The sequence below is a fragment of the Aythya marila genome, assembly GCF_965140915.1.
Source record: "Aythya marila genome assembly, chromosome: 3".
In the NCBI taxonomy this organism is placed as follows: domain Eukaryota; kingdom Metazoa; phylum Chordata; class Aves; order Anseriformes; family Anatidae; genus Aythya; species Aythya marila.
Window position 1 is genome coordinate 100,686,665 of NC_139044.1, and position 228,128 is coordinate 100,914,792.

General features: G+C 37.8%; 2 protein-coding genes across 4 annotated transcripts; one reads left to right on the top strand and one right to left on the bottom strand.

Annotated features, from left to right (window-relative positions):
* Positions 1–95,311: 95,311 nt before the first annotated feature.
* On the bottom strand, positions 95,312–171,866 carry EIPR1 (EARP complex and GARP complex interacting protein 1). 2 transcript variants are annotated; one of them, XM_082755804.1, is made up of 9 exons: positions 171,767–171,866; positions 160,094–160,177; positions 156,078–156,210; positions 131,455–131,611; positions 119,470–119,569; positions 116,672–116,808; positions 112,154–112,321; positions 110,704–110,871; positions 95,312–99,455 (listed from the first exon to the last, which is right to left on the bottom strand). In XM_082755804.1, exons 1-9 carry the CDS (start codon positions 171,806–171,808, stop codon positions 99,281–99,283), a joined length of 1,164 nt encoding a protein of 387 aa, XP_082611930.1. In that variant the 5' UTR covers positions 171,809–171,866; the 3' UTR covers positions 95,312–99,280. The 2 variants fall into 2 exon arrangements, with proteins under 2 accessions (XP_082611930.1, XP_082611931.1); XM_082755805.1 differs by lacking the exon at positions 160,094–160,177 and having other exon boundaries at positions 171,767–171,831.
* A 43-nt stretch (positions 171,867–171,909) lies between these two features.
* Positions 171,910–225,526, top strand: TRAPPC12 (trafficking protein particle complex subunit 12). 2 transcript variants are annotated; one of them, XM_082756377.1, is made up of 12 exons: positions 171,910–171,965; positions 172,405–173,621; positions 177,441–177,557; positions 183,318–183,431; positions 184,144–184,282; positions 200,792–200,904; positions 208,113–208,185; positions 211,945–212,018; positions 219,180–219,278; positions 222,452–222,552; positions 223,356–223,443; positions 224,790–225,515. In XM_082756377.1, exons 2-12 carry the CDS (start codon positions 172,410–172,412, stop codon positions 225,030–225,032), a joined length of 2,373 nt encoding a protein of 790 aa, XP_082612503.1. In that variant the 5' UTR covers positions 171,910–171,965; positions 172,405–172,409; the 3' UTR covers positions 225,033–225,515. The 2 variants fall into 2 exon arrangements, with proteins under 2 accessions (XP_082612503.1, XP_082612504.1); XM_082756378.1 differs by lacking the exon at positions 219,180–219,278 and having other exon boundaries at positions 224,790–225,526.
* The last annotated feature ends 2,602 nt before the right edge of the window (positions 225,527–228,128 follow it).

Sequence of the window (228,128 nt, forward strand, 5' to 3'; positions counted from 1 at the left end):
TACGTCAGAGTACTGATTTCCACTGGCTGTTTCATCCCTTCTCACGTATTGCTGTGGTCATTGTGTGCTGCTGAGTCACAGTCCACTTCTGCATCCTGTTTCCTATTTTGACCTTCAGCTTCTCTCTTTTAGTTTCCTAAGGATCCTTGCTAATGTCTGACACCTATCAGTTTAACCTGGAGCTTATTCTGCATTCTTCTTCCTCAGTTCCCTGTCCCTGATAAGATCTTCATTTTCCTTTCCTCTGGATCTTTCATAAAATCGATGTCCAAACCATATTACCCCTTCTCTTCCTAGTCAAACTCAACCCCAGTCCATGAATGGTATTTGGAACTCCTCCACCTCCATATTTCTGGCACCCTGCCAGCCTACACAAAACATTAACAGTCTTCCCTCATATAAATACTGAGATAGTTTCCTCCTATAAGAGGTCACACTAAAACTCTTTGTTATGGTTCTTTGTAATTCTGCCCTTGTTGATACAATAGACCTCAGTCCATTGTAAACATGTACACAGAGCTTCCTGGACAATGGTGGTTTTGAGAGCCTATCTTCACTTTCCACGCTGCCTTGACATATACCATTCTTCTCTCACGCTCTTGCTGATACCTCCCCTCTAGTATGCTGCTTTCTGCCATTATGAACTCAAGCAACAACTTAACCCCTAGATATTTCTCTATGTTCTTCAAAAGAGTTGTTATACTTCAAAGTATAAGCTTTCCAGGACAGGACTTATCTTTGTGTATACTAGACAGATAAAGCACTATCTTGCATGGTGACTGATAATAGCAGTGGTAGTATTAATAGTAGTAGTAGTAGTAGCAACACAGAGAAAGGTTTATAAGAATTCTACTTACTAATACCTCTACATCTCTGGTAGGTACCTCTTGAAATTGTTTCAGTAATTTTGTCTAGTTTTGGCTTTGTTCAATATATATTTAAACCTATCTAGTTTGCATTGCTCATTTTTATTAACTAAACTAAGTTCTTCTGGATATGATTTGCAGTTGTGGTTCCTGCATTTTCTATATGATAGATTCTGTGAACGAGCTTGTGCAGAGCCCCATTCTTCAACAGAACATTTGATGCTCTTTTTCCTAGGGGACTCCGTCTTGATCCTTTGGGAAGACAAAGAATACTGGGAAACTGAAAAAAAGGAAATATCCATATACAACAGTGCTACAAAATAAGAGCTTTCTGAAACATCTTTATAATCCAGATGTCCTCTACACAAACAAATATTCAGAAAATAATTTAGCTAAAGTAAACTGTAGCATTGCCATGATGGAGCAAGACTAAATGTTTATATATTTAAGGACCTTTTATTTTCAGTGTAAATTTAGTCTTAAAAAGGTGTCTTTTGTATGAATCGTTGACATACTGAAAATAAAAAGCCCTAGGGAGGCACATATAACCAAAAGACTTTTTGCTGTCCTTGCTATTTTAAATTGCAAATGTGTTTAGAAACAATCCTGTAAAACAGTGCAATGTGGTCAGGAAAACGTAAGAAAATATTTGATTCATGTCAGATCAGGGTGTGACTCTAACAAGATGTAAACAATACAGAGTATCTTATTATTATTCCCCCCAATGCTACCAATAATATTTTTAAAAAATGGTATTCCTTCTCCAGTCTCTTGATGATTTTCAATATGCTCAAGACCTGTGTTCACCAAAGATTTTGATTTTTCATTAACCAATTGCCAGTTGAAGGTTCTTTCCATGTTTGTAAAAATTAGATGCTCGACATATGTTTGTTTCAGGCTACATCCTCTTTTTTTTTTTCACTTTTACATTTCCTCTGGCAATTGCTACTTGAGAAGAGAAAGCAGAAAAACTATAATAATTGAGTTAAGATGAGTCCTAAATGGGAGCTTTGAACACCAGCTATCACTGATCAAGTTATTCATTTGCTAACATTATAGCAAAGCAAGTGAGAAGAGTATAAAGAGAATTCATAATGCCAAACTTATATTAGATGTCTTTAAACTTTCTATTCATATGGCTAAAACATGTCTTAAACTGTAATAACCCAACAGTTTTGTTAGTGGTTTCTCACATTATGTAACAATCTCTCTCTCCCCACTCTACTCAACCTTTTTCTTTTTACAGAAATCTCTAGTTCTATTTATCCTACTTGTAATAAAAAACAATAGTCAAATTGCAATGGTCAGACTGGGTATCAAGACAATATTCCATTAAGTCACCAACAAAGAAATAGAAAAGTAATGAACAGAATGTAACCTATTATTCTCCAAAATAATTACCATGTTCTTGTTTTCAAGCAAAGAAGAGGCAGTCATCTAAGCTGTGTGGATTTCAGTACAGTGTGGGAAATTGTTCTTAAAACTGGCATATGAATTGGTTCCTGGGAAGTCTGTAAAGTTGGTCACAAACCAGTCAACAGAGAGTTCACTTCATCTGCATTTTCTTCCAGGTTTGTTTGAAAAGGATGTTACCAAGCTAAAGAGAGACAACTAGCAAAACCTATTAAGGGTACATTTATTTAATATGACAGATCCTATCTAAGACCTTCATTAATGACTTCCAGGGGGGATAAAAGGAGGATGAAATTTGCTGATTAAACAAAGATAATAGTCACCATCAAAACAGAAGAGGACAAGGTGTGATGAGTGACTGTGAAATAACAATAATAAAAACAAAACAAGAAGAGAGAGAGAGCTCTTTTTTTTTTTTTTTTTTTTTTTACTTTCACACATACACATTAGCCCATTAACTGAACTGAATATTCAGTTAATTAAGCAGGATAGTGATATATGGTCTGATCACAGAAGTATAAACCATCAGACAATGCACCTCTGTCACTCACAGTCTAAAAACAGATGATGTTGAAAGCCTGATGTCTTAGACATGCCCTCTTGTCTCACAGCCCTGCCAGATGCAAAATGGCTGCAGTAGCCCAGTGTAAGTATGTAGATATACCACACTGTGCTACATGGTACTCTACAGAGTACAGGAAGGGATATGGGATTTGAACTCTTTGAACTAAATTAAAACTGAAATGAAAACTCTTCTTCCCTGGCAAGTGCTGTAACTATAAGGCTACTACTCTTAGACAAAATATCTGAAAAGCATCTTTGTAGATATCTCTTCTCAGGCAAAGACTATGACCTGTGAATAGCAGCATGACCTGAAGATGTGATGGGGACAGTCTGTCCTATGTTTTGTTGCACATAATAAGATAATCCTTTCACATTATCTTGGATGTAGTATGACATGCACGTATACAAGCAGACTCTGTGTTGAACAGTGCCTGAGGCAGTACACCTTCCCAGCATCCACCTCAGTGGGACTGTGATACAGGTATCCAAGTAATCATTGAGTCCAGGAAAGAATTATCACCTCCATCTAAATTCTATCAATGACTGACCTAAGCTGGCAGTATAGAGGCATATTTGGAGATCTCTAGATCTCTCCTTGCAATATGCTTCACAGTAACTGTGATATTCAATTTATAACATTTTCCAGAATAACTTCCTCGTTACCAGAGATAACAGAGATTGATGGTATTGTTCCAAGGATGTCAAATAGGTTTTGAACTTATTAAGATGTTGAAAAGATGGCAGAATTATTTGGGACACTTGATACTGGGATATTATGCATTTCTATAATGTTGCACAGAGGCTTTCCTTACCAAGTTTGGGAGAATTTGTTTATTCTGTGTATACGACACATGAGAAGTCAAAATCCATCCTTTACCATATTAGATGATATTTATTTGACTGATGAACTGATAGCTAGGTCATAGTTTTTAATACCAAAATCATTTTAAAAATCTGTAATTTCTAGTATATCTCAAATGGGAAATATAGAGCTCATTCGTCATTTACTAATATAACTTTCTGTTGCTGTCTCTGTACAGAAATGGCATGTGTTCCAGAAAAGAAAAGCGAGCATCCACACAATGGAGTCTACAAAGCAGATGCAAAAGGTGCAAATCAAACTAGTGTAAATGAGATTGTTTTTCTAGAGGAAAACTCTTGTTGCTCAAGACTTTGCTTTCTACTCTAATTTTTGCAAAGAGATGGTACTCTTCAGGAGCTAAGCAGAATCCTGGTCTTTCTCCCTAAAAATGCCTCTTCAGTGGCAGACACAGGAAAACAAACAAACAAACAAGCAAAATGATTATACTTCAAGCTGTCTTAGAACTTGTGGATGCTTGATTAATAAGGGCACACCAACTACTACCCACAAGGTTTCACACCTCACACTGCGGTTTATTAACAAAAATAATGTCCCTCCATGACAGCCTTCCAGATCATTTTACACACGTACTGAGTGAGGAGGGTATAGTGAGACCCCACCTAAATGACTGGTTTTGAAAAAAACTCTCCTGTAAGATTTTAGGTTTCATAACCCATAAAAATGTTCCAGCACATTCAACACAAGCATTACCTGAGACCAATGGAAACATTTCAACTTCTTTTTTTTTCCTCTTTCCTAAATGTAGAGGGGAAAAGGCACATTTGTCAAACCTGGAACGTTTTACTGAAATCTTTCATTCCAATAAAGGTGTTCTTGGTCTTATGACAAACTTTCTGTACTTATGGTGCACCTTCTCCCAGGTGGCTAGTGAGCTCCCAAACACAACCTCTACCAAGTCCCAGTTCTAGCTGTTGTTTTTTTTTTTTTTAACAAATATGTAGTTATTCACTGAAAATAAAACAGCACCAACAAGAAAGATTTGGATATTCTGGAAAACTCTGAATTACTTCAGAGGTGGGTATACCCACTCTCAGTGGGTATACCGTTCTAATTATCCTATAGCAGCGTACCATCATCCAAAATTTTTAAATATACATTTTATTCCTGTCCAGCACCAGTGATGGAGCAGGTGATCAGATTAGGCTAGGTTTTAAATCAGATAAATAGTAACCATATTACCGACGAGATGTCAGTCTTGGGTAGGGGGATTTTTCCTCAGTTTTGAAATATACTATTTAGTTTGACAGTCAGTCTCGGTTGTCACTCAAAATACTAGACTGGGAGTGGCAGTAGAATTTTAATTTATTTTTGAGGTATGCAACAGCTATCCTTACCATAGCAAATGAAAGTCAGAAACACAACCATAAGAAAAACAAGAAACTGCAATACACCCACTTGTAATAGAGCAAGGAGGATTCAGAAGAATGCTACTTGTTGTAAACTTTTATGTGAGGATGATATTTCATTTTGATTTACTTAATTAAAGAAGATCCTAGAAACTCAATGGCCATTATTTTCCAGCTAGGTAACTCTAGAGGAAATTTTAGTTGGCTGTTCGTAATCTCTCTGCTTCTGATCAAATGTCAGCCAAACTTCTAATTTGTCATTGTTTTGGTTTACAGAGAGGTCTGTTTAATTCCTTTAGTTTTTGAAAGGAAAAATAACTTCTGCTGACACCATTTAATCTGTTTTTAAACCATAACAGGGTTTCATTGAAACCATTTTGCCATCATAACCTTACATTGTAATGGTTTCATAATGGCACCATCAAAAAGGTCCTTATAGACTTGCTGTGAAATAGTTTTCCCATAATAACTTCGTATTCCTGACTGCATTGTAATGATTTCATCATAAGGTCATGGACTAGCAATGAATCCCTTTTGCCATTGAAATCTTAGAGTTCCTCATTATAGCCTCTTTCACTGTGGCATTGTTATGGGGTCTCCACTGGATAACAATGAAACCATTTCCTTCTGATACATTAGGCTTAAATAATATTATCACCCTAATAATGCAGTCAGAGGTTAGGGAAGGGTGAGCCATAGCCTTGCTCATTTCAGCATTTCAGTTCAGCATTTGATTCAAGGGGCTGAAAGTATGCAGTATAGTCACTGAACTACTATCCCTTCTCTCGTAATGAAAGTGAATGGTGGTTACACACCCTGCAGGAATAGGGAATTCTAGAAGAACAAAACTAAAAGAAAAAAAAAAAAAAGTACAAGAGTCACTTTCTGGGTCCCAACTCAGAAAACACTGAAGTTCATTCCTCTCCAGCAATAAGTACAAGTTCAATTTTAAACCTGAATTCAAATCTCCTAGAATCCATTGAAGAGTCAGGAGTTCTGTTGCATTATGACAGACTCGTGTACGTTGTTTACTGCACTGAACTCATGTTCTCACACATCAGCAATCGCAGCCACATTGGTGCAAAACAAATCCTGAAGTGACACAGGTTTTGAACTCCCACCAGGTTCAGTGGGACACTCCAACCCTACAACCCTACAGGGAGTACTATGCAACAATCCCAGCTCTCCTGTCAAATCTGTGTCCCTCTTATCCCACACCTCCATTTCTACTGAACATTGTTATCTATTCTGCTTATTAAGCTTTTCTATGGCAGCACGAATACTCCTGATACAATTTATCTAATCAAGCTGACCTAATGAAGAAGACTATTCCCTCTGGCCTCTTGCCATAGGCTATGTTCTGCCAAACTACTAAAATCCTTGCTGTCCCATTTTCTCTTCCTCATGGACTTGGAATAGTAGGGTCTCAGTAGACTTGCAGTTCATGCTACTGAAATCTTGAATTACAAGGACTCTGTAACCATCCTATCACAAGTTGTTCCACACAGATTGATGTTCCTTGTGTTGCCACTGCTGTTGTGCATTAACAAAAAAAAAAAAAAAAAAAATCACTTGCTAATCCTGACTACTCTTTACTCCTGAAGTGGAGAAAAAAATCACCTCAATTGCCAAGTTAAAACATAGGTCACCTGTGTTATTTGCTCCCTCAAAGAATAAGTACCCTAGGTACTAGAAAAAGAACCCTAGGGGTGTTGCTAAATGTTAGAGCTTCTTAGAGCTGAGAAGAAAAATTGGAATGATTATCTTAAAACTTCCTCAACTTCTGAAAAACTGATGACATGGGAGCCAGGCAACCAGGGCAAGTGTGGGCACAGCCATTTGTGCTGTTGCCTCTTCCAGTTTGACACAAACCAGTATTATTAACGGAAGTGGTGGTAGTAGATCATCCTTAAGCTTTGGGTCATTTTCTTTTCTTGTTCTGTTATAGCCATCTCAAATATTGTTACTTTTCTAGGATGTTGTTATCCAAATAGAATCATAGAATCATAGAATATCCTGAGTTGGAAGGGACCCTTAAGGATCATCAAGTCCAACTCTTGACACCGCACAGGTCTACCCAAAAGTTCAGACCATGTGCCTAAGTTCACAGTCCAATCTCTTCTTAAATTCAGACAGGCTCGGTGCAGTGACCACTTCCCTGGGGAGCCTGTTCCAGTGTGCAACCACCCTCTCTGTGAAGAATCCCCTCCTGACGTCCAGCCTAAATTTCCCCTGCCTCAGCTTAACCCCGTTCCCGTGGGTCCTGTCACTAGTGTTAATGGAGAAAAGGTCTCCTGCCTCTTGACAACCCCTTACGAGGAAGTTGTAGACTGTGATGAGGTCTCCCCTCAGCCTCCTCTTCTCCAGGCTGAACAGGCCCAGTGACCTCAGCCGTTCCTCGTACGTCTTCCCCTCCAGGCCTTTCACCATCTTCGTAGCCCTCCTCTGGACACTTTCCAACAGTTTCATGTCCTTTTTATACTGTGGTGCCCAGAACTGCACACAGTACTCGAGGTGAGGCCGCACCAGCGCAGAGTAGAGCGGGACAATCACCTCCCTTGACCTACTAGCGATGCTGTGCTTGATGCACCCCAGGACACGATTGGCCCTCCTGGCTGCCAGGGCACATTGCTGGCTCATATTCAACTTGCTGTCTACCACGACCCCCAGATCCCTCTCTTCTAGGCTGCTCTCTAGCGTCTCATCGCCCAGTCTGTACATGCAGCCAGGGTTTCCCCGTCCCAGGTGCAGGACCCGGCACTTGCTCTTATTGAACTTCATGCGGTTGGTGATCGCCCAGCTCTCCAACCTGTCCAGATCCCTCTGCAAGGCCTTTACGCCCTCATTCGAGTCCACAACTCCTCCAAGTTTGGTGTTCAAACATATTCTGAACAAATATGTTCAGAATAGCTTTGCAAACGTGGATACCTTTACAATTGGGATAAACAGAGAAATTGATAGTCATAGGATCACAGTATCATAGAGTGGCTTGGGTTGGAATGGACCTTAAAGACCATCTAACTGCAACCCCCTGCCATAGACAGGGATGACACCCACTAGATCAGGTTGCCCAGGGCCCCATTCATCCTGGCCTTGAACACCTCCAGGAATGGGGCATTCACAACTTCTTTGGGCAACCTGTGCCACTGCCTCGCTACCCTTACAGTGAAGAAACTGCTCCTAATGTCTAGACTATATCTATTCTCTTTTAGTTTAAGACCATTCCCCCTTGTCCTATCAATATCTACCTGAGTAGAGCCCTTCTCCATCCTTTTTGTAAGACCCCTTTAAGTATTAAAAGACTGTGGTCTCCCTGGAGCTTTTTCTATAATCCCATAAAGATTTTATTTAGACAGCTGATCACTGCCCCCCCCCCCCCCAAAAAAAAAAAAAAAAAAAAGACACACAGATGCAGACAAATGACTTTTGGTTTCAAAGGTGTTTCTAGACAATTTTAATCTTTATACTGATTTTATAGTCAACAGCCTTAACTCTACCCTAATATTTGATAACAATTTTCAATACTGTATTGTTACCACATGAAAGTTGTCTTCCTGGACCAACCAAGCACTTAATACAGGCTTTTAATAGACCCTATTACATTTGTTTGTATACCTCTAAATATATATGGTTTAACTCTTTCGCTCTATAATTTATACTTCATTGTACATATACTTTCATTGGAATAGCTATTACAGAAAAAGGCATCAGCAGTCAAAACCCTTAAAAAAAAAAAAAAAAAAAAAAAGATAAATTAAGGTCAAAGTCTAAAATCCTTCTGGTTTAAGCGGAAAACACTTTCTCTTTTTAAATTGACTCAAGCGTTGGCATTCTTTACCTCTGTCATTTTTATGATTCAATATATTTAATAAATAAATAAATATACAAAGCATAAGAATATTGTCCCAGATGAAAAAAAAAATCTTAGAAAATGGATGGTCAAATTAATGCAAGATGCCCAAAACCTGGAACAAGTAAAATGCATTAGAAAAGACGACTGGAAATTCTCTAATACTTCCAGGTGTACAGAGAATATCAAGTATTGCTAGACGACAACATCACCCAAAAAATACTACACAAATGATCTTATGGCTAAAGCACCTGAAGTGAAGCTTAATACCTGCCTTTGCTACAAACTTCATGGTGTATGTAGGCAAACTGTGCACGGGGATGTAAGGCCTGTTGGCCAGAGTATGGAAACAACTAGATAAAGAATAGTTAGATAAGAGAGATTTGTTGAAGTAAGCTGTATATCTGCTGCAGGGCTAGGAAATTCCAGTGCCTTCATTGGAGTGTCTGCAGGGAGCATTACTTGCGTGTAATTTTGCTTGAATGTTTACTATCTCTGAGCAAAGTAGGCAAGACTTATGAGCATCTCCAGGTTACTAATTTCTCAACCAGCAGAAACTGCCACTGGGAAGTGCCCTTTGCTACCACTGAGCAATGTTCTGAAAAGACACATTCCAGAAAGAGAAAATATTCAAGACTGTGTTGGGAGCTGACATTTCAGTCCTGGAGGAATGATATACCAAAGCTCTGCTTCAATTCAAGCTATGCTACCAGTGAATCCAATATAGAGAATCCAATATAAACAGGCATATCAAATATGTTTTAGCAGCCTAGAAGCGCAAACTTCTTAGGTTTTTGGGCGGGACCATATATCCTTAAATCATGCACTGCTTTTAAAAATCTCAACTAATACACTTACAAGAGGTTTATTTTTCAGGTTAGATTTATTTATTTTTTTATTTATTTATTTTTGAAGCATAGACCAAATAAAAAATGTTTTCTTAAATATAAAAGTAAATATATTTCATGTTCTCCCATCTTTCTGCCCATGTATGCATACTTCAATACAATGTGTTTGCTCCCAGACAGCAAAACCAGATATTTGATGCTAAAGTAATACCATAAGAATTAGAAGTCACTTTGCTGACATTATAGCCATATAAAACTAGCCTGGGGGAAAAACTGACTCCACTGCTGAGATTTCAAGTCCCATATTACATACATGCACAGCTGCCCCTTAATTCTGCACTTTTTACCAAGAAAAGTATCAGTGAGGAACAGACATAGAAAACCAACCCTTCCACCTCTCTCATAAAGCTAATAAAAGGACATGACTTTTCTTAACCAAGTTTACATCTAAGCAGCTGCAGTTATGGCAGGTTTTTCCACTCCATGAAGCTCAGCTCTTCCCTCGTTTTTCACCTCCTAGTCCATCACTCATTGGGAATGAGTCGTAGCAGACATGAGCAGAGGTTGCAAAGGCAAAGTATGAGGTGGATGAGATAGAAACATATTCTTTCTTGCCTTTTTCACTCCAAACAATCCTCAACCTCCCTTGTACAGGCAACTCAACCTTCCCTATTAACCATAGTGCTATCTCACACACCTGAGAGGAAGCAATCTGAGGCACCCATACACTTCCCCTTATCTTAGAAGGCAAAAAAAAATCTGGAAGGAAAAAAAAAAAAAAAAAAAAAGAGAGAGAAAGCTCTTCACAGGCTGAAAGTGAAGATCCTTACCACCTTACCTTTACTATGTCTGCAAGTCCAAATGCAAGTGGCAATGCTTAGCCAGAAAAGCACCCCACCTGAGTGTCTTGAGACTAGACAGAAATATTACATAGGAAGACATCTGACATGGTGGCCTTTGCACTTTCTGTGAAGGCACGATGCTTACCTTCTGGAAGGTAATTGTTAATTACAGTATGTGGACAAAAGCTAATGACTTGTTTTGGAGTTAATGTCCCATTCAAAAAAGGATTAGTGTTGTTTCTAACCACAGCAAGCAACTAATGGCACCCATAATGCTTAAAAAATTAACATCAGCAGCATAGCTGAGTGACTATTTTGAAAAACTGGTCATTCCTTTGAGATTAATGAGCAATTTTCTGTCAAAGTGCAGGGTGCACTCTGGTAGAAAACTGACAAAAGAAGCACCATCCTCAGGGGATTATTTTTAACAATCCATTTTGTTGTGCATATTTAAAGGATATTTGGTAGATATTACTGCCATTCCAGAAGTATATTCTCATTTATTTTTCCCTTTAACAATTATAAGCCAATATACGACAAGTTACAGTGGACTAGATATCTAGAATCTAAAATGAGTAATTACAGAGGAATAACCAACAACATGTAAAACACTGCATAAGGCTTTTTTTTTTTTTCCAATTGCTTTCATTTAGGTGTGTTAGACAAATAAGTATCAGCAATGTAGGCAATTAGTTTTCACTTAAATCAGTCACAATCGATTAATGTGAACTGTTACACAATTTTTGCTTAAGTGTCTCTAAGCAGGTACTCTGTTTAAAAGTACAAAGTTTCAGAAGAGACCTGTCTGATTAAAGAAATGCAATTAGGAGTATGATGAATGTGATTCTCACTAGAAATCTGAAGTGTGTTTTTTTAATAACATCCATATATTATTTCTATAAAGAATTTCCCTACTTTAAAACTTTGATTTTTTTAAAAAAACTAAAACTTTGCCAAGATTCTATTTTTCCTCACTTATCAAGTTACTAGCACTTATCCTCACTTATCAAGTTACATGGGAACAGAGTGAGACCAATGGGGTCTGTACTCTTCAATGCAGGCTTAGCAGAAAGTGTAGAATTGGATCCGTGGTTCTCAACAACCCCAGCGCATAATGCTATCTCATGTGAAAAAAATGTCTGTGTCCCACATCTTGTGGGGTTACATTGTGAATCCAGGTCTCAGGGCTGCTGCTACTCCTTCCTAATCTCCCTCTCAGAGCTCACCAAGTTCACTAGCTTCAGCCCTCCATTACACCTCCAATAAAGCATCACCACCAAGGACCTCCTCCATGGGTCTGGAACAGACTGGTACATATAATCAGTTTATAGGTAGGAGGCAAAAGAAAGTTTCAAACTGAACATATTGCAAATTGATTCCTGTTGCATAAAAGTCTTTACAAACCAAGATCCTCTTCCAGGGGCTGCAGAATTGTTACACCTGTTCATGACGGTCATTTGAGAAGATCGTATTTTTCCATTGAGTCCAGGTCATACAAGAAATACTGATGAACTGGATTGTGGGGAAAGAGGACTAAGGGCAGAAAAGCTAAAACAAAGAAATCAATGACTCTCACAGATAAAATTCTGTAAATCTTTACGCTTTCCCAGAGATAATCAGACAGGTGAAAAAAAGGTAAGCGTAAGGGAACTAGGCAAGTTTTAACAAGGATGCTCAGAGCCACTTGGGTGAACGACTTTCTTTTCCATGGAACCTTCTGAAAACATGTCATTTTTCCTTCTTTTGTTCAGGATTCATATATTGCAATCCCTAAAAAGCACACCAGTGCAGGGTCCCTGACTGCGTTTCTGAGCAGTCTCCCTCCACCCCTTGCCCTGACTGCCATGGCTTTCGCTGTAAGCCTGGCAATGGTCCACAGCTTTGTCCCAGTGTTCTGGCGGCTGCTCTCTGACATATGGTCTATTCATTTTTCCCCAGCTGTTACTCAGCCAGGGAGACCATGCTTTCTCTTAGCTACCAACTTTTGTTCAGAAACTGGGAATAAATTTTCTCCTTATTAGAGGGGCGCAAGGGGCAGAGGGGAAGTGAACAGGTATGCACACCAACCTCATGCATCTGAGCTAAGTGTTGGTATAGAAGCCTGCTTTCACTGAATCATTGCTCAAGCATTCAGAGGCAATGCAGACTCTTCAGTGTGGAGCACTGTTTAGGAGTATGCATCAACTAATCTTCCTCTCAACCCCCACCCTTCCCTTTTTCCAACTCATTGCTCTTTCACTTTCTCCTTCCTTCTGCTCCTTGGTTGCTCTGGAGGCTCTGATGATTCTTTGGGAGCTTAGATTCCTAGTTGTGTGAATAAAAGATATTTTGCCTGTACCAAAATATCTGCTCATGTGTACCTAAAGCAGAAGGACCTTCTGCATCTTTCAGATGGTGGACAATGTGAAATGACCAGAAATACACACTTGACTCACCTATTCTTGAATAGTGAGATGTGATGTGACTAAACAGTTAACACAAAATCATACAGCAACAGTGCAATAACTTTATCAGACATTATGTAGGAATTGCCTTGAGTACTCTGCAAATAAGGACCAGCCTGTTAAAACTTACAAAAGACTATCTGACAGATGGAAAACGTACACTGAAAGATTCTGAGACTGGTCCATACCTCACAAAGCCAAAACAACAAAACTCCAGGGGGAAAAAAAATATTGGGAGTGAATTGAAGAAGGCACAGACAAAGATGGCTCAGCAGGAAAAAAAAAATCAAATAAAGTCTGAATTAAGGGTGGTTTTTACAAATACCCATTAGAAAACTAGTTATCTGTATGGGAGAGAAATTTCATGATTTGCTGACTTGGCAGCTTGCCACCGAATGAGCAAGACTGGTAGTTTCCATGGCTGGAAACCTCTTTCAGCTAAGACCTTGTTTGTTTTCAGTTCCTTCTAAATAAAATAAAATAACATAGTATCAAGCACCAATAGCCAAAAACTACACATAGATTAACAGGGTGCTGAATTACAGAAGAGAAATTGCAAACAAGAGAATAAATTTCCCCCTCTCAGCCATACGGCAGCACAGTATTTGGGATTTGGGCATTGTCTTGGACAGAGCTGTAATGGTAATGCCAGCATAAAACCATAAACAGACTTATGAACAGAAAAATGCAAGGGAAAGAGATCATAAGCTTCACAATCAGTAGCTGGAGTAAAATGTTACTTTCACACTCAAATCCTTCACACGTGTAAATCTGTCTGGGATCATACAACACAGAGCAAACAACACAAATTGAAGTCAAAGGAAAGGTCCCCAGCAACAGGAAAGGAAAGGTCCCCCAGCAACTCCATCAAAGGTGAGCCACAATATTGCAGTGCAATAGTTTTTATGGCACTTATTGTGTTGACAGCTATCTGGGAAATGTCATCTCTTCAGTAACAGATAGATAGTGGCAGGTATTTACCAGTCTATGACTTTGACTCTGCTACTTCTTAGATACATAAATTTATCTCCAGCAGATCCTTAGTGTCTGGCCTAGCATAGCTTCCAGCTGAGCAGCTCATGTCAGGTCTGTTCCTTCTTCCTTCCTCCTCCTGCTATCGGGCTTGCCAATATTGGCCCTAGATTTTCATCTGAAAGAGAGGGCAACCCCAAATTTTGTGGATGAGAGTACATGAGCAGGACAGATTACACAGTCATTTGCCAGACTTGCCCATTGTTGTGGTTCGCAGACTTTTATGCCTATCCATATTTCTTTTGTCCTGAAATAAACCAAAGCTCATTTACAACCCACATACACTTCCATGCTTGCACTAAAAAGTGCACTGACACTAAGCTTTACATTAAGAGTACAAATGGATAAACAAAGATGCCAGGAAAAGGAAGATAGACAGTTGTATATGCAGTTGCAGTGAATCATGCAATTACTCCAGAGCTGAGTGCATGCACTGACTGAAAGGACGTTTTTCTCTAGTTTATACTGTTAGAAGACAGCAGACCATGAGAGTCGGTGACCAGTAGGAAGTAGGTAGGGAGGAAAGAGATGTGTGTTATATGGCTTTTCTTCTGGGCTGAAGATTGAAAGCTGTTTGTCCTCTCACTGGAGTGGCAGATTAATTTGTGCTGCAAGAAGCAAGTCAAGGTCATGATGCATACCAGCAAATTCTGCCAGAGTCCCCATATCCCCTAAATTAGGAATTTTGTCCTCCTCTACTGAGTCAGTGAAGACACCAGAGGACAACTCAGAATATTTCTGTATGGAATACTTTGTGGGAATAAATGGCCTTTACTTTTTACTCAATTTACCCAATTACCTTTACTCTTGAAGTTTTTTCCTCCTGTCCTCCTACCTTTCAACCCAACCCCCAACCCCACCCCAGACCATTTTCAGTACATTTCCTTCTGTATGTTCTTTTAACTGAGATTTCAAATTCATATTTCTAAATTAGATTGTACAGTTAAAATACTCCAAGATGAGCTTATGTGTGCTTAGGGCAGGGACAGATTTTGTCTTTCTTCTAGAGGTGGAGAGAGTCTAGTACTCATTCACATTCTCTGTTTATGAGTATCACCATGTCCAACTTAACCATGCTCTGGTCAGTAAGCACCGACATCAAACAGGTATTTTTTGGTATTTCTGAGCTGAGTAAAGCAGAACAGATATGAGGTAGTGGATCTGAAATGAGGATTTAAGTGGCAAGCGTAGAGAAACATATACACATGTAGTTGCTGGTGCACAAGGAAGGAAAAAGGTCAGAAAATTTCATATATAGAATAGAATAGGGGAAACAAGGTGAATTTTACTTATGTGCTCACTGCAAAGTAGATAAGCTTAAATTGTTCTTTAAGCACAACACAGACTATATCCTATAGCTCCATCTGAGCAAATACATCACTATTCAATAGGCAGGCATGCTAGGATTTAAGGGGATGTGAATAGCCGGGGGGGGATTTGAGATAAACCTCAGATAAGAATGTGGATTTCACCCACTATGAAGGCATATCCACAAAAACCACTGAGATTTCTTCCCTCCATACTCTGTTTTGGCTACATTCCTTTTCACACACAATTAAATCCAGCTTCCCAAAATGGACCAAGACTTAAGGTTTCACTGAAATTAGTCAGCACTCTCTCAAGTCATTCCACTAGTCTCAATGAACCTGTCTGCAAGAGCAGGTGTTTGTTAGAGAAAGAACAGATTTTATAATCTGAACTCTACTTACTAAAAATCAATCTACTGACAGAGTTATTAAAATCCCCATGGAGAGGATACAGCACAACATTAGACCCTAGAAAATCTGCTACAGAAAGTATACGCAGGTTCACATGAGGTCTGTGAACCAACACATAGGTTTCTTTCACCTCTCTCAGACCAAACCACCATATCCTAGATAATGGCTCAAAACTTTTGGACTTGGGTACCTACAGTTTTGGGACATATTTCCTAATTTCTCCCCAACAAACTAATCAATTAAATCCATTCTCACATCTCTCTCTAACACTCTCCCTGTACTACCCAGAAATGTCAATGGTAAATATGCAAAAATCATCTGTAATTCAGCTTTATGTCCAGAGCAGTCCATCACTTCTGTGAAACTAGTAGTTTCACTTGAAAATGAAATGTCTGGGTATAACATCCAGCAACATTTTTTGCTTTCATTGCCTCTTAAAACTACAGTTTGCCATGGTTGGTCTATTTTCTAAGGTTCACTACTAGAGATATTCTAGATTAGACATCTCAGACATATGCCCTTTTTTTTACTGTGAACAACAATGCTAAATTACTAAATCAGTTCCCCTCCATTAGTTCTTCCACACCCACCGAGTCCCTCTGGTTGCAACACTACTCTATGAAGGCTCACTTGCTCAGGCTTCTCTGGAACATCTTCAGTTAACAGATTGCTTCTCGGTTTTATCAGAATGGGAATAAATATGAACTATCTCAATCCAGCAGCCTTGCTGTTTCTTAAAATACCGAATTATCTCTGTTGTTCACTGTCAGTAGACTCAGAGATAGCAGACCTGAGAAAATTAAGTCTATCTCTGTAACTCTAGTTTCTATGAACTCTCAGCTCCTTGTATTTTGAATTAAATTAAAATACACTGATTGATACTGGCATACCAGAAAAATCAATATTTGACCCAAATCCCTTCAACAGTAACATGTTCAAGTGTTACAGTGATTTCTCTGGAGAGGACAGATTAGATTTCATATTCATTCCGTCCAGAAACTACAATATTAGTGGAACATAAATGCTAAGAGTTGAATCCACAAATGACAGGTAAATCAAAAATAAAGTTGCTTCAGTCCCTGTCCTTGCTTCCTGTCAGATGTTAGGGTCTGAGAGCACATAACCACAAACCAACAACATGGACTTGAGAACCACTGAACTAATTGATTTACCAAGTTAACTGGGAGAAGGTATAGGAGCATTTCTTGTGCTAAAGGTGCAAAGCAAGTAAACTAGTATAGAAAGATTCTCCTCTAGTTGCCACATCATAATGAAAATATACAAGGAAATAAACATTTAACAAGGGAGAAAGGAGGAAGGCACAGAGGACCACAGTGCACTGATGAGGCAGAAAAAAATCTCATCCTTCAATAAAGCTCTATAATATTCCTCTGCCATCTTTGCCTCACTGTTCATGTTGTTTTATTTTGTCTCACACCAAAGTTAACAGTTGCCTTCATTTTCTTAGTGCTACTTTTATTTCTTCTCTTTCTCCCAATTTTTTTTTATTTTTTTTTTCCCTGAAAATCCTCTGGGATTGGCTGGTGCGATGGAGAACTAAGCACATCTGCCAATTATAAAGCCTCAAACAGTTTCCAGCAATATTGTATCACATTTTTTTTTTTTGATTTAGCTGAATTTAAATGATTGCTTTACTGGTAGTTGGTAAACTTTTCTAGCATACTTAATTAATTAAAATCAAGTTCTTCAAAAAAATGTAGGTGTTTCAAATTGGAGGTAGGTACAGATAGCTTGTGAACTCCCACCCAGCTGCTGTCTAATGGAGGATTTCCCCAGGATCTACACACTATATGTTTGCATATAAATAGGAACATACTTGTTACTATGTATAGTCTGAATTATTATATATATGGTATAGTTGTGTATATATACACATTATATATGGTATAGCAGTGATATATATATATCGCTAGGTATATACGTATATATATTCGTATATACTTATATAAATATAAGTATATATATTTGTAACATTTGGTGAGTGAGACAACTAGGGACAGTGCCCCATTGGAGCTTTTGCTTGTAAACAAAGGATTTGTGGGTGATGTAAAGGTTGGAGGCTGTCTTGGACACAGCGATTATGAATTAATGAAGTTTTAGATTATTGGAAAAGTAATGAGAAGGATTTGCAGGACTTTCAGAGGGCAGACTTAGGCCTGTTTAGGAGACTGGATGGTGGACTCCCTTGGGAAGCAGTCCTGAAGGGCAAATGAGTCCAGGAAGGCTGGGCACTCTTCAGTAAAGAAATCCTAAAGGCACAGGAGCAGGCTATCCCCTCATGCTGAAAGATGAGCCAGTGTAGAAGACAACCGTCCTGGCTGAACAGAGAGCTATGGCTAGAGTTCAGGAACAAAAAGAGGGCCCATGACCTTTGGAAGAAGGAGCAGGCTACTTCAGAGGACTACAAAGATGTTGTGAGGCTGTGCAGGGACAAAACTAGAAGGGCCAAAGCCCAACTGGAGCTCAATCTGGCTACTGCAGTTAAAGACGATAAATATGTTTTTATACATTACATAACTTTACATAATGTATATATTATATACATTACATAAATAAGAAAAGGAGGACTAAGAAGAATCTCCATCTATGGATATGAAGAATCTCCATCCATTGGATATGGGGGAGGCATAGTGACAGGAGATGAGGAAAAAGCTGAGGTGTTTAATGCCTTCTTTGCCTCAGTCTTTAGCAGCAAGACCAGTTGTTCTCCAGGTACTCAGCTCACTGGGCTGGTAGATAGGGACAGGGAGCAGAAAGAAGCTCTCATAATCCACGAGGAAATGTTTAGCAACCTGCTACTCCACTTAGATGTACACAAGTCTATGGGGCCAGGTGAGATCCACCCGAGGGTACTGAGGGAGCTGATGGAGGTGCTTGCCAAGCCATTTATCAGCAGTCCTGGCTGTCATGGGAGGTCCCAGTCGACTAGGAGCTAACAAATGTGACACCCATCTACAAGAAGGGACAGAAGGAAGATACAGGAAACTACAGGCCTCCCAGTCTGACCTTGGTGCCAGGGAAGCTCATGGAGCAGATTATCTTGAATGCCATTATGCAACACTTAGAGAACAACTAGGAGATCAGGCCCAGTCAGCATGGGTTATCAAAGGCAGGTCCTGCTTGACATTACCAATCTCCTTCTATGACAGTGACACACTCAGTGGAGGAGGGAAAGGCTGTGGATGTGCTCTACCTTGACTTCAGTAAGGCTTCTGACAACATTTCCCACAGCATTCTCCTGAAGAAGCTGCCTACTCAAGGCTTGGACAGGTGTATGCTTCATTGGATTAAAAGCTGTCTGGGTGGCTGGGCACAAAGAGTCATGGTGAATGTAGACATATCCAGCTGGAGGCTGGTCACTAGTGGTGTCCCCCAGGGCTCAGTACTGGGGCCACTTTTCTTCAATGTCTTTGACATTAATCTGGACAAGGGGATTGATTATGTCCTCAGTATGTTTGCAAACAACACCAAGCTAGGGGTGTGTTGATCTGCTCAGGGGTAAGAGGGCTCCACAGAGGGATCTGGATAGGCTGGACTGATGGGCTGAGGCCAACTGTATGTTTCAACAAGGCAAAGTGCCGGGTCCTGCACTTGGTGCACAACAATCCCATGCAGCACTACAGGCAGGGGGAAGAGCGGCTGAAAAGCTGCCTGGCAGAAAGGGACATAGGGATATTGGTCAACAGCCATCTGAATAAGAGCCTGCAGTGTTTTCAGGTGGCCAAGAAGGCCAATAGCAGCCTGGCTTGTATCAGACTCTGTACTTGACTCTGGTGAGGTTCCACATTGAATACTGTATTCAGTTTTGGGTCCCTCGCTACAAGAAGGACATCGGGGCCCTGGAGCATGTCCAGAGAAGGACAATGAAGCTGGTGAAGGGTCTAGAAAACAAGTCTTTTAAACAGTGGTGGAGGGAGCTGGGGTTGTTTAGCCTAAAGAATAGGAGACTCATGGGAGACCTTATTACTCTCTACAGTTACCTTAAAGGAAGCTAGTGAAGTAGGAATTGAGCTCCTCTCCCAAACACCAAGTGATGAAATGAGAGGAAATGACCTCAAGTTGCACCAGGGCTGGTTTAGGTTGGATAGTTGGAGAAATTTCTTTACTGAAAGGATTGTGTAGCATTGGAATAGATTGCCCAGGGAAGTAGTTGGGTCACCGAGGGTGGTGACCCAACTTGTAGATGTAGAACTTAGTAACATGGTTTAGTGATGGACTTCAGTACTAGTATAAAGATTGGACTAAATGATCTTAGAGGTCTTTTCCAACCTAAATGATTCTGTGATTCAATAAAATATATGTATGTTATATATATGTCTCTTAAAACATTAAATTTATCCAGGTACCTATGTTCTGTTCAAGAACCCCATCAGCAGCGTCATTTGACAAACCCTCATTAGTTTGAGTACCCTATAACATTCATCACCAAACACTCTTTTCTTTTATAAGATGTTTTTCACACAAGAACTGTTATTCACTTGTCTTCTTTAGAATTCAAAGCTTGGCTATGCTGTGATCTGTTAAATGAGATTGGGTCAAGTCATCTAAGTTCTTTGTGACAATCTAAAGTAAGGACAATGATACCTTCCTTTGTAAAGCACTTGATCCAACTCAGAAAAGCAGTCTGCAATTGAAATTAAACACTGAAAGCCAGTAACACTGAAAAATAGGCAAATTCCACCTAAATATTTATTTTCCTTCACAAGTCCTATTCCTCATCATTTCAGATGTAGTACTGCATTGTAATGCAACCTTCAGAACAACCCTCAGGTTGTTTAAAAACAAAAACAAACAAACAAAAAAAACCTTGGGGGTTTCTCTTCCCTGCTGCTGGGGTGATTTTTTTTTTTTGATTTTTTTTTTTTTAACTGCTCGTTTGGTTTGCTCTGTTTCCCAGTCAATTACAGCTCATAATCACAGAAAGCCTGGTGCATTGGTATGTAAGTATGAGAATAGATCCCACCAATATGCTTAAGTGCATCAGTAGATCAAGACTAAAGTAGCAGAACGCTGTAGGACCATGTTTCGTAGGCTTTGATAATGCAGGAATCTTGGAATCCCAAGATGCATTTCATAAGAGGAAGAGAAAAGAAATTCCTACTGCAGACTCAGAAGGGCATTCAAATATTGTTTGGATGGGTATAAGGTTGACCAGCTATGCAGGTACACATCCAAGTTAACTAAAGCAGGAATATAACCAGCATGAGAGCTCTTCCCTGAGAATAGGCAGAATGAATGTCTATTTGTTTTACTTAGATGTATGGATTGTTAGTACTTTATTATTATTATTATTTAATGTGATATACATGTACACAAATTAGAATATAGAATATTGTGACTTGGAAGGGAGCCACAATGATCAACAAGTCCAATGTCTGATATGACTTCCTTATAATGCCAATGGCTCCTTGATGCATTAGTTTTCCTATTTGATCAGAAAATAGTCATCTCAACTCAGGCCTCCTGCTCCTCTCAGTATCAGATGTGTTGCAGAAAGAAGGACAATTCCAAATTTTTATTTTACAGAATAAGATTTCATATGTCTTTCATAGCCTGTCCTTAACAAAATTCACAATTATCATATTCAAGTCTTTGTAACTATTTAGGATTTGGTGGTTTTATCACTTTCCTTTTAGATGTGGAAGCAAGTAAAAATAAAACTCCATAGCTCCATATAAAAAATAAAATAAAATAAAACATATAAATAAATAGAATAGTATGAATAATGTAAATAAATAATGAAATATATAAATAAATAAACATATTAAAAAAAAAAAAGTAGAACTGCATAGCTCCGGCTCCATTGTGCCTAAAACTCCTGTCTGAGAAGTGCATTACTCAGCTTTCTTGTTTTTCTGAAAGCCTTCAGTCTTTAGGTCACTACAGCTTCTAATGCCTGACAAGTAATGACTAATCAGGAACCTACCATTAGTATGTCTGGGTGAAAAATGATATTTGCTGCCCCTTGGCAAGTTCAGGATCTCAAGAAATGTTCCACATTTTAGAGATGACATTCATTCATGACATTCATCCTTTTTTTTTTTTTTTCCTGAAAACTGAGTTGGACCACCTAATTCTTAAGCTTTAGCTTAAATCACCTAGATAAAAGGCCAGGGATTTAAGACAACCACAAGCTGAAAAAGGAGGGACACCAGTTCTTTGTGTTTTCAAGGAGATCTGGAACACCTGTTACAAGTGTAGCTCAGCATTCACATGTGTGCTCCTATTTCAAATGAAAGAGATTTAAAAAACAAAACAAAAAAACTGCTTGTGTGCTTGAAACATTATGGTTTTGATAAAATGTCAATCTCTGCATGTTTGATGCAATAATATTGCAAAGAACACTTGCATTACTTTTATGCAATGTCCATCTTTTGATATTCCTATAGCGCTGTTGTACTTGCAGTGACAGACAATACAACTGCCTCTTCACGAGTTTTTCAGCAAAATCACATACTAATAGCACCCGTCTGGCTCAAAAGTACAAGGTCATTCAGATCCTTTGCAAATATATTCTTCACCAAGGGCAAATGCTTCTAGAAGCAACCCCCTAGGTCGTTAAAACAGCAGTTCATCCCTTATGGCATGTCAAAGGCACAGACATTTGGGGGAGGGAAAAAAAAAAAAAGACATCCTTATTACATTTACTTGCATGAAAAATACAAATCTTTCCTTTGTGCTTCTAACAGAAATGTTTTAATTCCATTAAAGGTTTAATAACTGCATCTTTATCAGCTGTTATCATTTCTCCTAACATAATAGGGCAGAGGATGCAAGATGTTTTTATAGCCATTTAAATAATGTCCTTAAAAGGGGTTAAACTATGCACAAATTATTCTCAACAGCCTTAACAAACATTTGCCAAAATGGAAGAGGTGCGGTTTTGTTTTTTTACTAACAAGAAAAGGTTCTTTCAAAAGAGATTCAATTTCATAATCAACATAATTAGAGTAAACAAAGGAAAAGACAAGATATTGGAATTCTTTTCACTTTGCTGACCTTTTCATTTAGGGATTCATATTGAGAGTACTTAAATGAAACAATCAAGGTATGATCTTTTTAGTGTACTGTATTTCATAGCACAAAAACATGAGCATAAAAAATAAAGGCTTATATCAAGGCTTATATCTTAGGCAGAGCTGGTATGGGATAACTAATGACATCTGGGTTTTCATTTTAATGTCAGGGGACAGTCTTAAAAGGACAGCCTGAAATACCCAAATTAGAAGAGTTACAAGCATTGTCCTACTATCAATAATTACCTCTGAAGTCCACTAGTAAGGATGAAGGTAATCTCCTACAAGTCCCAGCCATGTGGCCATGGTCTATTACTGCTGTCTGCACACTGTTTTTTTCTTGCTGTGGTTAAAAGAGCCCTAAAGTCCTGCTTGAGATGCCTGCTTTGGATAAAACAATTCCAGACAAATTATACTTTCTTAAAAACAACATTAAAATGAACAACAAAAAATATATTACTAAATATTATAAAGAATTTAATGTAAAGAAAAGTTTAACACTTTCTCCCATCAATGGCACCTCCACTTCATTCAAAGCCAGCCACCTACCAGTTCATAGGACAAGCTAGGGCAGTGGAGTGAATTTGATTTCCACTCATACCAGAAGCTGAAATCAGTGTAATGAATGTGATGAGAGAATGCATTAAAAAAAAAAAAAAAAAAAAAAAAAAGAACCATATAACAGCATGCATTACCTTGAACAGTCAAGTTTTAGCCTTACTTCTGCTACAGAATTAAATTCTGTAACTTCTATGTTACACTGCCATTTCACAGTTACAGGGGTCTCTTAAGGGGTCCCAAGTCTTTTCCTAGGTCACTTTGTGCTCCTCATTTTATGGTCCCCATTTGGACCATTTAACAGGTAAGGTGAGAACTTAGGGTTACCCCTCAAATTCCATGGTATTTTTGGTACCAGGTCACTCCCTAGTTCTACAAAGTGTAACAAATAATGGAAAAAAAAATACCTTGTGTTAAGCATTGTTTGGGAGTCCCAACAACAGTCAGCCTTTTACTTTAATTCTTCAATCTATAAAACAGATATAATTTTCTATAATAGGGATATACTGAAGTTAAATTAATAAACATCTATGACAGTCAGCAAGAGTATAGAAAAGATAATGGCAACATTAGTATTTACATTCAGGAATAGGTTTGAGTTTTGCAAAGGAAACAAAAGGAAGAGCCTTGTCTCAACTAAAGAAAAATAAAGTAAATATCAGATCACTACTCATTTTGTGGGTACTAGCCATTCAGAGTATTAAATTAGTCAGGGACCGTGACAAAGGTTATATGAGATCTTGTAATTAAAACATTTCACTTTCACATTATATACACTGGAAGTGGACATATTAAGACTGCAAAGACAAACCTACTAACATTTCTCAACATTTGTATTCTTGATTTTTGCAGCCTTGAAGTTATCCAAATGTAATCTTTCATCATGTCATATCATTGTTTTTATTCCACCATTATAATTGCATTCGTAGTCCAACACAATCAACTTTCGTCCACTGATGGGGATTTCAGCACTTCACAGGAAGCCTTTATGCTGTACATCTCAAAAGGAGTTGAGATAACTTTGATATTCTTTACGCTGGGCTCATCACGTTTTGGTCATGGAAAAGAAAGAGCTTTGAATCAATAAGTGTAAATACATTTCTTCATAATACAAATAATGCAAACCCAGAGAAAAATTGATAAATTGGGCTTTTATACTCCATTAAATAGGTAAAATATATGAATGCCAATAAAAGTACAATAGTGTAATTTAGTAGAAAATTAAACTGTAAAGCCTAGATCCTCAAAAGCATGTTGGCACCTAATTCTCACTGAAATCAGTGGGATTTAACGACTTAAAATATCTTTAAAATGTGTGCTTTTTTCCCCTATTTTGCATTTTGTTTTTGAATGATCAGTGATGCAGATATTATGACCACATTTGAGGGTGAACACACTATTCACCTTATGCACTGGGATCAACGCCTGTAGCCAAATACCTTTTTGTATTAGTAACCAATTTTGTTTTTGATTACCGTAATATTTTTGTAAGGACTGAGGAGGAGGAAAGTAAGCAGAAAGAGAAGACACCACTGACGACAAAAAAAGTTTGGTAAATAAATACAAAATACATTAAGAACACAAAGGGATTTAATCTTCTCATACGTTGTAGCAATCAGTTTCTTTCTTGAAGGGTGGTATTTCATAGATTGCAGAGATAAAAATAGTAAATGTAAAAAATATCCATCCATTTCAATTTTTCTGGACATTTTCCTGGTTGTCCATCTCAACAAAATTGTGTATACTACACCCAAGAATATTTTAAAACTCAAGTTTCTTCTTCACCTTTTTGCTGTGTGTCAACATTTGGTTATTTTGTTCTTGGCTTACATAGAATCACAGAATAGTCTGGGTTGGAAGGGACCTTAAAGATCATCTAGTTCCAACCCCCCTACCATGGTCAGGGACGCAAGGATTGTGTCTTTCAGTCTGCTGTTCTCAACATCCCAACACATAAAACCATATCTATTTTACAGACCAGGCATCAAAACACTGACACACTAGAGGAGCAGAGGCATCAGGTACCCTACTGCTCATGGAAAGTCCAAGGTTAAGCATTAGTCTCCTAAACAATGCATGGAAAGAGTCTGCAGTCCAACTTTGGGATTTGGAGGGTAAATAACTTAGTCAGGAGTTAGTTCGAGCTAATGCTAAATAATTCCTCTCTAGGAATGAAGGAATGCTATTTATTTTTTTCTCTCTTGACCTTCTCCTGGAGTTAGCTCAGCCTTTTTCCCAAAATACAGTTGGAAGACATTTGTACTACAGATCCTGCTTCCCTTTGTCCAATATCAGTGGATAAAGCATGCAGCTAGCCTGTGCAAACATACTTTTAGTCCCTTTCTCTAGCTGTGAGGAACTTGCAGTTCCAGGTGAATTTCTTAATGACAAAGATGCAGAATGTCATAATATGTGATGGTTGTAGCACTGTTGAAGCTGCATCATTTTGATTGGTAAAATATAGAAAGAAATAGTAAGGGTGAGCATGAATGGTTAAGTGCGCTCATAGGAGGAAGAGCTGTGAACCAGTTTCTGCTGCCTTGTATGCTTAATACAAGACTTAAACATTCATTGAATTCAGATAATATTTACTTAAGCCATTAGTCAATATTTTCCTCATTAAGGACAGCAGAATTTGACCCATTCTACAATCAATCCAGCTGCACCATGTAAATAACATAGTTTTCTAAATCACATCTTTCATATAGAAGGATTCCTTAAGCAAATGGAATGGAATTTACAGATGCAGTACACATAATATTTAGATGTATTATTAGCTCCATCAGAAAAAAAAAATAAAAAATCCAGAAAGTTAACAAAATTGATTGATGCTCCCTGACTGAAAGTGCCTGTAATTTTTTGCATGATAGCAATATGGAATGTGTTAACTCCGTGAACACCAGTGTCTCCTTTACAACTGCCGTTGCTATTCTAACCACATTATCAACCTCACACATGTTTACCTCAGGGATATTTAGACAGCCATAATTGACTTTTGCACAAAAACAAAGCTGCAGGCAAGGTTTAATCCTTTTGGGTTTGCTGTCTCACTAAAATAAATAAGTATCTAAAAGAATTTTAACCAGATCAAATATAAAGTCAGAGGATGGGGTGGACTTGTTCGGTGTTTTTAAATTTTGTATTTCTTGAAATTTTAATAATTCATGTCTGGAAGTGAAAAACCCCCTAGCACATTACAAATAGAGAATTCAGCATTCCAACAACATTTCTCTAATTGTTATTTAATCTTGTCAGATTCCCACGTGGAGGTGGAGTTTAAGAAAGCCTCATTGCTATACTGATATCACACTAAACTTCAGTTGATAAGGTTAATGACAGGTAGCACTGATGGCACATAAACGCTAGGTGAGTTTAATCTTGCTTCACATGGTAGGTGGCTAAGGCTAGAGTTAATAGCTACTTTAACCCAGTGTTACCAGGAAAAGAAAGCAGTCCTATGCTGCTGTTACTCATAGTCTTTTATTCATATCCTGCTCATATCCTTGCATTGATACCAACATTTGCACAACTATGTGGTAAGTTGTTTCTGTGAACTGATCTGGCTGAAAACTAGTCATTTTTCCCCAGGTTAGTTTTAACTAGACAACTCAGTGCACTTCGCACCTTGTGATGAATGGGTGAAGAAGGGGGAAGACTCCAGGACTGTTTCTTCTTAAGCAGGGCCAGCTTAAACTGATGTTTCATCTTTGTCTTCAGATAGGTGGAGAGAATCATATACTAGAGTTGCATCTCTTTTCTTCACTGGCAACAAAGGAAGCTCAGAAAACTAGCTAAAGACTAAATGCCTAATTGCAGATGGTTGAAGTGAGAGGAATCCCAACCTCGAGCACAGTAGTTCACACTAGGATAAAAATTCAAATCAAGGTATTATTTTAAGAGTTACCTCTTAATATAGATAGTCTATGCTATCAAACAGATAAGTAAGAGACTTTCTGGGATAAAATCCTTGCTCCATGAAAATGAACATCTACCTGTTGGCATAAAGGACATTAGAATTTCATCCTAGGGTTCTGTGTTTGATCTTGCTTTTATCCATTGCTTGCCTCTTAACCAATCAATTAATATTCCTGTTCTTTCTCTGTATGCATAGTGGTGATTATAGGGACTGTATTTGTAAAATGCTTTCTAATAGTATGCAAGAAAGAATTATTTAAGTGTTAAGTATATTAATATCTGCTGACAACTCATCTCCTGTGTTAGGAAAGCAATTATAGAAAATGTTATATATATTTCTATGCAGATAAGTCTAGATTTAAGTATAAAGATTGGAGGGGGAAAAAAAATGCTTCATTCACTATTTCATATATGAAACTTTGTATAAAAGCTTTTGTAAACTGTTCTCTGACATATGTTAAGAGTTCTATTCCCTGCAAGAACAAGAGAAAAAAAAAAATTCAACTCAAACCATAAACACACAAGGGTATATAGTTAACTTTCTTTGTTATGGTCTAGCACTAGTGGTAATTGTGGTCCAACTGAATGTATAAGGGGAAACAAGCAGCAGCTAAACCAAAGAATTCTGTTTCTAGACTCAGATAAATAGGAAATTATTTATTTTCTAAATATAGAAATTTTAGATGTTCCTTGCAGATACAATATTTTTAAGCAAACTGGGGTGGGGGGGTGCAGAAGGGTATTGTAATAAGTCATGCATGATATTACTGTTTTAATCAGAAACTAGAACTTAGGTATGGAAACCTATGAAAAGTTCATAGACAATATGGGATTTTCATATTTTAATTTTACACATTTATCCCTGAAAACCTTGAAGATGACAATGAATAAAAGATGTTTGAACTGTATTCTTTGTATTACTCTTGCTTTGCAGAATGAAGAACAATTCTTATGTGTTATTAGGATATTGAATACACAGATAATATTAGAGCAATTAAGTAGTATTGGGAGAGGAAGCAAAAAGTCAGTCCCATGGAAATCTGTGGCTAAACTTGCCTCCCTTCAAGGAATTCAAATACCACTCACAAAACATGACAAGAAAGGGTCATAAACACTTCAATATTCAAGGCTGTAGATGGCTGAAACTAAGATGGAAGCTATAAGGAAGGCAACAGCAATTGAACTGAGTTCTGATATATATATATTTATATATTTATATATATATATATATTATTTTGTCAAGGATGGAGTGACATGTGAGATATCCAACAAGTCAAGCTGTAGAAAAAGAGGTCAAAAAATGGTATCCTGTGAGTACAGAAATCCATAAGAACGTCAACTTTAATAAAACATACACTTTCAATATGTGGCTATAGCTGAAAGCTCAGAAAAAGTACAAAGTTAAGCCTGGTATGTATGTTAGAAGAAAATATGTGTTTCTCTGGCTGATTGTACCCTGCAGTGGTGAGAATCTCAAATAACTGTACTTGATGAGTGAAAATAAGACAGTGTTCTTGTGAGATATATATCCATAAACATCTTAATTTCTTTCATCAGTCACAGAGCCATAGACTGGTTGTGTTTGGAAGGGATATCTGGAGGTCATCTGGACCAACTGATGAAGGGACACAGAGAGCCAGTTGCCTAGGACAATGTCCAAACAGCTTTTGGATATGACCAAGGATGAAACACAGAACTTAAAATCACAACTCCAGAACTTATTCCTCCTCTGTGGTTTATCTTCCAGTAGAAGGACATGGAAGACTTTTCAAATTTCTTCTAAATCTCCTCAAAAAAATCTACAGTATATTAAGTCAATATGGCATATAGTGTTGGGAAAGATCTGTTAGCAAGATTTTAGCATCTTTTTCTCATTAAGGGTGCAGCAGAACCCCATGAAGATGGGCAAATGGATGCAGCAACACATCTGTAATGAGTTTGAATATATCTTGGTCCAAACACTTGTACAAAAATTAAGCTAGACAGGTTGAAACTAAAATAGAGGGACTGAAAATACAAGCTGAGCCAGTGTTGAACCATTTGCTTCAAAGAAGGCATGAAGAGCTGATACCACTAAAGCTACTGCATTACAGATAAAGACAGATTATTATTCATCACTAACATTTAATATGTCAAAATTTTTCTCATATATTTATATAGTTACAGACAACTGGAAATAATTCATACTCTCTTAGATTCTTAAAAGATGGATTACTCTTATTTTGGAGTATTATATGTCACCACAAGTCTAAAATCATTAAGAGGTGGTCACCTCTTATTACAGCGGTTCTATAGCAAACTCAGAGTACTTGCAAAGCTGAGATTTGTTTTCTTGTATATGAAAAGATAGCAATCTTTTCTCTATATTTTAAATCATATGTGAAGTGGTATTACATTTTAGGAATATTAAATCAAGTCACTTTTGCATTGGTTGTAGAAGTTGCCATTCACTGTGCTGCTATGATTTAGGAATGAAACGGTAGAAGCAGCAATTTAGCTAAGTAACATGTAAAATATTCCTTGCTTGTGAGCAATACTGAAGGTTAGTAGGTTATCAAGTTGTTACATTTTCAACACAAATTTCTAAGAAATATCAGAAATGCATACTCGGTAGTGGCAAGTTGTGTAATGGAGTGGACTACATACTTGAATCCTCAAACAGAGAAAAATCAGGACACAAAAGCATCTAAAACATCCTCTAGAGCACAGCCAACTAAAGTCAGTCTGCTGCTATGCCTACCTGTTTATTAAGAACACCTAAACTGAGGACAGCACATCATTGCTGATATTTCTTTCGTTATGGAAATTTACTTTTTAATAAACAGATGAGTATAAACAGATGAGGATAAACAGAGGAATAAACAGATATGAGCAAGTTATACTCCCATCTCAAAACCATCACACACGAGTTAGAACATTTATATTTTGATCTCATTGAGTCTGTTTTTCACATAGGCTATAAAACATCTGGTCAATTGAGAACTACTCTGTTTTTGAATAAATAATCAATTCCTTGTATGCAGTAATACATGTCTGTTAATAGCATCACAAACATACTAATCTTAACCATCTACTTACCAACATAGTTTTCCATGTCAACATGTGTGTAAAAACTGTGGTTGATAATGGCTGGCCAACCACTTTAGGGTGTGAGAAAAAACTCATAATGAAAGACTGCCCTGGAATGTGCACAACTACCAGCTTCACAAAGCAGTAAGTCTCTTATATTTACCTGTCTTTGCTTCTCATGTAAATTTCTGCCACATAGTAGATCAGTAGGGTATTCATCTGGCTTCTGGTTCTCTCATATGCTACCCAGAGCTCATCTATTTGTTTGCAGGGTGGCTGCTGGCCTTCCCCTCCCTATATCCTTTGTACCATTTCCAGCTGCCCTGAACAGGGATCAATAAGTTACCAGTCTGTGGTGCAATCAGCTTCCTAGCTCATTTCTGCTCTTTCAAAAAAGATCTTTTTCTTACTCTTTTTAAATTTTTTATTACCCAGATCGATACAATCAGAGTTGTGCTCCTGTCTAGCCTCCACTTGCCAGAGACAGCCAGCATGGGGACCTGCTGGTCTCTTAGTAATGTTGATGTCAAGAGGGTGATTTTTTCCCCCACACTAAGTTCCTCTTAATTACTTCCTCTGAGATGCTGAGGGTGGCCTTGCTTCCATCCTTCATGACTCACTGTCTCTGTCCGGGCATGTCTGCTTTATAAAATGATGCCTTCCAATTTTAGGCCCATTTTTTTTCCCCACAAGTAGTGAATGCTCTGTTAATCTTTAGGAATGATCCTCCCAGGAAGGCTGTAACTTCTATTTTAAGGAAGATTTCAGTCTGGGTGAATGATTTTTATGACTACCGTTAGTACTATTTCTAATCTGCCTTTGTTATCTAAGGTTTGGGAGAAGGTCACGGCAGTTTAAATTCTGGACCACCTTGTCAGAAATCATCTGCCTGAGGAGTTTTAGACTGTCTGCTCATCCTGTTAGAGAACTGCATTACTCCAGGTGTGTTCTGGATTTACAGAAACCCTCATATTTGATGGTGGAATTTTTTGTTGATATTCTGAATATTCAGCAGACTTGATATATTTCCATCCTCTCTATACTTTCAAAAAAAACCTACATTTTTTGTAATTCCAGTATACACTTTTGCCTAACAGGTGACAATCGAGAAGTTTATTTCTAGAAATTCTAAGTAGGAAGAAAAAAAGTGTTTTCATTGTTGTTCCAACAACTAGTAAATAAATTATCATAGATAAAATGAGTTTCATTTCTGTTAAAGTACTGCCAAAATTATTTTCAATAATAATAATGCTTCCAATAATTCTGAAATCAGAGTTCAACCAGGACTGGAGTATCATTTTCCCTGAAAAAATGTTAATTTTTCATCCAAACCATGGAAAGGGGAAAGAAAAGTTAAAGAAATCTGAGAAGGTAAAATTAAATTTGTTTGAAACAATGATTCTAGATTTGTATAAACACCACAGCTCCTTAAAAAAATTCTCTGATTTCTCCCAGTGTCATCTTATTCAATGAATTGCAGCTCCCTTCCAATGTAGTGCATTTAAGAGATCCAGTTCATCTAATAAATTTATAAATATACTTTTTAAAAAATGGAGTTAATATTTCAGTAACATACCAAATATATTTTAGAAAGTTTTGTCTGCTGTATTACCAAAATAAATATATGTCTATAAAAAAATTGCTCATTTAATGTTCAGGTTTTCTTGTGTAAACTTGAGGAGATTTGAATTATGCTTTAAGGAAATTCATTGAAAACACAATAACTTTCCTAAAAAATATCAGTTTAAGTCTAATACAAAGCAGAGCAACATTTCAAATTTAGGTAGATTAAATCTACTGGACATCTGAATCTAATCCAGTATGTACCTTATTAAAAATGGATACTTAGAAAAAAATGAGTAATAATTTATGTACATAAGTTTAGGTAGCAAAGTCTGAAAAATTACCTAAAAGTCTATGTAAAAGAAGGGAGAAAAACAATAACAACAATAAAAGACAAATAGCATGCATCCACTTTGGCTACTTCTGATAGATGACTGTGATAAAATAAAGGCACTAGGTCAGAAGAAATTCTTTGCCCCGAGCTGTCCACTACCAAACTGAAAGCCCAGGTGGCAGCTTGAGAACCATGAAGACTAATTTTTTCCATGTCGAGTGCGGTACAGGTGTCCTCATATGCACTGATCTCAGATGAACAATTGATTTTGAGATGAAAAGGGGGAAGCAGCCTCCAGAACAGCACAAGATCCTTGTTTACTGCATTTCACAGTAAGCATGCGTAAACACAATTCAAAAAATTACTGTTGAATAGAATCTATCTTTAAAATGATGTCAGAGGGGGAAAAAAAATCTCATGCAGAACTACAGAGGATTTCCTTTGAATTTTATGTAATGAAAAGCAGCAACTGCACCTAGCTTCACAGAAGCATATGTCACCACAGAGGAGAAACCCACATCTAATTATTTACCAGAAAATGGCCTCTCTGACATAAACAGGGAAAATTGTTTCATAAATCAATTTTGCACTAACCTTCTAAACAAAAACGCACCACACAGTTGAGATGCAATTACTTTGCCTTGTACATCACAGGATGAGGTGACTTGATATTCAAGGGAAGGAGAGGTGAGAGTTGCTCTTTGTTCTCTGCACTGAACATGACAATCTATTATCAGAGAAATTATAAACATTCACAGTAAATACATTGTCCTCGACCCGCATGCACAAGCTTGCCTTCAACCCCTCCAAGTGGTATTTCTTCACACCAGGGCCAGCGTGACAAGCTCAGCACCATCAGGAACCACTGGCTATGCTTTGCTTATTCCCCTCCCACAGATCACAACAGATTAATAATGTAGACCCACCCTCTCTGTTGTGTATGTGTTTAATGGACATTTGCATTTGCTTTCCAGAAGCTTCCTGAGTGACAACCACTCAGGAAGAAGCGCTGATTTTTAACTTTTCTATTATTATATTATATTTTTCAGATAAGAAAATAAACGTAAGTACAAATCCATGCCTGCTTCTGAAGAAAGAAGAGTGTTACAAGCACTAGCATTTATACTGTCTTACTATTACTGTATTATTTTTCCCATTTCCTTAAATTGTGTTAGGATTTTAATAAAGAGATACACAAAGGAAAAGCTCTTACCCAGATTTCATACAACAGTATGAAAAAAAACAGTGAGGGTTGGCAGGTGAGAAGTCAAGCTATCAGCTTATAGCAATCACACCATGCAATTTTGAATGGATCTCAAACATTCTTGCTTCCTCATATTTTGTTTAGATGTTTTCATTTTCCGGGAGCATGCTCTAGTCATCACTACCACTTTTGTCCCTTTACCACACTTGTTTTACATCATACGGAAATTTGCTTGACTTTGTCACTCCATGTGACAGGGATGGTTTGGCTGAAATTCAAATGAACCTGAGTTTATTTAAAACCTGATTTTCATAGCATAGTTTTCTTAGAAGGTGAGCAAGAGCAACTCATCTGCAGAGCCAACTGTGAGCCCAGCAAGTCTGGAGATGCCAGAAAGCTGCTTTTTACCAACATCTTGCTCCAAACAGAAAAGCAAGAAGCTCAAAGGAAGTGTTTTCTTGATGAGAAACCTATAAAACAATAAATAAAGGATTAGAAAGATGTTGAAAATGAAGGTATTAACATGGGAATACACAATCAGTGTAGACGGAGGAAGCTGGTGGGCTTACCAAAGATGGTATCATTTGCATAATACATCAGTTTGCAATTTACTGATAATAAACATGGAAATAAATGTCTGTGGCAAACCTCGTATTTGCTTAAACCCTAGCTCATTAAATAGTTGATATCAAATTACTAGCTGTTAACCTAGGTAATGTTAGTGTGGGAGGGGTTACAGTTATAAAAATGTTTGGCTTCCTCCTGACAAATCCAACACCAGCGCACCAACTAACAATTTCTTTACTTTACTACTAATTTTGGTTTTAAACCTCCATAATTACTTTAGTAGAGTGTTGTGATAAACCCACCTCGGATTTTGAATATATAACCTTGTATATGGCTATATCATTTGTAATTTATAATATTAATCTTTTTAAATCTGAAGATAAATTAATAAATACCATTACTGGCATGAAAAAGGTGAATGACAAGAGCTGAAATATATTGATTGTGGCCACTTCATCATCTGATGTCAAAGTGAAAAGCACTGTGCTTTTCTCCATAACGTCATCCTATTCCACTTTTGTCCTTATATATATTATGCCTGCCTTTTTCCTTTTTTTTTTTTTTTTGGCTTGTGATATGCATTCAATTAAGTAATAGCACTCCAGATGTGGTAAGTGCTTTGCTCTAGTTTTACACCACAGTACAACGTGCCATGTATTAGCAAACTAGACAATGATCTGATTTATTGTGTGTATCACTCTAAATGTGAAAACACTGCTCATAAATTGTATTTTTTGTACATATCACTTAGTCTTTCACTGCTATTACCTGACTTTAAAAACCGTAGCAATTACATAGTGAAAACAACTTGAAAGTTCATGGCATCCTGCAGGAGACAATGCATTGTAATGCATATCCTCAATTCTCTGCAGGATTCAGCAGATTACAAATCTGTCAGGGTAAAGTCTGCAGGGAAACTGTACTTTTCAACTGTCTGTGCTGTATATAATCCACATTGTATGATTCAATAAGATATAAAATTGTCAGATGAGCCTAAAGTTCTTCTCGGTTTACTTAAAATTATATGTGCAAAGACAAGGAGACTAAAAGCTTGTAGAGCTTGTACATTTCTGGAGCTGAAATCATATTGGCAACATGAAGCATCATAAATTTTAAACCATCCGCTGTCATGGCTGATTTTATGCAGGTGCTGAACAATAAGCATTTGTGCTGAAATAACACCATGTTATATATCAGCCTGGGTAAGTGTTGGTCCACAGAAATAAACATACAACATTGCGAACACTCACAAGTAGATACATTTTTAAATAACTATAAATACTCAAAAATAAAACCTTAATAATACTGACTTTAATAAATCAATAAAGAATTTCACATATTCTGGACAGATGGTATTGTCCTACAACACTTCTTCAGAAAGTACACTGATACAACAACATCTTCAAATTTTGGCAAATGCTCATCTTGAGAGAATCATCAGCTCCAGCTGTAACTCAGATTCTGCTCCTTTCCCGGCTTCTGTCCACAATCCCTAGCTTAAGGGTTTTTAAAGTAGGATCATCTCTCACCCTGCTTGGAAACCACTCAGACAAACAGTAAAGCCCACAGAGCCGTGACCATTACCTTTGGTATCAGGAGAAGAAATGAGCAGCAAAGGGCAGGCTGGGGATAGTAATTTTTGGATCCTGCTGCAGCCAGAATAGCTGTGTCTGTCCAGTCCTTTACACAAAATTTTGAAAGTTAGCTAGTTGCCTGAGGTGGGGTAGAGCTGCAAAACCTATCCCAAGTAATTTATTCAGAGGACAACAATTTCAATTCAAATACTCCATGTGGTGTGTGAATTGTTCCCACTGCACAAATATCATGCTGTGTAGAAATACCCCAGTTCACTTTTTTGGACCTGTGTGGGGTATTTGGCACCATAGAGGTACATGGCTCATTAGCTCAACAGCACCATTCAGGTTTGGATTGATGCTCCTCCTAGAAATGCAGGCAGCTCCTTGCAACCCCACACAGCTACCCTCACCCCTACACCTCTAAAGATGGGTCAGCTGCAGCCCAAGGCTGTGACAGAGAAGAGATGCCCAAAAGGAGACATTTCATGCTCACATTGATACTTAGTTTAAATAAATAAAACCTGAAAATATGGGATCCAGATGATTAAACAGATCATTAGGTGCAACTAGCTTCTCTACATGTGATCAGATCTGAAGAGACAGGTATGTGTAACACACACAGTATTGTAAGAGTGGGTTGGTTTTAGTGGAATTAACATCTGCTGCTCTTTGAATAACAAGAGACAGGGAAAAATGAAGGTTAAAGTGGGTATTTTAGTAAAATAAGGATATGCTCTTTAAAAACATATTCTTATCTAATGGCAACCATGCTCCAATTCAGAGGCTCTTCAGATTCTTTTTAACAAGACTGAATAACATAGCAGACCTGCTCTTTTATGTATTTATAGTCTGACAGACGTAAAACTTTTAATTGGAATGACTTCACATTTGGGTCATTATTTGAGGTTTAGAGGTGAAGGGGCCAAAAGGCGAGAACTTTCGTTGCACTGCTATTACCCACAGCCCATGCTGAGAAAGTGGCTCCAGAAATGAAAACCTGGGGGCCACACCTCGTACCTGTCCCTCCGTGGGCTGGCACCCCCTCCTGAAACCTGAGCTTGTCCCATGACTACCACATGAGATTTAGCAGGGCAACACTTGAGAAACACTGCTTATGTCAAAAGAATTCCTGCAGCCCTCTTGCACTCTCTCCATTTAAATATTTAGCAATAAGTTCAGTGCTTGTCAAAATTACTGGGTTTGCAGCCCTTTTATACCCAAGTAACACCTGGTAAATATAGGTAAATATGTGAACCCTGGCTGCAGGTCTGGCAGTGGACAGAAGTTCCCACACCCCATCCCATGCTCTTTGGTCAGGTGTTAGTGTTTATTGGGCTGATCCAGATCAAACGTTTATATTCACTGAGCACTTCTGCATTGTTTTAGATGAAAGAGTTATAAACTCACCCACAATTTAAGAAGTAACCTCTGATTTCATAGAAGGCAAGGTTTCTTTAGTTATTCTTGTAATGGGACCAAGGTTTTGTCTTAATAGTTAAGCTAGAACCATTAGTTAACTGACAGCCATAACCGAAAAACAGGATGATGAGTAAGGCTATTTGGGTGACTTTTTACCCTGATTTAGCTCTGGGAATGGGTTTGGAGCCATCAGAAGATTAGTCACCATCTGCAGATCCCCTTCCAGAGGCAGCTGTGCTGGTGGTGTGGGTTACTGATCCCGGCCCCACCTCTACGTCCCTCAGTACCTGCTATGCCAGTCTGCTGGCAAAACAGCTTGTCTAAGTGCTTCTGAGTCAGAATGAACCAAGTTAGTAGGTATTTATTATTTCCACTTCTTAAGGTGATTTGGCTCATTTTGGCATAGGTGGTTTTGGAAGCAATTACACCCACAGCTTGGCAGCAGGCCTGTGAGAGAGGCAGACTCGGCAAAGGGAGGACTGCAAAGGGTTGCCTGGGGGCAAGGACATCTGCAGCTGCCAGGTGGACCTGGGACGGGTGTACAAATACCTCGTCACCACACCAGCCCTCATTAGGGGAGCACAGCTTGTACTAATTACTTTGCTAGCTATTAGGAACTGGAAGATCAGTGGTAGCAAAACAAAAAAGGTTAACATGGTATTTGTCTAACCTTGGCAAGGCAAAAACAGTTCTACAGTAAAGACCTTACAATACATGGCATCAAGGAGCATAATAAGTATTACATTTGTAGGTTTATTCTTCTAACACGCAAGCACAGGGGCTCTTGTATGTGTCTGCAAGCCGAGTAGTTAGCATAAAAAGATTATGTCCTATTTGTACAACAAGAAATGGGCCATTCATTACTTTCCTATGGCATTACAATTGCCAGCCCTAATTGTCTGTCACTTTTTGGGTAGTAAATTACTGCTTCTTTAGCAAAGATTCAGATCCACTGGCCCTAGCAGCTCCCTTTTAAGCTTTCAACAGCGTACTTAGCCTAAATCATATAATAAAAGTTACATGGTAACAATGGAATTACATTGCTAGAAGTTTCATAAGAATTAATTTTCTAGAAAGATCTAAAATTCAGTCATGAAAGTGAGCAGCAACAAGCAGCCCCTATAAAGAATAGAGGAGGCCTAGCTGAACTATTGAAAGTCTCTGCTGTTAAACTCCAGGTAACACCTATGGAGCTTCAGTAGCTAGAAAAAATGCATTTGCTTTTGCCAGAGAATTTAACAAGGTAATCCACCTCCCAATTACATGAAATTAAAACTTAAATTGTGAGGGATCCAGGCTCAATACCTCAACAGCGGCAAAACCTTTGACTTCAGCTCAAGCTGAAAAAAAAAAGTCAACAATCCGAAAGCAACTGGATGTCAATCCCAATGCTCTTCTCCTGCAAGCATGAGTTGGAATGCTAGAAAATGTTTCAACCACAAGGGCAGAAAAACTCAGAGCATCTTTTCAGAAATTCTAACAGGGCAAGACACATCACTGGTTTAAAACAAAGGAAAACTAACTCATAAGACAATCATCGTTGGTTGTGCTAGAAGGGAACATGACAATCCAGAAGGCCCCTCTCAGCCCAATTTTTATCTGTGTCATGTATCTCAGCTATTTATATCTGTGCAGGCATAAACTTACCTTGAGTCTGTGAGCAGATTGCAAAAGCAAGTGCACACAGCTTTCCAAGATGAAGGCCAACAGGTTTGATTTCGATCCACTGAACGCCACCAGCAGATTTTCACTGACTTGAAGAGGAGTAAGATAGCCCTAAGTTACTAAATCAAACTAAATTACTAAATAAGATAAAAAAAATAGCCCTAAGTTACTAAATCATTGAAATACTTGCAGAAGAAAAAAAAAAAAAAAGGTTCATTTTTTTCAAGAAAGCAACTAAAACAGACATAGAAATCGACAGAAAATTATCAGTAGCTTTGTTAAGACTTGTTTCTTTGTTCAAATATGGATGCATCAGTGTCTAGCAACATTTTCAAAAGCATGTAAGTGATTCAGGAACTTAAGACCATTATGCACTTTTGACAAACTTTTTAATCTAAATCAGTTCACAAAAAAATCTGTGAAAGTTTAAATGGATGGATGGACAGATGGCCAAATGGGTTTCTTTTCTGTATTACTTGCCTGCAGCTTCTCCCTCTGTTAGCTGCCTTTTTTACTCTCACTTTTTTTGGAATTAAAAAAAAAAAAAAAAAAAGGCAGTACTCAGACATGCAGGCCATTTCAAAGCTCCAGTGGGTAGCAAGGAAATACTTTAGAGATCAGGTGAAATGAATTCAAGATGAGTGAAAATGGTCTTTGGTTCTGCTCTGCTACCTTTTACTGAAGAATCACTGCAGAGATGTGAATCATCTCCATCCATACTGTGCTTCGTTTCTTGCAGGCATTTTTCACAGATCTCTCCTGCTTCTTCTCTCTCCTGGTGTCAGACACTATGATTTTCCATTGGTCACTGTGGCATTAAGGGTTTTATTACCATTAGAACAAGTGTAAGAGAAAGGCAGCCTGGTGCAAAATAATAATAATAACAACAACAACAACAATAATGATGATATGTGCTTCGTAACAGGAAGTAACAATTAGGTAATGAAGTCAGGAAAAAATGAGAAAGCCCAACTTCTATTCACTTGGATTACAGAAGGACAAAAATCCTTCAACCAACAAAATCTCTGCTTATAGTAAACTGAGAATACAATTACATTCAGGCAACTGGGCTCTTTGTCTTTTCAGGGAGAAATTTCCTTCTCAGAACAACAACAAAATAGAAAATAAGGTAAAAACAATATTTTATGAAGCCATTAATAATAAATCATAATTGTACAAGACACTAATAGAAACTGTTTCTCAGAGAAGACAAATATCAACATGATAAAATATTGTTTTTATAAAGAATATGAAACTTCAGTTCACCTCTCCTAGTTACCACCTTAAAATAAATAAAAATCGTGTCTTGAATATAATAACTGTGATTCCATTTAGAAAATCTAAATTACAGTGTTCAATAGAATTTCAGGAACCTATGAGTGTTCTCTGCATTCTTAAATTTAATTCCTTACTTTGGGGACAGTAACTTGTTTCTGTATTTATGATAAAATAGATGGCAGAAAATATGAGGAATGTATTTAAGAAACATGCATATTTTGAAGTAATGTATTTTACCTAAAAAGGAATTTTGTCTTCTTCATTAATGCATAATAGCACAGATGATCCCTTATATGATATTAAAATTATATTTAAATGTTAATTTTTCACTATAATAGTATGCTGAGAAAATCATTTACCATTAACTGTTAAAGCCAGTTTCCAATCTATCGATTTTATAGTGCAGATCAAAAAAGAATCAAAATCAAATTTAAAGATACCCCTTTTTCTTTTCTACACTCTGTAGTTAACCTAGATACTTTTAGAAATGCCTCTGAAGTCTTTTAGACTCTCCAAAGAGAATTCAGCCGAACAAGGGCCTGACTGAGAGCATTAGGTAAAACTGGCAGGAAAAAAAAGCATGCCATTATTTCTGAGACTTCTTTATTTTTAATTTTGTTGGACAACAAAACTTGGTTTAGGGATGATATTGGGTTTTGTTCCAACAAACATAATCACAGTATGGGATTTTCTGATACCGTTTAATGTGTTTTTATAATGTTTCAAGCAAGCATTAGATGAACAGGGATGATGTTGAAGTGTTATTAGTAATGTGGACAATATTTTCAGGGCAATTAATTATTGTTGTTACTATTTTACGTGTGTTTTCTGAGAGATATTCTGTATACTATCATCCACAAAATTACTCCAAGTAAAGAAATGTTAGACACATGAAAAGAAAAAAAAAAAAAAAAAGTATTCATAGAGATTTTATCACCCATCATAGAATCACAGAACTGTAGGGGTTGGAAGGGACCTCGAAAGATCATCGGGTCCAACCCCCCTGCCAAAGCAGGTTTCACCCATGCTTTGGGCTTTTAAATAAGTATGAATGACCCAAGGATTTAGTTTATTCCTTCCAGAAATTAGGTAAGGACAACCTTTATATAAGGGATCTCTAAAAGCAAAGTTGCACTGGAAGTCAATTGCTAAATTGTTAGACTGATCCTTGACATACTTTGTGAACAGACTTAAGACTTAGGATCAGCTAAGAAAGTTTCCAGTCATTTTTGAAGCAGCCTCTGTTTCTGAGCATGAGACCTTTTCATTTTTTTTTCGTTTCGTTCCTTCTTTCATTCCTTTTTTTTTTTTTTTTTTAAATCAACATGGACACAGACATGTAAGATATGATATGTCTGATGCTTACAGCACCAAAGAGCAGTTCCAGGCATGTCCCTTTTCCTACCAGACACATGGCCACAGATTCCCACACACCACAGCCAGGATCTCCCTTGGGTCTGTGACATCTGTCCTGGTAGAAAACTGTGCTGTTCCTCCCAATAACTCACTCTTCTCAGGGCTACAGGAACTACTGTTGAAGGTCAGCACTCTGAGTTCTGCTGTGGAGACAAATCTGATCCTTTTGTTCAGCCATTGAGTCTATTGTTCCTATTTTAGGTAATTTTCAAATTATCTCCTAACAGGAAAAGCAGAAGATGGAGACTACAACACATGGCACATGTATATCCACTTTCAGTCCCCAGGACCCCCCTTTGCAAATGAGATCTTGTACTTTATAGAGCTTTGTTTTCCCAGTAGTAAACTATTTAAATGAATAACCACATTTAAGCTACTCCTGGGGAAGAGCCAATTTAAGAAAAGCCATCCAGGAATTCACTGCAAATGAGATGCTGCCTCTCCAAAGACTCTGTTCCTTACCATCACAATGACAGGCTTGGGAATGACTTCTAAGAGAGAATACCAGAAAGCTGGGAATTTGTCCATTATAACTTAAAATTAAGATGGTTTGAATGACATAGACAAAAAGGGGAGTCCCCCTCCCTCACCCTCCCCCTCCCCCTGCCCCCCAAATAAAAAATAAACACATAAGTATCTTTCACAGCAAATAAAAAACCGTCACTCTGTTTTAAATACCGACAACAGTGAAATAGTTAAAAAGTTGTATTTTATAGAGTCTTTCCTTAGAAAATTGAACTACATTATTAGGGTTCAATTCTTTGGAGCAATTAGCTATGAGACTCCTGTGGACTTCTGCATTGAATAACAAGCTTCTTTCCTTTTTTTTTTTCATCATTGTTGTTTTAATACTCTTACTATCATTATGTATTTATATTGCAGTTGATGTCAGTGATAAAGCTGCTATTGGTTCAGTACGTGAAGTACTGGAATGTCAGCTTTAAGATATAGTTTGAAACCCACAGTAGCATTTATTCATGGCTGATCTCCAGACATTGAAGCTTATACTGCATGACAAAAATGATGCCTAGCATTCACAAAAAAATTCTAAAAAGCACTAAGTAGTCTCGTCAGGATCTGTCCATTCAGCTTCTTACCTGTTTGAATTGGTACAATGCAGAGGAAACAGCTGCTTAACAGAATCCTAAAAATAGTTTGAAGTATTAACTTGGGTTTGGATTTTGTTGGTGGTGGTGGTTTGTTTGTTTTATCTTGGGATAAAAAATGTAATTCTTGTGGTGCACTATTTAGAATCAATCAATCCATACCAATGCACAGAAAAGTCTATCTCAGTGGTCATGTGATAGACTCACTCACACTTAAAAAATCCATCTTCAATGGGTTTACCGTCTAAAATGAACTGATGCTTAAGTATCTTTTAGGGACTTGGGGAAAATACTCTGTTAAGTGCTGGTTTTTCTCATAATCTCTTTAGGTCTTCTCCATTCAGTTCAGCTTCCTCTTGCTAACTGCATACAAGCGTACATTATACAAGAAATGAAAACATTATCTACTGCAGTGGTGAGATGCCTTAAATTAGTCCAATGGTTTAACTTTCTGGTAAGGTTGTTCTAAATTCAAAAGCCAGCCACAATGAATATGTTTATTTTTGATGGATTCAGTAGTCATTACCACTGCATTCATCAATTGGAGGCATGTCAAGCACACTGAAGTATATTAATTGCAACAGGTTAAATCAGCAGTCATCTATAGAATTATTCCTTTTCATTTTCTTTCTTGAACTAGTTGGCCTTGATACCCTTGATTAAATCACTTGAATGGTATTTTATTGGTATTTTTAATTTATGCCACTATTCTGCTAACATCCATCCATAAATGATCAGGGTTAATTTCCATCAGTGGACATTTGAGAAAAATTCATTTATTCTTTACTGTTTGCTCTTCAACAAGTGAAGGTGCTTCTACATCATTTTGCTAACCCTGGAATTTTGCCAGGCTCACTAGAATTTTCAACACCATTCACATGATGAAGAGTTGGGTGTATTGAATAAATGTATGCCTAACTGGCTACAATCTGTGAAGGAGATCCATTGCATTAAAAAATAAAAATCTTTTGTTTCCACACATTCAAGTTGTTGATTACAACTCTCTTATCTACCAAACTGTAACCCCACATGGTACAAGCAGAATCTCAAATAGTAGAGCTTCTACTTGGCATAGGAGCTCTATATAACATTTTCCTTTCCTGAGTGACCACTGACCTGCTGACCCTATTGCCAGGAAGAAATAATAATTATATTACTGTTTAGCACCAAGGTAGAGGTCAAATCATAAATAGAACCATAAACAGTTTTACACAAATCAAAGCCTCCATCTTTTAGAACCTATTGAAAGTGTTAAGAAACGTGTTTTCAGAATATATTTTCCATTTGATTGTGGTGGAAATTTGGGAAAGTTGTTCTAACATTGTATATAATTTGATCTTCGACATATTTTTACATCAAGAGCATGTGCATGTCTGTTGGTTATACCATGACAATTAGCTAAGGATTCACCAGCCTGGCCACAGTCAAGAGGCAAGAGCCATCTTATAATTTAAAAAACTTTTTGATGTTGCCATTTGACTGACCTTTCTTGTGTTCTTAATGTCACACAAGTCAGTGAACTGAAGAGTAAAGTTCAGCTAAATCCAAAACTGTTCTAAGAGCACTATACATGCACTTCCTTCAACTTGGTTTTCTTGCTGTCGAGCATGACAAATTACTAGAGCACTCTGAAGTTTAGTGATGCAAAGCAGTCACTTGGATTCGCTTCCAAATTCAAATGAAGCACATTCTTCCCTAGATCTTGATAACATTTTTCAGAAATTATTAAATGATTTTCCTTCTGGTTTCTCTGAAATAAAGGTGAAACCAATTCAGAAATACACTTTGGTGCACTATACTAAAGTCATGCAGCCTCTCCTGCCAATTACCAAGAAGAAAGCTTATATTAAGACCTCCTATGTCAGTTTTATTATGAATACAGCTTATTCTTTGTCAGATATGGTAATTGCAGGTACAGCTATGCAGATAGATACAGACTACTAGAAACAACCCTTGTACATGCAACTTCCTAGCCCCACACAAACCAGCACGAGACAGAAAACGTCAGGCTAACAGTCAGTATCACACTAAGACTACAAAATCTTGTGTAGAAACCTTCCCTTTTTCAGTGGTAGTTTCTACCAAAATATCATTTCCAAGAATAAAACCAATATGATTGAGGAAGGCTACAGAAATTAAATACTCAGCTACTATTTTATCAGGACATGACAGCCAGATACTGATTTAAACTACACAAAACCCTAGAACTGAATTCTCACTCTGAAATATTTTTTACTGACAATTCTTCTGATTCAGACATTTTAAGAGTTCAACAGTCTGAAAACTGCTTCATTTCAACAGACAGGCTTTCAGATATGGTACCTGAAAAAACATGATCAAACATTCTGGCTATCCGACAGGAATCTGTTCTTTTGTCAGTTCAGAGAGCTGTATGCAAGCCCAGGCTAAAGTTTCAATCACCAAAGCTGCAGAAGGCTTTATACAAAGCTTGTAGGCCATGTTTTCCAAAAACAGTCATCCACTAGGACTTTCTTTACATGTTTTTTTCACTACAGGACCTTTAAGTTGTATATCTGGCCAGATATACAGGTGTGTTAAATTTTCACTGGTACAGCAATGCCAAGGGAATGAACACTGCAACTATACTTTCATTCAAGGTGATAGAATGATAGACTAATTAGAGTTGGAAGGGACCTCATGGGTCTATCAGTCCAATCTACTGCTCAAAGCAGGGTCAGCTATAAGATCAGACTAGATTCTTCCAGTGCTGAATATCCCCAGACAGAGAATCTGTCTCTAGCAATCTCTCTGGACAACTTGTTCCAGTGCTGAACTGTTCTCATGGTGAAAAACATTTTGTCTTACACCCAGTCATATACTACTTTTTTTAACACATGCCCATTTTTTGCAGGTGAGTGGGATAAACAAGTTCTCATTGTGAAGTTAACCAAAATAAATATATTGAACTGAATCAATGATTGAACAGCAATGTCAGTCAAACACTCTATTATAGTTAAACATCAGTCAAACCCTCTACTACTTACTACATACTAATAATTAAGTTAGCTCAATGTATATAAATTGTCATTTAAGCTCAATATAAAGAAATGCTGCATGCAAATAGAAATGTGACTTACCTTGCTGTGAACATCAGATGCTGGGTAAGGGTTCTCTCAACCTGCAGGAGTAACCTTGAGAGGTGTCCCTGCTCAAGGGGAGATCGCTGCAGTGCAGTCCTATGCCATACAGGAGAGCTCACAGGGCTCTGGTGGCTGCAAGTATTTACAGCATAAAGTTGTTGACTTGTAGTCAAATTTCCTTTTATAGTCATGCGGAAAGTTGTTTTTCTGTCTTTCTCTTATCACTAGTGTCCGAAATATACCAGTTCTGCACAGGAACTCATGTCCTTAGGCAATACAGTTTACAATATCCATGTCTCCAATTAGGCCTGATAACCAGCAATGCCTGAAGCAGCCTACTGCTACCACAAAATGGGGTGTATGTGGTGCATGCGTATGTACATCCATCACACCACTGTATGTCATCGTGGTGCGTGGCAGGAGCATGAAGAACTTGGCTCCTGCTTCTTGGAATCTCAAAGATATTGGAAGGTTGTTATCAGATATCCTCAAGCCTTTCCTTTCTCCAGGCTAAACAAGTCCACTTTCCTCATCCTGTCCTTACAGGACAAGTGCACCCGTCCCGTAGCTCCCTAACTATGTGGGTGCTGTGTTAAACTAAATCTATTTCATCCTTATTTTCCTGTTCTGGGGGCACAAAAGCTGGATACAATATTCTAGATGTGATCTAATGACTGCCAAGTAAGGAAAGTTAATCACTTCCGTCTATCCTAATGGCTGTGGCTCTGTTAATACAGACCAGGATGCCACTGACCTTATTTGTTCAGCTTGTGGCCCACCAAGACCTTTAGGTCTCTTTCACTGGAGCTGTTCCCCAGCCAGCAGTCCACAGCCTGTGCTGTTTCAAGGGGTTCTTCCTTTCCAGGTACAGGGCTTCACAGTTGTCCTCACTGAATTTCAAAAGGTTCTTGTCAGTAAGGTCAATGAAAGATTTACAAAAATTATAACTGGTGAATACCAAGCTGGTACCAACCCAATCCCAACAGGACAGAAGATGAACATAATTTCTATTTTCCTTTCTTTCTGGTTAAGTTCTTTCTAATTTTATCTGTTCTTACAGTTTTCACAATCAATTTAAACTATAATTTCTTAAATTTGCAAAATAAATAAAAAAGAATGAGAATCAACCATTTCGTTTACATTTCTGCTTCAGGCTACTTTTATTTGGCTATACTTGGGTATTTGGTCTTGAATTTGAGTTCTTCTGAGGGGCTGTGGAAGACAGGGTAGTTCAGTCAAAAGCATTAGTCAGGTATGTTGTTACAGTTAAGGAAAGGAATTTCTGTTATACAGCAGTTACAATACAGTGAAATAGGAATAATCCTGATCTTTATATGAAATAACCTTACTACTTCTTCTCTTTTGTCCTCTAATCCAGCACAACAATAAGTAAAAAAAAAAAAAAAAAAAAAAAGCATAAAATTATAACCGTTTTAAGAAGAGTCAGTAAGATGTTCTGTCTCCAATATAATCTGATAGAGCACCTCCTTAAGGTATCAAAGAGGTTTGCATACCCTTAGGAAGAAGAGAAATAGCAGTCCATATGTCAGTCTAGGTGAGAAGCAACTGATAGCATACTGGACAGAAAAGATACAGCTATTCCTCTCCTGTTTGAAAGATGTTATGCATCACCTCCTGACCATCACTTTCTGAAAGCTTCTACACTACCTACACTTTCAGGAGAGAATTCAAGACTCAGAATTTCAAGCATCTATTTTGGCCTTAGGTTTCCCCAGTACTCACAGTTCTGGGCCAGTATGGGACATCTCAAGTCCAGGTCAGAAAACAGTGACCTTGACTCTGCATCCTCATTGCTAACCCCAGACATCCAAGAGAAGCTATGTGATGGAAGAGATGCACAGAAGTCATTAAGTTTTAGTAGCATCGCATTTGACCCAAATACCAAGTTGTAAATACCTCAAATTGGATAAAAAATAGCAAAAAACTTCAATCACAAAAATGTATCTCTATTCCCCTTTATAAAAATGTAATAACACCAATGTGAAAATTCATTCATTGTTGTTTGAAGGACCCATGAAATATAATAGTGATAAACACTGCCAAAGAGACGCAAAGAAATTAGTAATTCCCTCTCCTTAACAAGACTTGGCTAGCCAGCAGAGAGAGAGGCCTGGAGATATATAACAACTAAAACAGGGAGAAAAATCAGTTCTGAATAGCTACTTTACTTCAGGACTGGTGCTGCTCGCTGACTGGGAAAGCACCCCGTGGAAAAAAAAAATGACCATGGCTGTGTAATTAAACACTCTTATCAGGATGGATATGCACACAGGAACTGAGTTAAAATTGCACAGGCAACCTTAATTATGATTTTTCCTGACTTTGCAATCTTAATCATGTTCTTTTAATCTAGTTCTGTATTTGTAATTTTAATGTCATCTGGCAGTGGCACTATGAAAAAACAGTCACCAAGCTTCAATAATGAACTTGACCTCAGCAGAAAAGAGAAACATAAGGCAACATATTTAGGACATTTTTTTTAATTATTTTATTTTTTTGCTTTCCATAACTACATGCCTAAATGAAGTAACACTGATTACAAAGAATAATACAAATTATTAATTTATAATAAAGAAACTGTTTTTAAAAAACAGCAGCACCTACAAGACTTTGTCAGTGAGTTGTTTCTTTTGAAAATACCCTTTGGTGGCTTATCTATTTTACTTAGATATAATGTTTCTGGTCTTTTAATTCATTATTTCTCAGCTCTGCACTATAGACAGACATTTTGATAAAAAATACAAAATTTAAAAAAATCGTGAAATAAAAACATGCTGTTTTTACAAGTCCTCAGAGGGCTTATTTCCCAAACCTGACAAATTATTTGCCAAGTACAGCTGCTCTTTCTGTACAGCATAATCTCAATCCTGATTGAAAGTCCCACCTACATGTTAGAGAATAGAGGCTTCTGTGCAATTGCTGTCCCGATGCTAACAATACTAATGGACATCTCTGAAACACACCTCACCATCCTGAATTCAGTCATCAAGAGTATCAGTGAGGGGTAGTAACCACACTCCCTCCTATGCAGTGATAGTTGAAACACTGGAGAGAACAAATCTTCCCACTTAGTTTCTCATGAGAATCCGGAGATGAACACGAACACAAACTGATGGCTTTGTGTACAGACAAGCAAGGCAAGGTCTGAGCAGAAGCTATGCTACATGACCATGTAAACAGCCTGCAAATGGAGAGCAGGTTGCAGCAGTTCGAGCACGGAAGCAGGGAAAAAGGAGATTTACAAGGGGGCATCTGAAATGAAGAATGCCCATGAGCTCAGGACTGGAAGCAAAGATGACTCAGATTTCTTGAAATAGGAAGATATTTATTTATTTATTTATTTATTTATTTATTTATTTCCTGCTCTGCTCAGGAAACTGCATGTATTCTTTGTAAACTGGACTGAAAAGACACAGCTAACTTTATACGACCAACGCTGCTCTTAACAGGACAAGGCAACAGTATTGCAGTATGATTTTGGATCTATGCAAAACACCTGAATTTACAGTTTGCAATCACTTCCTTACTTTGGTATTAGCTATATATGTACCAGAATTTGATGAAGGATTGGGGATTTTGTGATTGGCTTCTGGATGGACAACAGCTTCTGTGGAAACATGTAAAATCGTGAAGGGCACTTTTCTTACCCACTAACAGCTATCTGCTAACAGTGAGCCTATAAACAGCTCTAGAAATTACCTGAGCAGATATACCAAGCAATACCAATTACCTGAGCAGATTACCAAAGGCAGATATATCTTAACAAAATACATGATCTTATAGCAGTAATCCATTCTCAGGCATCATCAGCCGAAGAACGGCTGAGGTCACTGGGCCTGTTCAGCCTGGAGAAGAGGAGGCTGAGGGGAGACCTCATCACAGTCTACAACTTCCTCGTAAGGGGGTGTCGAGAGGCAGGAGACCTTTTCTCCATTAACACCAGTGACAGGACCCGCGGGAACGGGGTTAAGCTGAGGCAGGGGAAATTTAGGCTTGACATCAGGAGGGGGTTCTTCACAGAGAGGGTGGTTGCACACTGGAACAGGCTCCCCAGGGAAGTGGTCACTGCACCGAGCCTGTCTGAATTTAAGAAGAGATTGGACTGTGCACTTAGTCTGAACTTTTGGGTAGACCTGTGCGGTGTCAAGAGTTGGACTTGATGATCCTTAAGGGTCCCTTCCAACTCAGGATATTGTATGATTCTATGATTTGAACCATACTGAAAGGTTTCCAAAGGTTTCACTGAACAGTGAAAGGGGGACTTCCTCAATTTCTGCCATTAGCACCAACAGAGAACATGCAGGACATTCTCAGCATGGCCCTTAGCTAGGAATCCAGTCAAACTAGAATTTGTCCCAAGTCTATTTTCAAGTGATGTTTTGATCATGTGCAAAATGCATGTCCCCTCTGGCTGCTCCTTAATTTGGGCATAAAACCTCTGGGAGTGGGATAGAAATGTGTTTCAACTTGAACAGCTGACTTTATAGAGGAATAAATTATTCAAATTAATTATGCTTTGTATTTTTTTGGTTTCCCCCCCTTTGTGAATTAACCAGCAGTGGTGTACAGTTTTTATGATTTCATATAAATCACAAATGTATTCATTACTGAGCAATTTCTATAAATCAGCCTTTAACCCATACAGGTTGATCCTGGGGAAGTAAAAATAAAAAATAAAAAAAAGTGTTTACATACAAAATGTGCACTTTTATTACTTTTCATTGGCTGCAAATATCAGCCTGTATTTCTTTCTCTGTTTCTTGAATGATTAAACTTAGAACACTTTCACATTTGTAAGAACTGAAATTCTGACTTACAAATATTTAACTTGTCTTTCTGTGAAAAAAATCTACCAGTAAAGCATTTTGCAAAAAAGAAGATGTACAAAGTAGATGGTGGTGGTGGGGAAAACATACAAACTTTGAACACAAGTAAATATTTTAAATCATTTTAAGGCTATCCACTCACACATTCTTATTGGTAAGAGGGCAGAGCCCCATTGTGTCAGCTACTGATAGCAGCCAAGCAAACCTTGTCACAGACATCCTGGGAAGCTTTGATACAATATGAAATCAGCATTAGTTAAGTAATTAAAGAAATGACTTAGCAAGGGTGTACTTCTCAAAATGTAGATTCACTTCTTAAAATAAATATTTTGTTTTAATCAGTATAAAGTTTGAAAGAATTTAAGAAAGAACAACTAAAGAGCAGTTCAGTGTGCCTGAACCAACAACCTGGGGGTTCCTGCCTAGCCATTTTTGTGCCCATCCAGCTTACAGGCTGCTTTCATTGGAAAGATATAGAACACAGGTTTGGGAGAGCGACAAGATGTTTCTGTTATAAATTATCTTCTCCTGTATGAACAACTCATACACCAATGCCTCCGTACTTACAGCCTGAACGAGAATTAAAGGCGCAAGTCCGTATCTGCCTAGTATCCAGCGGAGAGCTGTCAGCATTGCTTTTAGAGTCCCAGAAACTAGCAGAACGGGGTAGGTTGGACCACCATGGAAAATACGCACACAATCAAAGAGTGGGGTGAGCTTTAGGGTGCTGCCTTGGCAGAATTCAACAAGCTTGCCCCGTTGTCACACTTTTACAACTACACATTAGTGAGGTGGATCATGATTTTTGGTTAAATTCTTTCAATCCATATGTATAGATTTTTTTATAGTTGTTTTTTTTTTTTCCGAATTTCCCTAGTTAAGGCAAGTGGTGGATATTAGTCAAGACATTGTTTCTACAAAGATTCAGCTACTTTGGTATTTCTTTAGCTGTGGTCATCCCAAAGATTTCTATGTATCTCCTATAATGCAGTATCCTATTCCTTCTGGTGATAATGATCCTTCTTGTCTCTCTGTTTTCGCAGACTTTGCTTTTAGACAGTTTATTACATGGCATTATGACTCACATTGTTCTTTCCGATGCTTAACTTGATTATGTATCAGCAAGATTAAACAGCTGTATAAACACCTCATCCTTTAAAGCTGTGTATTATCTTTATTTATTCGTATTTGATTTATGAACTGGAATTACTTCAGCTGAGTACTTTGGAGCAGCCTGTCTACCTGCTCCTAGTCAAACTTCAAACAGATCTACACCAGTTTGCTCTTGTAGCACACGACACTATTCAGGTATAAAGACTTGCACTTTCTATTGGCTTTCCATCTCACAAATTAAGCACTCGCCCAGTCTTTTATATCACATAGCTATCCTTGCTCATTATCTAACTATGTGCATTAAAAAGCATTTCTTATATGAAATAAAAACATGTTATTCTGACACTGTGGTTACTGTCTCCTAGCAACAGAACTTCTTCTTAATAAGGCACTTGTTATTTCAGGGGTCTGTATCATGAATACTTTAAATAGCCTTAATTTTCTGTATAGGTTCACAAAATTAATCAATCCTTTTCATTATGAGTTTGATGACCTATGAAAACGGTGTATTATTACTACAATACAACAATAACTCTATCTCTAAAATATGATACTTTTAAATCTCTTTGTGCTAATGTTTTATTTCAACATCGCATTTAAATTAAATGGAAGAAAGTTCTTTTCTCACATAACCAGGATTTTCTGCCTAGCCAGTTTTATGCCTATGAGTGCAGGTTCTCTCATAAGCACACTTGTAAATTACTACACTGGATCACAAATAAACATATCATAATAAGAGAAGAGAGATTCATGTTGTACAAGTTCTTTTCGTATAAAAGCGATGATCTTTTTGGCTTCGGTCAAAACATAAAAAGTGGATGTTTAAAGGTCAGTGCCAGTAGAAGAGAAAGCACAAATCTGAGAAAATAATGGGGAAGCCCCTATTGAAATTACATAATAGTTTGTTTTAAATTCCCAGGAAACCTTAGACTTGCTATTATCTAGGTAATAAAACACAGTATAATTGATATCTGATGGATGATTTGTTTCTTGTAAAGTTTTTACTTCTTGTCTATCTTACAAAATTATATGTTCACAGTGTGATTCTGGAAATCATGCAGAAATAAGCGCAATTTTATTTCTCCAGACAAATCATTCATTTGTGAGAAATGTGTTTGGAAAAATAATGAAGGTATTTCTTACTTCCACGATTTTGAAATAGGTCAAGGCGTACTAATGATCATATTGTTGGTGACAATGGTGCACTTGTAGTTTGCAAAAGACTGAAGATGCATCTTAAAGTTATTTATTTCATTAATGTACCCAATTGCAATGTCAATTTGCAAGTTGTCATTAATACACCAAGGAGGAGGACTGAAAGGATGTCTTCACAGATGGACCTAAGCAATAACGTGCTGAATGAGGCATCTGAAGAGAAGCAACAAGCAGCTGGAGGAAAGAACTCATCTACTGGCCAGTTCAAAATGCACAGACACACAACAAGGTTATGAAAGCATTCTTGTGGAGATAATGTTCACTGTGCTAATGAACAAGCAGGAGAGTTTTCTGCCTTCCAGAAATGAAAGTGTAAAGGTGAGAAAGAGCAATTCCTCTGGCAATGAGCCTCTGTCGGCACCTCTGATGTCTTATCAACCTGCATTCCACTGATCCTGGAAGAACTTAGGGTTATTTAAGGAAATTAATATCTGGAAAGTCATGTCATATATGCCCCTTTTCCCTCAAAAAGAAGGAATTTGCTAAATCTGTAAGGCAACCTGTGGTTGAGCTAAAACGTTGGTAGGGTACCAAGAGGTAGGTTCTGCTTCAGTTGCCCTCTGTCTTTGTAATACCTCACTCTCCGAGGGAATAAACATGGTCAGTTAACCAGAAGGTTGTTCATTCAGTAGAATAATTATGGCATAAAGACTTTGCTGTTTTGTAAGCTAGTCTCAAAACAACGTAAAACCAATCATACCGAATCTATGAAGGAACATACCTTAAAAAAAAATAAAAAATTAAATGCCCATCCACGAATACTATCTACCTAGGTAACAGGTCAGAGGAATTGAAGTATTTCGCATATAGAGAAAAAATAAATAAAGTATGGGAAATACTACTAAAATCCAGTGGAATGGATCATAATTGAATCTTTTGAAGCTCAATCAAATTGAAGCTTATCAGTGACATGGTACTGTGTCTACATTAACTTTTCAGCAGATAATTTAGAATATGAGAAGTCTGACTCACAAAATCATAGATGGGATACTGGAGGACATCCACTCCACTTCTTCCAAATAGCAAGTATCACTAGAAAACAGGCAAAAATTTCCTTTAATAGCTGTCAAGGATGTGCAAGAGGGTCAAAAAATGCACTAGTATACCTAACAATCTGGAAAACATTCAATATTTATAGCTTTCAAAAATAGTGCACAATAATTTCTTTAGTGATCATGCTCAGCATCCAACAGAGGTAACTCAATACTGAGCCTCACAGACCAAAGAAGAGTTAATCATTGTCTTTTAAATGTACAGTCTGACTTGAAAAGCAGGCATTACATTGCATTTATGTTGTTTGACCAATATATGGCACAATAAAGAATGTGATAAGAACATTTCAATGAGCCAGTTTCTGAAAAAAATAAGCAGTTATTACACTAGGTATATATTGGGAATACAAAAATTAGAGAAGTATTAGTGATAATAATAACAAGTCACATGTAAATTACTAGGTGTCCCACAATAGATAATGATGTAGATGTGACTTTCTCAAATAATTTGGAAATTATTAATACATCTTTTGAAAAACTTGATGATTTCTACCCAATTACAGAAATGTAAATTTGGATCCACAGTTAAGATTGTATAAATTTTATATAAAAGAAAAAAAAAAAAGAAAAAAACAGTGTAATTGATAAGGACTTAGAGTCTAACTTCCTTGATACAGCTCCTAAAATATCTAAATAGATCATTCAACAATAAAGACCATCAACTAAGAAATAGATGCTAAAAATTAAAACAACTTTTGTCAACAACTTCCATAGTAGCCAGGTCTTGTAAAATGAACCACTGGCATTTTTTGACAGTATATGAGTTTGGATGTTAAAAACATTTCTTTTGATGAACTACTTGGATTTTAAAATAAGTAAATAAATCTGACTTGCTACTATGACATCTTGATTCGGTAATCTTACTGTTTTAAAAATGGCAGTACGCAGAAGCATCAACACACACTATAAATATTCAAAACTACCTGCACATCTGAAAATAAAGTGACTGGGAAAATATTAATTAATTAGGCAACTAAGTAGTGAGGTTCCTAAAAGATCATTTTTGGTCTAATTCTCATCAATATTTTTAATTGATGATCTGGGGATATTTCTGATGAATGAGAACAGAAAATCCTTAGTGGTTAAGTGTTTTAGTTGACAAAGATTCATGGAACAGTGAGTAATGAGGGAGTTGGTTACTGATACAATCTGAATCACTCGGATAAACGGTCACAACATTAGAAAATGCGTCTAATAGATCCTAACACAAAAAATACCTCTATGAAGCAACAACACAGTTTGCACTCAAAAGACAGGTTTTTCTCAGTTTGCTACTTTTACTGAGCAGAAAACAGAGAAAGGATCTATATTTACAATGCTTTTTTGCCTCATTTCAGAAATGAGCTGCCTATAAAGAATTTACATTTACAGATGAAACAACATTCAGTGACTTAAATCTGAAGGGAGAGGAAGATAATTTAACAGTTCCTGTGTAACAATGCAGTTAAATGAGAGCGGAGGTTTCGCTCGATGTATAGCTGAACTCCACCACAACTCCTCTGGCAAAGTAAAGGGGAAAAATATGATGGAAAAGGGCTCAAGGGTTGAGATAAGGACTGTAAGATCACTCAACAATTATTGTCACAGGCAAAACTGAGTCAGCATGGGGAGATTAATGCAATTTATTGCCTATTACTAACAGGCTGGAACAGTAAAAAAATAAAATCAAACTAAAAACACCTTCCCCCCATCCACCCCTTCCTATCTCCTTCCCACCTCCACCCCCTTCCCCGAGCGTAGCGGATTTACGTGGCAAGGTTTTGGTAGCAGGGGGCCATATGGGTGGCTTCTGTGAGTAGAATCCAGAAGCTGCCCCATGTTAGATAAGGGCACCGCTGCTGGCCAGATCCGGGCCAATAAGTGATAGTGTTTGCACCTCTATGAGAGCATATTTAAGACAGGAGAAAGAAATAACAAACAAAACAAAACAAAACAAAAACCTGCTACACAGCAGCTGGGAGAGAGGAGTGAGAAATACAAGAGAAGCAGCCCTGCAGCCCCTAAGGTCAGTGCAGGAGGTGCTCCAGGCATGCAGCAGCAGTTCCCCTGCGACCTGTGGAGAGGCCCCTGGTGGAGCAGGCTGTCCCCCTGCAGCCCATGGGTCCCACATGGATCGGATCTCCACGCTGCAGCCCGTGGAGGAGCCCCCGGTGGAGCAGGTGGATGTGGCCTAGAGGAGGCTGCGGCCCATGGAGAGCCCCCGCAGGAGCAGGCCCCAGGCTGGAGCTGCGGCCCATGGAAAGCACCCACAGGAGCAGGGGGTCTGGGGGTAGCTGCCGCCCACCCGTGGGGGACCTGTGCTACAGCAGTTTGCTCCTGGGGGATGGACCCCGTGGTACGGAGCCATGTGGGAGCAGTTCTTGAAGAGCTGCTGCCTGTGGGCAGCTCCTGCAGCATCAGTTCGGGAAGGACGGCATCCCGTGGGAGGGGCCCCACATGGAGCAGGGGCAGAGAGTGACCATGAAGGAGCAGCGGAGATGAAGTATCAAGAGACTGACCGTAGCCCCCATTCCTCTGCGCTGCTCAGGGGGAAGAGGGTGGATGGGGAGGGGAAGGCATTTTCTGTTTCTTTCCTTTATTTCTCACTTCTCTAGCTTGTTAGTAAGAGGTCATAAATTTTACTCTCTCCCTACTCTGAGTCTGTTTTGCCTGTCACAATAATTGTTGAGTGATCTCCCCATCCTTATCTCAACCCTTGAGCCCTCTGCATCATATTTTCTCCCCTTTCCCCTTTGAGGAAGGGGAGTGAGAGCACAGCTGTGGTGTAGCTTGGCTGCCCACCCGAGTAAAACCACCACACCAAGCAGCACAGAGGAACGGGGGCTGCAGTCAGTCCCTAATGCTTTGTCTCTGCCACTCCTTGCCAGTCACTCTCTGCCCCTGCTCCACGTGGGGTCCCTCCCACATCTATCCATTCTCCAGCCTCTTTGCCCCCAGTTTGTACAAATAGCCAACGGCCACCCCTTCCCAGGTGCAGTATCCAACACCTGCTCCTGTTAAATTTCATATAATTAGTGACTGCCCAGACCTCTCATTTGTCAAGATCTCTCTGCAAACAAAGAAAATAAAAACAAATAAACAAAACCACTACAGAAATAAGGATTCAGAAGAAACCCGTGAAATTCTAATAATTAGTTCATTGAAAATAACAGACTTTGCCAAATAGGTACGTTATACTACACATTTCTCTACACTGAACGAGAACCAGTGGAGAACTACTCATGCCATTGAGCCAGTACAATTTTTTCCATTGATAACAGTGGGACCAAAGTTTAATGCCAAATATCTGTTAATCACATGGACAGAGGAAGATTTATCTTGCTTTTAATTTCTCACTTTTTAAGACTTTGGAATTAGTTGTTGAGGAAGACATTCAATTTAGGGAAGACTGTTACTTAGCAACCTTAATCGGTTTTAAAACAAAGCTTTAGCTTGTGATTTTTTTTCAGCAAGGAAATAATAGATCTCTGTCCCTAAGTGTTTCTAACCAAATTAATAGTTAGAGGGAACGTCTAGACTGAACATCACTGGAAGACTGTAAGCAACCTCATTGTCAAAGCAGAATCCTTACATAGGTTGGCCCTTTCCTGTTTTTTGCATTCATGACAAAAAAAGCCTTGATTCTTAAAGAAAAAAATATCCTTTAGACACTAGCTGTTGGCTGATGTAGTGAAGCCAAGTCCACAGCTATGGAAAAAGTGCTGCTTTCATAAACAAACAGAAAAATAAATACCTGGTGGGTTTTATTCTCTGTAATAAAAGTGCACAAGGTAGCAAGAAAAAAATTAGGGAGTGTGGAGGAGTTCACCTTCAAAATCAAATACCAGATCACAATTACTTTCTTACTATGCCACCTAAGACTCAAGCTGGAACAGACACCACGAAGCTGCCAATTACACTGAAGCTAAGCTGGCCCCAATCATGTACTCTGAAAGATTTTGGTGCTCCTAATCATTGTACGTAACATGCTGAGATACCCAAAGGTTTCAAGAAAAGGACAAGGCAACAACATATGGCCTAAACAGACTGTTCATGTCTTTTCCTAAACAAGGCACAGCTTCACCTTAAACTGACCTTGCAATTACAGGCTACTGGGAGCAGTTATGCACTTGAAAACAGTCAGCACAACAAATGGCAGGGACAGGAAAAGACTCAGAAATATTGAACGCAGAGAGACCTCAGTAGGCAAGCTATGTATTCTGGCCACATTGAGTCAATCCTGCTCTGCTCAGGCGAGCTCTTACCTGAATCTTAAAAACTGAAATGTGCAAGCAACAGAATCCTTTGTAATATCATTTCCTGTACATCCGAAACAATGATAAAAGCTCTTCCAGAGGTACACTTTTAGCAATTCGAGGCCAGGGTTCTGAGAAAATCGTCTCCAAAATAATAAATTTAAATAACTGCAAAGTAAGCAAAGTGGATTAATGTGCCTGTTTCCTCCCTCGGCAAGAGCAGAATCTGAATTGTTTTTCCTGAGCAGCTATTAAGTAGCTAGGGAAAATTTGCAGTTCCACCTCAAATAATTCATACCTATAGGAGTCAATTCAGGAATATTAATAAAATATCTAGTCAGTATGCATCAGAGTTTATGAAACACTGGAATCTCAGCAGTAGCCCACCAAACTTACCGTAATCTGTACCTACTATCATTCATGTAGGGCAAAAATAACCTTCCAAATTGTTGACAAATGCCTAGACCTTAGAAAATTGCTAACGCAAAGTTATTTTGGCTTTCTTAGCTATCCAGAAGTACAAAAATTTAAGAATGTCTTCACATCACTGATACACCACAAGCTGCAGTTGATGAATCATTTCTTTTAAACGCACATACATTTACATATGTGTATTCCATGTGCATGAAAGATAAACATCATAAATATTTGCAAATACACCAAAATCCTGAATGGCTTTGTCATTTACTGGAGGAATCTTATATACAACAACCAGTCTATGGGACTACAATTAGAGACAAGTATTACAAGTAATTAGCATGTCTTGTCAGGCAAACTTATTTTCTTTCTAATATCATTTGTTACGATTTTCTTTAAATCAGTAGTGGTTTTATATCAAGTGTGGATCTCACCCTAATGCTCTCCTTTTAGGAGGGATGCAATAGGTCAGCAGATGACAACAAAAGACAAACAGACATGAGGTATATTAATTTAAAATAAATAAGAAATTCTAGATATTGGGAGAGCTAAAACTTTTTTTTTTTTCCTGTTATCTCTCTGTTTCATTGTTATAGGGTTTTTCTCCTAGTAACAGCTAGGTAACAGCTGCTGACTCTTTCCTCCATGATTTCACATGACACGCTTCTCACTGGAGCTCTCAGCAATTTATTCTTAATGCTTTGCTTCTTTGAGAAAGTATTTTTGGACAAGTTGAGTGTTGTATACATAAAAATTAGATAAGGTAAGGGGAAAAAAAAATCTCTTTAATTCAACAGGTTGCATGACATACCACTATGCCAGAAGAGACCAAAGCCACGGCTGGATTTCAGGGGTGGGGTTTATTTCATTTTTAAAGGCACAATATGTGCTAGACAGTGTGCTCGTGGGGAGACTACTGATTTAGAAACTGCTGCTTGGTTGCCACCTCCATCAGATCAGGTCAAAAATCCTGGAGAATTTATCTCAGTGAGATAGGAAAGAGGTCACCCCACAGGGGAAACCAAGCTCTGGAGAAACTGCTACGCAGCTGCCCTGCTGTGGCAGGGCAGAGCATGCCACTGCTACCAGCCGGAACCATTAGCCAGGATTTGCTTGCATTTGTAAGGCTGAAAAACAAGGAGATAAAATTCAATAACTGACACAGCACCCTGATTTTACTTTCATGAGTTGCTGGCTTTAAAAACAGCAAGTGCTTGGATTTTTACATCCTGAAATTAAAATTACATCAATTCAACTTTGAGGACTCAGAGCTGTCGCAGCCAAAGAAGAGAAAGGAGCCCCCAGGAGGCCACCTTACTTGTTCATTCTGAATGTGAACGCTAAATCTTATTGATCTTCTGATCACTACAAATTATTGGTAAACCCTGCATTAGAACAGACTGCTGTAAATTGGAGTTGACAGTATTATCACTGAGAGAAATGCATGAGCTCTGTGTTTGCCAAAGTGTGACCTGCCAGTCTAGTGGTGTAGCACTGTGGCACTGCAAGGACTGATATTTCTCATTCGGCTGCTCTTCTCAAGCAAATGATTTCATTCTCATAGAATTAACATTGCTTAAGAACATTTCTTTACACTAGACATGCGCCACCACTTAATGAGGAAAAAAAAAAAAAAAAAAAAAAAGGATATCAGGGCAGCATTCCCATCTTGCTTGCTTCTCATCTCCAGGTGCAATTGCACAAGACTCAGCTGCATCAGGACATTAATACCTTTCCAGACAGTGTCATTCAGTTAAGCCATCCTCAATTGATATTGTGACACTAGCATGTATGCAAGCAGGATTTAAAAAAAAAAAAAAAAAAGTTCCAGAAAGCAAACTTAGATTATAGAACACAGGAGGAACCCTCCTAACAAGGTTAGGAACAAACATTTCTATATTATAGGAAGCAAAGAGATTGTAGTACGTAACTGGCAAGCAATTTAGGAAACCGGCATGATTGCTAGCTTTGTTGACTGACTGGAAAAGACGACCTTTTTCTATTTTTGTTTTGTTTTTGTTTTTTTTTTCTTTTCTATGCTTGAAGACTGCACATATACATTGTTCCTCAATCAGGCTCCTTCAGCACTAACTAAATAGTAAAGAATTACTGAAGAAAAGAAAGCAACAGTAGATGGAAAGAGTTACTTAGTGCTTTGAAGGCTATTTGTTGACATGGGCCAATGGTGACATTTAATGGGAGGCAAATTATATAGCAAAAATTATAAACAAGGAAAATTACTTTGACGACCAAAGCTTTTATGGCAATGCAGGAGCTGGTGTACCATGTTTGAAAGGTAGACAGGTACCCAGGAGGAAAGTGAGGACACCTAGAGGAGCTCTAATTGCAAAATTTTGCAATTTTTTGTACATAATTTTCTTCTTCAAACATCTAATAGAAATAATGTAGCATATTTGCATAGAAATATAGTCACACAAATAATGATGTTTGTGTTATATTATCTTACAAGCAAAATAGTTCACTTAAGAGAATTTCCTCTGGCTTTTCAAACTTAAATAGCCTCAAGAGAGATTTACAGCTGAACTGCCAAATATTGTGTTTGGGTTATAATTGAGGGATAGATCCAATAAATGTTTTAGGAATCTGAAAGACTGGCACTATAATCCCTAGTTATTTTAGGTATCTGTGCTACAAACTGGAGTCAAGGATCTTGTTCTGGGTATATCTCCCTTCTTCCTGAGGGATACCCTATGCAAACCACGTGGGTAGAAATCCCAAGCGGCACCCAGTGGCAGCTGTGCTGACATGAAAAATAAATAAATGACTGGGCTACAAACAGAGCACAGACAAAACAGAGCATGACTCTCAGACACAGAGTAAGAAGCAAGTCCACATCCTCTGGTTCCTTCTGCTTTGAGATAGACTAAAGTTCACGTCTAGTAATATGTTTCCTGTTAGCTCCAGTAGGCCAGAGGAATATAAAAGAAATGGAATAAGAATAAAGCAACCTTTCCTGGACCCACACAGTTGGGTGCCCCAAGTTAGAAGGGAAAGGGCTTTCTGAGTCAAAGGTTGTGATATGGTAACTTTGACAGCCAAAGTATTTATTCTTCATGATTTTTTTTAGTCTGTTTTGGAGACCATTATTTGGCTCCCAGATCATCCTATGGCATCAAGTTCCACAATTTCATCTGTACACAGTAACTTTGTTTTTTGTTTTTTTTTAAATTTGTTTGCCTACCAATTCTTCTACTATGAGTTGTGGTGAATAACCATTTCCTTCCTTCCATATTTTTTATAGGATCCTCTCAAGTACTGTAGAAGTGCCTTAACTTCCAATCATCTTTGTTACCTTTCTTTCCTTTGTGTAACATTTTTTTTTTTTTTTTTGAAGCAGGGAGACGAAAACTGCATGCAGCATTCCAGATACAGTGTGCCACAGGGGATTAATGAGCTTTTTGTTTTGCTCTTCACTCCTAGCTTAATATTTCTTAACATTTTGTTTGTCTTTTTAACCTTTCCCAAGCAGTTTTCAAAAGAAAAAGGAAAAAAAAATAATTTCAGCCCGAAATTCCTTCTTTCTTTCCTGTGCTTTCTTTTCCATATAGACCTTTATTTCCAGAAGGCAATTACTCTCTTCATCCTCAAGTTCATAAACTTACTACTCAAATGATTAGCCAGCACAGAACTCTGATCATTTCTCTTTGTGAAAGTAAAGAACAATTCATAGCGATAGTCAGATTCATTCCGATAGAGCACTTTTCTGTAGTAAAATGAGAATTCAACACTCAATTTCCTGAGGAAGAAAAGGGGGCAGGTAACCCTTCTCCCATGGAGAAGGAAAAGACCCATCTAGGAGAAGACCTAGAGGCAAGACACAGGTTATACCAGATTTCCAGTAGCACTTGACTAAAAAACTTCAGAAAAAAATAAACACTTTAGATTCTTCCAAATAATAATAATAATAATAATAAACCCTCAAGAAGGAAATCTTAATGGCGCAGGAGCGGTCTGTCCCCATGTGCCCAAAGACGAGCCGGCATGGAAGAAGACCGGCCTGGCTCAACAGACAGTTGCAGCTTGAGCTTAGAAGAAAAAAGAGGGTTTATAATCTTTGGAAAAAAGGGCGGGCCACTGAGGAGGACTACAAGGAGGTAACGAGGCTGTGCAGGGACAAAATCAGAAAGGCCAAAGCTCATCTGGAGCTCAATCTGGCTACTGCCATTAAAGATAACAAAAAAATCTTTTTACAAATACATCAACGCAAAACAGAGGACTAAGGAGAATCTCCATCCTTTACTGGATGCGGGGGGAAACCTTGTTACAAAAGAGGAGGAAAAGGCGGAGGTGCTTAATGCCTTCTTTGCCTCAGTCTTTAGCGGCAATACCGGTTGTTCTCTGGATACCCAGTACCCTGAATTGGTGGAAGGGGATGGGGAGCAGAATGTGGCCCTCACTATCCACGAGGAAATGGTTGGCGACCTGCTACGGCACTTGGATGTGCGCAAGTCGATGGGGCCAGATGGGATCCACCCGTGGGTACTGAGAGAACTGGCAGAGGAGCTGGCCAAGCCGCTTACCATCATTTATCAGCAGTCCTGGCTAACGGGGGAGGTCCCAGTTGACTGGCGGCTAGCAAACATGACGCCCATCTACAAGAAGGGACAGAGGGCAGACCCGGGAAACTACAGGCCTGTCAGTTTGACCTCAGTGCCAGGGAAGCTCATGGAGCAGATTATCTTGAGAGTCATCATGCGGCACTTGCAGGGCAAGCAGGCGATCAGGCACAGTCAGCATGGGTTTATGAAAGGCAGGTCCTGCTTGAGGAACCTGATCTCCTTCTATGACAAAGTGATGCGCTTGGTGGATGAGGGAAAGGCTGTGGATGTGGTCTACCTTGACTTCAGCAAGGCTTTTGACACCGTCTCCCACAGCATTCTCCTCAAGAAACTGGCTGCTCATGGCTTGGACTGGCGCACGCTTCGTTGGGTTAGAAACTGGCTGGATAGCTGGGCCCAAAGAGTTGTGGTGAATGGAGCCAAGTCCAGTTGGAGGCCAGTCACTAGTGGCGTTCCCCAGGGCTCGGTGGTGGGGCCGGTCCTCTTTAATATCTTCATCGATGATCTGGACGAGGGCATTGAGTGCACCCTCAGTAAGTGTGCAGATGACACCAAGTTAGGTGCGTGTGTCAATCTGCTCGAGGGCAGGAAGGCTCTGCAGGAGGACATCCCTGGAGGTCTTTAAAAAATGTTTAGATGTAGAGCTTAGTGATATGGTTTAGTGGAAGACTGTTAGTGTTAGGTCAGAGGTTGGGCTCGATGATCTTGAGGTCTCTTCCAACCTAGAAATTCTGTGATTCTGTGATTCTTTCTGCTGAAATTCAGTACATCTATCTTGTGCTTTACTTTACGCAAATTCAAGCATTTTTTCTGCTCTCCTTACAGCACTGTTGTGAAAAGGCAAGCCCTGACTAGACTCAGGCTAGCACCTGAAGCCATTTGGAGGATAACAACAACTTTATTGAGTCGGCACATTTGTGGACAATGCTACATATATATTCTCCCCTTACATGTCAGTAGATGGCACTCTTTATATTTACTATGTACATATTTTACACACTTATGAGAAAAAATGCTTCTTTTTATGGAACTACCGTAGTAGATCCCATGTCCTTAAATAGCATCTCTTAGCAAGGAGCTCTGTGTTTTGCCTACTGCTTAGAGCAGATTTCTGTTTTCCCTGGGTACACAAGCTGGTCAAATATGTTGATCAGAGCATATAAGCCTATGGAAACATGAACTGTACATATGGTTTGTACTTTATGCAATTAGTAGATAATCCATTCTCCTATCCACTATATAATAAGCATCTAAATTTGTCCTTTCTACAAAGGCCAACAAAGTTTTCAGCATTGACAAAATATCTGCATATGATACCAAAATTATTTTCGCTTACCAGGTCAGCACACTATCCACTTGGGATAGTATCAGTTTCATTTAATTGCTTGTCCTTCATATTTGCATGGCCAGGACAGTCATGTAAAGCAGACTGAACTCCTCTTCTGTAAGCCAAATTCTCGTTACATTTATTAATCTTTATTAAGCATGTGAAACGTGCTTGCAACACTTGTGGAAATACTACATTGAGACAGGTGTTCATTTTCCTATAGCAGAAGTTTGTCAATGTTTGAAAGTTTTCATCACATAGAGCCCTTTAATCTTATGGGTTTCGTACATCTGATACACAAAGTTCCTTACAATGAAACTTATTAAAGTTTTATTTGCAAGAAGAACAATAACTAGTTTGGGGCAAAAGCTAACAGTTCCACATGGCACACTACTACAAAAAATACTTTAGAATACAAACTGTGTAAGTGGCTAACTATTTGCCAGGGAATTTGGGGAAGGCAGATGAACTGAAACTGGTATGAATTCTTCTTAGACCACTATCCTGCTGCAAGGTGTATTATTTTCACTGCAAGTTTCACCCCTTTGAAAGATTCTCACATGGGGGTACTTGTTTTTTTTAATCAGACCTTGTTTCATACAGCTAGCTAAGAGCTATGAATATTGAATATGGCTAAACCCTTGGTTATCCTCATAGATCTGATGAGATTGGAAACTAAGACCAGAAGAAAATAAATGTTTCTTTTTTTTTTTTTTAATCTTACACTAACTGCCATCTCCATTAGCCCAATGATATGCACATGTAACACTAGTATAGCCCTTTAATACTTCCTTTTCTAAACACCTTTCTAAACTATAATAATATATTAAATTTGATAAATACAATTACTACCAACATTTAATTGATTCTTGATTACAATCAATTATATTTCTGAAACAATCAAGCATGCTACAATTAAAAATAATTGATTCATTAGCACATCCCTACTAGACAATTACACAAATGCATTATTTATGTAATTAGATGCATTTACAGTTCATTATTCCACTTTTTATTCTATTGTTGCAAAGCTACAAAAGTAGAGCCTTACTTTCTAATCTTCCTCTGCCTTATATTGACATAGGAATCACATTTATTTTATTTACTAAATTTAAAATAAGAAATCAAATCCTGAAAGACACAATCCCTACAAAAACAGTAATTAAAACTCATTTATTTGTCATTTGACTGAAAAGTAAGTGTGAGAGAAAATACTTGCCAGGGGAAACCTGATTACTGCATTGAAAAAAAGAAGGTGAAAGTAACAGATTTTTGGAGGTTTCAAAAACATAAGTTAAAATATCTACATGCCAGGTGCTTGCTTTAACTGGAAAATAAGGAAGAGCATGAAAGAGAAGCTAGTGAATAATTACTGTGGTCATAGCTATTTCCAAAGCAAAAGGTAACTAAAGCTGTGTACTTATGATACATACCACTACTGTGGCATCAAAAATGGTTCAGGAGCCTTGATAAATTCAGACAACATAATAAGGACCTGATTTTTAGATGTTGCAGTACTCCACATATTTTACCTTCACTTATGTCTCTGAGCATCTAAACTTGCTAATAAATAAATAAATACCACACCACTTGTTATCTGACTATTCAGTCAAAGTATCCTGTGTTCATCTGACTCTATTCTTAACATTACTGAGAAAGATAACATGCACTGAATTCCTTTTAGAAAGTGTAGTGATGTCCCTCAGTGTTAGATTAGTAAATTTCTTGCTAATATATCTTTACCATTAACTCCAGTTGATTTTTCAATGTCTTGCAAATCACTGGGACTGAGCAGGCTGTCTTACGCTTCTCTTAGACCTGTGCTTATTAAAGACTATAAAATGAAGAAAGAATATCTACCTTACTTCAACGACTCTTCAAGTCTACTTTGTTTCTGGTGTTTAAGCTGAATAAGAATTTCTAAGGCCAATTAAGGTTCAGGGTTGCATGGCTCTGAAGAAAGTAAAACATGCTGGTCTACCATACAGTCCAATGTTAATCGTTGTCTCATCTGTGCATCATTTACAAGACACTTTAAACAATCTGCAAATAAGTGAGAGTGCTTGCAAAGCCATTACATCTTAAAATCAGAGAAAAAGATCTTCCAAGTGTGTTTGTTTAATCCAAAACATTAACATGCTGACAGCTGTTGAGCTGCTTCATTTAGCTGTCACAACAGACCATAAAGCAACACAATGAAATGGACACTTCTGTGTATGACATCTGCCACTCTTCTATTAACCGCTGCTTCACCACAAACATTTTACTAAATAATTAATTTGGCTAGGTGTACGCAACAGAGTGTATTTTTTATGCTTTAAAACATCTGGCTTTTTGCACTGCAAGGTTCTGCCTAACATAATGAAGTCCAAATAGAAGATTTAAAACTATCACTTTTGGCTATGACATGAGATGGATTCCCACAGAGAGATAACATGCCTCATCTACTCAGGAAAGCATACCTTCTGTAACGTAAGATGAAAGGCCTTACTAAAAATATTAACATTGTAAGCTTTAATAGAAAAAAAAATTCTTAGGAAAGCTTTATCTCCACAAAGCTGTTCCTGGATCCAAAGTATCTACACCTCGGTGGGAACACAGGTTATATGAAAGAAATTTATAATGTGCAGCAGCACAGGCAGAATAGGGTAACCTTAATACTAAGGAAAAATCACAGCAGACACCTTTGCAAAATTTGATCCTGAGAAACGCAGAGTAGGATTCTCAGCAAAGTCTTCTAGAATGCCTCAGAAGCAGCAGTTCTCAAAAACAGGATGAATCCTCCTACTATCAAAAAATCTAAACTTTAGGTCTGAAACCAATATATAAAGCTCAGACAAAAAAGTCTCCATGAATCAAATTGTTGAAATTACAAGACAAATCACGGAATTCCAATTTCATACTTATGGTAGTACCTGCAAATCGTAAGACTGCATATCAGTAAACAACCTTTCTCCTTCATCTGGAAATGACAGAAAAACAAACAAACAAACAAAAACTGTTCCCAGAATGTGTATTTTGTTAGCTTTGCAGAGAAAGTACAATATTTGTCTCCTCAGATTTAGCTGAGTATCTGAAACTGCAATACACTACATGACAAACACACTACAAATCTAAGTTCTGTGCTATTGACATGTGTCTTATGGACACACTTGAAGTATTGCTTTTGGATTTCTTCAGGTGTCTGTCATGAGCCTCCAAGATTTGGTTGGAAACCTTGCTTGGAAACAGAATCTAAACACAGAAAATCTACACATCTGTACCTTCGTATATTTTACAGACATGTTTAAACTGAAAATACAATGAAAACACATAATAAACAGCACTGTTTCCCAAGAAAGAAAAATGTGTTTGGATTGCAGTGCCAGTGGAGGGCATCAAACGTGATGTCCCAAAGGTGTGCCTGACTACTGGAACTGTATCCTTTGGGAATTTGCACTCACCTCAGAGTAATTCCAAAACAGGAACTCAACAGAAGCTGATTTACTGTCACAGAATTGAAAGAAAAAGATGAGAAAAAGTGAAGACTGGGATCTCTGACTTCAGCACCCCCACAGATGGCAACTTTTCTGGGTCATTTCAGAGATGTTCAGAACTCAACTGAAAGCCTGAGCGATCTCATCTAACTTTGAAGTCAGTCCTGCTCGGGGCAGGAGGTTAGACTGGACTACCTCTGGAAATCCCTTCTGGGGAGCATATCTTCACAACAGACGCCAAAGACTACGGTTTCAAAACAAAGAAGTTATTCTATTTACAGTAACATGTAAAAAGCATTACTTTTACATCTGGAGATACACATCCTTTTGAATAAGGATAAAAGAAATAAGCATTGAAATATCAGAATCAGTACACTCCTACATATAAGCCGGACAGACTAATTTGATTCCTAACAGCTTCCCAATACAAAAAGTTTCTTTTTATCCATTTTAAATTAAATTTTTAATAGATAGTTGCTTAAGTTTTCTCTAGTATCACTGGGGAGAAACAAGTTCTTTCACAGGGCAATTCATCAGCATCCTAAGGCAGATGTGATGACTCTTTCCAGCTGTCCCTTGCAATCTGATCTACAGGAAGTAGAAATGGCTACTTCAGTCTAGAAATCTGTTTTTCAGACAGACTCAATTCAATGACAGAAATCACACTTGGTACCGACAAGGGAGGAACTAGCAACTCTTCATTAGAATAAGGTTCTCTAGCCATCCCATTTACACAACTCTAAAGGTGGCAGCAAAACGTAAGACCCTCTTAAGAGCCATAAGCTTCTTTGTTACTCATTAAAAGGAAAAAACATGGTTGTGGTGGGTGTAATTCTTGAAGTGTTAAAAATGAGTTCATTATAAGGCCAAACTATTCATAACTATAATACATACATCTTCCTTGTGTGCCCTGAAAATAATTTTCAGGGTTAAATTTACCAATGGTACAAGCAGAGGCAACCCCAAATGCATGCTTTAAATCTCCTAAGACTATTAGTTCTTGTTCTTACTTCATTAAGTTTTCCTCCATGGAAATACAGCCAGGGATACGTTTGGTGCATTATGCTTATGAACTATTTTACTACTGAAATTTATCTTAATGAATTAATGGAAAACAGAATTACAGAATCTTAGAATGGACTTTGAAAATGCTCCTAACACAATTTATAGGCCAAAGTTCCACCAAAACAAAACACTTTAGACTTGTTTCTTAATTTACCTTGATGCTTTTGAAAAATCATAGTCACAGATAGGCTTGGGTTGGAAGGGACCTTAAAGATCATCTAGTTCCAATGCCCCTGCCATAGACAGGGATACTACCCACTAGATCAGGTTGTCCAAGATCCCTGCTGGCTCACATTGAGCCTTTCATCTACCAGAAACCCCAAGCTCTTCTCTGCAGAGTTGCTCTCAGTGAGTTCTCCCAGTCTGTACTCCTGTCTGGGATTGCCCAGACCCAGGGGCAACACCTTGCACCTGGACTTGTTGAACCTCATTATGTTCAGATGGGCCCACTTCTCCAGCCTGTCCAGGTCCCTCTGAATGACATCTCTTCCTTCTGTTGTACCAACCGTACCACTCAGCTTGGTGTCATCTGCAAACTTGCTTAGGGTTCACTTGATCCCATCGTCTATGTCATTTTGAAAAATATTGAATATTGAATATTGAAAATTTTGAAAATATTGAAAAGCACCAGTCCCAAGTCAGACCCCTGAGAGACAGTGCTCATCACTGGCCTCCACCTAATAGAGCCATCAACCACTACTCTCTGGGTGCAGGCATCAACCCAATTCCTTATTCACTGGGTGGTCCATCCTTCAAATCTGTATCTTTCCAATTAGAGATTAGGAAGTTGTGTGGGACTGTGTCAAAAGCCTTACAGAAGTCCGAGTAGATGACATCAGTCAGTCTTCCCTTGTCAACTGATGCAGTCACTTCTGTGATGGAGTAAATGCATCAGTTGACAAGGGAATACCGACTGATATCATCTACTTGGACAAAGGCAATGTGTGTATTACACAAATGTCTGCATCTACCATCCTAAACAAAAGCTTATTTTGGGGTAGTTATAATCTCTGCTTTACTTCAGTTTTACTACACTGGTCCTTGTCACTCAGGGACAGATGCAGCCACAGTTTAAAGGGAATGTGCTGGGCTGCCTGATGCGAATTGGACAGTTTAGCCTTCTTAGTCCTTTTCTTCCCCATAAATCCATGCCTGTTGGAATGAACAAAAACACTATTTCACTTACATTGATGAAAACTGTCCAACAGTCACCACTGAAGCAATTCTAGGTTTATGTTGGCATACATTGGAGTAGAATACACTCCGATGTTTTTCAAAAAAAGATCGACAGAGCTGAAGCTCTGCATTCATGTGTTTTCAAGGTTCTTGCTAGAGTGGAGATTTTCAGCAGCTGCACAGCACTACAAGTTGGCATAAATTCCTGTTATACTGCCACAGGCTAAATTCAAAATCCTAGTTTAACACCGATGGCAAGCTACAATTAGTACAGTTTTTACGCTAAAGAAAATAATCCATGAAATCCATCATTTTCATAGCCACATGAAAATTTACCATGAAAATGTTTGGCTTTGCCAACTTATGTTCACTCCTGCTAATTTCTTTCTTTAGATTTTACATGAACAGCTATCTTTTATGAAAGGCAAAATAAGAACCAGAAAACTAAAATTTGTGCAAAATTTTAGACTGGGACAAAACATGTAGTTTCCAATTCCTCAGTGCATTTGTAGAAATATAAAATATATATCTAATATAGATTGTAATTCCAGATATCAACCAAGCTTCATCTAACTAAATATTCTGTCTTGGACATCATCTGGCATCAGATATTCAGAGGACACAATAAAACCATACAGATGCTTTTTATTAAATTCATTCAAGCTTTGTGTCCTGACACAAGAAAATGAATTTATCCAATGTGAACATTCCCATTATTTCTACAACAGTGTAATTCTCTTTTGACCTCTGCTGTAATGTCTTCCTGCAATGAGTTTTACCGCTAACACACTATATGTCTTTAAAACAGCACAGCAGTAGAATATTTTATCTCATTTTTCAAATTTTGCCTCAGTTTATCAAGAGTACTCTTAAAATCTTTGGTAAGGTACCAAACAATCTTGCACTTCATCACAGTGAAGTCAAACTGTTTTCAATACAAAAAATTTGCACAGTAAAAGCCTTTTAAGTGTTACTTGAGTCTCTTGTATATATAATTGAGCTAAAGTTCCTTATCACATAATCCATTTCCAGGTCTAAATATGTTCTTCTGTGGTTGGCAGCTCTCTTTCAAGATTATACATACAGATTCAAAACTTAATAGTCTAATTATAGATTGCTTTAAGTAGGAGCCTTCTCCTCTATGTCCTTCTTCACTGATACAGTTGGATCTTATCTTCTATCCAAGTTTCTTTCTTTTTGAGAATACAAGCAGTTAGGACTCAGTATAAAAGTACTATATGTTCAAAATACTTGGAGGTGGAAAAGATAGGAAAATCACTAGTTTGCAACACAGACTTATTACTACTTTCCATATCCAGATTCATTTGAGCAACAAACAGAAGAAATTCCTGTGGGGATACAAAGAACAGTCAATAATGGTTATAATATACAGAAAATCAATGAGGACATACAGTACCACCATAGCCATTTGTTCTATGTCTACCTACAGCTGTGAGCCATGCCTAGTTAGGAATCTGAATACCTTGGCATAGCCTTGAACTGTACTTGAAAGAAGAAACACCTACATTTGTCTTCCAGTAAAGATGTCTGATTCAATGATGCCTGCTGGTACAGTCTTTTTGGAAGACAAAAGGAGAGCTAAAAGATAAGATCAGAGAGAGATCTGTGCTCATGGGGATTACAGAGGATACAAAGGCCATGTATCAGGTTTATGTGGCAAGGTTTTGGTAGCAAGGGGGCTGCAGGGGTGGCCTTTGTGAGCAGAGCCCAGCAGCTGCCCCATGTCAGATCAGAGCCAGCTCCAGCCAGCTCCAAAAGAGATCCACTGCTGGCCAGAGCCGAGCCAGGGAGAGGTGTTGGTTGTGCCTCTGTGAGAGCAGATTGAAGAACAGCAAAACAAAAACAACCAAAGAAAAAACAACACACCCCACCCCCAAAAACAAACAAACAAACAAACAAAAAACAAACAATGACAACAAAAACAGCTACTGCAGCTGGGAGAGAAGAATGAGAAACCGTAGAGAGGAAGACACCCTGCAAACACCAAGTTCAGTGCAGAAGGAAGGCAGAAGGTACTCGAGATGCCAGAGCAGCAGTTCCCCTGCGGCCTGTGGAGAGGCCCCTGGTGGAGCAGGCTGTCGCCCTGCAGCCCATGGGTTCCACATGGAGCGGATCTCCACACCATAGCTCATGGAGAATCACATGGTGGAGCAGGTGGATGTGGCCTGGAGGAGGCTGCGGCCCATGGAAAGCCCCCGCAGGAGCAGGCCCCAGGCCAGAGCTGCAGCCCGTGGAGAGGAGCCCATGCAGGAGCAGGGGGTCTTGTGGGAGCTGCCGCCTGTGGGGGACCTGTGCTGGAGCAGTTTGCTCCTGGGGGATGGACCCCGTGGTACATTGTATTTTCTCCCCTTTTCTCTTTGAGGAGAGGGAGTGAGAAAGCAGTTGTGGTGGAGCTCGGCTGTCCAGCTGAGTAAAACCACCACAGGCCCCTATAACAAATAAACTGAAGAGCTTTACAGAACAGTAGCTAGTAGTAAAGAATAACCTGGCAATTGCACAGGGAAGAACCTGGTTGCTAGGATCATCTGAAGGCCACATAATATTACAACCAGATGCCAGGAGATCAAGAGCATGTACCCTGGAGAAGGTTGGGACTGAATGCTATAGAAGAATCTGACTCTTCATCCTTGAAATCAGGCATAGCTGCTGTTCTCAATGTGGAGAAAAGAATAAAAAAAATAGCAGAGCAGAGAAGTAATACTAAGGACAAATTCTATTCATCTCCATGTAAAAGGACAGAAGTGTTTTAAGAGACTAGCTTCGCTTAATAATGAGTTCCTCATTGACCTCAAACACAGGAAAGAAGCTTACCAACTAGGTCAGGGCACTAAAGAAGAACATAAAAGAGAGGCACAAGCAGCTGCAGCAGAAGAGGAAAGGTCAAGACAGAAAACATGACCATAAGAAACAAAGGAACCCTGTGATCATTGCTGTGCATGAGACCAGGTCAGGCACACTTAAGAAGTGGAATTGCCCATAACTCGCCCTTAAAGCAAACACTCCAGAACAACAAAGTGCTTGCAATCTCTAAACATGAAGTAGAGCAAAGTCTCAGATTGGTCAAATAAGAAATAAAAAGCTTTGAAAATAAAGCTCCTTTCTTCCTACCATGTCCATACAGAGTAGGTTTTTCCTCTTCACTCGTGTTCTAATCCAGCAGCCATTACAGCCTTTCTAGCTGGCTGAATAACGTAGCCTCCTCCTGGCCCCTGTTACCTCTGAGACATTGCTGTCTGCCTGTTCCCTTCGTGTCTCGTAAGTCTCTCAGTCTCCTTGTTTGCTCTATTTCAAAACCTCACTGCCTTCCAGAAATTTGTCCTCTTGATTATGCACTTGGGAAACAGCAATCTCCCTCCCCAGAGATTTCCATGTGATTCTAAATACAAGAAGCCAAAAAATGGACCTATACAAGCTATTAAACAGAACAAAGTACCTATGCAATAAGCAAATAAATAAAGAAGATAGCAGCTTTTACAACTAGAAAGAAGACAGTAACAAACTAGTCATAGAGAATATAGATGGATGCAGAGAAAACCAAAGTGTTTAATGACTTTTTGCAGTCGTCATGTAGAAAATTTACTGTTGGTGAGCAAATTTAATACCACCAACAGTAGTTAGAGCTCAACTAAGAATAAGGATTATTAATTACATTTTTCAAATTTAGTTGGCCTGACAAATATCAACTAAGTTATATAAAGAAAAGCAGTTAAACTAATAGAATTGATAGTGCTTCACTGATATCTTATGGTAGATGGATGAAAGGACAAATGCTTGGAACAGGAGGAAAAAGAAGCTGAGAAATCAGACAACTTAAGCCAAACTTTCTATTTGAGAAAATATCTGGAAAAAGCAATACTATAGCAAACAGCTACACAATAACACAGATGTAAGCAGCAATCAATATAGATTTGTTGAGAATAAACTAACACAACAATCCAATTTCTTCTTATGTATGGCTAATAAGCCTTACTAGTAGAACAGTAGTTGTAATACAACTAGACTTCAGTAAATCATGGTGAAATTTGCAAACAGAAATAAGATAATTGTACCCAAGAGCCAATGTTTTACTGTCAAATACAAAGATGTATTGAGTGGTGTTTCAAAGGGTCTGTTGAGGGTCCAGTCCTTTTCAGAGCCCCTCTTAACAATCTACATGAAAGATAGAAGAAAATATTCCTGACAGTAATTTGGATTTGAAATGTGTTGGCACACTGGAGAAGGATTCCAATAGGTTTTGACAAGGTGGGGAAACAGTGATTTCTCATTTACAAATAAGGAGGAGCTGGTTAGGAATGGTTCTATTAAAAAAAAAAAAAAAAAAAAAAAAAAAGGAGGGGAGTTGGGGAAGGGTTAAATGAGGGCTATTGCCAAGCTATGAATGGCATGCTTGACCATGCACAATCATTTTGGAACACAGAATGGTTTTGAGTTGGAAGAGACCTTAAATTTAATACACACACCCCTCACCTTCCCCCTCCCGCCATGAGCAGGGGCACCTCCCACCAGACCAGGTTGCTCAAAGCCCCATCCAACCTGGCCTTGGCACTTCCAGGGACGGGGCATTCACAGCTTCTTTGGGCAACCTGTTCCAGTTGTTCACCACCCTCAGAGGAAAGATTTTCTTCCTTATGTCTAATCTAAATCTACATTTTTTTATTTTTATTTTTTTTTTTAAGTTTAAAACCATTACCTCTTGTCCTATCACTGCATTCCCTCACAAGGAGTCCCTCCCCAGCTACCCTGTAGGTCCCCTTTAGGTATCAACCCCTTACTAGAATCATCAGACAGCTGGAAAACCTAATCCACAAAACACACACACAAAAAAAGGATGAAAATAATCTCTTCTGCATATCAGTGATGGACAGAATGAGTAATAATGGGTTCAAACAACAGCCAGAAAGATACTGGATAAACTTTAGGAAAAACATTACATTGAGAAAAATGATGAAATGCTGGAATAGATTGTCCAGGGAGGATATAGGTCCAGCACAGTTCTATAAAAACAGAAATGGCATTCTGATCAATCCTACTTTTGGCACAAGGATGGCTTCTCTATGTCTCTCTCAAGACAGTTTTCCAAGACAATAAACTACTGTCTCCTGTTATAAGGTCATCATGTCACCTGTGTACACTTCCTCTGCAAAAACTTCCTCTTCCCATCTGCATGTTGTAGATTGGACACAGATTCAACAACTCTGGTTCTAAAAGAGTGGGTTTAGGGATGTGGTAGTCCCAAACACAAGCAAACACTCTTTGCATCTTTGAAAACAATAGTAGGAAAAACAACAAACAGAAACACATATAGAGAAAAGACAGACATTTGAGTTTTGCTCTTTTAGATTAATGAAATGTATGCCCCATCCATTATTCCCTTTCTAATAATGTGTTTTCTAGTTTGGTTCTGGTGAATCTCCGCATGACTCAGAATTTCCAGTTTTGAAACAGGGATCGTTAACAGGCTTTACCCTAGAATTTTCCCTGATGATGACCTGTTGCTGTGGAAGTCAACCTCCAGAGCAAAACTGGCAGGAGTAAGTGCCATTACTCACATCATTAATGCACACCTAATAGGCTGAGGTTCACAACCTCTGGGTGCTGATGAATTGGAGTCAAATAAACCTGCTCTGCCCAATGTTTTAATTAACTGCACTGTTTGCTTAAAGCCATGGTAGCTTAGCTTATAAATACATGCAAGCAAAAATAAAAACTAAGACCTGACCAGACAATAGAGAAATTCTTAACTTCAACCCTTGATATGTACCAAAGCCAACAGAGTTTCTAGACAGAGATAGATGCTTCCGTAAAGCTTCTTTATTTCATTAAAATTGTTCTGAAATCATTTCCAAGAAGCAGGGAGGTACAATACCATTCCTTATTAAGCCTCAAGACTTCTTTCCCTGAAGTTCATGGTAGATGTCCAATTCGATTAATTCAGTGGAGGTCTGGCATGCTATTTTGTATTGCAGCAACCAAAGAGTATTTCACAGGCAAGCAGGATTCTGTATCTCTCAAAATATTGTGAGATAAAAGTAGAAAGGTAGGGAAAAATGAGTTACACAGAAGACATGACAGGGAGAGTCTAACCTCCAGAGACTCCCAAAATAATTACATTCTATCATTCACCCATCTTCAAATGCGCCTGCTGAAGAGCACAAGAGTCCTAAGGTAAAAGAATTGCTACTCGACATTTTTCTTAAGTATCAGACCAGAACATGCTCTGCTGCAAAAGCACTGATATTCCCATGCTATTTTTAGCTCCCACCTCTGGTCTGAGTGGTAAGCTGCCTTCCAAAAATTGTATTCAATAAGCACCACTACTTTTTTTTTTTCTTTATGTTTTGCTTCTGATGAATGAATTCTGGTGTTTTATTATTTATCTTTAAAAAGAGGACAACTGGGTTTTCGTACATGGCAAAAGCCATCGTTAAAAAAAAGACTCTTATTCAACTTACTTAAATAGAGAAGTGGTTATAATCCATCTTTGGTCCTAAAAAAAGCTTTCATTCTCAATCACTGTCAACTTCAGTAAATGTCTTGTATCACTGAAAATCCCAAAACCTCTTAAGATACAATTCCACTCTAGAGAATAAATGCAAAAAATTGCATCATAAACATCCTAAATTCATTACTTCTTCATCCAGTAGGCTATGTTACCACACTACAAGTTGTTTTTTTTTCCTCAATTATCCCTAGCCCCACAAAGTAAGCTAGAAATTAGTGTTTGATACAGATACATAAGGAACAACAAAGATGATGTGATCACAGACTGGTTTACAAAGCTGTTAATAAATTACCAGAAAACTGTTCCTCATAGCTGTTTTCCAGAGTACAATTGCCATTTAGATGCTACCAGGACCGTAAGGAAACAAAAATATACACTAGAAAGAGTCCAGCACTTTCCCACTGCCATATTAATCTAGAGCAACTGAAAATGGTGAAAACATTATCTATTAAACTAAACAAGAGTAAGCCTAAATACACAAAGAACAAAAAGAACAAGTCTAGAAATGGTGCGGTATGGTACCTTTTTGAATAAAAAGTGTACTTTGAAATGCTGAGTAATCCCAAAATATATACAACCCTCCCATAACAGCTTTTGTTTATTAAGAATGCTTGTTTACAGAACTAGAGATTTTTCTATGTGACCCATCTCCTACTTAAATTTAGTTTTGAACTTAGATGCTGTCAATGGAATTTTTTAAAACTGAAATCAACACGGATCTTCTCTGAGCTTCCCTCTGAGACCAAGAAATGGACGTTTTATTTTAAAGTTAAATTGATTAACTGGATTCTGATCATAGAACAGAGGTAACCTGAGTTCCCAGCCATGCTATGTTCTATGTTAAACACAGCCAAGCTGGAAAGATGCTATATATTCACAAGCAGGACAACAGTAGAGGAGCTAGCTTGAAAATCTCCCCATGCTTCCTCCCTTCAATATCCGACCACATTTAGGGTCACGAGACAGTTCTAGCTCCTAGGCAGCTCAGACAGAGGGATTTTGCTGGGCTTTTTTGTTCTCTCTCCAAGTGTCACAAACAATTTTAAACTGATCAAACAGCACAACCAGACTAACTATTCAACTCAGTTTGTATTCCGTGTACATTTTCCTAATTGTTACCAATTGCTATTCCTTTTTTTTTTTTTTTATAGTCCTTGTCTGTGCTTGAAACCTACTAACATTGCTGCCTCGGTCACAGTAAAGATAACAGCTATATTTCAGTGCACAGATCTGTGGATGCAAGACCTGATTGCACTGAAAATGTGCTCGACTTACCTGAAATTTGCAATTTCATTCTCCTTGCTCAACTTGGCTCATTTTTCTGAACAATGAAGAATCACCCTCTCTTATTTACCAATAACATCACAGAACTTTTCTCAAAAGGAGCTGGTGAATGTTTTGAGTTTGCTTATCAGGTCCTTTATGTCTAGCCTATTATTTTTATGGGCTCATGACATGGGCATTTAAGTGCATTTTCCAGATGTTAGTTATTTATATACATTCATAATTCTCCTAAAATAGTCACTCCTAATCTGCATGTTGAAATATATCAGTGAAATAAGACAAGTAACTTAAACCAACACAATATCAAAAGAATGCTGGCTCAGTCTTCAAGCTACTGTGAGTTATGTAGGAGATGTGATCTTACGTACATATTTATATGACTTATCATACTATGTAACTTTGTTAGTTTAACATATTTAAACGAATTTTTGAGTGTATTCTGCTGCTCAGTGGGGCAAGTTTGTTTAGCTTAGATAATAAACTTATTGATGCCTCAAAGAGCGTATTAGAGAGACATGGCTATAAGAATGCCCCCCTTTTATCCAAATGAAATGAACAAAATGAGGAAATCGGTCACATTACAGTCAAGGTCTGTTCAAACTTATTGAGAAACCTTTACTTCTACATATAAATTTGCTTTAGTTAAGCTTGTCATTATAAAAACAATTAAATTTGCTAAGTGAAAGAAGCCCGTTCAATTTTAACTAAAGATAATGGATTTTTTCTGCTGTTAACATCTTGCAACATATTATTTACATGAAAGAACTGTATTCCAACAGACATTAAGCATTTCATCATAGGCCAATTTTTATGTTTGCACCAATAACATACACTAACCCTTCCAGAGGGGATAGAACTACTTTACACGCTAATTTAAGAACCCCAAAGAAGCAAAGTATCACTTACACAAAATAAGTAGTAACTTAAACATAAGTTAATTTTGTACATCGGTACATGTATGAAAACTTTCCACTACTGTATCTACTGCGTTCTTTTCTGATGGATTGCCAAAAGCATTTTCGGAAGCTAATGTAACACATCATAGACATGTTATATGACTATGAATTTGAGACAGTATATGACAGTAGAATTTGAGACATTTAACAACGCTGATCACCTTCAAAGTAGGACAGTACTTTGAGTAAACTTTTTTAATGTTGGCTTTTTGTGAATACTGCAGATTTCTGTTAAGCACCAGCCTGAAACTAATAGCATACAAGGCACTAAAATCCTTTTTTTCCAAGAAGGTGAATCACATTCAGAGGATTGTCTTATAACTAGAGCTGGGCAACTGAATTTGACCTTCGATTAATACTATTCACTATTAGCACAAAATGTTGAGCACAAAAACAATATCTTATTCCACCCTGATTAGGAATTTTTAAGAAATAAAAAGTTCTCTACTTAATGTCTTCTGATGAGCACAGCAGATACACACTGCTATTAAAAACTACAGTATTTAGTCAAATGTGCTGCTAAAAGAGTTGAGTACACGAACAAAGAAATGCTAACACTGATCAGTATCTTCCTTTCCTATACATATAGTGCACCAAGGCTGAAAAATAGATTACAATGATAGAACTGTACAAATACATTTTAAAGCAGCTCAGTGGTCAGATCAGTAACGAGCATACAATTACTTTCACTGTAACTTTTGATGGCCATGGAAACAGGTTAGAGGGAGGAAAAGGGGGAAAGACTCTATTACTAATGTGGAGACTGACTTGTCTTGCTAAACAAAGAAGTGTTACTTCTGTTGTCTTGCTTTGTCCAGCACTATATCTCAATATGCTGTAAAACCTTCATTAAAAATAAACAAAGCCAGAGTGCCTGCTTAGACCACAAGCACTAAGGAAGATCATCCAGAATTGCTGCACTTTCTAATGTAAATTTGCTGTCCGCTCATTACGTACAAAGATTTATGCACTAGCAAATAAGCAACCAGCACTGAGGTGCGAGTGCTGCCCAACACACAGGGAGCTTTGTGCCTCTCAGCATGTGCCAACATGCCATGACCCACTCTCTACTACCAGCGTTACTACTTCAGTCTCGGGCAAATAGCTGCACTTCAGCACTGCAAGAGCCACAGAGACAAGACCTCTCTGCTCTGCCCATTTCTGAACAAGCTGCAGCTCCCACTTTGTGCCCCATGCACCAGACAAGCAGCTACCTCTCCCATGAGTAAAGACATGGCCTTTATGTGAGAAATTAGCTCCTACACCTCTTCCTTTTCCACCTTTTATGCACTGGTTCCATCTTTGTCACATACTGGCTTTTACATGCAGGGACTTTTGCAGGAACAAAATCAAGACACTGAAGGGAACAGTGAAGTTCTTATTCTCGTTTCAGTAAGTTTTGTTTATAAGCCTATATTATTTAAAAAGCATGGCTTCATGCTCACCTTATCTCAGTTGAATGAAACCTCTACAGTTGTCCATGAATTTCCACGCCTTCTTTGGAGTACTAGATATTCTCCAGAACTACTACTTTATTCCTCACCTCCTACCTTCACCACTGGATTGTTTGCATCCCAGGCAAGATGTTCAAAAGGTTTAAACCATGTTATTGCTGATCAACAATATGGCTTCAGTTTTACAAAGCAAGCTATAATATAGACATCTGTATAACATCTATGATTATTTGTCAACAATTAACGATGTCTAGAGCAGCTGAATGAAATACATTGCAAATATTAAATACCAACAGTCACCATCCTTATGGATGATTTCATTCCTTGTGCTCAGTTTATCATATTAAAACCAAACCTAGAAACTCTTGCACTTAAAAGTGGTAACAGTTAGGAAAACATCTTTCTTGATGAGTCAAATATTTCTCACTCAAACATCATAGCTCCCTAGAACTACATACTAAGTATTTCTTAGAACACTGGGCTTCATTGGCTGGTGCTGGCAGTAGAAGTGGGGCAGAGTTTGATTTACAATATATCATCAAATGATTCTATATTCTGAAAGACTGCTTATTATATTTAGATAATATTCTGTCTCTCCTGTGTAGTTAGCTTTTAATTTTTTTTGGTTCAGCACTGTATAACGGAAAAAATGTCCAAATGGTGATATGGATTTTTCTGATATTCTCTTTTTGCAAAGTTCAGACAATCTTGCAAAAGGAATCAAATTTAAGTATTTAAAACAAACAAAAAAGAAAACTTCCCTATCCACTGAATTATAAGCACATTCACAATCGGTGAGCAAACATCTCTTTAAAGACTGACAGTAGCTTGGTTTTGATCCCACTTTGACCTAGATTCTTTGGAGTTCCTTTTGTTTGCTAGGTGTTGGAAGCAAAGTTTACTCACATTGTTGAAACTTCAGGCACGCCTCTTTTCTCAAAAGCTGTAAACTTGCATTAAGATGAGACATGTCAGCTTGTTTTATGTTTCCATCCCTAACTGGTGTCCTTTTCAATTGGCTGGGGAAATGGTGTTCCCAGATGTAGGCACAGCTCTGCATCCCATAGCAACACCTTCAGAGCTGGAGGAGACTGGGCTCAAGTGGGACCAAGCTGACATTGCACATGCAGGGCAGTAGGCATATAGAGTAAATCAGGAATCTGTAGAGTTTAGCAGTGTAGAAAGAACTGAATTTTGACTCCTAAGTCTGAGGTGCTGGTAATTGACTTCTGCTGTGAGGAGCAACGGGAAAATGAGGACCTAATTGAAAAGAGAACAGAAGGCCCTTGGGTCAGGCTTGTTGCTCTGGATGCTGGAAAGATGCAAATGGTGCAGGCAATATCTCCACTTTTGATAACATCTGCCTCCCTCCTCCTAGTGAAAATGGCTTAGCCTCAATCCAGCTTCTACTACCTGGAAGAAATGAAGCAGGCCTGGCTTTTGGGGACCTTGTACCACATAATGGTGCCAGCAGCCCTAAGCTGTTTTGCCACCCTCCGCAGACAGCTGCCTCGCAACCACATCTGCCCTCACCAGGCTTTGGGTCCAAGCTGCACTGAAGTGCCAGAGCTCAGAATTCAGCAGCCACTTGCCATGACGACAAATGAAAGGATTACAGCCGAGTGCAGGCAGCCACAGCCTCTGCTAATGTTTAAGGCCGGAAGAGAGCATGTAGTAAGTGCTAGCGGAAATCCTTCATCTCAGCTAGAGTGTAATTATATCACTCCATTTGACAATGTGACATAGAGGGGGCAATAAAATATCCATTTCACAGGGAGGCCAGTATGACATGGCCACTATGGATGGTTAGGCTACTTAATTTATGTTTCAGAACTCATCGGAATTCATTAAGCATTTCTTACTATATTCAGCCTTGCTATAAATAGCTGCTTATAAAGGTTATAAGAAATAAACACTTTAGGCATGGGCAATTTCTTTCTTTCTTCATGCCTTATTTTTGTGAAACAGTGTGTTCTAGAATAACGACTACAGTATCTAATTTCCAGAAAGCATGAAAACCAAAGACTTCAAACTGTTGCAGAATGGTGGAGTGTTGAAAATATGCTAGCAGAAGAATGAAAACAAACAAACAAAAAGAAAATGCTTAAGACACTGATGGTGCCCTAAACAGCGAAGATTAATGTTTTATGTTGTTTATATATCTTTCAAGAATGCTTTCAAGAAAGCCACTTACCACACGCTGTGCTTTTTGCATTTGAAAAATAATTAGTTGTGGGGTGGGATTTAAAAAAAAAAAAAAAGACAAACATTTCCTGAATTCTTACCAAGTGAGAAGGTAAACACATGAAGACATGACTGGAACAAAATTGAATCCCTCACCTCTGAGCACACTGCTTGCTGTCCTTTAAAAACAGGCTAACCCAGTGTGTAGTTCATTAGTATTCTAATTGTCAAGTAGTGCTCAGTGGTTGTCTCAGGCTGTCTGATTAAAAATTAAACAAAATTAATTTTTTTTCCACTGCCAGATGCACTGAAGTATTTTTTTTTAATTAAACTCCCTTCCAAACACTTAAGATCACATGTCATCACAGCAGAGCAGTAACTGACCATACATTGCAGGAGTAGATCATGGAAGGCTATTTAGTTCTGAATTACAGTGCAGAGGCTTTATTCTCACAACATATCTCTCTTCTGTTCGTTTTAGTTGATCGTTGTGATTCCTCAAGGGTGAAAGAAAAACTGATGGGACAGTGATCGTATTCAGAGCATGGCAGTCAGCTCTACAACCAGCTATGGAGTACACAAGACAGCTTCAATGCTTGCTTTCACCTCTGCTTTCTCTTGCACTAATGTCCAATGATTAACTAGACCTGCGTGCTCTGAGTAGGATCTTCTTGCTGGCATGATCTTGGATGACAAACTGTCTGAGACGTTTAAAATTAACAGTGCCATCTCCGCCAGGTATAACTTGATTTAACATAAAACAATACCAACAGGTGTTTCCTCTGAATCATCACGCTATTAGTAAGTATCAGCAGGATGTAATGTTTCTATAGCTGTACAAAGGATGACCTAGCAATTGAATTTCTGAACAGAATAATCAAACGCTTGGGGTATCTCTTCAGGCACGTCCACAGACAATGGTTGATTTAACTGAGAAAATCACGTAAACCAACTTATGTTCCTGCTTTTTCTTTGTTACAGTTGAATATTATGCAAATAAAATTAATCACATTATGTGTACAGACACCGCAGTTGTGGAGGACAAAACAGATTCTATATGCAGAACACCATGATTAACAGGCCCCAGAGCATTCCCAAGGCCAAAAAAAACACCAAATAAGTGTCATTTTTAGCTTTGTCCAACCAGAATAACATGTCAATCAGTTTGATCAAGGGCAAGAGAAGAGTCATGTTAAACTCAGGCTTTGTTGAAGATCAGACCGTGTCCTCTTGTTTCATTCATGTTAAGCGTGCAGTCTGTGACACTATGATATTTGTAAAACCTCCCTGAAAGAAAGCAGCAAAAGCAGTGAACATGCTAAAAAGCTGCAGTGATAATGCTAGGGTTGTATTAACAAATGTGTCAAAAACTTCAAAAGAAGTACTCTATAAGCTTATGCCAGTCTCTATTAAAACAATTACTTTTTCATTTCTAATCAGGCTCTCTTACAAAGAAAGACCAAAAGCAAATACGGACTGTGCCAAAAAATTCATCAAGTTGGTTCTTTTTATATTTTGGAAACATCACACTTAAAAGGATTGGTGGCAGCAAATCAGAGTTGAACAATCAGGGAAATTTTTCTAATATAAAATCAATCATGTCCTCCTCCAGAAATTTTTGGGAGTTGTCAAATATTGCTATGAGATCCATCCTTCTTGCAACAAGGTGGCTTCTTCTTTCTCTCAAGCAGTTGCGGGGTACATATCCAGAGATGCTTAGAGTTGGGTTCATTATCTTTTTAGGTAAGAGGCAGCTGAGTTCTTCTTGCCCCAGTGGAACTGTGGTCTCATTTGCAAGATTATGCATCAAAATTTAAAGACAGAATAAAAAAATAAGTTAAACCCTGAATTTGTTCTGTTGCAACAGGGACCTTGTTCTCATGAGAAGCGAATTATTTTCAGTGGTGGACCGTTGCAGGGGAAAACGGAGGGGAAAGCAAAAGAAAGAATTAAGGAAAGAAACACAGAGGCTCCTTCATATGATTTACATCATATGGGGCCACGTCCGGATTAGCATGCATTTTCTAAAAATCAATTTATTATCCTTTTAAAGTGGTTCTAAAAATTATCAGACTTCTAATATTTTATAGTTGATTGTCACAGTCCTTCCTGTTTGAACACAGGAAGTGTTTAAGGCCATCTGCTACGGCCCACACAATCTGTAGAGGAACAGGATCAATAATATATTGTTGTAATACAAGTTTCTCCCACTTTAGACTAGAAGAGAATAATAACACTAAGAAACAACAGCTTAATTAAAAGAGAAATAAAGAGCTTCCTCCCTTCTCCATCCCTTCCACCCCCTATATGAACTATCTTGGTTGAGCTCATTTCGAGTTCAGATTAATGGAATCACATGGCTGTATACCAAATAGGGGATTTCTAGCTATCCCCCATGCTGGTACAAGTTTCTGCTTTGTAATGAAAAAAACAAAATTTCTTAAGTTCAGATCTCCCCCCACCCTTGTCAAAGAAACTGAACACAGAAAATTTGTCTTTTGGTGTACAGGATACTTAAGAATTATTTTCTAAAGTTTGATGAGACAACGTTACGATTTTTGTTATGAAGCAATTATGAAGGAATTAAGTATTTTCTCTCTTAATATATTTGGTCAGGTATTCTTTTCCATTTAAACTGATAACCTAAATGATGATTCTTCGAAGATTAAACACAAGCCTACCTAATTTAATGGATTCACTGACTCTACCAAGCACAAGCCTCAGCTCATACACCATGGCAGAAAAGAGGTTATATTTCTGAGGAAAAATAACATAACTACTGAAGCAAAGGTTTCATAATTATTATTGAGTTTTGTAACAAGCTCACCTTGCTTGAGTTTTACTTGCACAGTGATGGTAGTTCTCATACATGTCCCAGGTAGGGTTATACAGTTTGGTGAACCAAATACACACCCGTTTAGTAAGTCTCTCAGCAATTTTTTTAAATGTTGAGAAAGGCATAACTCTAAGTAAGGAAATGGTTATTCATGGAGGTCAGATTGCAATCCTAGGGAAGATCACTGTACTACATCATACTAAAGATTAATCTGACCTCCACTTTATCTCAAGGATAGGTCAGTAGAAATGCTTTAAGAACATATGCAAGAGCATGTTTCACAGGATCTGCCTTTTTACTCACCTGTTGAGCTCTCAGCATTCCAGACTAAAGACTTCCCAAGGCAAAAGTTGAGTGGGGTCTAGTTGTTACAAAAGCCACCTGTGAAACTACTGTCCATTAATATGTCTAATTATTTTTTAATTCCTTTACTCCTTTGGTCTTCACACCACTAGTGGTGAGTTTTACCACAAAGTATGTGCTACAAGGATAAGTGTTTTTTGTTTTTGACTTGCTAACTGGACACTTGTAACTTCTGTATTGTAAGAGACAGGGAAAGACTGCTTGCTATTAAAACTACAGCAAAAGTCTTGATGTTTGGAGTTAAACATTAGCTGCTCTATGAGCTTTTACGTCTAAGTGTTAGTATCTCCTGTGACCAAAATATTACAGGTTTTGAAGTGAAAGAATTATTTTCTGCAATGAAATAGCTTCAGTACCTTTTTTATATATATATATATGTGCATATATATACATATATATATATATTCAGCAGCTTTAAACTTTCCCAGTGTTATCACTATACCTAAACACTGTGTAATCAACAGCTGAGTAGCACAAAATACAGAATCCAACCATGCCAAAACTTAAGCTTCACCCAGCTGTGAGTTCATTCACCAGGCTGTGACTTTGCAAATTCTTTTTCATAAGGGGAAATAAAGTGAGAAGTGCTGGATTTGTAGGAAAGGGCACCTCTCGAGCATTACCATTTTTCACCAGAAACACCTACAGCTTCCCATTCCACCTCTAAAGGAAACTGCCTACACTGCGGAGGAAGAACCAAGAAATATTGGCCTGCCCTGATGTTAAATCATTATGGTTATGACAGGCATTCCTACACATGATGCATGTGTAGCTGCAAATAAGGTCACCGTGTTGTTCTCCTTGGCAGTTAACACTATGTGCTGAACATCTCAGCTTCCATTTTAAATTTACACTAGCTGCACTCCCTCAAAAATTAGATGAAAATTTTGTGAAGTAATTAGATTTCTATGCCTAATTAGCAAAGACTTAATTTACCACTGGTATATTTCACCTCTCTGTGAGCTACTTTAGCAATGACTTTCAAATATCCAGAGCTTTCCAGACCACTGGGCTTCAAGCTGATTTACAAATTGTGGATATCATCATGTATTGTGACAGTAAGCAATACAACACCCAGATTCAGAGGTAAGTTAGATGCAGGCTTCCATTAGAACGTTCATGTTTCAGGATAAAAATCAGAGCTGCTGGACTAACTTCCCACCATTCCTGGAGTATGCACAGACCAGGTCAGCACTGTGTGTGCAGTCCTGCATTGCTACCAGCACGTGGGCTGCATCACCAGCCTGGCACAGGTAACACCCTGGATGACAATTACAATGACCAGCCATGACAATTACTGTGAAAGCACAGCACACCTGGCAGTGTACACAGGCATTCTGTCATCAGTTACAGTAAATCAGTATGGCACTGATAAAAGTAAATAGCAATGAGCTTATTTAGAGCAGATAGCAGCCTGTCGCAGAGAACGTACCTCTACTAATGACCCAAATTCATTTGAGCAAAGCAGCGTTGTATTTTCTAAAGCATTATTAGTACTAGCTTAGTATTAGCTTTCGTGCATTTGGAGAATTAGGACTCATTCACTTTCTTATTGCAGTATTAGGGCCAAAAAAAAAAGACAGGATTCAGTAGGAACCATCACTAAGCTGTCTTCAACTGTAATGTGCTCAGAAAAAAAAAAAAAAAAAAAGGATTATTTAAAAATCTCAGTATAAGACAGCATCTCTCATCACGGATGCTGGCCAAGTGCTTCCAATATTTTGTGAGTTAGTGCAGCCAGAGGCAAAAACAAACCCAGTAGTCACCAGGAGAATTTGTGGGGTTTCCCCTGGTAGCTTCCCATCCAAGTACTATGCATACTTTGTGAGATCTGATACTACATGTGGCAGGGCTGCTGCTAAGAGGGTCACCATGGGATTATTTTAATGTTCACTGAAATGGAAGCAATTTATTACATACTGCAGTAGCATCACTTTCATTCAAATTATAAGAGGTTGCAAGTAGCCTTTTAAATCTGCTTTGCCTTTCCCTCTGGTATCAGCTTACCTTCACGCTTCTTGGAAAGACGGTGCTCTGCGAAACAGGTGTCAGAGGTTATACTAAGAACAGAGTATTCAGTAAGCACGCTGTTGACCTCCCAGAGCATGCAGGGTTGGTAACATACATCTGCATGCTTAAATTGGGTTTCCCCAACGGCCTAAGAATGGGATGCATCTGTGGAACAAGTTTTGCACTTACTTGAAAATTATCATAAAACATTTACATGATTTAATTAGATTATGTAAATGCTTCACTCCGATTTGAAGCTCTGAAAATCATAATGTCATGCTCTAAATTATGCAAGTATTGAAAATGCTTTTCACAGCAGAAGCAAAAACACCAGTGAGACAGTCCTGCCGCATGCCCTTCTGCTGTTCTCAGCTCACCAGAAAAGACCACGCAGAATACATGACTGTAATCCTGACTTCTTCCTATTAAAATCTTCTGCACAGAACGTAGTTATTTTGTGCTCTAATTTCACACTGAAGCCCAGACCCACATTTGATTTGGAACGCATTTTCTGGTTTATTTCCACATCCCAACTAAGCAGCAGATTTTTCATTATGCCCTCCCCACCATTCTAAGGCAGAACATGCGTTTCTTCACAGTGGATCTCAGCAAGGAGATTCAGTAACAGTTATTCATGGAAACATCTTCCTAACTGCACAGCAGTGAAAAAGGGACATAAAATCTTTGCAACATATATGTTGAAAAAACTTCTGCTATAAAATCATAGGATCATAAAGGTTGGAAAAGACCTCCCAGGTCATCTGGTACAACCACCCCCCTTACCACTACCATCATCCATTAACCATGTCCCTAAGCACCATGTCCAACCTTTCCTTGAACACCCCCAGGGTCAGTGACTCCACCACCACCTTGACCAACCCGTTCCAATGCCTGACTGCTCTTTCTGAGAAGAAATTTCTCCTAATTTCCAACCTAAACCTCCCCTGGCACAACTTGAGGCCATTCCCTCTAGTCCTATCACTAGTTACCTGTGAGAGGAGGCCTGGATTGTGGTGCTCCCACAGTAGTGAACACATCACTAAAAGATCCTACACCCTACAGGACTGTCTTCTAACTATACAAAAAAGGCTTTTATACGATCTACAGAAATAAGCTACAGCAGGTAGGGACAGTACCACATTATTTGGATACAAAGGAAGCACTGTGAGAGATGAAAGAAACCATCAAGAATTAATCGCAGGAATTAACATGTACTCATAGAAAAGTTACAGACTTGAGTAGCTGAATTTTAGCGGACTTTCACATTCAGCATATTCAATTACCATTGTCATAGTGGGCTCTGAAACATGGTACTGATTTATGTTTGGGTTTCAAATCTTTACGTGTAGTCAGACCACTTCACCCCTAAATCCTACTGTTTGCCCAAATTTTGAATCCTCCCTTCCCCTTCTACAAAACTGAAGACCATGGACAGAATGAATAAATGCAATTAAAAAACTTTAAGTGTAGGGGGAAAAAATCTAAAATGACTGAGTTCCAAGGGAAGGACACTTACAGAGTAAGAGCTTGGAGAAAGACTCATTTCTTCCTATGCATGCACAGGGCTATTCTTCACCACAAGGTGAAAGGCACTATCCCAAGACTTTTGAGCCACAAGTGACCAGACAATAGGTCACAAGCAGACCAGGTTATGTTTCATGATCATCAGTACATCCATGCTGATATGAACTGTCTGGAGTAATGCATATCTCTAGCATCAGCCTATGTGCCTGGCTCACCAGAGAGTAAACCCATCCATTTTTAACTTACACAGACTAGGACGCTAGAAATGAAAACTGCTCTTACTCTTAAACTCTGCCATCAATGGCACACTGTATGGCTTTAGCTACTACCAAGAAAGTTGACGAGTTGTGACAAAAGGTGGTATGAAACTCTACAGAGAAAAGCCACACAAGATAAACATAAAATTGCAGACAGAGGGAATGCTGTCATAGTGGGAAACATTAGCTGCTCACGGATTCACCAGGGAAAAAAAAAAAAAAAAAAAAAGGAAATGTATGGAAGGTATAAAATCCTAAAGGGAAAAACAGAGCTGGAAGATGGTAACTCTACAACAGAAAATCCTTTCCATGCAGCAAAGGACAAACTTTCCCCAATCTGCTGACACCTTCCTGGCCAGGAAAATTCACTTCGGGTGTCTTACTGAACATGGGGAATATGCTAGTGCTAAACCTAGTAGTTCGTTAAATTTTAGCCTTTATCCCACCTGCAAAGTTTCTTTGCACACTTTAAGATACCCAAACAGTAACAGTGACAGACAGAAGCCACTACCTGCCCCCACACAGCCTCCCCTGATTGCAGCTCTCATTGACTACAATGAATATTTTGTTCATGACCACAGGAAAATGTTCATCTGCAACACATTTGCTCTGCTTGATTCCTAAACTTGTTAGGGTGTCCTATTCTCTAGTTACCTGAGTCAGTCATCACAATGCTTTAACCTGTTCCCCTTCTTTAACAGTGCTGTTTACATACAGTAATCTTTCTAGAACAATCCACTAATAATATTGTGTGTTTTGTGGGTTTTTTTTGTTTGTTTGTTTGTTTTTGTTTTTTTTTTTTTGTGTAGAGGAGAACGTTACAAAAGACAAGTGATAAAAAAATTTATGTTTAAATTCTAATATATCACTCATCAGGGATGCACGGGAGCTCCCTTCGCTGTAGGGACAGAATTGGTGCTGATCACCGCTCAAAGAAAAAATCATAAAACCCAGAAGTGAAATATTCATAACACTTGTCACCTGAAAATAATTTGCTACAAACAAATATAGCCAACTCCCTCTCCTCCCCCCAGCTGAACAGTGGTTATCAAACACTAAATAATAAAACTCTCATTATCCTGCCCAACAGACATTATTCCACAAAGCACAGAACTGTCTCAGACTCTGTCATGGGCCATACCAGAAGAGCCCAGGGTACTTACTCTCCACTTCTGATGGGTCTTACGTTAGCTCATAAGGCTGTCAAACAGGCCTGGCAGCAAAAACATGTTGCTTTTATTCCAGGTTCCACAATGTCTTTCCTGTGATAGGAATCCTTGAGATGGAGTTCCCAATCCAAAATTGCACCCTCCTGTGGTTACTGGAGAAAATAAATTGAGCACAGCTGACTGAAATTATTCTGATTCAATTATTTCATGAACACTTCAACTAACCACATTTATCAGCCTCCTAAACTCATAAATCATAGCAATCTCTGCTGGGAAATTCAAAATTGATGTGGCCCCGCCTGAATCAGAGAAGGCAGTAGGCACCTGACAGCCTTGAGGAACAGCCTTGTGTGAGTTGATTGGAATTTCTAGCAGTATTAATCTTAATAACCTCAGGTAGCTTCCTCCCTGCAGCCTATGTCTTTCTGCACAAGCAGTGAGGGAGGGAACAACGCAACAATTACTCCCTCATTCTCTCCTGCTGACTCTGTTTTCTGATGAATATGAACGTGTCAGTCACGCTCAGGCTTCAGCCGTAGCTCTTCTGAGCCTTCAGCAATGACCAGTCCAAAACCTGGAGAATTTAAATCATCATTTGAGCCTTGAGATATAGGACAAGAGAATAGAAACCTGAATATCTCCTGATACAGCACAAAGACTTGAAAACAAAAGCAGCTTTTCCCTCTGTTTTAAAAGAAATGCCTGTAAACTGCAAGAGAAGATTGTACAGGATTTATGCAAGTTATTCAAACAGTAAAATGGAAATATTCAACCAGTATTAACACTGAAAATAAATGATTAAAACATAGATCAGAAATATGCATCTATCTAGGAAACGGAATCCAAGTAACTGTCACTCACAACTGACAGGGTGGTCAGAACAGTTGTCAAAGCTCTCTGGTATTTGCTTTGCAAAGGATTAAACAGATCCCATTGTGAAGAAGTTTTTGTTCGTGCTTTTGTTAACAGACTTTCCTATAATAATGTATGTACCAGATTTTTCCCGTTTTACTCGGATTGAATGGTACATTTTTTTTTGGTATCTCAACCTTACAACAACAACAAAAAATAACAGCATCCAAGTATCTATGGCTCCATCTACCTACCAGTTGCTATCAGCAGACACATACGCACCCAAGCCCAACTTTTGTAGTTGCAAGTAGATGTTAGATAGCCCTTCTCACAGCAATAGAGACATTCTTAATTTTACGATGCTTTCCTACTTGTGCTGTTATATAATCATTATGAGTATCATAACCCTTTTTTTGGAAGCAGTTTTAGAGAGGTAACTTCTGCTTGATGTAATGAATGTGTATACTTGGACACAGCTGAAAGTACTCGAAAGTACTTGTGTTTTACCACACCAACTGCATATTGGAAAATAAGCCTTCTTGTTCACAACCTCTGGAAAATCAAGTTCCAGTTAGTTATTCTTCACTCACACACACCCTTTTTGATGTACGAAGTCAAGGGATGGTTCATTACTTTCTTTAGTGGAAGCTTTCTTCCATGGTCAGAAACCTGAGAACACTTTTTTTTTTCCCTCTTCATGTGTGTTCAAAGACAAGGTTAACATAACATCAAATACTAAATTCAATCTATCTTGTTTAGAATAGAAAGGTGTACAGGAAATTTTACAAATATTAATTGTGGTTATTCTGTGGAACACAATGAACAAACCACACTTCCCTGTATAGATGTGATAACTTCATTTCTGATATATTCGTATTTTTGATTGATGCCTTAAACAAAAATGAAAATAAACAAAACATTCATGATTTGGCTAAAATTTCTTCAACATTTCTTTGTCCAACTCCCGGCACTGCTGTTCCAAATATCAATACCATTTCTGCAGTTTTCAAGTCTTCCTCTTACCTCAGTTGTCTGCAAATTTTTAAAAATTGGCAAAGGTTCAGAGAATTTGTCTGCCAAGTCTATTACAACCCCAGGATTCAGCTCATCTAGACTTGCCCATTAGTATGTGGTATCACTGGATTTTCCAAGGTTTCCTATATTCTTCTAAATTCATTCTGTTTAAAAGCTTTTCCATAGTTCCTCCTGCCAAAATCCTGAACTCAGGGCAGAATCAGAATAAATGGACAATTTGCTGAAAAGGTACATCAGAGGTCCTCCCTGCTCAGCCCAGCTGCTTGGCAGCTGTTGTTATAGCTCCAGGGCGACCGCAACCCACATATTTGTCATACATTTCCACACAGGGAGCTTGGCTCCTGGATTTAGTAAGACTCATTCATCTCCTTTTCCCCAAAGCTATCTTCTCTGCTGCAGCGCTAACACCCCTCTATGAAGTTGTGACTGCTGTAGCACCAAAAGAGAGGGGGCAGGATTTTCTTGAGAACAACTCAAAACTCTTCTGCTGTAAGTTAGTCTGGAAGGGAGGATGTACCTCAGATATTTTATTAATTTAATCTAGTATCTTGAGTTGTTCTCCCTAGGACACTCCCTGAAAGTCATAAACAGGATAAAAACCGCAGATATAACCAGTGTGACTCTGTGACTCAAGAAACAGCCAGCTTGAAATCTTCTTAGTAACCAGTGACAGGACGTGTAGGAATGGCACAAAGCTGCACCAGGGGAGGTTGAGACTGGATATCAGGAAAAATTTCTTTACTGTGAGGGTGGTCGAACACTAGAGCAGGCTTCCTAGAGAGGTGGTTGATGCCCCATACCTATCAGTGTTTCCTTCCAACTGAGATATTCTATTCCATTCATTCCTGCCTCTCAGGGTACTACAGCTCAGGTTGATTACCCCATCTGATAACTTTGCACTGAAATGAACCACAATTGCTCACAAACACAGTTGCAACCTGATCACTGAAAAAGAATAATGACCAGCTGAAAATCCTAGGTTTTAAGGGCTATCAGGATGAATGACTTATGGGTCAATTTGTTTCTTTATGCCCAAACTTGTCAGCAGCTATCCCACAAGAACCATCTCCAATGCCAGAACTACAATAGTTATAAAAAAACAAACAAACAAACAAAAAAACCACCAGCAGTTCTCCAACACTTAAATCAATTAGGGCAATTGACTAATATGGAAGATTTTAAGGACCTTTTGTATCATTACTTTTTTTTTTTTTTTTTTTAAAAAAAAAAACAACTCCTTGCCCCATATCTTTCTCTTCATTTATTGCCAATTTTTTCTGTCCTTCCCATTTCTGTTTACCGAACTGATCTTTCCCTGATCTTGTCCTTTTCAATTTACTTTTCATTCTGTATTTGTCAGTTTTCCTTTTCCTGTTTCTTCTCCTTTGTCTTTTTCTCCAAATCTGTGTCATTTTTTTTAATTTTTTTTTTCACTTCACTAGGTCCTCACTGACCAGAGTGGCAGGTGGAATGAGCAGGAGCAATGTGCAAATTGTTCTGGAGAGTATCCATGGCTTCAAACTCAGCAGCTTCCTTTATAGGAAGGCTAGGCTTCCCTAAAAACTGATTTGCACTTTTCTCCCCATCAATTAACCTGCTATTCCAGAATTAGGCTTTCTAATAGGCTTTCTGCAACCTCAGAACAGCTTTCATACCACAGGCTCCACAACAAAGCACCTTTGAAGACTTCCCTTTATATCCCCTACAAAAAGAAAACAAACAACAAAAAAAACTCAAAATACTCTGTGAAGGCAAATAGCAGTTCTATTGCATTATGAACTATATTGATCCTATATTGATCTTAACAGTTATCATTACTCACTTTTCACTGCTGAATTCATGTCCACGACATACATGTAGCTACCTCATGGTATCACACCACATCAGACTACGGTCTTAAACAGCAGAGCCTGACAATCTGAAACTGCAAGAATTTCAGTCTCAAATACTACAAGACGTACCAGGCTGTAAAATCTGGAAATTTTAAAACACAAATACAGAGCTAATACTTCCTGCTGTCAGCTAGAAAATGCAATGGTTAGGTAACTTAATTCTTTATAATGACCTGTTCTCAACTAATTTTAGTGTTGAACACAGTACAGATCATATGGCTTCTTATGTCCACTCACCTTTGTGAAATGAAAAGGTAAGAGGTAAGAAGAATTGGTCTAGAACAAATGTCAAGTCTACACATGCCATCCAATACTTATTTTTCATAAACTCTAGCGTTGGCAAGCAGTTCATTATCTTCCTGGGTTTCAGTACAGGTCAGACTCATCTTAGCACTTACACCACAGGCAAGTCTAGGACAGTACTGAGGGATGTTGCTTGATGTTTCTTGTATTCGAATTCAAGTTAGCATCCTTTTTAATTAAAGTGAAACAGATATTGTTATTTCAAGCTTCTCATTAAGCAGCCAAGACTTCTACTGACTTCGTTTACATCACACCCAAAACCTCTAAAAAATATCATCAATTCCCCTCTCCTGTGGAGAAATTCCATTTCTGTGGAATAAAAACACAATTTCACAAACTTTTTTTTGCAATTCCATACATACCAGACTCATATACCGAATCGTTCACAAAAGATTCTCAGCTCCAAATCTGGAATAAAACAAGTTTTTAGATGACAACATTGATAGTCTGACATTTTTAAGGAATACCACAATATACTTTTTCAAAAGCAAAAACTACAGCCTGCAAATAGAAAAATTCATTTAAGAGGCGTTTATTTGAAAACATAACAACCACGTGCTTACCAACGCTGATATGTATAGAACACCATTCTCTCTGAAACAAGGCGGGGATGGGAAATCAGTTGGACCACAAATTGAATTTCAGAAGAGGCGATGGAGTCCACTTTACAGAAATCAGTTTGCCTCCACAGTCTCACAAGAGTGTTTCAAGTAGAAAATTTCCAGCAATACTAGGATTCGGTATGAATTTCAAATTTCAGCTGAGACATGAAGGTTTTCTAGAATGTCCTAAAACACTTATAACCAAAGCAAACAATTATGAGAGAAATATGCAGAGGTTGTATCAGACCCAGAGAATACATTATTATAGAAAAAAATAATAATTTTATTTATTGGCAAATAGCACATTCAGGGAAGCAAGCAAAGCCTGGGCAAGCACATAGATTCTTTTTCAGTATTCTTTACAGTGTCCAGCAATTTATGGTTCAAAAGGATTTTCTGAGCTGGAGATCTTACCTTTATTTTTAACAGACTTTAGTGGATTCATCTTTCAACTGGTCCAGTTACTTTCAAGTCACATGAACTGTAACATTAATGAGATTTTTTTTTTCCTGGACAGGAGTGGGGATAGGGGGTGGTGTTAAAGAGGAGTGCCAGAGCTCAACTGCACGCTTGTGAAGACCACCTCATTTTGTATACCTTAAGCCACCACCTGCAGATTCCATTTAATAATCTCTAGTTCTGGTATCAGAAAAGGCAGAGAACAATCATTCCCTATTCATTCTCTCTCCTGTGCCACTTGTGATTGCATGGACTTTTATCATTCCCTCTCAACCATCTGCCTTTCAGCCTATTTAGTTATCCTTATACAGGTGTTGCATGCTATTCATCATTCCTGTCATCGTTCTGTGAAACCTTTCCCTGTTTCACTGTGTCCCTTTTGAGATGGAAGAAACCAGAACTACACACAGTATTCTGGATGTCTGTGAACCACTGATTTTTAAATATATATTATGCAATGGGTTAACAATGCCTTATTTCTTCTCTACTTGCTTTCTACTAATTCCCAAGACTTGGTTAGATTTTTTCCTACGTCAAAATGTTTTTCTTTTTAAAGATCTATTATAACCCCAAAATCTTATTTCCAAGCTGTAACAGCAGTAACTGGGCACTACCAATGCATACATGTAAAATCAGTTTTCTCCCATATCTATTGCTTCACATTTTCTGCACAGAATTTCATTTTATCATCCAGATACTCCATGATGTAAAGCCCCTCCATAATTCTTCAGTCAGTCAACTTTACTACACTGAATATCACCTGGAAACTTTGCCATATCTCTGTGCAGCCCTGTTTCCACAAAGGTCACACATATACTGCAAAGCACAGGCCTGGGTAGAGATCCCAGACTTCACTGGTAATTTCTTTTAGTTATGAAATGTGATGATTTATTCCTGTATTCTATTTCCTATCTTTTAACCAGTTATTTAACCCTCTGAGGACCCCTCCTCTCATCTTACAGCAGCTTGCTTTCTCTAACAGCCTGAGATGGGACCTTGTCAAAAGCCTTCCCTTTCTGAAGGTCATTTTCATGTTGCTGTGAGGGCTGTGCACGTAACTCAGATCCAGCTTTAGAGATAGCTGAAAATGATTAATACTTGACCCTTCCTGCTCTCTTGATTCTACTGTAACTCATTTCATTCAAATTAGACCTGCTATTCCTTCCCTTCCCAGCGTTCACCACCCTTTTATTCCCTGTTAGTGATAATACATGCACATTTGACCAAACTAAACCAAAAGAAATTATTTTTTGTTATTATTTGTTCGCAGCTAGAGCTTTTGAGCTCTTGTAAGCTCACAATATTAAAGGAGATGCTGCTACATCAAAATTAGTCTGAAATCTGTCCCACATTTTATTATCTGTTAAGATCAAACCAAATCCTACATATGGTTACGTAATTCCCTCTCACCTTCATACTACAAGCCACATATATTAAGAGACAATAAAATTTCATTAGACCTTTATTCGTAATGCGAATAAAGTTAAGAGTTTTGCCGCATACTGAAGAAATTCCACAGGGCTTTTCTTTTGTGGGGAAAAAAAGCCACAAGGTTTTGTGTCTCAAGATTGAGAAGTCCACAAAAAGCTGTAGCCCAGCCACGATTTTGATATTCAGACAAATGAAGCACTATTGATTTGGAAATATAATTTTTTTTCTTACAGTATACATGTGAATAACTCACGCCTAATTACAGATTTAGACAGTTTCAAATAGCACAAGTTTAAAATCCTAACACAGAAAAGCAGACCACCAGAATCTCCAATGAAGCATTCACTCTGGAGCAGACAGGCATCATTGTAACACAAACAATAATACAGATGATTTAATTAAATTAATTCCCTCTTACGAATTCTTCCAAACAAGCTTTTTTAAAAGATGAATTCTATTCCTGGCTTGTTATCTTTTCTGGACATTTCGGTCTACAGCAGTCAGTGATGCTCTCAAAGCGTGTTCTCATAGCAGCAGCTGTGCATACACAACAAATCACATTTGGACATATTTCGATCCAGACAGCGGATAAGGACAAGCAGAGGTGAGAAGCAGGCTGTCCCTCAACAGTAACTATAGCAACTGCAGGAAGCACAGGAAGAGGCTGGTATTGATCTTTCCATCCCATGTCCTTGCATTTCTTCTTCAGAGTGGTCTTACACAATGCCACCACAACCAACGCCATTTCATATACCCAAGTTCTCAAGACAATAGGAAATAATAGTGATGGAAAGACAACAGAATAATTACTGTTGTGTTTAGTTTAAGTACACAAAGAACAGGAGGCAGAATTTTCATTGTAACAGCAAGCTGGGAGTGTGGGGAGGTGTCAATATGTGCAGGAATATTTTACCATACCTTCCCCATCTATATTTCAAGTTTTCTGTGTATTCTTCTGCAGGGCAGCATCTGTCTGTTCTCAGCATTTGTGACAAGCATTTGTCACCAATGCCTACGTCATGTATTGCAAAGAGTAAGATATAGCAAAGGATGTTTTGTGCTTACTTGAATGCCTGCTAAATTATACTGGAGAATGGCGCAGAGACAGAAGGATGAGAGAGAGAGATTACTTACAAGTATTAAAGAGATTTTCCAAGTTAACAACGGTGTAGCTCCAGAGTCCCTCAATATATACTACAAAACGACTAAGTTCTATGAACATGGTATAAACACATTACATGAGAATATAAGATGTTTTGGTAAAGATGGATGTTATTTGTAACAGCAATACGTGGCACAAAAGTGGATTTTATCCACAAATAATAAGATGATACTTTGTTGATACTATTATAAGGCGTGAAAAGGTACACCTACTATAAAGTATGAAAAATGTACTTCGATGGTTTCATCGTCACAATTAATATTTCTTCTTAGGATATTATATTAGTTTATCTTCTTAGGATACTCCAGAAGAAGAGCAAGGAGAACAAGAGTAAAACTGTTTAAAATACTAAACTGAATTAAGAAAACCTTTCAGATCATTCTCAACTGTATTTTATAGTAATTGAAGAAGGAGCTAGAACAGTTAGCAGAATGAAATACTAGCTAAGAACAGAAGCCTGCTTATATCAGAAAGATATGATACTATTCTTGTAGACAAGTAGATCGCTTCTAGTACATGCACCCTACATTGTCCCAGTCTTATACAGGTATAACTCCTCTGTAGTGTACTACATCTGCATAAAGCTGAAGTAATAAAGCAGTAGTATGGAAAGGACCCGATATCTCCAGAAACTGCAATTCCCAATCTCAGTGATTATAAATCAGAGACCATTAGCTAGCACAGGCTTTTCTAATGTATGCATCATATTTTTCCAAGGCAAATACAAAAGACAGAAGTGTCTACATTAATACAGATTTTCTCAACAATATTTGTTTAATAAAAATCAAAATAGATCCTGAAAAAAATAATTAAATACCTACCAGTTGTGTACATCAAGATAACAACTCCATCATAATCCAAACAAATTATAACAGTATGTGATATTTAAGAGCTCTTGGAACCCTGTTAATAACAAGTCTCCCATCATAACTTAAAGAGGCAAATAGCCATGGGTCTGCTGAGGACCATTCAACTGCATATACGCTATCTTCATGTTCTTCATAGGTAGCTATTACACTGTCCTGAAGGGGCTCTTTAATCCTAAAATTAAAAAAAAAAAAAAAAAAAAAAAAAACAGAAAGTAAGGATCCATGAACAGATTAACAGATTTCATTTTAAAGTGTCACTAACATCTAGAGTGCAAGCTCCCGTTTAAAGTCTACAAATGCAATAGCGTGGTCTGAAGAAGAATCACTGCACCTGCTATCTGTGTGTACTTATTTTTCAGATAACACTGCAGAATCAAGTGAGTATAAAGACCCCATTTGCAGGGACTAAAGCATCCTTAATTCTCAACCTCAGTGCGGTTACCTATCTCTTAGAACCTCCACTGAGCATTTCTCTCCTCCTCTCCCTCTCATTATACTACAGACATTTGAACATCTACATGTATTTTATCAACAACTTTTCTCTCACTATGGTCCACCCTCTTTGTTGTTAACTGAATTCTATTAACTGAATTTACTGGATATATAATCTCATTACATGGAAGTAGGCAGGTAAGAAGTTTTAGTCATTAACAGTGCAGTTTCTCCTGTGCTACACTCCTGGACCCATCCAGAATAGGGGAAAGGAGATAGAGGAATGCCTCCAAACACTTTCATTTCTCTCTCCCATTCCTTGTGTTATATCAACATCAGATCTACAGTAAAACCTAGATTCTGATTATTATTATATACTTCACCTCTTACTACAATACCCAAGTTCTTGGTCACCTACATCACCACAAGACAAAAATTGATTCTGTTTTGCATTACAAGTATTTAAAAGCAGATTCAGGCTAGTCTTTAAATTCCAAACCACCTCTAAGAGTCACTTATTGTGCTCTGACAGGGTAAAACAACCTTTCTTTGCCCCCAGCTCACATAGCAAATCCCTCCTTTAAGAGGAGCACTGCAATACATTATTCTGTAGCTTCAGGGTGAGTTTGCAGAGGATGACCTTAGAGCTCTCTTCAGAGAATCGTAGAATGGTTGAAGATCACCTAGTTCCACTTTAAAGATCCCCTAGTTTCCATCCCCTACCATGGGTGGGGATGCCACCCACTAGACCAGGTTGTCCAGTGCCCCATCCAGCCTGGCCTTGAACACCTCCAGGGATGGGGCATCCTCAGCATCTCTGGGCAACCTGTTCCAGTGCCTCACCACCCTCATATTAAGCAATTTCCTCCAAACATCTAATCTAAATCTCTCATCTTTTAATTTAAAACTGTTCCCCCTCACCCTATCACTATCTGTTCATGTAAAATGTCACACTACCCTCATCATAGAGGATCACCCATGTCTGCATAGCAGTAATCAGACAGCCTTTTAGAAGCATCCCCCTACCTCAACCAAAAAGGTGGGAGACACATGGTCTGATTTTCTGGATGGTCCTTTGGGGACCCAGGAGTTGGATTTGGTGATCCTTGATGGGCCAACAGAATCACAGAATGGCTGAGGTTGGAAGGGACCTCTGGAGATCACCTAGTCTAACCCCCCTGCTGAGCAGGATCACCAAGAGCACATTGCACAGGATGGCATCCAGGCAGGTTTTGAGATCTCCGGAGAAGGAGACTCCAAAACCTTTCTGGGCAACCTGTTCCAGTGCTCTGTCACCCTCACAGTAAAGAAATTTGTGATATTCTATGATTCAAAACAGACCTCTGTTAGGGCTGCAGTCTTCCCAACAGAAAGCAAAAGACAGAGAGCCTCGTCAACATCACTCAATCATTTAAACAGATACTGTTACTACAGAAATGAAGTGTTGTTATTGGCAGTCTTTGCCCTTTACTGCTTCTCTCTGAAAGCACACATCCCTACAATCACAAAGCACACACAGCATTACATCTAAATTGCTTGCAGGATATCACTGGCCCACCTAGCCAGCCTAAACAGCTGTGAATCTCACATCATGATTAAAATTCAATTGACTTTAATGAATAAACCAAAAGCAGTCTGATAGCTTCAGATATTTAGTTTCAAGGACTATTATCATTTACTTATGTTACGTTTAAGGCCAACTAACAAAAAGGGTCATAGCACAAACAACATACAGCCTCTGGTTAATTGCAGAGAGCAGAATTGTTTTGCAGTTCTCCCAAATACGTACTTTGCTACAAACCATCTAACAGCAGAGAGCTAATAAACATGCATATACAGACACTTCATCTCCTGCAACATGTTTTTCTAACTTCCTGTTAACTGACATGCCTGGTTAAGTGAAAGTTGGTCATGTCCCCAGACAGCAATGTGCTTCATGCAGTGCTCACCCACTTATCCAGAACTCCATTATTCTGAAGGTTTCAAATGTCTCTCTGGAAAAGCAGGGGAGTAATGCATGGTGCACATTGCTGTCAGGGGACATGACCGACTTTCACTTAACCAGGAGTCGCAGTTAACCAAAGGTTGGATAAACAAGGACAAATAAGCCTCTAACTTACACTATTCTCTGTATGCTCCAAGTTGTTTCAGTCTTTCACTTAAATAATACAGTTCATCTAATTTAATTTACAGAATTCAGAGGGGAATAATGAGCGCTCAAAAAAAGAAAACCCTACTACTAGATGAACCGCTGTTTGGTATTTCCATTTATAACTACAATTTTTAACTGTCTTATTGTTGTTTATGCACTTCCATACTCAAGAAGAAGTTTCTCTTGATTCTTCAGATCACGAGGTGGTTTTTTTGTATGTGTATTCAGTCATTGTTTTTAAATGGGTTAGCTCTATAACAATGTTTTTATAGACTACTTGTTCACAAGATTGGCATGATCTTGAAACCCAGAATATCTCTGATTGATAATCAGAGAAAATCCTTATGAAAGTAATCCCTTGGTGTAAAAGAGCTAGATACTACAGAAGATGCATAGATGGAAAAAAAAAATCTCAGAATGACATGTATCTCAGGAACAATGCAAAAGATCTGAAAAAACTGTACAGTTTTTTCAAACAGGTATCCTTTACAAACATTATGAATGAAAAAAAGTTAAGATCTTTAATTATACAATGGGTAAGTAACACAAAAGTATTCTGTAAAGGGTAATAAAGAACAGAATATTTTGTGTATCTGAAAGATTGTCCAAAACCAGAAGGCACAAGGTGGCTTGTGTTTTGTGGTGGTTTTTGTTTGTTTGTTTGTTTTGTTTGTTTTTTCCCTTCTCTTGGAGATCGATCACTTTACCCCACACTCAGAGACATCCAAGAAAACACCACAGAATCATCTACATTGTGGCTATGTGAGCACTTTTTTTGGTATATTCAGCCTGGTCTTGGATTACAATTTTCGACTCTGCATAAATGTAGGAGACTTAAAAGAAATTTACTTTGAGTCCCAGGGCTAAAATTATTTACTTTTGATGATTTTTTACACAGCTTTTAGATATTTTTTAAAAATCTATTCAAGAATCAGCTCAGGCTCTCCTAATCTCCTGGATATTAAATACAATTTGGTTAATGCAATATATATCCTTAGCAGCTATGAAATTGATATTTATTTAACCACAGTAACAAGCACTTTTAAAAATATATTTATAAACAAGAATCTGATAAAATAATCTAAAAAATATATTGACCACAGGAAATACCAGTGAGACATATGCATATACCATATGCATACCAGTGAGACTTACAAGACAACTTATCTTAGGACATCAGTTTTCTCATTTGATATTTTAATTACCTTTGTTTTTGTTTTTAACCAGTTGCTACAATTTTATTTCTCCTTCACATACCACAATTTCAAAGTGTAACACAATAGAACTGAGTGTATTTTTTCTAATATTATATTTAATGTAGCAATAATTAAAAATACTAATACTGTTCTGTCATGTGATTTATTCTCATCTCAAAAAACCTTCTATTCTTTAAGTACTGACTGTTAATGAAAATTCACAGGTTATTTACCTTCTTGGTTCACATGCATAACACCAGAGACAGAAGAGGAGGGCATTCAAATTGGACTGGTTATCAGGATAAAAAGAGTGGGTCTTTAGCATGTTTTGGAACAGGATGGGTCATTCAATTTCTTCCCAGTTAAGTTCAGAAACAGGAAGATTACCTGTACGTTGTGAGTGAATATGAGGTAAGCTTTCCTCCATACTACTTTAATATGTATAACTCAGGTTGTTGCCAAAACAGAGATTTCTGTTTTTACATAAAACTTGCTGTTTATAGGTGTGAAAATGCAGTCATGTTATAGCTAGATAAGTGTACTGAAGGTGTAGGTGGCTTGGCCTATTGATTCCTAGATAGAGAAGTCTGACTAGAACTTCATTTGATGAGCATCCTTGGTAATCACTTGTTACACCTGGCAAGCTTGGTAAGCTAATTTTCTTCCTTGTCCAAAGATCTCCTTGCCCCTTAAAACATTCCTTGAGTTTCAGGTTTTCCTGTAGTAGTGTAAAGTTTTGTTTTTTTTCTGAGAAGATTTAAGTACCATTTTCTTCTATAAATATATATATATGTATGTTTTTATATATGTTCTTGCACTGCGTCAATTGACAAGGCACCAAACACTTATGTCATCAAGTATTCGTATTAAGAAATGTGTAATCTCTACCTACATCCTGCATAAATTTAAGACCTGTGCCAGACAGAGCTGAAACAGGACTTCTTTCTCTTTGTAGTCTTATTCATATTGCACGACCCCTACCAGCTTCTCCTACAAAAGGAGGAGAGCTTTCATTTTACTAGATAACATTGAGGTTAATTGTGTTACTGACTTGAGAGAGAAGCCTGTTAAGCTTTGGATAATTGTTTTCATGTAGAGAGCTGTTATTTCCAATTACTGCTCATGCTAACAACCACTTAAGTTTGCAGTGCTAGAGATTCTGTTTTGTCACCACAGTGTTTAATAAAATATGTTTTTCAGAGTCACCAAAAATCATTAATTCCTTATCACAGTCAAAGTTAAATCCTCTTTAATGTAAAAATTGCTGTGAAACAGATGTGATTCAATAGAGCAGCAACACATACTGCAGCCTCCAAATGAATCCTGAAGACTAAATGCACATCATTGGACTCTAAAACAAGCCCAGCAGATGCCCTTTTCCCTTTAACTGCAGGGCAGAACTTTGCAACTCTAAGAGTGTTTCTGGTAAGCTCAGACAACACACTAGTTCATTTTTTACCCTGTTAAGGAAGACAGAATTCAAGGCTTTTTATACTGGAATGCAATTTCCATGTATATTAATTAGCCGTTCATTCTATTGTAAGCCTTATTTTCTTACACAACACACAGCCTTCTGAACTGCTTCTATATGAAAAAACATTAAATAATGCTTATTTGTAATATATTGGGTTTCATAGTTGCCCTACTATGAAATATTAATTCTCATCTCAAAACTCTCAATTTAAGAAAGAAATAGCAGAGATTTATTCTTTTTTTAATTCAAATAATCTAGAAGCTGGAAATTGCTGATGCACTAGATTTGGCCCAGCTTCCTTACACATCCTACCAAGTGAAGTACCAAAGACTGGCATTCCCCAGAACAGCAAATGTTTAAGCTGTTTTAATCTTTTTTTTTTTTTTTTTGTTAGTCCTATAGCATGATTCTACTCTTGATTTTCTAGATTAGAATCTAGATTAGAATCTCTAAATTCTAGATTTGAGTCATAAATATCACAAGCAAATTATCTTCACCATTAACACCATTGGCAGCTCTATGAAAACAGCTGAAAGCCATCCTTATGACTGTTTGACAAACATTTTTCAGAACAGTAATAATGACAAAAGTTTGCTCTCCTGAATTCACAGATATGTATAGTATACAAAGGTGTTAGGGTAGATCACACAGTCCATATGCATTATGGTGAAATTATATGGTTTACTACTCAAAATGCCCCAAACCACCATTTCTATCACAACAGTAGAAGCCATCACCTCCTTTAGATGAAGTTTTGAACAAAATCTCTTTCCACAGAGAGGCCAGACACTATTTGCCCTCTGCTGCATTCAAGTGGCTGAAGGTGTTCCTATACTTAAAACCTCATTAAAATTCCACTATTCCAATGAGTTACTCTCTACCAGGAGAGTATATACCAGCCTCTCAACTTAAAAGGCAAAATGGTGAGAAGTCCTCATACTAGATCTAGCTCTGTTCATAAATATATTTATTATTATTATTATTATTATTGACAATATGGCTAACATTTATAGTGAAAAAGATAGTAACATAACACTTCTGGGAAAATACTAATAAATCTAGTTCCTAATGTGAATTTCTGGTATGATCTAAATTAGGTAACTAATAAGACAATAAGCTTTGAACCTAACATGCAAAAATGTAGCATAAGGGAGAAGGCAGCCCATGGACCTGAATAATAGTTGTGCCAATGAAAGACATCTGCCACAGTCACATCTTAAGTGATCAGGTAGCATGTAAATACCAGAGAGAGCTAAGGGAGAAAATAGCACAGTCTGCAAAATCATAACTTAAATACGCCTTCCTTTCTAAGACTGATGTATTGACTCAGTTCCGTTGACCATGGGAGTGTTTTCGTTGGTATGGATAACAAAAAGTTTTTTTTTGTTATTAATTTTCACCCCTTTAAAAGTACTTATTCCATTATCAAATAAGCCTTGCAACAAAGTTCTGGCCATAGACAATATGAAGAATGGAAACACTTCTGAAGACGTAGCTTATACTTTACTGTTGCCATGCCTAAGGTAGCAGATGGCCTTTTCATGCACTATATAATCATCATACCAAATAGAGTTCTACAGAGTTTAAAATTTAAACCTACAGAGCAAAGGAAACATGTTGCAATAACTACAGAAAAAGAATCCAGATTGATGAGTAAAGATGGCCACTGAACTGCAGAAGCCTGGTAGTTTTTGTTGTTCTGTTAGAAACGGCAGAGTAGAATTAGAATGAATGTCAGACTGATTTAATTAAACTGAACATAGACTCTCTTTTTAATGAAGATTTTGGATGACCAAACAGCAAATAAAAGATATAAGACAGTCACCTCCTCCCTTTGGAGGAAGAGGGTTCTTAGTACTCTGCAGATGTCTAGAAGGGAACTGACAAGCACCTTAAGAAACTCTGGAATTAAGGCAAGCTCATTTTTGCAATACCAGACTGAAAAAAACATTAAATAAAAAAAGAAGGCTGAGGAGAAGCCAGCCTCCATCACACCCACAGGGGTTGAATGACCCCATGTTTCAGATGTTTTGTTCAGGACATGTTTCAAAAGAGACTCCCCTATGTTCCTACCCAGGTTTACATGCTAGCTTTGTTTTGGGGATTAAAACAAAATGCTCCCCAAATCCTTACTTCATCTATTTTTGTTTTGTACACTTCTTTCCACGTCTGGGTCAACATGCTAGAAATTAAGCTAGAAGAACAGTATTTCATTCCTTCTTCCTTTGCTAGCTTTTTGCCATATTTGAAAAGTGCATTAAATTATCCAGATCATGAAGTTGACCAGAATACACCATAGCAGTCCTCTAGCCACATGTCTGTGCCGCCTCCTCCCTGTGGATACTGTGATTCTCTTTTTACGAGCATCTGTTTTTGGCAGAGTGATGAAACTTTACCTTACTCAGTGCAAGGGCAAAACATAGTTGGCACATCCATCCTAGAAACAAAATGTAGTGTATGCACAGCTAGCATGTTTTGGAACAATCAAAAAGACAGTCAGTGAGAAGAGGGAAAACTCAAGAATATGGCTGATGGCAAAAGACAATTCTAAAGAGAAATTGGAAGACTCCAAAGATGATTCAGAAAGCAGTAAAGGTCCCTAGACTGCAAACAGACAGGGGCTGGAAGCATACCCAGGGGAAGTATCATCTCCTTTTCCCATTTTTCTAATGTCTCCTTCTGGCCACAGAGACATGATACGGGCTAAGGAGACCTTTGATATGATGCAGCGAGGATGTTCTTCTGTTTTTATGACTGATGAGAGACAGCAACAGCAGAAAAAGCAGAAAAGAGACTGCAAACTAATTGCTCTGATCTGAATCAGCAGTTGAGAGGAAATGAAGGTCACTCGGTTGTGATCTGTGACAGAACCTCATACAATGTCCTAGTTACACCGCTTATGCAAGTATGCTCTGGTCTCCAAGATGGGAACACACGTCGAGGTAGTAACACATACATTGACAAACACCCGAAGGAGAAACCTCAAAGAGCAATTCCTTAATAAGAATAGATAACAGCAACTTTTTTGTTATGCTGCCTATTCATTCCTCAGTAAACCTATATTCCTCTCAAAAATATATATTTTTAAGTTTTGATCCTTAAAAAGTAGACATTTACTACAGAAAAGTTGGGAAAAATAAATGAATTGTGCACTCATGTAATTCTACATGTTGTCACAATGTGAGGTTATGCTAACATGTTACTTGCTTTTGTCTCCAGCCAAGAAATACATTGAAACATAGGAAGTTTACTCCAAATTATCTAAATATATTAAAAATTAACTTGAGTTTTAAAGTACTCAGAAGTCTCAGCTGCTTAGAATTGTAATACAAGTCAGTATCTTTAAAATATGTTGATTTTTGCTATGTAAAAAAAGCTTTGAAGATATAACTTGTATATACTCTTCATTTTTACATTTTTATATTTAACCCAAGGAGTATATTACAAGTTATTTTAGTTATAACAAAAAAATAGCATATGAAGAAACAGCCTTCTCCCTTCTTTCTCTTAAAAGAAGGTTGAAATGTCAAGTGGAAAGTTGGTTGCTCAGTCTGAAGTTGACTGACTGGAGATACTATTGTACAGACAACTTCCTCTTCCTGGGGTATTTCATGATATGCTTGAGGGAAAAAAAAAAAAATATATATATATATATATATATAAGTATAATATAATAATATTATATAATTATATAATATTATATAATAATAATATATAATTATAATATAATAAAAATATAAATATAAGTGTATATATAAGTATATATATAATGAGAATATATACATGTGTATATGTATGTATATATGTATGTGTGTGTGTATATATATATATATATATATATATATATATATAAAATGAGATTTCTGTACTATTTAATAGGAATAGAATGAATACATGTTCCCCTAACAGGGTAAAAATGAACCTGGTAAGGATATAACAACTTGAAAGAAACACCTTCCTACTCCTCCAAACCTGTTTTACAGAAGACTCAGTACCCATAGAATGGTACAACAGGGTCTTCAAAAAGGTCTCCAGGTGGGAAAAAGGTACTAAAGCCTAAATATTTGGCAGTAGTCATTGACTAACAAGAAGTATTCCCAACAGCTGTTATGCCCTGTTTCATTACTGCACTCAGAGCTAAAACAGACATTCATCTGGCAACAGTTAAGGCTGATGAGTACCTTGCAAATGTCCTTCCAGCTCAACTCATAACAAGGAGAGAAAGCAGAAGGACACAACTCTTACAGTATCAAGTGAATGTTACGAAGGCTATTGTGCTTTCACAGATTTTATAGAGAACAGGTTCGCAGCTGAAAAGCACATATTTAGAGTTCTTTATAAATAAGGGATTATTTAGTCATTATTGATGGTACTCTTGCAGCCTCTGAGAACAGGTAAGGGTTCTGCATCATCACTATACAAGTCATTTACATGTATGATGTGGTTTACATCCATCTCATAGAAAAGATGCTGTATTTGTTGTATTACTTTTGCATATTATTGGTTCCAAGAATTCCTGTTCTAGAAACAACACTTGTATTTTAATGAGATAAACAACAACGTCTACAAGCAACACAAATTCAGAACAACTCTGGGTAACCTACTATAATGCATCTGTCAAGAACACTATTTACTTGCAATTCTTTTTTATATCAATGCATTTACATCATATTCCCTTAAGATTCTGTAACCTCTTTCTTGCTTCCACTAATGCTACTTATATTCCATTCAGAACAAAATAATTCCCAAGCAAATGGTACCCCACCAAAAGGTACATATTTGTAGTCATGTATTATAGTCACATTCTAGATAAGTATGTACTGTTGATGTGAGCAACTTCCTACACACCTAAATTGATACCTTTATTCTCAAGGTACTTACATCACCAACTGATTCTAGAGACATTTAGTATTTATCACATTATCTATTCCTATCCATTTAATAAAAGAAGAGTTCCCAGGTTCTCTTTATATGAAGCCAAAATGTCAAAACTAGTTGGAGCAAAATTATGTCTTCATTAACAAAGGTGCCAGAGCAACCTTAAAAGTGCAACTACAGACATAATCTAAACTTAGAATTTTAAGTGAAACACCTGAAGAACACAGCTGAGTAACTGAGGGGTCCTTTTGCAACTCCTCCTTATTCCTCATCCCATCTGACCATTCCTCATTTAAAAAATTGCTTCAGGAGGTAATCTGCCTATTTCATTGCAGACACTTCTGCATATTAAAATAAATCAGCCAACTTAAAACAATTGCAAGCAGCGAGCACATCTATATGCACAGTTGCAAAGAACAGAAGAATACAGACTAAAGCCAATTGGCCTCAAAATATTTTACATCAGTTTCAGTACCATTACCCTTGTTTTGCAAAGTAAGAATCTGATGAAGATCACCATGTGTGCTGGTAGTAAAATTAGAAAGCATCATTCCATGCTAGATCTACAGAGCTCCCTCTATATACATATATATTCATACAGAAGAGGAAAACTAACATCATATATTGCATAAGGAAAAGATTAATATGATTTTTGCATTTCAATTAACTCTTTATACAAAAAAGCCCCACTCTCCAAAATACACATGCAAAATATGTGACTCCCCACACCCAAGTGGAAAAGTGTTTACAAATGTTTGCAATGGCATGTATTATTCTCTACCAGCAGAGCTGAAAACAAATTTATCTTTTGCTTGATGGAGGTCTATAAAATACTGGTTTCTAGAGCAGTCAAGATTCTTTAAGCATGAAATTTACAAGACCTAATGTATTTGTACTTTTCTTCTGACTGTACAGAAGACCACCACTATACTGGTTTCCTAACACAGACACAAGAAAAAAAAGAGCAGATTTTCAACTCTCATTTAACACAGATTATTGTATGTGCTTTATTTGATCCAGAGCTCCCTTAAGATGATTTTTTCACTCATCCAGCTGACTTCAGGACCAGTTCTTAGTATCACCATCCCCCTTTCTACCAGTGAAAATACCGTGATTGTGCCAATTCAGAGTGGACTGCACCCAAGAATGAGAAAAGAAGAACAAAGGAGGAAGTACTTACCTGAAAGGCCTGTATACAAAAATCCTAGTCAGCAAAGAATAGCAAGTTAACCATTAAAATGAAAAGACAAACAATAAGCATCTACATGAAACCCAGGAAACTTCATACTTCTCTTCTTGATGCTGGTCCTCTTGATCACTTAGTTCATCATCATCTACCATATGCCCAAATGGTTCAGAAGAAATTGATACCATATTAGACAGTATAACTCTGCTATCACTGCTTCCTGTAAGGATCAGCTGATCATGGGAATGATTGTATCTGACATTCCAGACCCTAAAAAAAAAAAAAAAAAAAGAACATCCTATTCTTGATAGGTTGAGAGTGTATCAATATTGCTTAGAAGACTTCATTTTTAAGAACAGAATTAAAAATTGATCTTTGATTTGAATGAGGTAAGTATGCATAGAAGTGAAATGCCTCATTCCAAAGACGACTTTTTGCTTTGTTCGTTTGGCTTTTAAGCTTCTATGTCATTCGTTTTCTAGGTTTATCTTTAAAATTCAAATACATTTTGAGAAAAAAAATCCCAAACCCAAAAGATACCATTCAGTGATACAATTCCTTGAAGGTACATGCCAGTTCATTGTTTAATAAGTCAGATAAATATTTAAGTTCTAAAAATAAAAACATCCCCAAAGCAAAATACAGATTAGAAGTGATCTTTTAAATAAAAATCTCAAACATTCTAACAGTGAAATTTAAAATAGACCCTAAAACAAAAGAAGGATTTTTTTTTCAACTTCAACATTGTACATATCAAGTTAATACTAAATGTCTTAGGGTTCTTTTTGTATTATTTTCCTTTTAATCTTCTCGAGGAAAAAAAAAAAAAAACATAACTGCTGTTTCTGTTAATTCACATCTTCATTCCCCTCAAAGCAGCTTCAGGGTCCAGATTTATTTTGCAAGAATTACTCCAACTGAAGTCTTGTAAAATATGAGTTGTTCATCTTGTCTTAACCATAGAAGTCTACAAGTGTCAAACAAGATTCTCTCTTTTCTCCAGCCACAGGCCAGAGCAGTAGATAGAAGTTCTAAATATAACCTCAGAGGTTTTTTGTTTTGTTTTGTTGTTGGTTTTAAATCACTTGCTCTGGCTTAAGGGATGCCAATAACATAAAGAAGTGAGGCTGCATTATTGCACATCTACCACTCTGCATTGGAAGAATAGATGGCAGCTGCTGTAACCAAAACAGCTCAGGGGCTTCTCTGCACATCAGGTGCAGCAGATTAGGCTCAAGTTGGGAAGGCACAGCTGTATCCCAGCTGGTCCCTACAAGCCAAGCTCTGTGTTGTGCTTCTCAAAGGTGTACCCTATCTCTCCAACGTTAACAACAGTTTCTTGCCAATTACACTAAAACATTGTCTAAACTCTTAATTTACAATCACATGAGGAACATTCACATGTTAAAACCTTTCCTCTGTGCAGAAAAATGATTATTCACAATAGCACAAACATAGTTAGTTTGCATTGTTCCTAAACAGTAAAATAATTAGCTGAATAAATTACATAAGCCATCCACCCACAACACAGCATGCAGATAATTTGTTCTACCAGTGGGAATGCTCCTCTAGTGTCTTCACTGGTTCAGTGACATTTCTTGTGTCCCAGAATTTCACCTTGCAGTCATCTCCACAGCTAGCCAGGTAGTACTGTTTATTGGGATTAAAGTCGAGGTCTCGTACCAGCTGTCCATGTGCATTTTCTATGCAATATATCTGTCTGTAAAACACATTTAAAAAATTAAATGGTCTATAAAAAGCTAACTGCACTCCACTGACAAGAATCTGTTTCCCTGGAAACTTGCATAATCCCCTTAACACCCGCAGACCTTGAGTTCCCATTGCTAGTGCATAGTTTGGGGGAAATCCCAGCTGTTAACTGCAGTGACTCGTATAGATTTCTCAGCTTGCTTTGAAGTTTTCCTCATTACTTGTTTGTATTAGGATCATCTGGAGCTAAAAGCAAACATGAGATCCATATTATTCTAGCACCAGGTCTCTAGCAACTTTATAAAAATTCTGTGACTAAACCACATTATGTTCAGATAAGAGCTTCTCTAAGTATTTATACCAGTTCTGTATTTATGATATGCTCTCCGTGTAAAAACAAACAAACAAAAAAAAAAGCTGAGATGCAAGGGAGGCAATATGACCAAAAGATCTTTATTGTATTATTCTGAATTCACCTTCTTAAGCTCTGGCATTTAGCATTAACTCACCTTTGGCCTTCATAAAACTTCGCTGTGCTTACGTGCTTCACATGAACCACTTCAGAAAACAGTACTGCAGTAATGACAACTACCTAGCATGTTTATTCAAAGCACTCAAGCTACATCATTTTGCCTCACTACCTTCCCCCCTCTTAAATTTGCCTCTTTGTTTGTGCTGCTGCATCACAGGCTGGACATCAAGAAGAGGTTCTTCACAGAGGGGGTTGTTGTGCACTGGAACAGGCTCCCCAGGGACATAGTCACATCAACAAGCCTGTCAGAGTTTAAGTGTTTGGACTGTGCTCTTAGTCACATAGTCTGAATTTTTGGGTAGACCAGTGTGGAGCCACTTGATGATCCTTATGGGTCCATTCCAACTTGGGATATTCTGTGATTCTATAATCAGTGGCTTTATTAAAAGGCTGTACCTGTTTCCATGGCCAGTGTCAAAGCCACCATACCAGGGTTCTGCTTAGATCTGAGTCTCCTACAATCTTCACAGTACTTGTACAGAGAGATTTGTTTTGCCTTTTATTTTTTAATGATGTTAATGTTTTCCTTTAGAAAATGAGGACTGACCAAAAGTTTGTATTTCCTGAGCCTTATATAGGTTCATCAAGATTAGATGAGTCTCTTGTTGTTAGTATCTAACTACTAATAAAAAGCAAAAAGTAGAATCATAGAATAATGGAGACCGGAAAAGATCTTCAACATCATCAAGTCCGACTGTCAACCTTAACTACCATGTCCCATAACTAAAATGTGTCCCTTAGCATCTTGTCCACACACCTCTTAACTACCTCCGGGAATGGGGACTCCACCACTTAACTGGGCAGCTCATTCAAATACTCAACCACCCTTGCTCCATCAATAAATTCTTCATAATCTCCAACCTAAACCTCCACTGGTGCAACCTGAGGCAGTTTCCTTACATCCTATCACTTGTCACCTGAGAAAAGAGACCAACACCCTTCTTTACTTCAACCTCTTTTCAGGTAGTTGCAGAGTGCTGTGTTGTCTCCTCAGCCTCCTCTTCTCCAGACTAAACAGCCCAGTTCCCCCTCAAATTCTGTTTTCTAGTCCCTTTGCCGGCTTTGTTGCTTTTCTTTGCACTTTTCTTCTCAAGCAATTCAATGTCTTTCTCATAGTGAAGGACCCAAATCTGAACACAGTACTCCAGGTGTGGTCTCACCTGGAGTACAAGGTGAGACCATACAAGGGGACAAGTCACTTCTCCAGACCTGCTGGCCACGCCATTTCTGATGTAGGCCAGGATGCCGTTGACCTTCTTGGCACCTATCACACTTCTGGTTCATGTTCAGCTGGCTGTCAGGCAGCTTTCAGCCGCTCCTCCCCAAGGCCTTAACACTACCTGGGGTTGTTATGACCCCAGTGCAGGACTTGGCGCTTACCCTCTTGAATGTCATGCGACTGGACTCAGCCCATCAATCCAGACCATCCAGATCCCCCTGCAAAGCCTTCAAGCCCTCAAGCAGATCCATATGAAGAGATTCAGAGTATATTATGCATAGACTAACCTCTTTCCTGACAACTACTGCAATCACTTGGGATAGAGGATATCACCTAGGTATCAAAACTCTTAAAGGTTGAGAAACTGAGGATATCGCTGAGGTATGCCTTCCTACCAGCTGCTATTCTAGGGTCTGAATTTTATATTTTCTTTTCATTTCTTGGAACTTCATGGGAACTTTAAAAATCTCAAGTATGCTTGTAACAGTAAAACACTTTTTCCCCTCACTATTGCACTTGATTTTATTGCACTTCATTCTTGATTGCACTACTCATGCAATGTGTCAGGGTTTAAAAAGAAACGCCACTCTCTGACTACCCTACACATTCCGTTATGCTTACTACAAAAGCCTTTATACTAACTTAACTATTAGTCTAATCACTTGATTGATCTCTTTCCTTCCAAAATACAAATATTCTCTTTCACTCTATCATCTTACCTTCAGCAATACAGCATATATTGAACTTCCCACTAACGCCTTAGATAAGTAGGATTACACCAGATGACATAAACATTTCTTCCAGCTGTTTGTGCCCCTTTCTCATATACTTTTTTTTTTTTATAGTTTATCCTTGGACTCTGAATTTCCCTGATATAAGTCTATAATTCTCTCTAAAAATCCATTCAGCCTAGTGTCTTACCTATCTGCTTCACAAAAGCTTCTCTGATTAAGTTTACTAATGACTGCTTCCTAGTCTAGTCTAACAGTCCTCCTGCCAACCTCTTGTTTTTTCCCATCCTTCTTTGCTACATTCCATACCACTTACTCTATCTTACAGCTATCCTACCTGCACTCTCACAGAGCTGGCTATTCTAACTACTTTAGAAGCTCCTTTCCTCTTTGCTGGTATAGCAAATGTTCTGACCTTTTGGTTTTTGCATCTTATACTGCCATGGTTTTTATATCCCTGACTTTAAACGCCTACCTCTAGCCCAGCCAGTTCTTATCAAATATGCACATTATTCTAGACATATTACAATGTAACTGGAAATGAGACATTCCTGCGTGTATTTTTTCAAGTAAATTGCAAGAAGCTCTTTAGCATGGTGTAGTTCTCTTAAATTTGTTCAAGGACAATCTGAGATTTGATTAAAGTAATTAGAACTGTGGGGTTTGCTAACCAAACTACCCCTTCATTGCAGACCTTGTTAATATCTGGAGCATCTTTCACACAAGTTATTCAGAGAATTCACTTAATACAAGATCAGAAATGCAAAACATGAAGTAGACTTCACAGCATTACACAATATCTACTTAGAAATAAAGGGTTTTATCTTAGGGTCTGCATGCTATATGTTAGAAAAAGGTTTCTCCTTTGATCCTTCCTCTTTTCTATGCTTCATTTAAAAAACCTTCATAAATGAGCGTATATAGATGTATATAAAGTTAGATTTTTATATATCCTTTCACAGGGCAAAGAATAGAACTTTCAAATACAACAGGTATACAAGTGACTTTTAACAATTGTATTTGTATTTTTAACTTTTGTTCATTAAATTAAACAAACCTGTTAGGCAGAAACACATAAGGCTGGCAAACATGGGGATTTATTGCTATACCCCTGAGCTGGCAGGAACCATAGAACTAAATTTAAAGTCATCCCCCTTTAAGGCAACAAAAGTTATTACAAGACATCAGTCTTCTCGGTTTAGTGATAAATTACTATGTGCTAAGGGGATAAAGCGTATCTTAAAAAAGCTTGCACAGGCTTTAGTAGTCATGGCAACAGATGTGCACAACATCACTCCTTTGCTTATCAAAATCACAACTACGTGGGGGGGAACACCATATTAGGTAGACTCAAAGCTTTAATTAATTTGCTTATGATTTTGACAGATTCAGTAGTTTCATATAACTGGTATGCTAGAGTCTTACATATAGTATAATGTACTATTTGTTAAAATCAGAAAAGTGAAGTGAAGAGTGAACTTACCCTGTGAATTACCTTCAGAGATTAAAGTTACCTTTATAAAGTATGCTACGAAGACAGTTCATAGCATAGTCAGGACTGATGGTAAATCCTGATTTTCAGTCTGAATTACACAACAGCTTCATTCAGGTAATGCCTACGTATTGAACAAGTCATCTTGGGACCAGTACATAGTTGACTAAAATTCAATATACAAGTTAGAATTGAAGCTCAGGGAAAAAACTGAGAAAACCTTTAGTAAACTGTGAATACATCAGCTATGCAAGCCCAACCGTTCCATTTATAAGTGATAGCTTTGTCACATTTCTAATCTTAAAAAAAAAAGTTAGGAGCAATGAAAAATCCATCTCCAAAGTAGATTGTCTTTTTCTGAGAACAGGACTGCAATTTTTCATTACCTCATGCTCCGTGTATCCCATCCTCGAACAGTGGTATCATTGGCTGTTGCAATCTGTGTACAATTGTGGTGTGGACTCCATCTTCCAGAAGTAAATTTTAATTGTCCTTTCCCTTCCAAGGCTGCAGAACTAGAAAGCTTAAAAAAAATATAAAAAAGCTAACAATGTTTCTAAATGTAAAGATGCAAAACTAAAGTGAAATTAGTTCCACTGAGGACAAAAACAACTGCACAACAGCCTAATGTTTCAGGCATAACATATTAGCAAAATCCTGGGATAAAACCAGGTAAAAAAAAAATTAGGAAGACAAAACTTACCTTGTATCTGAAGATAATTTTTACAAAGGCTTATACAGTGTAATATATGCAGAAGCATTAGCAGTACTATACTTCTTTATAACCTAAAACAGTTTCAGATCTGAATGTGTTGAAACATTAGATATAGACATACTGCAGACATTTGTAGCTGTCTTAAATGAGCAAATAAGTACATGCTTTTAGTTTCATGATTAGTCATACAAGACTCATGAAATGGGGGGTTTTCTGTATGAAAATACCATATTTTAACTGCAGAAAGAGAATTTGTGGCAAAAAATATTTGATAAACAAATAGCAGCATTTGAAAATAAAAAAAAATCAAGACCCACAAGCCCATGTCATCACATGCATGACAATCAAAATAATAGAAGGTACTAAATCACAAATCTACAAACTGTAAGAATTAAATGTTTCACAGTTCCAAGGCTTGCACACCATGAACAGACAGCTCTGCATCTCCATACAGTTAATAAAAGGAAGACAAAAAAGCAATTAGTTTTGTCTTTAATATAAGGCAAATTGTCCTCCAATTCCATGTGAACATGGGGGAAAATCCAAGGTGCAGACACTACAAATTATTTGTATTTCCAGTAATGTACTGAAGCTGATTGATTCATATCTGAGAGGGAGGTGGAAAAGGAAAATAACTACATTTTAATCTGATTAAAAAACCATAAAAGTTAAAAGTGCCTGAGCAGACAGACATATTTGGTCATCTTGCACATGACGTTCATATTTACAAACATTTCATTGAGAGGGATTTCACACAAGCAGATTAACAGCACTGGATCTTGTTGGATCACTTTTCTCCTTCACCTAGGTACTAACACATCATAGATTATTCTATTAAATACAAGATTTAACAGAAAGCCTACTACTCTCAGCAGAAATATAAGACCTGGTTGGATGAAAAGTATTAAATATATATACTGCTTATATAAAGTCTAACGGACTGACAGAAAAACATACTGTTACTACAAGACTGTTTAAACCTCCTTACATGTTATTCCAAGACACCTTTCTGTAGTTTCTAATTTATTACATTTCCACTGAAGAATGTCTGTCTTCGCATTCAGGTTAACAATCTAGAAAGTACAGCTCTTACCATCCCTAAAATCTATGATGCCTAAGATGTGTAGTCTTCCAAAAAATCTTTCTGAAGGATCTATGTTTTAAGAATACAGCCATCTTAGCATGCAAGCTCATACGTTACTCATGTGTTAATATGCGATACAATACTGTATTCAGACTTAGTATTGTTTTACCATTCCTCCTGCATCTGAAAAGCTTTCTACAATTTGCAGGTTATTAATAAAAAATAAGATACAGCACAGGACAATGGACTGATGGTAATAAAAAAGACTGTACTGTTTATTTTTTTGATGGTCAGGCAACAGAGAACACGAGGAGCTTGAGTAGGACATTTCAAAAATTAAACTACCTTTACTATAATGTTAAACTCTATTGACACTGACAGCAAGAGTATCAAGAAAAAGTATCTCAAATCATACATCTCCAAAATCTGTCCTTGAAACAGAAAACATCACATGAATCAGAGAATCACAGAGTGGTTGTGGTTGGAAGGGACCTCTGGAGGTCATCTGGTCCAAACCCCTGCTCAAGTAGCACCACCTGCACCCAGGACCATGTACAGAAAACAGCCCTATATGAAACACTGTAACATAAAAGCATAATTGTTGAAAAATTACTCTGGAGGACAAGTTTAAAGAAGGCATTCCAAAGAAGTCTGCCCATTACACAGGTGTTAAAAAAGAAGTATTGACTAACGTACGAGTAAGGTAAATCCAGTGGCTTCTCTACGCAGAAACATACAAAGTTTTCTATATATGATCTATGCCATTACACAAATAAGCTTTTGTTATCTAGAAGTGGTGACAAAATCAGACAGAAGTCCATGCCAATGACACCTTATTGTGTATACTACTGAGTATCAGATAAAATGATTTTAACAGTACGTGAAACAGTCTAAATAGATGATTTTGTGCTAAATTAATACTGAGAACTTAAAGCACAGTAAATGGGGGAATTTATAAAGCCTATATGCAAAGGTTGTAAATTAAACAGAGGGCTGTGACATACTAACCAGTATTGGTTAATATACTGTCATGTGAATTAGATTATTTTTGGCTTTCTTAATCATAAATATTCCCCCAAACGTATTTATCAAACTAATATTGCTTTTCTTTAGAATAAATAGGAAAGTAAGGACAACTCTAGAAAAAGGGAAAAATTTAACCAATAGCAACAGATAAAAATATCCAGTTGCTTATTCTTAAACACTCACGTTCAAGACAATTGATATACTATTCATTTCCCCCACACGTTAGAGATAACACAATACTTGAGGAGTCTTTAGGGAGGTAGTAGTTAAAAGATTAGCGAATTGAGGGCTGGTAATATTGTTCTTTATACTGTTTTCAAATATATCATGATTTGTTTAAAAACAAAAAAAATTCTTACCACAGCTTTGGCTGAACTTTCCTGCAAATCCCACAATAATATGTTATTATCAGCCAGAGAAATAATCTTTTTACCATCTCCCATAGGTTCCCACATAACACTGTAAAACAGGAGAAAAAGATTGAAAAGATTAATCAGAATTAGCACTAGAAAGACATTTTTAAGTTCATGTACCTAATCTGTTCTAACACTTCCTAAACAATTTTGATTATGGTTTCCTTCAGCTGAAACTGGCCCACATCTGAAGTGCAAAACTTGCCATTAACAACAACCAAGCAACTTTTATATGTCATAGATGAACACCATAGCAGTGTCAGTTACTTAAACTGTATGATACAAAACCAGGCTTGCTTATGGAATCTTTTAGTCATCTCTGGTGCTTTCCTTTTCCTTCTGAGTACCCTTTGACATCCTGTCCAAATCTGTCAGAAAAAGGAATGCCATTCAGCTTCCCTAGACGTGAGTTTAACTGTAAGAGTTTCCTGAAATCCCTACTTCATTTGCCATCCATTCTGTATATTCAATCAAGCAAAATGAAAAGTGATTATGTCATTGTAGCACAAGCCATTCTGCATCCATGCAAGGGAAAAACCAAAGGCCTTGACATGCACTCACTTTCAAGTAATTTAGCTTGAAACCGTAAAGTTCTTCATATGTGACTTTGCACATCATTTTTGGAGGTGCATCAAAAATCATAAGCCTCAGAGCTTTGATGTTAACTGCTTCAAACTCAGCAGCTGTCATCACAGCTCAATCAACACACCCTTTTTACCTGATTCACCAGTTTTGTGCTATACATGAAAGAACAGAAGAAATAACAGAAGAAATCATCAGCCCTCATCTCTATTTCTAGCTACGAGAAGCAGCATACTCAAACCAGGGGGTACAGGCAGTGCAGCTAAATACATACACAAAAACCCTAGTAAGTTTTCTGGAGATAACAGTAAGGTTAAATGATTAATACCTGTTATTTGATGAGGATAGGTTTCTGTATCCAAGACCTGTACCCAAGAGGTCTAAAAGAAAGTTGTGCAACTTCCTACCTCCACAACACAGCTAAAGACAGAGATCACAACTTTAATATCGATAGCTACATGGTGAACCTTTCTCCCATCACTAGACAAAAACTTAATTTACTCAAAAGCATTTGACATACATGTTCTCAGTGCAAATGTGAAGAAATAGCTCTTGAAGTTTGTCAAGAGTCCATCACTAGACATAGATTTTATAGGCTAACTTCTTGCACGAATCAAGTCAGTCTCTGGATTGAAGAGACGAAATAAGGCTGTGTGAGTAGATGCAGTGTTGGGCAAGCAAGCCCAACATTAGGCAGCCAATGGCTACCTTCCTACCTTGGTACTGTACACTATAAATGCTCTTATACACCATTTATCTCCAAATTTATATTACTCTTACCTTCCTAATACAGTAAGTATGAGCTGTCTGACATCAGACCTAACCCAAGGGGCTTAATACAATCCAGGATATGCTATAAACCATTAGGAAGAGCAAGTAACAGAAATGTAGGTTCTTCACACCTTAGGTGAAATACCTCATTCTCATCTAAAATTTTCCACTTTGCTTCTTCCATGAAGAGTTTCATTGTTTTTAAACTCTGTACTTTTACTGGGAAAAAAAAAGTGCTTAGACAAATGCAACTGTTAAAGAGAAGCCAGGTGATAAGGAGAAGATAGAATCATGCCAAAAAAGGTAAATTAACACCATGCAGATGAAGAGGCTGGAACTATAAATACAGGTGTGTTGCTGACTCCTCACCCACTGAATGTTTCCCTAAGGCAAAAGAGCAGCTCAAAGAAAGGAATAGCTTCTGCATCTATCTTTTGCTGGAACCATGACCTGCATCCTTATTACATTGTCAATCCATGGAAACTAACTACTTATAAAAGATCATTTGTAATGAGCGCTGTTGTATTAGGACAAAATCACTTCATTTAGCACGTTAAGCTGCCATCATGTTTTAGGTGTTTTAACAAGCATATGGAACTAGAATGATTCTATGATTTGCTTTAAATTAGGCTTTTACTTTTATTATTGTCAGTCTTATTTTTAACTAGTGTTTTTGTTAAAAGTTGTATGTTACAACTTGGACAAACTTATAAGCAAATGAAAACAAGAGTTGATAATAAAATGATCAAGCAGTTTCAATTACAGGTTCAAGCATCAATTTGCTTTATAATAATTAGAAGTAGCCAGTTGTCACAACTATGTGTATTTCAGAATTCCATATAGTTCTGCTGCACATATATATTTATTAAGTCCTTCAAAGAGATGAAAACACTTTATCTGCATATAATAGGATAAAATATCAATGCACCATGACCTCCACCTGATTACACAGTTAACCTTCCACAATTCACTTTCTCAAAGAGAAGACAATTTTGGGATCATAGTTTTTAAATGCCATCAGAATCGTCACCGCTATAAGAGGTGACAAATGGGTAAACTAAGAAATCCTCAAGATTTTAACCAAGATTTTTTTTTTTTTTTTAATTTTGCCCTTTTTTAAAAAAAAAAAAAAAAACAACTATTTTTCTTACATATTGCTGGAAGTGCAACACTGTCATTTGGTGTTGACTTATGTAGATATTCTCTAATTATACATAATAAAATTTGGTTTGAGCCATTACCTCTTTAAGGGTTCTTCCAGCCAGAGATCAATATTCTCATCACCTGTTGATATATTTGTCGCTTTTCCTACACTGATCACTGAGCCTTTGGTTTTAAATGCAAGATTGGAAGCTTTTTTTTTTTTTTTGATGTTTTCAAAGGTGGGAAGAAATTTCATGTCTTTGAGTGTTACTGAGCTTCAAGGTAAAGAATTTTTATAGCTGAATAGTGCGCTAATTAGAGCCAATTATATAACCCAGCTGACATATCTTAGAACAAAAAGGTCTCTGCACATTCACTCTGTCCTTGTGAGATGCCCATTTTGCTTCTGTTTAATTTATCCTTTATGAAAGTTCACTGTTTTATGGGTGTGGTTGTGGTGATCATTCACATTTTATAATTTAAGTGGTTATTCAAATCACCCCTTGTAACATGTTCAGCTGTATTCTGCAGCAGCAACTGAATGTCAAACATGAAATACCATAGAGAAGGGGAAAAACACTGGTAGGAGAAAAAACACTTTGCTTTCGAAGCAAAATATACATTTTAGAATATTTTTTAGACACAGCAGAAGTGGTGCTAATCTTTTAAAAAGAAAGCAGATAAACAGGCAATACCATTTTCCCTGAGTGTGCCAACAGTTGCTGATGCTTACAGTTTTCAGAAATGGACAAGATACTTGTCAAATTCACAGCTGCCACTCAGAAACTGAGTGTCAACTTCACTGCTGCTCTTTAGATAATCTATAAACAGCAGACAAGCAATTATATTTGTTGCCTTTTACTCTGTTTTGTTATCATCTGACTCCTGATGCTTCAGATTAGCTTCTAGCTAGCAGTTTCTGGTTAAAAAATAAATCATGTAGAAAACATTTTCCTAGTAAAGAAAAAAAGAGAATTTACAATATTCATTCAAATGCACACATAAAAGGACTACATTATCTGTTTTATGCTGAATAGATAGTTAATGTCATCATTTATTAACATACTGAGCTTTTATAAATGAACAATTCAAGTTCTCCACTGTAGAATAAAGAAGAATAAAGCAACATGTAAACACTTTTGCAGATGTGAATTGAAGTCAGCCATAATATGTTGGACAAAAAGTTTTAACTGCTCTTCGGTTTTAAAAGAATAAAAGATTTTGTTAACTGAAAATTCTCACACACTGCGAAGTGGAAAATATACCCAAACATCCTGCAGCCTCAATAGAGGCCATCAGAAAAATTAATGTTATGTACCCAAATATCCTTCATTTTGTTAAGTACCGTAATTCAATTTTGTTGTTATTATAAGAATAAGGCTCAGAGGACAGCCAGGAATTCACAATTCTTACTCTTTACTTAAGTGCTCTACAGAGCGGCCACATTTTTGAATGAGAACAGTTCTGGCTGTTTTCTGGTATTGAAGTCTGACATGCTGCTGACATATGTTTAGTGAATGCAGGTTATGAATTGTCTCAGAATACTAAACCACCCAGGTATATTTTGGTGTTCAAGTAGTCAAAATGAAGTAAAAGAAAAATCATAGCTTCCTTAAGTATACATATATGGATATAGAATGTTAAGATGGGTGAATCTAAGTTTCTTCTGAAGAAGACTATACTGAGAAAAATGAGAAAGGTAAAGATTAATTTGGCCAAGACCCCCCTTCTCCCCCTCCAAAGACACCTACTTTGGACTTCTTTCTGGCTCTTTGAATTATTTTTACATTAAAAATATAGCTGTTGCATAAATGTATGCAAAAGCATCCCACAAGGGGGTGACATGGGATAAATACTTGCACTAAACTGTTTTTAATTTCTTTCCCTTAAGTGATCAAACTAGAATGCTGGTGACCCCAGAAGTCTTTTGTTTGTTTTAAATAAAAGCAAAAATAATAAAGGTTTAGCCTCAGTATTTGTATTTAGCTCACTCCGTCTGTCTACTGCAGATGTGCAATTAAATAAGTTTATAGCAAGAAAAATAATTGGGCTCTCTAAAGCAAGAATCACAATCTTAGCATTGACAAGATATTTATGAACGTATAAACAAAAGAAAGACAGTCTGAATCCTAGGAGCTCACAATCTAATAGAAAGTATGGTAGGGAATTTGCTGCATGAAAGCAAGATATAGGACCCATTCATTTTAAGTATGAGTTCCTAAATACCTATTTTGTAGGAAAGAGTATTAAATTCCTGATAAATTATTCACGATTTGAAGAGATGACCAACAGGTGAACATCTCCACAGTTCATTATGAATCTGCGACTTCTATCTAGGTGGCCACCCCAGAAAATGTATACATTATATTACATAACGTTGCTTAAAATAGCAAAGTGTCACTGCTAACATTCCAAGTTATGAACAATTATAGATACGAATTGGCACCTCCAGTCTGCAGTTTAACCAACATAACTAATGTCCTGCACATACCTGCAGTGCAGTAGGAGTAATTACTAGTGGGGACAAAACATGAACATGCTACGTAACCACGTGTGAAACAGTAAGTAGCAAGATCTACTTTACAGAAAGGGTGCTATGACTAACAGTTTTCAGACTTAAGACATTAATCAGCCATTCTCTACTATGTTCATTTTTTGCAGCAATAAAATACGCAAGTTGTACACAGGGACAGTCCTTGTGGAACATGTGGTATGAGCTCTAACAAAGTAACCTACCATTCTTCAGATTGTAGTAACTTAAAAGTCCTAAATTCCTTCCCATTGACTTGTAGGTGGAGCTGATTGATTATTTCTCTGAAGATAGAAGAAACAATGTGAAAATCCCACAGAGTATGAAAACCAGGAGTAGCACTAGTTGAAATCCATGCTACAGGGTAGATTTGTTTATTGTGCACACACTCAGGTCTGGTCTGTGCTCCTACACCAACTGCTCAAGTTAAAAAGATGGTCCTATCAAGGCTAGGGGGCTTCCCCAAACTCATTTGGTATTGGAGGTTGGTTAAAGACATTATGAGGGTAGTTTTGCCTGTTTTTTCCCCCCACGTGCTTGTTCTGGACAGATCATGAACATTAATCCATATTTCCAGAAAAAGAACTGTACTTTCGAAGATATAAAATTCTTACTAGATTCTTCAGGACCCTACTTCCTCCTCTAAGGTCTGCCTCTTATCAGTATATTCAGCATATCACTAGGTATCCAGGCATTCTTGCTTGACTTCCTGCTCATAGCAATGAGCTGTTCTCAAGCTCAGAGGAAGGGCTTCTTGAATACTAACTAGGTTTCTTAGACCCTTCTGAAGCCCTATCACATGGGACTTACTGAAACTTACTGATCTTCTTTGAAGATCAAGAAGCCGCCACCAATGCTCACCAGAAAGCCACCGCATTGCTTACACCCTGCTGTGTTGTCCCTCCAGCAGCTACTGGGACAGTTCAAACCCTGAACAAGGACCAGATCCCACAAGCACAAGAGTACTTCTAGTTGTCTGTAGGTCTCATCTATTTGTTCTTCCTGGTCAGGCAGCTTGCAGCAAGCACCCATTACTGAGTCAGCCACATGGTTCTGCTCTCAAACCTTTACACAAGATCTCAGCTAGCTCATCCTCCATCCCCAAGCAGAGCTCCATGATGCTCTCCAGCTGTGCTTACAATATAACTTCCCTCCTTATCTCCCCAGCCTGTCCTTCCTAAAGAGAGCCTATGTTTGATGCCTGGCCTTGGTACTCTTCTCAGTTTTGTCTACACTTTAGTCTATTCGATCTAAGTAACAGACAAAGAATTTATCATATGCAAACAACATTTCCTAGATGTTAAGTGCTGCTAAGTACAGCTATAGCAATATCAGTGTACAAGAAGAGACCACAGTCCCAAACTCCCCAAGGTCTGTTGATTACCTTTAAGCTGCAAGTTGTAGAACTGGTTCAGCTTGACCAGAGCAGTAACATTAAAAACAGAATTGTCTTCTGTTTATTAAGATTAAAATTACATTATCACAAGGATAGCATTTTTTTGTTTGTTTGTTTTAAATAGATCTTGGACTGTATTACTAGTGTCCATTCTCTTTCAGAGGAGAGGAAGAGAAGAGGACTTCCCCCCCCTCCCCAATAATTGACTTTTGTTTTCTGTTTTAACTTAAGAAGTTATGCCTTGTTTCTGACATTATATAAAACATGAAATACAGGTTAAGGAATACAGCACACTAAGGAAATACTAAAATAATTTATATTGGATTATATACACATATATTTAAGTATCATGGCAGAAACACTGAAAAAGAGTATTCTAAGGCAACTATGCAAAAACATTGTAATTTCATTATTAAAAATTATTTCACTATTCCATCTATACCTTCATATTTTGCTGTTTGTTTTTTTTTTTTTTTTTTTTTTTTCCCCATGACATATCTACAGTAACAGAAGATCTAGAGTACATGCAGCTAAATTACTGTAGGAGTGAGGTGTTTTGGGCAGCATAGTTTATTGTTCCTGTTGAACTCTATTTCCCATGCCAGAAAAAGTGCTTTAAGACTAAAGCTGTGTATCTGCTTGGAGGATTTGCAGATACTATTACAAAGACAAACCTTTTACAGCTTTATGAACAACACACCAAGGAGCTAGAACCTACTCACCAATAAAGAAAAAGAATCAATTGGCAACATACTTCAAACAAAAAGCGGGGCCAAAGAGTTAAGAAAAAAAATAAACTGTTAGAAGAAGTACAGTTAAAAAGTCTACATGAGGATTACAAGTTTATAACTTTGCTCATCTTTAATACTAACAGGAAGAAAGCTTCAAAGTAAGGAGTAACACATCTCACATATACAGACACCGATGCTGCATTATTGTTACTATTATTAATGGCTACACAGAATGAACAGCACATACAGAAGAAAAGAATGAGTTTCTTCAATGAAAGCTGATAAAAAATAAAGATGGGTGTAAAGCCAGGATTCACTTCCAAAGCAGATGGACAGAAGTTAGACACCTTTTCCATTCTATAGATTGAAGAAGGCTTAAAAAAAGAATATTAAGGATATATGACATGCCATGAAAGAAACATCTAACTGACTTGTCCGTCAAAGATCAGTGAAGTGGCCAACCTAGGAAAAACGTTTTAGCGGTAGGAATGTCTGGCAGGAAAGCACACAGGGAGCTGTCAGATAGAAGTCTTGTCCAGCCTCTGGGGCCACGTGATGCTTATAGAATTTTCCATGTCCTAATGTAGAAATGAAGGGATGAAACAAGCTCATTTTTGAAACAGTTGAAGGGGCAAAGAGCAATTTCTGCAGAGTCATTTTAGAAGAAACATCAGGTGGGGTGGGGGAACAGCAGAATTTGCACAGTGTCATATGGGATTTTTCAAAATGGCAACATGGATATAACACATTCTTACTATTTTACATCTGTTTGCAACAAACAGGCCATCTGCATGGTTGGAAAGGAGGAAAAAAGGAATACACATCCAAGTACATTTTTCAAATGATACAACAAATATGGCTAAGAAGAAAAAGGACAATTGCCTAGTAGGACGCTCTTACTGAACACTTGTCGTATAGCAACTTTTTCCAAAAAAAAAAAAAAAAAATCTATATACTCCATCTTTGTAACACCAGAAGTGGGTGATGGAGAATGTATGGAATGAAACAGGTGGCAAACTGTTGTTAAAAGCTGATAATTCTTTGATTCTGTCTGTAATTAATCAGCTTCACTGATATCCATCTCCTGATAGCTTCGAATTTTCTGCATTATTTGAAGAAATTGAAAGGCCTACGTCACAAACAATTAGCATCAGTTAGGCAACTATTGCAGAAAGAAAAAAACATAGTAGTTTATATGCTAGCCCATGCAGTGGGCACTCCTGACACTCTCACTAAACCTCTACACAAATATCAAAGGGATCTCATTCCTCACAATTACTTTTCTGGTACCACGACATATGAAGTATTAAAATAAAATAAGGTTTTCATTTCAAAAGAAATCATGACTGCATTTATTATACGCCTTTGCTGTCAAGCAAATATAAAAGTTGATGTAATTTAAAGACTGCGTGATCCTCCTAAAAGAACTGTTACTTTCAAGTTTTAATTGATTGGATAAAGACCATTGAATTGTTTTGGACTTTCTTTTTTTTTTTAAATATAAAAGGTAGAATTTTCCTGTATAGATCCTAATCCTAACAAGGTGGTAGTATAGAAGAATTAATGTTACAACACGACAGCAAACAAATGTTACCTGAATGCAACAGGAAAGTGTTAGAGCTGCTAAAAGAACATTTTCACTTTTCTATGGAATTTCAAGATCTCTTACCTGCTCCCCCACCCCCTTAGGCTATTTGTTTGCCTAGTTCAGACACCTGTTGAGTTTTCTGAAGTCTGTGCCATTCAAAAGCTGAGTAGAACAGTAAAAACTGAGTAAAGACTGTTCCCAGATCCAAAAACTTAGTTACAAATTAAGAAAAAAAATCTTAATAACTCAAAGTGAATAGTTACAGTTAATTTGTAACACAACTCTTACACTGCAGATACACTAGAACCCTACAAAAGCACATTTTCTCACCTGCATTTAACATGCTGTAAAAAATTGTCAATTTTTGTCAAGACGAGAAAAGTATTACAAAGATCTTGAGCAGGAAGTGCCTGAATGCAGTGCCCAAGAAATGGAAGTTTAGACTGCCAGTGGAAGTCACAAGCAATTGGAAATAGTGGTTTTGGTTCACAGAGAACAAATCAATATTAATACCTCCATGGTAGTTTTTACTAAGAAATTTCATAGATACTTGAGAACAGCATTCCATAAATGAAATGGGATAAAGATAAGGAAATACAGGATTAGTTGTTCTTATTGCCAGTAAACAAATAAGCAAAACCAACACCTAACGCACCAGATGTGGTAGGAAAATCTCCCCCCAATACGTTCCTAATACATAACACCAGAAACAAGAAAATCTGTGAGGAAGTTTTTCCTTAGGTCAACAGGAAAGCAATACAAGAAGATAAACCTTATTAAAAACTAAAAGGGAAAACAAAGAAAATATGAGCAAGTAAAGCAGAGACAGGCAGTGGATGCCTGCCCAGCACATATACATGATGAAAGCTCAATTTATTTTATACTCGTTCAAAACATGCACTCTGACTGATTATTTTCAAAGTTAACTTCAACAAACAAAATCTATCAAATGTAAAATATTTAATTTCAAAAGCTATCATGACTTAAAAACTGTTCAACTATCAGCCGGTGTAGAACTTGAGGCTTATTGATATAGTGTGCCCTGGGGATGGAAACTCCTCCTTAGAGTGTACGTGGCCACCCTGAACCCCAGGTTCAGTGTCAAAATTGTGTTTTGTGAGTAAAACATACTCAGGCATGTAACATACTTAGGCATATAACCTAATGAGAATGGCATCAATGTCATATTTATGATACTTGAAAGAGCAGAAACACATACCGTAAATTGAATTTTAACCAATTATAAACACGGAAATTTTGTAATAGTAAAGTGACAGAAATAAGACATCTACAGGGATTACAATAAAGTTTGAACATAAAATGAGAATCAAAAATAGAGGACACCAAAGAAATGTAATGGCAAGAAATCATGGAGAAAACACACAGATAACAGGTATTAAAATAGTAGCAGATATTTGTAAACACTAGCACTGAACAAAAATGATCACATGACAGGAGACAAAATTGAATATGAACTTAATACCAACTATAGCAGAGGAAAAAAAAAATAACTGATTTCGGGCTTGCACATAAATTCACATCCTGATATAAAGCAGCAATGTGCCCCCTGTTTTTCCTCTGATGAAACCCAGGTATCTCAGTATCAGAGACATAGAAACAGATTAAGGGAAATAAAAAGACAAAGCACATTAATTTAAGGGGCAAAAGGTGAAGATAAAAGTCCTCATAATATTCCCAAACATATTGGAAAGTAATTATCTGAGGTTTTCAATAGTAAAAATCACATTGCTTAATGTGATCAAAGAGTTATAAAACAGAAGTATTCATATGAAAATGAGTAACAAAGCTTTAAAAGTTACTAACATTATTCTAATATCTCAGCTTAGCTAATGCTTGATTTTTTTAAAAGTAGCCTAGACAACACACTTTTTAATTCATTGTTATGTCCATTCTTTTCTAAGAAGAACCTAAAAAAAAAAAAAAAAAACCACCAAACCACACCTTGAAATTTCAAATACAAGCCCCAAACCAGAAATAGAGTCTTAAAACTTATGGTACAATGCATGCCACAATGAAAAATCAACTGAATTAGCTATCACTTCTAAATTATTCATTAACTAGCTAGTAAGAAAAAAAAAAAAAAAAACTTTATATAACTAGATTTTGAAAAGGAACTGAGATTGATTTTAAGCATCTTTCCTTTTTGATACAATTTAAAGTTACTGCTACTAGAATATATTTAAGGATAACGAGATCATGCTGGATACCTCACACAGCAGGTATCTGAATTCAGAAACCAGAGGCCCTTTCTACTCTCATTTAAGACACTAATAGTAATACCGACATTGACATTGCATTATCCCTGTTCAATTTCAGTTCAGAGATGTCACATTTCATTTAAAAAAAAATCTGCTCTGTTGTTCCGTTTTTCTTAAAATTCTCTGATGATTGCGAAATGGACCTGCGTGATCATCTTCTGTTCTATTCTGACAAGCAGACATTTCCAAGGCTGCTGCAGACCATGTTCTTATAATTTCAACTTTTCCTGCCAGTGGAAGGTGGCCAGGTGGTCCCACAAACACAAACAACATTTCAGTTGGTGAAGTAGGAACCGCACGTGTTAGCAGTTCTTTGCCCCACATCTGTTCAGGAAGCAGGGGAAACATGTCATATGCATTTCCCAGAAGCAAAGTACTTGTGAATACCCAACAGACACATTTAACTTTCTTTCAAAGAACAGAAAAGAAAGGGAAACAAACCTCTATAATTCTCTCTGCAGTATTACAGCTCTTTTCTTGGATAACAGAAAAGAGTAGTTAAACAGGCACCGAATAATGAATTCTTATCCTTAATAAACAATAAATGACTTGCACTCATGCCAAATCAGGTGAGTAAAGACCAAAAAGCAACATCAAATTTATATTCCATGAAAAGACTGAAGCGCTAAGTATAATACCTTTGCGCAACAAAGGCTTTAGACGGGGGCAGGTGGGGAGAAGCACATTAAAACAGTACACAGGCTGTTACTCCATATGTGTTTGTAGGACTATAATAAATGTTTTTAATCTATGAAACATCTGGGACAAAAATCCAATTTGTACTTCTCTTTTTAAAATGTGTAGTTTTAAAGTGTGTAGTATAGCCTCTACAATATAAATCTGCACAAGACTAACAGCACAGGTCTCTCCTTTAGTTTTTTTCTAGGAGTATAAAATATGCAGAATCCTACCAGGCCATATTGCCATGGGCTGTGTTGTCAAGGTGACAGAGTAGCTCCAGGGTTTGAGTGTTGCTTGATGAATCATCAGGGGATTCATGACTGCCTGATTCCAATTCCTTCGGCATCCTCCAAACAGCAGCACATGTCATGACTTTACTGTCTGAAGCTAAGCAACAGAGAATAATGTCAACAGATCATTGTATGGGAGACATATTTTGGATACAGTGCATCAACATTTACACAAATCTATAAGCAATGCACATCTGCTGTTTAAAAAATTTTAAAGTATTAGAGTAAGCTGAATCAAAGAACACAGAACACGGATACCGACAGACCCCAAGTTCGCAGTCAAGTTGCTGCAAACTCATAATTAGCATTCATTCAACCCAGTTCTCCCTGTTTTAAAGGCAAAAGTCAGTGTCCATGAAAACAACAATGTTTAAGGCAAGTTTTCGAAGCTTCATTCCCTCTGTTGACGTCAATGAGAATAATGCACAACTTGCATTACTTGAGCCCTTAACAATAATAATTAAAACACTTAATATTTTCCTTTCAGGGGCTACCTTCAGTTAAACCTACAGCATTATGTTGTATTCTTTGCTACCAATAACCATTTAACCACAATACTTCAGGTTTCCACCCAAATACATTCCTGTATCCCCAGTGAAAAAAAAGCTTCCAAAAGAAAACAGAACTTATATGCATATAGCAAAGTATTACAACATACAAGGAACAAGCTGACTATAGATTGAAGGTAAAAAATACCATATGGTTTATAGTATTCTATACCATAAGGTAACGCCCATCACCCCCCAAAAAAAAGGAATTTCTAGCAGCACAGAATGGGAAGAGATGAGAGCAGCACCACCTATGTTCATATCGTTACAGGCTGTGGTCCAGGCTTCCCAGAACAAGGACAGGTCAATTCTCTACTGCAGCAGGAACAAAGAAACCAGCTACAGGGATGTTAGGTGAATGGAGGGTGTCACTACCTGCTGGAGGATGCTAAGTGCAAAGTACAGAGCATAAGCAATGGGTGAAATGTTTTGTGTTGCAAAGTCTTTTCACGTGTGTCTCTCACTGTTCTGTCTTCAGGTACATCTGGCTGATCTTAGTCAAGTGCCTAATTAAAGACCCATGAGCAGACATGACCAGCTCAGATCAGCAGAGAGGAAAACAGGAACGACTGTAGTAATGAGAGTGTTTGTTTTTAAAAGGGTGGATGGTAAATCTGAAAAAGGCCTTCTCAGGTTCAGTGACATTTAACAGAAATGTCTCCACTACAGAGGTAACCAATTTGAATATTATACACACAAAACAGGCATTCAAGCAACACACAATAGGACAAAAAGCAACATCCATTTCTGAAAAAAGTAAACGGGGTAAGAGAAGGAATTTAAGGTATGGAATTCAGAATATACGAGCACTACATATTTGATAGAGCGCACTAAGTATGAAATATATGTACGATTTTGGTAACTTAAACAGCAAACTACAATTTCTATACAAGTTGAACACAATATCAAGAGACTATATATTGAAAGATGATGGATAATCCCTTATTTATTAGCATGTAATTGAGCTTTTAATAATTCTAATGCATGCTAACTAAATAGCCATTTCCAAACCATTTGAGGCAAATCCTTCCCTTTAAATCAATGACCCAGTACAGCCACTGAATAAAGAATAGGAAGAGGTAGCACATGGCTACCTTTCTTTAACAAAGGGCAAGTCAATGCACAGTATGCATTCTACACAACACAAATAAAGATAACCTAAACTGAATGTGCAATGTAGTTTGAGAAACTAAGATTTACTCCACGTTTTGGCTAGATACCCAAATATGTGGCAGAATGTTAAAATGTTAAGAAACACTGAAAAGAAATTTATGGTGTATTGGAATTAGTGAAAGGTCTGTACCATGCATATAAAGCTTTAGCTTTTCCACTATCACCAAAGTCTATTCAGAGAACCACAAAAGCCATCATGGAAAATGAACTACACATTTCTCAAGCTATCTTTGCTGACAGAACAGCACCACGAGTCTCAAGACAGCCTTACAAGGTCATTTTAACTTCTCAAAAATGAAAAGAATAGAAAAAAATAAGAATTCTGAAACAACTAAATGAGCAGTGATTTGAAAATTGGTTGAACCTGAAGAAAAAAATATTGAAATCTTTCTGAAACTTGATGTAACCCAGGCTCCTATAACACTTTCATGCTTTGAAAATTTGTCAAAGGCCACCAATTGTGAATGCATACAACAATTCTATGAAGATGTCAGATTTCTTTACAGATTATAACCATGGATGCTTCTAAGGAACAAGATGGAAGTACACGTTGATATTCCTGGCAGAAGAGATTTACTTGGGTAATAAAAACAAATGTATCAGATTTCCACATCTTACAAACCTATGTAAGCCATTTCTTGGAGCCCAGCATATATTCTCTATGGAAAGCTGCTCCTACAATATGATGTGTATCAGATGCCATTTGCTCTTCCAAAATGCACGAGAAGCTTCTCTTTCTGGAAAGTAATTTGAGCAAGCTAGATTTCTGTATTAATGACTGTGATTTTGTAGGACTTTAGGCAATCTTTTTTCTTTTTATTAGGTTGGCTCAGAATTTCACAGAGAAAACTCTGTGCCATCCTATGTGTGTTTCACTTCCATGGGGCTGGTGGTATGGGACAACAATTCTGTGTGTGTCAGAAAGGAACAACACTAAAAACCAGCTTGCACACAACACACAACTCCTCAAGATGCAGCACACTCAGTGTAGTACTCTGCTTGCAGCTGGATTTGGAGATGAGCATGGAAAAAAAACAGGCTGCTTTCCAGCTATTGAATGATCAACTATTATAAACAACAGCATGTGCATCACAGATCTTCAGCTTTCATTTTTACAGTTTGGACAAATTCTGGAATTACATACATAGCTAAAACCTGTAGACTGAAAAGACTTAATTGAGAGTACTTTTAGTTTCTCTTTGCACTTCTTATGTACTCATCTACAGTTCTGACACTATTAATTCCCAGATGTGTGAAACCAATATGGAATCACCACTGCCTCTCACAGAAGTAACTTTAGATACACCTGGTCTTATCCAAGGCTTAGTTTTCCTTTATATAAGGAACTTTTTAAAAGTATACACCACTTTTCTCCTGGTAAGCAGGCAAACTATGTCTGAGTTAAAGTATCACTCCATTATGACATTCCACTATGACATGGACTTATTTTTGTGGGTCATGATTCATTTTAATCAAAAATGCACTGGCGACAAACCTTTATAAACCCATAGACAGAATATAACTGTCACTGCATAGAAATCCAAGTCCCACAATAAGGTTCCTGTGGCTGTACGAGAAGTTCTCTAGTAGCACACAGTGTTTCTGGAATTACTCACCTAGTTGTAACTTCCCAAGCACTCATATTAAAATTTGCAAACAATATTACTAAGTAATTTCACTACTGCTTCTATAGTTCCACTGCTTACACTGAATACCTAAGGGCAAGCAGAAACCCCAGATTTTCCCTTATTTTACTATCTTCACTTCATCCCACTGCATACACACATTGATAATGACAAGGTTGTTATCTATAACCTCTTGCATTATTTCTCTAAAAATGTTAAGAGACCAATATGAGTGAATGTAATATTGAAATGACAATACCAGTTACTCCATCAAAGAAAGAGCAGCAAGCAAAACACATAATAACTAGGTCATATCTCTATGCCTTCCTTAAAGCTATTCACATTGCTGGAGACCACTTTTCCTTACCTCATATTTAAACCAGAATTTTTATTTCTTTATGGCACAGCACCAATGCAGAAAAAAATAGATAAGGTTAAGCTAGCTACTGTTGCAGTCTTATCACTGAGTGTATGAAGAAATATATTTGTAGGTTTAACTAAGTACTAAATAACTGTTAAGTTACGCTTTCATAAAATATAAGTAAAAGGTTCGCAGAAGGGAGTCCTGCTGTATTCCTAAAGCATTGTTCACAATAAATGACCCAGGACTAAGACAATGAACTGTTGTATCTTTGTCACTTTTGTTCCTCATTACTCAAAAAAAAAAAAAATCCTTGTCTAATCCATCGTGCACCTTCAGCACACCTTTCACTAGGTACAGTTAAGGCCAGAGTTAGACATGCTTTAATGATTGCAACAACTCCTCCCCAGCTTCATTAACACGATCTCCTGGGCAGAGGACATCACACTGACATATCTGCCAGAGTGACTGTACACAGTTTGTTCTACCTGGTTCTGTTGAAATGATCCAAGCTCAAGAACAAGCAAACAAGAAGTCGAGGAATAAGCAAATATCCCACATTTTGACAACACTCAGTTGGAAAGCATCTACACACGCAGTTATGCTGGCAGCTCTGAGGGTGCAGTAACTGCAGGAGACAGACTTTGGTGAGTTCATCCAAAGCCTAAGAGAGCTACAGAGCACAAGGCCTTCTTCAGATGCCTACTTTACAAGTCAAGCAAGTGAGAAAACTCTCTGCATGCAGAGTGTGCAATTTGCAAAGGGTCACAACTTGGTCAAATCAATACCAATTTTCACTACAGCACTCCAAAGGACTTCCCAATGAAGACTATTTTCATAACAATTTTCAGCTTCCCACGACCAGCTTTTTCAACACAGAAAAAGGGTAGAAGTTATACACAGGTGAAGCATCCTGTTTATCAACCACCAAAAGAAATGCTCCCCTGGGAGAGCTGATCCAACTTCATCAGCTCTGAGAAAGAAATAAGCCTCCCACCAAAAATAATAAAAATATAGGTAACCTTAAATATAAGCACTTGTTACTCCTTTAGAGAATTATAATACATAAACAGATGAATTCACTGAAGCACTGCTGGCTGGAATGCTGTAGCAAGCAGACATTCCTCAACATCTACACAGTCATTTCAGGACTCGAAGCAAAAAGAAAAGTGTGAATATAAGTACACAGACTGCTGATTCCAGATGCAATACTTTTGCTCGTTATACTAGAAGTCGTTCCTGTTCTTATGAAAAATTACATCTTGCTATAAGTTTCCAGATTTTTAAGCAAGAAGGAATTGTCTAAGCACTTCAAACAACCTTTGATTTCGATTCATGAATTCCTACAGACTCGCATAGTAAAAGAAGTGAGCTCTGTCAGGTCTCCAGATTTAGAGTGAATAACCTAAAAGTTTATAAAAATTCTGATTGACTTTTAAAGATTTATTTAGAAAATTCTATAGCCTGGAAAACTACAAAGAATTCTTTGCATGGAAAGCAACAAACATAGTCCAGACTAGTGCTGAATCAACAGAGTGGGAAGATGTAAGATGATTACACAGTGATTGCAGTTTGGGTCTAAATTAGTTCAGAAATGAGGCCGAGTGTAACACATGCTGGACTTTAGCAAATTTTCAGATTGGTGCCATTATAAAAATTTGTTTACAGAGACATCTTGAAAAGTAGTTTATTCCCTTTAGTACAGTTTATTCCCTTTAATAAATTGCAAGTTTATCAAGGACATGACTTGTAATCCCAGTAAATATACTAAGAAACCAACTGATAGCTGGATAACTGACACAGTAACTCAGAATAGATGCAGAAGGAAGAGATGTGATCTATAGCCACTGAAGACAGTAAGTGGTCTGAAATAGACCTTTGTTTTTGTATTAGTGAGAACAAAAAGCCATACTTGTTATGTTGGAGCTCTAGGATTTTGCAACTGAAAGCAACCCAGTAATTTCATTGTTTTTCCAAACATAATTCCTTTATTGAAACTCTCCTTCCACAAATAGATTTTCTGGAAGGAAGCTACAGAAAAACTACTCAGAGTTTTGCTTGATGGTCTGGGTTTAAAAGAAAAAAAAAAAAAAAAAGAAAAAAAGAAAAATCATCTGAAACTATTTTGGAGACAGTCAAATATTACTAAACCAAAGATGAAACTGAAGAACAAAAAGAACACATGGAATATGAATAAAATAAGTCATCATCAGAAGTATAGATGGTGATCAATACTCTGCAGTTTCAGCAGATAAGAGGTTTGAGTACATGCAGAAAACCACCAACTGTTTCCCTTACTCGTTCAGGTGTGTATCGAGAACTTGATAAACATCGATACGTACCATCACTTATCCACGTTCTACTTGCCTCCAGTTTACCCACTGCAGTTACTCTTCCAGAACTGAAGCTAGTATCTTTCACAGGCAATAGAGGCATTAAAAAAGATAAAGAAGAAATGTATTTCAAGAGTTTACCATTGATACCCTTTGTTTGTGATGTTTACCATTTGATAACAAAGTTTAAAATGTGATTTTAAGAAGTTAAACCCCACTACAACTTGTAAGCAAAGTGATGCCTTTAGGCATTGCTGTAATATAAATGGTAAAGTGTAAGAATACAGATAAACGAACATACAAGTATTACCACCACCACACCACCCCCCAATCCCACACAAGTGGATTTTGATCCCAATTATACAGGAACACATCAGTCAGCCCTGCAGCTCACAGCTGTTCAATCATCTACCTTTAATTCTTCTGGCGCCACTTGCTGAATAAAACCTACCATGCCACTGAAGCACGCTCTGACATACAGAACTGCAGTCCTGGCTTTTCAGAGGCTTACAGCAGTCACCCAAAGCAGACCAGGTCCAGCCCTGCTCTGCCCTTCCCAATTATGTCATTGTACAAAGCACTTGAGTCTTTCTGTTCAATTATTCTTTACCATCTTTCTTTTCTTACCTAAATATGCGATAAATCACCCTTGATTAATGTATTCTTTTGGAAGAAAGAAAACAAAGACAGTTATTGCTAGTCTCCTGCTCTCTTTTTAAATCATTCCGAAGCACATTTTATATGTACATTAGTAATTAAGTATTTTTTAATTGATTTCTTAGAATCAATAACGAAACACAGACAGTAGCAAGTACAGGAACAATGTTTACATTTTACTTTCTGCTGTCATTCTGCCTCATTCCCCTGTGTTTAACCTTGAAACCCAAATGACAATGCTTCCTACATCACTGCCTGCAGACATTCACACTGAAGCTGGAGGAGCCGAAGTATCAGTGCCTGACAGGGTTTGCTCTTTGATCAGCTCAGGTGGTGCAAAGCCAGCTGGCTGCAGTTATTCTGTTGCCCAGGGAACAACAACTGAAGTGTATGCTTCCTAAATCTGCACAGGAGGCCCTTCTGCAGCACTGCCACAGCAGCTCTTGCTGTGCGAGGCTGAAGTGGCGAAGCCGCTATAGCTACAGCCCAGCTGGTGCCCATTAATGCTCTCAGTAGGACAGGAACAAGCAGCAAGTATTCAGAAGCCTCCTTCTTACTATTGACAGAGTTATCGCTTTTCCTTATTAATGAAGGTAAACATCCTTCTCCTGTTTTAATAAAATGAGAAAATCAAAACCAAAATTATTTAAGTACGCATCTTTTGAAGAAAAACTTTGTAGCTTTTTTAATCAACTTGTAAAAAAAATAAACCACATTCCATTTATTCCAGAACACATCTTTTACAGGTAAAAGAATATGGTGGGGGAAAAAACACCACCATTCTTTTTCTGGGTTCAGAATTTCTTTAGTGCTACAGGCCTGCATAGTACCTTTATAGTACCTTTTTTTTTTGTTTTTCCAAAAATGCATGGGGTGAGGTATATGTAAGAATAATAAATTATAGGCAGCCTGATTTTTCTTTCAATTTATTTTTTAGGTACCAAAAAACTGCTTTTGATTTTGAAAAACATAGACATAGAAACGCAGCAAAAACATGATATACCAGCTCACTCTGTATCCTAATAGAAGTATGTTTCCAAGTCAAGATGGAAGCAGAAATAATTAGTACAAACACAGTAACATCCTCCAATCAAGTCCAGCCCAAGACATACTCATACAGAAGACATCTTTCATGCCTACTTGTTGTCTCAAGACTCCAACGTGTGAAAAGCACTGCACAAACAGCAGCCTTACTGCTAGCATGCAGACCACAGATAATCCTAAATTCACATTTATGGCACACAAATACAACATAGGTGAGACTTGGGTGCTAGATAGCAGGCTCCCATTCTGCATTGTGCTAACAGATATATGAGGACGTTTTGAAACTCTCACAGGCTGGATGACAACACAGAGATAATGATCTAAAAGTCTGCAAAGGAGCAGGGATGACACAAAGAGACAGGTAAACCAATCATGTTATATGGAAGCAGGAGACAGAACCTGCAGAAAGCAGGCAGTCAGCAGGCTGAAAAATTGGAGAAGGCACAAATTGCATTTTTTTATACTGAGGTTTCTTACCCTATCCAGACGTGATTTGAGATGATGTTTCAGCACATATCTTTTGCTTGGGATGTGCTCTCCAAAGATAGATATTTAAGGGATCTCAACATTTACTGACTGCATTTCTGGAATTCTGCCATAGGAGGCCAGCCCGAGTGAGGAACTGTAACCCTCACTACACTTACGAGCTGAACTCTGTTCTTCAGGCTAAAATTTAGCTATAGCACTGTAAAAACTGCTTAGCAGCACAAACAGACGTGCTTACTTTCTAACACTTCAGAGGAACAGATCTTTGTTAAGACACAACAGTGACTTATGGCACTTTTGATACAGCAGGTATCCCTCTCTTGGTATTTTAACATTGTAGAAAAGAATGGAGAAATTAGCACTAACTACTTGCTTTTGTTTGTTGGTGGTAGCCTTCCCACTCTTGTTACCACCAGCCCACCAGAACTGCAGCAGCTGTACCTGAAGCAAGGTATCAGCCAGCCATACAAAAAGCTTACAAAAAGCTTTGGGAGATTTAACCCTGGGCTGAGGAGAGCTACACAACACACCAATAAAAACCAATGAACCCTATATACGTGTTGGCTTCCATCATCACTAAGGCTAGCGAAGCTGAACACTATTACCAACATTGTCCTTTTTTTGTGTGCAAAAGTACCAAAGAGAAAGCAGGAGTCTCGTGGAGGCATTCACTTCCATCACCACGAAAACCACAGCAGCTGTCAGTTAAGTGGGACTAGATGATAGCAATGCATTAACGCTCCCACTTGATGTTTCGTGAGATATTAAAACACTATACTCCTTAACAATTTAATGACAACTGAGAACCACTTATCCCCTCATTGAATTAGGCCATCACCAGACAGTTGCACATTCAGTGTTCAATTTAAATAAGCTTTAGCATTTCTATTTCATCATATGAGTTCCAAAGACAAATAATAACTGCTTGACACTTCGTGGAAATCTGGATGTAATTCCACTTGTCCTGTTTGAAGCAATGTGAGCAGCTTGTGTGACTGTCCAAATTTGCAGGACTAACATCTAATATCTCAATTTGGAAAGATACGTTCACCACCCCTCATGGCAGACTTTTGCCATTTCCGCTTCTTTCTTTACCTCAATAGAGACCAAGAAGTGCAGCCATTCTATTAATACAGTTTCACCCAGCAATGACTTGTGATTGAAATCTTTTCCCTTTAAGCCTTCCTGATCTGTCCTTCCTAAAGAGCTTGGGTTCTTCCATGTATCTGTGATACCACTGAGATGACATTTGCCATAAACATAAGGTGTATTTGGTCAGTAATCACAAAGAAAGTGTCCTGTCTCTGAGCTAAAAGTTTGACTGTAGGATGGCTATTATAGATTTGTATAAATCTACTGCATGGCTGTCCTCACACACCAAGAGGCCTGCCGCTCGCCTTGCTCTCCTAGTGTCCTTCCTGCCACACGAGCTGGCAGTCAGAGGGCAGAGATGCTCAGCAAATGGTGGGCTGGCTGCAAGGGGCCTGTTTTATAGGGCCCAGGGCAGTGGTGGCCACTGTGAGCAAGGCTCTGATAGAGCGGCCCATGTGTGGCCAAAGGCAGCTGTGTTGGGAGCGGCCTGGAAGATGCCCTCATGTGGACAAGGGTTGGGGGGGCTGAGGGCCCCTTTTCTGGGGCTGGCTCCCCCAGGCCATTTGGCCACAGGGACTGCACTGCACCTCCCATCCTGTGCCCTGGGTTTATTTTTAACACTGGTTTTTAGGTAATTTCATTCTATTTTTTACAGAACAGCACAAAAGCAAGGTGCATCTTCAGCCCTAAAGTCATTGTCTCTATAGACAAATCTGCCATACACTGATGTCTGAGCTGGTATCTGTAACAGTTCTAGGTACCATTCTATGTATATTTACTTCTACATGTCTTCAAAAATCAACCCAAACTTCAGAATCAGACTTATTTTTCCTCCACCATCAACTCTACCATGGCATATACTGTCCCTATAGAGCCTCCAGCTCACACACTGATCTCCAATAACTTCCATTCCCTGAATAGACATACCCCAAATATACTTCCCCTTTTGCTAATAACATATGCTATTACATTTTCTTCCTTCTTATTGCCTTAAAAGCACGTGCCAAAACTTTCATATTTGCTGTCTTAAGTTTACTGACTCTCATCATTTGTTGGCTTCTTATGTCTAGGCCAAAACGGTATCAACAGATTGAGCTGAAGTACTCAACAAAATTACCTCCCACACTCACATTTCCTTTATGCCGCACATACTAATTTCAGAAAATACAATGTGGAATCTATGTGAAATAGTTCACTGATATCTAGTTTAAAACAACAAATTTCAAGTTTAGCTTTGACCCTGTATCTTCATTGCTGGCTTCAGATCATCGCTAACGGACAAGTTCCTAAAGGTTCAGCTCACAGGTTGAGCATGAGCAATTTATATTCACTCACACGGGAGTGAAACGCTGCATAATCTGACATTAAGCTTTAGGGAAGTCAGTTGAAACTTCTGCTACAGCTTGGTTGGAACTGGATGATGAGCTTCATCGCACCTCGTGTGTGGTGGAGACTGCTGATGAAGCCAGGGAGCACCAAGGACCGAATGTTGGCTTCTCTTTACCTTTGAGGATCCTGGCTTCTCATACCTTTGAGGTGAACCCATCACATGCATAAAAAAAAACATGGTGAGGGTTAACTATGGTTAGTGTTATGACGTGGATACATCCAAATCTAGATTGACTACATTACACATCATTACACATAAAAAATATAATCCTACTGACCAAATAGTTAAGATATGATTAGGAGTTGAATTGTGATCTTGATTAGGTCAGCATGAAGAGGGAAAAAATAGATCTTCAGTGTTCTCTTAAGAGTCTATCAAGCAAGTGACCCTCCTTCAGTCTCTCTAGCCTATTAATAATGATGTAGTATGAGGTAGTAAAAGCAGGTTACATTTTTCATGGTAGAAATAGAGTAACAAAATGGAATGTGAGAAAAGTGAAGTCCCAAAACCTCTTAAAAACCTGATGGATCTTGCATAGAATGCTTGGTTTCACTTACATGTTTCAGCAATAACTGAAGTCCATACACACCAGAGAAGAACAAGCTTCTAGATTTCACTTATCAACAAGCCAGTTGGACAAAGAATGCTTAGACATACTACAAGACAATATATGTATCCACCAAACATTACTTACTGCTGCAATGTGCTGGCTGGAGGTAGAGAAAGAACATTTTTTTTCCAGTTTACTATGCTGGATCAGTTCAATATTTCAACAATGGGCAAACAAGACTACTTACAGATCGGATAAGGAAAGCAGTTTTTCTTGCTCTATTCTCAAAAAAAGGGGAAAGGATAGAATAAAACCTTCTGATGCTGAAGGACAGAGCAGCCTGATAACTCAATGGATTCTCCCTCACTGAGGGCTCTAATTCAGCAGCATTTTATCTTTTGATATTTTAGAGCATTCTTTTCACTATCATGACCATCCTGTAATACATCAATTTCAGTCATTTTCTCTCCTCCCTCTTCTTTCTGACATTAGCTCTATTTTGCCTCATAGCACAAACGTTACAATTATCCCAATAACAGTTGTCAAATAAAGATGAAATGCTAAATCAATGAATAACAAGCATCTGTGCTTCTAGCTAATTATTTTTTACGTAAGCTCCTCAGTTCTTACCCTTTTCCCTCCATATCTGCTCTGAGACACTGCTTTGTTACCTGTCCTTTGGACTGGGCTCAACATTTATCTACACACAGAAGCCTTCAACTTGAAGAGCAACTAACATGAAACAACTTCTCAAGCCCATAAGCTTGAGAAGAGGAACTATTTCCATAGTGGTTTTCCAACACGTGAATCAGTTAGCCAACTATTTCACTCAAAACCTTATTGGAAGGTACTTAGATGGGAACACTACCACCAGTTGGACATAAGAATTCCTAGAAAAGTACCAGATATGATCTACAAAGAACACTTCGAGAACAAAGAACACCAAGCAGATTCATTTCTCCCCTCAAACCATGAGAACAGGATTTCTTCCATGTGGGCCTCCAGTAGTGCTGAGGGGAGCACTGGGCAATATTTTGAGATATGTTCAATCTTGCCAACCCCCAGTCCACCTCCATGTTGGAGAGACTCTAGTTCATGGGGCTATACCAAAGATGTCCCAAAACAGCATTTTCACCAGAGCAAAGAACAGTGAACCCAAAGAAGTCCATGTCGCCTGCTGTCCTCGGTACTAGGCAGCTGAGATCATCACCAACAGCGTTATTTCCAACACCCTTACCAAGTAAAATTTATCTACAGGAAGTTTAACACACAAGTTCACTGTGTGAAAAGTGCAATGCATTACACTGATGCAGATTCATGCAGAATGCAGATTCAATGTTTGAAATAGGTAGATTTTAAATATAAATTCAATTTTTCTTTTTTATCAAAATTAAACAGCAGTTTTGTGTTTGTATGTGTGTAGGTTCTGGACCTATAAAACAAAGCTATTTATATTGGATCTTCATAATTGTTAGACAGTGGCACCTATCTTGTTTGCAGAAACAAAAACAGCAAAAAGATGTTTGTACATGTGCATGCCTGCATGTGTAAAATTTGAGATAACAGTACTTTTCTTTTGCCCTCTGGTGGCTTTCTGTGTCCCTACATGTAATCAAAGCCCCAAACCTAATTTTATAGAAGTCAAAAGCACATTTGCATTGGGAAAACAATTTTTTTTCACATATATTTCAATGGATTTGATTAAGAAACTGCCCTCTTAAGAAATACAGGGGAAAGCCATGTTTTCCATGTTTTAACATGGAAAAACAAGTGATATGGGATATTTTTTTCTGAAGTATTTAATTTTAAAATGGTCTGAGACAGTTTTAACCGATTTTTAAGTGCTCCTTTCCTTAGTCACTCATGCCACACAGAATATTTTTCTTGCATTGGTAACAGTCTGACTTCAAGAAAAACTCTATATTGTTATGCTTGCGAGAGACTTTGCTTTCAAACTTCATTTTTCCTCTTTGTAGTTGGAGGAATTCATCAAGCTTTATCCCAATGGATGTATAACAAGGCTCCAAAAGGCTGAAGTTAAGAACAGAACAGGCATTCACTGTGAGCTCCCCAAAGAGAGTTATTACTGTCATGGTATAAACCCCTAGTCTACTTCTGACACACTTTCAGGTAATTCTACACTATGTCAAAGGTGAGAACTTCTGAAGAATCCCCGAAAATTCGGTGGTCCAAATAGGACAGATGAACTTCACTGTGTACAAACATGAGTTAATGCACAGACACGAATAATTTAAGCCATCCTGACATGATGCTGCACTCAGAACTGGTTGTTACTACTCCCCAGAAGCTCTTCACATCACCACTGACAATTCTCCAAGGGTAATGAGCAGCAGCTACACAACAGCAAAATACTGGGCATTTTTACGAAGAGTACAGAGAACAAAACAAAAAATTATTTCACAGCTCCATAAAACACTGATATACCCATATCTCCAGCAGGGTGAGCAATTCTGATGTTTTTATGTAAAGCAGGGCACAACAGGATTGGATAAGGGCAACATAAATGAAGAGGATGCAACACATGTCCTATTAGATGTTCAATAGGATTTTGTAAGGAAAGTATCCTGGAAAGAATTAAGTTTATGGAAACTGAAAAGCAATGACTAAGTTTTGTTTGTTTAAAATCCATTATAGGCAAAACCTTGTAATACTAGAACTAAGTGGTACTCACTGAAACAGTACAAGACATGTTCAAAAACAAAGGGCAGGGAGTTTCATCAGTAAAGAGCAGGCTGAAATTCAATGTTAAAAAAGTTTGTGGAGAAAGATAGCCTTGACAAGTTCAGAAAGGGATTAGATGCCAGTCTGTGCTGTTCCTACCCAGGATGTGCTGTTACTTCCTCAGGAGTCATGATACTTGTACAGATGAACCAATCTTTGTTCTGGTCAGTAAGTTGGGAAGACTATTTTGGAAGGAAAACAAAAAGCCCTCAGCATGTGAGAAGTGCCTAACTTTCATAGGCACTGCAGCACGAAGGTCAAACACCTTACTGCACCTCCACTCCATACCAAAACTAACTTTCAATAACAGATAGAGATGGTTGTATTATTTTTTTTTTTTTTTTTTGCCTCTGTAGGTTTCCTGCCAGAACTGATAGCTATTGTCTGAGAAAACCTGTAATTGTACACGTGCAAAGGTTATCTTGATAACCAATTCCGACCTCTACCTCCTTGAAACCATGTTAGGCTCCCACTTCTCCTGGTCTATTTTGGAGATAAGTAAAAATCATATCTCAGCAGGTCATCATCTGTTCCTTTCAACACCCAGAGCAAAAATGGAAGGGAAGCAATATTATGTTTTATGGCAACTGATTCTTAAAACAACACACACATTTTAACACAGAAGGCACGGCCAGGGAATGAAATGCATGCACAGATTAATTTACATTCTTACTTTGGGAAAAGTTCACGTAATTGTATTACTACATTTAGGTGAACTGCAAATAACCCCTAATGGAGGAGTGCAAGATGGAGAATACAGCCAGGGCACAGTAAACTGCATTTTTATTTATTTTTGATGGAAAAGGGTACTGTATTTAAAAAAATCAAGACACTCCTCCACACTTTTCTTAGTCATTAAAGCTACATCGCTGTTCAGTAAAAATTAAAATTCTGAAAGCACACTGATTGGTAGCTCTTCCTTCATCAGCACACACATCCTGGGATGCCAGTTTCCCTGGTTATCCAGTCATCAAGACAAGAAAGAAAATCCAACTCAAAGGTAGAAAAAAGTGTTGAAAGGTGGGTTGAAACAAAGCTAGGGCTTTGTTTCCTTACTTTTAGGAATGCAATAGAAGGGGAAAACACAAACCAAACAAACACAACACTAGCCTTTCTTCCATAAAATGGTTTTCAAAGTTTTTGCATTTACAAAGGTAAAAATGAGACCTTCACTGATAGCTGTTCTATATTTTAAACAGCTCTGCAATTGATAGACTATAGCCACTTTTCCCCTCCTGTGAAAGAAATCTCTTATTATCAACAAAAATCAGACAGACCATATACAACAGCATATACCGATGTCATCAGTACAACAGATGTTTGTTCGTGTTAACAAGTCTGCCTAAGAATCTGAAATGGCATGCAATGAATTTTCATTTCTGTAAGCAGGCATGTATACCTGTCCAAGTACAAATGCACAGATGTCGAAGTCATGTAGCTTGCCTAACCCCATGTATTTTATTTTGTTTTTTTAATTTTCAAAATATCTCAAAATTTGCCTCACTTCCATGATGCTGGGACATAACAAATACGCACCAAGTTGAAAGAAATTTAGTATTGCAAAGAAGAGTTATCAGAAAGCCAGACTTTGTGGCTTATGCATCTTGAAGAACTATTTTCTTGGTTTTAAGCAATTTTGTTTCACAAGTCTGAAAATGAAATTTAAAATCATTAAAGCTTTTTGATAGTTTAAACTGCTAGAGATGGTCATGAGATTTCAATAAATAAGAATTTTAAAGTATTTTCGGAGCTCCACAGGAATAAATTGATCTTAGGCAAATTCAAAAATAAAAAAAAACTTTCAAAAGGTCGTAAATTTTGTGAGTAAATTATGACAAAGTGTTTAAACAAATATTTAAAAATATGGTAGAGAAAGCAAGCAATACAAGTCCTAAAACCAAATGCTCAGTAAGATATGTGCATTTGTAAATAAAACGTATCTTTCATCCTCTGTTCCCATGGAAGTTTTCAAGAAAAAAATGTAATAACTGGCAATGCGTGCCTGCAGCCCAGAAAGCCAACCATACCCTGGGCTGCATCAAAAGAAGCATGGCCAGCAATGCAAGGGAGATGATCTCCCCGTCTGCTCTCCTGAGACCCCACCTGGAGCACCACATTCAGCTCTGGGGCCCCCAGCACAAGGAAGACATGGGTATATTAGAATAAGTCCAGAGGAGGGCCACAAAGATGATCGTAGGGCTGGAGCACCTCTTCTACAAAGACTAGCTGAGGGAGATCAGGTTGTTCAGCCTGGAGAAGAGAAGGTTCAGGGGAGACCTTATAGTAGCTTTCCAGTGCTTACAGGGGACCTACAGGAAAGCTAGGGTGGGACTCTTTGTCAGGGAGTGGAGTGAAAGGACAAGGGGTAATGGCTTTAAACTAAAAGATGGGTAGATTCAGATTAGGTATTTGGAAGAAGTTCTTTACTCAGAAGGTGGTGAGGCACTGGCACAGATTGCCCAGAGAAGCTGTGGATGCCCCATCCCTGGAGGTGTTCAAGGCCAGGCCAGATGGGGCTTTGGGCAACCTGGTCTGGTGGGAGGTGTCCCAACATTCACTTCAGAACAGGACATGTTAAGCTTTCTCTTGAATTCATCAGCATTTTTAGAAATACCAGCACAACACATAGCAATCCTACCTTAACCACCCTGTTGCACTAGTCACTGGATAAATGCTGTATCAAAATAGCCCTATTCCAAAATACCATCTTCTCCAGAAGCATCAAATTATCTCCAAGAAAAATGAATTGTCTCAGTTTTGTGGAATAACCCTCACAACAGAACTATCATACCACTGATATCAGAACAGAAATTCTTTATCTTCACAGCTTAAGTTTCATACATATCTTTATCATGTTTTCTTAGTATTTGTCTAATGTCTGCCTGAAACACATTCTCCAAAATAAATAATTTGTATACCGTATAACAAACTGCAGTAGAGAATTGTGACTTTTTTTTTGGCAACTCAAAGTCCAACCTGAGGCCAGCTGGCACAGTAACACTCACCCTTTATGCAATGTAAGCTGACAGGAGGAGGCTACACTCAAAACTAACAGTGATGTTCTGGGACTACCCATGGGTGTCAATACATCGAACTGCTGAACTGCACATGGGAATCTTAACAGTTTAACAGTACACACTATTGCAAGTCCGCTGCAATGCTGATTACACTGTTGTATGTATTCCATTACCTTCATAGCATACAGTGGTTGCTCTGTTATGACCCAGTTGCAATGCCATGGCCCTGCTCAAGTTATTGGGATATATACAAAACCTTAAAATCTTGGTCTGATGTCCTAAGACTATTCCTTTTACACTACAGGTTATAACTTTCAGCTAAAGATATTGTTACTAGCAATACTGATATAATCAGAAAAAGCCAACTGTCTTGTATCAAAAAATTATTATTCAATGTTAAGATTGTTATGGTCAGCAACTTTTATTCCTCACAAGCAAGCAATCATTGTCTTGCTCTTAAATCATTATCAGTGTTGATATACACTATTCTCTCTGGGAATAGTGCATATTCCCTCTCTGACCAGCAACAGGACCTGAGGGAGCAGCATGAAGCTGCACTGGGGGAGGAAGGTTCAGGCCAGGTGTTAGGAAGCGGTTTTTCACTGACAGGGCACTGGAACAGGCTCCCCAGTGAAGTGGTCACAGCACTGAACCTGCCAGAATTCAAGAAGTATTTGGACCATTTTGGGTTTATGTGGCAAAGTTTTGGTAGTGGATGGGGCTGCAGGGGTGTCCTCGGTGAGCAGAGCCCAGCAGCTGCCTCATGTCAGATCAGAGCCAGCTCCAGCCAGCTCCAAAGGGAACCACTGCTGTCCAGAGCCAAGAATGAATTTAAGAATGAATTTATTTCACCAATGATCTTCTCAGGAGATGGCATGGAAAGGAAGAACATAAGGTACCAAAAAAGTAGGGGGAGTTGCCATGGATAAAGAGGAAAGAAAATGCAAAATAGAAACCAATAATCAAAAAATAGAACAGACATTTAGTCACAATAACAGATTTTTCTACTTACTGTCTGTAAGTGCTATAGAAAACACTTACTAAATACTAACACTGAAGAGACATCATACTACTACAAGATTTCTACAGTATTCTACAGAGCCACATGCCAAAAGGCTACAGACAACTTTGTACCTTCTTGCTTTCTCACAAGTGGTTGCAGCCATACATTTGTCCCTTAAGTGACACATCCCTTATTTACTTTTGAGATCTTCCCTCAGATCTCCTTGTTGCTCCAATTTTACTTTTTCCTTCACTCCTTCATCCTGTTTTTCAGCAAACGTATCCCCTATCAGACCTATGAGACCTAACAGTACACTTAGGCAATGCCTAAGGTTGAGATACAGTTATCTACTTTTGAGCTGCAAGCGTACCCTTCACTTGCATGTAAAAGTAAATCATTTATCCGTAAGTCAGAATAACTGCTTCCAAACACTTCCACAAAATTCACGTTTACAGTAATGCACATAACCATTTAGACATGATGAGAGGTTCAGCAGGCAAACAGCATTTACTACCGATGCAGAATTCTTAGCCTGGATTAGACCAGTATGTATAAATATAAATATATATATATATATATATATATATATATATGTATGTATGTATATAACATCTCTAAGTATTTACATACTTACCAAAAATTGTTATTTTTGGATGAGAATTTTCCCTTAGCATATTAGGACCATTTACCTTATTTACCTTATTACCCTGATGGGCAGGGACCATACTCAAGAAATTCAGGAAAAATCCATCCATTGCTGGGAAAACTAACATGGCTGCAAAACTCTTACGTTGTCCTACAGAAGAATCCCCCTGCATTCTCTTTTAATATAGTTGAAATTTACTTTCTACAGCACGGAGAAGTGCTGTAGAAAGTAAATCTTCATTTTCAGCAGCATCCTGAAGTGGCAGGTGGGAAAAGGGAGGGAGGCATAGAAGAAACAGGAGAGCAGATTAAAGAATTTTTGTGTGTGAAACATGTTCAAGACACACATGTTCACAAAAACCACACACAACATCTACCCACCTCTGTGCAACCACTTAACTGGGAAACGTTTCACATACTTTGTGACAGTGTATTACAAACTGGACTGACAAAAAGGGCATCATTTAGAAGTCAACCTATTTCCAAGTTCTCCCCAACTTGATCTTAACCTAAGGATCCCACTTTCTTCAGCCAACTCTAGGCTTTCATTATTCATTTCACACACAAGAACTTCATATTAGTGACATAATATTTTTCCCTGCCTTGGGACACTGTTAGAAGTCCACTCAAATGCTTTCCTACTTTCTGTAACTCCAGCAATACAGAGACTTCATATAAGTAGCATTTCAACAGGCTCTTAGAACAATGAAAAGCTGACAAGTTCTATTTTCCAAGCTACTCTTCTCTACCATGATCTACAACCTTTCTGGCATTTTACCTCATCACAATGAAAAAATTAACCTAGTGTAGGACATGATGCTCTTTTGAATGCTGAAACAAAGCTTCTTTCAAACTTCATTACATGTGAAATGATTTTCCCTAAGAAGGTGAATAGAGCTCTTGGATAGCTACCAAACACTTGCAATTTTGAAGACTAATTTATCTTCATTTTTATATTAATTTTATATATAGTGTATCATTCTCATTGGTTTATGTCTTTCTGTGGAGGTTACAGTCCTGACCCTCACCCCACCCCATCATTATTCTTTTCTGATATTTAGAAGTATACTTCTACCAAGCTGTTATAACCTCCTTAATTACTTTGTCACCTTTCTTATTCATGTTTTTGAAATTGTCACTACTGTAGCGCTTCAATTTAGAGAAAGTAAGAAATTAAGAGGCAACTGACTGAAGCTAGTCAGAATAACAGAAGGAAGAGTGTAAAGTTTCTAGGATTGTTTTGATGTAGATTTTCTGTTGAATACCACATTCTCCTTTTTATTACTGGACCACTGTGAGAAAATAAAGTAATTTCTGCTTCACTAAGTACAATAACTTTAAGATACAATAGACATTATATACAAATAAACCCATGTAAATTTTCAGAGAGAAAGCATTAGCCAAAGTTCAACTGCAGCCAGCTCTTTGCTGCCTGTATTACCACAGCCCCAGACCCTATGTGGAATCATAGAACCATTTAGGTTGGAAAAAACCTCTAAGATCAAGTCCAACAGTTAGCCTACTGCTGGCAAGGCTAGCACTAGACCACGTCACTAAGTACCATATCTACACATCTTTTGAATACCTCCAGGGACAAGGACTCAACCACTTTCCTGGGCAGCCTGTTCCAGTCTAACAACCCTTTCAGTGAAGAAATTTCTCCCAATATCCAACCTAAACCTCCTCTGGTGCCATTTGAGGCCATTACTTCCTCACACAACAATACATCCTTTTGGCTGTTTGTTTTTCCTTCTTCAAACCTAATGTGTATTATAAGTTAGGTTAGATTGTTAAATTTCAAAATTATAAGATTACAGAAAATCATTTTTGCCTTAATTCTTATCCATTTCAAAGCTGTCAATAGTAATCTTATCCTGCTCAAGGAAAACCTCTTTGATTCAGTTGACTTGGCACAATAGAGGGGAAAGATGCATCATTGTCACAAAACTGACTAGCAGCGCATAATTTCATCTAGGTATCTAAAATATTAATTTTAGAAGTCTGCTTCCCCCATCCTCAAGATTTTCATACATGTTTTAATGCAGTTTTTCCTCTTATACTTAGCTTCTTTCACATATTTATAAGTCTTTCTCCTTACAATCTGGGCACGTGGTATAAAATATAGCATTCCTAATTCTTACAGTGCTCGCAATAACAAATAGCTGCCAAACTGAAAACCCAAAGAAGTTATGTCAGTGTCACGATTGCCCAAAATAGATGGCGACAATGTAAAACCACCATTTTGCTTATATGGAAGGATCCAATTATGGTAATAATGCACATGAAAACCACAGGTTGCTATGCTAGTATCTCCCCCTGCACTATTATGAAGGTTGTTTAAAGCCTTCTAATAAGTATGTTTCTTCTAAACAGATGCAGAAGTTAAACTTAGAAAAATCTTACCTGTTACTACATCAGTTTTACTGTATTATCTGTAGGGTTCTCATACCTTAGCTACATCCAAGCTAGTAATTTTTAGTGGCAAACAAATAAAAAAGAAAAATCTTGGAGGTCTTCTCCAACCTGTATGATTCTGTAATCTAGTGGCTAACAGACAAAAGTTTTCACTGATATGGAAGCCTAGCTATACTGTTACGGTTTGTCACCAGACTTTGCTCATCAGTAGGGGTACCAACAATAATAACTACATTATAAGTTCTACCTGCTTATGCCTCTTTCATTCAAAAGGAATTAAATGATTTCACATTCACAAATCAGGGAAAAAACTTTGTAAATTCAGTGCAGAGAGTGACATCAGAAGATTCTACATTAGCATCGCTTATTTTGAAGGAGGTTTCTGGTTTTCTAGCTGTATGTTTCCTGGAAAAATGCCTCATAACTGTATTTTTGGAAGCATATGCTGTACAAATACCACGATGCTTATCAGTAGCTGAAGTACTTGAGAGGGAGAAAAAAATGAAAAAAGCTTCCCCATCCAAGAGTATGTATCAACTTTTCATTGACAGACACATTACATTAATTCAAGCCTCTCTCAAAAAGAACGGTAAAAGTTTCAGAACATCATTGTATCCTGTGCCATCCTATCCCAAACACAAATGGCTTACATCTTACCATTTAATTCTTGATCCCACAGGTAACATACCTTTACTAGCTGAGTATATCAGTTTCCCCTCATACAGTTCCTAGCACTCAGCAGAAATTAGAAAAATACTTTGCATATTAAATTGTTTAGCTGTAACATTTTACCTCTCCAAAAGAATAGCAAGTACCAACAAATTGCTTGTATTTCAACACATACAGTAAGACTGCTAGAGTCACTTTTGACTTTGAGACAGTAGTTTTAATGGCTATATAGTTTATTAAGAAAAAAGTGTGAATGTCGTAATATCACAGGAGATTATAGTAACTGGATATTACAGAAAGATTTTTCTGTGTTTGAAGAATTTGGTATCACTTAAAACAAAGAGTAGCTACAATCTGGGGAAAAAGATCCTAAAAAGTATTTGTCTTGAATAAATCACCTTTAGAAAGAAAATTTATCTGTGGTCTTAACAAGAGCAACTCCAGATGATCAAAACACTAGAACAACAAAAAGATCAGATATGTATTTTTGTACCACTAAATGTCAAATCCTTTTCAAACACTGAGCATCAGAAATATCTTTACAAGGCAGGTACACACTATTACATTTACAGTTCAGATTTTATATTCCCAAAAATTCTTATATGAACGATATACTTCTCTCCATAGACAATAAACAGGGATCTCTGAAGAGTGCTCTTCTGTTCGCATGTACCACACTTTTTTCTTTGTGAAGTAATACAGCATAACCAAGATGTAAAAAAAAGATCCTAACCAACAATGGTTATGTTTAAGTAACTATACGCATGAGAAAATGAAGGAAAACTCAGTCTCTTCACCAATATCCAAGACAGATTTTCACAGTTTTTTCCACAAGTGCTTCACCTTATTTCATTAACTCACTTCTGTGATCTATGGCTTGCAAAGTGTGATTCCACTTCTCTTCTCTGCCAAGTTTCACTACTTACTGAAGTGACTTTGAGAAGCAGCTATTAGCAATGGCCACACATCACTAATTCATTCTCTCAGTTTCAACAGCAGTCAAAATTTGCCAGAAGTACTGTGCTCAGACAAAAGAGGTGGTCCCAATACCTATGACTGTTCCTGACAGCATCTCATTTACCTGGTGCTTCAATAAGGGAAAGTAGTATCTTCTTAAAATAATTCAGAAAAAACAGTACCTTAGAAGGGATTTTAAGGTTTCGATTGTTTAATTTGGTTGCATTACTAGTTGAAGTAAGTTGTCTGCTGAACTCTGTATTCTTTATTATTAGAACCTTGTGCTGTGTGCTTTCAGCTCCGTACATTGCTATTTAGAGTCATCAATAAACATTTAAGAATCAGATCTTGTTTTCTGCAGAACATTTTGGGTTGATGATTCTAAATGAAAATGAACGAAGTACAAACAAGAAAGCTTAATGTTTATAAACAAGTAAGCCAAATCTAGAACACGGAAAAGCTAGAATAGAAAACATGAATGTGATTTAATAGATCCAGTAATGGAGACCAGAAATGGTACAGAAATTTAAATTGTCTGGCTAGCAGACATACTCACTTGATAAGCTCTCTCCCAAAGAGGCTTTTTTTTTTTTTTAAAAATACTGCTGTAAGGAATGTTTCTAATAGCATTGTAGAGTAACAACTCTTAAATATATGCCTTTCTTAGAAAGGCATATGAAGTTATTAGTGGTTATCACACAGTCTAAAATATTTGAGTTTAAAAACAGATACAAACTGAATAAATTAAGAGATGTTAACATTTCTTGATGATCTTTGTGGGCCCCTTCCAACTCAGGATATTCTATTAATTTATGTAATGTCCTATTTAAATACCAGAGTTGATAACCTCTCACCACCTTGCTGTTCAGTTACATGGGGGTGGGAGTGGGGAAATGCATAAATTCTATGAAGTCTTTCCCACTATACAGCAGTTTGTTTTGTTTTGAAGAACACACAACAATGCTCCCCACACACACACGCCTAATTCATATTGTAGGACTTTTTTGTAGAAAGACAAAGGAGAACGAAGCAGTCTTGGAACCCTTTCTCTAACACAAGGTTGAGCAGTAGGAATTTACAGCTCCACAGCTGACAGATGCATGAAGTCTGAAACTCACTACTTACTTTATTCTTAAATTCTTAGACCTGCTTTATTCCATGAAAGAATACACTAATATATACTAGAACAATATCAGGTTGACAGCACAGATTTCTTGCTTGCCAGAGAGAAAAAGTACCGCCTTCCTCAAGTGATGCAAGGGGATTTTTCACACCTCATAAAAGGAATATCTTCGCACCTGCCTTGCCTAGGAAAGGCAAGGAGATCCTTAATCTCAACAGCTGTGCACTTAGTGTTAGGTTACACAAGGAACACTCCTACTGTTTCCAATGAGATATTTAGATAATTTATAGTCCTCTGTGGGCACGTCTGCATTAAATATATGACATCAACACTATATACAGACTTCACCTGCAATTTTAAAGGAGCTTGATGCTGGCAAGATGCCGTTTGGAAATACATTTACTTTCACTTTCAAAACTAAACATATAAAGCAATAAAAAGATTGAAGCCTGAAATAACAGGAGTATTTTATTTCACATGCTTACATTAATCAGGTAAGCAACACTTTGGTTATGCTGCATTCTTTGACATGAATGCAAACAAGCTTGTGACCAGGATGATCTATGGATAGGAGATAGACAAGGTATAATTAATGGCACAGATGATCTTAAAAAATGCCTATGTTGGTAACTCCTATTTTAAAGTGTTTACACATAGCCAAGTGTTCCATTGTTGTGCATTCAAAAAAAAAATATCAAAATATTTAAGTTCAAAATTGTTAGAAAGAACTTACTTTTATTGTAGCAAGTAGCAAGTACACCTTTATCTGCAGGACTGGCACTAATGTGCCAGATTTCACCCACTTGATGAAGAAGCACATTTTTGTTTATAATGTTATTTTCATCATCAAAATCTATGATGTGAATCTGCAAATACAATAAAAGAGAACATTAGGATTTCAAATGTTTTCCTGTGGGTCTTAATTATACATGATGACTGCACAAAACAATGTAATGAGAATTTTATATCTGATATCTACTTTAATTAATTGTTATACTAACAATTTAGCATATTATCGATTTCATGCAGGATAGACTTTTCTAGAAAAACAAGCCATTTCCCTGTTTTGATGAAATACCATGTTTATTCTTCTCAATTTTGCAACTTAAAGCTTGAAGGTGATTTTTCATATTATAGTTAATAGTAAATAAGCCACTAGTATTGCAATTCAACACTTGTAGCAATAGACAGAAATAAAAACATCACAATCCTTAGTCTAGATGTCTGCACTAATCCTGTACTGAAGTCAAATGTAAATGTCCTGTGAAGAAAGAATGGGAGGGAGGGAAAGGATTCTGTTTTGAAACACAAATACTAGAAACTCAGTAAGAAACTTTGAGAATTCACTTCAAGCAATCCTACATCTGCACCAATATATAAAGCTGTACCAATTACTAAAGCATTTGGAAATACAAAGTTTAAGCTATGTGCAAAATTAAAATGCTGAACTGAAAGATTAAGAATATTTGGATTTCTTTTTTAAAATTACTAGCTCTATGTCTTTTAATAGATGTATCTTACTCTCATTTTTCCTCCCTATTGTTGATGATTTTTTTTTCTACAGCTGCCTCAGAAATAGAAGAAATTGAGAAAGATTCCAACCTCACACAACACACACAAGTAACCTCAAGGGGCTAATTCCAGTAAGCTCAACAGCAAATTCCAACAATTTTTAGAGAGCTGTAATCTCATTAAACAATATTATACACTATTTTTTGAAATGGCTGAATTTACATGTTACCTCTTTCCTTCTCCTCCCAAACACTGTCAGCAGCAAATGATTCTTCAAATATCATGCTGGATCTCATCACCTGTGTTCTTCCACTCTGCCATTCCAGGCATAAAGGCACTCCTGCAGTTGATTAGCAAGCTGCCTTTTCAGCTCTATTATTCAACTCTATTTGTTGCCCTAAATCTGGGAATCTACACAGGAATTGGGACTCTATCCATCTCCTGCAGAAACTGCATCTCCAACTTCATGTCCTTCCTGCCTTCCATAACCCTCCAGAGTCATGTCACTCAGACTTACCTATAGTTCCCCCTTTATTTTGGGCTTTTTTTTTTTTTAAAAATCTACTCCTTGCATCCTAGTTCAAGTACTTCTCTCTCTACAGAGGGTACACTTGTTCATCACTAAAAATTACTAACTTCATCACCAGACATCACAGCCCTTTATACTGCTCTTATCAGATGTATTTTGATGTTCTGAATAAACTTAAAATTTGAATTGTAAAAGAGCTATTTTATTTGTGAACAAACTCAGAACTCCGAGGTAAGGAACAGCAACGTATTTACAACCTTCAGGCAAAACTTCCTACAGGCTCTAGGCATGAGGAGCAATTCCTATTATTATTTTCATAAAGCAAAAACATAATAATTGGCTTTTAAATCTCAAAGTGGATCCCTCAGATTTACCAAATCAGATATTTAACAGAAATTATGTGAAATGTGAAGATCTTACTTTAAAAATTAAGATTTTAGTTTTCTGCACAGGGCACAATCAGAACTGCTTAACTGTTTGTTCTCAGTTATCTTAAAAGAAAAAAAAATAAAAGGGGAAGTAAACCTTCCACTGGAGTCTCCTTCAGCAGCTCCAACAAAGTCCCCATAGGTGAAACTACAAATCAAAATTTCATTTACTACACTTGCACGTATTCTGTGCCTGTACTAACCAGGTTAAAAGGGTCACTTAGCACAGAAAGTAAGGGACTGCTCTTTACCCCATCTGAAGTCCTTTAAAATTACAGGTAACCAATTTCTCCTCTGCTATTATATTTCTGCTTCAGCTGACTTCACCAATAGCTGGAGACCTGCTGGAACACAGAACTAACCAATCAAAGGTCCAGAGTAAAACTAAGCAAATACGAAATGTAATTCTTTCATGAGGATATCATTTATAACCTTTCAAGTTGAAAACTGCCATCTTTTGCAGCATGTCAAACAGCACAGTCTTCCAGTTCATCAGCTTTACACAAAGAACCACAAAATTCCAGACATACCCCACTGTTTTTATGCAATCAATCCTCTTAACCTTTTGAATTCATAATAAATTTTATTTATCATATAGAATGGCAACTATGCTAAAGACAAAAAATTCTCACAGTACCAAGTACTGTGCATCACGGTGCGATGCCACAAAGACAAATACTAGCAGAAACATTGACTGACCTATACTAACTGTCTTACACAAGCTCCATTTCTGCATGTTGTCATTGTTCGGTTATTGAATCCCTGGCTTTCTAGCTTTTCCCTCTCAGTACAGAAATGAGCCTCACCTGGGGTAAATCAGTGCAGCATATGGACACTATAGACAAGGATGCCAAAAATGGTAAGTGTAAGCCTACAGGGTGAACTTCCTCAATGTGACTGTAGTGTCCTGATTAAGGAGGTTTGTTATGCTAGTTGTAAAGCACCTTTTGGACATGAGCAGTTTTATTACCAATATCTGCAAAAAGAAGTTACCTGTCTGCTGTAATTATGCTGGGAAAAGCCTGAACCCAAGTACTGAGGAAAAAAATGTAAATATTTGTAAGAGAACAAAATCCTTTGATTCTTCTTTAAGTTTGGAGAAGTTACAAGTGACAGAAATGACTATTGCAAGGAGATTAAAACTACTGCTTTCAGAACAAGATTACTCTTTCTTTAATTACGCAATCCCCATAATTGATTTTCTTACATCATGCTCTCATGGGCTGCAGAGGAGACAGGGGAACACTTTCAGCCTGACCACTGCCATTCTCTGTCCTTACATAATGCCATGCATTAAGGTAAGCCATAGAAGTATTTGGGATTCTAACACACAAGACTGAAGGTAAATGGGAGAATTCTGAGAAAGCAGAATCACAGAATTGTCTAGGTTGAAAGAGACCTCAAGATCATTGAGTCCAACCCCTATCTAAGCGATCAAAAAAGAATAAAGTGCAGTATGTTTCCTGCATACATTTCCAAAAACATCTGGTAAATGCATCACATTAAGAACAGAGAATGAAGCTGCAGTTCAATTCTTACAAAAGCCATCCCTGTAGCCCCTCCGCTACTCCCATCCACCTGACAGCCAATAGTTTTTCTAATTGTTCTGGCACGCAAAATCTCCTTGCAGTATGAACACATTCATTGAATTTTAGTCAAAAAAAAAGAGAAGACTGTAAAATTAGAAGTACCATACTCTTAACTACAGAAGAAAACAGCCCAACAGAAATTGAGACAATTTCTCAATTGGCTCAATTGAAAGAATCCGTTTGATTCCTTCAGATTTTAAACCTACTGAGTTTATGATCAGAAAGTACACAGTTGATTACCGATAACTAAAAATGAAAAATCCAGTCTTATGAAGCGTCACATACTATATGCATGTCAGGAGTCCCGTACGAGACAATCAAGGGTTAAATAATTTTGGGTTAAACAATTTTGTTTTACTTTGCATGTCTTCCATGGCTTAAAGAGAGCTCCAAAGAATCTAAAGATTTAAATTCACAGAAACACAGCAGTTGCTTCATTAAGTCTGTCTGATTTAGTCATATAATTTAAAAGAATTTAATCTTTTATTTAAGAAATTTACACATTAACTTATGTTTCTTACCAGTATCTTTTTATCCTACTCACAGGAGTCTTGAATTTAACTACCACTTAAAGCTCAAACTGATGTGTGGAGAGGGGGATAAAGGGGAAAAAAAAAAATCGAAAGATATGGGAACAATGTTAAAACAAAAAGAAGAAAAAATTACAACTGACATTGGAACAAAAAATTACCTGATTATCATATCTAAGAGATTGTGTTCCAACCAAAAATCTTATTGCATCCGTTTCTGCTGTCTGAGGTGTTAAAGCTCGAGCCTAGGGAAAGAGAAAGCCATTAGAAAAGTCCAATTAACACAATCCACTAAGAAATCTTTAATCTTATGTATCTATCATTACAAACATCATTCTTACAGTTTGCACAGTTTCCTGCCCTTTATGTCTACTTTAATAGATTTTTCTGCAGTTTCTGATATTTATGACGTGCATGGAAGATACAGGTCCTAAATGTATTACCTGGCCTTCATCGTATGTGAAAACACTCATCATTAAAGCAATTCTTCCAAATCAATTCCTCTTCATGAATCAGGAATGAAGAAAAAAACTAGAACAACTCTTAAATACATTGGCTATGATATCAAAACAAAAATGTTTTCTTGCAGAAGGTTTCCCCACCACTGCTCCCCCCGAACAATTCAGACTGAAGAACCCCACGTAAAAATGACGCTATCCTTTTCCTCAGGACTAAACACGAAACTTAGAAAAAAAATTACAAACAACCCCTTTTTTCTTTTTCAATTCTAGACCACTAAGAGTTGTCTGCATGACTGGAGAATTAACTTGTTATTTATTTACCAAAATCATGCATAATCCTACACAATTGTAATATTACTGTTAACAAGAATGCTAGACTCTTCACCTTGCAACAACCAGTCTTGGAAGAAGCAAATCAACAGTTAAGAACCTCCTATATATGGAATATATTGAGAAATAGTTTGAATTAATAATAAACCATATTAAACCCATAAGAAACTAATAATGCATAGTTATTAGTTTGTACTAGTCAGTGGTTGAGGCTCAGCTACATTTGAGTTCATGGTAGATAAGCAGAACAAACACTCATAAAGGATTTTCTAGCAAGTATAAGTAGAATAGCATATATCCACTACTTTCCCATATAAAAAAATAAAATCATAATGAATATCAGGTTATTTAAAAAAAAAAAAAAAGGGGAGAAAAACAAAACAAAAAGGCCAGACCTTTGCAATTCACACCCTACTTGGCACAAAATAGTTCAGATTTCTTCATACACTGGAGCCTACACGGTAAGGACTCAGGACTCATAGCTGCAGATTGGCCCCGCATGCTGCTCTCGTGTTTTGCAGCTAGACAGTAATTACATTCTGTATTCAGGCCCATTAGGTTCAGGATAGTCTTGTCTAAAACTTATAGATTAATATCAGAAAGATGCCTAGAAGCTTGGAAAGATTAATTTCAACTGGATCACAACACATTCTTAAAACAACAACATAGTTATAGCATAGCAACTTGAAGAGATGGATTTTTCTTAAACAAGACAAAGCAATCCAGGCCCTTGTCTAGCAACATTAATAAGGATAAACTCATTTTTCAGAACTAACTCTGAGTTTCACAGGGTGGATAAATCTTGCATCTGAAATGTAAAAACTAATTTAGACAATGTAATATTTTGCTCAGTCTTGAGCACAGAAGGTTAAAAAAAAGTAATGAGCTTAGTAAGTGTAGGCTACTAACAACATTTATATGGGTGGGAAAAAAATACTAGAGAACATGATTCAGTTTGTTCTCAAAACACATTCAAATGTTGATCAGAGTCCAGTTTTAATCCATACTGATGTGTTTTTTGCTCTCTTATTTATACAGCACTTAACTACAAGCCTGGACAGTGTTTCTAATTGACAGAAACAATATGAGTTAAGAATACTGAAGAAAAGCTTTTGTTCTGTCTTAAGCAGCATTTATATTTGCAGATCTCTAGCAAGAGCTTCTCTGTATTTCAGACCTCCTTTCAATTACACTGAAATTAACACTAGAAGTAAGCCAATGGCAATGTGTCTCTTTCAAGCAAACAAGCTTCTATAGTCTCTGCAAGTTGAGCAGAAGAGACCTCCAGGATCTTTAATAAAATAAAGAAACAAAGGGGGTTTTTACCCTTTTCCAAGCCTTTCAAGTAGATCTAATGTTTTTGCTTTCAAGAATGAATCAGGTTAAACACAAAGCGTCCAAAATAAAATGGTAAACTACTGTTTATTGTCCATCATAAGATGGAAACATCCGTATCCATATCCAACATCCATATAGGGTTCAAATTTATCAATTGTTCACAAGTAAGGACAATCTGAATCTTGAAATGAGTAGCGTTATGATGGACAACCAGGTATCTCATGGACAAATGTGTCTCTAATTTTGTCTACTTGGAGTTACATTTTGAGAATGAGCATGTTATTTCAACAGGCGAAGCCACTGAATAACACTTGTGATTAACCAAGTCTCCGCATTGGGAGCGCTGTCAGAAGCCTAGAAGAAAGTGACTCCGATTTGCCGTCTTGCCCTATAACCTGTCAGAGCAGGCTGCAATTAACATCTTTCAAAAAGCATCCTGCCTCATGGTTGCAGCAATTAGAAACTTAACAAAGAGCAAAGTATAATGAGCATCCATTAATCTAGGCCAATAAAGCTCTGTCTTATACAAAGCCAGTTATCTGCAGAACGCTAAGTTGCATACAGACCTGAAAGGATCTATATCAAAATATATTAAAATTTTATTTACCAAGGAAATTGACATGATGCATGGCATCACACACTGGCCAGCAAAGCCTCACCTACTGGTGCTTCTAGACAATCCAAGAACCTCGGTAATTAGATCACCCTCATTATTAAAGAAGGTCTAAGATTAGGATAAAGGTTATTAACAAGGTGAGAGTAAAGTCATCATGAGCTATGAACAACCTTTTGGTTACAGGTTTAAACTTCAGACCCACCATGAAGCTCAGTCAGGAACCTCTATGAAAAAACGTGAATGGCTTAAACCAGGTAAAGAGTGTTACAAGACTGGGGTGGTACTGCAGCAGCCCAATTATGATCAATATTCCCAACCAAATACTTCAACAGCCTAAAAGGAAGTTTAGAAATACAAAGTAAAAAATCCCACCCAGTTACCACAAAGCAGATACCGCCTTTGCAAAGCAAACATGAAAGACTTCTCAATGCCATCTGCCAAGAAAACCAAATGAACCACAGGCTTTCCAAAGCCTATGTATTTATTCTGCAGAGTGTTCTGTAGCTTCTCCAATTCTGATTTATTCCACAAAATTAAGGGTTACACATACACAACAAAACAGAAAACCTACAGAATTTAACAATGATCAATTCCTCCCTGTATTTTCAGAACACAAAAGTCTCTATGGACGACAAAAAATGGTCCTCAACATGTGCTGAGATCCAGGACACAGCATCACTACGCTCCAAAGGCATTTCTGACCAGCACACTTTACATCACAGTGCTACAGCTGCATCTTCTGCCTGCATAGAGTCTTTCAAGGTGACAAAATCGGTCTGGAGAGAAACTGAGATTGAGGAAGAGTGGAGAAAATAGAGTTTAGGATTCCAGTGTAAGGAATATTGCATGTACTGGAATACAGAAGTACACCGTTTCATGCTTAAAATAGAAACACCTGTTTCCATGTCAAACTCAAACTTAAAAATAAAAAATAAACTGTTGCTGCAGTACAGCTAAAGCTATTTTTAAGCTTTCTAAAGCAAGGTGTGAACTCATAGTTAAAAAAACATCAACCTGAATAGTCTATATCAATGATCACACTAAAATTCAATATGGGTCAGAGAGACAGAATCAAGCTAAACATAATGAACTGGTGTTTCTTCGTTTACTGCATCCTAAAGTACTTTAGAGCCATAAGTCACATACCTGGAGAGGGAAAAGCTTATGAATGAATACAAAAATAACAATTATAAGATGCATTCATAATGCAACATCTGTTCCCAAGATAGTAAAACTGCCATGTTTTTAGTAGCAGAAGTGCAAGTTCTGAATGAACTTTGCATAAAACTTATACCAATATCACAGCAGAAAAGAAATAAAACTAATACCATAGCAAAAAAACACCTTGGATGAACAGAGAAAAAGGAGAGTGATGGTGGTAATGGGGTGATGGAGGCATGAAGGCTCATTGGGGTGGTAATGAGTTACTTAAGTGTGGGTTTTTCCTAGAAAAGAGAACAAAAATTTAAATAATTTATTAGTTTCACACATGATCTGAAATCCAATGTTAGCATTTCCCACTGGAGATGGAACATCTCATATTAAGATTTCACATCACCTCCCCGTAATCAAATATATAAATAACAAATCATATAGAAAACATTTTCCCTGCTACTGTTCCTGTAACTGAAAACACAGTCACAGTACACACAACCAGAAAGGAAACACTGCCTGCTCCATTACCAGAAAGTAAATCCTTCCTTTACTATGTGGATTGAAGGATTAATTGCAGACATGGGAACAAGACTAAGCTCTGCTTATGGATGTCCACACTCACTACATTAGTTGTGAGGTTACGCATTCTGGGCTTAAATTTTATTCACTTACCTGAAATCTAAGGGGTTTGGTTTGTTTGCTTTAAACTTAGATCTTTGCAGTCAGACTACAACTGCTTCAGCAGCAGTTATTGCCCTTTTCCACTTAATAGCAGAGTTAGAACAGTAACTGAAGCGGAACGTGAAATCCTCTTTTGTTTCACTTTATTTATTCAGCTTAAACTAATAAGTTTTACTGCTTATTTAAAGTGTTTAAAGGGAGGGTACAGATAAGAGCACATCTGTATTCTTCAAGGTACACAGCAACAAGCTGAGATGCAGCAAAGACAGGTTTGCAACACAGGAAGATTCAGACTATTCAGACTAGAAGTTAAGAAAAAATGCCCAGTGACGGTAGTCATACACCAGAGCTATGTTGTGGAATCTCAAAACAGAAAATCAAAGCTCAGCTGGACAAGGCCCTTAAACAGCCTCATCTATTGAACCTGCTTTGAGATGGGAGTTGGAAGAGATGACCTTCCACAGGTCCCTTCACACCTAGGTCACTCTGCTGTACTATGAAAAACTCTTGTAGAAGTAATCGGAGGTGGTCACACAATTTACACAATCTTCATCAGTAAAACTACACAGATTGTCATAACAGCTCCTCTTGATGTGAGCTAATATATCAGACTTCCATCCATATCTCCAATTAGTTATGCACCCACTAGAAGATGGCATCTTACTTTTAACAGTGCACAAAAACACGATGCTGACGTGTCCCTGATGTTGATTACTTCAGAGAGGCATCTCCACTTTTGAAAGCTTAATGTTGCTTCATACTCAGTTCAGTCTGTGCCAAAGAACTGAATAATTGCCTAATCTGCAGCAGAATAGAAACTCAGAACCCAGAACTGCTAGAGATTCAGATATCTAGTAAGCCTACAACCACCCCTGGCAATTTACACTCATGCAAAACTGCACTGCCCTTTGTCAAAAACAAAGGTGCAGACATCTCTCTGTCAAGAAAGCATACTCATTTGGGAAAAGGAAAAAAGTATAAAACTGGTTCAAAAATATTTAAAAAATGAGTATTGATAGCAATGAAGAGTTAAAGAGTTTGTAAGAGTTCACATAGAATCATAAAGGTTGGAAAAGACCTCCAAGATCGTCTGGTCCAACTATCACCCCACTGTCAATGTCACCCACTAAACCATGTCCCTAAGCACCACGTTCAACCTTTCCTTGAACACCCCCCGGGGTCAGTGACTCCACCACCACCTTGACCAACCCATTCCAATGCCTGACTGCTCTTTCTGAGAAGAAAGATCTCCCAGTTTCCAACTTGAACTTCCCCAGCACAACTGGAGGCCATTCTCTCTAGTCCTGTCACTAGTTACCTGGGAGAAGAGGCCAACCTCCAGCCAGCTCCCCACACTTTCCTTTCAGGTAGCTGCAGAGAGCAGTAAGGTCTCCCTGAGCCTCCTCTTCCCCAGACTAAACAACCCCAGTTCCATCAGCCACTCCTCATAGGACTTGTGTTCCAGGCCTTTCACCATCTTCGTAACCCTTCTCTGGGCATGCTCCAGGGCCTCAATGTCCTTCTTGTACTGAGGAGCCCAAAGCTGAACACAGTACTCAAGGTGCAGCCTCACCAGAGCTGAGTACAGGGAAGCGATCACCTCCTTGGTCCTGCTGGCTACACTATTCCTGACACAAGCCAGGATACCGATGGCCTTCTTGGCCACCTGGGCACACTGCCTGCTCCTGTTCAAGTGAGCATTGACCAGCACCCCCAGATTCTTTTCCTCTGCACAACTTTCCAGCCACTCCAAAATTCTAGCCACATGAAACGTTTCCAGCCACATGAAACTCCACATGAAGACTCTACCTGCTTATTCCAATATATAATTAGGAGACCAGATTTATACAAGCATGAAGAAAGCCTTGCTACATGTGCATCAGTCTGAAGTAATGCCTGATTATTATTGTCTATTTGCAGCCAAATGAAGATGAAAGAGATAGCATATCACCTAACACAAACTGGCTACCAGATTGTAAGAACATTTGTGAAAATAATTCAAGGAAGAAAGGACCAGAAGTTTGGAAGTGATCATGCACCTTCTTGAATCAGATTTTGTTGAGTATACTGCCAGCAAAGCACAAAGATCCTGTGAAAGTGCAGGAAATGGCCAAACTGCCTGATGAAGATACAGCAAAGTATACTTGAAAAGGAATGAAGCAATGTGTTGAAGAAAAAAAATCCTACTGTTGCCCTGAGGAAAATTGAACTTTCAGGGAAAGCCATTTAGACTAAAGCTAGGGAGACCAATCCCAACAGGAAAATTTAAGATGAAACCAAGGAAGAGAATAAGGTGAATGAAGAGGTTGCTATAAGCTGTTGGGGGAAATAGTTTATCCCCTCCAGTGATGGGGAAACAATTGCAGCTACACACCAGGGAAAAGCTGACCCAAGAGCAAATTGCAACAATCTAAGCAAACAAACAAAGGCAGGCTTGGGCAAAGACTTGAAAAAACTCCTGTGCCAAGAAAACAGTTGCACTCATCAGGACAAACCCAGTCTGTCCAAAGTTACTCCTGTCAGGCACATATGCTTAACAGATCCTATTGCATATAATAAGATTGAATATAATACAATATGATTTTAATTGTGGTGAAAAAAATAACAGGCTCACAATGAATGAATCTTTGACACCGTGTAAGAGCTGCTCCCTTGCCTTAGAAAGAGGTCTTGAAACACATCACAATGGACAAAGAAGAGAACTGCAAATGCACAACAGAAATACACATTTATGTAATGCAAAGGGTATGTAAAAATCTAAAATACAAGCATGACTAATAGCAGTATAAAGTGGTAGAAGCAGCACTCACCATGCCAGAACACAAGAAAGACCAACTGGAGAGGGGGCATCACACAAGCTGTGTGTGACATTGGGTAAAGACCCCCTTCTGTCAAACCCTAACAACTCAGCCTCCTGGCAGAAGGGCAGAGTAACCAAAACCTCAGAATGCAGTGGAACAGGAACAGGATAGATGGTCCTTGGCAACAGCAAGAAATTACCCAGAGGAACACAGTGACGAGCCTCTAAAAGATGAAGAAATTTGGTTTAAAGTGAGTATATTAGACTTACTACTACAGGTGTTAATATGCAAAAAAAAAAAAAAAAAGTAATGTCAATACTTCTGCACATTTTGTCTAGCTGAAGCATTGCATTGGTTTGGTATCAGCAAACAAAAACACTGCCCCCAACACGTGAATATTTGCATTAAATGTAATACAATCAGAAGAATACGCATAGCCCATGTATCATCTGAAAATCATATAAACAATCTGCACTAACAAGCAGTGGAATTGCAATGCAAGATGTAAAGGACACAGTATTTGGTTTGCAGCCCCCAAATCTGAATTTAAAGTCATTTGACCATCTGCTTATACTCAAACCCAGAAATAGCCTGCAGCTACTCACAGGGGAGGGGGAGGACAAGGGCTGGCTTTGCTGATGCCCCATTCTGGAGGGAAAAAGCTGTCATCCTTCCACCTCAGGGATGCCCCAGACTTATGTCATGCACAATTCTTTCATCTTCTGGCATATTTTCAATTTTCAAGCAGGTACACTTTGCTCTTTACTAAAGTAGGACACCCTTGCTTCTCCCATGACAGCAGGAGACCCTCCTCCACCAACTGTCAGAAGCTGCAGTGAACCTACCGGAGAAGAAGCTGGCAGCACACACACCCCTAGCACTCTGCCAGCTGCTCTCTCAAACCTTGTAAAACCCAATTCCCACCACCAAGCTATTCCAAACACTGACAGGCTCTGTGAACCTTCACAGCTATAACAGGAACCCTCACAAAAACGTGCATGGCACAATCGTCAGAAACCCTTTCACGTTGTCACTGCTCACTTGTAATGAGCAACAATCATCCATCACAGCTCCTTCACATTCACAGAACTTCAGCTTCTTATTGCCATTAGGCTCTACCATACCCAATATTACTGAGCTCCTGCTAATTGCTTGAGGCTCTTAAAAGAAGTAGTTTCCATCTTATCCACTTAATACACTATGAAGATCTTTGGAGAATTACTTGAGACAGTGTTGCATTTATCCACTTTTTGTGTGTGTTTCTCCAGTAAGCCTTTAAACCCCTTAAATGTCTGACTGGAGCTCCACAGATGTCCATCCTGGAGGACAGCTGGGAGGACATGAAGGGGGAGGCAGATCAGAAGACTAACTAAAACTATGCTCTCAGCCTGGATTAAAATACACAGGATTGGTTCTCATGTGAGAAAAAATACTGGGAAAGAAAGAAGCCTGAGAAAAACACTAGGAATTTCACTAAGACATTATCATGCAGTTTTTTGAAGTGATTCGATTTTCTAAATAAATCCTCCAAAGACGTCTCTAAAGCAAAAATCAAAATGATCATCTTCATTGTGTATAGACAGCTTTCTCTCATCCTACAAGCCATCAGAAAGGCTGTCCCAAGGAAGAGAACTCGACTCCTATCAGGCTATAGCCTTTGTACCCGGTCCTATCCTGTACTGGGAGCACGTCATCCTAAGAGGATGCAAAGGTTTCCCCGGGTACTGCACACATGGCCTATGTCTTCCTCAAGTCCTGTTGTACTCCTTCAAGTAAGTCTACACCTGCTTTCTACCAGAATAAAGATAAACCACTGGAGCTATTCTCAGTGCATACTAATTATATACATATACACGCATTGTACACAACCTGTAACCAATCCATTCTAGTTAGTATTTTGCACTGCTTTAATTTTTTTCCTAAAAAGTCACATTTTCCTTTACAGAAATTAAGTCTTGCCTTACTTTTACAGGCATAAAACCCTAAACCAACAGTACTCTGATTATATTTGTAAAACCTACTAACAACCAGCTAAAAATTTCAATATGGGCAAGTATTGCTTTCTATTGCAGGATCACAAAGCAGTACACAACCAGTGACAAAGCATTAATGTGCTTTTTAAGGCTGACTTAGCCAGTCTCCATCTCAGGGTGCAGCTGTAGCTGCTCTTGTACTGCATGGCCCTGCAGCCAGCCAGCAGGCTCTATACTGTCCTGTCCTCAGGTGTACTATGCTTCTCTCTTGGCTTTGGAAGATTGCAAGGCAAATTTGCAAGTTTGCAAGGCAACCTTAAACTAAGCCCAGTGCAGCACTTCCAGCATTCAGTACTGCCTACACACCTAATCAAAATATTCAAAAAATAGGATACAGAAAGAAGTTATGGATCACCTGAAAATTAAGCCTATATAACACATGGTAAACACTCTGTGTACACCAGGTTAGAGAGTAAACATAAGCCAACTCTACACAGGACAGATAAGAAACAGAACAGAAAAAAATAGCAGAATCGCAGAATGGCTGAAGGTGGCAGTAACCTCTGGAGGCATCTGGTCCAACCCCTGTTCATGCAAGACCACGCAGAGCAGGGTGCCCAGGACCATGTACAGGCAGCTTTTAGAGATCTCCAAGGAGGAGACTCCACAACCTCTGAGCAACCTGTGCCAGTGCTCTGTCACCCACACAGTAAACATGTGCTTCTTGATGGGATCCTGTTTACCATGTTCTCATAATGCAGGATATTGGTGAATTTGCTAAAGAACCTTTCAGAAGCACATACATCTTTATTAGATCTGATGAACCAAGTTAGAAGAAACAGAATGGTTTAAGATTTAAGCCTCTCCATTAGGGCCTTTTTCAGAAAAAAATAGCGATGTAACTTGCTTTCAAGCTACACTGGCAGTTAATGAAAATCAAAACCAAAACCTTCATCTCTGCTCTACCTTCTCTGTATTAAATTATCTTGCCTTTCCCCATCCCCTCTCTCTAAACACTCTGAATTAACCATAACTCTCTCTGATTACCACCACCTTCTCAGTCCCTTTGCTCCATCATCCCACCAGAGAGCTGTTAGATGTTTCACAGAAGAAGGGAAGATGTCTGATTTGGGACGCTGGAGGTGGCAGGTCCCCCAAGGCACCAGACAACACACAGGCTGCCTTTCCAAAACTTCTGGGAGACTTGTCATTATAAAACCTACTGAAAAGAAACTGAGTTTTATTAAATGGAGGATATATCTTAGTCTGCAAATGTAAGTTTTGTTACTTTTTAAGCATGAGTTACAGCCAAACACAATAGGATATTACCAGACCTCAACAGATTTAACATTTAGTACAGGTAAATATTACACACCAGCTCCCATGCAAGACGAATAGCAAAATACACATGAATTGGTTAGGAGATCTATTGGTATAGTCAGGATTACAGAATACACAACTCTGAAGATAGGACACCAGAACTTCTTCCAGAAAGCCCTTGTGTTGCCTGAACACCTTCTAAGAGCAAGAGCACTTTGGAAAAGAAAAAGGACATGTGTGCACACATTTCTGCTGCTACACCCACTGCAGGAGAACAGTACTCTGGGAGCTGCAGAAGAAACACAGCACCTCCTACTACTAACATAATGGTGATAAACCAGCTGTTGCCAAAGAGAAAGTGTAATAGCTGAGTAAAAACCTTGGGGGAAGGAAGCACGGGTCAGGATCTCTCCCACCTACCCAGCCACTTAATGGGGCATTTTCCTAGCACTTGTAGAAACTGCACTGAGACCTGCGCTCTTCCACAAAGATGACCGAGGAGTTTATATACTACAGTAAGGCAGCCCAGTAACAGTCTCATAGCCAAAATGACTAGCAAAAAGGCCAAATTTGTTCTGAGGGACAAGTTACACCAAATGGAAAGTACAGCAAGGGACACCTACAGACACCAGGTACCTTCACAGCTGGACATGACAAAGTAAAACCCACAGCTCACTGGAAAGAGTTTCATACCACCCCCTCAAAAAAAAAAAAAAAAAACCACCACATTATAATAGTAATAATAAAATGAAAGAAAACAGACTTCTTTCTGACAAGGAAGAAACCACAGACCACCACGAGAAGCCATCTGAGGCTCCTGACACCTTCCTACCACCCCAGGACCACAAAAGGAGACTTCCCAAGGGAGAGAGACAAGGAACTGGTGGCACAGCAGAAGCCCTAACAGCCAGGCCAGGTACGACCACGAAAGGACAACCCCTGCTTTTACCTCCTGGCCCCACACCGACACTTTTTACCCCAAAAACACCAATTTTCAGAGCCAGCACCCCCCTCCCGCCCCACGCTCACCCCACTCACACCCCCAGAGCGAGCAGCAGGCACCCCAAAACCACCCCACCAGCGGCTCTCTCCCCTAGGAGAGACAAAACCAGGAACATCACAGAAACAGGACCCAGCTACCCGACCACCCCGCGCCCACCTGGAACTCCAGCCCGTAGATAACCGGCGCGTCGTCCTCCATCGCCCCCACGCAGCGCGCCCCGCGCCCCGCCGCCCTTTATGGCCCTCGCCGCTGCCCGTCGCCGGCCGCTTCCTGCAGCCGCCCCAGCGCAGGCGCCCGGCGCAGGCGCAGGGAGGGAGCGGCGGCACCGGGAGGGGGGCGGCGGCGCCGCGCTGAGGTGACCGGGGAGGACGGGGGGGGGGTCCGGGAGGGTCCTGAGGGGGGATGTGGAGGTCCTGAGGGAGACTGGAGGGTCCTGAGAGGGGATACTGGGGGGTCCCCGGGGCCCTGCCTCGCACAGGTTGAGCTGCTCTCGGTGGGGCTTCAGCTGAGGGGTGGGTTGTGCTCGGAAGGCCCAGCGGCTGTGCCCCCCTCTCAGGGCACCAAAAGGTGGAGATAAAGGTGTTTTATTTAATGATAAAGCCTTTTTAGTGTTTTTTTTCTCTATGTAGCTATCAAAAGAAATCTTATCAAATAGCTGACTGCGCTTTAAAGCAAGAATTTCAGTGTTTCATACTTATTTTCAGCAAGAAATTCAATATTAGATACTTACTAGTTACCTTAAGCAGTGCCCAAGTGCCAAAGCTAACCCTTGTACGTGTTTTTTTCTCCTTCAGCTGCCATGGAGAACACAGAAAGTAACGCACAGGGTGCCAGGAGTGCCTCGGATGAAGAGGACGGCGGAAATAGGGTTCGAGAGAAAAGTCAGGAAGAAATCCTCTTCCACGAGGAAACCATCGATCTCGGCGGAGATGAGTTTGAGTCCGAGGGGAATGAGACGGTGTCAGAAGATTCCAATAACTTTGTCGATAAGCTTAATGAGCAAATGATGGAGAGCGTCATTATTTCGGATTCGCCAAACAACAGTGAGGATGACACTGGTGAGCTTGGGTGTCTGCAGGAGATTGTAGAACAAATGGAAGCTAAAGGTAATCAAAAACCACCGGCAGAAGTGAGTAAGGAAGAGTTTTTCAGTACTGAGAGCGAAACTGAACACGAAGAAACACCCAAAGACGTTTCTGAGATTGGAACAGATGACCAGGCATCTCTAAAGGAAGAATCGATTCAGGAAGCAGTGAAAGACGAACCAAAGCTGGGAAACGGCATTCCTGTTGAAGCAAAACCAAATAATACTGAAAAAAGCAAGTCTGATGACCAGATACCATCACCCAGTGCTTGCAAGCCATCTCCTGAGATTGAGCCTATCCCTGTGTGTACTATTTTCAGCCAAGGAAACAATGTCAATACTCAGCCACAGTTGTTCCTACCTGACGGGTTTGAGCCTCAGATGGTAAAATCTCCCAGTTTTAGTAGTATAACTGAGACTCCAGTGAAGTCTAATCCACAGGTGGTTCAGCCAAGTCCGAGTCTAAGCAAGTTCTTTGGTGATCCCGTTAACACTAACACTTTAGCTTCAGATTTTTTTGATTCGTTTACTACATCCAATTTTATTTCTGTTAGTAATCCCAATGCAGGCTCCTCGGTTCCAGAACAAATGTCCTCTCTTTCAAATGGTGGAGATGGTTCTTGTGCTTCGTCTAAGCCTGCTTTCTCTGTGGGAAACGGGAGACCTGAAGCAGGTGGTCCTCCAGCAGCACTAGAAATAAGTCAGTCCCCCAAGCCATTCTCACAAATCCAGGCTGTTTTTGCTGGGAGTGATGACCCATTTGCCACAGCTTTAAATATGAGTGAACTAGACAGAAGAAATGACGCTTGGCTTCCCAGTGAGGAAACCAGAAATGTTCTAATTTCAGTTGCCACCCAGCAATACAGCACTGTGTTCATAGACAAAGAGAATCTCACCATGCCTGGACTGAAATTTGATAATATTCAGGTAAGAGTCTGTGGTTGCGTTGTAGTCTTCCATTGTATATTAAAACTGTTGAATAAGAGCTGTCCAATAATGTGTGTATCTTATTGCTTATATATTGCCAGCTGTCATCTTCTGTGTATTACTCCAATCCTCATCAGAAAATTTAACGTCACTGCCTGCTTGTACATGAAAGGGCTAAAACAACATCTGATTTATTCATAGTGAGATTTGTTGGGTATGTTGAAAACCAGTGTTGACAGTGTACATAAAATCCAAAGCCTGTTGTATTTTTTTTAATGGTTTCAGTTAGTTTTTAGCCTTTCTAGTTAGTAAACTAATGCTCATATTTGAAGATAAACAAAATCAGACAGCTGTGCTATAGAGTCTGAAAGCTGACAGTGGTCTTTGCTTGTGGAGTTCACTGTTGCAGGTGAGGAGATAACGTGTTTTTTTTTTTTTTTTTTTCTCGGTGATATCCACAATACTCTTAATAATGCTGACATTGGCTGAAGTTGTTCCATTTCTGTCTTTGTTAAGCAGTGGAAAGGTGTATGCTCTAGGAAAGACTGAATGCTGGAGCAGGCTACTGGACCAAAATTATGGGGAAAACTCCAGATTAGATCCTGAAGGGGAGAACATAGTAGTGGAAGCTCTTTTTCTTCTCATCTACCAGTCCCCAAGTGGTGAGAAGGCTCAGAGCTTTGCCTTTTTTTTTTTTTTTTTTTTTTTTGGTCACTCCATCCCACCTTCCCCAAAAAATCCCTTAGAACTTGGTGAGTCATTCAGGACTGTGTAGCATTTCTCTCCTGACAGCTAATGAAATGGAAAAAAAGAATGATTTCTTCCACTGGCCCCAAAGATGAGGTCCTTCTTACTGTGGGCCTCCATTTTTTACCTTTGTTCTTCCTCACCTTCCTTGGTTCAGGGAAGTACTGAAGGGTTTTTTGTACCTCTAGTTCCCTGAATCTGGAACCACGTATATATGCAGATGTACCATTTAGTGCATAACTGAAAAGAAAACAAAACAGCTATGTCCACGTGATACGTTTTTACAGTAAGACCTGATGCATATCAGCAAATGAATTAAAGGGGTTTCCTGGTGCTTTCTTCATTGTTTGTTTCTTATAAGCAAACATCAGCATGGTGTCAAGTTTTGAAGCGCTGTACCTTTGTATGAATTTCGTTACTTCTGGTTACTGTTTTTTCAGTGGTCTGAGTGTTCTCTGTCACCAGACAGACATCACTTAGTTACTGTCATTGTTCTGTATGATGCTGGAGCTTTGAACTGTATATGTAACTGAGACTATAATTGTAGAGTACTTGAAATGCCAACTAAAACATTGTGGGAGGTGTGTTTTTAATGTTAAATCACCTTCCAACAATGTTCATTAAAGCTTTGGTATGAATAATTTCCTAACGCTAAATGTTAATGCAAGATGTTCAACCAGGCTGCATGCAGTTAACAAAGAAATTAGTTGGAAAGTGCATTTACAGTGAGCTGAAAAGGGCTGAAATATTGAATGACCTGTATTGAAAAGCTCACTGCTTCTTTTTTCCTGCTCACTCAGAAAGTGTTTGTTCTTGTTAGAGGTGTGTTGTTTTAAAGTGGACAAATCACAACAAAAAATATACAGTGTGCTTGATTTCAACTGCTTGTTCCTTCTCAGTGATCATTTTAAGAAACGTTATTTTTAAAGCTTTCTTGGATTGTATATTTTACAGATTATCTGTACCTGTGCTTTCTAAGCATGGGAACTAGCTGGAGCGCTGCTCTGTCCATTATGCCTTTCTTCGTCAGTTACTGTCTGCTGTTGTGATGCCCTTTTTCATCACAGTTCATCATTTGTTCCTCCATCATTTCCTCCTCCCAAAAACTGCTGGGTGCATTTAACATTAGTTTTATTAACATTTATTATCAATTACTTTTACTTTACTGTACTTTATGCAGGTCATGCAAAAAGCTTTGTGGCTTGCTTTTTGCTCTCTGTACTAAGAGCTTCCTATGTGAATTCTTCAAGTGAACACTTTCATGTTCCTTTTGCAAATATTCTTCTAAAATTTCCTCGTTTTTGCAAATATTCCATTGTATGCTTACACTTTCTCATGGTCACTTTCTGCTTTAGCATCTTAAATGTTGCACACCATTCTAGTTACCACAGAATCCAGAAGGATACAAGGAAATTAAAACAAATTAGAGAAGAGGGATGGTCAATACCTGCGGAGTTTCTGTCTGAGTGATAGCTAAAAGGAATAGGACCTTTTGGCTTACAAGAGCAACAGTGATCTAAAGTTCATAAAAGGCAGCAAAATTTTTATGGAGACAGAGCTGTTGGGTAAGAAGCGTAACAAAAGGAGGGACCATTTTGCAGTGTCTGTACTGTTTTTAAGTTGTAGAATTCATTGCCCTCAGATGTACTTTTCCGCAGAAAAAGAGACTGAAAAGAAATGTCACAGGAGGTACATCTGTCAGTGAGTGTTTGAAAATGGTAGGCAAATATGTCCTTTGGCACGGGTGGACCATAAAGCATGCAGTAGGACTATAAGTTGGACGGTTTGAGCTTGTCTTGTTTTTTTAAACTACTTCCATGGACATCTGCAATTCTCTGGCAGGATGGTGGACCAGAAAGATCTTTGCTCTTGTAGAATGCAGGTTATATATCACTTTTTAAAAAATAATGATAGCAAAAATATGAGTATAATGCTAATATATTGCTGGTAATCTTTTTTTGGATGTTTGCTTTTCTAGATTACAAATGTGTAAAAAACAAACAAACAAAAAAAACCCACAAGATTGGAAAAATCTTTCATAAATAATTTTTCATATTTGCTTTTGGTACATCAATATATGTCAGTATATGGTCTGCAATTTCTTATTAGCTGCTTGAATTAAGCGCTAATTGAATTTCTTGATTATTTTTTGAAAATTTCCAAAAGTAGTACACAGTGCTCTTAGGATTTTGTGCCGCAGGTGGGAAGGCAGAGAAATACTTGAACAAAGAGCAGAAAGTGAAATTCAGGCACGGAGAGGGCCATGTACGGAATTACTCGGTTTATTGCTAACAAAGCTGGAAACAGCCTGGATTGGGACACTTCCTCCTAGCTGCTGTATGATGTAAAATGCAGATTTAATCTTGCCTGGCTTCAGAAATCTGTATTTTAAATGTCTGTCTGTCCAAAGTCGCCTCAAGTCTTCAAATGAATGAGCTGCTCAGATAACCCGATTTCTCTGATTCCTACAGTTTATTCTTTTGAAATTAAGAATACTTGTTGGAGGATTGCTGTGTAATTGGTCTTGTGATTTCTCAAAGTTTCTATGGATATTTAAGGCTGGCTGACCATGTGTCCCTTTATCTTTGATCAGTAGATTGTACTTTTCAACATTATTATCCATTATAAATATCCAGTAAAACTTGCTGGATTTGTAAGATTTTTCAGGAGTATTTTGTCAGTTATTTGACGGATAATAATATACTTACGTAGTTGTATATTGTTTGTGCATATAGAGAGTATATAGTATGTATAGAGAGAGTATATATTTACTATGGGTATTTGAAGGATAATAATTTGAAGGAAGCAAATAAGCTTGAATCTTTCTATGCTAGTTGAAAGCTAAATATTGGGGGAAAAAATATAGCAAATAATGTGGAATAAATCTAAAAGTTTTCATTAAAATGCTGCAAATATGCATGTATTTATATTCATTTCACACAGGAAGTACTGGAAGATAAGCAGGGTAGAAAACTGTATTGGTCTCCTGTAACTCAACGTTTTATTTTGTTAAAATAATGTTTAAAAGTTTCTTGTTATGTTTCTTCTTTTGTTTCTCCCATGGACACCAAGGGAGATGCAGTGAAAGACTTAATGCTTCGATTCCTGGGGGAGCAAGCTGCTGTGAAGAGACAAGTTTTAAATGCCAACTCTGTGGAACAGTCATTTGTAGGCCTGAAACAGCTAATTGTAAGTAAGAATCTTCAGAATTCAATATATGTTAAATGCCACGCTTCCCTCAACATTAGTGGGAGCTAATGACAGTAAGGAGGAAATTAAAAAATGCATATATTGCTGTTCACGATCCTACAAAAGTACTAGCTGAAGTACAGTACTTTTTAGTAGGAAGGACCCTTGGTTTTAAGTACAGGTATTAAAGGTTGCAGTAAACTCTTTTTGCATGCAAAAGTTAGAAACAAGGTAATTTTAAGTTACTGTGAACTTTATCAGATGTTACTTTTTATACAATGTAAATGGTTTCAAAATAGATTTTAAGTTTTTGTTTGTTTCTTTTAACTGTGTATGTATATGCTTTCAGTGTAGTGTTTTGCAGAAGGTAAGATACACTAGTTGCAAATGGTAAGCAAAGCTGAAGTGATCACTTCAACTGCTTTATTTTTTTTTTTATTTTGGAGCAGTAAAACTACACAAATACTTCCAAATTAAACTGTAATTTTCTGTAAGGTAAAATTTTTCCTTAATGTAAATATTTCAGACCCAAAAATAGTTGCCTCTAGCAGCAAACCTTGTGAAATCTTGTGAACCTTGCCTTATTCTTTCTATCACTGTATTCCTATATGGAACTCATTACTATTACATGGCTGAGCCTAAATTTATCTGTTGAAATGTCAAAGCGTTTTAAGCTTGTTTTATTTTTGAAAAATTTTAAGTGTTAGCACAACTCATATTTAGTATTTACCATTTTATAATTTAGTTGCATTAGATTACATGTAAAGCTCCAAAGGAGACTGGTGTTTGAGGAAGATTCTAAGTGGTCTGTCTCCTCAAAAATTGCTCAAGGAATTAGAAGGTAATTTTTGAAACTACACCTGAAAAAACACAGCGATCTCCATCATGGAGATAAATATTTCAGTGTCCTGCTTAACTGTAGAGTTTGGAGGAAAAAAAGTCTCATTAAGAAACCTGGTCCCTGTCTGTGCCTAAGTAGGAGAGGCCTTTTTCCCCAATCCTTTTGATCATCCAGAAGTGTTGTTTTGACATATGAGAAAATTAAATCTTTCTCTACTTGGCCTGGTAGATTTGTCCATGCAAAATGTTCTGTGCTGCAGACCATTGTGTACCTTAAATACAGAGCTGCCACTGGTAGTATTTTAGCTTTGAGTGCACTCTTAAGCTCTGTAAAAGCAGTTATGGTTATTGGGATCAAAAGCAGGAGGGAATCTGCTTTTTTTTTTTTTTTTTTTTTTTTTTTTTCCTGTGGAAAACTTCCTTCTGACTGGCCTTAAAGGTAAAAGGTATTTTGAACTTTCTTAGAAATATTATAATTCCATTCTAGATGATTAATAAGATGGATGTTTTTTACATACATGATAGGCCAGAATCAGTATAATGAGAGCTCTTTTAGCAACTGCCAATTTTACTTTCTTTATGAGTAAATTCCTGACAAAGTATGTTTAGTGAATGCATCTTTTCATATGAAGGTCCGCTCACAGGGAATATTCTAATCAACATCTGGACAAAATATGGAGATTGAATTCAGACACAGTTGAAAGTTGGGAATATTGCTATACAGTTTCCAAAAAACAAGATTTTCCTTTACCTGTTTGCTTGGTATGCATATGAATTGCACATCGACATTCAAATTAATGAGATCATTTCTGTCACACAATTCATTCCCTTCCTACAATGGCCAACTTCAAACTGATACCTGTAATTTAGGTGTCTACATGTGAGCTGGTGTCTAAAGTCCTCAGTCAAAAGAAATCTAATCAGTACAGTTACTGGGAACATCTATGTTTAGATGTGTAAATCTGGAATCCCATCTAAAATGTTCAAGAGCTATAACAAGTCAACCAGTGGCAACTGAAAACAAAGATGAATGCTAAATCCTGTTAGGAAAGAAGGTGTAATTCCACAGACCGCAATTCCCCATTCCCCAGTGGACTTACAGGAATAAAAAACAAACTTATTTCAGTATTCCAAGCCTGTCTGCTCCAAAGGAATATTCTTCATTTGCATCTTTAACTGTTCTAATTCTGTGTGGATGGGAAAAACACCCTGAACAGCTGACATCAGGGTCTTTATTATCACTGTACGTGGTTCAGCATCTTATATCTTGCTGCTACTAGCTCTGCAAACAAAGTGTTTTAAAAGAGAAAATATTCTTCCTGATCTCGGTCACAGTTAAGCAAAATCTTTAGTGTATGGAATTTGGTGATACCTAATAATTATTGATGAATTTTGTTCCCATGTGGCTTTTTAAGTCATTTTCTTGGCGTTTCCTTCTTCTTTCTATGACTTTGTTTGGAGAGACAGCAGTGACATTTCCATTACTCAAATCTTCTTTTTTAAAGGCAAAACTAACTTTTCTACTTATCTGATAGTAGATGTCTTAATCAACCTAACATTTCTTTTGGAATCTGTTCCAATTGAAGCTAATACCTTGTTATTATCACTGTGTAGAACTGAACACAGTAAACTATGTGACTTTACATGTTAATGATCATGCTTTGTCTCTTTCTATTATTCTGATACTGTAAATCATGTGATCTCTGTGTAGTGATGTGGTCATTCCATATATTGACAATACTTCCTGGATTATATCTGCAAATACAGATACCAGCTGTATTTCCATTCACCAGGATCACAAGAGAACATCTTAAATTGGATTGATTCTGGTGTACATCTTGAGTAGTAAATTCTTACCTTCCTTACAAAAAGTTCAATAAAAAACTTGTGCAAGTTAAAAGATAATTCTATGGATGACGTTAGTGCTTGAATGTTGGTGACAGAAGATGTTTTGGGGGGATCATTTGAGGGAGATTTGTACCTGTAGCCCAGTGATTGATAGTTGGCTTATTGAACAACTGTAATTTCACAATTAAAATCTTTGCTATGATATGTATAACAAAGAATTGAAAATGCGTTCTTGTTAGACCAACAGTGGTGAAGTTCTACAGTTGAACTAGTTTTACAACTTTGAGGCTGTAGATGCGAAGTATTTATGTATTTCAACTGAAAACAGAAAATCTAAGTTTCTAAAAAGCTTTGTTAATCTGGTGTAGGAACATGCATTTACCTCTTGCTTAAGTGCATGTAATAACCTGTCTTCAGTGTTGCTTTGTTTTACAGCATCGAATAAAAACTACACATACTTGTACAAATGCAAGTTCAAGTTATCTTAGTTCCTCCTATTCTATATTTTGAATTAACTTTTTAATTAACTTCAATTATTTGAACAAATAGCACAGTATTTCTTGCTAGAGACCTTTCTGATGTTTTGAGTTGTAAGGTGTTTGCGGTCATAGGAAAATTCTCTTCGATAGGTGTCATACCTAAAAAAAGTCCACAATCTTACACCTATAAATATGCAACAGTTGCTCTAAGCATGCAGTAATTTCTCTAAGTTTCTCTAATTTTCTTTAATTTCTCCAAGTTACTAGACCAGGAAAGGGTTACTAACTACATTTTCTTAACTGATGTGAAAGTGCTCTACAAATGTAATTTACAGAGGAGAAGAATGTCATAGCTAGTGGAGGAGGACATTTTAATCACTTTAATGGTGTTACATGTAGAGTTAATGACTCCCTTTGAGTCTATTTTCAAAAAAAAAAATCATATAGTGTTACTTTTGCATGTGATTAATGTTGTGCTTTTGCATATATTTTCAATTATAACAAACTTGGATACAATTGTATGGCATACGTATTTACTTTAAGAAGTTAGAAATTCTCCTTAAAAATACAGTTACTTTTTTGTATTCCTTTAGCTTTCAATTTCTAACATTTTTGTAGCCGATTTGAGAGAAGATTGGAGACACAAGCAACACAAACAGTAGTTGGGGGCTTAAAGGGCTTGAGGGGGGATGTTGAATTTCTGCAACTAAAAAGCATCAATTTATTGGATGAAATTTCAGTAGCATACCTCTAAGTCCCAGTTGTTTGCCTGAGAAGCCGAATAATGTTAGAAATTCTCTTTGTGCGCCAGGTGAGTTCACTTGTCATTGAACATACATTCTGCAGACATCCAGTCTGCAAGCTTCTTTCACAGTTTTACTATTCATTCTGTCTCTTCTGCATGACTTTCCTTGTTTACCACCTGGGTATTAGTCCTGTTAGTTGCATCACCTGAGCTGCAGTACTTTCATTGAGGAAAACAACGTAAACTATTGCATACAAAGAATGAGTAAGAATACTTCTGCGGTCATACACTCTCTTTGTTCAACCGTAATTCAAAAAATCAAGTAAAATTGGCCTGCAGGGGGAGACTTTTAAAGAACAGTTAAATGTGAGAGAGTGGTGGTCAGGTACTTGGTAGTATTTTTTTTTTTCAGTCCAAATCAATGAATATATTCATAATAGAACCAGAATGCAGTCTTTCACATGTAGTGAAAATTCAGATGATTAAACTTCTTCCTTTTTTAATAAAGTATCCTAAAAAATATTAAAAATATATACATATCAATTCTTGCTCTTCCATAAGATTGTATACATCTCAGAAGTTCCTATGCTGCTTCATGGTTGTTCTGTTGGCCAACTTCTGCATTTCCAGTGGAATTGAAATTTTCTACCTGCAGTATGACAACGCAGATGAAAGATGATGTGGCCAGTGCACTGCTGTAGCTGCCCTTTGAATTAGTGTGGCTGCAAAATAGGGGCCAGAGTATGAAATCTCTCTGCCACTAGTAGTTTTCCTATCTGATTCCTTTATTGACACATTTTCCAAACTCTAAATGTTAGGGAGAATTTAATGAAATGCCAGTTCAAGGTATCTGAACTTTGCAAACACTGAAATATATATATTCTATTCCTTTATGTTTTATCAGACAAAATGCCAGTTCTCTGTTACATTTATCATTATATTTGCGGTGTTTAATAAATTCCACTAGAAAAAAGATGACTTTCATGTAACAAGAGATATTAATTTTATAATGATGTGTGTCTACTGGACTTGTGTCCCTTGAGAAGATTGTTCTGTATAAAATAAGATAGCCTAAACCCATGAAGGCTTTCTTTGTCTTTTTTTTTTTTTTTTTAATTTTATTAGGTATTTACATGGCTGCGTTAGCAGATACAAGGCTAATTGGATGACAGAGGTGACAGTACAGTGTGACTTGTATAACTAGGGATAATTTTGTTTAATGAACGAAAAAATATATGTAAGAATATTGTAAAGTTAGCAAAGCAGTGAAAATTCAGATGTTTACATTTTAAAGTTGAAAGCATTTTTATGATTTTGAATTTATCATTTTATACATTAAATTATTTTTCTTCCTTTGTTCTTAATTGCTAGAAATTCCATGTTCTGGGCAATGTTTAGAAGGCATTTTCGTTACATGAACTACACCAGGGTTTATAATCTGAAATGTTGAATTCAGTGCTGCAGGAATAGGCTTTAAGAACTTTATAACAGTAGAGTGGATGTGATTGTGTGGCATTATTTTCTTCTTTTGAGGAGAAGGCAAAACTTTAAATATTGCAAGTGTATTAGCAAACGTGATACAGCTTTAAGTTTAAGACCCACATGGTATTGTGTATTCTTTTGATTTAGTGATCTGATAATACTGCTTTCTTTCATGCTTGACTTCACTTTTTACCTAATTACACATGCAGTTTTGACAAACGACACTGTGCCTATTACCTGCCAGCTTTCCTGACCTTGTCATTTTTACTGATGGTTATACGTAGCTGCTTCAGACAAAACAAGTGCTTGTGTATTTTAGGGGTTGCACATTTATGTTTTTGCTACTTATTCTTTCCTGCTTCCCAGAGCAGTAAAAACTGGAGGGCAGCAGTTGACTTGTGTGGACGTCTTCTAACTGCTCATGGTCAAGGCTACAAAAAAAGTGGACTACCTACTAACCATACAACAGATTCTTTGCAGGTATGTTCAAAGATACCCCCTTGTTGCTTTTTCCCAGCATACTCACTGTGGAATATATATATTTTAATTTTTTTTTAATTATTTTTATTTTTACATAGTCAGACTTGTTTTCCTAATTGTTCCTAAAAATTAGACTTAATAAGGCATTGTACCAAGTCACTTTTTCTGTTTGCTTATGTAAAGTAGGTCTTCATTTTAAACAAAACAGTTTTAAAAAGTAAAATTCTGTCTTGACTGTATATTTTGAAAAGTAATGACATTTATAAAAGGAGTAAGTTTTTCTGTCTTAAAAGACTCACTGCATGAAGTTCATGGGCACTGATGGGCACCTAAACTCTGCCACATTGCTGTCTCACTCCCCTTCTTTAAAGGAACAAAGGGAGAAAATATGGAAAAAGCTTGTTTAAGGAAGGACAGGGAGATCCCTCAACAATTACCATCATGGACAAACCCAAAATTTGTCTTCAACTTTTCCATATCTTTACAAAGAAACAAAACATTACTCCTCTGAGTTTTGTTGTAATGGTCTTTGGAAAAGTGTTCTGTGAATATGCAAGTAAATATAAATCCTGATTCTTACCAGCAAGTAGCATAGAATTTCTTCACTCAACTTTATCAGAAAAACTTAGTCAAAGTTGTGTTTAGATGTGTCTTGTGATTAAAGAGAATAACAGATTTCATCTTTTCTTTTTTTATATATAATCATTTTTAGCTGTGGTTTGTGAGGCTAGCACTACTCGTAAAACTGAATCTCTTCCAAAATGCAGAAATGGAATTTGAACCATTTGGAAATTTGGACCAGCCTGATCTTTATTATGAATATTACCCTCATGTATACCCTGGACGAAAAGGTAGGATACTTGATTTATAAAACATTTATTTTAACCATGAATTAGTGGTGGTTTTTTATTACTATTTTTTCTAGTCTTCACAGAAATAATGGATTTTGGTTTGTTTTTTTAAAATCTAAATCATTGGTGATCCTTTGATTCTTTCTTTCTTTTTTTTTTTTTTCCCCAAAAATAGAACGTGATTAACTACTAAGTTAAAGTAATGTTTGTGTTACAGCGGTAGTGAAGTAAAAATAAGGAGTGAAGCTACTCCATCACAGTCTAGATGGGCAGTGTATTACATGCTGCTGATACAGCATTGATTTGAGAGAGGGATGTTTTTAACAAGTAAATATGATAAAATATTCTAGCTCTAGAGTATTTAAATTAATAAACCGTAAGAGTTCATTCTCACCAAAAACACCTGTTAAAGATCATGAGAGAGTTTATATGGGCAGCATTAATAAGCTTTCCTTATATGAGTTTTCTGATATTTAATATAGCTTTAAATTGTTCTATGGCTTTTCACAGTGGAAGGGGGAAAGCACAATCTTTCCCTACTGTTCAAGACCTGTTTGGTATTTTTTGTTCTTTCATTTTCCTTTTCTCCCCAAAGCTGTAGAAGACTAGTATCTATAGAGCTTTCTGCATGTATTGTTGGCCCATAGATTCCAGAGTTGCTAACGGACAGTAGACAGGCTAATACTCACATACTCACATCTCCGTGCACACAATAATAGTTTATCATGTGTCCTGTTGATGAAGAGGAAAAAAGAAACCACCTGCTTCAGTTGTTTAAGGGTTTTATCTTGAGTTGCAAATGCACTCAAATGCACTCTCACTGCTGCCGCTAGGTTAACCTAGTAGTTCTATTTCCCAGGATATTCTGATACTCCAAGAGTCTGAGTTTGACAAATTTTCTAAGAGTAATTTCACTCCCATTCCACACTACTTCAAAATTTTATTTTTTCTAAATCTATTAAATTCTCTCTGGTGCAAGTTATCTTATCATTCTTTGGCTTTCGTATTTGAACAACCATTTACAATAAAATGCTTGTAAATAATGTAATTTTAATAGATAGGGCCACCATCCAAAAAAAATAGGGTCCATTTTATGTGAAGTGCTGGTAGTCTCAATGGGTTAACCTAGAATGATGGAGGGATTTTGAGGTTGCTGAGGAGCCCCAGAGGGCTGTACTGCCATTCAGAGGGACCTCGACAGGTGGGAGGGTTGGGCCAAGAAGGGCAACATGAAGGGCAACATGTGGCCAAGAAGGCCACATGAAGTTCAGCGAGGGCAAGTACAGGGACCTGCACCTAGGGAGGAATAACCCCAAGAACCAGTACAGGCTGGGGTTGACCTGGTGGAGAGCAGCTCTGCAGAGAGGGAGCTGGGAATGCTAGTGGACAGCAGGCTGACTATGAGCCAGCAGTGTGACCTTGTGGCCAAGAAGGCCGATGTTATCGTAGGGTGCATTCGGAAAAATGTTTCCAGCATGTCAAGGGAGGTGATCCTCCGTCTCTACTCAGCCCTGGTGAGGCCACACCTGGAGTGTTGTGTCCAGTTCTGGGCTCCCCAGTACAAGAGGGACATGGTACTACTGGAGCGAGTCCACAGGAAGGCTATGAAGATGATGAGAGTTCTGGAGTACCTGTCATATGAGGACAGGCTGAGAGAACTGGGACTGTTTAGCCTGGAAAAGAGACCACCGAGGAGAGACCTCATTAATGTATATACGTATCTGAGGGGAGGGAGTTGAGAGGATGGAGCTGGTCTCTTTTCAGTTGTGCCCAGCAACAGGACAAGAGGCCTGGAAGTTCTGACTGAATATGAGGGGGCACCTCTTTATTGTGAGGGTGACAGAGCACTGGAACAGGTTGCCCAGGGAGGTTGTACAGTCTCTTTTTCTGGAGATACTCCAAACCCACCTGGATGCCATCCGTGCAATGTGCCCTAGGTGATCCTGCTTGGCAGGGGATTGGATTAGATGATCTTCAGAGGTCTCTGCCAACCTTGGCCATTCTGTGATTCTGTGAATGGCAACAGCAGTCTTGTGCTTTCATCCACAAGTAGACTAGAAGGCTCCTGGGATCTCTGACACACTGTTCCTTGTATTCCACCTTGCCTTGGAGTGAATTCTTGACCCTTTCTTCCGTGCTTTAGTTTTCTTCCTGATTTACCAACATTTTCATGCTTTACAAATATTGTCTCTTTTCATCCTAAGCCAGCAGAAGAACTAATGTTTTCTTTACCTTTTGCAGCATTACAAATAATAAATTAATAGCACTGCTTGAATAAATAAAGACACATAAATAGTTGTGTGAATTTTTGGGGGTATTTTGTTTTGTTTATTTCTACCAAAATCTCAAGCTGCAGTGGTCAATAGTAAGGTCAGAAAAGTAATACAGACTTAGTGAAATATGCTAAACCAATAGTTGAGTGATGTCTAGAGTCATACTATTATATGCTATATATATTATAAATATATATATATAAATAAAACTTTTACTACCCATCTGAAAGTGTCAGTTTTATTGCAGCACACACTAGTACATGTATATCCCTATGTTCACAATTGTGTCACACCTTAAAAACTTGTACTGGGATTGCGAGCAGTTCATAAGAAAGTGTACATCATGAAAGCAGTTTCTAGAGCCCATGCAACTAAATATTTAACAATGCATTACTAATTTAGGCATTTGCAATCTGAATGCAGAAGACTGATTTCATGTTAAAGGAGTAAAGATGATGCTGTATCATCACAAAGAGAAAGAAAAGGGGAAAGGAGGAGGAAGAAAAAGTAAGCATCTAGAGCTCTGGTTAGGGAAATAAAAGCCATCTCTTTTATACAGTTTTTTTCTTCTTAACTCAAAATAAATTATTCTCAATTATTGTAGCTTTTAGAACACTCATTTTGGTAGCATTAACTTTTCTGTAACTTACTGGTCTATTAACCAGAAACAAATGCAAATTATCTCATAAAGGAATGAAATAGCATTTTAATGTTTTATTGTAATCCTTGGCTCTTTCAGAAACACCCAGGCATTACCAATGGAAAGGACATGTTATGTTAGCTGATATGAGAGAGTTTATGAACTGTCATAAGGAACACAGAAGCAGAAGTTATGAATAAAAGTGGAATAGAAAAAAAAAAAGATGAATAGACTTTATAATTGAAAGACAAAACCCTATAAAGAATTCTGTAAGCCATGAGTTGCAAGAATGACGACAAAAATCCAGCCCTATAATAGACGTGTGCATAAAGCAATCTGGGACGCTGGTTCCCAACCTAAGTAACTATCTGTTACAAAATAATAATAGTAGTAAGCATATGAAATCAGATTTTTCTGCTTCTCGCTGCCCTTGATTTCTAGAAATGGTGATGCACGTGCACATGTATGACAAACTACTGAATTTAAGAATGCTGCACAAAAAACATAGCAATAGGGACTTTTTCCCCTCTATAGTTTACTACTGAAAAAGTTTCTTCTGTGCTGCCTCCAAACAGGTACCTTTGTTATTTTAATCTACTACAAAATACAGTTATTTCTGCAGTCAAGCAGAGAGGTAGGTGACCATATGGGCCAAAGTACAGTTCTTGTTTTCTGCTTGGAATTCCTATGTACAAAGGCTTTTTGAAATGCAAGAGCCCTACTAGCAAGACAAACTGGAATCCTGACTGTTACAGCAGAGCTGGTCCTTCCTTGCTGACAGAACTTGTTGATGAGTGACAGCTGCCTTTTAGCTGCTGTAAAACAGACACTCCTTCAAATGATGCCATAGGTGCAAATGACAAAAACAGCAGTAAATTTTTATGTATAAAAATATTTAGGTAAAAATATTCCCCACATTATCAAAGGATAAGAAACAGCTTTGCAGCTAAGGGAAAGCGGAAAAGATTAAATAAATACGGAAAAAAGAAAAATGGAATTTGGAAGAATTAAATCCATATCTGAGCGATTTTAAGATTTTACTAGGAAATGAGACCAGTTTAATCTCTGTTCTACATCAAGCAGGAAGGATCAAGGAGTGACTTAACTTATTTCACTGGTTAATACAAGGATCACAGCAGACTCCACCCCTGCCCTCTCAAATAGTGCATGCCTACAGGTAATGGAGGTGACAAAATGAAGAGAGAGTAGAAATCAGGAAAGGAAGATCTTTGAAATATTAGATCCTAGAACTGTGATGAAGAAAATGGTAGTGGGATCCATGCACAGATCCATGGCTGCGAATGCTATATAAAACATCAAGACAAAAGAGAGGCTAGTGGCATTGCCAAAAGGGAAAGAAAAGAGCTCTGGGAAAGCTTCAGATGGAAATTAAGTTGACCTTATTCACCATGTTAAGTTAAATTGATAGAATATCTTCCCCACCTCCTACATTTACTTAGAATTTAAATTCTTTGAGGTATGCTCCCCTGCGATGAATGAATGAAGGACTATCCTCATTGCTATAAGAAGCAGAGCTATATAAACTTTCCTTATCTCAAGCACCAAAAACACAGAAAAAAAATCTAATGTTTTTCATCCCTTATTATGAATATTTTGAATATAAAGAAATGATGCAAAGTACTGTACATGGTGCAATTAATGTTTACATTGTTTCTATCTATAGTCTCATTTCTTAAATTGACTTTTAAGTGCTAACTCCATTTATATACCATGAATCAAAATTATAATGTTGAAACAAAACTCTTCCTTTTATGCTTGTTACACCACAAAATTATATGTAGGATTACCAGACAGCAGTGGATTGTGGATTCCTACTAATATATTTCAACCAAAATATATGAATGTTTTATATCTATTTTATTATTTAAATTAGCTTGTTAACAATGCATGTATAATAAATTCCTTTATCAATAATCCAGGACTGCATAGTGTAATGCTAGCCAGAACAGAATTGCTTGTTCTCTCGCACATGCCTGGGAACAGCCTCTCTCTCTCTCCCCCTGCCCAATCAAAACTCTATAAGGAAAGTGTGATAGCTGTTCCCACGCCTTAATCCTGCTGTATTCACACAAGATGTGTACAACCAGCAGGTTAGATCCATCCAGCCTCATTGTCCTTACAATCAGCTTACGATCCAAGTTGGTATGTTCAACTTAAATATGAACTGAAGCATGAGGTCATATTCTTTTCAACTTGATGGTTGCAGTATATAATGGTGATATATATTTCCATGTACATCCCTTTATGGTCTCTTTAAATTCAGTCTGTTGTGTTCCACAGTTACCTTCCAACTATAAAATCATCTAATACAGATTGAATAAAAGTGTTGTGGTTCCAGATGGGTATTCAGAGTAGTCAGACTTGCAAATACAATTTTTTCTAAGATAATATAGATACTTGAGTTAACAAATATATGTACAATTTTAAGAGCATGGAGTACTGCCAAAATATTTAATTGTGCTTTCTTTCCCAAGGCTACATAGTCATTATAGACACTGGCAACTTTATGTAGTATTCCTTAAAATTCTGCCTTACTGCAGCTATCGGTAGGTAAGATTTATGGTGATCCCTTTGTGACTTTGTGGTATGGCAACTCTTTGGTTTTCGTTGTTGTTGTTTCTCTGGGGATCGGTTGGGTAGTTTGGTTTGGGGAGGGTGGGAGTTGGAGGCTTTGTTTTTTCTTTTTTTTTTTTTTTTTCATTCTTTCTCTTCAGTTTTCCTTGCTTCAGTGCAAATAACAACTCCAGATTACTGAAAAAAATATTTTTGAAAGCTTTCAAAGCCAGATTTTAATTCGGAATATCTCTGTACTCTTAGCTCATGTGCACTTACATTGTGAAGCATATGGAAGCGTGCAATTTCAGATAAAATTTTCAAAACGTTTTCTTTCAGCGGTTATGAGCATTTTTGCTCCTATCTCTTCAGTCTTTTTGGAGTGAAAATAATAAACAAAAGCTTGGGAACTAAATATTCTGTTGAATCTGGATTTTTTACTTAGTTTTCTTTGATGGCCAGTGAAACCTACGTTCAATGTCACTGTATCATCACTCTTAAAAATGTATGAGGATAAATTGTATGACTGTGCTGTTGTAGACATATGTAAATGTGTGCGTATAAATGCACACATATACACCTCTGTGAGTCTGTGCCTGCATAAAGCAGAATACCTCTTTAGATTTTGTGTTTCTTTTTTTACCCAATTAAGGGAAGGATTTGCAGTTTTCCTTTTATTTTTGTTTTTTTAATATTAAGATCCTGCTTTATACTTCCAGTAAATGGTCATTTGCCCTACTGCTGCATTTTTTGTCATTTAAAATCTGTTGAATAAGCTTTAGAAGGCAGATGAGAAATAAACTCTGATAAAAATGATAAAAAAGATAAAAATACTAGCCATTGGGATCCTCATTTTATTGCTCTAAAAGGGCTGCTGCAGTTGAGGGCTTTACTTTGAATTTGCTTGGCATGAGGTGGTGTCAATGTTATGATAGGAAAACGTGCAGCTGTTCATAAAAAAAAATAAATAAAATTAAAAAAACGAAATCTGTGGTCTTAGAAAATTCTACCTGATCTTAGTATCTAATCCATCTGTGCTCCCATGCTGTTGGAGTATGAATTTTGTTTTTAAGAGACCTTTTTTAACTTTCATTTTTGCCTTTTGTATGCTGGTGTATATATATGTCTCATATTAGTCTCATATATATGAATGAGACTAATTCATACCAAAGTGACAATCAAAAAACATATTCTTTGAGGAAAAAAATAGATGCACTGTTTTTAGAAGTGATAGCTTAAAAAAAAAAATGTCTTAAAATGATACTATTTTTCCATTATTCATTTTCAATGAATAAAATTACTGTGAAATGGTCAATAGAGGTTACAAGTAGAACATCAAGCTGGAAGAAGATTTATTAAACTTAAAAATAAAATTTCAAGACATGGCAGTAATTGTAGGGTATTGCCTTTGTTGAAATCATCTATGATTAGTGGACACGATTTTGCTGTATAAGAGGGCATCACTTCTGCAGCATGCGGAAGAGTGGAAAAAAAAAAAGACATTGTCCAGTGGTCACAAGTAAATATTTTAATTGCAGGCTATGCTGCTTGCTTTAAATATTTCTGTGGTGGTATACATAAAGCTATGTTGCCTTGTTTAATTTCGTACTGAGTAAAATAGAATAGAGGGCATGGTTTTGATTCAAAATAGCTTTGCAGAAGTCAGCCCATGCCAAAATCCAGTGTTTATTTAAAATCCTTGTATCCCCAGAGGACTCTCACATGATATATATTTCCACTTACATAGGAACCTTTTGCAAAGAAATTTGTGTTAGAGTAAGGCACTCTGTGCATTAAGTATGTGGCCTAACAACAACTAAGTAGGTGAAGAATTTACGACAATATAATGTCATTCTTTTTTTCCCAAAAAATACTTAATCTAGTAAGCATAGTTATTTCTGTTACAGCTTAATGTTAATGTACTCAGTCTTTCTTGTTTTTTCCCCAATGCAACACTGTTTATTGAAGCAAGTATAGTTTTTTCTCTACTGTTAATCTGCTTTTTAATTAAATTTTGTACTGAATTCTACAACCTGCCCTTTAGACCTTCATAACACTATTGTTATTGATCAACTGGAAACATCAACAAATGTCATTACCTCTTCCCAATTGTTCTCCCGTTAACTAGATGGTATAAAATGAAAATTACAATGTTTTCTAAAGTCTCAGACGCAGTTTATGATCTACTCCTTCCATCTGGAATGCATCCATTCCCATCAGAAACACTCTCTGTGATATGTATAGTATTGTTTCATCCTATTAACATTTGCTTCTTTTTCTGGTTTGGTTGCAGGAAAGATTTATGTTCTGCTTGAACAATTAGAATTTTAGAAAGGAGTTTGCATTCTTGTCCTTGAATTTCTTCTTGTCGCTAAGTAAAGTGAGCAAGTTCTCTTTCTCATCAGAAAAGGAGATGGAAGAGAAAGAAAATACTTTTATCTTCTTGTCAGTTTAAAACGATGTCCTTAGCCCTTCATTATTTTGTAGAAGGCACTACAGAATAATGACGTTATTTGTCTCGTAGCATGTGTTTTTAAAGTTCATGGCACAATCTTGCAACAGTCTTGAGGGAGATGTACAACTATGGCATGTCTTTCTTTTATCCTTTCTTTTCTTTTTTTTTTTTTCTTTTTAGCCAAATATCAACAGAAGTTTGCTTCAATACTTTGACAATTAATTATAATGAGATTTCAATTATAGTGATGAATAAGATCAAGAAACACTTTCTATTCTAAACCTTCTTTTTCAACTACTCACTCTTAAAATCTTTTTTTGAAAGGTTTGCTGTTTTTTCCCTTCACTAATTTACACCATTTCAACAGCGTGCTTTGACACTTTTATTAAAAGAACAACCACACTTCTATGAAGAACACAGGATTTCTCCATGGAAAACAGTATCTCTAAACGGGATTTTGAAATGAGAGTGAATAAATACATGTAGCACAAAGCACGAGAAAAAACTTTCAGCAGGATGTGATAGCTTGATACTGAAGTTCCAGTGAAACACAAGTTTGCTTTCCCAGTGAAGGTGGCACAGATTGGAGCAAACTTTTGAAGAAGTGTCCTCATGCTTTCATATTAGTGTTTTCTGAATTTAGGCTTTAAGCAAATAAGTTATTAGACTCAACAGTATAGCTAGGTGAAATATTTAGAGTTTGCAATATAGTAGAAAAAAGACTAGATAGAATGAAATACCTGTGATCTCGTGTTTGCTCAAATCAAATTAATCCCCCCGCTTAAAGAATTGTTGGATTAGGTCTTGAAGAGGATTGTGTTACACATAAATGTGCACATGCTTCTCCATTGCTATGTGGACTTCCTAAATATTCAAATTTTCTAGTTTGATGTGTGACTTCAGTGTAACAGTGTAAATTGCTAACTGAAAGAAAATCAAGTAATGCTAGATAGGAGTTTTGTCAACACTGTTATTGTCTCCCAGCCTTAAAGGCCTTGTCGAATAGGTGCTGGCAAAGAACATAGACTGGTACAGTCTATGTGAAATTCCCTTGAATTTCAGTGTGCTAAAAGCCCTCATCTTAGCAAGAACTGTGCTCATGAGTTGTTCAGTGAGCATGGATCTACAGTGCCATACAACACTGTGCAGAACTCTCGTGCATGTCAGGAACAAGACAGACCTATGGGTTGTGCATGAGCAAATTGTAAATGTGACAAACAAGTGAACTTTTCTGTAATTACCAACAACTCAATAGTATACATGTTGGAAATTAGACCTTTCTCTGTATAGATATCTCATTTATATCACACTTTGGAGAGTTTCTAGGATCATGCCTGATGGTGAGTTCCTTTTCTATGAGGAAAATGAGCCTGAGGGTTAGGGTTGGTTCAGGCATCACAAACCACTTCAGCAAGATGGCACCCCATTAAATGTCTGCTTCTGGACTAATACCAGCTGTAAGTTTCCCCCAGTTTGGGATTTTTGCCAAAGTTCCAATTAAATCATACTATTTAGGGCAGTTTACTGTCTGAACTGGTAGCATTCCCGTGCCTTCTTGTTTTTCATGAGAAAAGCTTTTTTCCTGTAATTTAGCTACCATTGTTGATAATGCAGGGTATTTCTTATTTTACTGTAATTAACAGATCTGAAATGCAAAGTGGGGAGCCTTTCACATACCACATGGAAGTTTGGGGTCTCTCCTAAACTAGGTTGTTCTGTGGATCGTTTTTGTAATTATAGACTACTGAATTGATTTCCAAAGTAAATTTTATTAAAAAAAAAAAAAAAAAAAAAAAAAAAAAAAAAAAACAAGCATGTTACAGGGATAGCTTTTTGTTTGTCATTGTATACTAGCCAGAGTTTCTTTCTCTTTAGCTTGTTTTTTCTTTCGTTCTTTTCTTGTGCCCAATTTTGTTTTATTTAATGTACAGCGTTCTCTTCCACTTTATTGGTAACAAAGTTTCCCTTTTTCTGCAGAGTACAAGTACTATGGCAAATTTCTTCAAAACGTGTTTTGAGCTGAAAGAGCATGCTTAGAAGTAGACTGCAGCATGCACTACAGCTTCGTAGGAGCTGCTACATAGAGGATTGGCCATCTTTTATATGCTGTCATGTTCTGACATCAGGCCTGGGTGTTTATTTACTCCTTAGAGATGATCAAGAAAGACTAGACTTAAGGAAATAGTGCAGTAATAGTGGAAAACGAGAATCTCTCATTCTTACCTTTATTTCCATGAACTTCAGGGAAACCTTTCCTTTTCATATCAGAAGCATTAATCACTAGGACCCAACAGAGATAACCAGTAATCCTCCTCAGAAGTCTAAGGAGGGTAGAGCTCTAGAATATTAATTGTTATTTAATGAATGAGTTGCATCTCTTGCACAATTCCACAGATTTTAAAGGCTTTTTATATTTTATAAAATGTGGTTGGCTTTCTGGGCTGCAAGCTGACATAGCTGGATCATGTCGAGCTTGTCATCAACCAACACTCCCTCTCCTCAGGGCTGCTCTCAATCCATTCCCTGCCCATCCTATATTTGGGTTTGCCCTGGCCCAGATGCAGAACCTTGCAGTTGGCCTTGTTGAACCTCATGAAGTTTGCACAGGCCCACCTCTCAAGCCAGTCCACGTCCCTCTGGATGCCATCCCTTCCCTCCAGTGTGTCAACCACACCACACAGCTTGGTGTCATCGCAGACTTGTTGAGGGGGCATTCAATCCCCCTGTCCATGTCACCAACAAAGATATCACCAACAATGCTGCTCCCAATACTGACCCATGAGAACACTACTCATTACTGATCTCCACTTGGACATTGAGTCATTGACCACAACTTGAGTGTGACCATCCAACCAATTTCTTTCCCATTAGGTGGTCCATCCATCAAATCCATGTCTCTCCAATTTAGAGACAAGGATATCTGGGAGGACAGCATCAAATGCTTTGCACAAGTCCAGGTAGATGATGTCAGTTGCTCTTCCCCTATCCATCAACATTGTAGCCCCATTATAGAAGGCCACCAGATTTGTCAGGCATGATCTGCCCTTAGAGAAGCCATGTTGGCTGTCACTAATCACCTCCTTGTTTTTCATGTGCCTTAGCATAGTTTCCAGGAGGATCTGCTTTATGATCTTGTCAGGCACAGAGGTGAGACTAACTGGCTTGTAGCTCTCCAGGTCTTCGTTTTTTCCCTTCTTAAAAAAAGGGGGTTGTGTTTCCCCTATTCCAGTCAGTGGGAACTTCACCAAACTGCCACAACTTCTCAAATATGATGGATAGTAGCTTACCAATTACATCTGCCAGTTCCCTCAGGACCCGTGGATGTATCTCATCAGATCACATGGACTTTTGCACCTTTAGGTTCCTAGATGACCTCAAACCTGAACTTCACCTACACTGGGCAGTTCATCATTCTTCCATTCCCTGCCTTTGCCTTCTGGGGCCTGGGCCTTGTGTCTGGAGCTGTTGACAATAAAGACTGAGGCAAAAAAGTTATTGAGAACATCAGCCTTCTCCATATCCTGGGTGACCAGGTCTCCCATTTCCTTCTGGAGAGGGTCCACAATTTCCATAGTCTTCCTTTTATCATCGATGGACCTATAGAAGCCTTTCTTGTTGCCCTTGATGTCCCTGACTAAATTTAATTCTAAAAGGGCCTTAGCTTTCCTAACTTGGCCTATGGCTGTTCAGACAGTGTCTCTGTACTCCTCCCTGGCTATCTGTCCTTATTCCCACTCTCTGTAGACCTCCTTTTTCTGTTTGAGTTTGGCCAGAGAAAGGAGACCTACAGAGAAAAATGAACCTTAAGAATGTCCTTAGCAATATACTGTTTGTTCATTCTTATCTTGTGTTTTGTGTCTTGGATGCATACATATCTACATCTTGTGTCTCACTGTAATACTTAAAATTTCATAAGTGTTATGTGAAAAGGATGCAGGAAGAATAATCTGTTAGGAAACTGAGTAGTACCTGTTCTTATTATGATTACTAAACGAAATTATTTTTTGTTTAATCTTGTCTTAAAATGTATTTACATACAGTGGTTATTTTTCATGTTGTATTCAGTTTCCTGACATGTTTGATTTATGTAAAGGCAATACAGTTAACTAAGCATAGAATTGTTATTGATCACCTTTAAAAACATCGTACGTGTGTTTCACTTAAATTATCTTTATTTTTCTTTTATAATTCAGCTTCTTAAATTCTGCCTTTATAATATCTGTAATTGTGCTTTTTTAAGCAGAATTTTTGACAGTTAACTTTTTAAGTTTCACCTGTTTCCTTTGTCACATTCCTCATTTAAAAAAAGGGAGGAAATACTTTTTTTTTTTTTTTAATCATAAGGATCGATTTCTGTGCCTTGCAAGACAAGAGTGGAAGCTGTGTTTTTGTGGATTTGTGTGCAAAAAAAGTCTGGAAGATGTGCCTTTGGTACCACTCAATATGATAACATCATGAAAAAACAAATAGAAGTCTATTGTTTAGACCAAAATTCTTAATGAGCTGTGTTAGCTCATGAAAGTATTACAGGCAGCACTTTCTGTGATTCTCTTTATTTGATTGCTTTTTACATTTTGTCAGTGAACTGCAGAAGCACTGGTGAAGATTCACAAGAGTCGTATTATCGTTTGCCTTCACTTTTTTCATTTCTTGTTCACCCTGTGAAACTCTACTAAGGTTTTTTCTAAACCTGTTCTGCTCTCGATTTTCTCTTCCACCATGGTACGCACACAGGTCACCTTATTGCCTTTCGATAGCAAAGGTTCATAATCATCATCTTCTGAAAAGGCTTTTGGTACCTTGCTGTTGCTTCTCTCAAAGCAGTAAGAGAGTGCAACAATAGATACAGACAATACAGTAATGGAATACATTAATACACTTTTTAATTTATTTTTTTTACACAACTGTTAACTAGGAGTAACAGAATTATTTTGATGAACAGATTTCTTCACATGCATTTTATATTAATGCTGTATAGCTTTTTCCCAAGAAGTATGTGTAAACTGTATTGATGCTTTATAGAAGTACCACTTGTTGAAAGCTTTACCAAATCTAAAGTAAATTCATGATAATTCTCTTTAACCAGAAATTCACTTTATTAATGAAGGAACTGAACCAGATATATAATCCATACCTCATATCATCTAACTAAACTACTTGCAGATGGGAACACATCAGGGGAAGTTTACTTACCCAAAGATCTCGGTTTCTTTTTTATAAATAGAATAAGTATTTCAGGAGTATGTGTGGATAAGTGGCTTGGATAAGTGCTGCAGGTTTTTCATGAGTGATTTCACTTGAAAAACAGTATTACAAAATACTGTTTACATGGAGTGGTAAGACAGCCTTACCAGTGGTAGAAGGTAGTGTCTTTTCACATTTTTCTTTTTGCCCCCATTGCTACACTTTTGTGAGAGCACCTATGCAGTTTTGTGCCTTCTTCCAAAAATATTCCACTATTTGGAAGGATTGTTATGAAACTGAGGAAGAGGGCAGAAACAGTGTTTCTGAGATATTAAATATAATTTCAGCAACCTGTTTATTCAGGCATTAAGCAACAGAAGTTCACTGCTCAAATTTGGTGGATACTCACAGTAAAATTACTTGCAGGATACTAGTTAAGTTATGAGTTTCAAAGAGAAGAAATGGATGCTAGAGCTTTAAATCCTCCTGCATGAAATAGTAATATAAATTCTAGTTTGAAAAGTCATTACACTGACTGCCCTTTACACTGTGTTTCTTTCTGATTTTTTTTGGTGAGACCTGTCATTACTCCTGACATACTTAGTAAGGATTGCACTGGTATGCTTTTTAGTCACATTCTCTGAAGGAAATAGGAGGTGGTTAAGAAATAACACATTAATAAAGTACATTTGGAGGTGATATAGTTCCGACTGCTTATCACAACTGAGGTCTTAATTGTAATAGGGAATAAAGTAGATTCTTGTCAAGCCTAAGTTGACCTGGAGTTCCATTTATTATTCTCACATCCTCTGACAACAATTTGGATTATATGGTTTGGTAATGAGCGATTCTTTCCCATTGCATCAATCATAATTGCATGGCTTCATCCAGCAATATATAAAATCAATACTTACCAAAATCCGCAATCCCAAAAAGTACTTTGCAAAAAAATATATAATTTTCTCTAAAAATAGATGTGAGACCTTTCATCTGCACTAAATTAAATATCCATCTATCTGTGTGTTGAGCTGTTCTGTTACCAATTAAGATTTTCTCTGTGTGTGTTTATTGAGTTTACCTTTTGCCACATTTAACAAGAGAATGGAATGATACAGCCTTGTTCAGAGTTGAGAGTGCTAGACACAGTTATTCCTTAACCAAAAATGTAAAACTTTAGATTCTTTCCCTTTTATATGTCAAGTTTTCCAAAGCTTTACTGCTTGAACAAAACATTTTGTTTTAACCTTTTATATTGGAAATCCTGTTAAGTACATCAGTAGGTGCATGGTTTATGTGTTAGCAGTATTACAGAAGAACACTACCAAAATAGCTGGTTTGGGGCATAGCTTATTGGCAGGATTATTATTTTTTGATGGCAGAATTAGAACTCCAGTCAACCAGAGGTGTGGCAGAGAACGTAACCAGCCTAAGGTCAAGTTTGCTTCCATAGATTTGCAGTGCAGGTTCTTGAATATCAAAGCACCTGTCTGCAAAGTAATTTGTCCATGGTGCTCTTGCTCAGAATTTGCTCTTAATTTTGCAATACTTTCCTTTGTTTTTCACCCCTGCCAACTTTGTATCTGTGCTTGTGTCATGCTAGGTACTAGACAAGATAGATAGATTAAATATTTGACATCTTTTGTTACTTGCTCAATAACCTTTTAAATTTCACTAAAAAGAAATTCAAGTGCAGTTTTGTTTTCTTAATATCTATTCCACATATGATGATGCATGAAACTTGTGTGTACTTCCTTAAGGGAATGCAGTAGGCACAGAAGCCACTGGGAATAGTTAGCTTTGGCAAAAGAGAATTTATGTAGATGTAATTGGCTTACTCTGAAGGTCATAATTAGTGAATGAGGTCTGTGATGAAAATTTTGTCAACCTTTCAAAAAATGTCTAGAGGCAGTGACTCATTGTACATAGCATTTACCTCTTTGACATATAAGCCTGTTAAGAACAGGTGCAAAAATCTTCATAAAAAGCTCCTGAGTCCTATTTGTGAGAAAAGATGAGGCAAGAGGCAAGTTGAGAAGGAAATCCCATTGGAATATGCCTGAAGTAAGCAAATGTATTATATTAAAATATTAGAATTGTAGCACAGTATTTTTTTTGCAAGGCTTGTTTCCCCATTATACTTGCTTCTGTTTTGTTTTGCTTTTTTATTAGTAACAGTTTATGATCACGTTCAATATTATTGTCTATATAAAGGATATGCGGTTAGCTGGAAAGCAAGATACTACATGAACTAGGATTCCCTGAAGTTCCTGAAACTCTCCTTGAAGTAAGCCAGAATGCTCATAAACTTCCAAGATTAGGTCTTTGGGAAATAAAATAATCAAGATAAAAGTAAACTAATATTAAAATGAAAACATTTCTTTTATTTTCCTGGATATTACTTAAAATTCTTTTCCTATTAGATGTTTTCAACAAACCATAAAATACATTTTCTTTATGAAGAGTCCGTCTCACAGTATAGTCAGTTGGTAACTCTTGGTAGAAGAGAGAACATTAATGGAATAGAACTCAGACTAAGTGTTGTCTTTAGAGTTATAACTCTGAAGTTATTTTCATCCTAACATATTCAGATCTTTACACAGAACTATGGAAATTAATAGAAAAAAAAAAGGAACTATTTTATAAAACGTCTTAATTTCACGGGGGACTTAATATATTTTTAGATTTAATATATTACAATATTATTATTATTTTATGTTCTTCGTTATACTGTTTTTATTCATTATTTCCTTTGACTCATTCTGATTTTCTGTTCTTATTCTTCCTTTATTATAGGAGTCCTTCATATCAGCCTTCGTTTATTTGAAAAAAGCTTACACATAAGCACTTTTGCATGCCCTGGTCATATAACTTTTTTTAGCAATAATGCTTTTAAGATCTACAGTTCCATATTTGTTCTTCTGCACTGATTATATGGATAAGTATTAATGTTAGGGGCAATTTGGTAGTGGAAACTAGAATAAAGTCCCATTTTTTAATCCTTTATTTTAACTGGTTTATTTAACTGGTTTATAAAAATCTTTAATAAACATTTTACTTCCATGCACAACTTGTTCTTGAAAATCTGAATTAGGTTGCACCTTTTTCTTGCCTTCTTGGTTATGGTTACATACATGTTTACATATTTAAAACATTTCACATGTAAAATAAATATATAAATATATACATAAATAATATTTAAAACATATAACATTGCGTGTTATAGCTAAGAAAAAGGTTGTTATTTTCTCATCTTTCATCAAGAGACAAAAAGAATATGAAGGTAAAATGGTCTTTGTGTCATGTATACTAGTGAGAAATACCTTTGGGATGTACACACTCATCATTATAGCAAACACATTTAATGAAGTTAATTATGATTCTAGGTTCCATGGTTCCTTTCTCCATGCGGATTTTACATGCTGAACTTCCTCAGTACCTAGGTAATCCTCAGGAGTCACTGGATAGACTGCACAGTATGAAGATAATCTGCGCCAAGGTAACAACTTCTCTATGCAGTGCTATTTCTTACTGTTTAGGAAATACATTTCACTGTCCTGAAATAGAACATTGTTTCAACTAGGACATTTTGGATTCCATCTTGATTCAGAGAAGGAACTCACTAATAGAAGTAATTAAGTCTCTTCCATTTTAGGATACAGCATCCTCTTCTCCTCTGCTTAGCAGCTCAGACTAAAATGAGTAAAACAGTGCAAATACAGTTCTCTTGCTTTCGTGCTTCTGCCCAACAAGACACAGAACAGATGTATTAAGCAGACATGTTCAAGGGCATGTGGGAGATTTTTTCCCTCACTCAGCAGCATCCAGCTAGTTCAAAACAGTTGTTAATTGTAAAATCATAGAATGGTTTGGGTTGGAAAGGATCTTAAAGATCATCTAGTTCCAACCCGCCTGCCATAGGCAGGGACACCTCCCACCAGACCAGGTTGCTCAAAGCCCAATCCAACCTGGCCTTGGCACTTCTAGGGATGGGGCATCCACAGCTTCTCTGAGCAACCTGTTACGGTTTCTCACCCCATCATGTATTTCTTCCTTATACGTAATCTAAACCTACCCCCTTCTAATTTGAAACCATTACCCTCTTGTCCTGTTCCTATACTCCTTGACAAAGAGTCCCTCCCCAGCTTTCCTGTAGGCCCCCTTAGGTACTGGAATGCCGCTATAAGGTCTGCCCAGTGCCTTCTTTTTAGGCTAAACAACCCCAACTCCATCAGCCTGTCTTCATAGGAGAAGCACTCCACGCCTCTGATCAGCCCCACAGCCCTCCTCTGGACCTGCTCCAGCAGGTCTGGGTCTCTCCTGTGCTGGGGACCCCAGGCCTGAATGTAGTGCTCCAGGTAGGGTCTCCCGAGAGCAGTCATGATCAAAAGATTCTGCTCCATCCTTCAGCAATAGTCTGGATAGCCGGCTTTGGAAATGAATGACAGTCTTTATAAATGGGAATATAAAGACGAACTGCTGAGCTTGTTTTGGGGTTTGTTTGTTTATTTTGATGAAGCTTTCTTTGTTGTTGTTTTGGGGCCTGAGGCGAATTATTTGTTTTGTCAAGTTGCAACATTGCAAAATTTGGGCCTGAATTATAATATGAGATTTGTCAGTGCTGGAATTGGAGTGGTGGTATTGTAAGCACAAGCCTTACCCACTAAACCCAACACCCTGAGCATTAATCATTCATCCTTAAATGCTTTTAACAGAGATCTCCCCTACTAGTGTAATGGAACAGTTATGTACGAATGTTACATTGTGCTAACCTCTAGAAGAAATGAAGCACTATTGCTTTACCTGTGACATTTGAAAATTCGGAACTGTATATGAGATAAACGCACGTGATTATTTTGGGTATTCCTTGGAAGCTTCCTATATTTACTTCTGAAAATAAATTGAATAATGCAAGTGTAGGAATTTGGTAATTGCCAGTTGTATAGATACTGTGGTCTTATGTATATAAAAACCAACTTGCTTCCAGCACAGTTACTAGGGTAACCAAGTATAACCAAGTGTTTACAGTTAAAAATAGTTATTTCTTTTATGAGGGAAAAAGATGAAAGGTTGAAGTAATAAGAAATTAATGTGGCATTTGTTGTAGAGTTGGAAGGAATTAATTTGGAAACAGTTGAGAGAAAGATCTAATTTGGCCAAGAAGTGCTACTTTTTAGCACTTCATGAATGATGTTATCTGTTTGTGACCATCTCATCTAATAACATTACTGCCAAGTTCTCTCCAGCATTGTCCTTCATAAACAGTCCTCCTCAATTTAAAAGTATTTTTATTTTTTTCCAGGATATGTTATACTGCTCTGATGCAGGATTTCTGGGCCTACTGACATTTGCCTGCCCTGGTCTGCAGCAGACCAGGTGTTTCATATCTTGTTTTTGTATGATCTGGTTTTAAGTATTGTGCTGTCACTCTTCAGTAATGAAAGTGTGACTAGATCCCAAAATTTGACTGAAGTTCCTTATCTTGTAAAGGAGGGAGAGAATTGTATGATGCGAATGAGGAAGTGACTTGAGCAGGACGTTCATCAGCCATCTGGTTAACTTTATTGACATGGCCGTATCTCGTTTACAGCGTGATCAGCCATGACTCTCCACAGATTAAAGATACTGGTCAGTAGCGGAATGAAAGAAAAGGAAATTAATTCCCACACACACACACCTTGACACACTTCTTCACAAGACCCTTAAGTTATTTATAACCCTGAGGTGGCTCTGCCTGCTCACTTTTCCTTTAAGTGCATATCCTTAAAGCATATCCACTGTACTAAGGAAGCTTCTAAACTATCTTCAAGGTTTTGTTTGAACATGACCTAGGCTGATTGTTTGTTTAAATAAGGGAACCGAGAGAATATAAAATAGGAATAAAGGACATTTGCAAATTAAAAATGTGGATTTCCCTGCCTGCTAAGTTCTTGAAGAACAGACCTGTTTACTCATATTCTTACTCCCTCAACCTCTAGATGCATAGATCACTATATGATCCCTTGTGCCCTTGGGGAAAGCTTCTCTGAGGCTTCTGCTGGCTCTTCCCAAGGAGTTCCCCATTCTGGGAGAAGATTTTCCTAGCTTAGGATGTTCAATTGTAGTCCTAATGGGAGCAATCTCCCATTGCTTCTGACAGGTTCCACCAGAGGCAGAGTGCAGTCGCCAGGGCTCCTTTTTAACATAAAGTACACAGAAGACTACAAAGAAAACATTCCATCCTTCCTATGGTAATATTTTACAATTAGTTTTTCTAGGCACTACATGCATATAACTACAGTTGTTTGTATCCAAATTAAATATATTGTATTTTGGAGCAATTCAAAGACAGCTATAGAAACAAGAGTATGAAAAAGGACATCTCATAAATATATTTAAAAAAAAAAAAAAAAAGCATTATTTAGATATATGTTTTAATTTTTGTGTGGAATGCTATCAGTCTAATAATCTAGATCTCACCTGGAATGTTTAAGAATAAAGCACATGAAAGCTTATGAAAACCTATGGCATAGCCAAGAAAATAACATAAAGAATTTACACATTATTCTTAATATTTATATGTGACACTTGGGAACCATTTGGGTTGTAACAGAATTAATTGGGGAGCTTTCAACCAAAAACCTCTAGTGTTTTACTTACCTACTTGAAAAAGTGGAAAAATAATCTTCGGTCATCCTTATTTACAGAAGGGCGTACGAATAGTCATTATGTAAATGAGATGATCTTGGAGTCATAAAAACTAGGAGAGAGAAAAGACCTATTAGCTCACCTCGTCTGTCTCTCTGCAATGCAAGGTTGTTTTCTAGTTTTTAATGAGCCAGCCTGTGGAGCTGAGGCCACTTCCCCTGGGAGGCTATTCCAGGCTAATGCTAATGCATTCTTATCGTAAGAAAATTTGTCTTCCTATTTTGCTTCTCTTCCTTAATGTAATTGTGTTATTCCTATCTGATACCTCTTTTTAACCTGCTAAATTCCCTCTTGTTTTTTGTTGTACGCTCTCTGCAGATGCCTGTCAACTTTGGATTAGCTACTCGACTTTAAGATCTAACCATATTTAATTTGACATTATGTTGGTAACTCAGTCTCTTCAGCCCTCATCTACTTATATATTTCTTGTACCTGAATCAGGATTGGAGATTGAGATGAAAAGCATAATTTTTGTTTTCCCTGTATAGGCAATAATGTTTTCAGTTCCTCTAGCATCCCTTTAAATTTGTAATCAAGATCTGATCTGATATTTTACATCTCTTGTCTACAGGTGCAGCATTTAGGAATGAAATAATCTGTGATGCCAAAGGCCTGTTATGGTCTTCTAGGGGAATGAAGTGATATTGTTACTGTCTCTGTGTTATTGCTGGTCTTCCCAACCTGAATTGCCACAAGTTGTTGCCCTTATAAGTCTGCCTTGAAATAAAAGGACTCCAAACAGCCAGGCAGTAAGAGTAACAGTAGTAATTTAAGTCATAAAAAGGGTGGTTCTTTTCCAGCATTCACTCAAAAACATAGGCATGATCGTAGTGCTAATTCTGCTAAGGACATGCTATATAATAAATGCTTACCTGGAGACCAAAATGTGAGAAGAGCAATAGTCAGGCTTAAGCTATTCTTGCCCCTTCCTTGTGCCTGAGCTTCCTAGCTGAATGAGGGAGAGCTCCTGGAAATACACATATCCCATAGGGTGATGTATTTTGCTTTTTACCTTTTTTATCCTTCAAGTGGCAGAGCTGTACTGTGCTCTCTACCAGGTGGGTGGAGCAGTGGTAAGTGGGTTAACTGCCCTGCTTCCTGAAAAAGCTCCTGCAAGTTGCTCTTCATGTTCAAGAGTCTTGCCACTTGGCCATCTGCTACTTCCTCTGTAGTTCCACCACTCTTCTTTAAGAGAAGTTGTGTTACTCTTTGACCCTTCCATATACACACTTCATGTATCTCCCAGTCTTTTGTTTTAATTTAGATTAATGAACTTTTCAGTCTCTTAGCTACTGATTGCTTTTGCTCTTTATTTTCATTCAGCTTCCAGTTCTGGATCAGTTACTAAGAATGCATAAGTATTCTATGTCTCATAGATTATTTCAGTCTGGGAGGTGTTTGTCCTGATGCTTTGTCTGATGAGTTTGTAGAAATTATGATGATCCTACACCAAACTGAGTCCCCCAAAAGCCACAATTACAGAAGCACCCAGAAAAAAAAAAAAAGGGGAGGGGGGTTCTTTTGAGTAAGAAGGTAATGCTGATGAAAAGTTGTGGAAGAAAAAACAAATTATTAAAAAAAGAAATGGAAGGACAGGAAATTAGGAATACAAAAGGTAGCGTGCCTAGGTTAGTAGTTGTGGTACGCAGGTGATGGATAAGGAATGAAACAGGAGGCTTGGTGAAACAGTGCTAGCCAGTTAAACTAGAAATTGTGTCTTTATAAATATTCAAGACAAGGAAAAACATATTTCATACATACAGCTTGTTTAATGTAGATGGTAGAAGTGTTCAATGTTATTTGTCTTTATATTTGAAACAAGGACATTTAGAGCTATCGCATATGATATTGCTAGAATAAACAGTTTACCATCTGTGGAAAAGCAGGATGAAGGGATCCGTTAAAATCAAACATTTCATGTCAACTACCATAGCTTACACTGAATAACTACTAGAATCAGTGATTTTATTATTAAACAATTCATGGAAAACTAGGGAAGTGCCTAAATATTGAAAGACTGCAGATGATGTTCCTATACTTAAGAAGGGCAAAAGGAGATAAACCTAGGGAATAAACCAATTAGCCTCAAATCAGCACCGAGTTCTGTTTTAATTACGTTGAGCTTGAGGTGACAGCTAGATATCCCCAAGTAATATCACAGAATGGTTAATGTAATATTCTAATTGTATGCTAACATCCAATTCTTTCCTTTTTTTTTTTTTTTTCTTGATGCTGTTAGTTGGGGCGTTTTCAGAGAATGGCTTTGTCAAACTAACCTATTGTCTTTTCAAACAAAACAATATGTTTCATTGATGAAGGCACCTCCTTATGCTAACACCATTTCAAGAGTAAGAGCTCTGAGCCTTACTGGGAATGAAAGCTGATCAGTAGATTTTTTCCAGGGGAAGAGAGAGATCATGGTTTTTTTAGACTGGATAGAAAACAGACAACAAGGTATTTTTTTGGCTTGTGGGAGAGAAGAGTTATTCTGACAAGGTTACTTGTTATATACTAGGCATTTAATACTTAAATCTGGTGCTTCGGTTTCTAAGTGTTTTCTAAGTGCTACACTGCTTGTGAAATTGGGACAGGGATTCAATCTCACAGACATGCTGCTGTGATCTCATAAATTGCCACCTATCAACTAAGTTGTGGTATCTGTACAATTGTTTGCTCATAGCCTCTCAAAATTTGAGGTAAGGCAACTTGCTTTAGCTCTCTATGAACTAAATCAAACTACCTTGTACTTGTCATGGGCTAACAGTTCTTACCAGGAAAATGGCCCTGGCTCATCTGGCATGTGGTAACTGCAGTCATTTCATCGAATGCCTCTCCTAGCTCTTAAGTTACTTGTAGCTAAATTTATGACACCTAACTTTAGGCTTTCACTCTAGTCTATGAAAAGAGGTTGGTATGTCTCAGGGCAATTCCTTTCACCTTAAGATGGTGTGAACTCGCTTCGTGGAGGTCCTGATTGCCCTTCATTGACTGTCGGAGGCACCAACACACTGTCTGAGGCCAGACTAATTTTGCTTTTGAGGATTTCCTGTGTTGTCTTTAAGTGTTTGTTTACAAACCACTGAGCACAACTGGAATGCTTTCCTGGTGTGGAAAAAAAACAATTTCTTATACTGACAGAGGGTAAGAGTGCTCTGTGCAATGTGTTCAAAAGTGCACTCAGGCCCTAAACTGTGATATGCCTTATATTTCACTAATTGTCTAACCACAACGGCTGTTCAAGAGCAACAGCTTTAGTGCTCTTTTTGAAGGAGATCTCAAACAGTATTCTACAACCAAAGTAATAAATTTGTAATAGAACAAAGGGGGTTATTTGTGGGAATGGGAGAACGGATTTGGAGAAACTGTAATGGGATTAGAAAATGGAAAGTTGACTTGCATTTCAAATGGAACTTCACCTGCGTATTTCAAAAGTGCTGAGACACAAGCTTCATTAAGTATACATTTTCATTCTCCCAATCATATTACAAATGTTTCATTCACTCAACAGTTTGGATGATTTAAAATCTATAATAAATAAAGAGAGGCAATAAAACCCAAAGTTTGAGAAGGGAGTCGGAATAAGACCTAAGGGGAATACTTGATTAAGGACAAAAGAAGCAAGGTGTTTTGGAAACCAGAGCCCATGCTTAGGGTGGAGGAGTCAAGAGAGGATGGCTCTCTTAGAAAAATCAATTTGACATTCTTTGTGGTCATTAACATTCATTCTCTGGTGAAGCATATTTCATGTTTTGTTTAACAAAATGTGTATGTCCCCGGAGTGTGCTGACATTTAATGTTCTGTAAGTATCATAAACCTGAATTCTAACATCCTTCTACCGTGTAATGTCTTCCTTTGTGCAATTGATCTAGCTATGGTAATAATCAGTAATTTTGAACTGTATCTAGGTGAAACATTCTTGCCTGAGTTGGTTTTCATATTGACTGTCAATTTTAGATAATTTGCATTTAATACGTAGCATTGTTTAAACTCATGTAAGTTACTTTAAAAATTTACTACAGATACTAGAAAATCTGGAACAAGGCTTAGCTGAAGATGGAAGTATGACTAATATTACACAGGAGAACAGACAAGGTAGGTATTCTTTAAACATTTTTTCACAGGCAGTATGGTTTTATCACTTGCCCAAGTATGCCAGAAGTTTTCACAAGACTGCCCCAGAGTTGTTAAAACAGTATTTTTGTAATCTCATAGTCTTCTCAGCCTCTGAAATGATACACCTTATACTTTTATTTGCTGGAATTAATTTCACAGTTTTGCCCTTGATCAAACTGTTGCACTAAATCAGTTTTTTTTTCTTACTTAGAAGAAACAAAGAACATGACTACCATCCTTTAGTGATGCATCTAGAAGTGTATTGCTGTCACAGCTTAGATGAATGTTTCATGTTCAGCATTGGCTCATTGGTTCCTCTCAGTCTTCCCACCTAAAATTTAGTGATTTTTTTTTAAGATTGAACTGCTATCAGACAAGGGCTGCATTGGCCTAGGATGTTACTATATTCTAATAGTCTAATTCTCACTGCAACTGTGTGATACATAGAATCCTGAAATACCTAAGTCACTTTTTAAAATGAGTTTCAGAATATACTCATCTAAATAATTTTATATGGAATTATGTTGTTTGTTTTTTTTCCTGTTCCTTCTATCTGAGTTTTTAACTTCAATAGTGTGGGATAAATTACTGTATAAAGGTCATCTAGATAAATTAGTTGTCCAAGTATTTTTTAATGGAATTTATACTAATCAGATCATTTGAGTGTGCTTAAAAATTGAACATGAGATGACATTTTAAGCATTGTTATGGATTAGATGAACCACTTATGGTGCCCAGCAATATGGAAGTTAAAAACATAATACCAAGAAAACAAGAACCTTTCAGCTTCAGCCAACAGCCTAAGGAAATCTTACCAACTTCTTTCCATGCTAGCATTTACCTCTGGAGGGTATGGGAAGTAAAGGTCTGCCTCTGAGATGTGAAGAGGCTGGGTACAGCTCTTGGGTACTCAGCAGAGTGACATATTATAAACAGGTCACTAAAATGATGCCTACATGGAGTGGTGCAGACCTGGTCTGAACTCTTCTGCCTGGTCTTCAAGTTGGTTGGACATAGAGCAGCTTTAATGTGTCAATGTACTTCACTTAATATACCATCTAGATATGCCCTAGAAAAGGAATGCAACTATGAACAGTGTATATCATAGAGGCATTTGCAGATATATTCAAATGAATACACATATTCTTCTCAAAATGGGTTAGGAAAAAGCAGAAAGATAATCTGATATTCCAAATTCATGCACAGCATTTCAGTTTCTGGTTTTCTCTCTTTATAGCTGTTGTTCATCTTGCCTCTGTTCCCTTACCTCCTTTTCCCTGTTATTCCCTTTCTACCCTCATTTTTTGTGAAATCTACCCTCATATTTTTGTGAATTCTACCCTCATATTTTTGGGAAAAATATTTTCCCCATATTTTTTTCTGCTTTTTTTTTTCTTTGTCTTGAAAAGCAAAGGACTTGTTAGGGGACAAGGACTTTTTTTTTTTTTTCCTAGCTGTGTCATCATCCTGTGGCCAGCAGTCTATCTCTGATGTGAGTTTCAGGCTTCTCGTTTTTCCTCACTGCTGCTGCATCAGAGCTGAAATGAGCTCAGAAGGATGTGGTTGGAAAAGCAGCAGCCAGAATTTGCCAGAGGACAAGGCTGCTGAAGCAGTCCCCTTTGCAAGGAGTGTTAGGTGACTGCTGTTGTTTGTGGAGGTCAGCTGGGTCTGCTCCCTGTCTGTTTCTGATAATGCCGTTTTTTTGATGTTTTGTTTTGTTTTCATGTGAGATCTCGCTGAAGCAAAACTTATTAACTTTATTTGAAGACAGACATAATTCATTATGGGGATTATGCCTAGTAAGTAATTTCCTTATTGCTGGTGTAAGAAGGTGCCACGCAAGTCAACTCATCATGTACATCTCCTCTAATCTGAAACAGAGCACCTCACCTGCCAGTTTTTCAACAGGAGAAGAATTGTAGCATCACTTACCTGGCAATGCATTCTAGAAGATGCCAATTCTGCAATTTAGTGCACAGTGTTTGTATTAAAATGGCTGGCAGTATGGAGTACAGTCCTTGACAAATAGCAAAACTGAATGCTTAGAATGCGAGCAAGTGGTTTTCAGGCATTTTTCAGGCATCACATAATGATCCGGTGTTGGGTTTTCAATTTTGTTTACGGCTTTGCAGGTTTCCTTTAACCCCTTTCTGCCAGCACTAAGAAGCCTCATCCACAGGCCTACCCAATTTCAAGGTCAGAGCCAGTTCTTGTTTAGTTATAGCACTGACTGAAGACATCTGGTGTGTCTGCTTTGCAATCCTTTTTAAGTATTGTGGCTGGTGCTGCTGGATTGTGAGCAGGAAACCTAGATGTCTCCACTGCAGAAATCAGCGTCTCATTTGTTGTTACCTAAGTCCTTGGTAAGATCCTGAAAAATTGAACATGGTTACCAAACTAGGGGGACATGCAAACAGGGAGATAAGCACAAGTGAAATAATAAAGGAGAGTTAAGAAGAGATTTATTTAATTATGTCCAGGTTTTACAGACACCCCCAAGGAAAGAAAAAATGTAGCATACAATAATTGCTCAGTGTTTACAGCAGTCTCTCCATTAACAGCACTAGCAATGTGTGGTCAAGGGAGAATTCCTAAAACAAACGCTAGCATTAATGAACAATTTTAAGGCACAGTGAATGACATACTGGATTCAGTCTTGGTGCCCCTTCTTTTGACAAAGGTAATTTGGAAATGCTGACATAGATTTTTTGTTGTTGTTGTGGGTGGGGAGTGGTGAAGGTGTTTTTAGGAAGTGAAGGGGAGTAGACATTTCACCAGACTCTGTTCTTATTTGTAATGGCATTTATGTGTGTTAAAAAAAAATAATCTGTGCGACCTGCCATGCTTTTCATCATAGCATACATTATGGATACAAATGAGTGGTCTCAGTTATCACAGTCTCATTGAAATAGCCTCTTCGCCCTTTCCTCTCCCCTCCTTCTTAAATCATTACAGTGACCTTGACAGCTGATTGACTGAGACCTATTTATTTTCCAAATGTACTGAATTAATACTCCTAACATTTATTTTGGAGGATTAGAGGAATATTTCTAGCATTGATCTAGGGAAATGGATTGAGAAAAATAAGGATCTATGTGAACTATTCTCTTAAAACATGAGGAGTCTGTCTGCAAACCAAAAGAGAAAAAAAAAAAAAATCTGCTGCTGCAGCTTTTAATGCCTGCAAGCTCCGGGAGCATGGGGAAAGCAGACAGGCTTGGCAGATTTTTTCCAGCACAGCTCTAAGCCAGAGGCAAGCAGAAATAGTCCCAGACTCAGACAGTTCTGACCCTGCACATTTTGGCTCTGAAATGGCATTAGCTGTGTTTGATTTTTGAGTTTATCTCATTTAATCCTGTAGATTATATGTTTTTAAAATTGATACTCATTATCACTCTCATCTTTTTTATGCATCTTTTGTTCTTATATTGGAAAATATGTGGCTGCTTCTTCTGGTGTTTAATATTTGGCCTGAGCTCAAAGCTGAGCGGCTGTCTGTTGCTCTGCGTTGTTACAGCGTGTATGGTCCCCAGAACTGCTTGAGTAATTCCCTTGGAGAGATGCAGGATTTTCTGTCTGATGGTGCAGTGTAGCAGAGAATTAAAAATTCTCTGCTAAAACCCAGTGGTGTTAACGAGGTGGATCTTTCAAAATCGTAATTCATAGGACCAATAATTGATGGCAAGAAAGAACCTCTAATTTATTTGTGCAAATTCACAAGCTGCTCTTATTTTGCAGCCTCTGTTCAGCTGTGGAGGTCACGTCTGGGCCGGGTGATGTACTCCATGGCAAACTGTCTGCTAATGATGAAGGTACGTGGGTGGCAGCAACTGCAGAGGTACCGTATATTCCGGAATAGAATGTCAGAGAAAGTGCAGGAGAATTAGTGGTGCATAGATAAGGGTACCTGACTGTACTCGGAGGTTTTGCATAGTGAAGAATTAATTAGACTTAATAATGCCTTATTTAATAGATAACCATTTGAAGTAATGTTCTTCGGGAACATATCTGCACTTATTTCTCCCCAAATCATCCCGGAGAACGTGCAGTAACAATACCGAATTTACATTTTTAAATTGAATTTTTCTAACACTTAACTAAATGCTGTAATTAAAAGCAATTATGTGCTCTGTCTTTTTCAAACTGTGCACTAAGAATGTTGCTCTGTGTATGCACATTATGAATACTATAGGCTTGGTATATGATGAAGATCCAGAACATCTAAATACATCCTTCCTATCTCAATTGTAAGATAGCTTCTTTCAGGTTTAAATCCACACTAATGGGTGGGGAAAAGAGAAAGGAATAAAAGGAAAACCTAACTACCACTGTTTTGTTGTTTCTCTCTTGTTTCCCCCTTACTCCTTAAGCACTTTTTGCTGCATTTGATGGAACACTGGCTTCTCTTTGTGATCAGAAAACTTGAGAAATATGACAATTCCTGCCATTCACCTCATAGTCAGGGAAATAGGGATATTGCCATTCTAGGCATGCAAAAAACTGCTGTTATGCTGAGTTTAACTGTGCTTCACAAATCAATTAACAGCAACAGGCTCAGAGCAATTCTGTCAGCACTATAACCTTCACAGGCCGAGCTCCTTGCTCCCTGCTAGTTGGTTGTCGAAGGTCATGTCAAACCTGACGTTTACTAAGCTGCTTCCCAGGCTGGGCCTCCTTGATGCTCTGTTCATAATATTGTAGTAACTCAGAAAGCATGCATCACATACAGTTATCCAAATACTGCTTTATATAAAACAGAATGCCCTATTTATATGAATTAGGGAAAACAGAAATTTCTGTTCATAATTATGTTGTGATCAGAACAATTCTGTCCTGAATAGAAATAATTGTCCATTAAACCATGAAGTATTTTTAAGAATTAATAAGCACTTGTTTTGAAGTAGGTACTTGACATAGGTTCAGTTCTTAAGGAACTTGCTTTTTCAAAAAACAAGTGGAGAGAAGCACAACATATTTGTGAATACTAGTTATCAACTTTTTGGAAATGATATCTCAGAAATACTGCAGCTCAGATGCTTCTTAAGATCAGTTTTATTTAGGGCCTCACTGCTGTTAATTTAGAAATTTACACTTCCACAGTAACTTCCAGACTACCCGCAACTGCATGTTAATGCACAAGTGCTCCCATTTGAAACTTGAATTTAGCACATAGGCTGTGGAGCAGTTGGGAATCTCACAAGTTTCAGAAATATTCCTATATGGAGTAGTAGAGAGCTGGGGTTGTTCAGCCTGGAGAAGAGAAGGTTCCAGAAAGACCTTACAGCAGCCTTCCAGTACGTAAAGGTGGGCCTACAGGAAAGCTGGGGAGGGACTCTTTGTCAGGGGGCGTAGTGATGAGACAAGAAGTCATGGCTTTAAACTAAAAGAGGGGAGATAAGGAATAAATTCTTCACTCAGAGGGTGGTGAGGCACTGGAACAGGTTGCCCAGAGAAGCTGTGGATGCCCCATCCCTGGAGGTGTTCAAGGCCAGGCTGGATGGGGCTTTGGGCAACCTGATCTAGTGGGAGGTGTCCCTGCCTATGGCAGGGGCATTGGAACCAGGTGATCTTTAAAGTCTCTTCCAATCCAAACCATTCCATGATTCTGTGATTTTCAAACACAGTCTTATTACAGTTAAAATCAGAGTAGTGCATCAAGTTAATTTATTCTGCTTATGTGACAAATCCTTGCTGAAAGAATTGTATTGGTTATTTATAAATGTACTAATTTTAAGACCACTGTAACATACAGAAAACTGTAATCATCTTCTCCACCTTCTAGAGTATTCCAATTTCTTCAAATAATTTTAACACACTTCTGTTAATTCTCTCATGAACAATTATATTAATTGAACAACATTCCACATCTACAGTTGTTTTTGCTGTTGTGTAAAACACTTTAAAAACTAAATGTTTTATTCAAGTGTTTCAAGTATATATAATAATTTGAAAAAAAAATATTATTCCCCAAGTCAGTGTCATGCATTGCCATCTAGTGTACATTTAAAATACTGCAATGTGGTCATATTTGGTCCCCAAGTACTGTTCGGTAAATTGAATAGCTTGTGCTATTAGTAGATTAATAATAATTTATTTTTTTAAGTTAAAACAATTCAACAGTGGTATAAAGCAAAAGCTGACTATATTATTCTTGTTAACCTGTTTCTTTGCCCAACAAACTTCAGTAGTATTTAGGGAATAGTCTTGTCAGAATTGACTCTTCAAAATAAAAAAAAAAAATACTTTGAACGGATGTTGGACCTATGTCTCTTTAAATTTAATTCAGCTATACTCAAATTCAGTTTGGTTTATTTCTTGTCATCTCTCTTCTCTGTTACTTATCTGACCTAAGGAATTCTGTTCATGATTTTTGTCTTTTTAAATACATTATATGGCCTCTTTAGTTTCACAGCTGAACATCTCATTAAATTATTGAGGTGGAGGAGTAGATTGTTTTGAAGGTAGCGAATGAGGTGTAAATAAGTGCTTTAACCAGACTTGCACAAGAAACCAATTAGTCATAAGTCTCTTTTACCCTGGGACCATTTCTTTTACTGAATTCTGCCTGCTACAGTTCAGTAGCAGTTTAAGGCAGTCTTACTGCTAGTAAGACTATATGTATATTTTCTGTTCATCACCTTTCCCTTGGACAACCTTTCTTAAACATATTCTTGCTCTTCTCCATACACCATTATTGGACTTTAAGTGACAGAAACAAAGACATGGTGGATCTCGGTCACAGCAACTGAATCAGCTTTTACATTTTCGTGTGAACAAGGGGCAACTCAAGGGAGGAGGTAGAAATACAGCAGGAAGGAAAGGGGAGACCACTTAACATGCATCGCTACAGACTTTCATTTATAAGAACCGTGGGCTTAAGTCACTGTGAAACTGTACCCTGAATATAGCAGCATGAGAGAACATTCATTTAAAATGCAACTGATGATGTGCATTGCTTCATTTCAACAATATAATTGCAAAATGTCTGTCATTTTACTAAATCACCATGGAAGTGTCTTAAGAACTTTTTAAAGTTCTTTTCATCTGAGCTAAAATTGCTTTTGACATTATCTTACAAGACTTTTACCTCTCTGAGGAATAAATACTTAAGTACTTTCCATATATATTATAAATGCACTCTAATTAAGAGCATATTTTGCATTTTGTAAGATTTTTTTGTCAGTGTTGTTTTAGCTTTTGTAGAGCTTGCCCTTAGTAAAAACAAAAGCATTAGAATTGTTTTTCATTTGGGTCTAAATACAATTAAAACTACACTTGAAGAAGGAGCTAGCACCTTGTACTAATGGTGCAAGGGACTGATGCATAAGGACTTTGGTTGCATAAGGAGAAAGACTGCATGAATCATGTCTTTTGCCTAACTGTGCTGCAGTACGACACTCTGGATTCATAATGCTGTGAATCTCTGCTTTCATAACCCTTCTTCAAATGCACGAGCTAGAGAGGAAGGGCGAGTTATCCATCCTCTTCTCCCAAATTACGGTCTTCATGAGCTTTACTGTTTGTAATAACTAAAGCTGATTTGTAATCTGTTGTTTCTGAACCAAATATTCGCATTCTACACATCATGATCATTTATATTTATTTCTAAATATCTCATAACTGATTTTTAAGTACTTAAATTGAGGAGGGAAAACCACAAACGTGTAATACAGTGACCATTAAAGGAAATACAGTTACACTGCAGTGCATCAGGGGAAAACAAACCCCACTTGCCATTTTTGTGCAGGCAGATCCAGTGGCTTAAGACAACATTTTTTTGGATGATTATATCTAATGTTAGCTCTGAATTTTTTCGTAATTAAAGAAATACTGAATTATTAAACAATACCAACTCTCATTCGTATCCTGAATTGTGTAACTTTAATTCTTCTTTTGGGATTTCTTATGAAGATGTTGAAAATCTGAAGGGTCACAATTTGTAGAAGTTAAAGACTGTGATAATATATCAACCCTACCATTAAGTCTTAAGATCACAAGCTGACTGGTTTTGTTTTGTTTTTACTGCCAGTACTTAATATTTCTTACTCATCCCAACCAAAACTTGTATTAAACAAGATTCCACTCTTCTGAGAGGGTTTCTCATTTATCATTCTCACAGACAATTGTTCTTTTACCATGTCCCAGTAGCAAAGCAGGGAATTAAAATCTGGTCTTCAGTAGATAAGACTAAATATCATGTACTTTACAATATGCTCCTTCAGAAGGAATTGTCAAATAAGGTGCTTTTGTAACATACAATGGGTGGCATATTTCTGTGTCACCTGACAGTATACAGGATACCCCAGAAATCTACTACTGCTTCTGTGATAAATAAGTGGGGGGGAGTATACACATATAAAATTTACCGCATGCAGTAAGTTTTATGTGCATGTACTGAAGCAATTACAAGATGAATCAGAATCACAGAATCGTCTAGGTTAGAAGAGACTTCCAAGATCACCTAGTCCAACCTGTGACCTAACACTAACCAGTCCTTCACTAAACCATATGAAATTGTATTTAGAAGCAAGTCTGGATGCTGTCATAACGCTTTACTGTTTCATGCTGGGCCCAGCCTTGCCTGTGCTCAGGTGTGGTTTTAGACCTACATGACTTTATCTCTTGTCATCTCCTAGAAGAAATGGGTCCCATTCCTGTGACAGGCACTGCAGGGCATGGGGTAAATGCACACAGGTGCTGTGTGAGGTACCATCACATAGAAACAAAGTGCAATATGTTTCCTGATCCTCAAATACAGTGCATAGGCTCTTACTGCCTCACCTCTACTCTCACATTTTAGGAGGTGTGAACCTTTACATACTCCTAGTTATAATACACATATAATGCACATAATACATAATACAATGCTTGATAGGGAATGCAAAAGGGGAAGAGGGTTTGTTTGCCTGACTAGGCCAAGCCTGCCCCTGCAGCGCAGACCTCCAAGATGTTACTTGTCTGCTTGTTCCTACCAAGGTTGGCTCGTTACCTATGCTAGGCAGCCTGTGATGTTATAATTGGGCAAACAGTGCCCCCTCGTGCAGCTTATGCTGGCCAAGACTTTCCTTCAGTCAGTTCATACTGAGCTGACAGAAGCACTTTTCTTTCAATTTAACCACAAGGTCTCCAGGGAATTGTGTGGGGGATGTGAGTGCGACAGCCCTGTCCCTCACAGTTCTGCTGCACGTCTTTGTCACATGGACTAAGCTGGAGTGTAAGTGAGAGTGACCACCAGGAAAAGGACTGCTTTAGACTACAGAATAGAAGACATTGAGCACAAAAGCTATAATTTGATGTAATAAAATTATTTGTCCAGTAAGTACATTGTTATTCGCAAAGGGATAAAACTCAAAGTCACAGACAATCTTTTGTTTATTTATAAATGATACTCTTGCAAGGATTAATAGCTAATAAATTAAATAAATAACTAAATAAATATAGTGTGGCTGGGCAACCAGTTCAGAGGAGCCTTGTTCCATGAATTTTATGCAATACCTAACACTCTTGGACTTCATGATCAAACAAGTCCTGTAGCAAGAGCTGTTACAGTGAAAATTGAGTTTGTCCTGTCATAAATTCATGAGGAATTTTGGTAGTATAAATTACATCGTGTTTGAGTTGTGAATGCTAAATGAATCAGAATTTAAACAAATATATTGTTGCCCATATGGCATGTTGTCTTTGCTCTGAACTCTTGCCATTACAACTAATGAGCATGGACATGGCATGGCATACTAGAGTTGGAATACTCTATATGCTAGATGTTCAAATTTAATAGTTACATGTGCAATATACAAGTTGCTTGCAAATGAAAAGTCCTGCAAAGTGCTCCTGGGGTTGTTTAAGCCAGTCTCTACTATCATAGGTTATGTAATTGCTCTTATATGTAGCTAAGACTCTAGAGACTTCTCAAGTTTTTTGTGTATATGAAGAAATTAGTATGTTCCAAAGAGTGACCTGATGCCTGGGACAAATAGGGCTCAGTCACTTTAAATACAATCTCAGAAGAAGAAATACATTACACCTGGGGCATGCAGCCTCCTCAGACTAAGGAGGAGATGAGGAATAAGTACATTTAGCAGTAGCTGGGATCACATCAGCGATGAGTTAAATAAGCACTGTAACAAAACAAAAAAAAAAAAAGGCATGGTACAGAGTATCCCGAGATGTCTGTGCCATTTTAAAAGATTGTTCTTTGATATATTTTGCTTCTGAACACCTACCACAAGTTCTTGTTTGAAGGTGAAGGGCAAAACTGCCAGGAAGCACCAGGTCAGTACAGCACATAGCCTTCTGTCTTTGCAAATGCCTGTTTTTTATAAACAAATGCATATTTTCCCTGCCTCTGCTCTGAATTGATCAAAGAAGCTGTAGCTGAGACTAGTGCAACCTTGTGCCCTGTGGATGTACCCACTACATGTGTTTCCCTTGGCCACTAGTTTTTCACCTGAAAACATGGAAGACGTTTTAGTTTCCGTAACATTACTTTGTGTTTTTCACAAGTTAAAAGCATGTGCACAAACAGTTCCCAAAGCTTCTCAACACAAACTATGTAATCATGCATATACTTTAAACATGTGACACTACCACATGTGACACTACCTACACCTGAGTCACATGCAAGGCTTTTGATTCTCATCCTAAATCATAATCCATGCAGGAGAGTAAATGTGGGTTTTTTTGAATGAAATGAAAGAACGAAGTAAAGAGATTCGTTCTCCTGGCATTGAGCTACAAATAGAATATGATCCAGTTGCAAAATAAATAAAGGAAGGTCCCTGTTTTAAGCAGTTCCAGTATAACTGATAATATAGACAGCCTACAGTGATAGGCAGAAATTCTGTCCCATTCACAAGTTGCAATTATTTTGATTCTGTTTACATATATCTTTAAAAAGAAGGCTACATAAAGGCCTGAGCTTAAGTATCTGGTGCTGCGCTCAAGTATCTGGTTGTGTGCTTTTCACCCCTCAGGACTATGTGCTTGCTGTAGATGCTTATCACTCTGTCATCAAATATTACCCACAGCAAGAGCCTCAGCTGCTGAGTGGAATTGGAAGGATTTTCCTTCAGGTATGTATTTGGTTCTATATATGCTAGGTAATGTTCCTATTGACAGCTATATAGTGAATAATTGTTGCATTTAGAACGAGAGCTAAAACTGTATCAGATTGTAGAGGCAGTGGACAAAACTAAAAAACTTTCACCATGTGATAATGCTAGGAAATACGAAGCACTAGTATTAAAATGGCATATGTCTACATTAGTGAATAAAAAAGGTGCTATAGAAAATTATGCTAATGATTTAATCAAAAAGAAACATTGTACACTTACTGAAAGTGAAGAGGCCCAGATCTGATGTACAGCCAGCCTTTAGCTGTTTCCTTACTATAAATGGGAAATGGGGATGAGAGAAATGGAGAATTCAGAGGCTACCACAGAGAAATGTTAAGAAGCACTCTAATTCTGCCAGCAATCACCTGACCTCTGAAACAGAAATTCACATGTGATAAAGAAACAGTGAGTGCATTTTAGTCTCTAGTATTTATTGTGTGTTTCTAATAGACTCTGTTTGCTGGCTGACCTGTCCAAAATTGCCATTTAAATAACACATTAAAGAATTTCAAAAGTGGAAAGCTGTCTGACCTTACCCTCTACAATACTGAAAAAAAATAAAATAAAATAAAGGTAAAAGTGGTAAATAAATCCTAGGAGCACTTCAGAAAAATAACATGTTCCCAGACAAACAGCACAGTGTTTTGCAGGCTCCTGTTAGAAAAGAGGAGTTGTACTATTCTCCCTGACCACTATGGATAGAACAAAAGGTGGCATAAAAAATGCAGCAGGGGAGAGTGTGTTTTCTAATAGTAAGGGTATTTAAGAATTCTGGAATGAGTTTTCCAGGGAGGTTGTGTAATATACACCATTTGAGAGCTTTAAGGGGACTTTCACACATTTGTCACAAACATCTTCAGTAATGCTAGTCCTGGTTTTGAACGAAAAGTTGATTTCATGAAGGTCCCCACCTGAAGGCTGCCTGGTTTGCATGGTTTTATGCTCCTGAAATAGTTTAGTTTCCTTCCTTTTGATAGATTTATTTTACCCAGTAGTGAGTTTTCTTCTCCTTCCGTCTCTCCATCTTAAAATTAGACACTGTACCAGGAAGCCTCGCCAAAAATATGAGCACATCCTCCTATGAAACATAAATTGCTAGCTTGCTTACCAAAGGGACCTTCTTCAGAGAAAATATTTTTCTTTTCTCAGATAGCAATGTATGTGACATGCACTTAGGTAAAATACCTGTTTCCTTCTAGGAATCCCCTTTCTGTCCCCTTTCCAATAAAACTTCTTTGTCCTTAAGCCAGCTTTCACATCCCTTTCCTTCAGCCTGCATGATTCACTAGCCAGTAGTTTTCAATCTGCAGGTGGACTGTCTCCCCACAGTGACCCATTTGTTGGGGCTGTTTTCTGACACGTTTTGGTCTGATGTGTTCAAGTTGTCCTGTGATCTCTGGCTTTAACCCAGAAACACCTTGTGAATTGACTAAGCACAGGTTCTACGCTAGTACCAGGCTATTGTGTTCTCGTTTTCATGCTTATTGACAGCTTCTGCTTGTGAGCAGTGAGCATCTGTCTTAATTTTCCGTGGACTAACACAGAATCATAGAATCACAGAATCGTCTAGGTTGGAAGAGACCTTCTAGATCACCTAGTCCAACCTCTGACCTAACGGTAACCAGTCCTTCACTAAAACATATCCCTAAGCTCTACATCTAAACATCTTTTGAAGACTTCCAGGGATGGTGACTCCACCACTTCCCTGGGCAGCCTGTTCCAATGTCTAACAACCCTTTCGGTAAAGAAGTTCTTCCTAACATCCAACCTAAAACTCCCCTGGCACAACTTAAGCCCATTCCCCCTCATCCTGTCACCAGGCACGTGGGAGAACAGACCAACCCCCACCTCGCTACAGCCTCCCTTGAGGTACCTATAGAGAGCAATAAGGTCACCCCTGAGCCTCCTTTTCTCCAGGCTGAACAAACCCAGCTCTCTCAGCTGCTCCTCGTAGGACTTGTTTTCCAGACCCCTCACCAGCTTCGTTGCCCTTCTCTGAACCCGCTCAAGCATCTCGATGTCCTTCTTGTAGCGAGGGGCCCAAAACTGAACACAGTACTTGAGGTGCGGCCTCACCAGAGCCGAGTATAGGGGGACAATCACTTCCCTCGCCATGCTGGCCACACTCCTGCTTATGCAAGCCAGGATGCTGTTGGCCTTCTTGGCCACCTGAGCACACTGCTGGCTCATATTCAGCCGACCATCAACCAATACTCCCAGGTCCTTCTCCGCCAGGCAGCTTTCCAACCACTCATCTCCCAGCCTGTAACTCTGCTTGGGGTTACTGCACCCCAGGTGCAGGACCCAGCACTTGGCCTTGTTGAACTTCATGCAGTTGACCTCAGCCGATCGGTCCAGCCTATCCAGATCCTTCTGCAGAGCCTTCCTACCCTCAAGCAGATCGACACACGCACCTAACTTGGTGTCATCTGCAAACTTACTGAGGGCGCAGTCGATCCCCTCATCCAGATCATTGATAAAGATATTGAAGAGAACTGGCCCCAGTACCAAGCCCTGGGGAATGCCACTAGTGACCAGCCTCCAACTGGATTTGACTCCATTCACCACAACTCTTTGGGCCCAGCTATCCAGCCAGTTTTTAACCCAACAAAGCGTATTCCAGTCCAAGCCATGAGCAGCCAGTTTCTTGAAGAGAATGCTGTGGGAAATTGAAATGTTGTGGGAAAAGGAGTGATGACACTCAGCACTTGCAGGGCAAGCAGGTGATCAGACCCAGTCATCATGGGTTTATGAAAGGCAGGTGCTGCTGGAAGTAAGTCTGACCTCTCATTTTCAGCTAATTTTACAAACTCTGGAGCGAGTTACAACAAAAGAGCCAAATGAGGAGGTGTGGCACCACTACTCTACAGTACATGAGTGCTTCACAAACACAGCTGAAAATCACTGCCCTAGATAAAACTGTACATGGTGGTGGTGTTCTTTTTTGTAATCTTAGTGTGGCTCTTCAGATACCTTGTTTGATAACAGATGTTACCCAGTCGTCTTGGTACCAAACAATTAGATAATGGACTTCAACATGTTTTCATGTTCTTATCCTTTGTAGAAGATGTAATCAGCCTGGATTTCTTTTCTTCTTATTGTGGTAACTTTCTCACAATTTTGCTGTCTAGATTGGAGACATAAAAACTGCAGAAAAGTACTTTCAAGACGTTGAAAAAGTGACTCACAAATTGGATGGACTACAGAGCCAGATTATGGTTTTAATGAACAGGTAGGTAATTTAATGGCTAAATGAATCTTTAAAATATAGTTTTTCAAAGTATACATAATGAGTATCAAACTACCCTTGACACAATTAAGTTCTCTTTCTGTCTTTTATATAACTACATCTGTTGTAAGGGAGACTGAATGGAATGTAGACCCATGAGATATGTATTACTTGGTACAGTCCTGTTATCCAGCATTGAAATTGTGATCCTTCAGTTGATTTTATGAAGCTTTTTCTCATTCTACCAGGCATTGTATGTTTTCAGTCTGCTTTTTGAATATACATTTGCATAAATAATGCTTAAGAGAGGAGAAGCTATTTGGGGCCCTTATCCCACAGTCAGATCTGCTAGGAAAGCTGCTGCCTCTTTAGTTTCAAAAAATGCTCGAAAACACAGCAGTAATTGAGTTTCATGATGGGGGGCTCAGTTTTGTAATGTTTAGCACATTGCCTAATACATTTAGAAAATACAATTCAAAAGTGCTCTGAAAATGATATAGCATGGCTAATTTCCTAAAGAGAAATAATTCCAGGAAGAGAGTATCTACATTTAAATTAATGAAAACACAGCGAAGACTCTTGCTTTGGTAGGCAGAATATATAATAGCCAAATGATCCAAGTTGTCATTCCATTTGTCTGTAAATCAGTGTCTCCTTGCTGGTTCAAGATTACACCGTGAAGAACAAATGTCAGAAACTCTCACATCTATAATAGGAAAAATAAAAAATGATGTCCATTCTTTTTAAAATATATTATCACCTTGGGTTTTCCAGGAGAACTCATTCATGTGTCACTTACTTTCTAGAGCATTCCTCCACCTTGGTCAGAATAATTTTGCAGAAGCTCATCGATTTTTCACAGAAATTTTAAGGATCGACTCATCAAATGCTGTGGTAAATCTCCAAATTGCTACATTTATAATGAACACCTAAATTATTCTTGTAATGCCTTCATACATGTATTTAATAAGTACCCAGAGTATGCTCAGAGCTTTATAGAAAAATTAGATGTGGCCTGTATGCCAAAGAACTTTTAGTATACGTGAGGTTAAGATACAAAGGTGGGAAGTGAAGAACTGGTGAATACTTAGACATGCATGAAGGCATTGCAAATCATTATGTTTATGGGATCTTTGCAAAAGTGCTTTTTTTTTTTTTTTTTTTTTTTTTTGCATTCACTGTGTTTAGTATAGGCATGCATGTCAGAAAAAGAAATAGCAGCTGCCAACATATGTAAAAGTAACATGATTTCACACAGTGTTGAAGGAACATAATCATTTTTGAAATGACATTTTTAGCATGGTGCACATCAGAGCCTTGGATTCCCATCACAAAAGGAGATCAAAGAAGAGCTGTTTGTTTATTTACTTTGCTATTTGTACCTGTGGCAGCTTTCAGTGCATGGTCATATAGGAGCATCCCTGAGAACTCAGACAGCTTATCCCCAAAAGCCTGATTTGAGACGACTTAAAAATGGAGGGGACTGAGTTTAAGAAGTGCATGAACTGCATCATTTTGCAGGCTGTAAAGTAGTATGTACTATAAACTCTGAGAAATCAATAAGGTTTCCTGAAGAGAGAGAGAAAGACTTTTTAAAAGGGTGTATTATTCCTTTATCTGCAGCTTTCAGATTCTGCAGCTAAACAAGTTATATGACTTTGTACTGGTGGAATCCTTTGTTAACTCATAAAACCTGTTGTTAGGAGAAGAAAATGCACTTGACTTGATACCTTAAGATGTATTAGACTGCCCTATTTGCTGAACTTCCTTAAAGTAAATTGTAGATGCCTTTGTGATAGGTTAATTTATTCCTGTTGCTTGTGTGGATTTTCTATACGTAAGCCAGAGAGAAAAACACTGTAGAAGATACAGTGACGTCATTTAAAAAAAAAAAAAAAAAAAGACAGTATGCAGAAGCTTATGTAGTTTTTGAAATCTGATTCATTTTCCCACTTAACTATCTAATGTTCTATACTATTTATATTACATTTTATACTCTTATCTTTTAGAGTTTGAGTTCTTACAAGTCAGCGCGTCCTACTAGCACAGGATAACTCTTGAGAAAAGAAGAAAAGGTTAGGATTAGGTGACTGAGAATCTATTTTAGTTGCTTGTGCACACAAAATAGTAGTACATAGCACATAGTAAATGATTAGATTTCCTTTTTACTTTCTCACTCATCACTTGTAAATATATATATATATATACACACATTCATTTATGATATATTTTTTCTCTAGGCTAATAACAATGCTGCTGTTTGTCTTCTTTATCTGGGAAAACTCAAGGATTCCCTTCGCCAGTTGGAAGGAATGGTTCAGCAGGACCCCAAGCACTACCTGCATGAGAGTGTTCTCTTCAACCTGACAACTATGTATGAACTGGAGTCATCTCGCAGTATGCAGAAGAAGCAGGCCCTTTTAGAGGCTGTAGCTATCAAAGAGGGTGATAGCTTTAATACTCAGTGTCTCAAGTTAGGATAGATCATTTCCAACTAATTTTCTCCTGCAAAGCCGATTTTAAAAGTTGTATATACTTCTTGCTAATGTGTAAATGTAAAATAAAATCTATCCAGTTATAAATAGTCAGTGGCATTCCTACAGAATCTGTGTTGTCTCTAACAGCCCTATCACTGTGAAGATTTTGTGCTGACCTAAAGCCAGCTTTATCCCTGCAAGTCTGTTCCTGTCTAGTTATTTCTCATTACAGTACATATGTGCATATATATATACAAACACTCAGTTACTCCAGTGCTTCCTTTTATAAGAAAAAATGCATTTGACCTTATTTGTCTTGATGACTGTTAGTGTTTTTCAGTAATTAGCGAGTAAATGATCTGAGATAATTTCATCAGCTAAATTTACTGACAGAATATCAGTGTGTTATAGAAATTCTGAATGCACATTTATTCAGTTGCTTTTATTGTGTGTATCTTACTTCCCCTAATCAGAATACTGACACTACTAGACTTTTGTATGTCCACTGCTCTCAAATGAGGTTGCTAGAAAACCACCATACAAAGTCACAGAATGGTTGTTCTTAGAAAGGACCTCTGAAGATCATCTGTGCAGCATCTCAGCTCAAGCAGGACTACCCAGAACAAGCTGCCCAGGTGGCTTTTGAAGATCTCCAGGTAAGGAGACTCCACAACACCCCTGGGCAACCTGTGCCAGTGCTCTGTCACCCACACAGTGAAGAAGTGTTTCCTGATATTTAAACAGAACCTCTTTTGTTCCAATTTGTGCCTTTTGTCCTGGCATTGGCTGCTACTGAACAGAGCCTGGCTCCATAGAATTTGTTCCTTTCTTGCAGTATATTGTACATTTTTTATTTTTTGTATATATTTTATTTATACATATTTTTATTTATTATTGTACAAATGTACATACAAATCAGTGGCTGAGTGGCTAATCAACTGAAAGAAATTAAATTGGTATTTCTGTGGCTTGGCCTCTAGGTTCCATAGCTGAGTCTGAATTAAACTTGTGCAGCACCTGGGTAGACTTGTCCTAAGATACCAGTATTAACAACAATGAAAGATTCAGCACCTCCTCTTTCAAGTGGGCTTAAGCACCATTTACCTATCTTTAGGAAGCATTAAAATACAGTGAAATAAAAAGTTATTTCTGCATTACTCTTTATTAGCTTTTACATTTAATTTAAATATTTTTATAATTTTAGATGAAGTTTTAAGAGTAATTGGACAAATTCTTAGTTCAAGTTGTATAACAGAGTTGAAATCAGTGTCGTTTTCAGGATTTCACAACTCTTAATCTGATCCAATAGTTACTCATTATAAGTAATTTTAGTGTTTTCTCCAACATAGGTCACTTTTTCTTGTGTGGGGGATTTCTTAGCAGATAGGGAGGGATCCTGGTACATAAACTTCCTCATATTTGAAGGTTTTGAGAGCACTGAATGAGTCCAGTTAAATAAATTTATAATGATACATAAATTAATAACATATAGCAGAGATTCCCATGCTTTTTGCTTAAGGTCAGCTGTCTCGTTCCATTGTTGTCTGATCTACTCACCTCTGCAACTCCGAAAGATGCTTTCAGGAAGCTTGATTTGTCTTTCCTAATTCTAAATGAAATTAGCTGGAGTCATCATCACCCAGAACACGGAAGCCATCCAGCTCTACAGTCCAGGAAAAAAATGGTTTCTTTTTTGATTCAGCAGTCCCTTACACTCACTGCATGTGTAAATGACAACCTGTGTCCAGATCAGCAGAGAACAAGAATTTACGGTCCTAGTCAGTCAAATAATCATTAAAACAGAAACACCATGAAAACATAATCCCCTGTTCTCTAAGTTTCTCTAATTTCTAATTCATACATATGACATTCATACATTTCAGTATGTTTGCTGTGTTCTCATTAGCAGAAGCTTTTACTTGAATAAAAACATCAGTAGAGGAGACTTGGACTGGGTGACCTCCAAGCTCAGTGAGCCATTAAACAAGTGACATCCTGGTAGACTTGCGGAATAATTAAAATTTAAATGCAAAGGCATATCATCACTGCAGGATTTATGCAAATTGTTAAATGTTTATAAAAATGCAAGAAATGGTGTCAATGTCACTGGATGGCTTGGGCTTAACATATATAGAAGTGTTTGAATTTCCTGTGTTCAAACAACTACACATCTAAATGCTGTGTATGGTGTTAAAGCATTAAAGCTAAGGAAAAAAAAATTGTCCTCAAAACATTAATTACACCAGGCAATCCTGTTAAATTCAATGAATTCAGCTGAATTTAATGAGGGTTCCTGGTGTAAATGAGGGCAGCGCTCAGTTCTAAAACACAGCAGGCATGTGTCATCTGGCTAAGTGAGAAAAGCTGCAGAGAGTAGAGCCTGAATGAGATGATTGTTGTATTCGAGTCTTAAAGCTTAATGTGCCTTAACTGAAGTTTTGCATTTAAATTTCCTCTTTTATTAAAAAAAGAAGCAAATACGCTGTACTTCAGGCATTCAGATAATTACATTATGCACAGAGACCCTGAGCCTCAAAAGCACTTCAGCAGCTCTCTGCCATTCCTCATACCTAACTGCAGTTCAGGTGATGCTGGCGTCCTCCAAGCAGCTGCTTACTTTTATTTTCCTAGTGCCTCAGTTTTCAGAGAGGCCACGTTAAATATTCCCCCAAACACAGGTGCAGACGTGCCCAAGCACTCAGGCTCCACGGTGGACTTCAGCCAGCATACAGGGAAGGATGCGCGGTCCTCCACCTACCCCATCCTTCATGTCAGCGTGAGCACTCATGCGGTTCTGCACAAGCTGGCTGAGCTCCTGACCTGGCTGAAAAACTGACCAAGGCAGCAAAAACCTTCTGCAGCTTGACGTTCATCCTGAGGGTAACAAAACGAGGATGTACCAGGAGTAACCACCCACCTGGATGGGCTGCAAAGTTTCATGCATTATCGTAGTTTAAGAAGTGGTAGGCAGCCAATCCTTTTCTGAAGCCTTTGCTGCAGGTGTCTCCCAGATCAAATCAGAGGGGAATAAGTGGGCTGTGACCAGGTAAGTTATGTCTGTCTTACTCGTATGTCAGCTAATGTGCTTCATCAATCACGTGC

Coding starts and splice junctions, on each gene's coding strand:
- EIPR1 (XM_082755804.1), bottom strand. CDS start 171,808: ATGGAGGACGACGCGCCGGTTATCTACGGGCTGGAGTTCCAG. Junction 112,322..116,671: donor TGGGATACACGGAGCATGAG/GTAATGAAAAAT, acceptor TGTGTTTTACAG/ACAGATATATTGCATAGAAA. Junction 110,872..112,153: donor CTAGAGGAGCATTCCCACTG/GTAGAACAAATT, acceptor TTTTTTTTTTAG/GGTCTGGAATGTCAGATACA.
- TRAPPC12 (XM_082756377.1), top strand. CDS start 172,410: ATGGAGAACACAGAAAGTAACGCACAGGGTGCCAGGAGTGCCTCGGAT. Junction 173,622..177,440: donor TGAAATTTGATAATATTCAG/GTAAGAGTCTGT, acceptor ATGGACACCAAG/GGAGATGCAGTGAAAGACTT. Junction 223,444..224,789: donor TCGACTCATCAAATGCTGTG/GTAAATCTCCAA, acceptor TTTTTTCTCTAG/GCTAATAACAATGCTGCTGT.